General features: G+C 43.1%; 3 protein-coding genes, 1 long non-coding RNA gene and 1 pseudogene across 30 annotated transcripts; 2 read left to right on the top strand and 3 right to left on the bottom strand.

Moving 5' to 3' along the window:
• Nucleotides 1-7,683: 7,683 nt before the first annotated feature.
• LOC140619624 (uncharacterized) lies at nt 7,684-55,116 on the bottom strand. Its single transcript, XR_012019499.1, has 6 exons — nt 54,930-55,116; nt 49,754-49,938; nt 49,175-49,274; nt 48,060-48,828; nt 9,997-10,156; nt 7,684-8,632 (listed from the first exon to the last, which is right to left on the bottom strand). It is a non-coding gene; the product is annotated as an uncharacterized lncRNA (long non-coding RNA).
• On the top strand, nt 13,643-17,629 carry LOC140619834 (U2 small nuclear ribonucleoprotein A' pseudogene; annotated as a pseudogene).
• Nucleotides 55,117-58,851: 3,735 nt separating the features above from the next.
• Nucleotides 58,852-70,071, bottom strand: YWHAH (tyrosine 3-monooxygenase/tryptophan 5-monooxygenase activation protein eta). Its single transcript, XM_072803369.1, has 2 exons — nt 69,797-70,071; nt 58,852-60,327 (listed from the first exon to the last, which is right to left on the bottom strand). The coding sequence occupies exons 1-2, from the start codon at nt 69,881-69,883 to the stop codon at nt 59,674-59,676; spliced, it is 741 nt and encodes a 246-aa protein (XP_072659470.1). The 5' UTR covers nt 69,884-70,071; the 3' UTR covers nt 58,852-59,673.
• A 30,390-nt stretch (nt 70,072-100,461) lies between these two features.
• Nucleotides 100,462-225,746, bottom strand: DEPDC5 (DEP domain containing 5, GATOR1 subcomplex subunit). 14 transcript variants are annotated; one of them, XM_072803357.1, is made up of 43 exons: nt 225,684-225,746; nt 224,704-224,827; nt 221,453-221,540; nt 221,019-221,065; nt 219,706-219,791; nt 218,513-218,596; nt 217,471-217,520; nt 211,015-211,084; nt 205,410-205,488; nt 204,456-204,517; nt 199,955-200,024; nt 199,551-199,623; nt 190,633-190,736; nt 190,242-190,316; nt 188,561-188,695; nt 187,671-187,732; nt 187,410-187,483; nt 182,520-182,589; nt 179,264-179,300; nt 178,393-178,513; nt 175,020-175,240; nt 170,951-171,154; nt 168,902-169,037; nt 167,803-167,900; nt 158,329-158,394; nt 155,140-155,323; nt 154,521-154,681; nt 149,571-149,688; nt 148,932-149,099; nt 147,235-147,454; nt 145,799-145,932; nt 139,745-139,853; nt 136,742-136,807; nt 125,221-125,375; nt 122,289-122,366; nt 121,650-121,782; nt 120,494-120,602; nt 118,629-118,853; nt 113,210-113,379; nt 106,072-106,243; nt 103,501-103,561; nt 101,385-101,467; nt 100,462-101,222 (listed from the first exon to the last, which is right to left on the bottom strand). In XM_072803357.1, the coding sequence occupies exons 2-43, from the start codon at nt 224,759-224,761 to the stop codon at nt 100,930-100,932; spliced, it is 4,809 nt and encodes a 1,602-aa protein (XP_072659458.1). In that variant the 5' UTR covers nt 224,762-224,827; nt 225,684-225,746; the 3' UTR covers nt 100,462-100,929. The 14 variants fall into 14 exon arrangements, 12 of the variants coding, with proteins under 12 accessions (XP_072659458.1, XP_072659457.1, XP_072659459.1 ...); XM_072803356.1 differs by lacking the exon at nt 225,684-225,746 and adding an exon at nt 225,515-225,653; XM_072803358.1 differs by lacking the exon at nt 225,684-225,746 and adding an exon at nt 225,515-225,653 and having other exon boundaries at nt 155,140-155,296.
• Nucleotides 225,747-230,950: 5,204 nt separating this feature from the next.
• On the top strand, nt 230,951-286,573 carry PRR14L (proline rich 14 like). Of its 14 annotated transcripts, XM_072803348.1 has the most exons (11): nt 231,006-231,142; nt 232,954-233,076; nt 239,447-239,972; nt 253,729-253,801; nt 262,641-262,697; nt 262,956-267,831; nt 271,745-271,816; nt 272,475-272,646; nt 273,210-273,316; nt 281,497-281,568; nt 282,125-286,573. In XM_072803348.1, exons 3-11 carry the CDS (start codon nt 239,499-239,501, stop codon nt 282,402-282,404), a joined length of 6,183 nt encoding a protein of 2,060 aa, XP_072659449.1. In that variant the 5' UTR covers nt 231,006-231,142; nt 232,954-233,076; nt 239,447-239,498; the 3' UTR covers nt 282,405-286,573. The 14 variants fall into 14 exon arrangements, with proteins under 14 accessions (XP_072659445.1, XP_072659450.1, XP_072659447.1 ...); XM_072803344.1 differs by having other exon boundaries at nt 230,951-231,053; nt 262,641-267,831; XM_072803349.1 differs by lacking the exon at nt 232,954-233,076 and having other exon boundaries at nt 230,959-231,053.
• The last annotated feature ends 1,785 nt before the right edge of the window (nt 286,574-288,358 follow it).

Here is a 288,358-nt window from a genome sequence, read left to right as displayed (position 1 = left end):
TCTGAATCTTTGGGGTAAATCCCCAACAGTGCAATTGCTGGGTCGTAGGGCAGGTCTATTTTTAACTCTTTGAGGAACCTCCACACAGTTTTCCAGAGTGGCTGCACCAGTTCACATTCCCACCAACAGTGTAAGAGGGTTCCCTTTTCTCCGCATCCTCTCCAACATTTGTTGTTTCCTGCCTTGTTAATTTTCCCCATTCTCACTGGTGTGAGGTGGTATCTCATTGTGGTTTTGATTTGTATTTCCCTGATGGCAAGTGATGCAGAGCATTTTCTCATATGCATGTTGGCCATGTCTATGTCTTCCTCTGTGAGATTTCTCTTCATGTCTTTTGCCCATTTCATGATTGGATTGTTTGTTTCTTTGCTGTTGAGTTTAAGAAGTTCTTTATAGATCTTGGAAACTAGCCCTTTATCTGATACGTCATTTGCAAATATCTTCTCCCATTCTGTAGGTTGTCTTTTACTTTTGTTGACTGTATCCTTTGCTGTGCAAAAGCTTCTTATCTTGATGAAGTCCCAATAGTTCATTTTTGCTTTTGTTTCTTTTGCCTTCGTGGATGTATCTTGCAAGAAGTTACTGTGGCCAAGTTCAAAAAGGGTGTTGCCTGTGTTCTCCCCTAGGATTTTGATGGAATCTTGTCTCACATTTAGATCTTTCATCCATTTTGAGTTTACCTTTGTGTATGGTGAAAGAGAGTGGTCTAGTTTCATTCTTCTGCATGTGGATGTCCAATTTTCCCAGCACCATTTATTGAAGAGACTATCTTTCTTCCAATGGATAGTCTTTCCTCTTTTATCGAATATTAGTTGACCATAAAGTTGAGGGTCCACTTCTGGGTTCTCTATTCTGTTCCACTGATCTATGTGTCTGTTTTTGTGCCAGTACCACACTGTCTTGATGACCACAGCTTTGTAGTACAACCTGAATTCTGCCATTGTGATGCCCCCAGATATGGTTGTCTTTTTGAAAATTCCCTGACTATTCGGGGTCTTTTCTGATTCCACACAAATCTTAAAATAATTTGTTCTAACTCAGTGAAAAAAGTCCATGGTATTTTGATAGGGATTGCATTAAACGTGTAAATTGCCCTGGGTAACATTGACATTTTCACAATATTAATTCTGCCAATCCATTAGCATGGAATATTTTTCCATCTCTTTGTGTCTTCCTCAATTTCTTTCAGAAATGTTCTATAGTTTTGAGGGTATAGATCCTTTACCTCTTTGGTTAGGTTTATTCCTAGGTATCTTATGCTTTTGGGTGCAATTGTAAATGGGATTGACTCCTTAATTTCTCTTTCTTCAGTCTCATTGTTAGTGTATAGAAATGCCACTGACTTCTGGGCATTGATTTTGTATCCTGCCATGCTACCAAATTGCTTTATGAGTTCTAGCAATCTTGGGGTGGAGGCTTTTGGGTTTTCTATGTAGAGTATCCTGTCATCGGCGAAGAGGAAGAGTTTGACTTCTTCTTTGCCAATTTGAATGCCTTTAATGTCTTTTTGTTGTCTGATTGCTGAGGCTAGGACTTCCAGTACTATGTTGAATAGCAGTGGTGAGAGTGGACATCCCTGTCTTGTTCCTGATCTTAGGGGAAAGGCTCCCAGTGCTTCTCCATTGAGAATGATATTTGCTGTGGGCTTTTCATAGATGGCTTTTAAGATGTCAAGGAAAGCTCCCTCTATCCCTACACTCTGAAGAGTTTTGATCAGGAATGGATGCTGTATTTTGTCAAATGCTTTCTCTGCATCTAATGAGAGGATCATATGGTTCTTGTTTTTTCTCTTGCTGATATGATGAATCACACTGATTGTTTTACGAGTGTTGAACCAGCCTTGTGTCCCGGGGATAAATCCTACTTGGTCGTGGTGAATAATTTTCTTAATGTGCTGTTGGATGCTATTGGCTAGTATCTTGTTGAGAATTTTTGCATCCATGTTCATCAGGGATATTAGTCTGTAATTCTCCTTTTTGGTGGGGTCTTTGTCTGGTTTTGGAATTAAGGTGATGCTGGCCTCATAGAACGAATTTGGAAGTACTCCATCTCTTTCTATCTTTCCAAACAGCTTTAGGAGAATAGGTATGATTTCTTCTTTAAACATTTGATAGAATTCCCCTGGGAAGCCATCTGGCCCTGGACTCGTGTCTTGGGAGGTTTTTGATGACTGCTTCAATTTCCTCCCTGGTTATTGGCCTGTTCAGGTTTTCTATTGCTTCCTGTTCCAGTTTTGGTAGTTTGTGGCTTTCCAGGAATGTGTCCATTTCTTCTAGATTGCCTAATTTATTGGCGTATAGCTGTTCATAATATGTTTTTAAAATCGTTTGTATTTCCTTGGTGTTGGTAGTGATCTCTCCTTTCTCATTCATGATTTTATTAATTTGAGTCTCCTCTCTCTTCTTTTTAATAAGGTTGGCTAATGGTTTATCTATCTTATTAATTCTTTCAAAGAACCAACTCCTGGTTCTGTTGATCTGTTCCACAGTTCTTCTGGTCTCGATTTCGTTGAGTTCTGCTCGAATTTTAATTAACTCTCTTCTTCTGCTGGGCGTGGTCAATCTGCTGTTTATTCTCTAGCTCCTTTATGTGTAAGGTTAGCTTTTGTATTTGAGTTCTTTCCAGTTTTTGAATGGATGCTTGTATTGCGATGTATTTCCCCCTTAGGACTGCTTTTGCTGCATCCCAAAGATTTTGAACGGTTGTTTCTTCATTCTCATTAGTTTCCATGAATCTTTTTAATTCTTCCTTAATTTCCTGGTTGACCCTTTTATCTTTTAGCAGGATGGTCCTTAACCTCCACGTGTTTGAGGTCCTTCCATACTTCTTGTTGTGATTTAGTTCTAATTTCAAGGCATTATGGTCTGAGAATATGCAGGGGACGATCCCAATCTTTTGGTATCGGTTCAGACCTGATTTGTGACCCAGTATGTGGTCTATTTTGGAGAAAGCCCATGTGCGCTTGAGAAGAATGTGTATTCAGTTGAGTTTGGATGTAAAGTTCTGTAGATATCTGTGAAATCCATCTGGTCCAGTGTATCATTTAAAGCTCTCGTTTCTTTGGAGATGGTGTGCTTAGAAGACCTATAGAGGGTAGAAAGAGCTAGATTGAAGTCACCACATATAAGTGTATTATTATCTAAGTATTTCTTCACTTTGGTTATTAATTGGTTTAAATATTTGGCAGCTCCCACATTGGGGGCACATATATTGAGGATTGTTAAGTCCTCTTGTTGGATAGATCCTTTAAGTATGAGATAGTGTCCATCTTCATCTCTCACTACAGTCTTCGGGGTAAATTTTAGTTTATCTGATATAAGGATGGCTACCCCTGCTTTCTTTTGAGGACCATTTGAATGGTAAATGGTTCTCCAACCTTTTATTTTCAGGCTGTAGGTGTCCTTCTGTCTAAAATGAGTCTCTTGTAGACAGAAAATAGATGGGTCCTGCTTTTTTATCCAGTCCGAAACCCTGCGCCTTTTGATGGGGTCATTAAGCCCGTTCACGTTCAGAGTTACTATTGACAGATATGAGTTTAGTGTCATCATGATATCTATTCAGTCCTTGTTTTTGTGGATTGTTCCTCTGAACTTCTTCTTAAAGGGGAATTTTAAGAGTCCCCCTTAAAATATCTTGCAGAGCTGGTTTGGAGGTCACATATTCTTTCAGTTCCTGCCTGTCTTGGAAGCTCTTTATCTCTCCTTCCATTTTGAATGAGAGCCTTGCTGGATAAAGTATTCTTGGTTGCATGTTCTTCTCATTTAGGACCCTGAATATATCCTGCCAGCCCTTTCTGGCCTGCCAGGTCTCTGTGGAGAGGTCTGCTGTTACCCTAATACTCCTCCCCATAAAAGTCAGGGATTTCTTGTCTCTTGCTGCTTTAAGGATCTTCTCTTTATCTTTGGAATTCGCAAGCTTCACTATTAGATGTCGAGGTGTTGAACGGTTTTTATTGATTTTAGGGGGGGGGGGGATCTCTCTATTTCCTGGATCTGAATGCCTGTTTCCCTTCCCAGATTAGGAAAGTTTTCAGCTATGATTTGTTCAAATACATATTCTGGCCCTCTGGCCCTTTTGGCGCCCTCGGGAACCCCAATTAAAGGTAGGTTTTTCTTCCTCAGGCTGTCATTTATTTCCCTTAATCTAACCTCATGGTCTTTTAATTGTCTGTCTCTTTTTTCCTCAGTTTCCCTCTTTGCCATCAACTTGTCTTCTATGTCACTCACTCGTTCTTCCACCTCGTTAACCCTCGTCGTTAGGACTTCTAGTTTGGATTGCATCTCATTCAATTGATTTTTAATTTCTGCCTGATTGGATCTAAATTCTGCAGTCATGAAGTCTCTTGAGTCCTTTATGTTTTTTTCTAGAGCCACCAGTAGCTGTATGATAGTGCTTCTGAATTGGCTTTCTGACATTGAATTGTAATCCAGATTTTGTTAACTCTGTGGGAGAGAGGACTGTTTCAGGTTCTTTCTTTTGAGGTGAGGTTTTCCTTCTAGTCATTTTGCTCAGTGCAGAGTGGCCAAAAACAAGTTGTATTGGGAAAAGGAGAAAAAGAGAAAGAAGGAAAGAGAAAAAGAAAAAAGGAAGAAAAAAAAGAAAAAGAAGAAAAAGAGAAAGAAAAAGAATGAAAGGGAAAAAAGGGTGGGGGAAGCAAACAGAAATCAAAAAGAAAAAAAAGAAAAGAAGAAAAGAAAACCACGGGGGAGTATCTTCTGTTTCTGTGTACTTTAAGTCCCTTGACTTCCCCTGGAACTTGTCCGTCTAGCAGTTCTTCTGGGGGAGGGGCCTGTTGTGCTGATTTTCAGGTGTTAGCACTTGGGGGAGCTGCTCTGCCCTCTGCCTGGTGCAGGGCTCAGTGGGGGTTGTTTACCCCGTGAGGCCCCTGGAGGAACAACCCCAGTGGCGGGGCCAGCTCTGGAAACCTGGATTCAGCCCCCACAGGAACTCTGAAGCACTCCGTCTGCAGGGCCTGGAGGCTCCGGGCGGGGCTGCTGCTCTGCTCAGCTCGGGGCAGGAGCGTCCTTGCTGTCCTGGGCCATCCAGGCCTCTGCCTGTCCCGGGGGGAGGCAGGATCCTGGGCTGTGTCCCGGCGCCCTGTGCTCCGGGGCCTGCGCTGTTGGATTCGTGCTCCTGTCCCGCAGCCCCCTCCGCGGAGCCGCGGCCCGAGCCCCTCCGAGCTGCTCCGGGTCCCGCCGCTGCTCCGGTCCCGCCGCTGTGCGCGCTGCAGCCCTAGGGAGTTCGGCGCACTCTCCCGGGGCGCAGGTGTCTGTTAGTGTCCCAGGGAGCCTGAGGGCATCCTCGCCCTCCTGGGGTCCTGCTCTAACTCCCTGCGGGAGCCTTTCTACCCGGGAAGGTTGGTGCAGCTCCTGCTTCTCCAGGTCCGGGCTCTCCTGTCCTGGGGACACTCGCCCTGGCCTCAGCCCGGCTCCTCGCGGGGCCCCTCCCCCTCGGAGGCCTTTTGTTTCTTTATTTCTTTTTCCCCCCGTCTTCCTACCTTGATAGAAGCGCGAACTCTTCTCACTGTAGCGTTCCAGCTGGTCTCTCTTTAAATCTCAGGCCGAATTCGTAGATTTTCAGGATGATTTGAAGGTTTTCTAGGTAATTTGGTGGAGACAGGTGATTTGGGGACCCTACTCTTCAGCCATCTTGCCCCTCCTCCTATTTTTCCAGTTTTATTGAGATATAACTAACATGTAACATGTTAGTTTAAGTATAAATTTAAGGTGTACTATGTGATGGTTTGATTCATGTATATTGCAAAATGATAACCATAATAAAGTTAGTTACACCTCCATCACCTCACATAATTACCATTTTGTACTGTGCCAAGAACAAAAGTAGATTTAAAATCTACTCTCTTAGCAACTCTTAAGTATATAATACAGTATAACTATAGTTTAATTCAGTATTAGCTACTTAGGAAAAAAGCTCATTGTATTTGATGAAATTTTTGATGAATTGTTTGCATCATATAACCCAAAGGATCTGGTCATTCCTTCCATTCACTAACTGGTTCAGTACTGCATGTGGTCCTAGAGAAGGAGTGATAGAGTCCATCTCAACCATAGCCCACATTATGATTGACAAATGCAAGAGCAGGATCTTGAATATCCAGCTGCTCCAAGAAGGAAGAGGAGTGAATATGGCAGTGGGCACATGTATTAGTTTCCTATAGCTGCTGTAACAAATTACCAGAAACCTGGTATCCTAAAACAACACACAGATTAGATTCAAGCGATAGAACCCAGTTTAAACTCTATTAGGCAAAACAAAACAAGCAAAAAACTTGAAGCATCTTGCTGCAATGACCACATTGCCTTTTGTGTCAAATCTCCCTCTGTCTCTCCCTTACAAGAGTACCTATGATGACATTAGGCCTATTTGGATAATCCAGGATAATCTCAATCCTTAATCACATCTACAAAGTCCCATATAAGGCAACATTCACAGGTTCTGGGGATTCAAATATGAGTATCTTTGGGGGCCATTATTCAGTCTCCTATGACAGGGGAGAGCAGCTAACAGGAGGAGACCTGTCTCACACCAGACCCAATCAAAAGGAGGCAGCCAAGCCAGATACTGAACCAGAGTCACATCCCACAGTCTTGTGGAAAGTCATAAATTGAAGAGGAAACTCTTGGCCACCATATAATCTTATGGGTTTGTATTAAATAAATTTTCTGGGGGATCCCTGGGTGGCGCAGTGGTTTGGCGCCTGCCTTTGGCCCAGGGCGCAATCCTAGAGTCCCGGGATCGAATCCCATGTCGGGCTCCCGGTGCATGGAGCCTGCTTCTCCCTCTGCCTGTGCCTCTGCCTCTCTCTCTCTGTGTGTGTGACTATCATAAATAAATAAAGAAAATAAATAAATAAATAAATAAATAAATAAATAAATAAATAAATAAATAAAATAAACTTTCCTATAGCCCCCCAGTATGTATTTGAAGCAGAAACACACGGAGGAAAGTCTAAGTGAAATGAGCCAGACATACAAGTACAAATATTGTATGATTCCACTTATATGAGGCATCTAAAAGAGACAAATTCAGAGACAGAAAGTAGAGGAGAGATTACCAAGGGATAGAAGTAGGGCAGAATGGAGTTATTGCTTAATATTGCTTAATAGGTACAGATTTTCTGTTTAGGATGATTTTCTGTTTAGGATGATGAAAAAGCTCTTGAAATGGATAGTGGTGATGGCAGCACAACATTCTAAGCATAATTAATGCCACTGAATTGCACACTGAAAATGGTTAAAATGATAAATTTTGTGTTATTTTTATTTTACCACAATAAAAATGTTTTTTAATTGTCAAACAATGGATTTTAGTAGGTATCTGAGCCCATTTGAAGAAAATAAAAGAATAGAAAGTTTAGGGATGCCTGGGTGGCTCAGTGGTTGAGCATCTGCCTTTGGCTCAGGGCATGATCCTGGGTCCGGGGATCGAGTCCCACATCCGGCTCCCTGTCAGGAGTCTGCTTCTCTCTCTGTGTATGTCTCTGCCTCTGTGTGTGTGTGTGTGTGTGTGTGTGTCTCATGAAGAAATAAATAAATTCTTTAAAAAAATAGAAAGTTTATAATAACTGATTAATGTCGACCACAAACAAGACAAGGTAAAGCAAAGATTAAGGCCTGACTGCTTCAGTCAGTAAAGATACAATGAGCCACTTATAGACTCAGATAGTTTATTACTTACATAAACAACAAAAAGAAGTGCTGGCAAATGTGCCAGCTTCTCACAGTATTTGTCCTACACAACAAAATAAAAGGGACCAGATGATTGCAATGTAAGTGGGATATCCCATTGCTGAGGATCTAATTCTAGACTCAAGCTAAGTGGTTCTAAGTTCTGCAGCTCTATTCTAAGAGGGTGCAGAACAGTAAGCCCCATATCTCATCAGACTCTGGGAGGCAATGAAAAACTGTTTCATGACAGACTCCCAGGGGGGATAAGAAGGTAAGTAGGAGGTGGTCTCATAGCACCTCAAAGGTCTCCCATCCTCTAGTGTTCCAGGAGGATGGCTAGGCATTCTGCAAAGACTCATATTAGCTGTGCTTCAAGTCTTTCCTGCATCTATTAATATTTTTTTAATTCAAAGAAAAATTCCTAAGTCCTCTGGTTTTGATAAAGATAGAGTAAACCCAATGAAACCTATCTCTTCCACTGGTTAAAACTAAAAGCTCCAGACAAAATATAAAAAGCAACTACCTAAATAGAAAGACAGACATGTTCATGGTTGGGAAGAATTACAAAGAAGTCTACAAATTCAATGCAATCCCTATCAAATTCCCAAAGACTTTTTTACAGAAATAGGAAAAACAATCTTAAGTTTCATATGGAACCACAAAAGACCCCAAAAAGTTAAAGCAATTTGGGTCAAGAACAACAAAGCTAGAGGCATCATATTTCCTGGATTCAAAATATATTACAAAGCTACAGAAATAAAAATAGTATGGTATTGATATAAAAACAGACATATAGCAGATCCCTAGGTGGCTCAGCGGTTTGGTGCCTGCCTTTGGCCGGGAACGGGATCCTGAAGTCCTGGGATTGAGTCCCGCGTCGGGCTCCCGGCATGGAGCCTGCTTCTCCCTCTGCCTGTGTTGCCATTCTCTCTCTCTCTCTATGTCTATCATGAATGAATGAATAAATAAATAATCTTTTTTTAAAAAACAGACATATAAAAATGAGAAATATACCCAAAAGTATATACTTAATTGATCTTTGACAAGGGTGCCAAAAATGCACAATGGGAAAAGAATAGTCTCTTAAATAAATACTTTGGGAAAACTAATATATCTATATCCAAAAGAATAAAATTGAACCCTTATCTTTCACCACACAAAAAAACTAATTGAAAATAGGGCGCTTGGGTGGCTCAGTCAGTTAAGTGTCTGCTTTCTGCTCAGGTCATGATCCCAGAGTCCTGGGATCAAGCCCCCACATCAGGCTCCCTGCTCACCGGGGAGTCTGCTTTTCCCTCTCCCTCTGCCTCTCTTCCTGACTTTCTCTCTCTCTCTCTCAAATGAATAAATAAAATCTTTTTTAAAAAATAAATTGAATTGAAAATGAATTAAATATTTGAATATAAGATTTGAAACCATATTTATGTATACAATGGAATATTACTTAGCCATTAGAAATGACAAATATCCACCATTTGCTTCGATGTGGATGGAACTGGAGGATATTATGCTGAGTGAAATAAGTCAATCGGAGAAAGACAAACATATATGGCCTCATTCATTTGGGGAATATAAAAAATAGTGAAAGGGAATAATGGGGAAAGGAGAAAAAACGAGTGGGAAATATCAGAAAGGGAGACAGAACATGAGAGACTCCTAACTCTGGGAAACGAACTAGGGGTGGTGGAAGGGGAGGTGGAGGGGGGGTCCGCGGGGGGAGGGGGGACTGGGTGACGGGCACTGAGGGGGGCACTTGATGGGATGAGCACTGGGTGTTATTCTATATGTTGGCAAATTGAACACCAATAAAAAATAAATTTATTATTAAAAAAATAATAATAAATAAATTTACCAAAAAAAAAAAAAAAAAAAGATTTGAGACCATAAAACTCCTAGAAGAGAACATAGGGGAAATCCTCTTGACACTGGTCTCAGCAATGATTTCTTGGATATGATATCAAAAGCATAGACAACAACAAAAGTAAAAATAGATAAATGAGGCAACATCAAACTAAAAGCTTCTGCCACAGCAAAGAAAACAATCAGTAGAATGAAAAAGGCAACCTACAAAATGAGAGAAAATATTTGCAAACCATACATCTGATAAGGGGTTAATTTCCAAAATATCTAAGGAATTCTTACAAATCAATAGCAAAAAAACAAAACAAACAACAAAACATGACTTTAAAAATGTTCAAAGGATCTAAACATTTTTACACTTGTAAATTATTACCAACAGGTATATTAGATGATGCTCAATATCACTAATCATCAGAGAAATACAAGTTAAAACCACAATGAGGGGCACCTGGATAACTCAGTTGGTTGAGAGTCTGCCTTCAGCTCCGGTTGTGGTCCTGGGTTCCTGAGATGCAGCCCCACATCGGGCCTCCCTGCTCAATGGGGAGCCTGCTTCTCCCTCTCCCTCTGCAGCTCCCCTGTTTATGCTCTTTCTCTCTCTTTCTGCTCTGTCAAATAAGTGAATAAAATCTCTTTAAAAAACACAATGAGACATCACCTCACACTTGTTAAGATCACTGTTATTAAAAAATAAATAAAAAGTGTTAGAGAGGTTCTGGAGAAATTGAAACCCTTGTACACTTGGTAAGAATGTAAAATATTACAGCCATTATGGAAAACAATATGGAGATACTTCAAAAAATTAAAAATAGAACTACCACAGGATGAATACTTACCATTTATATAAATCAACATGGAAGGAACTGGAGAGTATTATGCTGAGTGAAATAAGTCAATCAGAGGAAGACAATTATACGGTTTCACCCATATGTGAATATAAGAAACAGCTCAGAGAATCATATGGGTAAGGGAGGGAAAACTGAATAGGAAGTCATCAGAGAGGAAGAAAAACCATGAGAGACTCTTTTGCTTTGTTTTGTTTTATATTTTTTAATAATAAATTTATTTTTTATTGGTGTTCAATTTACCAACATACAGAATAACACCCAGTGCTCATCCCGTCAAGTGCCCCCCTCAGTGCACGTCACCCATTCACCCCCACCCCCCGCCCTCCTCCCCTTCCATCATCCTTACTTCGTTTCCCAGAGTTAGGAGTCTTTATGTTCTGTCTCCCTTTCTGATATTTCCCACACATTTCTTCTCCCTTCCCTTATATTCCTTTTCACTATTATATATATTCCCCAAATGAATGAGAACATACAATGTTTGTCCTTCAACCATGAGAGACTCTTAACTATAGGAAACAAATTGAGTGAAGGAAGGGTGGTGGGTGGGGGATGGGGCAATTTGGTGATGGGCATTAAGGAGGGCATGTGATGTAATGAGCACTGGGTGTTATACGCAAGTGATAAATCATTGAACACTACATCTGAAATTATGTACTTTATGTTGGCTACTTGAATTTAAATAAAAAATAAATTAATTAATAAATTAATTAATAAATCTACCATATGATCCAGCAATCCCACTTCTGAGTATATATCCAAAGGAAATCTCAAAAAGATATGTTCAAAAAAAAAAAAACAAAAACAAAAACAAAAAAAAAAAAAAAAAGATATGTTCACTCCTATGTTCATTGAAGCAGTATTCACAATATGGAAACAACCCACAGTTTCTATCAACAGATGAATAGAGAAAATATCACACACACACACACACAGGAATCTTATTCTTCCTTTAAAAAGAAGAAAAATCCTGCCATTTGGGGCTACATGGATGAACCTAGAAGACAATGTGCTAAGTGAAATAGTCACAGAAGGACAAATACTACATAATTCCTCTTATATGAAGCATCTAAAATAGTCCAAGAGGGCAGCCCCGGTGGCTCAGTGGTTTAGCTCCACCTTCGGCCTGGCGTGTGATCCTGGAGACCCAGAATCGAGTCCCACGTCGGGCTCCCTGCATGGAGCCTGCTTCTCCCTCTGCCTGTGTCTCTGCCTCTCTCTCTCTCTCTCTCTCTCTCTGTGTGTGTGTGTGTCTCTCATGAATAAATAAATAAAATATTTTTTAAAATAAAAAATAAAATAGTCCAAGATATAGACTTACTGGACTACCAGAGAATGGGGGAGGGAGATGTGGGGAGCTGTTGTTCAATGAATATAAAGTTACAGCTACACAATATGAGTAAGCTACAGAGAACATCATGCTTATGGTTAACAATAAGGTATTGTACACCTTAAAATTTGTTAAAAGGGTCAATCTCATGTTCAGTGCTCTTACCCAGAAAAGGGGGTTAGGGGACACCAGGAAACTTCTGGAAGTGATGAATATCTTATTATCTGGATTGTGGTTATGGAACACAGGTGTATATGTCCAAACTCACCAAATTGTATACACTAATTTTGTGCAGTTTTTTGTATACCGGGTTTTTTAAGGGGGGGGGGCAGGGGCATAGATTGCAAGGGAAAGAGAATTTTTTAAGATTAAAAAAAAAAGATTTTATTTATTTATTCATGAGAGACACAGAGAGAGAGAGAGAGAGAGGCAGAGACATAGGCAGAGGGAGAAGCAGGCTCCATGCAGGAAGCCTGATGTGGGACCGGTTCTGGGACTCCGGAATCACACCCTGAGCCAAAGGCAGATGCTTAACCACTGAGCCACACAGGTGTCCTGGAAAAGAGAGAATCTTAAGTAGGTTCCACACCCAGCATGGAGCCCAACACAGGACTCAGTCTCACAACCCTGAGATCATGTCCTGAATCAAAACCAAGAGTCAGACACTTAATCAACTGAACCACCCAGGTGCCCCTGAATACCAATTTTAACTCAATAAAGCTAGGGACAGAGGGGAGCAACTATCTGAGGACTTTGAAAAGTAAAGCAAAAAGATTGTGGAAGGAAGTCAAAATCTGAAGAATGACAAAATGGTGGTGGTGAATTTCCTTGGATTTTTTTTCTTCCTTTACCTCCTAGCTTTAACACAGGGCAAATCAAGTTGGAAAACTGCATAGTGGGCACAGAGAGAAAAAACTCCAAGAAAAAAAATCATCTTTCTGGGGCATCTTTCCAGGTGACCCCTAATGTACGTATATTTAATACAGATGACATCTATAATATAAAGGGGAGAAAGTAAAAGAATCTATATGGTGGTCAAGTTTTTATCTTTTTCTAAAATTAAACAGGGCCCTGGATGACTCAGTCAGTTAAGCATCTGACTGTCGATTTCAGTTCAAGTCATGATCTCAGGTTCCTGGGATCAAGCCCTGCAACAGGCTTTGTGCTTAGTGCAGAATCTGCTTCAGGTTTTTTCTCCCTCCCCCTCTGCCCCTCCTCACACACACTCTCTCTCTCTCTCTCTCAAATAGACAAATAAAATCTTTAAAAATAAAAATAAAATAAAATGGGAATCCTTGGGTGGCTTAGCGGTTTAGTGCCTGCCTTTGGCCCAGGGCACGATTCTGGAGTCCCGGCATCAAGTCCCACGTCAGGCTCCCAGGCATGGAGCCTGCTTCTCCCTCCTCCTGTGTCTCTGCCTCTCTCTCTCTCTCTCTCTCAAAAATAAATAAATAAATCTTTTTTAAAAAATAAAATAAAATAAATAAAATAAAATATAACAGACCATGAAGAGTTTGGTATGCATATTATAATCTCTAGAACAACCAACTAAAAGAAAAGGAGATAAAGCCAAAGAGCCCATAGATAAATTAAAATCTATGTTTATAAGTTAGAAGACTCGGGGATCCCTGGTGGCTCAGCGGTTTAGCACCTGCCCTCCACCCAGGGCGTGATCCTCGGGTCCCAGGATCAAGTCCTGCATCAGGCTCCCTGCATGGAGCCTGCTTCCCCCTCTGCCTGTGTCTTTGCCTATGTGTGTGTTTGTGTGTGTGTGTGTGTCTATCATGAATAAATGATTAAAAATCTTAAAAAAAAATAAGTTAGAAGACTCAACATACACCCACATAAATATACCCAAATGATCTTTCACAAAAGTGTAAAAAAAAAAAAAAAGATAGCTTTTTGCACCTTTTCAACAAATGGTGCTGAAGAAACTAATATGCCATTACAGCAAAATTGAAGGATACACAGTAAATATACAAAAATCAATGGATTTCCTGTATGCCAGCAATGATCAAGTGGAGTTTGACATTAAAAACAACATTTACATTACGTTAGCATCCCCAAAAATGAAATACCTAGGTATAAATCTAACAAAATATGTACAAGTTCTACATGAGGAAAACTACAAAACTGTGAGGAGGGAAATGAAAGAACTACATGTTCTTCTTTCAAGAAGATAATACATGTTCATGGAAGACTCAACATTGTCAGATTGTTCATTCTTCCTGGCTTATAGATTCAGTGCAATACTGATCAAAACCCTAATTCTTTTGTAGATGCTGACAAATTGAGTCTAAGATTTAAATTGAGGCCATAGACCAAGAACAGCCAACACAATATTGAAAGTGAAGATCAAAGTTGAAGAACTGACACTACCTGACTTCAGGACTTACTAAAATGCTGCAGGAATAAAGACAGTGTGATACTTATAAAGTAGATAAGTGGATCAATGGAATTGAATAGAGAGCCTGGAAATAGACGCACAGAAACATAATCAACTGATCTTTGACAAAGGTACAAAGGCAATACAATAGAGAAAAGTAGTCTTTTCAACAAATGGTGCTAAAAGAACTAAACATTCAAAGGGAGCTTGGATGACTCAGTTGGTTGGGCATCTGCCTTTGGCTCAGGTCATGATCCCAGGATCCTGGGATTGAGACTCACATCTGGCTCCCGGCCCAGTGGGGAGCCTGCTTCTTCTTCTCCCTCTGCCTGCTGCTCACCCTGCTTGTGCATTCTCTGTGTCCCAAATAAATAAATAAAATCTTTTTAAAAAACTAAACATTCACATGCAAAAAACAAAAAAATGAATCAAGACACAGACCTTGGGACAGCCCTGGTGGCACAGCGGTTTGGTGCTGCCTGCAGCCCAGGGTGTGATCCTGGAGACCTGGGATCAAGTCCCACATCAGTCTCCCTACATGGAGCCTGCTTCTCCCTCTGCCTGTGTCTCTGCCTCTGTGTGTGTGAGTGTGTGTGTGTGTCTTTCATGAATAAATTTTTTTAAAATCTTCAAAAAAAAGACACAGACCTTACACTTCACAAAAATTAACTTAAAATAATAAAAAATAAAATAAAATTAACTTAAAAAATAAAATAAAATGGATCATAAACCTATATGAAAATATAAAACTCCTAAAAGACAACATAGGAGAAAATCTAGGTGACCTTAGGTGTGCTGACCTTTTAGATACAATCAGATAAGAATAGCCCATGAAAGAAATCATTGATAGGCTGGATTTCATTAAAACTTTTTTTTAATTTTTTATTTATTTATGATAGTCACAGAGAGAGAGAGAGAGGTAGAGACATAGGCAGAGGGAGAAGCAGGCTCCATGCACTGGGAGCCCGACGTGGGATTCGATCCCAGGTCTCCAGGATCGCGCCCTGGGCCAAAGGCAGGCGCCAAACCGCTGCGCCACCCAGGGATCCCTTCATTAAAATTTAAAACTCTGCTCTGCAAAAGACACTGCCAAGAGAATGAGAAGACAAGCCATAGTTGAGAAAATATTTGCAAAATACACATCTGATAAAGGATTGTCATTCAAAATACACAAAGAACTCCTAAAACTCAATAATAATAACAAACAATTTTTAAAATAAGCCAGAGATATGAACAAATATCTCACGAAAGAAGATACACAGATGGAACACAGCATATGAAAAGATGCTCAAGGGATCCCTGGGTGGCGCAGCGGTTTGGCGCCTGCCTTTGGCCCAGGGCGCGATCCTGGAGACCCGGGATCGAATCCCACATCGGGCTCCCAGTGCATGGAGCCTGCTTCTCCCTCTGCCTGTGTCTCTGCCTCTCTCTCTCTCTCTGTGACTATCATGAATAAATAAATAAAATCTTAAAAAAAAAAAAGAAAAGATGCTCAACATCATATTTCACTATGGAATTCCAAATTAAAACATATAGTGCATTTACCCCAAAGATACAGATGTAGTGAAACAATGGGACAACTGCACCCCAATGTTCATAGCAGCAATATTCACAATAGCCAAACTGTGGAAGGAGCTGAGATGCCCATGGACAGATGAACGGATAAAGATAAAGAATATGTGAGATATATATATATAGTGGAATATTAGTCAGCCATCAGAAAGGATAAATATCTATCATTTACATCGATGTGGTTGGAACTGGAGAGTATTATACTGAGTGAAATAAGCCAGTTGGAGAAAGACAATTATCATATGGTTTCACTCACATGTAGAATATAAGAAATAGTGAAAGGGACCATAAGGGAAGGAGGGGAAACTGAATGGGGAAAAATTAGAAAGGAAGACAAACCATGAGAGACCCTTAACCCTGGAAAACAAACTGGGGGTTGCTGAAGGGGAGGTAGGTGATGAAATGGGGTAACTGGGTGACAGGCATTGAGGAGGGCATGCAATGTGATGAATACTGGGTGTTATACTATATGTTGGCAAATTGATTTAAAAAATTTTTAATAATGCTGGGGAGGAAAAAAAGGAATGCAGGGTCTCAATCCAATCCCAGACCTGCTGAATCAGAAGCTGCATTAAACTGATTCCCAGGTAACATGTGCACATGAAGGTCTGGGAAGCATTGAGTTAGAGAAGAGCATAGTTGGGACATTGGCACTGATCCCTGCTCATTAGACTAATAAAAGTTACTTCTGTTTGACTAAAAAAAAAAAATTAAATTAAAACTTTAGAGAATAAAACAAATAGTGCTAGAGCAAGTAGACATTCATATGCAAAAAAATAATAACTTCAGTCTAAACCTCACACTTTATATAAAAATTCAAAATCGGGGCACCTGGCTGGCTCAGTTGGTAGAGTAGGACTCTTGATCTTGGGTTTGTGAGCTTAAGCCCTATGTTGGGTGTAAAGATCGCTTAAAAACAGAATCTTGGGCACCGGCACCGGCAGCAGGAGGCAGCAGGATGGTGAAGCTGATGGCTCAGTACACCAAGCCGTGCAGGACCGTGAGCTGGATCTCCAGGGGTATAGAATTCCTGTCATTGAAAATCTGGGTGCTACCTTAGACCAGTTTGATGCTATTGATTTTTCTGACAACAAAGTCAGGAAACTGGATGGTTTTCCTTTGTTGAGAAGGCTGAAAACACTATTAGTGAACAACAATAGAATGTGCCATACCGGTGAGGGACTTGATCAGGCTCTACCACGTCTGAGAGAACTCATTCTCACCAACAATAGAGTCTTGTGGAACTGGGTGACCTGGACCCTTTGGCATCTCTCAAATCACTGACTTACCTAAGTATTCTGAGAAATCCTGTAACAAACAAGAAGCATTATAGACTGTATGTAATTTATGAAGTTCCACAAGTCAGAGTATTAGATTTCCAGAAGGTGAAACTAAAAGAGCCTCAGGAAGCAGAGAAAATGTTCAAGGGCAAACGGGGTACACAACTTGCAAAGGATATTGCCAGGAGAAGCAAAACTTTCAGTCCAGGTGCTGGTTTGCCAACTGACAAAAAGAAAGGTGTGGGCCAATTGAACACCAATAAAAAATAAATTTATATAAAAAAAAAAAGAAAGGTGTGGGCCATCTCCAGGGGATGTAGAAGCAATCAAGAATGCTATAGCAAATGTGTCAACTCTGGCTGAGGTGGAGCAGCTGAAGGGTTTGCTACAGTCTGGTCAGATACCTGGCAGAGAACGCAGATCAGGCCCCACTGATGATGGTGAAGAGGAGATGGAAGAAGACACGGTCACAAATGGGTCCTGAGCAGTGTGACCCAAGTATCTGCAGGATGTATAATATGCCTACTTGGGACAAGTCCTGTTTTATTGAACTTGGAATAATAGCCTTGTTTGAGTCAGCAAAGTGGAGCTCATAAGAATTGTTGAAATGCTTAAGACTGCTGCCCGTAATTTTGTGATACTATAAATCTTGAAATCTAAATGCCAGTTTTCTACAAACAGTAAAAATATGACATTCACTGTGCCGCCAAGTTGTCTGTCATCAGGCAGGGGTGGGTGGGTGTGCAGTGCTGTGAGGTATATGGACATGTGGAGGTTGGAAATGACAGAAGCCAGTGTTTCTAGATAGGCTTCCCAGGCCTCTATAAAATGTTTAGATTTTTAAATTATTAATAAAACTCAAGATAATCTGCTGCCAGTGGCAGTGCCAGTAAAAAAAAAAAACTCTAAATAAATATTTTATAGATATAAATGTAAAACTATAAAACTTTAAACCATAAGAGAAACTCTTTAGTATCTAGAGCTAGGCAAAGAGTTCTTAAGATCAAAAGCATTCAGGACACCTGGGTGGTTCAGCAGTTGAGCATCTGCCCTCGGCTCAGAGCGTGATCCCAGGGTCCTGGGATTGGGTCCCTTATCAGGCTCCCCACAAGGAACCTGCTTCTCCCTTTGCCTATGTCTCTGCCTCTCTCTGTGTGTCTCTCATGAATAATAAATAAAATCTTTTAAAAAAAAAGTCAGTTCTTCCCAAATACATCTATGGATTCAACACAATCCCAGTCAAAAATCCCAGCAGAAGAAAGTTACTAACGAAGTAAAATTTTTTGTAAATATTGACAATATTATTCTATAATTTAGAAAGGCAAAGGAATATGAATAGCCAAAAGAATTTTAAGGTAAAATAACAAAGTTGGAGAATTTACAGTCTGTTTCAAGACTTACTTTATATAAAGCTACAAGAATCAAGACAGTATTGATGAAAGGATAGGTATACAGGTAAATAGATAATGGATGGATAGATAGATAAATAGATGATAGATCAACAGAAGAAAAAAGGAGTCTAGAAATAGACCCATGCAAATATGGCCAATTGATTATATTTTTAACTAATGGATTTTATTTCTTAGAGAAGTTTAGGCTTGCAGAAAAATTGAACCGAAAGTACAGAGAGTTCCCATATACTCATTCTCTCCTCACCCCAGTTTCTCCCAGTATTAGTGTCTTTCATTAGTGTGTTACATTTGTTACAACTTATGAACTGATACTGATACATTATCGTTAACTAAAGTCCAGAGCTTGGGTGCATTTGGTGGGATGAGCACTGGGTGTTATGCTATATGTTGAGAAAATTGAACTCCAATATAAAAAAAAAGTCCAGAGCTTACAGTAGGGTTCACTGTGTTGTAAAATTCTATGGGTTTTGTGAAAGGCATAATATCATGTACTCGTCATTATAGTATCATGTGAAATAGTTTCACTGCCCTCAAAATCCCATGTTCCACTATTCATAACCTCCCCCATCTTCTCCACCCTTGGCAACTATTGATCTTTTTATTGTTGCTATATTTTTGCCTTATCTAGAATGTCAAGTAATTGGAATCATACACTATGTAGCCTTTCCAGATGGGTTTTTTTCACAGATGGGTTTTTTTCACTTAACAATATGCATTTAAGTTTCCCCCATATAGCACTGGGTGTCATGCTATATGTTGGCAAATCGAACTCCAATAAAAAAACATATACAGAAAAAAGTTTTCTCCATGTCTTTTCATTGTTTGTTTCTTTTTATTGCTGTATAATATTCCATTGTATGGATGTATCAGTTTCTTTATCCATTCACCTATTAAAGGATGACATCTTAGCTGCTTCCAATTTTTGGCAATTATGAATGAAGGTTCTATAGACATTTGCGTTCAGGTCTGTGTAGAGATAAGTTATTTATTTATTTGTGTAAATATCTAAGAAGTATGATTGCTGGACCTATAGTAAGACTATGGTTAGTTTTGCAAGAATCTTCCAAACTGTCATCCAAGGTGTCTGTTCCATTTTACATTCCTACCAGCAGTGAATGATTGTGCCTGTTGCTCTACATCTTCATTAGTCTTTAGTGTTGCACATGTTAATTTGATTTTTTTAAGATTTTATTTTTAGGGGGATCCTGGGGTGTCTCAGCGGTTCAGCACCTGCCTTTGGCCCAAGGCGTGATCCTAGAGTCCTGGGATCGAGTCCCACATCAGGCTCCCGGCATGGAGCCTGCTTCTCCCTCTGCCCCCCACCCCTCTGTGTGTGTGTGTGTGTCTAACATGAATAAATAAAGAAAAGATTATTTAAAAGATTTTATTTTTAGGTAATCTCTACACCCAATGTGGAGCTCAAACCTATAACCCCAAGATCAAGAGTCAGATGCTCTACTGACTGAGCCAGGCAGGCACCCCCCATATGATTTTTTAAAAAGCAGCAAAGGCAATTCAATAGAGAAAAATAGTACTTCCAACACTTTGTTCTGGGAAAATTGACCATCCATATGCAAAAGAATGAATTTCAACTTATACCTCATACCTTAAACAAACAAACAAAAGCTCTAAATGTATCATAGACCTAAATGCAAAACTATAGTCTTTAAAGATATCAAAAGAGAAAATCTTTGTGATCTTATATCAGGCAAGAGTTCTTAGATATTACCCAAAAGCATAGTCCATAAAAGAAAAAGTAATAAAATAGGATTTTTCAAAATTTTAAACTGTTTTCTAAAGACACTTGCAATTTAGAAGAAGATATTAGCAAATCACATTATCTGACAAAGGACTTACTTGTATCCAAAATATATTATTTTCTAAATTCAAGAATAAGAGTATGCAGGGACACCTGGGTGGTTCAGTTGGTTAAGCATCTGACTTCAGCTCAGGTCATGATCTCAGGGTCCTAGGATCAAGCACTGCATCAGGCTCTGTGCTCAATGGGGGAGTCTGATTCTCCCTCTCCCTATGCCCCTCCCCCAGCTTGTGCTCTCTTGTCTCTCTGAAATAAATAAATTAAATCTTTTTTTTTAATTTTTCAAATAAGAAAACTCAGTTTTTTTAATGGCAAAAGATTTCAACAGACACTTCATCAAAGAAGATATATGGACAGCAAATAAGCACGTGAAAAGATGCCCAACATCTCTACGCATTAGTGATGCAAAATGAAACCACAATGAGATACCACTACAATCTTAGAATGACCCTTTCAAAAAACTACCAATACCAAGTATTGGGAGAAGATGTGGAGCAACTGAAACTCTCACATATTGCCAGTGGGAATATAGAATGGTACAGTCACTCTGGAAAACAGTTTGGCAGTTTCTTAACAAATTAAACATAATTAGCATGTGACCCAGAAATCTCCTTCATACCTATTTACTCAAGCGAAATGAAAATTTATGTTCACACAAAGACCTATACACACCAAAATTTGGAAACAGTGTCCCTCAACTAGGAAAAAGATAAACAATAGTATATTCATAAAGTGGATTATTATTTCATTAATAAAAAATAACAAATTACTACTGATATATGGAACAACATAAAAGATTTCAAATGTGGGATCCCTGGGTGGCGCAGCGGTTTAGCGCCTGCCTTTGGCCCAGGGCGCGATCCTGGAGACCCGGGATCGAATCCCACGTTGGGCTCCCGGTGCATGGAGCCTGCTTCTCCCTCTGCCTATGTCTCTGCCTCTCTCTCTCTCTCTCTCTCTCTCTCTCTCTGTGTGACTATCATAAATAAAAAATAAAAAATAAAAGATTTCAAATGTATTATGCTAGTGAAAGAAATCAGAGTCAAAGGCTATATACCATAGTATTTCATTGATACTAGAAAACACATAACTATAGCAATGAACAACAAATCAGTAGTTGCCAGTGGTTGGGGGTGGGGGCTCACTACAAATAGAATTAGGGAGATGATGGAAGCTTTCTGTATCTAGTTTGTGGTGATAATTACATGACTGTATGTTTTTGTCAAAATTCATAGAACTAAACATCCAAAAACAGTGAATTTTAATATATATATATATATATATATATATATATATATATATATATATATATTACAAATCATTTGCATGGGAGGTTTCCTGCCTGGCTCAGTCAGTGAAACATGTGACTCTTGATATCAGGGTTGTAAGTTCAAGCTCCATATTGGGTGTAGAGATTACTTAAAAATAAAATCTTAAAAAAGAACAATGATAATTTTTTAAACTGCAGTGAAATATCTGTGATTTAGAGCAAAGGTGACTTAATAAACTAACATTTCTTTACGGTTTACTAAGAGAAAAACTTCTCCAGGTGGTTTTAATATGCAATCAAGTTTAAGAAAAAAAAAGTTTAAGAACCATAGCTCAGGGGCGCCTGGTTAAGCATCGTAGTTGGTTAAGCATCTGCCTTTGCTCAGGTCATGATCCCAGGGCCCTGGGATAGAGCCCCACATTGGGCTCCCTGCTCAGCAGGATGTCTGCTTCTCCCTCTGCCCCTCCCGCCCCCGCTCATTTTCTCTCTCTCTCTCCCTCTCTCTCAAATAAAATCTTTAAAAAATAATAATAATAAACCATAGCCCAAGGCAGTTATTTTCCCACAAATGTATATACATCCCCCAGGGCTACTTTTTCTTCTCAGTTTCCTCAAGAAAATAAGTCTGACCCAGGTGGTCAGTAACAAAGACCCATTGAGTTGGAAAAGGTGATCCATGAATGTCTTAAAATGAAAGTGCAGGCTGATTGTACTAGAAATGTTTCATTTGGAGAAAAGGAGACTCAAAACATGCAAAGTTATTGTCTTTAGATAGTTGAAGGGTGATCAGATGGAAAAAAAACATATTTTTTGCGTTTCTAGTGGGCAGGCAGAAAACAATTGGTAGAAAGGGTACAGAGCTCAATATAGGAAAGAGTTCTAACAACAGTTAATCTTCAGATAGAATGGGATGTGTCTTGAAGGAGTGAGCTTCAAAGACTAAACAGCAGAAGTGGGTTAGCCACTTATCTAAGATTTTATACAGGGCATTGCAGCCCTGGGTGAAAAATTAGATCCAATAACCTCTTACTTAGGTCTAGATCAATTCTAAAATTCACAAAATTCCAAGCACTGCCCAGAGGAAGTTGAATTCCCCTGGACTCTTTAGCTGAGCAAAATTTGAGAGATGTTGGGACACCTGGGTGGCCCAGTGGTTGAATGTCTGTCTGCCTTTGGCTCAGGGCGTGATCCCGGATTCCCAGGACCAAGTCCCACATCAGGCTCCTTGCCTAGAGCCTGCTCTCCTCTCTCTGCCTGTGTCTCTGCCTCTTTCTCTGTATCTCTCAAGAATAAATAAATAAAATCTTTTTAAAATAAAAATAAAATTTGAGAGATGCTAAGAGGTCCTATCTGCCAAAACCTCTCCTCTGCAATGGAGGTGAAATTCCATTTCACTTTCACGAACACTAAATAATGCTAAAAAGTTGAAGGTCCTGGACAGAAAAAAATTGTTGTTCAGGGAGCATCTGAGTGGCACAGTCAGTTAAGCATCTGATTCTTGATTTCAGCTCAGGTTGTGATCTCAGGGTCATGAGATTGAGCTCTGTGTCAGGCTCCATGCTCATTGGGGCATGTAGGCCTGAGGATTCTCTCTCCCTCTTCCTCTGCCCTTTCCCCTGCACTCTCACTCTCTCTTACTCTCTCAAATAAATATTTAAAAATAAAAAGAGGGGCAGCCCAGGTGGCTCAGCTGTTTAGTGCCACCTTCAGCCCAGGGCCTGATCCTGGAGACCTGGGATCGAGTCCCACATCGGGCTCCCTGCATGGAGCCTGCTTCTCCCTCTGCCTGTGTCTCTGCCTTTCTCGCTCTCTCTCTCTCTGTCTCTCATGAATAAATAAGTAAAATCTTTTTTAAAAATTACTCCAGGGAGAGGGGAAGGTGGTAAGGAGATGAATAGGCGATTTATTTTTTTTTATAAATTTATTTTTTATTGGTGTTCAATTTGCCAACATATAGAATAACACCCAGTGCTCATCCCATCAAGTGCCCCCCTCAGTGCCCATCACCCAGTCACCCCCACCCTCCACCCACCTCCCCTTCCACCACCCCTAGTTCGTTTCCCAGAGTTAGCAGTCTTTCATGTCCTGTGTCCCTTTCTGATATTTCCCACTCATTTTTTCTCCTTTCCCCTTTATTCCCTTTCACTATTTTTTATATTCCCCAAATGAAAGAGACCATATAATGTTTGTCCTTCTCCAATTGACTTATTTCACCCAGCATAATACCCTCCAGTTCCATCCATGTTGAAGCAAATGGTGGGTATTTGTCTGAATAGGTGATTTAAAATGAGGAATTCACTTTAATAATAATAAAAGAAATATACAGTTTAAAATTTCATTCTAGCACTGGGTACTATATAAGACTGATGAATCACTGATATCTACTTCTGAATCCAATATATATTCTATGTTAATTAATGGAATTTAAATAAAAATTTTAAAAATAAAATAAAATTTCATCCTAAACAGTATGGAGTTTCCTCAAAAAGTTAAAAATAGATCTACCCTACACCCAGCAATTGCATTAGTAGGTATTCAGTCAAAGGATACAAACACAATGATTCAAATGGGCACATGCACCCCAATGTCCACATTAGCCAAAATATGGAAAGAGTACAGATGGGAGTATAACTTAGTACAAATACTTTGGATAAAATCTGGCCATATCTAATAAAAGTAAAAACATGCATACAGCTTTAACCACTTTCATTTCTAAGTACCTACTCTAAAGAAACTCTTACATCTTATACATATGCGCAAAGGGACATACATAGAATGTTCATTGCAGGTCTGCCTGTAGTAATAAAAGGAAAAGCAAAATGCAACCGTAAATCACTTTTCCTTAGAAGAGAATATCAAATAGCCAAAATATATGTCGTCATGGGCAAATCTCAAAAGCAGAATATTGAGTGAAAAAGACAACGCTTGGGATCCCTGGGTGGCGCAGCAGTTTGGCGCCTGCCTTTGGTCCAGGGCGTGATCCTGGGGACCCAAGATCGAATCCCACATCAAGCTCCCGGTGCATGGAGCCTGCTTCTCCCTCTGCCTATGTCTCTGCCTCTCTCTCTCTCCCCTTGTGTGACTATCATAAATAAATAAAAATTTTAAAAAAAGACAACGCTACAAGGAATTTATGGTATGCTTGCATCATATGTACTTTTTTAAGGGTTTTTTTTGTTTGTTTGTTTGTTTTTGTTTTTTTTTGGTAATCTCTACATCAAAGGTGGGAGTTGAGCTCACAACCCCAAGATCAAGAGTCACACACTCTTCCGACTAAGCCAACCAGGAGACCCTATGTGTATTTTAAAGCACTAAAACTAGGGCTCCTGGGTGGCTCATTGGTTGAGTATCTGCCTTTGGCTCAGGTTGTGATCCTGGCCCCTGCATCTGGCTCCCTGCAGGGAGCCTGCTTTTCCCTCTGCCTATGTCTCTGCCTCTCTGTGTGTCCCTCATGAATAAATAAAATCTTTAAAAAATAAAATAAAGGGGATCCCTGGGTGGCGCAGTGGTTTAGCGTCTGCCTTTGGCCCAGGGCGCGATCCTGGAGATCCAGGATCGAATCCCACGTCAGGCTCCCGGTGCATGGAGCCTGCTTCTCTCTCTCTCTCTCTCTCTCTCTCTCTGTGTGTGTGACTATCATAAATAAATAAAAAATTAAAAAAAATAAAATAAAATAAAGCACCACATACCTGTGTGTGTGTGTGGAGAGAGAGAAACACGGAGAAACAAAAAGAAGTTTATGGGGACATACATATGTCTGCTCCACAGTCATCAGGGATCTCCTTTTCCCTCTCCTTCCCCGTCTGCCCCTCTTCCCACTTGTGTTCTATCTCCCTCTCTCTCTCAAATAAATAAAATATTTTTATTTTTTTTACATTAAAATCTTTTTAAAAAAATAAATAAACATAGGAACAATAAATGAAACCTTCAAGATAGTTACCTCTGGGAAAGCAGGAAGAAAGGTTGAAGGACAGAGCTTTATTTTATTTTTAAGATTCTTTTATTTATTTATTAGAGACAGGCAGAGGGAGAAGCAGGCTCCATGCCGGGAGCCCGAATCGGGACTCGATCCAGAATCTCCAGGATCACACCCTGGGCTGAAGGCAGCGCTAAACCGCTAAGCCACCAGGGCTGCCCAAAGGACAGACCTTTAGCTGAAGCTACACAGTTCAATTATTTTTTAAAAGGACAAAGATGTCTGAACCAAAAAACACATACACAAATAAGAATAAGACAAAGAGAAAGTGCGATAGTATCAGAACAAGCAAAGAGCTATGACAAAAGAAAAGATTCATGAGCCTGGGAAGCTCCAGATTTGTAACCATCTGAAACCTGATAGAATTTGAACTAGAACAGTTAAGTCATGTATTTAATTCGGGAAGCCGTTCGTAAGTCAAAGTTCTATTTGTTGAATATTGTGCAAATTTAAACATTTTCCATCAGGGTAGAAACTAAAAGCAAAGGAAGCTACAGCGTCACCTTGTGGTGATATTCAGCATTGCACTGAGGTGACTCCCCCACCCAGGGCTGTTCTGCGGAGCTATGTGCCTTTTCTGGGTCTGGACTCACTAGTCAGCAGAAGCGAAGAACTAGAATAAACCACAGACATTACCAGGAGTCAGAAGGCCCTGTTCTGGGTTTCCCACACACCCCCCCCCTTTTTTTTTCCTAAAATAAAAGAGGCTTTGGGAGGCCTGGATGGCTCAGCGGTTGAGCGCCTCCCTCCGGCCCAGGGTGTGATCCTGGAGACCTGGAATCGGGTCCCACAGCCGGCTCCCTGCGTGGAGCTTGCTTCTCCCTCTGTCTGAGTCTCTGCCTCTCTCTCTCTCTCAATCGCTCTCTCTCATAAATAAATAAAATCTTTAAAAAAAAATAAGATAAAATGGGCTTTAATATAATAATATTAAAATGTACTGTTTACTATTTAAGACAATGAAATATTGGCCCTCCAAAAAAGTAAAGACATGGGAGGAAGAGGTGTTGAGCAGATGGGTTCCATGTGCATAGCGTTGCCACTGGACACTGGCTCAGCCCTGAGGTTGACTGTGGCCAGTGTTTCCTGTTCTTGAGTTCTGCTGGCCAGCTAGGATCGGGGCTCCAGCTGACAGGATAGGATGTAGCTTATTCTTCTGGTGGTTGATCGCATTGCCCTCCAGGTACTCCTCCATTGCAATGTCCAACATCAGCAGGTCAGTAAGGAAGGTGCCAAGGAAGGGACAACACCCTTCTTCTACCAACCCCTCTTCCTTCTCTCTGGACATCCATCCCCAGGGTGCCAAATTCAGATGGCCGCTCCTGGACAAGCAGCTTCCTGCTCTGTGGGTTTTCAAGCTTAAATTTTTGAAAGCTCTTCCTGGAAACTTTGGCCACTGTCTTCTTCAGGCGGTGAATCAAGGCACTCTGCAGAGCAGAGAGGATGGCATAGAGTGAGGAGTAGTTCTGCAGAATTTGACAGGCCTTGGCCACCTTGATCCAGTGCTCCACCACCATGGCCCTGTCCTAGGCTGTCATGCTTGGGTTGCCAAGGCAGGTGGTGAAGACGCAATTGGCCACACCATTGAACAGGGTGATGGTGGCACGGACTGTGCGTGCCAGGTGCTCATTGCCAGGCTTATTCCACCTGGACCAGATGGAGCCCAGGCACTGATGGGGCAGCACCTTCTTGAACAGATCTGGCCTCCATGGACAAAGGGTGCCAGGGTGGCTCCGAGCCCTGCCCCAGCTGCCCCCACCCTGGGGGACAGGGTGACCAAGACGCCCGCAGTGAGGCCCCTGCAGCCAGACTTGGGGCTCCCTAGAAGTACTTGAAGGCCACCCTTCTTCCTAACATACTTCTGGCAAGATCAGGACATGTCACCAATATTAGAAAGCCTAAAAGGCTAATGAAATGGGGGCAGACAGAAAGAACAGTATAATAGTACTGATGCCCCTTCATGGTAGAATGAGCTGGTATTGATTATCTATGAGCCTCAGACCCTCTTCAAAAATAAATTAACTTTTTCTCTATAAATAACTGCCTGATAGCCGAGGCAAGGATTATCAGCTACAGGTGGCCAATAATCTTCATCTCATATGTCAACTTCAACTACATGATGACTGACTAGAATGCTGTGTTAAGTAGGATTCTGAGGCAGAATTTGAGTTCAGTGGAAAGAAGGCCACTAATGACTGACATCTGTCTCAAGTATGGGAGGGAGGAATAACAATACACCTATTCTAGGTAAGGTTCTATTGCTGTAGATCTCTATGTAGCTCTAACCTCTGAGTCTCAGTTTTTCTCACTATAAAATGAGGATAATTTATGCCTGCTAGGCCTACTTCACAAAAAAAAAAAAAAGGCCATGGATTTGAAATACCTAAAACTATATAAGTGTGAGATAGTACAAGTATTTCTGTTGTCTTGTCTGGATGAACAAGAAAGGTAATGACTCCAGAGTTGCTAGTTGCCTTCCCCAATCTAAACACCACTGAAGGAACTGGAGGAAATTGTTTATAAATGTTAGGGGCTTAAAAAATAAAAATAAATAAATAAAATAAAATGTTAGGGGCTTGACGAGACAAATTGGGTAAGCAGGAATCTAAAGAGTTTAAATCATTAGCTGGGAGCCTGGTGCTACAGTTTATTCAGGGTCAGAGAATGGAATAAAATGAAATCAAACAGCATCATTGAATTACCCTCACAATAATCCACCCAACAATCACTTATTAGGTATCCACTCATTTGCTAATTTTACAGATATTTATTGAACACCTACTATGTGCCAGTTCTGTGCTGAGGCTAGGGATAGAGTTAGGATAAAATAATTAGGTATCTGCTCAAATGGAGTTCACAGTGTAGTAGGGAAGGCTGCATTAGGGGCACCTGGGTGGCTCAGTCGGCTAAGCATCTGCCTTCAGCTCAGGTCATGATCTCAGGGTCCCAGGACCAAGCCCCACATTGAGCTCTCTCCTCAGCAGGGAGTCTGTTTCTCCCTCTCTGCTTCTTCCCCCTACTCATCCTCTTACTCTTTCTCTCAAATAAATAAATAAATAATCTTTTAAAAAGAAAGAAAGAATGTAGGGTCTGCCTACATTGCTGCCTTTTCTTTCTTTTCCTGAGTCTGTTGCCTGCTTTGGTAGTTGTGTGACTTGAGCAAAATCCCTTCTCACTGGGCATTAGTTTCCTTATATATAACAGGGAGTTGAACCCTCTGATCTCTTCCATGCTTTGGCCATGTGGACCTTCCAATTCCCCAGATGCCACCACAATCTCTCTCTGTGGGCATTTGCCCACTTGGAACACTCCCTCACCCCATTTTCTATACCACTTACCTGGCTCTGTCCTTCACACAACTACCAAAGTAGGCAACAGACTCAGGACTAAATCCAATCCTCCTGCTCTCCAATGACCAATTCTTTCCTTGCAATCCTTTCCTCTTACCCTTCACGCCTACTAATCTCCAGTGAAGTCCCAGGGAATGTCCAGGAAACCAAGGCCCCTTCACACCAGCTCCTCACAGGGATTCAGATCAATCAAGCACAAGGCCTTGCTCTCAGAGATTGCTCCACAGCATCCTCCACCACTTCCTTGAGTATGAGTCAGGGCTGAATTTAGGAGCTGGTGAGTTGCAGGGGCTGGGTTCAGGACCCACCTTATGTGTACTTTCCTAGATTGGTGATGACAAGGAAATACCTCTCTCTCCCAGCCACATAAGAAAGCCTCACATTCCACCATCAGCCCTTCCTTCCTCTGGCTTAAGGTTCTGTTCTCTTTTTAAATGCAAATATTTGAGACACCTGAATGGCTCAGTGGTTGATCATCTGCCCTTCAGATCTGGGCATGGTCCTAGGGTCCTGGGGTCCTGGGATCAATTCCTGCATCAGGCTCCTTGCATGAAGCCTGCTTCTCCTCCCTCTGCCTATGTCTCTGCCTCTCTCTGTGTCTCTCAATAATAAATAAATAAAATCTTTTTAAAAAAAATAAAATAAGGGAAAGGAGTGAAGTAAGTCAATCGGAAAAGGACAATCATCATATGGTTTCACTCATACAGGAAATATAAGAAATAGTGAAAGCGATCGTAAGGGAAAGGAGGGGAACTGAGTGGGAAAAATTAGAGAGGGAGACAAACCATGAGAGACTCCTAATTCTGGAAAATGAACGAAGGGTTGCAGAAGGGGAGATGGGCGGGGGGTTGGGGTAACTGGGTGACAGGCACTGAGGTGGGTACTTGATGGGATAAGCACTGGGTGTTATATGGTGGCAAATCTAACTTCAATAAAAACAAATTTAAAAAATTTTTTTCAAGTTAAAAATTAATAAAATAAAATAAATGCAAATATTCTTGGAAGAATAACACTGTTACCTTCATGTGAGTATAGCATCCAACCTGGAACACTAAAACCGGAACAAAACTAAATATTAGCCAAGCCAAACTTCTTACAATACTGATGTGGAACATGAGCCCTGTGGAACATGAGCCCTGGCCTATCATCATCCAGTGTCAAAGTCAGGATGAAATCCTGGTCTCCTGATTCCCTGGTCCAGGGCTCTTTCTACTGTTCCACAGTTTCTCATTAGGTCTTGCCCTAAGAATGTTTTCCTGGAGGAATAGAAAGAAATAAAAGGGGATCCTTGGGTGGCTCAACAGTTAAAGCATCTGCCTTCAGCCCAGGGTGTGATCCTGAAGTCCCAGGATCGAGTCCCATGTCGGACTCCATGCGTGGAGCCTGTTTCTCCCTCTGCCTGTGTCACCACATCTCTCTCTCTCTCTCTCTGTCTGTCTCTCATGAATAATAAATAAATAAATAAATAAATAAATAAATAAATAAATAAATAAATATCTTTAAAAAAAGAAAGAAAGAAAAGGCAGCATCACACAAGTGGAGAAAGGAATCAGAAAAAAAATAGAAGGCAATGGCTTGACTATAATTTTTCAACTCTGGTTTAGCTCATTCTTTGATTCAACAAATATTTCTTGAGGATCTTCTATGTTCCAAGTGCTGCGCTAGAAGCTAAGGGTAAGACAGTGTAGTCCTTGCCCTTGAGAACTTCCAGACTAGTGCTTCTAAGTTAACCTACTTGCTCAGGTTCTATACACACACACACAACCTCCAGCCCAGCCCCTTTACTAAGCCAATTAGCAAGCTCATAATAACCACTTAACTCAGTGCCTTTTTCTCTCACAGCGCACTTCATATGCACTGCCTCATTAATTTTCACACACACACATACAACATGAAAAAACATTCCCACCCATTTTACAGATAAGGGCACTAAAGCTCACTGTTTCCTTGGTTCAAATTGCCTTGCTTCTCTCTCACTTGAATCACCTTCCCCCAAACTCCTGGGTGGTTTCAAAAAAGGAAATGAGAAAATAACTCAATACCTCCTCTCGTAAACCTCTCTCCTCCTCCAGCCCACAAACAAGTCTGAGGCAAGAGGGACAACCTGTCATCTCATATGGTTTCTAGGAAAATTTGGAGCCTGGGGCCTGAGACTGGGCACCCTCCATGAATAAAACTGGGGATATCAGAGAAAAAGCCATCTGTTTGAGCCATCAGACTCAGTCCCTCCAATTTCGTCTTGATCTTCACAACAGTCCCTGTGGCAGTGTCCTCTGCAGTTGGAAACAAGGGCTCAATGACAGGAAATGTCATAAATCACACAGTGGGGAATGAGGGAGCCAGACAGAAGCTCTCCTCTTCTGATGCTGTAATGATTATGTCACACTGCTTTCTTTGTAACTTCAGGCAACCTTAGGCAAGAGTCAAGTTCTTGACCAGATCCTCCCAATTCCTTCGAGAAGTCTACCAGGGTTGGAGCAAGGAGTAGCACAGAATGGGGATCCCTGAGTGGGTCACCGGTTTAGCACCTGCCTTCGGCCCAGGGTGTGATCCTGGAGTCCCCGGATCCAGTCCTGGGATCCAGTCCCAGGATCAAGTCCTGCATCGGGCTCCCTGCATGGAGCCTGCTTCTCCCTCTGCCTGTGTCTCTGCCTCGTTCTCTCTCTCTCTCTCTCGAATAAATAAATAAATCTTAAAAAAAAAAAAAAAAAAAAAAAGGAGTAGCACAGAAGCTGTTTGAGGCAAAGTCCTCAAGCCAGAGATCCAGGAGACAGTCTGGGTGTCCATCTTGGGATCATCTTTATTCATGAACACCTTCTCCACACCTTCTGAATCCCTCTTTCTAACCAGTTCAGGAATGCTCATCCAGGACAGCAGATGTGTCTAAACTCATACTGAGGGATCCCTGGGTGGCGCAGCAGTTTGGCGCCTGCCGTTGGCCCAGGGCGCGATCCTGGAGACCCGGGATCGAATCCCACATTGGGCTCCCGGTGCATGGAGCCTGCTTCTCCCTCTGCCTGTGTCTCTGCCTCTCTCTCTCTCTCTCTCTCTCTCTCTCTCTCTCTCTCTCTCTGTGACTATCATAAATAAATAAAAAAAATTTAAAAAATTTTTTTTAAAAATAAATAAAATAAACTCATACTGAGTCTGTTTGATTTTTCTGACTATAGCATCATTTTGGGATAATGTTCTCTATGTGAACTTCGTCCAGTAAAAGAAAACATGGCTTTTGATTTTTCTTAAAGCTCTTTCTTCTCATTTTGATGCATGCTACCACATAGGTGAATCTTGAAAACATCCAGCATTATGTGAGATACCTAGAATAAGCAACTTTGTAGAGATAGAAAGTAGAATAGTGGCTACCAAGGGGTTAGGGAAGAGGAGTAACAGGGAGTTAATTGTTTAGTGGGTGCAGAGTTTCTGTCTGGGATGATGAAAAAGTCATGGAAATAGATAATGGTGATGGTTGCACAACTTCATGATTGTCCTTAATGCCATTGAATTATACACTTAAAAATGATTTAATACAGGGCGACTGGGTGGTGCAGTTGGTTAAGCGTCAGACTCTTGGTTTTGGCTTGGGTTGTGATCTCAGAGTTGAGAGAGCCAGCTCTGCATCGGGCTCCATGCCCAGTGCAGCGTCTGCTTAGGACTCTCTCCCTCTCCCTCCACCCCTCCCTACTGTTTTCTCTTTCTCTCTCTCTCTCAAATGAATGAACGAATAAATAAATAAATCTTTTTAAAAATGATTTAATAGGTAAATTGTACATTCTGTATATTTTACCACAATGGTGTTTTGTTTTGTTTTGTTTGGTTTGGTTTGGTTTGGTTTTTTAATAGCAACTCCTTCTAAGATGAAGATGATGGTTATGGAAGATGTCTCATGCTGCTATGCAGTAAAAATTAAAGCCATGTTTCTTTTCTCTGTCCCTGTCATGGAAATACAGACAGATAACATCTTAGTGGTTAAGAACAAAGGTTTTATAGTCATAACACAGTTGTGTTCAGGTTTTGTTTCTATGATTTACTAGTTGTATCACCCTCAGCAACCTATACCACAAGGCTTCCAAACTTTGTTGTATATACAGACACCTGGGGCACCTAAGCTCTTCCAGAGCCTCAGTCTCCATGTGGAAAACAAGGGGATGCTGATAGTTATGGTCAACTCCCTTGCCCGTGCCCTTGTTGTGAAGATTAGATGAGACAGTATATGTAAAGTGCTAAACTCAATCCCCAGCACTCAGTGAGCACTCAAAATGAATGGAAACTAATATTCTTATTATTTTTCTACTTAATCTCTGTCCTTCCAAACTTAATAGTCACCTCAGGGTTTCCATCTGTCTATCTGTGTGGTTGTTTTATGTTTTGCCATGTGTACAAATTGGCTAGATAAGAGTTCTTGCACATGCAGCAAGTTCCTTGCAAGGTTGTATTCCCAGGCATAAATGGACACATGTCTGGGGAGGCACATGTTTGCAGCTGAGCGGTATATACATGTGTATCTGTGTATATATAAAGCACTGTTTCCTTATAAGACTTTGTTGTCAATCAACTAATTCAAAAGTCATTTTCTCTTACTTATCACAGTATCAACCAAGGTTAATAAGTAGAAAGATAATTAGATTGATTGGTCAAAGGGAAAGATTTTTGTTTTAATTGAAGTCTCTTATCCAAACCAAAGGTTTAGATATTGGAGAGAAATGTGATGACTAGTTATAAACATTCTGATCTATAGGTTCGTAAGGCTGTAAATGCCACAAGATGTCCCAAGTGCCCTGCCCAGCCTTCCCAGTCAGAGGTAGGAAGACTGATCTTGGGGTGCCCCTTGTGTTGAGATAGGCTTTCTATTGCCCTTCCACAGAGGTCCTCTACAGGTGCAAGATAGCTAACATCTAGGAGGCAGAACCCCTGAGTTCTGATCTTCCTCTGTAGCCAGCTCCCTTGACCACACCAGAATTCCAGGGTCACCCTATAGTGTGGCACAACGGTTAATGCAGCTGCCTTAGGCAAATTTGGGTTTAAATTCCAGTGCCTCCATTGCCCAGCTAGTAAATGTGTGATTCAGTTATTTCCTCTTTCTGAGCCTCATTTTCTCAACTATGGAAACTATTCTTTAAAAGTAAAATTCTGGATCCCTGGGTGGCGCAGCGGTTTGGCGCCTGCCTTTGGCCCAGGGCGCGATCCTGGAGACCCAGGATCAAATCCCACATTGGGCTCCCGGTGCATGGAGCCTGCTTCTCCCTCTGCCTGTCTCTGCCTCTCTCTCTCTCTCTCTGACTATCATAAATAAATAAACATTTAATAAAATAAAAGTAAAATTCTAAAAAATAAATAAATAAAAGTAAAATTCTATTTCACCAAGTTACTAAAGAAATTCATTAAGAACTTGTATTGAGGGGTGCCTGGGTGGCTCAGTAGTTGAGTGTCTGCTTTTGGCTCAGGTGGTGATCCTAGGGTCCTGGGATTGAGTCCTGCATTAGGCTCCCTGGGGGAGCCTGCTTCTCCCTCTGCCTCTGTCTCTGCCTATCTCTCTCTGTGTCTCTCATGAATAAATAAATAAAAATCTTAAAGCAAAAACTTGCATTGAAAGTCGTGAGCACAGTGCCTAATATAATGTAATGTCCACTTAATAATAACAGCTACTAGGATGCCTGGGTGGCTCAGCAGTTGAGCATCTGCCTTCAGCTCAGGGCGTGATCCCAGAGTCCTGGGATCAAGTCCCATATCGGGCTCCTTGCATGGAGCCTGCTTCTCCTGTCTCTGCCTCTCTCTTTGCCTCTCTCTGTGTCTCTCATGAATAAGTAAATAAAATCTTTAAAAATAATAATAAATAAAAATAACAGCTACTATTTATTGAACACTTACTCTATGCCTATCTACATAGGCATCATCTCATTTAATCCTCACAACAACCCAGTATGGTAGGTACCATTATTATTCCCATCTTACAGATGAGGAAACCAAGGCAATGTTCCAAGGTCATATAACTAGTAAGAGAAGAATTTGAACCCAAGCACTCTCTGACACTGTTATTTTTAATATTTTTGTTATCAACAAAAATAATAACACAGAAAGGATTTCATTGTCTCCCCTCCAACTGTGAAGGGGATTACCCTCAGATTCCTCTAAGATTCCTTTAAGATTAATGTGCATCCTTTACCCCTGTTTTATCCCCTGACTTTAGTGATGGTTCACTTAGTCACGCAACAAACATTCATTAAGCAGCTACCATGTGCCAGGCTCTGTGCTTGGCCCTGATGTTATGGCACTGAATAGAACAGTTGAGGTCCCTCTCTAAATGGAGTTGAGGAGCCAGCTGAGAATGAGGAGCTGAAGAATGAGAGGATCCAGCCATGCAGAAAAACAGAGGAAGAATGAAATTAAGGTGGGAAGGTGGGAATGAGTTTGGCTAGCATGATCTAAGAAGTGACAAAAGGGCAGTGTGGCTGGAGCAATTAGCGGGAAGAGATGACATGAGATGGTCTCTGCCCCTCTCCAGAGCTCCAGACCTATAGTTCACAAGCTGACTGCACAGACCTGTCTGAGTGGTCCCCAGACCCCTTAATGCAATATGTCTAAAACAGAAGTCTTTACTTTCTCCAGCCAAACTCCCGTCCTCTTCCCTGACCTGCCACTGCACAGCCAAACACCCCATGGCCCAAATTAAAGTATTGTTAAGTATCTCCTGAACTTGTCCTCTATCGCCACAACCCCTATCTTTGTTCAGTCCTCATCATCACTGGCCTGAGCTGTTGGACTGGCCCCTAACTGTTTTACCCTGTCTCCAGCCTCTTCACCTCCAATACCAGTACCTCTGACAGGCTGCTATCAGAGAGATCTCCAAAGCAAACACGCAAACATATAACTCCCCCAGTATAAAACCTCTCATGGTTCCTCCTTTGTCTCAGGGTGAAGTCTAAATAACATCCTTCATAGTGTGGTCTGAAGCCATATTTTCAGCCTTGTCTCCCACCCTGTCGTCCACAAATCTCAGAGCACCATCATATCAAACTACTCTTTCATACTATCAGGAGCAGCACAAGCTGTTCCCTCTACTTAAAATTCCCCTTCTGGCCCTCTCTCCCTGTAGAACTACTATTCAACCTTTAAGATAGAGTTCATTTCCTTGCCAAAGCCTTCCTTGACACCAGGAAGATCACCCACCTCACTATCCTAAGGACCCGCAGCACATGACAGTTACAGTACAGCAACAGTACTCACCAAATGTGTTTCTGATTATATGGTTATGTAATCTGTCTCCCCACCAAAGGAAGTTCAGAAAGTCTGGGATCCTGTCCCGTTGAATACAACACCTAGTACACAACAGATGCTCAATAAGAGTTTGATTGATTGATTAAAAATTGATAAAGCACAGAAAAAAAATCAATGAGTCCCTCAAAAAACAGATTCCCAACCTTGATCCCATTAGCATAAATTAAAGGTCTATAAGATGGGCATAGAAGCTAAGACCTAACCAAAAACTAACCTTGTTTTGCCACCTGGGAATCATAGATTGCCAGAAATAACTGAAGACCAGGAGGATACTAAGGTCTCAAGATAGTGATTTATCTAAGATCCCTCCCTCAGATGAGCAGAACTGGAAGCCAAAACTCCTGCCTCCTAATTCTGGAAGCTTCCCTGGAGGACAGCTTCTATCAAAAGTTCAAAGACAAAGAAGCAAGGTCTTCTTGTACACAGGCCCCCAAGAAGATATTCCTTGGCTCTTGCCAAATGCACAATCAACTTTGCTATGGGTTGAATTGTGTCCCCTCCGGAATTCATATGTTGAAGTCTTAACCTCCACTAGCTCAGAATGTTATCTTTTTGTAGCTCTGAATACCTTCAGTTTCTTTCCCCATCGATATTGGCTCTCAGGAAAGGATCTGCTCGCCCCATTTACACTGAACTGTTGTCAATTGATTCACAGGTTACTGAGTATGTTCTTCCTCCTACAGCATAAGAGCCTTTCAAAACAGATCAAAGCCTAGAGCTGTGGACATAAAGGTCTACCAGTGGAATGTTAACTATTAGTTAACCGGGTAGGAACACCTGAGAGCCTTCTGGTCATCCCTGAAATCCCGAGGCACAGGTAACAGCCTACCTCAGTTACTTGCAGGAACCTAACCAGTATACAATCTTGGTCTCTGAACCCAGAAAAAATTAACAAATACATACAGCTACACTTACAAATCAGGATCCAAACTTGCAGCCTTAACCAACACTAGGTAAAAGCCTCCCAAACCCACTTTTAAGATCCAGGTGATCATGACTCAGACTCAGGAGATCTAAATTCAAATCCCTGCTCTGCCACTGACTCCCTGGGAAACCTCAGTGCCTCTCTTTGTCCTCTCTTGGCCTCAGTTTTGCCCCAGGAAAAGAGTCAGGCTTAGACAAGGTGACTTCCAAATTCCCCCTCATCTCTACTCTGGGACACACTGGATCCTCCAGTTGTATGTATGTATGACTGGGACAGGGTCCAGGTAATTCCTAAAGGGTCAAATGATTAACTATTGAGCTGGGCCAGTTCCAGAAAGTACTCAAAAATTAACCTGGTTAGTCCTGTTTTCCCTTTTAATCTTTACCGTTAGTAACTCCAGTGAGGCATCGTTCCTCTCTAGCCTCCAAGGCCCATGTGCCATCCCCTGACCCTCTTCGCAGAGTGCTCCATTCCCCCTTCCCTTCCCCCCTGACTAATTCTCCCAGTCCTCACTTCATCCATGAAGCCTTTTCTGATTCCCCATGGCCCTGTGACCACCTCACTGTACTATACTATATCCTAGTATAAGTCATTTAACACCAACTGTCGGGGGTTTTAGTGACCTCTCCTATGGATACCTCTTCCTAATTGGCTACTCTCCTTAGGAGTCGAAATTATGCTTATCTAAAATTTTACATAGGGGATTCCAGCTCTGAGTGAAAGATTAGATCCAATGGCCTCTTAGGTCTAGATCAATTCTAAAATTCATGAATTCACAGATTCATTGGTTGAGGATGCTGAAACACTTGAAATGCTTTTCACCAAACTCTTGAAATAAGTCCTGACCACTAAGAAATGTTCTTAAGTCTTCAAAGCACCTGTAAGCTCTCTTAGCTCCTTGGATTCTCACAAGAGCCCTGTGAGGCAGGGGACCACTAAAGTGGAGCAATCTCCTTTCAGCCTAGCTCACAAATTGGTGATAGAGCCCAAATCACATGCCAGAGTTCTTGCCCTCCATTCCTAGGCTTTCGGGGGGTCCAGTACACAGTGAAATCATAGCCTCATCCTCTTTTTAAGAAACTGCAGCCTATTGCCACTTCTATATCAACATATGAACACACATACATTTTATAATACCTTCATGCTGGCTTCAGCCTGCATGTGGCTCCACATCTAAATCTAGGGCTGTTTTTCTCCCCTTCTTTATCACCATTCTCTAAGGGGAAAATAGCCCAGTGCAGTTCCCAGTCAGATCAATATATTTTCTGAAAGAGATTATAAGGGGCCAGGAGACACTGAGCTTGATCCTACTTGCTCTAGTATGCTCCATTCAGCCCCTTCCCTCCTCCCACAGGGCTCCAGGGGAGAAGAGGCAGGTGAAAGGTTTTAGTGTAGGCAGTCATCCCAACCCAACTTGGAGATGGGCTTTCCAGCCAGAATATCATTTTTCCCCTGACCAGCATTATAACCATATCATCATAGCCAACTTTGCTGTTTAGCAGGGTCGTTCAGAAACCTGTAAATATGTGTACAAGTTAATATGCAAATGGCTATTAGGTGAAGGTGTGTTTGGAAGGTGTGTTTATGCTATTGACTTTAGTTTGTGTGTGTCTGTGTGTGTGTGTGTTCTGTTGATATACTGTGAATATCCACGTGTATCTGCAGGCACCCTCCTGAAAATGTGTATATGTGCGAATGAGTATGTGAGTGAGCATAAGTATTTATTTGCTCACTCACCAGTCACCCATCAGTTCAACAAAGATGTATTGATGCTGCAGTCACTGTGCAAGGTTCTGGGCATGAATAAGACACAGAATGAAGGGAAATGCACCACAATGCTTGAGTGACAGACGTGTTTTTCAGTACTATGTAGCTGTCTATGAAATCACTACTCATATGTATGTGTACACTGGGACCCACATCAAGCAAGGGAAGTTCCTGATCATATAAGTGAGATCACATCATCTGTTGGTGTGGAAAAATGCTATGTTCTCTCCCCAAGCCCCAAGGATCAGATTTAAACAGGCCTCACCAGAGCCTTGGGCAATGGATACATTCTCCACACTCTGCCAGGGTGGAAGGCTAAAGTAGTGGGGCCCCCCTCATTGTTCCAGCCACTCCACCCTCCCCAGTCATAGGGAGATGAGGCAGCACCTGATAGCAGGGCAATGAGAGTCCAGCCTGGAAGCCACCCGAGCTTCACGTGTATTTATGGTTTCACAGTTAATGTTTGGCCCGGAGTTATTTTTACTTTAGGAGGCAAGCCGGAAAAGGCAGGGAAGAGATGAGGGCAGGGGAGATAAGATGCCAGGTCACCTACAGGAGGCACCTGCTCTGACAGCTGCCCCAGGCACTGCAGGGTTCTAGGTCCTCCCAAATGAGGGAGCCACCCTAACAGGAAAAGGCAAGGGCTTTTGGAAATAGGGATAGAGGGGATCCCTGGGTGGCTTATTGTTTTGTCGCCTGCCTTTCGCCCAGGGCGCTATCCTGGAATTCCGGGATCAAGTCCCACATCGGGTTCCCTGCATGGAGCCTGCTTCTCTCTCTCTCTCTCTCTCTCTCTCTCTCTATGTCTATCATGAATGAACAAATAAATCTTAAAAAAAAAAAAAAAAAAAAGGAAATAGGGATAGAAAAAGAGAGACTTTCCAAAATGTCCCATAGCAGCCCAGCATCCCCTCTACATCATTCTAAGGGATCCAGGAAGCCTCTCTACCAACAGATCAGCCAGTCACTACTTAATCACTTCCCAGGACATGAAAAGCTCACTACCTCTAAGATGCAATGCTCTCTTAAGAATTTCACTTTTATACTAGGACAGAAGTCTACCTCCAGGGGCAGCCCCGGTGGCGCAGCGGTTTAGCGCCGCCTGTAGCCCAGGGCGTGATCCTGGAGACCCTAGATGGAGTCCCGTGTTGGGCTCTCCGCATGGGGTCTGCTTCTCCTCTGCCTGTGTCTCTGCCTCTCTCTTTCTGTCTCTGAATAAATAAATAAAATCTTTTAAAAAAATTTAAATAATAATAAAATAAAATCTAAAAAAAAAAAGAAATCTACCTCCAGGCAACTTCCATTCATTGGTCTACAAAGTATATTTGGTCCTACTTTCCCTTTCAAAAAATAAATCTTCCTGGGAATAATTGTCTTTGATTAATGTCTCCAGAAGGTCCCTATTTCAAATGCTAATATATAACCTGGGAAACATATAGTATTATTTTATAGTTTGAGTACTTTTCCCTCCTATCTGAAGTGTTTAAACTATTCAAGAGTAGGGGGGTTTTGGGAGGCGCCTGGGTGGTTCAGTCACTTAAGCTTCTGCCTTCAGCTCAGGTCATGACCCCGAGGTCCTGGGATCAAGCCCCATGTGGAGATCCCTGCTCTGCGGGGAATCTACTTCTCCCTCTCTCTCCCCTTACCCCTCCCCGCTGCTACTTGTTCTCTCTTTCTCTCTCCCTCTCTCTCTCTCTCTCTCTCAAATAAATAAAATCTTTTTTAAAAAAGGAATAGGGAGGTTTTATATACGTGTGTGTATATATATATATATATATATATATATATATATATATTCTATGGGTATATATATAATACATTTTATATGTATATACTGTATATACCACCATTTAATTCATGTTTACCATATCAGACACTATACTCAGTGTGCTTACTATCTTATATAAAATTCCACAACACAATAGAGCACTATTATTTCTATTTTGCCAAAGAGAAAACTGAGAGGTTAAATATCTTGAGTGGGGTCTCCCAGTTGTGGATAGAATTCAAATTCAAAACCAGGCCTTTTTTTTTTTTTTTTTTTTTTTTACTTTGTATCTTTTTATTTTATTTTATTTTATTTTTAATAAATTTATTTTTTATTCGTGTTCAATTTGCCAACATATAGAATAACACCCAGTGCTCATCCCGTCAAGTGCCCCCACTCAGTGCCCGTCACCCAGTCACCCCTACCCCCCCGCCCACCTCCCCTTCCACCACCCCTAGCTCGTTTCCCAGAGTTAGGAGTCTTTATGTTCTGTCTCCCTTTCTGATATTTCCCACTCATTTTTTCTCCTTTCCCCTTTATTCCCTTTCACTATTTTTTACATTCCCCAAATGAATGAGACCATATAATGTTTGTCCTTCTCCGATTGACTTATTTCACTCAGCATAATACCCTCCAGTTCCATCCATGTCCAAGCAAATGGTGGGTATTTGTTGTTTCTAAAGGCTGAGTAATATTCCATTGTATACATAGACCACATCTTCTTTATCCACTCATCTTTCGATGGACACCGAGGCTCCTTCCACAGTTTGGCTATTGTGGACATTGCTGCTAGAAACATCGGGGTGCAGGTGTCCCGGCGTTTCACTGCATCTGTATCTTTGGGGTAAATCCCCAGAAGTGCAATTGCTGGGTCGTAGGGCAGATCTATTTTTAACTCTTTGAGGAACCTCCACACAGTTTTCCAGAGTAGCTGCACCAGTTCACATTCCCACCAACAGTGTAAGAGGGTTCCCTTTTCTCCGCATCCTCTCCAACATTTGTGGTTTCCTGCTTTGTTAATTTTCCCCATTCTCACTGGTGTGAGGTGGTATCTCATTGTGGTTTTGATTTGTATTTCCCTGATGGCAAGTGATGCTGAGCATTTTCTCATGTGCCTGTTGGCCATGTCTATGTCTTCCTCTGTGAGATTTCTGTTCATGTCTTTTGAAAACCAGGCCATTTTAATTTAGTCCTGCCCATTAAGCACCACACTATGATCTTTCATATGCCTTGTATCTAGTAAGCCAAAATAAATACTCGATGAGTCAATTATCTATTTAATTGACTAAGCCATCCATTCCCAGTAATACTTAGAATGAGTGAGTTTCTCACATCAATTGACTGCATCTAGAGTGAGTGGGAGGACATAGGGACAAATGAATTTACATGGGAGGCTAACAGACAGTCTGGGACTTGGGCCACTTCTCTAGAAGACAGGGTCTCTTGACTTCAAGGTTTCCCTAGTGCAACTGAAGGGAGAGGCACAAGAAAGGAAAAGCAGTGGGCTTCTGAACGTCCCCCAGAATCACTCTTTCATTTATTTATTTTTTAAATTCATGAGAGACACAGAGAGAGAGGTAGAGACATAGGCAGAGGGAGAAGCAAGCTCCCTGCAGGACTCCATCCCAGAACCCTGGGATCATGACCCGAGCCAAAGCCACACCCAAGTGCCCCCCACCAGAATCACTCTTGATGTGAATCTATGCAAAGAATCCTTGAGTCCTTTACCTAGAATGCCTTCCTTCCCCATATCGCCTCTCCTCCTTCAGAACCCAGCTCAAATGTTACCTTTCCCTGAAGCTGAAGCTCCCCATTCTTTCTCTCAAGGCACAAGTACTCCTCCTTCAGCTGTATTCCCACTGTACTTCACACATACCTCAATTATAACACACATCACATAATATTGAATTTATATGTTTGTCTATCTCACTAATCTATGAGGTCCTCAAATGCTCAGCTTTCTAGTCTCTAGGCCTGCCACAGTGCTTTGCCGAGATAGTGCTCAAAAGTATGTTGAGAGTGAGTGAGTGAGTGAGTGAGTGAGAGAGATCAAAGAACATGAGAGCCATCCTGCAGAAAGAAGGAACCCCTGAGCCCAAACCGGACCACTTGACAAATGACATACATATTGTCATCACAGTCATGCTCCTACCATAAGGGTTGGGATGGTGAGCTCCTCCTAATCCACAGCCAGGGCCCTCCTTACCATTTCTAGTGATAACTGAAATATGAATCATCTGCCATCCTGACACTCTTTGCCTTGGGGAGGCCAGCAAGCTGGTTTCCGACTTTTCCTCTAATTGTGCCAAAGCAGGAGGGGGTGCCCCCATTTGGTAGAGTCTAGGAAACCATGGAGGCCAAGAAATCTAAGATAACTGGGAATGAGTAGGTGGTGGAGAGAATTCAGTGAGGCCAAAATGGACATAGGCTACAGTGGATAAACTTCAGATAAACAAACAATACAGAATCTGTGAGGGCAAAGGAGAAGAGCTCCCAAAGATACAACCGTTACCCCCTTGAGAATGATACAGCCAGCAGAAAAGGCCCAATGCCTGAGGCAAGGAATGAGATGAGGCCACGTAGAGAAGGGGTAACCAGGACACAGGGAAGGGACTTAGACTGAATGCTTAATGTCTAAGTCTCACTATCCCTAGAGCACTTTAGGGAACTACCACAGGGCAAGATTTTCATATAGGACCTGGAAAGAATTTACTAGACTTTTATCAAAAGAACCCCAAACTATGCCACAGGCACATCTAAAAAACTCCTCTGGCTGATGCAGTTCTATCCATCAGGGTTTGACTCAGCTCAAGACAAGAATGGAACAGATGACGACAAGCACCATGAAAAGATGTTTAACATCACTAATAATTAGAAAAACACAAATCAGGCAGCCCAGGTGGCTCAGTGGTTTAGCACCGCCTTCAGCTCAGGGTGTGATCCTGGATACCCGGATCGAATCCCATGTCAGATCCCTGCATGGAGCCCGCTTCTCCCTCTCCCTGTGTCTCTGCTTCTCTCTCTGTGTCCTGCATGAATAAATAAATAAAATCTTTTTTAAAAAACTGACAATGTACATTTCAAACGGTCAATTTATGATATATAAATTATATCTCAATTTTTTAAACTTTTTTAAAGATTTTATTTATTTATTCATGAGAGACACAGAGAGAGAAAGAGGCGGAGACATAGGCAGAGGAGCCTGATGTGGGACTCGATCCCGAATCTCGGGATCATGCCCTGAGCTGGAGGCAAACGCTCAACTGCTGAGCCACTCAGGCATCCCATTTATAGCTCAATTTTTAAAAAGAGAAATTAACTGTAGTTATGGTTGTATAACTCTACAAATACACCAAGGGGGGATGCCTGGGTAGCTCACCAGTTGATCATCTGCCTTTGTCTCAGGGTGTAACTTCTTTTAAAAAATATTTTATTTATTCATTTGAGAGAGAGAGTGAGAGAGTTGAAAGAGCACAAGCCAGGAGAAAGAGCAGGGGGAGAGGGAGAAGCAGACTCCCTGCTGAGCAGGAAGCCTGATGTGGGGATTGATCCTGGAGGGGCTCAGTTGGATCCCAAAACCTGGGATCATGACCTGAGCCAAAGGCAGATGCTTAACCAACTAAGCCACCCAAGAGCCCTGAATTGTATACTTTAAATGAGTGAATTGTAGGTATATAAATTATATTCTAATAAAGCTACTACTAAAAAAAAAATTGCAACACTATGGTTCAAATTCAGGTCTTTCCAGGCCCCAAACCAATGCTTTTAACTACTACACCACACTGCATTATTTTCAGGGTTAATTCCAGAAAGGCTCTTTACCTCTCTCCTTTCCTCACACAAGCTCTCTGAGCCTCAAAATCTCCAGACAAGTGGTTTCTTCTTCCTAAGCAGGGTGTTGTTCAGATCAGTCCCACCTCAATAACCCCCAAGTGCCAACAATCTAAAGCCAAACCTCCTTAACCTGGAAATCAAAGCCTCTCAAGATCTGTCATCAATATTTCTTTCCTAAGACTCTGCTTCACATGCCCAACATCCTAGCCAAATATCTCTCCCTGCCTTTTCCTGAATCATGTCCTTTCCTGCTGCCCAATGTGCCTGGAAAATCCTCTCCCCACCCCTCCACTACTACATGCCCAAATCCTGCTCATCTGCTCTAATACTACATGGCATCTTCCCTGAGTTCACAGTCACACACACACACACACACACACACACACACACACACACACTGGCCTTAATTTTGCTTCCTCTGAGCTCTCATGCATCTCTATTTCTCCATGCATTTGTCCCTACGCGAAGGTATTTGGATATATATTCTTTAAGGACAGAGAATTAAACAACCCAAAGCACCCAGCACAGCACATGGCACACAGTGGTACTTACAAAAATCACATCAAACTAACTGAAGTGAATTAAATCTCTCATCATCTCACTGCTCTTTTCCACTAATTGCAGTTATCCTGCCAACTAGAAACACTACAGGCACAGCTTGAACAAGGTGTTTAGAATGTTAATGGATGAAAATGGGTTGCAGCCACATTTATTTCATACAAATTATGATTGAGTTTTATGGCCTTGGTTGCCTTGATTACCCAGCTGTTGGTTGGCATACCCTGCTCAGGCCAGGGGGTGGAAATATTCCCCTGGCAGGGTAATGCCAGACAGGGTGATATGAACAGAAAGAGAATTCAGCAGTTGAGGTACTAGCACCTTCTGAGTCCTTCACCCCTTCTGCCCCTTCCTCAGCTCTGAGGCAGCCAAGAGGTTGGGAAGTCCAGAGGGGTGTGCTTCAGTTCTGCCCTGACAAGGTCCCAGGAAATGGGGCAAAGGAGAACCAGGCCAACAGGCCCTATGCTAGGTTTTATGTAGGATTGCACTCTTTGGAGGTGCCCTTCAATTTCCTAACCACTCCTGTTCCCTGATGCCCTGAACAGCCACAGCCTACAATGTTCCACCAGCCCCATCCTCTAGAGGAGCACAGCCCAACAGAAATATACTGTGAGCACAAGTGTAATTTTAAATGTCCTGGTAGCCACATTAAAAAAGGTAAAAAGAAACAGGTGAAATTAATTTTAATAATATATTTCATTTAATACATTTCAACATGTAATCAATTTTTTAAAATTCTTAATGAGACACTCTATATTCTTTTTCCATAGTAAATCTTCCAAATTTGGTATGTATTTTACACTTGGGGGACATCTCAATTCAGGCAAGCTATATGTCAAGTGCCCAAAGCTGCATATGGCTCGTGGCCACAATGCTGGACAGCTTAGCTGTCCAATTCCTTGAACAGCACTGCCCCTGCTGGCCTGACCAGCACTGTCCTGTGCCCCAAGCCAAACACCACTTTTAGACCAATCCTCTCCCCCGAGCTCCAGGGTCTGACCAGCTGCCTGCCTGTCATCTCCACTTGCCTAACAGAAATCTTTGTTAAGTTCTCCAAAACTGCATTCTCTTTTTCCACCCCAAAACCTATCCCTACAACCCACTCCAACTCAGTCAATGGCATCAGCATCCATCCAGGTGCTGGAATTAGAATCCAAAGAGTCATCCTTTTCCTTCACCTCTGCCCCACATCCAAATAGCAAATCCTTTCGATCCAGCCCATACTTATACCTGTTCACCTGCCTCCATCTCCCCTGCTACTACCCTGGTCCGGGCCAACATTATCTTGCCTGGACTATTAGAGTAGCGTCTTAACTGCTTCCACTCCTACCTTCCCACCCTCTCACTACACACCCACACTGAGCAGCCAGAGTTATGAGATCTCTCCCCTGCCCACATCCCTCCACCAGCTTCCCAGTACCTTCTAATAAATCCAAACTCACCTAGCTTTGCCATGGCCTTCATTACCTGCTCCCACCACCTCACTGCCCATCACTCTCCCATCAGCCATGCTTCAAACCTGCTAAATTCATTCCCACTTCCTGCTCCCTCTGTCTGGAATGTTCTTCCTCCAGACCTTTGCCTGGCTGGCTCTTTCTCACTATTTGATCTCTGAGTGGCCTTCCCTTACTTACCACCCTATCTATCATATTCCTCTCATACTTAGTCATTTTCTATCTCAAATGTTGTTTTCATTTTCTTCATAGCATTCATCACTCCCTGGAATTGTTCATTTTCTGTCTCCTTCCACTATAACATAAACTCTATGAGAGAAAGGATTTAACTTCTATTGTTCATCTCTCTTTCTCTATTCTAGAAAAATACCTGGCACATAGTAACATGGGCATACATGAATGAATGAATGAATGAATGAATGGTATTCCCTCATTCTGGAACACTGTCTCCACTCCATGGCTTGCTCCTTCTCTCTCAGGTCTTACATTAGGTGTCACCTGCCCAGAGAACCTTCCCAAATGGCCCTACTGATTTTCTACCTCAGTATCCTCTTTGCTACCTTCATAACACAATTTTAAATATAGCCAATGTGTTGACTTTTTTCCCTCTTTTTTGTCTTTCTTGGATTGCTCCTAACACCTCTATATACTCTGCACTTCGTAAACAGGGGTAACATCTGTACAGTTCATTCTTGCCATGCACTGCCTAGCACAAAGCCTGGCATGGGATGGATGTCCAATATACTTGCTGAGGGGCACCCAGGTGGCTGAGTGGTTGAGTGTCTGCCTTTGGCTCAGGTCGTGATCCTGGGGTCCTGACATCGAGTCCCACATCGGGCTCCCCACAGGGAGCCTTCTTCTCCCTCTGCCTCTGCCTCTGCCTCTTTCTCTCTCTGTATCTTTCATGAATAAATAAATAAAATCTTTTAAAACACACACACACACACACAGTATACTTGCTGAAGGAATAACCAACTCTTCCTGGTGCCTCCCAGTCATGCCCAGTAAGCCACGTAGTACAACTATCCCACCAGATCCCTACGAGAAGCCTGCTTTGTCTGGGCTCCTCCAGCTTCCAGGAACTGCATCTCCCACCTCACTGGACCACTGAGGAGGCCTGGGCATGATGCGATCTGGGGACCCAGCTTTGAAGTAAGGGAAGAGACTGGAGCAGAAGGAAGACCACTGCCCCCAGGGCATGGCTGAGGTTTGTCCATTTCCTCCCCTCCCTCTGCCAGGGTCAACAGAGACCTCCTCCCAGCAGGGCCCCAAGAGCTTATCCCTATTGGGCTGAGGGAAGACTTCTGACTCCTGCAACCCAGCTACCACCCTCCCCAGTACCTACTCCCACCCCCAGTGGTCTGGACGCGTGGCCAGGCACTTTAACCTTTCCCTTTACCACACGGAAATAGCAAGTCTTTCCCCGATCCCTACACTGTGGCTGGTCAGAATTCCAGTGTTCTTGGAGGGAGCTCCCCCCTCAGGAATTTTACTTCCACTCGAGTCTCAGGCCTTGGAGATCATGGAATCCACACTCCTGTTACAGAAGCCCAGAGAGAAGCAGGGACTTGCCCAGAGTCGCACAGCCAAGGCCAGAACCCTGGGGCCCCCAGGTGGAGGTGACGGGCCAGCGTCCCGGTAACCCAGAGGTTCAAGCCACCTCTGCCTCTTCTTTCTTCCATGCTCCCTCCCTCACCTCAGAAAAACGACGTAACCTCTTCACACGTGGGCCTTCACCTCCACGGTGTCATTTCCAACCACAGTGTGGAGTAGAGGTGGGGAGTCGCTGGCGGTGCGGAGGTTGTCTCAACTTGGTAGAGGGGCACCGGCACACCGAGCCCAGGATGGCTAAGCGGCTTCCGCAAGGACACTGCGCGGCAGAAGCAGTGCCAAGCCCAGAAGCTAGGAGTCTTCTCTCCACGCAGGCCGGGAGCCCCCTTGCGCGGTGAGGCCCCTGGAAGACAGGCTCTGGGCCACCCCGAGACGGGCTCCCACGTCCAAGGAGGCGAGCAGCTTAGGCCTACAACGCGGGTCAGAAGCCCATCTGCACAGCAAGGGCAGGCTGGGCGGCGCCTCCGGGCTCAGCCCCCCGAGCACGGGCCTGGCTCTGCCACCCGAACTCCGCCCCAGACCCTTTCCCCGACATTTGCCCCTCCTCCCAGAGGCCCGCCCGCTTCCTCCCGTCACCCGCCCTCACTCTGCGCAGGGCCAGCACAGGGGACGCTGGGGACGAGGACACCGGGATGGCCCCCCTGCCGCCCAGCAAGACAGTCAACCACCGCTGAGCGACTGAGGGGAAAACCGCTGTGGACTCGACTGCCTGCCGATGGACTCACCGGATCGGCTGACAGGACAGCGATGGGATTGACTGACATTGACTGACAGGCTGGCTGACTGACTGACTGACGGGTTGGTAGTACCGGCTGACAGGCTGGCCCACGGGATCGACTGACAGGCTGTACTGGCTGACAGAACAGCGGATGGGATTGACTGACAGGCTGACTGACCGGCTGACTGACGGGTTGGTTGTACCGGCCGACAAGAGAAGATGGGGTTGACTGACAGGCTGAGTGATGGGCTGGTTTTACTGGCCTCTCCCGCCACCAACCAGCTCCTCAACCAAAGGGCGGGAGCTGCGCGGAGGCAGCTCTCTACAGGGGCCGAGCTGGAGCCCCTGCGCGGCTCGCGGCGCCCCCCGGTGGCCGCACCCGGAAGGAAGGCCGCGGGCGGGGCTTGGGGAGCGGCCGCGGGGGAGGACCTGCGTGCTGAGTCCGCACACCAGGGCCCGCTTTTCTGTTTTTCTGCCCTTACCTCCGCCTTCGCCCCGCGCTGGGTCTCCCCGTCCTCCGTTCCCGTCGGAGTGGGCGGGCCCGTCTGGACCCTGCCTCGCACCGAGGACCTGTCCAGTGACCTGATGCGGTGAGAGAGGCTCACGCTGCCCCTAAGATCCCCTAGAAGCTTGGGCGCCGACGCCTCCGGGGCCCCGCCGGGCAGCAGAGCACGTCGAGGGTCGAAATCCCCTTTTTACCCCAGGGCTCCCGGAAATCTCTGAGGACTCTGCAGGGGCCTGGGGGACACCGAGTGAGCAGGTGGGGGAAAGAGCCGGGGAAATTTGCAATGTCTCTGTTACGGGGCCCAGAATTGCCCCCTCTCCGCCGCTTGCCCCCTCCTCCCATCCCGCTAGACCTCAGCAGCTCCTGTGCAAATTCACTACTTTCCAGACTTCTAGAGCGTGGTGAACACTGTAGAGCCCCTAGGTGGCAGCAAAGCCCCGAGAAAGTGGTCCCCAAAGGGCTCCTCCGTTCCGCCCCAATACCAGAAAGGCTGGGAAGGACTGAGTCCCTTCAGAAAGGAGGAAAGTGAAGTCCAGAGCGTCAGGAACATGCTCACATCACGAAGCGGTTTGAACTCCAACTTCCTGCTCCAGGAGAAGAGAAGACAAGGCAGCGATAGGAGAGGCTAACAGGGAGGGTCCATAGAAAGGGATGGCTCGGAGCGCAGAAGCGCCCAGACCTGCTGTCCGCCAGGTGTGACCCTGGGAGCCGCCTCACCCGTGTGAGGCTCCATTTCCTTACCTGTAGAATTGGGGACAAGAAGGATACCTGCTTCAGGCACCTGGGTGGCTCAGTCATGATCCCAGGGTAGTAAGATTGAGTCCCGCATCAGACTCTGTTCAGTGAGGAATCCGCTTCTCCTTCTGTCCCTCCCCCCACTCTCGCTTGCACTCTCTTCTTTCTCTCAAAAATAAATAAAATCTTAAAAAAAAAAAAAAAAAAAGGAAGGGTTTGTTTCATGGTTTGTTTTGAGGATTAACTGGATGCTGCATGGAAATCACTTAGGACGGTACCTGGCGCCTAGTAAGTGCTCAGTACATAGTAAGTTAATGAAGTAAAGCAGTGTTCTACAGACCACCAAGACAACACCTAGCTGGTATCCGAGGGTAATGGATATTCTTTTTTAATGTGTCAACCTGGCCAAGTTACACTCCTGTTATTCAATCAAACACTAGGTCTAAATGTTGTGATGAGGTATTTTGTAGATGCAATTAAATAAATTGACTTTAAAGGAAATTATCCTAGATAATCTTGGTGGGCCTGACTCAATCAGTTGAAAGACCTTAAAATCAGAGCTGGGAAAAAAAAAAATCAGAGCTGGGAGTTCCCTGAGGAAGAAATTCTGCCTGTGGACAGAAGAGTCTGCCCTTGGCAAGAGTTCTAGCCTGATCCTAATGAGTTCAAACTTGCCTAGCCAGCCCCACAATATCATGAGCCAACTCCTTGCAATAAATTCCTTAATATACATCTCCTATTACTACCATTTCTCTGGTTGAACCCTAATACCCAGAGGAAGTGAGGAGTCTGTGTGTATGTGTGTGCACATGTGCATGCTGGGATCACAGAGCCCAGTCCTTGTGTTTATTCACTCCTTATTAAACTCAGGGTGCCTTTGAGTCCTATAGTTAGGGGCCATAGCAAAACTTTAGTTGTTTAATGATAGGCCTAGGGTAGGTCTAGGATGTGGATGGGAATGGAAGGCCCAGGTATAGCCCCTTACTCCCCTCTACCAGGCCTCATGGATGCCACCTGCTTATTTCTGGGCTTCCTCTACAGTCCCCTCTTCCCAGGGGAGACCAGACTCATCCTCCTCCCGCTGAAGTAGGTGTAGGATTAGGAATAAGGGGTATAACCATGCTGTCTCCCTGAGAGCCAGCTGGTGAGGAGGAGGCTTCTCCCTCAGCAACCAACTGGTCCACACGTCTCTGTACCTTGCCTCTCCCGCCTCCATCCCACATCCCTGTGTCATGTGCACACCCACACTTCTGCCCTCCCACCCTGATTCTAACATTCATCGATTACTGTCTATGAGGAGCACTGTGCCAGGTGCTTTCCTCATGTCACTTAAACCTCAGCACAAACCTATGAGATGGAAATTAATGCTGTCATTATCCACATTTTACAGAGGAGGAGGCTGAGGCACAGAGCCATGTTCTCAGCCTTCCGCCTGTTCCTCCTTCTGGGGAGACCTGCCCAGGGTAGAACCTTAAAGGTCAGCTGAGAACAGCTGTGGTGGAAAGAAAGCAACTGTGATAGCAAAGCTTCGCTGAACTGTGGAGTTTCACCACATCTCAGACCCTCTGCTCCCCAGCAAATGGTTGTGGTGAAGATCAAGTAGGTGGACAGCCTGAAAGCACTTGGTTTTCCTTCCTTGGGTCCTTCCTCCCTCCCTCCTTTCCTTCCTTCCTCCCTTCCCCCCTTCCTCCTTTCCTCCCTTCCTTCAAATTCTGGACCAAGTCTGAGCCTCAGTTTCCTCATCTGTGAGGTGGGCCGGTGAGGAGCTCCCTCCCTGGCCTCCTGTGGGGACAGTAAAGCAGCTGGCATGCATTAGCACTCAGGCCTCCAGCCTGCTCTCTCCACACCTATTAGGGGTTTGGTGAAAATGAAGGCTCTGTGCTCTAAACACAAGAGATTGCTATTACTGCTCCCCAGATATGGTCCCCTACCCCCTAAAAACATAAAACAAAATAAATCCTTCTTCCAAGGCTCAGCATTTAAGGAGGCACTCCTTTTAAAGGCTGCCCCTGATACTGTCTGCCTCCTTAAATATTGCACCCTGGGCACCTCTCTTGCCTGCTCTGCTTCCTTATTTGAGAGAAAGCAGAGTCACACCCCCACTCCAAGTCACTCATGCCATCCCAAGTGTCATCCCAAGTCCGTCCTCAGCCTCACGTTGTTTTTTTTTTTTTTTTTTAAGATTTTGTTTATTTATTTGAGAGAGAGAACACAGGAGTGGGGGCCATGGTGGGGAGGTGGGCAGAGAGATGAGCAGACTCCCTGATGAGCAGGGAGCCTGATGCAGGCTGGACCCTGAGCCTCCTGGGGCGGGGGGCGGGGGGGCAACCCCACCCTCACACTTATCTAGTCCTTGAGCAAATCCTGTCAGCTCTACTCACTATGTCTCTCTCTCATTGCCACCACCCAGGTCCCTGCCTCCTAATCAACTTCCTTGGCAAACTGCCCTCCCACTCTACCCCACACGACAGCAAGGGCAAGATTTCTAAAATGCAAACAGGATCATGTCTCCCACTCCTCAAAACACTTCCATGAGGCTTCCCAGTGCTCCAAGGCCTCGTCCCTGTCATCTTCTCTAGCCTCAACACCCACCCAGCTGCCTCCAATTCTTCATCGGCTATCTGGCCTCCTTTTAGTTCCTGGCGCTCTGCATGCTCCCTTTGCACATACCATTTCCTCTGCCAGAACACTTCTCCCCACTCCACCTTAGTGGGGCTTAGTGAACTCCCCTCCTGCCCAGGCTGCTTCACATACTCCCATTAAACACGTCTCTGGTGTTCTATGCCTTCCATTCCCAGCACTGCAGTCTGCACCTCAGCATTCATTGGGTGGCCGCAGGATTTTCCCCAGCCCTAGTACACACACCTCTGTGAGCTCCATTAGTCCAGGGGCCTGGGCTGGTTTTGTTCACTATGGTCTCCCTGGTGCCCACACACAAAGTTGAATCAATGCTTGTTCGATGAACATAGGTGAGGGAGTAAGGCATCTGCCTGATTATGGCGGGGGGGGGGGGCACATTCCCTCATTTACTTAGATAGGCCCAGTGTTTACCTGTCATCCTGATGTAATAATAATAATAATAGTGCCCATCTTCACTCTCAAGTGTCCTGGTTTAGTGATACACTGTATGGTCAAGCCTAGTTATTAGAGCACTGCTTGGGTGGCTTAAAGCATCTGCCTTCAGCTCAGGTCATGATCCCAGGGCTTTGGGATTGAGCCCCACATCAGGCTCCCTCCTCAGTGGAGAGTCTGCTGCTCCTTCTCCCTCTTCCCCACCACCCTCCCCGGGCTTATCCTCTCTCTCACCCACTCTCTCTCTCTCTCTCAAATAAATAAAATCTTTTTAAAAAAGTTCACCCCAGAGCTTCTTTCCTAGCCCCATACTGGTTTCCCATTTTCCCCTACAAGCCCAAAGCTTTTTCTTCTTGCTCCTGAGATATTTTTCTTCTTTTAATATTCTCCCTGCATTGCCCCAACCCCCAGATATACTGTTTGCCCATTTCTCTGCAAAACTGTCCTCCCAGAGAGTTGCCATGGTGATTGAATGATGTCACTGCCCTGGAAACAGTTGCCTAGGAGATGAGTGATGTCATTTCCAGGAGGTGATTGCCATGGTAACCATCTCAGTGAAACTAGGGGGTAGCCAGGAAAGTGAAGGGGGGTGGAGGGCGGATACAGAAGGGACAAATGTGAAGGGCGGAAGGAAAGGGGGGGTAACAGGAAAAAAGGCCAGGAAGAGGATGAGGACCATCCCAGAGCAGTTGAAAATAACAGAATCTCAGAAATGGAAAAGCACGCAAAGACCACCAAAAGCCGACCCACCTCATTTTTAGAGGTTGCTGAGAAGCCAAGACTTACTCAAGGTCATACCACTAATTTACAAATGATGTTAAAACAAAGCCTGAGGCATCATGACCCTCTGTTTCTTATGTGGCTCATTGATAGATCTGGGTGGTGAAATAAAGGATTCCTTTTGGTCATTTCTTTTTAAAAATTTAAATTGATTTAAAAATCAATCAATTGTTCATGAATTCAAGAAATTCTTGTGTGCTGTATGCTAGGCCCTGTAAAGAACCTGGGTGACATTTTCATGGTTACTTTATTATTTTATGTTGATTGTATCTCCCCCACTAGTGTTAGCCCCACGAGGACAGGCAATACAACACCCCGCCCAATGTCTACCATATAGTAAGGGCTCAATGTATTTGTTGAATGAGTGAAGATGGAGCGACAATGCCATTGTGTGGTATAGACCCATAGTGCAGGAACCCAGAGAGAGGATTGTAAATCACTCTCAAATGGGATTTCATAGACAGGATTTGGATAGGTCAAGAGAAGAAAGATATTCCAGAAGAGAAGAGCAATGGCCTGAGCCAACGTGAGAGTAGGCTAAGCGGCTTGGATCCAGCTGCACAGAGATTTCACCTAGTGGTGCTTTGGCTCACCCCTTGAGTCACACTGTAGCTGTACCACCTATAAGCATCCTCCCTTCTGGAAGGAGCTCCAAGGATTAGGAGGAAGAAAGGCATTAAAGTCCCATGTTGCTGGATATTCCTGGAGGGGGCGGGGCAGGGAATGATTTGAAGAGGCAAATGTAAAGAAGGTAACTAAGAGAAGTCTGGCTGACAAGGAAGAAAAGGGTCCCATCAAGGAAGACCTAGAATATCAGGCTTCCAGTCTCTGCCTGAAGACAACATGCTCATGAAAAGAACCTGCACAGGACCTGCTCTGCCACTTCCCTGCTGTGTGACCACGTGGAAGTCTGTTCCTCACTGAGCCTCTCAACTGCAGCTATAATCTCATTCACAGGATTGTTGGCTTCAATATGTATGTAAAGCCCCATTTAGCAGGGTGACTCTTAAGTCACACACAGAAGGCAGTCAGCAAATATTATTTTCCCTTTCCTCTCTGGTACAGTCTCTGCCTTCCCAAACGGCATGGAAGTTATACTTTAGGAAAATGAACTTGACAGTGGATTTCTTCATTCTTTAACTCACCCAAATCTTGGAGCCCTTACTCCACTATGCACAAGAGTTCTATGGCCCAGTAGAGGTGCACAGGAATTCAGAATAATAATGCAAAGATTAATCCAAAGTCACCGGTGGAGGCTCCCAGACAGATCAGAGGTTTCATAACAGACAGCATTTCATTAGGCCTGAAAAAAAGGATTATTTATTTATTTATATTTTTTCTTAAATATATATTTTTTATTTTTTATTGGTGTTCAATTTGCCAACATATAGAATAACACCCAGTGCTCATCCCATCAAGTGCCCCCCTCAGTGCCCATCACCCCCTGCCCACCTCCCTTTCCACCACCCCTTGTTTGTTTCCCAGAGTTAGGAGTCTCCCATGTTCTGTCTCCCTTTCTGATATGAAAAAAAGGATTTGATTTGAGTGGGATGGTGGATAGACTGGAAAAGGAAGAGGAGAGACAAGAGAGGAAGGAAGGCAAGCTATTGTACTTTCCTACGACTCCTTTTCTCCAAATGGAGAGAAATTTTAAAAACATGGTATAGTGGAAAGAGCCTTGGAAGACTGCCTCAGTTTTGATCTCAGTATTACTCTTACTGTGTACCTCATACCACCTGATACCTGTTTTCCTCATGTTAAAAAATTATCATTCCTACCTTCCAGGGGTGCCATGAAGATCCAGAGACCACACACCTAAAGTGTACAGAACATAGTAGGTATTTGAAAAGGTTGTTTTCATCAGCCTAATGACTGGGTTTTATAAAGGAAGATGATCTGTTAAGTCCCAGCCAGCTGTGATTCTGGGTTTGTGCTTCCCTGGAGGGTCTCCTGAGAAGTGAAAACTGTCTGTAAGAATGTATAGAAGATGGTGTGGCGGACCCCAAAGTCAGAGTACAGCCTCATTTACAGACCCAAGAGACATCTAGGACTCCCCAGTCTGGAGAGATTTAAGATAGCCAAACATTTTTACCTGACAATAGCTCCATTATCAAGAATCTTATACCCTGAAGCAGCCCAAATGTCCACTGATTGATAAAGAAAATGTGATACACACACAGCCATATTCAGTCATAAAAAAAGAATGAAATCTTGCCATGTGCAACAGGGATGGAATTAGAGATTATGCTAAGTGAAATAAATCAGAGAAAGACAAATACTGTATTTCACTCATATGTGGAATTTTTTTTTAAGATGTTATTTATATTCATGAGAGACACAGAGAGAGAGAGAGGCAGAGACACAGGCAGAGGGAGAAGCAGGCTCCATGCAGGGAGCCTGATGTGGGACTCAATCCCGGGACTCCAGGATCACACCCTGAGCCAAAGGCAGGCGCTAAACCACTGAGCCACCCAGGGATCCTCCGTATGTGGAATTTAAGAAACAAAACAAACAAAGGGAAAAAGAGACAAACCAAGAAACAGACTCTTAATTATAGAGAACTGATGGTCACCAGAGGGGAGGTGAGAGGGAGTTAAATAGGTAATAGCAATTAAGAAGAGCACTCCTTGTCATGAGCACTAGATGATTAAAATACAAACTTAAAAAAAAAAAAAAAAGAATCCAATATCCTTTCTTCCAATTGAAACAAATGGTTTTTTGAGCAGGGCTTGAGGAGTTACTGAAAATCTGAAGCAACAGCACCAATTTAATATCTGGGTGTTGGGGCAATGCAAGGAGAATATTAAAAGAAGAAAAATATTTCAGGAGCAAGAAGAAAAAGCTTTGGGCTTGTAGGGGAAAATGGGAAACCAGTACGGGGCTAGTAGAATTCCTTCAACTCCAAATGAAAACATTAAAAGCAGTGAAAGTGTCCCCAGAATGGAATGTATGCCACATTTTTCCTTCTCCATCCCAAGAGCATAGTAAAGAGGACTTAAAGAATCTGGATGCTAGTCTGGGTTCTATTACCAATTTTCCGGTATGACTCTGGGAAAGCCATTTCATCACCCCTCCTGTAACATTGAGACGACCCTATCATTTCATAAATTTATCCTGACAAGTTTTAAAACATGAGTGTGCAAAACGAAAGATTTGATTTTTTTAATAGAGAAGCCTTCCAGGTATATGGCATATGTAATCTATAGTTCCCCCAGGTGCTCTCAAAACTATTTATCACTTGCGGGGCTGAAGTGTAATTATGTGTGCTTACATTCCCATACTCCCGTTCCCAAAGATGCCTTACAGAGTACTTTGAGTTGAATGAAAACATACTACAAATCCTATACTTACTAAAAAACAAGAGATAGAAGTCTCAAAAAGTTGTGTGGCTTGTCAAGGCTGCCTGTAGCATGACACTGTCAGAACCCAGGAGGGCACTTAGAACTCTGGATTAGAAGTCTTAGGCCATCCTCTGGCTTACCAGCTGCATGAATGCCAAAGGTTCACTCACAACCTCTGCACCTCAGCTTTCTTCATTTGCAAGGTGGGGACGAAATTTCATAAAACACCTATGAAATGAAAATATGAGTTCTTTTCCTAAAGCTCTTTCTGTGAAGGGCATTTCAAATGTAGTCGAGTTTTAATGTTTACAGGTTTATAACAGTTAAGTATCTTGGCCACATAAAGCTGGTAGCTTTAAAATAACTGACCTTGGGCAGCCCGGGGTGGGGGTGGGGGTGGCCCTCAGCAGTTTAGCGCCGCCTTCAGCCCAGGGTGTGATCCTGGAGACCTGGGATGGAGTCCCACATTGGGCTCCCTGCTTGTGGCCTGCTTATCCCTCTGCCTGTGTCTCTGCCTCTCATGAATAAGTAAAATCTTAAAAACAAAAACAAAAAAACCCTGACCTACTAACTAAAGTGAAACTCAATAACCACTTTAGCAATTAGGACAACCTGAAACAGGCTTTCTAGTATGTTAGGAGCACATGGGTCATACCTCTACTTCAGGATAAGCATACAGGGTAAACTTCTAAGGCTTAGAAGGTCTGTGCTCCACCACAATCGAAGCTCAAGGACAGAGACTGGATCATGGCCATTCTCACCAATCCAGTGTCAAGCTTTAGTCAAGATTAAGAAAGGTATCTTAACACCTTTGTGAAATTGAACCAATCCACTTAACAAGCACGTTTGGTTCTGGGCACCAAGTTGCAGAACTGCGAGGGATTCGAGGGGTTCGAGCCCCTATCACCAGAGAATGAAGTCTAGCTAGGGATGCTAAGCCTCAAGAGAAGCCTTGGATCCCTAGGTGGCGCAGCGGTTTAGCGCCTGCCTTCAGCCCAGGGCGCGATCCTGGAGACCCGGGATTGAATCCCACATCAGGCTCCTGGGGCATGGAGCCTGCTTCTCCCTCTGCCTGTGTCTCTGCCTCTCTCTCTCTCTCTGTGTGACTATCATAAATAAATAAAAGTTTTTTTTAAAAAAAAAGAGAAGACTTGGGGTAGACAGATGGGAGAGAATTTAAGGTGTCTAGCCTTTTCCTTTTTTAAGTGCAGATGGAAGTTCTTCTACTTTAAAGAATACTCAAAGTTTTTTTTTTTTTTTAACTAAACCTTATTTCAGGAACCCATTTTATTATATCTAATAAAGGGTATGAAGAAAATGAGGACATGTATGACACGGTATCTACCTTGAGTGTTAAATATCAACCAACATTTCAGTAGGGTGGGTCAAGCTACACCTTCCCAAGTTAAACAAAGGTTTGGCCTTTCACCAGATCAGGTGCTGTACAGAGGAAGACTGAGCATTTTGGTCTGTTCAGCTTCCATACTAGAAGCACCAGTTATCAGGAAGAGTGGATGAGAGGCCATGTGGAATGGTTTCACAGAAAACTGAAAACTCATGAGTCTTATGTGTATACTGCAAAATGTGTATTGGAATCAGAGAGCAGGAAAACCTACTGTGCTAAAAATGCTTCGGTGCTTGAAACTAAAACCAGGATTCAAAATGGTAACCTGGTAAGAGAGCTCCTTGAGAGGGGGGGAAATGAAAACCACACATAGACAGAATATCCCCAAAGCAGCATTTATTTACCCACTGAATTCCAAAACATTTAATTTAGAAGTCTGGCATTTCATAATCACCCATCTTGATTGACGTGGGCTGACACACATGGCGCTGTCAGGATACACAAGGACAATAGCCAAAGAGTTACAAAAAATAAATCCATGATTCTTAAACAATCGCAACCAAAAAAAAAAAAAAAAAAGTTACAGGTATCAAAACTTTAGATGCATTGCATTGAAAAAGAAGGTTTGTGCACATCATAATTTAAAGAGGCAAAACAAGGCGCTACTGAAACCTCACGTTAAACAGTTTCTTATAAAGTTGATGGAAAGGAGCAAGTGGTCTCTTTTTAATCAGCTTCCCTTAACAGTTTTCCATTAGCTGAAGAAAGAGGTGGGAGGGGTGAATTCATTTTTTGCATGCACAAGATGTACTGCTTAACAAAACACTATCAGCTTGTTTTAAATGGATCATTTAAATATCAACTGTAGCCTATGTTGGCTAACTCTCCTTTCTAAACTTCCCCATTGCTTTTGCTTGGATTTCACATAGATCAACAGGCATAGTAGAATGCCTCATTCAGAACGCACTTGTCTGCACAATTCGGAAAAAGGGAGCCCCTGTGGGCTTAAAGCAACCATCAATCCAGCAATGCCCATGAAGATTTATCTGAAACTGCTTCCCAAAGGGCAGGAGAGCAGCTCTGAGTAGCTGTGCTGCCAATACAGATAGGTTTAGCACTAGATATTTAGTGATTGTGGCAAGGAAGAATCAGTGATGATGGGGGGTGGTGGGTGAAGGGAAGGGCCTAAGACCCGAAGACTCTTCAGTTGCCTTCTCCTGCTTCTTCATCCTGCTGGTCGCTCGTCCAGAGGGTGAGGTTGTCTCGCAGCAACTGCATGATGAGCGTGGAGTCCTTATAGGAATCTTCGTTTAGTGTGTCCAGCTCAGCTATGGCATCATCGAAGGCTTGTTTGGCTAAGAGGCAGGCCTGCTCGGGTGCATTCTGGATCTCATAGTAGAACACGGAGAAATTGAGGGCCAGACCCAGCCGGATGGGGTGCGTTGGCTGCATGTGCTCTTTGCTGATTTCAAAGGCTTCTTTGTAGGCAGCCTCAGAAGCTTCGACCACACTGTTTTTCTTCTCCCCGGAAGCTACCTCTGCCAAGTAGCGGTAGTAATCGCCTTTCATTTTCAGATAAAATACCTTGCTCTCATACTGGAAATCATTGCAGTTCTTGATGAGGAACTTGTCAAGCAGAGCCAGGACATCATTGCACACTGTTTCCAGCTCCTTCTCAATCTTCTCCCGGTAAGCTTTAACTTTCTCCAATTTCTTTTCGTTTCCATCAGCCATGGTTTTCTGCTCAATGCTGCTGATGACCCTCCAGGAAGATCGCCTGGCACCAACCACATTCTTGTAGGCCACAGAGAGGAGGTTTCGATCTTCATTGGAAAGAGGTTCATTGAGCTCTGTCACCTGCAAAATCCCCAAAAGATAAACACTAAGATTCAAATCCAAAAATCTTAGAAAGATGAGGTTCCTTTGAACCTCATCAGCAACCAGCACAGACAAGCTAGAGACAAACCAGTCAGACATAGATCCTGTCTGAAAGAAGACTGTAGTCTAAAAAGAAGAATAAATACTTGAAATAAAATATTCAGTGATAAGGGATTTGAGAAATTCATAATTCAGGTCTTTTAAGGTGTTGCCTTCATCTTGCAGAGGTTTGGGGATAAAGACAATTATGGAAAAATTGTGGTGGTACCTAGTGGGGGATGAAAAACCCCTGAGGTTCAGTTATTCTGCAAAAGGTATTATATCAAGAGTTAAGATCGTACAATTCATTTGCCAAATCATTAGTGACAGTAACGTGTCCCTAGCCGCTGCTCAAAGGAAGCAAAGTTCCTCAGCTATAAGCTCTACTTTGACCTACCTAACAGGAAACCCTGACCGGCCATCAAGGATGGAAGCATCAATTATGTTAAGGAGAAATGTTAAATTTTACAAGCTGTAACTTTCTTTAGGTAGTTCATGATGCCAACTCCAAGCAAGCCAGCTATGTATGTAATACTAAGGGCGCTGGACTTTGTTGTGTTGTTGAATTGTGTCTCCCAATGTTACACTGAAGTACTAACCCTTGGACCTGTGAATGTGACCTTATTGGGGACAGGACCTCTACAGATGTAATCAAGTCAAGATGAGGTCATCCTGTATTAGGCTAGATCCTAAATCCAGTGACTGGTGCCCTTATAAGGAGTGGGAGATTTGGAGACACACAAACATAGGGAGAATGCCATGTGATGATGGAGGCAGAGATTGGAGTGATGTGTCTATCAGCCAAGAAACACCAAGGATTATCAAGAGCCACCAAAAGCTAAGAGAGAGGCAAAGGTTCTTCCCTAATGCCTTCAGAAGGAGTACAGCCTGCTGACACCTTGATCTTGGACTTCTAACCTTCCCAAATGCAACAGCATAATTTGCTGTTTTAAGCTACCCAGCGGGCAGACCCGGTGGCACAGCGGTTTAGCGCCACCTGCAGCCCAGGGGTGTGATCCTGGGGACCCAGGATCGAGTCCCACATTGGGCTCCCTGCATGGAGCCTGCTTCTCCCTCTGCCTGTGTCACTGCCTCTCTCTCTCTGAATAAATAAATAAATAAATCTTAAAAAAAAAAATAAGCTACCCAGCGTGTGGTACATTTTTTGGCAGCCCAAGGAAACTAATACAGACCTAGAATCAGAAAAACCTGGGTCTGTGGTCCAGGAAAGCCACGAATTTTCTAAACTGCCCTCTATAAAGTAGGGGAATTCCTTAATTATGACTTACCGGTAAAGGTCTTTAATTTTCAGAAAAAAAAAAGAAAACTCTTAGGAAACCATAAAACACTCAACAAAGAAAAAAGAAATTCCTGAAATTGAGGGACAGGGGGAAAAGCCAGGTTCAGGGGAGAAAGTTATTAACAGCATATCAAAACAGACATGCTTTAACATGGATTGAAAGACTGAGCAGTGGAGAATCAGAAATTCTAAAAAAGATCAAAAAAATTAATTCAAGAACATAAGCAACAAATATAATCATTATGTGTAAAGGCCACATTCTTCATTGTCTACCAGCAACACCTTCCCCAATAAAAATACCAATTTTATCTTCTAATTTTCCTATTTCCCTGGCCCCAGCACCCCTACTCTTTTGCTGCAAATCCCCAGCCTGGATTGTCTTTCCTCCTCTGCCTACTCAATCAACCCAACCCCACTTTGTTCTTCAGGGTGGTCTTTGGCCACAGGCTGCCTCTGCCCATCCCCAGGAGGGCTGCCTACATACCAGGTTCCTCATTCCTCCTCACACAGATGTGAGTGGTCCCCTCACTTTTTCTAGGTTATCTGCCCCAGTCCTGGGTAATCTTCTAACCCCAAATCCACGCTCCCTTCAAATCCAGGTGAAGACCTGTAACCCTATTGGTTTTCTCCTCCAGGGAGTTTCTTCAAACACTCCCATTTGTTTACTGGGAATATAGAGACTTTATAGATACTTGTTAATTTGGTCTTTTAAGAAAGAACCCTTATCAATCAAAATTCCGACTTTGATCCTCTGACAAATCTCAGATTGTTGAATCCTCTCAAATGAGTCACTTTTTCCAGGACAATATTCAGTAAAACAGAAGGCAAGCACACAACTAAGAGTTTCTTAGATCCTGCAGTAAATGTATCTAAGGGCACTTGACATAAAAGTGCAAATGATATCCATAAGGAGTCACTAAGATTTCACCCTGTGGCTAATAAAGCTGCTTATCAGATTGTCACAAAGAAATATCAACGTAACTCCCCAGAGTGTATCTTTAAAATTGAGTGTATATGTGAAATATCTTTACATATCACACAGGGTGTTTGTACAATGGACAGTATCATTACTAAAACAAAAGCAAAAACAAAAACAAAACAAAACTAAGAAAGCTGTGGGGTTTAGCCTGAACTAGCTATATGACGCTGTCTGGGGATCAGAAGTAACCTAAGGGCCAATGGCCTAAATGATTTCCAAGGACCTCTTCAGTTCTAATATTCTAGGATTCCATTTTTCCTGAGCAAAATAAAAAGGTGTGGGAAGGCATGAGGTTGTTATCAATGTAAATGAAATTTAGTTGTATCTGTGTTTCAAGAATTCATGCAGCCCTTCTGCATCAGGAATAAACTACCCAAAAAGGCTACTGGGCAATATGTATGACACCTTCACAAGAAAAATCATTTACTAGGAATATTAGTGTTTATGTAACAATCATCTGGGTTCCTGCCAGTCTGAATGAATCACTATCAGCATCAGCTGAGTGTGACTAACAGCTAAGCAAGCATTGTTCTTAGAACCCAGCCAGGCCCTAACTAGGAAAAAACTGGATACGTTTAAATAGTACTTTTAATACTCTTGAGTTACAACTCAGTTAAGAAAGGGAAACTTATGGGAGGAAGATCATTACTTGACTGGATAACGAAAGGAAACTGAGCTTTCCCTAGATTGGAAAAGTATAGACTGAGGCGAAATCAGATGGCCTATTAAAACAAACAAGATTTGCAGCCAGTCTTGATTGGTGATACCTAGGACAAATAACCTTTATTAGTATTAGTCAGCATCAGTTCCCAATATTTCCAATTCCATACTGGAGGTAGGAAAGCGAAGGAATAGTCTGGACACACACTAAGAGCAGCAGACACTGGGAGGCAATGTAGTGCAATGGAAAGGAAACAAAAACTACTAGTCCCAACCACACGGATACTAAAGCAGCTGGATGGTCACCTGCATGTGGTAGTCTACGGAGATGATTTAGTGCAGCTTTACAATTTCAAGTTTCCAAATGGTTTCTAACTGGGAACATGAAGCAAAAACAAGACAGAATTTTCAAGACAGACCTGCCCAGTGGTTCTCAATCTGCTCTCTACTCCAACCAGTTTCAACACACCCTCATTTCTGCCACACATCAGCTATCCTCAGGGCAGCCAGCCATTCCAGACACTAAGTTCATGCGGCTGCACCACTCTAACAGGCTTCTCACTTCTGTTCACAGCCTTTCTGCCTTCCTGTTTGCCTGCCCACCTCCCACCCCACTTAATCCCACTTACAGTCTCTGAAAACCTTAAGTCACCAGACCAGTCCCCATTTAAAAAGGCCCATCTCTCCACTTCCTTTAAGGATTGGACTCCAGAAAAAAAAAAAAAAAGGATTGGACTCCAGGCCAGGCCAGCCATCTGACTGATGTCCATACCATACTGCTGCCTTTGGCTGCACCAGCTCCCAGCCAGGGGGTGGGGGTGGGTACTCATTTCACCCCATTTCCTCTGCTCTGAGACTACACAGCAGTACTAAGTTACAAATAACCTGATAGGCTACTAACTCATCTATCTTCCTATGACACCATTCGCTTACTCAAAAATCCCTAAGGGCCTCCTCCCACTAACTCACCAGGCAATAAACTATGTGTTTGTGAGTAAAAATAGATCCACTGCCAAAAATAGCACAGGGACTATTTGGGAAACTTAAAGTTCTTAATCTGGGAAACATTCAACTTCAAAAGTAATACTGAGCAAACAAAAAACGCCACCCCTGGACTGCCAGGCCGCATCACTAAAGTCAGGGTAAATGTTACTTCTGAAGGGCACTCCCATCCTTTATAGCCCATCTTTTATACTTTTACCCACACCCACTTGCTACCAACAAGCCTGCTTTTGATAGAAGAGTTTACAATGGGAGAAAATAATTCTCAGGAACAATTAGGTAAACATATTCACAGCATAAAATCTTCAAGCTTCTTTGGCAGAGTCCTGTTATTTAAAAAAAAAAAAAAAACATGAGGCAGGGGATGAAAGTTTTGGCAGACTCTTCCCAATTTACTACCTTCAAAGTGAGGACTGCCTAGTCCCAAGCTGGTAAAGTACCCATCTGTCACCACTTGCCCAGGCCTGGAAAGACTGCTCCCTGTCCTCACCAGGGTGAGGGTGCAGTTCTAGAAAGCCAAAGAGAAGCTACACTTCAAGCTTAGAGCAGTTGAGTTCAGGTAGTTAATGTCCACTCAAAGCTTAACATTAGTCAAAAGAGCCACCTTTGTATCATGGAGAGACTGCCTTTTCTTCCTCTTGACAAAACTGAACATTTTTGTAGGAATTGGCAGGGATTAAATACAAGCCATCTGAATGGCATTACTGCATGCTACCATCCCTGGAGGCAGCAGCACCAAAAGCTTCAGAAGCTATGCCAGGTTCCGATGGCAGGGAAGTGCCACCACCCCCGACCCCGAGGGAAAAGCCACTGCAGCCAGGAGCAAAAAGAGCACCCGGGGGGGTGGGGTAGAAGACAGGTGGCTCCAACCTGGATACTGGGAGGAATCTTACCAATAACCCAGCTAATGAAATGTTAGGACTCATCAGCTTATAAAATGTACTTAAAACTTGTGCCAAGCAATTTCTTAAAATACCCCAAGTACAACTTAACATAGTTCTGCACTTCTTAATTCATAGCAAGAATTCAAATTCAATTAATACTTTGCTTCTTAAGCTTAAGAAAAAAAAAAAAAAAAGACAACTCCTGTTCTTCAGGAGAACAAGCAAATCCCATGTGTTAGACTGCCTTTTACACTCCCCTGCTATAGCTAAGAACCACAGTGGTAGATTCTGTTTGAAGTCAAACCTGGCAAAAATGACTTCTGATAGATGAAATTACTTGTTCACTAAGCCCACCTGTGTAAAGGGCCTGCAAGGTTAAAGTGAGAGTTCTAAATTAAAGAGTTCAAATCTTGGTTTTACAACCTGACATTGAGAAAATTAACCTCTTTAATTCTCATTTGTAGGGCAGCCCCAGTGGCGCAGCAGTTTAGCGCCGCCTGCAGCCCAGGGCGTGATCCTGAAGACCCTGGATCGAATCCCACATCAGGCTCTCTATATGATGCCTGCTTCTCCCTCTGCCTGTGTCTCTGCCTCTCTCTCTGTCTCTATGAATAAATAAATAAAATCTTTAAAAAAAAATAAAATAAATAAATCTCATTTGTAAAACGAAGTTAACTATCCCGAGTTAGCCCATCCAGAGTTATGAAAATTGAGAATGTACACATGGAGTAACAGCAACCATTTACTGAATGGCTATTCGGAAAATGATTAAGTTCCATAAACTCGATGAAACACATTTGGGGTGTCTCCTCCCAAACCATTTCTGAAAATGTGGCACTGCATCTACCACTAATATGAAATTCCAGGCAAGGCTCTGAACTATTCACCATCTGAAGTCCTTTTAATTCAGGCTACTGCAAGAATCCAGAACCTTTTCTTCCTCAGCCAGTATATGGCAAAGCAATACTTACATTACAAATGACCACTTGGTGGGAAATAGTACTCCCTAGTTTATATGTATTTCTAACTACAGCACTGATGTGGCTTTAAGATTTCACACTAACCACAATTTTGGTACACCTCAAAATCATCCTTAGTTCTAATATCTGCAACACGGGTTATGTCTCACTCTGAGCAACTCAGCCGAGCTCTCCTTTTATACACCACCTGCTCATTCCCCCACTTCCCATAAACTCACAGCTGTTGGAATAAGAGTTTTTGCCACTGGTTAGGCCAAGTGCCTCTTCCTCTCAGGCTGTTTCTTTAAGCTGCAGCTTTGTTCCTGCACTCAAGGTTTCTATAGATAATTCTTCAAGCCTTCAGATGTATTTCTCTGTCCTTTGCCAACTTTTTTTTGTTTTGTTTTGTTTTTCTTTGCCAACTTTTGTAATCAACTGTGTATCAATGTTAAAATACACCATGCTTTCGTAACTAATTCTGATGTTTTATAAACTCAAAATTACAATCTATATAAAATAGATGACTTAAGGCAATAAGAGATGTGAATGAATTACGTCTACCCACGAGTATTCATTCACCAGTAATCTGGTTATTTACACTCTTTCCTTAAATCACTGAGTCTAATGCACGGACACTTTCATCCCCCTTTACAGGTTTATTCCAGTTTATTTCACTTTCTCACAAGATGGTATAGTATCCGTTTTTCAGAGGTTACGATTTGGGTAAGGTCATTCCAAGCCCAGCCTAGAGAGGACCTAAGTTCTTACAATCTTTCACAATGCTTCTTCCCACTATTACACTCTTTGTAAGCTGCTAGGTAGGAGATGAAGAGATCCTGAAGACCCTCCTTTACTTCACTTCAGAAGCATTTCTTGCCTCTTCAAAGGATGGGGTAAGGCAGGGAACTTCGGTTCTCAAGTGACTTGAGGCAACACCATTGTTTCCAATACGCATGATTTTTCTTAAAGCTTACCGACACCATCCTCCAGGTGATGCTGATATGAACATCAATGATTACAGGCAGGCATTATTATTAGGTGACCATTTAAATTATAAAGAGAACAGAAAACAAATTAGAAGAATAAAGACAGAAAAATGACTTGATAGTAACCCCAACATTACTAGTTTTACCCTGCAAAGGACTGGAAGCCAAGAGATGTTAAGTTTCGAGGTTACAGAGTGGTGACATCAGAACATCTCCTCACTCGGGCGTGCTGCTCCATCTACCCTAGAGCAGTCTACTTACCTTCCCTTCCACTACCCTGAAGAAAGCCCACATAAACCCAAAGGGTTACTGGAGTTTCCCTTTTTCCAAAGCTCTACTTTAAGCCTACTATATTAATAAAATGGGGACTGAGTCTCCCCAAGGACATTAAGAATGTACAAATATCAACTTAATAGGTAAAGCCTAAGAAACAGTCTTCCACTAAAGCTTGCAAAGTCCTTTCCAATGAATATATTCCATTAATTTAGATGACAAAAGAATTTCTGACTTTTTAAAAGGAATTACATTGAGGGAATGATTGATCACAATTCTCAGATGACATCATTGGAGCTTGGATTGATTTTTCAATGCTGGATGGCTTATCCAACCCATCAATCATTTCAGATAGATATTACAGATTCTCAACACACAGAAGGGTCTATTAGTTTGCAAAATGCTACCTTTGGGCCTCAGGGAAAATCTGTGAACCTAAGTTTCTAGCTACAGGATAGCATGATTCAAGCCTGCTTATGAAGACCAGAAAGCCAATTTTTTTTCTCTCTAAACTGTATTTTATTCTAGTTACATCTTTCAACCCTTTCCCTACTTCCCATTTCAAGGTGCCTCAGGTTTCCCAGAGCTCCAGAATGTTCTTCCTAGACACTCAACTCACCTTTATTTAAGCCCCATTCACTGGGTGAACAAGGGCCTCACTAAAACGTCTAGAGAGGCCTCAGCCTGCACAATCCTATTACCACTTCGTTACTGGGGAAAAAGACACTCATTCAAGTGTGGCTTGCTGTGTGAACGGAAGTGGCTCTTATCCCAAAGGAAATTAAGCTCAGAACCTTCAGAGAAAATACATTTACAGTTGTTTCTGTAAAATTTGCAAAATTAATATATTTTTACATTTACGTCCTTAAAGAAGGTCCCCTGAATTATAAAGACTTCATTCAGATCCCAGATCTAGAGTGTCCCTGGTTTAGACTATCTAACCCGTGACACCATGCCAGTGCTCGGATCAGGATCACCGATGAATCAACAAATGAGTGGCAGTAGTGGTTTCCAAACACACCTAGTGCCATGTGTAACAAGGACACCACAGGAAAGATACCTCTTCAAGTGTCTTCCTTAGCGGGTTAATCCTAAATACTGACCTCCTCAACATATTTCAAATGATATTAATATCAAAAGCCTTAAAAGCAGCTTTTGAAAAAGCAGCTTTTCAAAAGATTCTGAAATTTTAGCAAGCCTCTCAATTTGTAGATGAATGAGAAATGTCACAAGGCCAGCAAGAGGACAAGCGAGCCTTAAGTCGAGTAATTGTCAAGCTTCAGCCTGCTAAAGATGGCCATAAGCGCTGGTTAGGGTGTAGATTTCGGAGTCCTACCCCTAGAGTTGCAGAATCTTTAGGTCTAAGGTGGGGCCCAGGCGGATCCTCCCAGGTCTCCGGAGGATGAGGTACACTGGTTGAACATAGCAGGTTGGTGGCCGTCAGTTGTAGCTCTACCACTGTGTGACCTTGACGCGGAGAAGTAATGTTCATTTAGAGAAAACGTAAAATAAAGTTAGAAGACAGAGGGGCAGTAAGAGGATAACGGGGACTCATCTATGCAGGTGCCTGATCACGGTATGTGCTAGGGTGTGGCTGGGCACGACTCCTTCGCCGGAAATCAAGCTGCAGAATCAATCTAGGGAGGGGGGAGGGGGGACGAGGGAGGCGGGTGGGTCTCGGGAAGGCAAAGGCACAGACAGCCCTGTCTTGCCAAGAAGTCACGTCCCATTTGATCTCCGGACAGATGCCCGCTGCCTCGAAAACCTGGGAGTGGGGTCCCACACCCGCCGCGCTCCTCCGCCCTCCGCCCTCGCGCTGGCGTGCACGTCTAGACTGCAGGGGGGCGGGGTGGGGTGGGGTGGGGTTGGGGGGGGGTCTTCGCACACAAAGCCGGAGCCAGGCGTGGGAAGACGGAACGCGAACGATGCGGGCGGGCGGGGCGTATTACGGATCGGAATCTCGCCGACCGAGGTCGCGGCAGGCGGGGAGCCGCTCACTGGGTGATTCCGTACTGCAAGTTGGGGTTACGGAGGCAGGCGAAAGGGAGGGGAGCCCCGGCCGGGGCGGAACGGTCTAGGACGAGGAGTGCGGGCACCCCTCCCCCCACCCCGGCTCCGAGCTGGGACGCGGCGACCCGGCCCGCCAGGGGCCACTGTGGCCCAACCGTGCCCGAGGGGCCGTGTCCCCCCCGACCCCACCCCGGCCCGGCCGCAGGAAATGGCGGGGCGGGGCGGCGCGGCGCGGCGCGGGAAGCGCGGGCTCCGGGCGGGCGGCCGCGCCCAGCGAGGTCGCGGGATCGGCCCGGGCCCGGAGGGAGCTGCCGCCCAGCCGCCCATCCCTCCCCTACGCCGCCCGGCGCGCTCACCGCCTTCATGGCGGAGGCCATGTCGTCGTAGCGCTCCGCCTGCTCGGCCAGCCGCGCCCGCTGCAGCAGCTGCTCTCGGTCGCCCATGTCGCTCGTGGCTCGGCCTCGCCTCGCGCCCGCACCGTTCGCCCGCTCGCCCGCTCGCCGGTCCGTGCGTCCGCTCCCCGGTCGCCGCGGAGGCCGCCGCCGCGCACGCGCACTGGCTCGCCGGCCGGCCGAGGCTGCAGGCTGCAGGCAGCGCCGCCGCTCGCGCCCTCTCGCTGGCTCGCCCCGCAAGCTGTGGCTCGCGCCGCCGCCGCCGCCGAGGGAGGACAGGCGGCCGCGCGGGGGGGGATGGGAGGGCGGAGGACGCCTGCGCAGTGGGAGCCGCCGGGCCGGGCGGCGGGGAGCGGCGGGAGTGGGAGGGGGGAAGGGCGGGCCGGCCCTAACGGTCTATTTCAAGGTGACGTCACCTACTATAAATAGCCGCCGCCGCCACCTCCGCCGCCGCCCCCCCCCCCGGGGCCGGGAGCTGCGCAGGCGCTCTGCGAGTGCTGCATTTTACCGCCGCAGAGGTGGAGGTGGGAGAAGGGAGTGGGGTGGGGACTGCGGAGCCCGGGCCCGGGCCCGGGAGGGGGCGCGGTGACGGCGGCTGCGTAGGTAGCTCAGTGCCATGGCTCCTCCTCGCAGGGCGTCTCTGAGGCCAGGTTGGAGGTCTGCCTTGAGAAGGACCCAAAAAAGCAGATAACCGTACGGTTTGAGAAGCCAGGAGGCCGTGTGCCCCAGGGGGCGGGCCGGGACCGCCCCGCCGCCTTGCAGGCCTAGATCCCGTGGGGACGCGCCCTGCACCGGGAGCATCTGTGCTGCCCAGGGCACGGTCGGGTCTGGACTCTGCGGACTGCACCCCGCCCGCCTCTCACACCCACCGGGCTGCAGCCCTGGGCCTCCACCAGAGGAGGGACGGGGGGGGGGGGGGGGGGGCTGGGAGGAGTAATGTCCACGACCTATCGGCATAAACATAATCCTCTCAACCCACACCCCTCAGGTGGGCACAGCTGGTCTCCCCATTTTCAAGCCAGATTAATGACTTGCTCAAGGTTAAAACAGCCTGTATGTGGTGAAGCCAGGATCTGAGTTCAAACCCAGTCTGAACTTCCTTCTGTGGCAAAGAGGGGGTTGGATGGGCTGACTGGTCTCTAAGCCCTCCCAGTTGTGGCATTTTTTTTTTTTTTAAGATTTTATTTTTATTCGTGAGAGACACAGAGGCAGAGACATAGAGGGAGAAGCAGGCCCCCTGCAGGGAGGGAGCTCCATGCGGAACTCAGCCCTGGAACCTCAGGATCACGCCCTGAGCCAAAGGCAAGGCTCAACCACGGAGCCACCCAGGCGCCCCACTTGTGGCATTCTTTGCTGAGGGCCGCTCATGCCAGGCCCAGAGGCTGGGCCTCGGACAAACTAGGAAAATCTCAATGACTGAAACATAGCCTCACCCAAGTACAAGGGTATCCCAAGGGTAGCACAGGAGAAGGGACCTTAGTCTCTTTGAGAATTTTATTGCGTGCTCAGCACTGGGGGAAGGAGTAGCTACAGAATAAGGATACATCCTCTTGTCTCATAAGCTATATCTAAATACGTAAGTGCAGGTAAGCTGAACCTTGTGGGAGATGAGACGGAAAAGGTATAAGGGAGTGGGGTCCAGCACAGGCAAAGGCTTGGCAGTGAGGACAGAAAATCTGAGAGGTGGGCAGTGGGAAATGAGGTTGGGCAAAATGAAATAATGGAGTGTTTTAAGTGCCAGTCTGAAGATTTGACTCATTATCCCTGGATCCCTGGGAACCAGAAGAGGTGTGGAAGTCGTATTTTGAGCCAAGAATCTTGCTCTGAAGAGTAAGATGCATTTGCAGGGAGAAGACAGGAACTGGACCTTAGTTTTACTATCTAGCAATTAAACCTGAAAGACTGTTAAATGCACCGTAGAAGAGAAATCCTAAAATGTCCAAGGTGCCAGGACATTTAGAGTCACTGTCATCTGACCCTTTATCCCATGAGAAACTGAGGCAGGAAACTAGGGGCAGAAGAGGTGAACCTCAGTTTGCACAGTGAGTTAGAGCTGGGGTCCCCATACTAGGTCTCCTGCCTCTGAGCCACCTTCCCCTCACTGTGATGCTATAATGAGGACCTCAGTACCCATGAAACAGGATTTGAGTGTGCATCTGGGAGAAGGTTCCCACTGCAGGTTGCACCGTGCTTTTTTTTTTTTTTTAAGATTTTATCTATTTATGAGAGACACACAGAGAGAGAGGGGCAGAGACATAGGCAGAGAGAGAAGCAGGCCCCTCACAAGGAGCCCGACGTGGGACACGATCCCTGGGATCACGCCCTGAGCCAAAGGCAGATGCTCAACCACTGAGCCACCCAGGGATCCCTCACCGTGCTTTAAAGAGTCACCTTTGCTAACTACGAATGGAATTGAGGTTAACAAACTAGGCTGATCTTTCCCCTGGTGGATATGTTTAAAGAACATGATAAATGATAATTAATTGTCCACCCCACCCTCCATGAAAATGGGGTTCCAGTGAGAGGTGGGAGGAGGGTCAGTGCTGACGGGAGGATTTCGGTGGTTCATTCCAGCTCTTAGAGAGGTTACAGCCCTTCTAGCTTTTCTGGTCATGTTGGGCTCAGATTGATTTCAAAACAGTGAAAATTAGGTAGACTAGGACATTCTAATTCTGTCAAATGGGGGACGCTTTGGTTCTCCCATGAAGCTTTTCTTTCCTTTTTACCAAAGTTCGCTGCCTCCACTTCCTCACCTCCCACCATCCCTCAAGCTCAGTATATTCTGGGTCTGTTCCTACTCTATTCCCTCTCACTGTGGCCACCAGTGGCCTCCTATTGTCACTCCAAGGTCATTTCATAGTTCTCACCTTCGTGGCCCCTTTGAATACACTGGGCACAACTGCTCCCCCTTCTTAGGCTCTCCTCCAAGCTTTCATGACCCTGTATTCTTCTGGGTTCCCTCTGCTGCTCTGTTGTTCCTCTTCTCTGGTCTCCTATGTGGGCTTGTATTCTCGGCCTGCCCTAAAATACTGGGGTTCTGCAGGGCTCTGCCCCAGGCCCTCTGCTTTTCTTACTCCATCCTCTCCTGGGTGACTTCATCCACGCCCACTCTTGAAAGAACATATGCCATATTCTGGGCAAGGAGCTTTGCAGAAATGGGTATATTTTTTTTCCCTCAAGATTCCCCTGTAAGGTAGGTACAGATTCCTCTGTATGGTAGGTACAGATTCCATTCCCATCTTACAGATGAGGAAACTGGTTTAAAAATGTTCCATGATTTGAGTAGTCATACAGCTGCTCTGTGATTTTAGCTGAGAAGTGGCCCAATGGTTTAACGCCACCTTCGGCCCAGGACGTGATCCTGGGGACCGGGGATTGAGTCCCACGTCGGGCTCCCTGCATGGAGCCTGCCTCTCCCTCTGCCTGTGTCTCTGCCTCTGTCTCTCATGAATAAATAAATAAAATTTAAAAAAAGGGGGGGGCTCACGGTGTGACTCCCTTTCAGGGTCCTTCAGATTGTAAAAAGTACCCACAAGCCCCCCTACCTGTAGGCTCTGACCAGCACCCATCTTCACCCTCTGGAAAGGGCTGCCAACTCCTGAAAGCCTCTCATAAATAAAGCTCAGGACAGCTGCCTTGGACAGGACATCAACTCCCAGGGCTCTAAGTCCCATCAGTAAACATGGCCTTTGAACAGCTCCAGAGAGCCCCCAAACCAGGTCAAGGAGACTAATGCTTAAGGCCAAACACACTGTGTTGCCCAGAGCTCAGAGCAAATCCTCAGTGCAGCGGCCAGGTCTGCTGCATCTTCATCTGGTACAGGGTCTCGCTCAGGGAACAGAGCAAACTGCCCCTGGCTACCCAAGGACATGTGAGTGGTGTGCATGTTGGGGAAGAAGGATCTGAACTTTGTTTCAAATTCTACTCTGCCAGTTACCAGCTGAGTACCTTTGGACAAGTACCTAAAACAGGATTAACGATACCTATTTCTTTGGGTCGGAGATCAGCAAGAGCACCTATGTTCCTTACCTGCACCGTGGCAGCACACGGGAGGCACCAGCCATCATGACCATAGAACAGATGATTCCTTGCTGCATCCCACCCTGAGCAAGGGCTGATGACTGCTCCTCCTGCAGGACTGGATTTCCAAAGCAATGCCAGAACCCTCGCCAGAGCTGAGTGAATAGGTGACCCAGAAAAGGCACGTCCTGCTTTTTTGTTTTTTTTTTCCCTCGGGTACTCTGGGACATTCCGAGCTCCCTGAGAAGTCTGGACACCAAGGGACATACTACAAAGGAGACCTAGGTACTGCTCTGGAAAGATGGCTTTCACACTGTCGGCATGGTTACCATCTTGAGCAGTACGTGCTGCCTGCCCACAGATTCATGTCACGCAGATAGGATTTTAGTGGTTTTTTTTTTCCCCAAATGCAGACCTCTTGCTGCCCAGGCAGTCTTGCCAACCCCAAACAATGGTACCACCACCACCAGCAAGAGCAGTAGCTGGCCAAGGTTCAACAGTTTTCCCCTCATATTAACTATCTCACCAAATCCTTATAACTCTTGGAAGGAGGTCGTTATCCTCATTATATGGATGAGGAAAATGAGACCTAGAAAGGTTGCCCATAGCCTCCCACCCATGCCCACATTCTGTCATTTGTTATGGCCCCAGTGTCCTTTTGCTGATCCCAAATTGCATCCTATCCCTTCCCACCCACTGCTCTGAGACCAGCCGGAGCCCACAGATTTCAGGACCATCCAGAGTCCTCCACTATTCTGTCAAAGCCCACTTCAGGAGCAGATCAGCTCCCAAACGCAGCTTTTGGTATTATGAAGTGTGAAAATGTCCTGGTAGCGACAATCTGTGAGCCAGTGGAGAGCTCAGAGCCCGTTCTCAGCACCCACCCCCCCACAAGCTGGTTCAGAGGAGTTCAGCTCTGAGGGAAGAAGGCGAAGCTGTCCCCCAAGGGACCACAGTTAGAATAAGGGCAAAAAAGGGCTTTTAACTTCAGTTCTGCAGATGGTCAAGGAGCTTGTGTTTCTTAACCAGAATTTTCTAGATCCTTTGGCTGGAACCATCTGGGTAATTGCCTCAAGCTTCTGTGTGATTCCCACTTGAGGTGGAACCAGGTGAGCTGCGTGGCATGAGAGTGCTGTAGCTTCTCTCTGAGCCTTGGATTTCTTGTCTGCAAAATGGGAGGCTGCGCTGATGGATGGTAGGATATTTCACCGGTGGCGGTTCAGCAAACAACGGTATGGCAACTCAAGAGGATGAAACAGGGAGGCTTCAAAGGACCAGTGTTTGGACCCCGTCAAAACGTGGAGTGGAGGAGGGCAACAGGGACCTACTCCATAGCAAGTAGCAGGCTGAGGGGCAGCAGTGTCCCAGTGCATGCCCATTTAGTGAGGTTAGGTCAGTATTGTGGTTCCGATTTTACAGACGAGGAAACCGAGGCCCAAGGAGGTTAAGTGTCTTGCACAACTGCAACACAGACAGCAGGGGGCAGGAGCCAGCGTCCAGACCCATTCTACCCTCACCATTCTTTCCACTGCTGCCCCTGAACACCTAAGAACGTTTTGGTTGTTGAGCTGTGAGCATAACCACCCGCCACTGCTACTTAAGCCACACCCTGGGAAGTAAGGGAAAGGATCGTGGAGTTTCCACCAAGGTTTCTGCTAGGCAACTGTGCTAAAAACCATCTTTTCCTACCTAGTATGTTTGTAGGAGGTGAGCAGATTGCTACAGCCCTCTGTCTTCTTCCAGACAAGAATGGTGGGCTGGCCCTGACTCAGGAAGCAAAGGGACCTGGGAGGACCAAAGCCATAGGAGAAGGCTGACCCCAGGGGCCTGGCCTCTGCAGACACAGGAGACACAGACACAGTGCAGGCCCACCCAGGTCATAGGTAGGACCCATTCTCCGCTTAAAAGATATAAGTTCCTCCCTCCTGGCCTTTGGTCACATGCCCCTTGGCCACCTTTCCATGCTCATGACCTACTCCCTGAGCATCCTAGGTTCACCAAGTTCCCAGACTCCACCCATGAGTTTCTACCAACTCAAACATCCTTTCCCATCCTGCTGCCTCTTCCTCTGCTTTGAAGCCCTTTGATGCCCAGCTGGGACCTCACCTTTTCTAGGGAGCCTTCCAGGTTCTTCATCAGGAAGCACTTGCCCCTCCCCCAGCTCCCCTCGGGACTCTGATATCCACCTCGTGCATAGTTATTTTGGTAAGGTGATGTGTATTGGCCAGCTGTTAGGCATCAAGCATGATGCTATGCAGTTTCACATACAGTCTCATTTCATCCTCATGACAACGATGAGGTGGGGATTCCCCTTCTATCCACTCCAACGGATAGGGAAACTGAAGCTCACTTACTCTCGGTCATTAGCCTGGAGTCTGATCCACATGGAGCTAGTAGGGGCAGTCAGGATGTGCACTCAGGTCTTTCTGTCAAGCTCACACTCTGTCACCTACACCACCTGCTTCCCACTTTCTAAGGAAGTTGCCATTTCCCTTGCAGAATGTAAACACTGGGGAATCATTCCTCATCTGAGCCCCCACCCCCGGGCGGGACGCGCCTCTCCACAAATGCTTAATTGAATCTGACCACAACTCTCGCGTACTGCAGAAATTCCACTAGAGCCCTCATTGCGAGTGGCAAGGTCTTTCAGGAGGCAGAGCACTTTTAATTGGCGGACAGCTAACTGACTAATTGACAGCTGGGTGGGAGATAAGATAAGGGAAGGAGCAAGGGGGAGGAAGGCAAGATTGCAGGTCAGAGGAGGCTGAAAGGCAGAGGAGGTCTCCCGGGTTGAGAGTTACTCAGACCTTCCTCAAATCCTGCTCTTCCACAGTAGCTGGGGAAGCCTGGGCCAGGGGCTGTACCTCTCTGAGCTTCAGTTTTGACCTCTGTAAGATGGGCCTGTTGCAACAATGCTTGCTGTTCACGCTGGATACCCTGGGCTTCCGCCAGGAAGAATGAGGTTGTGCTGAGGGAGAGGGTGGGTGCTGCCTACTGGGACAGGTGGAGGATCAGCCCAACCTGAAATGCCCTCCCCATGAAATCTCTGGGCCCTAAAAGCCTGGGGGCAGCTGGGACCTCACAGGATCACAGACTCACAACAAGCGTCTTAGAGACAACTCAGGTTGGCTTTCTCACTCTGAGAGACAGCACAGCATGGTGGATGGATGACCAGCTGCTGGTAGATGGGCCTGGTTCCAAATCCAGCACCCACTTGCTGTGTGGCCTCATACATGTCATTTTGCCCCCCCCCCCGAAAATGGTTCCTCATCTTTATTATGGAATTAAATATAATTCCTTTGCCATAGCTCTGTTGAGAGAATCAGAGACCCAGGCAGTAATAGTATTTACTATGGCGCACCAAAGCTCAGAGAGGCAAAGTCATTCACTCATGGTCACACAGCAGGTAAGCAGCACAAACAGGTCTATGCCCAGGCCTCCAAAACCAAGACCTAGGCTTATCCTTGGAACAGCTGGAGTCTTACCTCAAAAGGCTGAGATGGGCCTTGGAAATGCCGCTGAGGAACTCGCTGGGATTACTGGTGAGACTCTGTCTCACTGAGCTAAGACAACTGCTTGCATGCCAGGGGCTGGCAAATGGCAAAAAGCCCAAGTCAGAGCCCAGGGTCATGCATGTGCCTGGAGTCTAATCCACAATATAACCCCGGGCATGTCAGGCTGCCCCTCCACGCCTCAGTTTCCCTACTCACCAAATGGGGGTCAGGATTCCTGGCAGAGCAAAGGGATTACATGAAGGCACAGGACTGTTTTCCTAATAGCTACCCCTGAGCTCTCAAGATGCCCCAAGCCCCGTGCTGTCACCAGCATGGCTGCATTTACTCTTTTTTTTTTTTAAGATTGTATTTATTCATGAGATACAGAGAGAGATAGAGAGAGGCAGAGACACAGGCAGAGGGAGAAGCAGGCTCCATGCTGGGAACCCGATGCGGGACTTGATCCTAGGTCTCCAGGATCATGCTCTGGGCTGAAGACGGCGCTAAACCGCTGAGCCACGCAGGCTGCCCTGCATTTACTCTTCACAGCAATCCTGTGAGGTGGGAACTCAATTTGCAAATAAATGGCTAGGAAGGGTTGGAACCAGGATGTGAGCTCCAATCCTGTTCCCTCTGCCTGGGAACACTTAGCTCCTCTTTCCCTAACCCGGGCTCCTCCTTCAGGTTTCAGCACAACCCTGGCTTCTCTGGAAGGATCCCTCGGCCTCAGGATGGAGCGGGCACCTGCTGTGGCCCTCTGCATGGAGACTGTCTCTCTCTCCTCTGCCAGCCAGGGAGTCCCAGGAGGCAAGGACCTTTGTCACACTTATGGCTGTATCCCCAGAACCTAGCACTGTGCTTGGCATACAACAGGTGCTCAGTCAATACTTGCCAAATAACTGGATGCATCATGTTAGCATCAGGATGCCACTTAGGCCCTGAGGAGCCAGGGAGATGGGAGGAAGACTTTTGGACTCCTGCCATTCCTTACATTAGCACCATCTTCTCTGAGTCCTACAGCCAGCCCCCTGGGATGCCATTTGAGCCAGCTGAATTCCGGTCACTGCTTCACCTTGGAAAGGCAGCCACAGCCCTCACCAAACAGCCCAGTAACTGATGTCATAGCAGTGCCAGGAGCTGTCCCATTAATATTTAATGTGGACTTCACTGCGGCAGAGTTGCAGGCTAGAAGAGCCAGAGGGGGCCCTGCAGCATCTCCATGGGGTCGTGGGGAGGGCACAGATGGAAAAGGGTGCATAAATCAGAAAGCCCCTAGCAGAGGAGCATTACACTGGTCCATTTTAGTCCCTGGCTTAACTCAGAAAGAGCCAGAGCAGCATGTGCCTGCAGTGGGACAAGGAGATTGCTGACTGAGCCCAAGTGATAATATATAGGGGATTAGGGGCTCCCAGGAGATTTCCTGGAGACACTGGGAGGGTGAGCATTGGCACCAGCTGGACCTGGACTCCACTCCAGCTTTGCGCTGTGCAGCTATGTGACCGGGGAGCAACCGTACCAGTGAACCTCAGTTCTCTGATCTCTAAAATGGGCATAATACCTTCCTGAGGTGCTGTTGTGAGAAGATTAAACAAGTGATATAAAGAGGACTCAGCTCAGCATATGCCAGGACCTCAATAAATGCTTCTCCAAAGCCAGGTGCAGGGCCTGAGTTTGGAGAGAAGAGACCCGAAGGTGCTTCACGCATTCACCAGGTAGCATGGCAGGAAAAGAGGGGCCCCTTGTGGACCATCTCTTCTGATCGTCGACCCTTCATAGACAGATGAAGAGAAAGGGCCTAGGAGGGAGCAGAGGCTCACACAGAAGAGCTGGGGTCTGACCTGGTCTGTAGTTGCCTGCCTGCCTTCCCCACCAGTGATGATGAAGAGATAGATGCCCCTCTTCCTGATGGGTGCCTCTACTTCTCTAACCCAAACAAAGCAGGACCCTCATCCTCCACCCCTTCCTGGTCTCTCTCCAGTATGTACCCCTGCAAGTCCTAGGAGCTTCCCAAAGTATAAATCCGACCATGGCATCCCTGCTTAAAGCCTTTCTGTGTTCCCACACTTAGGGCCACCAGAGAAAATACAGGAGACCCAGTTAAAACTGAATTTCAGGTAAAGAACAAATGATTTTTTCAGTATAAGAATGTTCCAAATAAATGTTCCACTAAAACATTCTTCATTGTTTATCTGAAATTCCAAGTTAACAGGACAACCTGTATTTGTATTTGCTAAATCTGGCAGTCCTCCACAAACAGGCTTCAGGAAGAAGGTCAGAGTCTTTCACTGGCCCACAAGGCCCATTTTAGCCCCAAGCTCATCCTTTCCTCTCCTCCACATGAACTCCCTGCTTCAGACACAACTTGTTGCCTTAAGAATCCCAAGCCTTAAAAAAAAAAAAAAAAAAATCCCAAGCCTTCCCTCCCCTCTGGCCTTTGTAGATGCTGTCCTTTCCACTGGGACCTCTTCCTCCTGTGACTGCCCTCACTGTGCTTGACTCATCCTCAGGCTTCGCAAGCATTGCTGTTTTCTCCTGGTAGGCTTTCTGGCTCTCCAAGCCTGGATGCTACCTCCCTGGGTTCCCATGGTGCCTCTACCTGTCTTGTTCACTTGGTGCAGAGTAGAGGTTTTTCAACATTTATTGCATTGAATTGCTAAATTCCACAGCCCTTTGAACCTCTGCTATCAACAATTTCCCTCCTTCAGCTAAATTCTCTCTGCCCTCCAAGCCCTGTTGGAATCTTACCTCCTCTAGGCCTCCCCCAGGACCCAATCCTGCCAGTTGAGTCATCCTCCAGTGGAGTGAGCAATCTTTTCAGCCCATAAGCTCAGCAAGATCAGAACCCCTCAGACTCTCCCGTGATCTGCAGGGCCCAGCACTGTTACCTTCCTGCCAGATGGTGGTCAACAAATCCCAGTGAGTTTGGAGGATACTAAGCCAAGCTCTTGTGTTTGATTCTCCTCCTACTCAGAGGCCAGTAACCAAAGTCCTAACACTACCCTGAGGCAAAGCCTCCTACATCCTATATGCCTGTAAAGGAGACAAGGAAGCATCTTTAATTCCCAACTGATAGAACGGCAAACCGAGAAAGTGGAAGAACCAATAGTTTGTGGTTCAGGTCTCTGGACTCCATCCTACCTCAGTGCCTTCGCCTTTGCAACTGTTCTTCCCTCTACCTGAAGCACTCTTCCCAAAGATCTTTGCTCAGGTGATGTCGCAGATTAAAGATGACCACAAATACTCTGCCATTTGCCCCTTCAAGACATGGTGTCTCTCCCCATCCCTCGAATCCAGGCTGACCCTGTGACTTGCTTTAACAACAGAATATGGTAGAAGTGACCCATTTTGAGTTCAGAGCTTAAGCCTAAAAGGTCATGCAGCTTCTGCCTCCACCCTCTTAGAACGCTGTCCCTAGGTCACCAGCTGATCTTGCCAACTGCAGGATGAGAGGCTGTGCGACAGGGAGCTGAGGTGCCCCAGCCAACAGCCAGCACCAACTACTAGACGGCTGAGTGAGGTCTTCTTGGATCTTATAACCCAGCTGTGCCTCCAGCTGCATACAGGAGAAATGGGCAGAGGAACCACCCAGGCCAACCACAGACTCACAGGAAATAATAAATGGTTGTTATAAGCCATTAAGTTTTGGGGTTTGTTAGACAGTTTGGTTTTTTTTTACGTGGGCGTCAATAACATACAACTGCCTCCTCTTCACACAGGTGTCTGCTCAGATGTCACCTCCTCAGGGAGTTCTTTCCCCGACGATCCTGGCTAAAGTAGCATACTCCTCACCAACTGCTGTCTATCCCATTATCCTGTTTCATCCTGTCCTAGGCACGTATCACCATCTGAAAACATGATGTATTCATTCATGGATTTGTCCATCTCCTCCACTAGGCAGCAGGTTCCATAAGGTCAGGAGCCATAATGATTGGCCTTCTCCCTAGTTCCCGTGTGGGGCCCAGCACAGGGAGGAGGCCACAAATTGTTGATGGTGAAATCACGTGCCTGCCCCTGAGCTGGTGTTGCACTCAGAGGGGTAGAGTGGCAGGCGTGAGCTCCCACCTTGCTGCATCCTCCAAAACCAATGCCCTTGTGAGGTCAGGAAGTCAGACCAGATGGCTGGGCTGGTGTCAGGGGCGAGAGCTTCAGGGAAGCCCGGGTTGAGTAGGAACAAAAGGAAATTGCCAAAATGTTCGTTTTCAGCAGGGGCTCAGATTCAGACCAACGAGGTCACTGGCTTTCTCTCTCTGTTGCCGATTACCAGCAGCCCAGCCATGTCTCCTGAAAAATCACAAAGCTGAGAATCCAGGCAATGGGAGACACTATGGAAGACACTGAGTCACTCCTCAGAGGCCAAGGATTTCTGAGTCCTTTACACAAAGCAGATCCTCTGAGCCTGCTTTCTCCAGTGCCAAAAAATAGGTAAAGCCACAGCCTCAATTTAGGAAAAACTGCACACTTAAGAGCAAAAGAATCTGCTCTCAGATGCTTCTTCAGGCTACCATTCTGCATTCTGTGGGGGCAGAGAGCGTATCACCACTGTCCAAACCAGGTTGCTTTCAAGCCAGGTGGTCTCATGTTGAAATTCTGACTCCACTGCTGAGTAGCTGTGTGACTTTGGCATGCTGCCCAACCTTCCTGAGCACAGCTTCTGCATCTATAGATGGTGTACAATGAAGACTGAACATGTAAGGTTGTGATGAGGAGTCAGTGAGATCCCACATGCTTCACACAACTTCAAGGACAGAAATGAACCTGTGTCCTGGCAGGAGTTGGGGTTGGAGCAGTAGGATGTGGAGAGCAAGGTTTGAGTGAAACACGGACCTTTCCTGGGGATGGAGCCACATTTGGGGATTGCCTGGCAGGGACTTAGGGTTACAGTGTGAACCCCTTGGTCCATGTTGGAAACATTAGAATGCCTGATTTTACTTAACATTGTTCTCTAGCCTTATGAGCGGATGCCTCAGGGCAGCCCACCAACCCTTCTGGAGCCCCCTTACTATAGATAAGGCAATGGTTTGGAGATTCGGGAGGCCAGGGTTGGAGGCCCAGCTAATAAGCTGTGTGACATGGAATTAATCATTCGCCCTCTCTGGGCTCTGCCTGGTGTCATCATTTATAAAATGGGTCATTCATCTCTGACCTGCCAAATCTATGGGGTGGTTGGGAGGATCAGATAACGATTCAGATGCAAGTATGCTTTGGGAAGCATTAGCTTGCTAGTGAATAAAATTATTAAAACATAAAGGACTATGGGAAATCTCTGTACCTTCTCTTCAATTTTGCTGTGTACCCAAAACTGCTCTAAAAAAATAAAGTCTATTTAAAAAAAGGTCTATTAAAAAAAAAAAAACCTGGATTCTCTAGCAAAAACCCTTTAAAGCTTTTAAATAGAGCAATATAATATGAGTCCAAATTCTAGATTGCAACTTGCATGATTCCGGGCAAATGAGTTAACCTCCGGCATTGCCAGGGGCTTAGTTTTTCTTCTGCAGGAGACAGGAGTCCCGGGGGCAAAAGAAGGGCTAGGAAGATGCTGTAAGATACAAGATAGATGAGATAAAGAAATGAAGCCTACCAGCCTCCCAACCCCCGGGGGAGCCCACGGAGGAGGGTTCCCCACCTGACTGTGAGCTGAGGTGGGGGCTACTTTTTCCTTTTGCATCCCCTATAAGCACCCCTCTGGATCTCAGCTCCTCCCCAGGTAGATGGTGACTCGAGTCGTTCTGCAGAGACTGGTCCCTCTGCTCTTGTTGCCATGGCGCTGCAGCACAGCCTGGCCAATCAGGAAGGAGATGGGTATCTGAGCCTCTGTTGCTAAAGCTGGAGCAAGACGCCTGGCCAATGGGAAGAGCAGCAGAGTGGGGCCACCATGGAAACCTCAGCCCGATGGTTCCAACTGCGTTTTGTCTCCATGCCTCGTTTGCGGGGGGTAGGCTGGGTTTTCTGCATTCCTTTTTGGCGAAGAGCATCTTGCTGCCCCAGGAGGACATTCAGGAGTCACAATAGGGGTGCATGACAAGAGGCATCTTCAAAGAGAAAGGACCCCAGCTTAGCACAGCACAGCTTCAGATGTTCCCTTCATTATGCTTCCTCAGCATCACTTGTGTTTTTGATCTTAGCCCATTCCCACGGATCTACCTAGCCCCATTTATCCTAAGAAATGGCTGTAGACTGCAGGGGGAAAAAAAATCCCAAAAGTAAGAAAAGGAACACAGGGCTTACCCCAAAAGGATGCTTTTCTACCCTGGAGCTTTGTGGCTTGGTACCAACTGCCCCACCTCTCCGCCAGGTTCAGGGTATGCAGGAGGATCAAGTAAAAGGTCAGACACAGGTGCTGCCCCTCTGTAAAATTTGAAGATGGTGCAAATGGGCTCCATGATTCCTTTCAGACCTCACATTCTGGACTTAACGCTGTTTTAATCTTCAGGCTCTGGATCTGGAAAAGTAGATCTACAAGAAATAACTTTCCAAGGGGGAGCTTTGCAAATAGTGTCAACGGACACAAATTAAGACTCAGGCTGTCTTGTGCCCTTAAAATGGCAGACTAGCAAGGCCATCAGTTTTAGAGTCGAGGCCCAGAGGGATGAAGCTGCTCCCTCAAGGTCACACAACTAGCTAGATGCAGAGTCAAGGCTAGAAGCCCTAACTCCCAGGCCCAGCTCTTCAACTTGCAACATGCAACTTCCTTAAACTAGCCTTCTCACTCACATGCAGGCAACCAGGGAGCCATGCATGCCCATGCTCCCACACCCCTTATTTTGCAAACCCAGGCATAATAACTTCAAGGAAGAGGATGTCCAACTTGTTCCCCACTTTCTCCAGTCTCTCACTCTGTTGCCTGGCAACCATCCTATCCAGAAACCTAGGTTTCATCCTGGAGACCACTCGTTCACCCTCATCTTTCCCACCGAACCCACTGCCTAATTATTTCATCTCCTAAATGGCTTTGAGTCACCCACCACCAACCCCACCCCACCCCCACACTTTCCCCAGCTAAGGTTCTGTCATGAATTTCCTGTTGGCTTCTCACAGGCTTCCTGCTTTTGCACTTGCTCATTCCATCTCCTGCTTCCATTTTCTATAACCACAGACAGACAATGTTTTAAAAATACAAATCTGATCATGTTACCTGAGGCTTGCTTAGGGCTTTAAAGCATAATAATCAAAATCCTTAATAGGCCCTGGAGCCCTGCATCCTCAGGCTGACAGTGTCAGACCTGCCCTTCCATGTGCTCTGCTCTCTCTGCCTGGAACATTCTCATCCTCATCTCTCCTCCAATTCTTCCAGTTACTCCCACTCACATTCTGGCTCTCAATTCAATGGTCACTTTCCTGGGGAGCCTTTCTTGACCTCCCTGAATCAGTCAAATTGCCCTGTTTCAGGCTCTCCTGGCACCATGTTCCCCTTTCATCTGTAACATATATCACATTTGCAGTTTTACACTTATCCATGTAATTATTTGATTCATATCTATAAGCCCTGCTCCACTTGATATAAACTTGATATAAGCTTCATAAGGGCAATGGCTTTGTCTTGTTCCATGCCTTAAACATATGGATGGATGGGTGGATGGATGGATAGATGGATGGGGGTCTGTGAGTGGGTCTGTGTATGTACATCTCTGGGTATTGATAGATGTTTGGCTGTGTAGATGGGTGTGTGTATGGATATATGGATGGATGGATACTCTCATTTTCCCCAGCTTACCTAGATCTAATCATATCTCCCTCTATTCTATGGTTAGCCTGTCTTCCCCTTATTCATTCAACATATACCAAGCATGTCTGATGTGCCAGAAATGCACCCACAATGCTGTCAGAGCCCAAGGAAAGAGGGATCATCACGCTGTTGCAATTTATCTTTTTTTTAAATATTTTATTTATTTATTATTTATTATAGTCACAGACCGAGAGAGAGGCAGAGACACACACAGAGAGAGAAGCAGGCTCCATGCACCAGGAGCCCGATGTGGGATTTGATCCCGGGTCTCCAGGATTGTGCCCTGGGCCAAAGGCAGGCGCCAAACCGCTGCGCCACCCAGGGATCCCTTTTTTTTTATTTTTTATTTTTTGAGAGAGAGAGAGAGAGAGAGAGAGAATGTGTGCAAGTGGGGAGAGGGGCAGAGGGAGAGAGAGAATCTTAAGCAGGCTCCATGCCTAGCATGGAGCCTGACACAGGCCTTGATCTCACAACTCTGAGATCATGACCTGAGCTGAAATCAAGAGTCGGGGATGCTTAACCGACTGAGTCACCCAGGTGCCCCTACCCATGCAATTCAGATAATAATAGCTACTTCCATTACTATTATGTGCCAGGGACCACTGTATGCTCTCCCTCTGGGAAGCACATTCCTTCCTCTCTACTTAGCCAGACCCTAGCGGTGCCTCAAAGGTCAATTTAGGTATTGCTTCCTCCAAGAATTCTTCCCTGATCATCCAGCCTGTGCCTGTGCCTGTGCCTCCCATCCTTAGAACCACCCAGCAGATAAGTTTAGTCCGCTCTTGCTGATCCTTGCTCATAAACTACTTCATGTTATCCTTTTGCTGTGAGTCTCTTCCTCTACACTAGACTCTAAATAAGCTCCCTGGGGTCAGGATTCACTCTCAAGAAAGGCCAGTCTGTGGGCTGGGCATTGTACACACACTCCCTTACATAATCCTTACAGGAGCTTGAGGGAGGCATTATTACTTCTATTTTCTTTTCTTTTTTTTAAAGATTTATTTATTTATGAGAGAGAGAGGGAGAGACACAGGCAGAGGGAGAAGTAGGCTCCAGGCGGGAGCCCGATGTGGGACTCGATCCTTGGACTCCAGGATCACGCCCTGAGCCGAAGGCAGATGCTCAAACGCTGAGCCACTCAGGCGTCCCGATTACCTCTATTTTCAATAGGAGGAAACCGTCTTGCATGAGGTCACAGAGATAGTAAGTGGTAAAACCAGAGCTGAAACCAGGTGTGTTTGAATCTAAGCCCAAGGTCCTTAACTGGCACTCACCAGCAGCCTGAATATTTTTTCCAACAGCCCCAGACCTAGCTGTTCCATTTGTGTCTGGATGCTGCCAGGATGCGTTGGCCTAGGCTATGATTGAATTCTCGCCTGTCAGAAACTTTATTCTAAACCAGGGTGAAGTTTGGGGTCACTGGGTAGCAGTTTCAGAAAGGAACATTTTGACTTTGAAACTGCTACCCAGTGACCCCAATTCTGCCCCCTGTGTGCCCAGAGCAAGCATGTCTCCCCTTCACATGGCAGAGTGTCAGTAATTTACAACCAGCTCTCAAGCCTTCTCTCTCCTCAGTGTCTTATCCTCTTGAGGGAGGGGCCGCAGAGAGAGCTCTAACCTGGATCAAGAGAGAGCCTGGGTTCTCCTCCAGGCTCAGCCACTGTCCACAGACCAGTACATTTCAAAACAAAATTAAGTAGGTGATTTGACAAGCAAGGGCATTAAAAAACAACAACGCTATCACCACCTCCCGTCACCCTTGTTTCATAAAAGAAAGGGCATCCTGACACATAAAAAGTAGGGCAATCTGAGAATTAATTTAGTTTTATGAAAACTCCCTACATTGTCCCTATTTCTCTCATTTCACTGTGTCCTGATGCAGACCCTGTGGGGGACTGGCCCAGGTCTACAACCTGCAAGTATCTTAGCTCCAATCAATTAAAGAAAATGCCATCAGCCAGAAAAACCAGAACGGAGCACTCTGCCCTCAGGACACTGTTTCGAGAAGGAAGGAAAAGCTGAATTCATCTGGCACTCTGAGGTAGCTGAGCTCAGGAAGTGAGACAGACTTCTCCATTGTGCCACAGCCTCATGTCCAGTTTCTGTCTTGGCTTAGATGAGCAAAGGCTTTCCCTACCCTTGTAATTCTGGGGGCACCCCTCACAGAGCAGTGTGGTAGGCAGGGGCTGCCCAGGACCATGTCACTCACAGGTGGAACCTACTAGAAGGCAGGAGGACTGCTGTAGCTCCAGGGTGGAAGGCTGGTCTGAAGCCTGGTTGGTTCTGCGAAGACAACAGATTTTTCTTTCTTTCTTTCTTTTTTTTTAAATATTTATTTATTTATTTATTTATTTATTTATTTATTTATTTATTTATTTATTTATGATAAACACACACACACAGAAAGAGAGAGAGAGAGAGAGAGGCAGAGGGAGAAGCAGGCTCCATGCCGGGAGCCCGACGTGAGACTCAATCCCGGGACTCCAGGATCACGCCCTGGGCCAAAGGCAGGCGTCAAACTGCTGAGCCACCCAGGGATCCCCGACAACAGATTTTTCTCTTGGGGCAGTTCGGTGCTTCCTTGCCACTCATTCATTCTCCCATTTATTTAACATTTATAGAAGGCCTACTGTATGCAAACACTGTGCTGGCATTGGCAGTGCAAAAGGGAGCAAAAAATGACTTGGTTACTGTCCTTGTGTTGCTCAGAGTCTATTAGGAAAGGCAGATATTAACCCAAATGTAAGGAATAGGTGCAAACTTAGGCCTGTGACAAGTGCTGGGGTGGAGGCACATGTTGCCCCAAGAGCATGAATTCTGCTCATCAGTAGTCACGGAGGCTGGGACAGTCGTGACCAAGCTGAGATGAGAATGAAGAGCAGCCATTGATTGACCAGGTGAAGAAGGAACAAAAGCAACTTGCAGGCCAAGTGCCTGTTGTAAGACAAACATACCCATGGGAAGAGCTGAATGTGGCAGGTGTGACTGCAGACGGGTAAAGCACCAGGAAAGACACGTAAGAGGATGAGGCTAGAGAGGTAGGTGGGGGGCTCACAGGCACTGGGTCTTTTTCTTAGCTGAAATAGAAAACCACTGAAGGGTACTGAGTAGGCAAGGTGGCACGAGATAAGTCTTAGTGCTTGACCACACCTGCCTCTTCCAGGAGGGAAACGGGATGGATGTTGACCAGACTTTGTGCTGATCACTTGGAAACACAGACATATATTGAACCATTAGGTTGTATGCCTGAAACTAACATGATGTTCTTTTTTTTTTTTTAAAGATTTTATTTATTTATTCAAAGAGACACAGAGAGGCAGAGACACAGGCAGAGGGAGAAGCAGGCTCCATGCAGAGAGCCCAACATGGGACTCGATCCAGGGTCTCCAGGATCACGCCCTGGGCTGCAGGCGGCACTAAACCACTGCGCCACCAGGGCTGCCCCTCACATGATGTTCTACGTCAAGGTCTATCAATTTAAAAAATCAGATGAGGAGCGCCTGAGTGGCTCAATCGGTTAAGTGTCTGACTTTTTTTTTTAATATTTTAATTATTCATAAGAGACAGAGAGAGAGAGAAGTAGAGACATAGGCAGAGAGAGAAGCAGGCTCCACGCAGGGAGCCCAATATGGAACTCTATCCCGGGTCTCCAGGATCACACCCTGGGCTGAAGGCAGGCACTAAACCGCTGAGCCATCCAGGGATCCCAAGTGTCTGACTCTTGATCTCAGCTCAGGTCTTGATCTTAGGGTCGTAAGTTCAAGCCCCATGTTAGGATCCATGCTGGGTGTGGAACTTACTTAAAAAACAAACCAGCAATGATGATAGTGGCGGTGATAAGAATACTGATAAAACTAATAATAGAGCTAATGTTACTGAACACTGTGTCCCATGCACTGCTTTAAGCATTCTTTATGCATCCATTCATTCAGGCCTCACATTTGCCCTGTGAAGCAGGCACTATTAATATCCCCATTTTACAACTGACAAAACTGAGGCAGAGAAAGAGTAAGTAACTTGCCCGAGGTCACACAGCTTATAGATAGTAGAGTTGGCAGATAAGGGAGTGATCTCTGAGCACCTAAAGAAATTGCTCTCATAAAGAAGTCATAGGGCCAGGAAACTGCTGCCCTATACAAGAGAGATCTGGGGACAGCAACCTGTGATAAACTTGATTTGTAACTTGGGCTCTTAGTCCACATGGTTGGAGCACTCATTGTGCACCTACCATGTGCTATGAATGCATACTGAGGTAAGCCCTGAGAATTTGGCAGGGACAAAAAAATAGTCCCAGAACTTATATTCCAGTGTGGAGAAAAGACAATGCACAAGTGAGCAAACAATGCAAGTGATTTCAGGTGACAAAAAGGGGCTATAGGGCAGAGATAACAGGGTAGTGCGATGGGCAGTGACAGGCAGAGGGGTGGTGTCTCTCTAGACAAAGTGGTCAGGGAAGGCCTTGCTGAGAAGATGCCAGGTGACACCAACAGTGAGAAAGCAACTGAGCCATGATCTTGGGAAGATGGCTCTAAGAAGAGGGGAGAGTTGTACAAAGGCCCCGAGGCAGGGGCAACCTTGGGGTGTTCACAGAACACAGACAGGAGATGCTGCATCGTTCTGAGTGAGCAGGAAGAGATGAGAATGGAGACAGATGTTTCTAGAAGCCCAGGCCCCATAGGGCCTTATGGGCTGTACAATAAGTTGGAATTTCATCTTGAATTGATGGGAAGTCACTGGAGGGTTTTAGGCATGAGAATGACATAGCCTGTTCTATGTTTAAAAGAGAGCACAACTGTGAGAATACATTCAAGGCAAAAGGAGGGTGCAGGAGGACCAGTCAGATTGCTGCTGCATCAGACGAGTGGAGGTGGTGAGAAGGGTCAGATTACAATATATTTTTGCTAATGGATTAGATGTGGGTGGGGTTGAGGGAAGGAAATACAGGATAACTCTAGGCTTTCCGCCTGAAAAACTGGGTAGATGATGGTAGAGTGACGAAAATGGGGAAGACCGTGGGAGGAGCAGGTTTGGGCAGGAGCCGGGAGTACACAGCTAAATCAAGAGTTGTGTTTTACACATATCCAGTTTGTCATCCTTTGAGATCACTCAGGAGAAGCTGAGAAGGCAGCTGGACAGACGGGCTGGAGTTCAGAGGTAGGGCCAGGCTAGAGATCTCAGGTTGAGATGCACGGGCATGGTAATTAGGGGCTAGCTGGAATCACAGGGACTGGGTCATCCAGGAAGGAAATGCAGAACAGAGGTCCAGGACCCACAGCTTGGGATCCTCCATGTGTGGAGATTGGATGGAGGCATGGAGGACAGCAAGAGAGGCTGAGGAAGGCAGCCAGTGAAGGAGACCTCAGAGAGAATCCAGCCTAGCTCAGCTCTTCACTGAGCAACCTTGTTGTCTCAGGCAAGTTGTCCCCATCTCGAGGCCTTAGTTTGCTTTTTGTAAATGGGGATGAGGAGGTGGCTCCCCCTTGATCATTGTGTGATACTCCTGCGGCCACTTGCTAGATGAAGAAATCAAAGCTCAGGTTTGACCACTTTGTTTCCAGGCTTCCTACAGTGGGATTGAGCTGGAAGAAACCCAACATAGCTTGAAGGCCCACCACTAAGGAGCAGGGGGCAGGACAAGGTTATGGGACCTGGTGTAGAATACAGATCTTGCCACTTGCCAGCTGAGTGACCTTGGGTGACCCTGATCCTTAGAGTTACTTATCTGTAAAAGGTAGCCAGTAATATCCACTATGAGGAGTTGTTGCTAGAAATAAACCAGGTGACAAGTAAAACACCCCACACAGCTCCTTGCATGTGGTCAGTGCCACTTCCTTTCTCCTTCAGAAAGATTTCTTCCATGAATCAGAAGAAAAAGGCTCCAGAGTGGCTTGACCCTTGCACAATGATGCAGTTCTACTGCCGCTCAGCCCTGCAACTGCCAGCTCCGTGCCACCTCTGCCCATCACCTGCAAGGCAGGTGCAGTCTGCTAAGACTGACTAGTCAGTCAGCTGGAGCCTGTGGGGGCTGAGAGGCAGGAGAGGGGCATCTGCTTCTAGGGCTGGCCATAGCTATAGACTGGAGTCTTTTCCTAGGCTCCATTTACTTGGCTGGCAAAGTGCCATGATAGGATAGTAGGGAGATGTTGCATCAGAAAGCAGGTTGGACCTTGGGCCACTGGGCCCTGGTGACCTAGCTCCATGTCTCCTAGAAGCAGCCTAGGAGTGAAGGCAGCCACTCACTGGAGTGTGGGATTTGGTCCCGGAGCCTGGACTCCTGGCCTCTCTGTCACTTATCAGGCACCTCCACTGTGCCAGACACAGAACTAGTGCTTTACCTAAGGGCTCTTCAGCAATCCTGCATGATGGTGAACATATTCCTATTGAAAAGATGAGGAAACTGAGGTCCAAGAAGAGAAAGCCTTGCCTAAAGTCATCAGGCCTTCCAGATACTTCTCTTGAAGAGGCATCAAAAGGGTGGGGGGGATCCCTTATGTAACCTGAATTTTGTGTGATCTGGTCTTTGCTTCCTTTTCCAGCCACACCAGCCCTGGCCTCTCCTTAGGGCCTACCAAGCTTCTTTCCCTCTTAGGATCTTCCAGGCAGGAACTATCCCTCTTTCCTCCCACCTCCACCCTTCACAAGCTCTACCATCCATCAGATTTTCATGGAAATGCCCAGAAAGCCTTCCCCGAGTCCTAGACTAGGTTGGGGGCTTCACTTTAACCTCTTACAGTGATCTTTGCTTGGTCTTTGCTGCACTTTTCACAGCTAATTCTTTCACAACCACAGCACTAGTGATCTGTGTAACATTTTGTCACCCATCTCCTTCCTATATCCACATGACGCCTGGCACATAGATGGTTCCTAGTGTTTGTTAATGGGAGAGCAACCGAACTTGTGAACAATGAGAGAATGAGCCACAAATGAATCTCCCTCTTGCAGAGATGAGCTGGGTGCCAGAAGACAGAATATTTGTATAAAGGGCCATCTATCTTGAAGTCTAAATCATAGAACTTGATAGAAACAGTATCTTCTAATTACATGGACACCACCCAAGGAGGCATGTGTGAGAAGACCCTAAGCGTGTGTGCTGGGAGGTGGACACCCAGCTCCCTGCATGGGTTGTTAGTTCCCCAGACCAGGGTGGCTTCTCTGTGCCCCCCACCCCCATCTCAGATCCCAGCAGGGGCAGCCAGTCTCCTGGTTCCTGCAGGGGATGGTGGCCAGAGGGTGGTGGTCAGACTTGTCTCTTGTGTTGCAAGGGGAAGTGCACTGTTTCACTTCTGCTTTGAGGCGAGACATATCCTGTGTATCAGACCATCTAGGAATGCTCCTGTCCTCCTAGCATCAACCACCAACTGTGGCCAGTGTGGACATCAGGCACTGGAGAGCCTAGGAAAGTGGCCCTCATTGCCATGTGGGGAACCCAGGCCCCAATCCCTGTTCTCCCTCCTCCTGGGACATGGCTGCACCACCATACAAGCCACTTTCAGTGGGTTTATTTATCCCATATCCATACCTCCTTCTAAGGGAAGAGCCCTGGGTAGAGAAGCCTTGAGTTCGATCCTTCCTCTGCCATGTGTGTGCTCAGTAACCTTAGCTAAGTCCCTCTACTTCCCTGAGGCTTCTCCTGGAAAGAGTGGGGGTACCACCACCTCCCCGCCTCCTTCAGGCTGTCCTCCAGCTTCTTGCACTAGGCCCGTGGGCACATACTTGCTTGGGGTTCAGTATAAGTGCTCTTGCTGTTTCCTTTCTGTCTCTTCCTTCCCAAGCTTCAGACTAGCTGATACTGGACCAGGTTCTTGGCATACCTGTCAGACACACTCATAACAGAATTCTTGGTCTCCAGCAGGAGAGTATTTACAGGGGTGCCTTAAAGTTATGGAATATTTTTTATGCCACCCAGACCACTTTGCAAAGTTGATGGCATTGGATCTTCAACTCTGGTCCCTTGAAGGAGACCAAAGAAACACCGTCCTTGCCCCACCCCCAAACTTGAGGTGCTGTGAGTCGAATGGACTTGCTCGGGATTGCACAGGTAATCGGCACTGAGGTCAGACAAGAACTGCAGTGACTTCACCTGGTTGTGCAAGGTCTCAAAATATTTCACTAGCACTTATCCCCTGGGAGCTCAACCAATCCCCCAGACTCAGCACCATTTTGGGAGCTTGGGCAGGGTTCCACGAGGGAAGAAATGGCAGGCTGAAACTGGGAGCAGGATGCCTGGCTCACTGAAGAGAAAGGGAATAATGAAAGAGGATCATTCCCTGCTTGCCCCATCGGAGATGCAGGCTACCTCCTCGGAGCCTGGGTATGTTTAAAGCCTGCTCTTCTACCCAGATCCAGGACCAGGAAGAACACAGCCTGACAGGTGAGCAAAGTGTCATGTCTCTGCACCCTCCTCCCCAAGGTGTGACCTGAGGGCCCAGGCAGGTTCAGTGCTTCCAGACAATGGACCATTTCACTCTGGTTTGTACCCTGGAACTTGACAACACTAACCTCCCTCTGATAATCAGTTGTTGAAAGTGTGGGCTGAGTAAGGCAGATTTGGAGACATTGCTCTCCAGTTCCTCCCCACCCCCATCAGATTTTGCCAAAGCCCTCCAACTCCCCAGAGTTCCTTCCCCAGCCCATCACCCTCCCCCACCCAGAGAACTACACAGACTTCAAATGCCCATTTCTCCAGTTTTCCCAGTCCCCTACATAGAATTAGGCCTCCTCCTCTATTTCTTTAGTGTTTTATTTACATGTCTGTTTCCTTCCACCAAGAATGCCGGGCTGACATTGGTTCAGGTTTGCATAACTGTTGGCCAAATGAATGAATTCAACCAATTCTAAATGAGCACCCATGTGTGATGGGCACTTGGAGTGGAGGACACAAAGATGAGCAATCTTCCCTCAAGGAGATTATATGTTATTAAAGAGCCAAGCTAATGTGTACAAGGAAAGAGAAACACAGGAGCCATGCCACAGCATGTAAACAGTAAGTACAACCAGGGTTGTAATCCTGGTTCTGTCCACAACTTGCAGTGTGGCCCTAAGCATTAGTCCCTTAGCCACAGTGCCCTTGGCACTTAGCAAGAGTAATAGCTATAGATTGGGGATGGGGCTGCCATCAAGAAAGGATTTAGATCTCCATAATCAGGGGCAAGTGGCAAGTCTCTTTTCCTCTTTTCCTCCAAAGTCACAGGAAGGACCTGCCATCTGGACCTCTTACCCAATCAGAATCTAGTTCAGGGTGTCTCAACACTATCAATGTTTGGGGCTGAATGATTGTTTGCTGTAGGGGTTGTCCTATGCATTAAAGTGTTAAGTTTAAAAGCACCATGAGATGCTGGTAGCACTTCCCACAGTTGTGACAACCAAAAGTACCTCCAGACATTGCCAAATGTCCCTCAAAGGGTGGTGGTGGGGGGATTGCCCCAGTTGAGAACTCCTGGCTAGCTTCTGGTTCTTCTCCAGTGCACTTTCCAACAGCTTGGAAAAGGGGTGGAAACTTTGAGACAGAGTCAGAACAAAAATTTCACAGGCTTGCCTCTGGCAGAACCCTGCCCACCCTCTCAAGCCTGTGTCCACTCAGCTTCTGAGGACACACAGGATGAGGAGAGGCAGGACACTTCGCCTTGTAAAGGGTCACCTTTCCTAGGATAGCACCTGGTCACACCTCCCTGTTGCTCCCAGACTGTAGAGAGGAGAAGAACCCAGAATGTGAGATATTAGGGGTGGATGAACAAAGACATTAGGAAAATGTTTCCCAGGATGCTCTGGGCTTAAAAATAAAATTATATCTCTTCAAGAGATATCTGAGGGTTAATGTAAGGGGAGAAATTGAGCCTGGAGAAGCAATCTGGTACAATTCACAGTACACAGAGAGGAGGTAAGGGACTCAACTTGCGTTACAGCTGCCACCAGCTGCCTCAGAGACTGACAGGGACTCCCATTCCCTTAGCACTTAGCAATCCTTCTAGTCAAGGAGGGAAAGATCTGAAATCTTGTGATCCCCAAGGCTTCTCCCAGGCTCACTGCCAGATGTGTTTAGATGAAAATGCCAGGGCTCAGAGAGAGGGGTTTGCTGGTGGTCATATAGCAACTCCATGCTTTGCCACCAGGATGGGGAGAGATTTTCTTCCGGGAAGGACTGATTCACTGAGGAAACATGAATCTTGCTGCAGCCAGAGAAGCAGATGGAGAACAAATCTAAAGACTGGTAGGAATGAGTTCTTGGTGCTTGCTTTGCCCCCCACAACCCATGCATTCCAAGCCAGGCTTTGGGCAAGTGTGTGGCATGGCCTGAAAGCCAGGAGCTGCCCAAAGCATTTGCAGGCTGATCAAGGGATGTGGGGCTGGAAGGAAAGGAGCAGACAGGGCCTTCCACATAGGAGCCTGGAGGAGAGATAAAGCCACTGGCACCTGCTTAAAGTCACAGTGTGCTCCCACCAGAGCACCTGTATGAGAGGCTACATTCACACTACACAGCATCTGTACACCGGCAGGGCTGTACCACATGCCATATACTCAGCTGAAAGGAGTAAAGGGTCCTAGCAAGGACCTGCCCAGGTCAGGGCAGTGGCGATGCTCACTGACCCAGCTGAGGGGGATGGCACAGTGAGCGGAGGCTGGGCCCTGGGCTCCACTGCCTGGGCTTTTCATTCATCTGGTGTGATGGCTGTTTAGATTACCCGATGCAGTGGCATGTCAAGTATGTATACTACACTGCCCAGAACACAGCAAACATTCAAGAAATGGACATCCTAGTATTATTATATGTACCTGAAATGTTCGGGCTAACTACAAATTGGCTTCTATTCAGGCTTCTGTCCTGTTTCCTATCCATGTTGGCAAAGCCTCACAGACTTCCTTAGTGTCCCAGGCATGTATCATGTGCTTCTTCCTTGTAATACCTGAAGTTTCCATTAATTCTTTTGATGGGTCTGTTCCTACATGGAGGGTGGGGGTGGGGGTGGGTGGGCGGTACAGGCTTCTGTGCCTATCCAGTATAGTACTTGGCAGCTCCTGGCCCAGCTGTGTAGGTGTTGGTGGTCCTGTGCCTTGGGAGGCCCTGTGCAGCTCTTGGGCTTCTGTGAGTTGCCATTTCTCTCAGCCATCAAGTTCTCTGCCTCTACTATGTTGCCTTTGGTGTGTGGCTTCTAATCTGCTTTGGTCTGAGAATCAGATTTCCAGGCTATTGCAACTGCGTGTAGAGTACTCAGGAAGAAGCCCCAAGAAGGAATCTGGGAACGGGGTTTCTCAAATGGACCACCAATAGTAGGATGTCTACTTGTAGTGCAGAGTCCCAGATCTCCCAAATCAGAATCTCTGGGAGAGGCTCTGGAATCAGCAATTTGTGTGAGCTCTTTCACACTGGAGCATTGGAGAACTACAGGTGGGGGGCTAATATAGTTACTACTTCTGTTTTGCAGCCTTATTTGCTTATCTCCATTCCTTTGATACTCTATCTCATTTCTTTTCCCATCAGGTTTTTCTTCATCTCACACTCTGTGTGGTTTCCCACCCTAGATTCATTTCTACATTCAGGAGGCCCACTGGTGCTGCCCCAGGTGTACTAGGGCCTAGGGACCCCCTAGCACATCCACAAAACCCAGAAATGTCTCATAGAGCTGCTCAGCTTCACACAACGACCCTGTTCATGATGAGAAGGAGCCAGGACAGCATAGTCAAAAGGCCCTCTTCCTGCTCCCAGCAACGTGGTACCTCTGCCAACAGAAAAAACTTCTCAGCAGAGGTTCTTGGGACCTATATAAGGCAGAATGACCACAGCAACTTGTTAGTGGAATACAGCCTTCTGGCCCAAGTGGGGACCACTCTGACTCCTATACATCCCATCAGGTCCAAGGCCACTTCATCTTTAAAGACTAGCTTGCCCACTCCAGCTCTCTGATTATTCCCTTCTCTAAACTCCTGAGGTTCACAGAGTCTGAGGCAATTGTCATCATTATAACAGCTGATGTTTCAGGAGGTGCAATGTTCCGGGCACTGTCCACACTCTCTACCCACATTCTCTCATGTGGTTTTCAAGACCCTGTGAAGTGGTACTAGTGTCTCATTTTACAGATGAGGAAACCGAGGTTTGGAGAGATGCAGTGACTTACTTAGTCTCACATGCTGGCAAGTGCCCCTGTTAGAATCTGAATCCAGCCATTTGCCTCCTATACCTGCCCTCTTAACTGCCACATACTGTCTGTAACCAAATGCTTAGAGAAACACTGGGAATCAGAGGACCTGGTCCTTGTCCCAGTTCCACCTAGAGCCTGGGGCAGGTCATGCCGTTTCCTTAACTGGGAGAGAATGAAAGAGTTGGACCAGATCTCCAAGAACCCCTCTGCTCTAAGGCTCCTTGTCTTACTGGGCCACCCTCATTCCTTCCTACACTGGGGTGACCTGAGGCATGTCATGTATGTGTCTAGGTCTAGATGGCCTCATTTCTCAACATGAATAAGTGCCTTCTATGACTTAATTTAGGGAACCAGAATGGCGATCCCATCAAGATCCTCCTTGTAGTCCATATGGCCCTCTTTTGTGCTGGACCCTGTGAGGGGCCTGCCATGTGTACCTGCTCTCTTGGTCTCACCAGCAAACTCACTCAACTCTCAGTGACTGGAGAGTATGCCAGAAGAAATTAATTATCAGCCCATTGTCACAAGCACAGAAGAGCAACACTTAAGAGAAGTGTGTGTGGGGGCATTGGGAAGAAAGGTGAGGCCACATCATCTCTATCCAACAGGTAAGGAACCACACTCAGGAGACAGAACATTCCTACCTCTTACAGGGAAGAAATGGCAGGGCTGAGATTTAAACCCAGATACTCTTGGCCTCTTGGCCCCAGGCTTCCTGCCTTTCTCTTTTTCCACCAAGAAACGGTTATTTACATTTATATGCCTGGTGTGGGCCCTCTGATATGCATGCACACATCTCTCATGTCTAACCAAACCACGTACTTCCTCAGGCTGGGCTCTCTCTGCAACTGGGCAGCAGGTATGGATAGACAGGCCTGAAGGACCAGTAGGAGGACTAGGTGATGGTGGAGTTGAAAGAGGATTGAGTTCTACTCCCAGATTCTGGCTTGGCCAAGTGGGTGGAAGGAGGTGCTGATCAGAGAGGAAGAATGTGAGGAACTAGGGTTCAAGGGCATGGGTGTTTCAGGCCCATTCTAGCTTGTGAGCTGCCTTCTTCCACCAAATCACTCTGAGTCTTCTTCTCCCAGATCATCTCTGGAAGAGAGGAGGGCAGAAAGTAGAAAACTGAGGACAACACATGACTATGCCACATGACCTGATCCAGACAGGCCAGTGGCTGCCGCATCCAGCAACATCATGTAGGAAGCTGGCTCAGAAACATGGCAAAGAGGACTTTCCATCCAGGAATGTCAGAACAGCTTATTTTTGTTTACCTCCTGCTGGGTAGTAAGTGCTTTCATATACCTGTCTTATGGTCCTCCCCATCTCCCTAGCAGACAGTCTCCCATTTTATAAATGAAGAATGTTGATGCTTAAAGAGTAAAAGTTTGTCCTAGGGAAGGGAAAGTGAGAAATGAAAAGAAATGGGATTTTGGGGATACCTGGGTGAGCCTGGGTGGCTCAGCGGTTTAATGCCTGCCCTTGGCCCAGGGTGTGATCCTGGGGTCCTGGGATTGAGTCCCACATCCGGCTCCCTGCATGGAGCTTGCTTCTCCCTCTGCCTGTGTCTCTGACTCTCTGTGTGTCTCTCATGAGTAAATAAATAAAAAATCTTAAAAAAAAAAGAAGAGTGGCCAAATATGAAATTAATTAAATATTAAAAATAAATGTAGGGAATCCTTGGGTGGCTCGGTGGTTTGGCGCCTGCCTTTGGCCCAGGGCGCGATCCTGGGGTCCCGGGATCGGGTCCCTCATCGGGCTTCCGGCATAGAGCCTGCTTCTCCCTCTGCCTGTGTCTCTGCCTCTCTCTCTCTATGTCTATCATAAATGAATAAATAAAATCTTTAAAAAAATAAAAATAAATGTAATATGGCTTACTAAATGCTTATTAAAAAAATGGGATTTTTATCAAGGACCTGTTCCTCACACCAGGAATCAACCCATGTGCTTTCACATATGTTGTGTTTTAGAACAGATCTAAAATCTCTACATACATGTGGAGCATACACAGCTCCAATTTACAATGAGGAAACGACCTCCATTAGGTAACGAACCCAGTGTGCAGAGATTCAGATGCAACACCCAGTGCCTGGCCCTTGAGTCCAGAGTTCATTCATTCACTCCACGTATTTAGCCAACATCATTTCTCCAGCATTTACTATAATGCTGCACATTTAAGAACAAAGAGATCAACAAAATAGGCAACCTTCCATCATGCTAGCATAGCATGTAAATGTGCCAAGTGTTGCCAGGGAAGTACAAAGTTCTGTGGAAAGACTTGACAGGTAGCCTACTGTGCTTCTCTAGAGAAGCAACATGTGAGCGAAGAACAGGTGAGCAATGACCAGGAGTTAGCAAGGCAGAGTGGGCCTAGAGAGGAGGAATGTTCTAAGCAGATGGAACAACATGTGCAAAGGATCTGAGCTGCTGAAGAGTTTGTGATGTTCCAGTGGCTGAGGGAACAGCCCAGGACCAGATTGTGCATGGCTACATACATCTAAGATGTTTGAAGTTCAAGTCCCCAAAGAGGTCTAAATAAGTGGTGGGCACAAGCAGAGTGGTTTTTAAATAAAAACCTGCCAAGTGAAGGGTGACTGGAGGAAAAACAGAGACAGATTAGGGGCTCTCCTAGCCATGCAAGAGGAAGAGGAAGCTGAAGGGGGGGCTGGGTTGGGAGCAGCAGCAGAGGGCCCGGGAAGAAGTGGGTGGATTCATAAGCTACTGAGAAGGGAGAGATTGTGGAGGGCTTGTGTGGAGAGATGGAAGGGGAGGAAGTGACAGTATCTGTCAGGTCTCCTCTGTCCTGCAGCTCCTTACCCCTGCCACCAGCAGGTTAGGGCAGGTTGCTGAGGTTGAGGCACCATACTGAATCTTAGAAGTGGGTTCTAAACCTTGGAGTCAATAGAGATTTTTCCTTTGATTTCTTTTTTTTTTTTTTTAAGAATGCCATGATATCCATGCACCACACTGGGCTCACCCATGAAGCAAGATTCACTCCAAAAGCACAAGCCTGCAGTTGCACATGGTACTATCTGCTCTGCTCACTAGGTCTGAAAGAAACTATTTTGCTCTTGCCCAAGGGCCTATGAAAAGACATCTTTCAGTAAATCCACAGCCAGACTCTCCAAGACAATGAATTCTATAGACGTCCTCACCTTCTGTGGCTGCCTCATTTGCCACTACATCCCTGGCGATAGGGCCTGGCTGCCCAGCCAAGGAAAGGATCGCTGCTGCCAGGAATCAGGCTGGGGCCGGAGATGCTGCATGTGGCACTTTATTCCTGCTTCTGATATGTACAGGTATATACAGTAGGTATGAGCCTATGGTACACTATTTCACAAAATTATCTTACATCCTGTGCACACTTTTGGGCGGGAAGTGTCAGACTGCTCCGAAATGCCTACAGCTGGTGGAGGGAAAGAATGCTCGCAGGAGCCACCCCCTCTCCAAGGACATTCATGGGGGCTGCTCACCCCTTTCCTCAGGACTGAGGTCTTTCCACGGACCATGTGGGCCTCCCACCTGTTCTCAGCGCCAGTTTCTTCCTGAATCTTTCTCTTCAAGGGGAAGGACATTTGGGGGGATGGGGGAAAGAAGCAGCAGCAATGGCCCCCACTCACCGATGGTGGCACTGCCGCCTGCCCCCCAAAGCCTGACTGCTCTTATTGGACGTGGAGAGTGACAGCGGAATCCTCCCTGTGCGTCAGACCCAGGTGCAGCCCGGCCTCACGGGGCACTGGCATGCATCTTCTCCAGGCAGCTCATCCAGAATGTGACCAGCCGGTTGTCGCGGTTGATGCAGAAGTCCGTGAAATCCCTGAGCAGCCGATCAGCAAACTTCTCATCCCCCGTGGCACTAGAACGCCATGTCTTGGTCAGCATGGTGTTGTAGGCCCAGTTGTAGCCAACACGCTCCTCACAGAACAAGTTCTGGTTGGTGGAACTGGTGGAGTTCCGCCGCCGCCGCTGCTGCCCGGAGAACTTGCGCCTGGAGTAAGGCAGCTGCAGGAACACTGTTCCTGAGGAGCAAGGGAAGGTCCTATGTTACTGCCTCCAGGAGGGGTTCCAGGGTGGCTGTGGAGGCTTTGCAGCCACAGGCTCCATCAAGGGGAAGATTCCCCTTGCACAGGCTCCGGCTGCAGGGACCCACCCTGCCCCACATTTTGCCTGGAGTGCCTCACCTGTAACATGGATATACTGAGGCTTGTTCTCAGCAGGGAAGTTAAAAGCAGAGGCGGAATATTTATCTTGCACAAATCCAAACCTAAGGGAAAGATAGGAAGACACATAGATTAGGGCCTTCTTAGCTAAAGCAACAAGAGGAGCAAATGTGCCTCAGAGGACTTTCTGACAGCCTGAGCTAGAGGGACCTGGAAAGATCTTTCAAGATAGAACATTCAGGGGGCACCTCGGTGGCCCAGTCCATTAAGTATCTGCCTTTGGCTCAGGTCATGATCTCAGGGATCTGGGATTGAGCCCCATATCGGGCTCCCTGCTCAGCGGGGAGTCTGCTTCTCTATCTACATCTGTCTCTCTCTCAGTCCATGCTCTCTCTTTCTCCCTCTCTCCCAAATAAATAAAATCTTTTTTTAAAAAAAAATTTATTCATGAGAGACACAGAGGCAGAGACATAGGCAGAGGGAGCCTCCCTCCCATAGGGAGCCCGACATGGGACTTGATCCCAGGACCCCGGGATCATGACCTGAGCCGAAGGCAGACACCCAACCACTGAGCCACCCAGGCACCCCTAAATAAAATCTTAAAAAAAAAAAAAAGACAGTACATTCAGGCTGCTCATTTTTGCCCTCACCAGACATCCTCCCACCCAGCCTCCCATTATCTCCAGGTGGCTGAGAGTCCTCGCGCCAGCTGCATTCCAGAATCAGCCCTGTCTCTGCCCATCACCCTTCCCTTCTGCATGCCCCTCCTATACCAGCTGTCCAGTCAGACTTTCCTTCTGGATGTTCTCGCTTTTGTCCCATCCCACACCTATTCTCTGCCTCTCACTGGAATCCATACCGCACTCTACATGGTATTGAGTGCCCGCCCACATACCTGAGAGGGGGATGGTCCTTATCTTACTTCACCTTAGCCACACCTCTTTCCCTTAGTTCTCCCAGCTAAGCACATAGTAGGTTCTTACAAAAGGCTCTAAATTGAATAGAATGAAATTATCTTAATTGAAATCCTTTCTTAAAGAGATGAGGAACACGAATCTGGGGCTCTCTGCTTCACTGTGTTCTGGAAATGGGCAGGAGGAGCCACTTTTCATCTATGACTTATTCGATTCTGCTTTTCATCTATGGTTTGTTCTATTCCGGGTTTTTCTATTTCCATCACACACATTTATTACAGCTCTACCTGCTAAGTGCTGAAAAGGATGTGTTAACAGATGTGGTTCCCGCCCTAAGTCGGAGAGTTTATGTAATGAAGACACCAATGTAGGCAGAACCAAAGGAGGTAAAATACCTGTTTCCTTTTGTTGCGTTCTCTATATCAACTGCCATCTTTAGACTGGCATTCAATAATTATCAAAGAACACATGAAGTCAAACATACAAATTAAATGGGTAAGCTAACGTGCACAGCAAGCTCCATCTCTATAGGCTGACTCTATCATGGGTAAGAATGGCTCTGGATATTATCCTTCTTCCCCTCTACTTTTTAACCAAGGCTGTTTATTTACTCAGCATGGATCAGCCTGACCAGAATCTTGCCTCATCTCTTCCTTATGTCACCAGGGAAGACCTTTAATTTTAAAATGGCAATTTAACCACATGGTGTTTGACCTCCTCATTGTCCACTTGGGGAGCATTCAAGCCAGGACTATAGTGAAGGTGGGGGGAGGGGCACCCATCCCACCCAGACAAAGATGAAGGAGGAGCTGGGAAGCCACAGTAAGGGGATTCAGAGAAGCTGGAACAGTTTTTCTTTTTATAAGATTTTATTTATTTGAGGGCACCTGGGTGGTTCAGTGGTTGAACATCTGCCTTTGTTCGGCTCAGGTCATGATCCCATGGTCCTGGGATCAAATCCTATATTGGGCTCCCCGCAGGGAGCCTGCTTCTCCTTCTGCCTGTATCTCTGCTTCTCTCTCTCTGTGTCTCTCTTGAATAAATAAATACAATATTAAAAAAAATCTTATTTATTGGACTAGTTTCTCTTTCTGAGATGAACCTTATGGGTGGGCTAATGTTTCATTTCAGAAATGAAAACAAACCCGGTTTGGGTTTGGTAACTGCTCACCCATGACAGTCACGGACACCCTCTCATGTTGCCCTCTTGTTAGGGGACAAACCTGTGTGCAATGGCTTCCTGGAAAAGGTGCATTCGATCCCAGTATGTTTCTGGCTCGAAGCCTGAAAGGAGAAAAAAAATAAGTGCCAGGCAGAGTGTGATCCCAAGGTTTGTAATTCTTCCTGGGTCTGGCCTCTGTTTCTTTCACCTCTCTTGGCCAAACCTCCCCCTTGAGTCTAAGTGCTGCTTCTCCACACTACCTGCTTTTGAGAGACCAGCCTCCATCCCAAGGAACAACGGCGTATTCTCACTACACGTTCCCTAAAGCTCTATCAGGTCTAATGTAGAAAGGCACTAAACAGGAGTCCTCGGCAACCAGTGAGCTACCAGAACTTGATGTGAGACTCATTCTAATGATTTCCTATGCCAAAAGTGGAAAGGAACATGATATTAAAATACAAACAAAAGATAAGCATTAAATGCATGTTATCTGCTTTTAAGGAGAAGAGAAAAAAAAATTATTACCAATCTTCCATTTCCCTACAAGGAAAGACAATAGTATAAGCTCCATTTTAGGGGTGGGGAAACTGAAGCAAATAAATATAAAAATTATTTTTGGAAAAGTGATGGGCTGGGGAGGGCAGGGGAGCAGACAAGCACCCACATCATTGCTCTAGCCTCACTCCTTCTGCAGAGCTGGTGTGAGGACCAAGAGCTGATGAGGAGGTGGAGGGCTGAGGCAGGCTGTCACAGCAACAGGCAACAGGCCAGTGCTGCTCTTGGGATTGAGGACTGAGGAGGAGCAACCACACAAGCTATCCTGAAGAACAGGGGCTCTCTGCTCTCTCTGCATTTGGAGTTTTTTTTATCTAGAATACATTTGAGGGCTCTAGGCAACTAAAGAGCAAAAAAGAAAAAACACTTTGGCTTTAACAGGTAAAAACACACAGTGGATTCCTTGTCAGATTTTTAAGATTTTGAATCCACTGTTATTAGAAGGGGAGGTAATAGGAAGAGAAGCACAGAAGCAAGAAAATCAATTTTTAGATTCAAGCCTTTATTCTTTTAAACTAGGACTCCCTTCTTCAGCCGTAACCATGGCAACCAACAGAGGATGATGGTCTTGAAGCCTGAGTTACAACAGGCAGGGAAAACCAGTAGCTCACGCAAAAATGTCCTCCAATGCCAGTCTTGCCAGCCATCCTGTGCTGTTACAGTGAAGGTGGAAAACCCCAGAAGAGTCTAGCTGGTGTGGGGGAAGTGTCTCTTGAGCATATTACAAACAGCAGCATGAAGCAGTTGCCTGGATTGAAATAATCAGATACGAATATAATCATGTGGCTTTTCCGGACTGCATGGTCCTCTATCAGCCATGGTGAGGTTAAACAAGAAGGGTGTGTGTGTGTGTGTGTGTGTGTGTGTGTGTGTGAGAGAGAGAGAGAGAGAGAGAGAAGTACACTTTGTCAACTCTGAGGCTCCTGGGATCTATGGCCTCCAGTGGTTCTGTGAAGCCCTCTTGGAACCCCAACCATCAGTGAAAACACTGTGTCTATGTAAAAATGTCTTCCAAGATGTAAACAAAGAAAGTACAGGTGGGCCTTTGGAATACAAGTTTGTACCCCAGGGGCAGCCTGTCACAGGAAAAGTGCGAGAATACTCAGTGTGGCCTCCCTGACCTAGCGAGACCTCTCACCCCCCTGGGCCGCTTCTCTTCTATCTACCATGACACAGACTTAGACACACACAGGAAGAAACCACCTCTCTCACACCAAAAGTTTTTCCTTTCATATTTATAATTTCTACATCTGAGAAACGCAAGGGCTACTGATGTATTGGCAGCAATTCTAACTTTCTGTTTTTAGACAGGTCATTTGTGAGCTCACTGAGAACTGTATCGGAGGAGCTATTTATATGCTCATCCCAATGAGCAATTAATTGGTGATAAAAAGTTCCGTGCTGTGTGAAGTAAGACTTGTCCTTTGATCCTTCCCACACCTGCCCTCAGAGATCTGCTGGACTAGGGTGGAGCAGCAGGGGTCCCATCAGACTGACAGCTCTGTCCCAGGGGAAGGGCTGTCCTCTGAGGCCCCTCCTGCTCTGTCTTCCTTGAGATGCAGGACTCAAGCCACATGCAGTGTTCCAGGTGCTGACACACTACAGCTTGCACAATAGGCCGCTGTATCCTGTTTTGCTTTCAGTGTCTCCCTTTTTTAGCCTGTTTAGGTGAAACAGCAGATTCAAGCCTCCCATAAGGTTCAAATTCCCACAGTTAGGCTGGAGCACAGAAAGGAGAGTGTGGGAATACCAGTAATGCTCGTGATTTACAGTACATCACACCCTCTCCCACCCACCATCTGTTCCAGGCCTCACAAGGGTCTTCATAAGTTGCCAAGGCAGCTTTAAACTTTAACGTGCTCTCATTTGAGGAATAAGGAATTTAAGACATTAAGTGACTTGTCTAAGGTTACCCGGCCACTAAGTGAAGAAGCAGCCTGGAACCCAGATCCTTTCGCCCCCTTGTCCAAAGGCTCCCTCTGTGCACTAGCCTGTGTGGATTCAAAACCTAGAGAGGTGGCCTTGGGGGAAGGGTCTTACTCATGGAGACAGAAAGTCCAGAGGGGGTGTCTCTTACTATCAAACAGGTGCTCACTGCCCTCCTTGAGCAGGCAGCTGGTGTTGAGTGGGATGAAGAGCTGGGCTCGAAGTGGATCGCCATACAGGTAACTGGGCAGCGCAAAGGGACCCTCCAGAACAGGGACCAATAAAAAGCCGCAGGAAGTGGCTTTGCGATGCCAACCCTGGACCTGGTGGGAAGCACAGAAACAGTGTCATCTCTAAGTGAATTAAGACAAGAGAAAATACTTCCCAAGGAGTGAAGCGGCCACTGTGGCGGCATACGTATTGATTGGCATGTTCATTTATTCATGTTCACTGGCTCCAAACCGGTTCTGGGCAGGAAATAGCACAGTTTAACCTTCTCTGACAAATATGAAAAACTGTGAGTTAAGCACACAGCTCCTCCTCATAGCCCAAGCTTCTGCAACTTCAGTGTTTCTTCTGGAAGGAAGCGACTGGAGAGAGCTATTTCTTGCCTCCATTTTAAATAGCCTTCTCATTCTATAGGATGTTGGAGGAAGGTCACAGGATATAAGTTAAGTCCTTCCAAATTTGTCCTTTATCAAAAATTTACTAAGCCCAAAGTATCAAATAGGAAAACAATCCATTCAGGCTGGCTGAAAGGGACATGATGCAGGGTGCAAAATGACCGTGGTGGCCTCTGGCCAAAGGCGATAAGCCTTGACCTGGTGTAATGAGAGCCACTCTCTGACAAACTCCCAAAAGCTGTCTGTCTGAAGACTCAGAACAAAAGTTAACTGGGGCAGCAAGACAAAACTCCCCATCAGTACCATTTTCTTAGGGAACAGTAGCAATTTTCTATGTCTATACTTTTTTTTTTATGTCTATACTTTTGGAACCATAAAACTACATGCAAATAATATAGTTTTAAAAAAACATAAACTAATTTATGTGGCTCTAGCACACAGATGAGATTTGTGTCAAATGTTATTTCAAAAAAATATATAGTTTAAGCCATAACTTTACTTGAACAAACATAATTATGTTAAAAATTGAAAGGAATCACTCTTAGACTTTTTTCTTCAGAAACACTCATAATAACAATACATCAACAACAAAAACCATGGTCTCTAACCAAAATAATTTTTCTTTCTTTTTTTTAAAAGAATTTATTTATTTATTCATAAGAGACATGGAGATTGAGAGAGAGGCAGAGACACAGGCAGAGGGAGAAGCAGGCTCTATGCAGGGAACCTGACATGGGACTTGATCCTGGGTCTCTAGGATCAGGCCCTGGGCTGAAGGCGGTGCTAAACCTCTGAGCCACCCAGGCTGCCCCTAAAGATTTTATTTTTAAGTAATCTCTACCTCCAGCACAGGACCCAAACTCACAACCTTGAGATCAAGAGTTGTATGCTCTACTGACTGAGCCTGCCACGTGCCCCTGATCAAAATAATTTCTAAGTCTCTTTTTATTTTATGTAATATTTTAAAATACATCATATTTTAACATATAAATATGTACTGCCATATTGTAAATACTACATATTATTAAAATTACATAATAAAATGTGACTTATAACAAATTTGGACACTACGTTAAGATAATCTACACTAGAGATTTCTAAAAACTTTTTTTTTTTTTTTTGAGATTTCTAAAAACTTAACAAAATACCATCAACCCTTGAACACTGGGGGTTAGGGTCACCAAAACTCTGTACAGTCAAAAATCTGAATGTAACTTTCAACTCCCCAAAAACTTAACCAATAACAGCCTACCATTGGGTAGAAGCCTTATCAACAAGATAAATAGGGCAGCCCTGGTGGTGCAGCGGTTTGGCGCCGCCTGCAGCCTGGGGTGTGATCCAGGAGACCTGGGATCAAGACCCACATTGGGCTCCCTGCATGGAGCCTGCTTCTCCCTCTCCCTGTGTCTCTGCCAATCTCTCTGTGTCTATGAATAAATAAATAAATCTTTAAAAAAAAAAAAAGATAGTTGATTAACATATTTTGTATATTATGGGTATTACATAGTATATGCTTATAATATAATAAGCTAGAGAAAAGAAAACATTAAGAAAATCATAAGGAAAAGAAAATATATTTACAGTACTGTATTTACCAAAAAAAAAAAAAATCTGCATGTAAATGGATCCATGCAGTTCAAACCCATGTTGTTCAAAGGTCAAAACTGTAATGATAAAGGGATTAGTAGCTTTCAGTGGGTTTTACATGAATTGGTATGAAAAATATATTTTGAAAAGATAGTTGCTATATTCCCCCGAAGAGATACTCTTCCTCCTGCCAAACTGTGACTATATGTGTGTCTCTCTGAATGTTATGGTTGGGTTGCTTGAGACAGAATTATCTGGTAGGGCTTCCAAGGAGAAGGCTTAGCCTACTGGGTCAGAGGGTTAGTTCTGCCTGGAGGGAGTGGTCACGCCAGTGTCCTCTGCAAGCTAAGCTGGACACATGGCTGGCTGTCTTTTTCTTCTTTGTTTTTTTAAAGTAAGCTCTATGTCCAGCATGGACCCCAATGGAGAGCTTGAACTCGATGACCATGAGATCCAGACCTGAGCTGAGATCAAGAGTCAGCCACTTAACTGAGCCACCCAGGCATCCTGCTGGGCATCTTTTTTGATTTGGGTCTTAAGAATGTTCCAGTGTTCTGGGGTAGGGGTCCTTAGAGGCACTAATGCCATATAGAGGAAGACCAGGGCTGGGCAGAGACCCAGACACAACTCTTCCCCCGGATATCATGTCTTGTGGGACAAAACTAGGCCTCTGAGCTGTGGATAGAAAAACAATACATTGCCAGGTGATGCTGTGCTCATTTTCCTTGGTCATCTCCTAGCTTTCTGTAAAGTCTTTCTGAACCCTCTGGCTGCTGTCGGCTCTGTGATGAGATGCTCGCACCAGTGTGGGAGGAGGGCAGGACTTCATTAAAGCCATAGAAAAACATTCTTCTGGGTTGAACGGGTGAGTGTATAAAAGGAGTGGAAGACTGCAAAGATAGTTAAAGAGGGCACCTGGAAGATCCTGACCGCTTGGCTCAGAAATGTTTGTTCTACAAACTTTGGGACTGTGGATGGGGTGGCTGGGCTGGCTTCTCAGTGTAAGCAGTGAATGACCTGATTAGACAGCCTGGCCAGGCAGACTAGGAGGAGGAAAGACCAGCATAAGACCAATTAAAAGACAGCTTCTCAGCTATGGCACTCATGACATCTGGGCTGGTTCTTTGTTGTAGAGGCTGTCCTATGTGATGCACCGTAGGATGATGCACAGCATCCCTGGTGTCTACCCACTAGATTCCAGTGGCATCTTCTACTATTTGTGCCAGATAAAATTATTTCCACATATTACCAAATGCTCCCATGGGGGCAAAATCACACACTCCCTCTACCCCTGTTGAGAATTAGGGTTAAAAGCAGTGATGTTCACTGATAGGGGACTGGTTAAGTAAATAATGCTACAAATAGCAGAATATTGTGTAGCCCTTAAAAACGATGAAGCAAAACAAAAAGAAAAACACAGCAATGAGGCAGACTTATTTATGCTGATTCTGAGGATATATAAGTAATAGGACAAAACACAACGCAAATACCCTTGAACAACATAGATTTGAAACGTGGGAATCCACATACATGTTTTTTTTTTTTTAATAAACAGAGTACTATAAATGCATTCTCTCTCTCTCGTTTTTTTCTCTCATTAAGCTTTTGTTTTAATGGGTCTCAAAATTCTGTGACAGATTTTTGGTCAAGTTGTTTCCATTAAAAAGTACTGATTTTGGGGCAGCCCTGGTGGCTCAGTGGTTTAGCGCCGCCTTCAGCCCAGGGCCTGATCCTGGAGTCCTGGGATCAAGTCCTGCATTGGGCTCCCTGCATGGAGCCTGCTTCTCCCTCTGCCTGTGTTTTCTGCGCCTTTCTCTCTCTCTCTCTCTCTCTCTGTCTCTCATAAATAAATAAAATCTTAAAAAAAAATAGTAGTAATTTTAAAAACTAGTAACTTATAACTGCCACACACACACACACACACACACACACACAACAAATGGTCCACAAAACATTCTCCTTTCCTTCTGAAGGTTTAACGGATGCATTGTTATCATTAACCAGTCTTTTACTTAAACTTAAATGGCCAATTGACACAAACAGTTCTGAGACCGTTCTTCCACCACTGATTAAGACTGGGGTGGCAGGTATTGGGGATAATATTCATTTAGTCTTCTGAGCTTTCTGGGCAGACTTGGTGACTTTGCCAGCTCCAGCTGCCTTCTTGTCCACTGCTTTGATGACACCCACAGCAACCGTCTGTCTCATGTCACGAACAGCAAAACAGCCTAGAGGAGGATAGTCAGAGAAGCTCTCAACACACATAGATTTGCCAGGAACCATATCAACAACGGCAGCATCCCCAGATTTCAAGAACTTGGGACTATCTTCCAGCTTTTTTCCAGAACAACGATCTATCTTCTCCTTCAGTTCAGCAAACTTGCAAGCAATGTGAGCTGTGTGACAATCCAGCACAGGTGCATATCCAGCACCGATTTGGCCTGGAGGTTCAGGATAATTACTTGAGCTGTGAAGCCAGCTGCTTCCATTGGTGGGTCATTTTTGCTGTCACCAGCCACACTGCCACAATGAACATCTTTGACAGATACGTTCTTGACATTGAAACCCACATTGTCCCCAGGAAGAGCCTCATTCAAAGCTTCATGGTGCACTTCAACAGACTTTAATTTAGTTGTAACATTGACTGGAGCAAAGGTGACCACCATGCCAGGCTTAAGAACACCAGTCTCCACTTGACCACTGGGACAGTACCAATACCACCAAATTTGTAGATGTCCTGAAGAGGCAGATGCAAGGGCTTATCAGTTGGACGAGTTGGTGGCAGAATGCAATCCAGAGCTTCAAGCAGTGTGGTTCCATGGGCATTCCCATCTTTACGGGTGACTTTCCATCCCTTGAACCAAGGCATGTTAGCACTTGGCTCCAGCATGTTGTCACCATTCCAACCAGAAATAAGCACAAATGCTACTGTGCTGGGGTTGTAACCAATTTTCTTAATGTAGGTGTTGACTTCCTTAACAATTTCCTCGTATCTCTTCTGGCTGTAGGGTGGTTCAGTGGAATCCATTTTGTTAACACCAACAATTAGTTGTTTTACACCCAATGTGTAAGCTGGAAGGGTATGTTCACGGGTCTGCCCATTCTTGGAGATACCTGCTTCAAATTCACCAACACCAACAGCAACAATCAGGATAGCACAGTCAGCCTGAGATGTGCCTGTAATCATGTTTTTGATAAAATCTCTGTGTCCTGGGGCATCAATGGTGCCACATAATACTTTCCTGGCCTCGAATTTCCACAGGGAGACATCAATGGTGATACCATGTTCACGTTCAGCTTTCAGTTTATTCAAGACCCAGGCATACTTGAAGGAGCCTTTTCCCATCTCAGCAGCCTCCTTCTCAAATTTTTTGATAGTTTTTTTTTGTTGATCCCACCACATTTGTATATCAGATGGTCAGTAGTGGTAGACGTGCCCGAATCTACGTGTCCAATGACGATGATGTTGATGTGAGTCTTTTCCTTTCCCATTTTGGTTTAGGGTTAGCAGTGGTTTTCACAACACCTGTGTTCTGGTGACAAACCCGTTGTGGAAAAGGGCATTGGCTCTTCTGTATGATTTCCTTAATAACATTTTTTCTCTCTAGCTCACTTTATTGTAAGAACACAGTATATAATACATAGAGCATACAAAATACATGTTAATTGACTGTTTATCAGTCAGCCTTATCATTAAGGCTTCAGGTTAAGTTTTTGGGAAGTCAAAGGCTATACTTGGGGACTAGTCACTAGGGTGGCTCAGTGGTTGAGCATCTCCCTTTGACTCAGAGCTTGATCCTGGGGTCCTGGGATTGAGTCCCACATCAGGCCCCCCAAAGGAAGCCTGCTTCTCCCTCTGCCTGTGTCTCTGCTTCTCTCTGTCTTTCATGAATAAATAAATAAAATCTTAAAAAAAAAATAAAAAAGCTATACTTGGAGTTTTGACTACACAGAGTCTGCATCCCTAACCCCTCTGTTGTTTGTTAACTACATATTCCAAGCTACCATAACTGTTAAAAAAAAAAAAAAAGTAACAAAGCTTTATATATGCATACAATCTCTCTGCAAGTACACTCAACAAAGTGGTAGGGTGGTTGCTTTTATTTATTAATTGATTAAAAAAATATTTTTAAGGTAATCTCTTTACCCAGTGTGGGGCTCAAACCCATGACCCTGTGATCAAGAGTTACATGTTCTACTGACTGAGCCAGCCAGGTGCTCTAGGAGGTTGCTTATATCTTTCGTATTTTTTTTTCCAAATTTTAATTTAAATTCTAGTTAATTAACATAAAGTGTAATATTGGCTTCAGGAGGAGAATTTAGTGATTCATCACTTACATATAATACCCAGTGCTCAACACAAGTGCCCTCCTGAATATATCTATCACCCATTTAGCCCAACCCCACCTACCTCCCAACCACCTCCAGGTGGTTTTTTTTTTTTTTTAAAAGATTTTATTTATTCATTCATGAGAGAGAGAGGCAGAGACACAGGCAGAGGGAGAAGCAAGCTCCATGTGGGGAGCCTGATGAGGGACTCGATCCCGGGTCTCCAGGATCACGCCCTGGGCCGAAGGCAGGTGCTAAACCACTGAGCCACCCAGGGATCTCCAAGGTGGTTGTTTTTAGATGGAGGTCCCAGGAACAGGGTATGGTTGGGAGAGGGACTTACTTTTCACTAGAGACCAGTGATTTTCAACTCGGGGCAATACTCCTCCTCCCTGGGGACATGTAGCAATATCTGGAGACATTTTTGGTTGTCACAAGGCAGGTGTGCTACTGGCCTTTAGGGTAGAGGCCACTGATGTTGCCCAACATCCTATAATGCACAGGACAGTGCCCCCAGAACACAGAATTATCTGTCCCTAGATGTCAAGAGTACCAAGGTTGAGAAACCCTAATCTATCCTCTTTTCAACTGTTTGAATTTTTTTTACTGTGTTTAAATTTTTCTACAAGGCTATTCCAAATAGTCGAGGTGAAAGGTAATCGGAGTGTGACATGAATCTCTACCAAGCATCCACTGTGCCCCTCTGCAAGGTGAGCCAAGGCCCCAACCACAACATGAGGAGGCTCTTACCATCTCGAAGAGGACCGCAGCAGTCACAGCCATCCAGTGGAGCTTGATCTCAAAAGCTGCATTCAGGGAGAAATTGCCATGATAATAACAGCTGCACCACTCCAGCCGGTCTGTGCGGTTGTTCACGTCCACATCCAGGGTCACAGTCCTCTGCTCTGGGACAGTGGCAGCTATGTCAGCACGATGGAGAGGCCCCAGGAGAGAGAGGGAAAAGAAGGAGTGGGATGAAGTGGAAGAACAAACAACTAGGCAAACAGATATAAAATTGCAGAATTACCTACTGGAAAATCACAGATCCTAGAAGCTTCATGAAAATATCTAGTCTGGGGGTCAGCCAACTTTTCCTATAAAGGGCCAGATAATAGGTTGGGTTTTAAAGGCTAATGTGGTCTCTGTTTCAGTTACTCAACCCTGCCACTGTAGTGCACAAGCAGCCGGAGATATTATGTAAATAATATAGGCTGGGCAGTGTTCCAGTATAACTTTATTTACAAAAACAGAAGGATTTTTAGGGCAGTAAAACTATTCTGTATGATACTATAATAGTGGATACACGTCATTATACATATGTCGAAACCAAAAATGTACAACACCAAGAGTGAACTCTTAGGGACTGGGGTGATGGCTTGTGAATGTAGGTTCATCGATGGTAACAAATGGCCCACTCTGGTGCAGGGCATGGATGGTAGGGGAGGTGGCGTGTGTATTTGGGCAAGGAGTATGTGAAAACTCTATGTATTTTCCACTCAATTTTGCTGTGAACCTAAAAGTGCTTTAAAGATAAGGTTTATTATAAAAGAAACAGATGGTGGTCCAGATTTGGCTGGTTAAGCCATAGTTTGCCTTCCTCTAATCTGATCCAACTCCTTAATTTACAGATGAGGAAACAGCAGCCCTTGGAGGAAAAATGCCTTGACCAAAATCAGAGTTGGAACCTCAGCCAAGTTGAACCCCAGATCTTCCCCCTCCAGTGACCCACAAAGGGACACCATAGGACAGACAGCCCAGACCACAGTGAGGAGGAAGTCTTGCTTTTCTGGTTTCAACCCAGGAAGACAGTAATTCTATAATTTTTCTCAAGAAATGAAACCTCATAATGAAGCTCAACACCCTGATCCATCAACTATGTGTGGCTCAGATTCCAGGTTGGTATCAAACTACTAGCTCATCCTATCTGGATCTCCTGCTCAGAAATCCTACTCAACCCAAGACAGGGATGTTTTAAGGACAAGTCACTCAGGTTCCTGACCAGACTAAAGGCCTGAAACAGGCTCAGAGGTAATGGAAAGATCAGGTTCCACTCTGCCTAACTGGGCAGAGCCAGATGTAGGGTTCCTCAAACTATTATCAGCTCCTCATTCTCCCCTACCTCCATGAATCCAAAGGTATCTCTTTATCTGAAGCTGTCAGCTTACATCTGGGTTTTACAGGTAGAAGCCCTGAAAGGCTTTTATCACTGACAAGGATGAAATGGCTCTTGAGTCAGCAATTTTAGTGAATTTCTGTTAGACGGCAGGGGAGCTACAGCCAGGACACTGAATGGCACCTGGGTGGACTGATATTCAGCTGCTGGGTATATAGCTTATCATTTTCTCAAAACCAGAACATACAAAAATGGGAAATGTTCTTTTTCTGGAGCTGGAAGATCTAAGTTCTGCCATTTAGCCACGTGCCCGAGAACACTGCTTCAGCTCTCATTTCCGTTCCTTGTGTGCAAACCAAGAGGGTGCCTGCCCAGCTGCTTCATGGATGAGGGGTGAGGACCAAGTAAAACATGGCTGCCAAGAGGTCCGAGACTCCCCCTCTCACCTTCTCCTTTAGCCACCCCAGTTAAAACTCCCGTCATTCCTTCTTCCCCATTTAAGCTACAATTTCACCAATGTTCAATCTGAGGCCTGTCCATGACTCCCACAGATACTACTCAGCTGTCTGTGACACTTTGGGCTAAAGGAGGCGGTGGCACCAATGCTAAAAGTCTCATCAAAATTAGTTTCTGTTTCTGCCTGGCGTTCCTGATTAACGGCCTTTGACTGTATAGCCCCAGTCAAAGAAAGCAAGCTTAATTCTTGGTCTTGGACAGTGTATTCTTCCCCGGGGGAAAAGCCCAGGTCACAAAAGAAAGGACACTTGATGAACATCAGCAGTGATCTTGCACATCTCTTCTCTCCCATCTGTCATATTCAGTTCACAACAGGCTGGTCTGAGGAAGCGTCCTTTTCAGCCAAATGGTTGAGAGGCTCAAGATAACACTGGCTTTCACTACTTCAGGGGTGAGATTTGAGAGTATGGACACAGTCAGTAGGCTAACAATGTTGACAAGAGTGTAAGGCCCCAGCTGAGCTGCAGCTTTCAATAAGTTCTCCGAATCACTCCTTAGTTGCCTAAGAACAGATTTAATCCACTTGGGACAGTGAGATACAGTGAGTCCCGGTAAAAAGAGACAAACTCAGAGGAGCAGCAGGCTGAGTGTCCTTCACCCAGGTCACAGTGAGGGGCCTCACAGTGTGCTGGGAAGGGGATCAGTGCTGCTGAAGGAGAGAGACTGCAGTCTCTGGTAGGGTACCAGAGATCACTGTTAGCAACTGGAGCTCCCTGACAATGGAAAGAGTAGTCATAGGGATGAGTGCCCTGTTGGTGGGAGTTTTCAAGGAGCAGCTGGCACCCTACTTATTAGGAGTGGGATGGAAAATGTTCATGCATCAAGGTTTGGACCAAGGTGCTTGGCAGCCTCTGAACCTGAGATCCAAGTGGGGTTATCAAGAAAAGGCTGAGAAGTAACAGTGGGTGTGTGAGTGGGCTTAAGGATGTGGTGCTGTGGGTCTCATATGTCCCTGTAGCTTCACAGCTCTGTGACCCAGGATGACATCAATGGAGAAGTAGGAGCCACCATGGGCCAGAGCAGACAGGACTGTGTTGCACCATCAGGAATATTAAAACAGCTTCTGGCTGAGAAAAACTGATTTCTAATTGAGAATCAGGAATGTTTAAAAAGAGACATGTCGAAACAAACAAAAAAGGGGGGGATGGGATCCCTGGGTGGCGCAGCGGTTTGGGGCCTGCCTTTGGCCCAGGGCGCGATCCTGGAGACCCGGGATCGAATCCCACGTCGGGCTCCCAGTGCATGGAGCCTGCTTCTCCCTCTGCCTGTGTTTCTGCCTCTCTCTCTCTCTCTCTCTCTCTGTGTGACTATCATAAATAAATAAAAAATTAAAAAAAAAAACAAAAAACAAAAAAACAAAAAAGGGGGGGAGATCATAAATGACACATAGGCCTTCTTCTCCCTATAAATCATGTTAATTTTTTTCTGAGGCAAAAAAAAAAAAAAAAAAAACCCACTGAGGACAGCCCAATTCAAAGATAACTCATTTTTCTCACTTAAGTAAATGACACAGCACAAGTCTACACTCTGATCTGAAAAACAAAACAAAACAAAACAAAACTGGGAAGAAGTAGCTCATATCCTAACACAGAGGTCTGGGTCTGAGGGATGTTGCTGGATAGAATTAGCAGTGATAATGCCCTGTTGGGTTTACAAGGATAAGAAACCTACTTCCTGTGGGAGGGGTGATGGGAAAAGAAGCAGATGAGTGAAATTGTACTACAATTGTGGGAGCCAACTGGAAAGCTAATAAGAGGATATCTTCAAGAAAATACTCAGACAAGTAAGATTCTGTCTGGTTTGAGAATCAATGTTGACTCCCTAATGCCCATGTGCAGACCCCAAGTGAAGAACACCTGCTTAATAAACTACCTGCTGAAGACATAAATCCTCTCTTCTCCCTTACTCTCCCTGTTTTAGACAGATGACTTATTTTTCCACATGCTGCTCCTCTTTAAGTGCAATTTTCTGAAGTAATTAAGAATCAAAGCTAAATTGAGGGGATCCCTAGGTGGCTCAGTGGTTTGACACCTGCCTTTGGCACAGGGCGTGATCCTGGAGTCCCAGGATTGAATCCCACATCAGGCTCCCTGCATGGAGCCTGCTTCTCCCTCTGCCTATGTCTCTGCCCCTCTCTCTTTCTCTCTCTCTCTCTGTCTCTCATGAATAAATAAAGAAAATCTTAAAAAAAAAAAAAAAAGCTAAATTGAAATAATATGAATCTCCCCTTGGGCTTTGAATTACAGCAGCCAGGAAAGGGTTTTACCAGCCTGTGGAAGGAGGAGACTTTGGAAATGAGAATGTGCATACAGAAATTGTCAAGATAGCCTCCAGAACCAGGATGATGACACAAGGGGGACAGTGCCTAAGCATTTTCCAGAAGCAGTAACTTGAGCCCAGGAGTAAGTGGGGACATTGGGCACTGGGTGTTGGTGGGGGGTGGTGTGCAACTGGTAACTAGCAGGTAGGGAAGTAGGTGGCCTCTTGGTTTCCAAAGGACTTCAAGGAAGTACAGAGTTAGAAATGCAACACAAGGAAGAGGGTAAGTCGTGACTACCTGGGGGAAAGAGGAGCCACTCTCTTCACAGTTTTGTCTTCTCCGTGCCCCCCTCAGTTCTCACACACAGTGCTAGAGCATGCTGGGGTGAGGGTATAAGGCGAGGTCAAAGCCACATCTGGATCCAAGTGAATCTGAGGATCTGGAAACTGTGATGACTATTAACATTCCCATTCTACTAGCTAGAATTCCAATTAGCTGGGCGTATCCAAGCAAACTAAGTGAAAAGTAGAATTTCCCTAGACTTTGGTCTATGTTACATTTCCTTCCTTCCTTCTGGAGGGTTTTTAGGATCTCTCCAACCTGCCATTAAGATAAATCTCATGACACCTTGCCTAGAGCATGCACTGTCTAAAGACAGTTTACATCCCAACCCATCAGTCCAGTCCTTGAGAGTAGAGGTCCCATTTCCTATCAGAGGTCACCACCATTCAGTAAGTGGGTGTTCACCCCCATCTTGGAGCTGTAGGAATCAAGGTAAGGAGGGAAGACTCCCAGTTTACAACCCTCAATGTGGTAAGCACATTTGCAGAGGGCAGAGGGAAGATTCACGCTTAATATCAGAGTTTGAAATGGATAACCTAACCTCTGAGACTCCTTCCTTTTCTGAGATCCTAGGACACTAAGGTCCTGGGAAGGCTTCAGGCAGGCACTTAGCCAGCAGTGAGCACCAGCTCACCATCCCTGTAGTCTGGATTCTTCTTGGGAAAAGTGGCCACATTGTCTATTCTCTCCTATTTGTGCAGGTTTAGCACTGGGCCTTATTTGAGAGCTGATGACCATTGTTTATTGGTTGGGACAATATGAGTTATTGTCCACTTAGTGGGAGCTAGCACAGGAGCCCACAATGCAGACCGAGTACCAGGATGACAGCCTCAGGAGCTCCAATCCTGGCCCACATGGCACTGTTCCCTTGGCTGACTGCCACTCTCCCTCGGCCCCCCACCAATGCATCCCCAGCCCCGTCTGGGTCAAGCATCTACCTAAAAGTGCAGCTGCCTGGCTCCGCCCTCCAAAGCTGCGGCTGAAGGAGCTGTGCCTGCTGGCATAGGAGGCTGGTCGGCTGGGCAGCCAGGGCAAGAGGAAAGCAGGGATCTCGGAGTGCAACAGCTCTTCGGCCACAAAGGCCACCTCAAACCACTTGCGCTGGAAGCTGGCGAAGTCCTCCCCCGCCGTCGTGTGCCAGGTGGTGGGCTGCTGCATGGCCACTGGGAAAAGCCAAGGGGAGAGAAAGTGCCCTCAGTACAAACACTTACTTTCTTACTGATGCAAGGCTGCACCTTGAAAATGCTATGCTAAGTGAAAGAAGTCATACACAAAAGACCACAGGATACATGATGCCACTTAAATGAAATGTCCAGAATTGGCCAATCCTTAGAGACAGAAGGCAGATCGGTGGTGGTCAGGGGCAGTGGGGAGGAGGAGTTTGGCAGTGACTGTTAATGGGCACCAGAGTTCCTTTCAGGGTGATGAAAACGATTTGGACCCTGAACAGAGGTGGTGGTGTTTGCACAACACCAGGAACGTACTAAATGCCAGTGAAGTGTTCACATTAGAATAGTTCATTTTATGTTACGTGAACTATCCTTCAATTAAACAAGATTTTTTTATCCTCAGTTTCATACCTTTAATTTTGGAGCTGATAATAGTAACCAGGTTTTTTTTCCTATTTGAAGGTAAACTAGGTATCTATTAGTCCAAGTGAGAATTTAAGGGGAGAGGCAGCAACAGACACACTATGGCTACCAGAAAAAGTCTGCTCGGATCCACTTCTACATATTCTTGGATAAAAGAGCATAGCAAGGGGCCACTAGCTGCTTCATCTGATATATGTATGATTCCCGAAACCCAGAGGCTGAGAAGCCATTTGTCTGCAGGATGGGTGTCACTTCCAGCCAAGGTCCCTGTGGGTTCTGAGTGGACTGGAGATACAGGTCTGAATCCTGGGTGACTCCAGCACTGTGAGCCAGCTCTGACCTTGCTGGATATTGGTCTCCTCTTGGGAATTGTGCTTTCTCATTAAAAGAAAAAGAAAGTTAAAATGTATCTCAGAAAACTTGCTAGGATTTGATAGTCTTTCTGGGTTAAGAAATGGAGCCTAGGGCTCCTGGGTGGCTCAGTTGGTTGAATGTCTGCCTTTGGCTCAGGTCATGATGCGGGAGTCCCAGGGATCAAGCCTAACATTGGGCTTTGTGCTCAGCAGGAAGCCTTGCTCCCCCTCTCCCTTGCCGCTCCCCCAGCTTTTGCTTTCTCCTCTCTCTCCCAAATAAAGAATAAGAAAAGAAAGAAAAGAAAAGAAAAGAAAAGAAAAGAAAAGAAAAGAAAAGAAAGGAAAGGATAGAAAAAAATAGAAAGAAAAGAAAAAAGAAAAGAAAAGAAAAGAAAAGAAAAGAAAAGAAAAGACAAGACAAGACAAGACAAGACAAGACAAGACATAAAGGACAAAGAAATGGAGCCAGCAAGTAAAAAGTGCTGTAAGTTACAGATCACAGCCTGTTAGCTTATACTCAGAGCCACCTGCACTGGATGGGGGTGGGGGAGGAGCACTAAAATTAAAAATAGCAACTAAAAAATGGCCCATGGGAATTTCCTCACACCAGATCCCTTGGCCTCTTTTAGGCTTATCTTCCATCCACACTGTTCTGACCAAGAACATACCATAGCTTTAAGAAATACTCGTCACTCCAGTTATACTTAAATTAAGTACAAATGCTCAGGAAGTTGACAGATCTGTCTACTTAGAATACAAAGTCACCCCAGGAACTCAAGAAGAACCATCATTTGAAAAAGCAAGCCACCATGAAAAACCCTTGCCCCTGTGGGTAACAGCATTCGCCTCATCTCTGACCTCGGTCAGGTTCTTTGTCCATGACTATCTTGTAGAAATAGAAGCCATAGATGAAGGTCCGCCAGACTTCACCAGATGCGTGTGTGATGAGTTGCTCTTCCAGCATTTTCTAGAAGGAGAGACATTGAAACTCTGAAATTCCTGTGGAGGGACATCTTAGAGGTGCAGTCCTTAGTTCACTAGAGTCAAGGAAGTGATGGGAACATTGAGAAGACCCCATCAGTCATGATGACTGCTCTACAATGTTATTCCTGATGTAAATTATATTACACAATGTAAATGCATATTACAGGGTCATCAATTATTTCAAACATATGGCAAAGTATAAAGAATATCCAGGTATACCACTATGCAACTTCAACAAACTTAACGTTTTGCTATACTGACTTCAGATCTTTTTATTAAAAAAAAAAAAAAAAAAAAAGTATCCTGTGGACTCTTCCATGCCCCATTCCTCTTCCTCTCACCAGAAATAAATGGTTAGTGTGATATTATTCTCATGCATGTTTTTAAAATTTTATTATACACACACATACTGATAAAGAATATGAGGTATTTTTGTGAGATTTTAAATTTTAAATAAAGGGTATAATACAATTATCATTCTGTACACTGGATTTTCAGTGAACATCATGCTATGAACATTTGTCCATGTTGATATGTGTACCTCCAGCTCATTCATTTTAACTGCCATAAAAGCATTCCATTGTGTGAACAAGGAAATCTGATTCACAGGGAGATGGGAGTATAAGTAATAGGGCAAAGGCCATGCAAAACTGCCTACTGAGACCCTCAAAGAGAGAACAGAGGATCCCATGCTTATCCAAATTAGTTACTGGTTTTACATTTCAGGGATGACAAACCAGCTGTCAGCAAATGGTACTGATTTCCAGTGGGGGCCTCTGGACCGGATGGTGTAAACCACATCAGTCAACTTGATCTTTCCTATTCTTCTCTCCAGTTTAATTCCAGGTCTGAACAGTGTCACTAAATTCAGCAAGTGTTTGCTAAGTGCCGACCATGTGCCAAACAGTATGGTGATATGGAAATGGGATAATAAGAGGTAGCCTAGCCCTCAAGGAGCCCAGTCAAGGTGGGAGACAAATGCAATGAGATAAGCAGAATTGTCCTTCCATTGTGCTAAGCGTGGTCTCACCTGCATGATGTCGATAGCCATCGCCTGGGTCTGGACACCCTCCACGTTATTCACCAGCCAGTGCACCACCTCCGCACTGATGAAGCAGCATGGTGAGAGGCCCTTCTGTTCTGAGAGCAGCTGGACCCCTGTCCTGAATGCAATGTGGCGGGCAGGGAGCAGGGTAAGTGTGCACAGTGGCAACAAGCAGAAAGAGAACATGAAAAAGAAGGGACTCCCACTAAAGCATTTAATCTCTGAAGTAAGGCTCTGCATGGTACAATTTCTCTACCCTATTTCTAAACCCACAGAAACCTGCAAGACAGGAAAGGAAGGTGTTATAGGGGGAAAAGGAGAAGAGGAAGGAAGAAAGATCTGACACTTAAGAGAATTACCTATAGTTGTTGAGCATTATACTAGATAATTTACGTAATTATTTCATTTGATCCTTACATCAAACCTATGACTTAGCCACAAGTATTCCATTTTACAAACAAGGTAACAGGCTCAGAGGGGTAAAGTAACTTATACAGGGTCTCACAGTTGGTGAGCAATACAGCCAGGTATGAATCCACCAAATCATACTACCTGAGCATCCCTGTGACTCAGGGCTATGAGATCCTCCCGCCCTTGTACTCCCGCTCATGACAAACCACTTACGAGGGGTGCTTCATGGCTTCCAGGATCTCTGTCAAGGTGGAGGATGAGGTTAAAGAGCTTGCTGCCAGCTGCTGAGAGCTGTAAACAGAGTGTTCAGTCAGCAAAGCAAGGGGGGACATGCACGATCAAGAGCATGAACCTTAGGAACTACCATTTTTAGTTCTTACACAGCTAGAGGCCAAGGATGACATTGATACTGAACGTGTTCAAGCAAATGCTAGACAGCTACATCCTATGGATATCTAACGTGGGGTTTCCTACTTCCAAAGCATACACATTAAGATAAAAAAAAGAATCAAAGTGATTTTGTATCCAAACTTGGACACATCTTAATAAGCATCTCCCCTTCTAATAACGCCTCAACCACTTTATATAAGTATCTCTGCTTTTACTAACATTTCAACAACTTCCAAGAGATCTCTCTGGACTGCTCTGGTGTTACCCGCAAGGCCTTCCCCACCATTTAACCTCACCAGAAAACGCTAGGTAATCTGAGTAAAAGCACCAGAGACAGAATTCCAGTATCATCACTTACCAGCTGGGGGATGATACTGTTTCTATCCTTTGGGGTTGTTGTGATAAATGTGTATAAAATACCAAGAGAAGGGCTGATACCCACAAAGTCCCAAATGGTAAACAGTACTGAACATAATAATATCAACCTTTTGAAACTCAGAGAAGGGGATCCCTGGGTGGCTCAGCGGTTTAGTGCTTGCCTTTGGCCCAGGGCACGATCCTGGAGTCCCGGGATCGAGTCCCGCATCGGGCTCCTGGCATGGAGCCTGCTTCTCCCTCCTCCTGTGTCTCTGCCTCTCTCTCTCTCTCTTTCTCTCTCTCTCTCTCTCTCATAAATAAATAAATAAATAAATAAATAAATAAATAAATCTTAAAAAAAAAAAAAAAGAAAGAAAGAAAAAGAAACTCAGAGAAGCTAAAGTAACAGGTGATGGTTAAAGACCTTAGAAGTGTCAGGATCTGGATTTGAATCTAGGTGTGCCTGTTTCCAGAGCCCAGACCTTTCTACCACCTGTTGCCTGAGTTCTTCTTCAGTGGTCTGACAATACCTTTAAACATGTGTAATACTCAGCAGCTGAGCCCAGATCACTAGGCATGGGATACTCATAGTCACCCAATACACTAAATCTGGGGCTTTATTCTAGAAGCTCCTCAAGTCCATAAAACCTCTCTCTTTCCTCAGTGTCAGCCTCCTCTTCTTATTTGGAGGGTCCAGGACTCAGTGGAGCATTTCAGAATCTCAGGTTTAAAAAAGCCTGTGAAAACCTCCCACAAAGTGAACTTCCTTCTAATGCTTGAGTCCCTGCTACAAGAGTCTGGACAAGAGGCTGTCTCGTCTGTGTAAACATCTTTTTTTTTTTTTTTTTTTTTTAATTTTTTTATTTATTCATGATAGGCACACAGTGAGAGAGAGAGAGGCAGAGACACAGGCAGAGGGAGAAGCAGGCTCCATGCACCGGGAGCCCGACGTGGGATTCGATCCCGGATCTCCAGGATCGCGCCCTGGGCCAAAGGCAGGCGCCAAACCGCTGCGCCACCCAGGGATCCCTGTGTAAACATCTTTGATGGCAGAGAACTTAGCTCCTCTATGCAGCCCATTTCCCTGAGGCAGTTCTTTATCACAAAATGGGACCTGTTCTTTGTAATTTTCGTCATTGGTCCTGATTTGTGTCATTTTTGGTTTTCTCATCTCCAGCCTAAGAATCCTCAGTTCCCCTTTTCTTCCAAAAGCAGAACACTACCTGCTGCTCAATGAGGAAGCAGAGAAATGCACTCCCTCCCTGTGCACTTGGCAGCCCCTCCAAACTCCTTCATGTGCAGAGCTGAAAAATCAGCTGGGCTTGATAGGGATATAGGTCTGGGGGGACAGAAGAGTCTAGAGAAGTCTAGGCAGCTTGCTGCCTCTGAAGTGATCATCATCCCTACTGGCCAGGGTGAGTGAGGTGCACTGCACCAGATGCAGGAAAACTGGTACAGACCAAGTGACAGGGCGCTGAGTGACTGCTGACAGGGGCCTGCCAGGTGAGCTGTCGCAGGGGCCCTTCTGCTCTCAGATGAAGGACGCCAAAGTCAAATCTGAGACCATTTAACCAAGGACTTCCCAAGTCAGTAGTACAGTGAGGCAACCAGAACAAAGTAGGCACAGTATTATAAGGCTAACATAGCTGGGAAGGAAATCAAAAAGAAGTTTTTCAGATTTGACAAATTACATTAAGAGCTGGGGCTCTGGGGCACCTGGGTGGCTCAGTCAGTTAAGCGTCTGCCTTCAGCTCAGGTCATGATCCCGGGGTCCTGGGGTCATGCCCCATGTTTCGTAGGGCTCCCTGTTCAGCACGGAGTCTGCTTCTTCCTCTTCCTCTGCTTTTCCCTTTGCTTGTGCTCTCTCATTCATTTTCTCTCACAAATGAATAAATAAAATCTTAAAAGAAAAAAAAAAAACAACCTGGGGCTCTTTCTCAAGTAATTGAGGTCCAAGCAGATTCTTTTCCCTCTGGATACTTAAGAATAGGAAAAGAACAGCCATATTCGAGCACAACCAGCAACTTATCTGCTTTTCATTTCCTCAAGTGGCAGATATTGACTGCCTGCAATGATGTACCAGGCATCACGCCAGGTGCCATAATGAACAGGACAGACTGGGTCCAGGCCCCCTTCCCATAGCCCACTCCTGTACGATGCCTGACACTTTTCTGTGTCTCTGTGGGTACCTTTTAGCTGTTTGGTAAGGAAGGCAGGGCATAGATCCTTAGCCCCCATTAAACAGGTGCTGGTAAGACCTGACTGGCCTGGGCTTCTAGGCAGAACTCATGGCTGAGTCAGAACTTGGGCCCAGGACTCTGGACTCCCCAGGCTCCATAGCCTTTGGCCAGACCATCCCCACTGCCAGAAGTATGAGTTTGGGCATTCTGAATCTCACCTGCTATCACTGGAGTTTGCAGAGGGGAAGCTCTGTTCCCCTGAGTTCTGGGAGTTCCCAAAGGCCTGGCTGTTGCCTCTGTCCACAGACTGGCCTGTGCTTACCCCTAAACTGGTGCTGTCTAACACCGGGGTGGCCGTCTGGTCCAAAGACACCTGTAGAAAATTTGAAAATGAACAAAGCAACAAAATTCTTTAAGGCTATTTACATATGTGGTCCTTCCCATACCTCTTTCCTTCCCAGTCCCCAGTGGTCCCTGGTAGAAGAGCTAAAGGAGTCCAGCCCAGTCTCGTGCAGAGTGCCTTCCATCAGAGCAATGGGAATTCCTGAACCCCACACCAAGGCTGACAGGAATCCATCGTTCACAGTGAATCCCCAGAACCAAAGAAATGGCTCCAGCCCCTGACTCAAACCACAGATATACACTAAAGAAGAATCTCCACTGAAACGGTAAGGAAGTCAGAAGCATTCCTGATATACACTACCACAGTGTATATCACAGATATACACCAAAGAAGAATCTCCACTGAAACAGTAAGGAAGTCAGAAGCATGAGACTGAGAAGTGGGAGAGAGAGAACACAATTAGAGACAAATGGATGAATATCCCAGCTAGTGCCCTCCCTTACCATGGTTCACCCTTTTCCATCCCAATCCTGCTTTCCCGTGTCTGTCAGCGGGACAATCAACCTTCTAAGCGCCCAGGCTCAATCTCAGGGGCATCTAATAGCTCCCTTCCTTCTCCAGCTTTACCTCTAAAGAGAGGCTTAGTCCTGTGACCTTGTCCCTGCTGACTCACATGTATCTCTAAGTCATGCCTGTTCTACCAGGGGAAGGTTCTAAGTCTCCTAATCAACTTCCTCAACTGTAGCCTCTCCCCTGGAGACCCCACCTGCCAGCCACCTCCATTTTCTTCCTCCTAAAAGACAGTTCTAATCCCATCACTCCATGACTCTGAAATCTTTCAGGTCTCCCCATGAGCTACCAAACTCACAGGGCCCTGTGGATCCAGCACAAACAGCCCTGACCTGTGATGGCCCTGCATGGCTTGCTATTCATCCACATATATATTTCTAGCCAAATCAAACCCCGTGTGTTTAATCCTGTGTGTTCTGCTGACCTGAGGTGCCCTTCCCTACAAGCACAGGCTAAAAACCTATCAGTCTTGATGGCCATTTCAAATGCTGCTCCCTCAGTAAAATGTTTTCTGACTCACTCCACTCCAGATCCCAAAGAAGAACCATCTCTCTCCCTCTCTCTCTCTCTCTCCCCCTCTCCTTTGGATCTCTATAACCCTCTTCTGGCAGCTGCCAAATTCTGCTTCATGTAATGGTTTTATATTGGTCTCATTCCTTTTAAACATCTTTGAGCATGGGAGTATGACCTATTTGCTTAGAAGGGCTGTACCCCATGGCAGATATCTGGAGAGAATAGCAAGCCTTCCAGAGCACTCCAGGAAAAATCTGACTCCTAGTCCCTCTCATATGGGGTTCTTGAATACTTCAGAATGGAGCTTTCTATAACCAAATATTTTGTTGGATGTTGTAAAAATCACTCCTTCTAAAATGGGGTTTCTCAGCCTTGGCACCATTGCCATTAGGGGCCAGATCAGTCTTTTGAGGGATGGAGCTGTGCCTTTTAAGATGTTGAGCAGCATCCCTGGCTTTCACCTACTAGATGCCAGTAACACCAGCCCCCATCACCACTCCCCATTCCCAGCTGTGACAATTAAAAATATCTCCAAATACAATCATATGTGCCCTGGGAGACAAAGTTGCCTCCAGTTCTAAAAGAACCATTCCCCTACATCAGGCTCAATGATTTGCAATAAAAGGACCACACAGACTTTGCTAGCACCATAAATACACAGAGAAGTACATCAAGAAGCAGCTTGCAATCACTAATCACCATCTGCCACTAACCAGCAAGACTTAGAAACAGGTACTACAAATTAAATGAAAAAGCTAACTGTGTGAGGGGGGTGGGGGGGCTAGATCCAGCTCTAGGTGCCACCTTCCAGACTCCTGTAGTGGGTAAACTCTCATCTATGGCACCTGAGATCTGCTCCACCAACCTAAGCTACCAGAAACGTATATGGTTCCTACAGCTTTATTTTAGCAGGTATGTGGTTAAGGAGTTATCCTCTAAATCAGAAATTGGCAAACATTTTTGGTAAAGGAGCAGAGGGTAATTATTTTAGGCTTTATGGGCTAGATGGCCCTGTTGAAACCACTCCACTCAGCATGAAGAACAGGAGTAGCAGACAATGGAAATGAATGGGCGTGGCCCTGTTGCAGTGAGAATTATCTACAAAAGTAGATGGTGGGTCAGATTTGCCCCATAGTTTCCTGATCCCCTGCTCTGTATCATACAATGTCCATCTCTCAAGAGACTGCTTAGATCTTAATACCACGAAAAGGTTATGTTTCTCCCTAGCAAATGGTTTGTCTTTATCTTATGACCACCTTGAATCCTAGAATAGAGGTTTCCCACTTTTCTTTGGCTCCCAGATATTTTGGGACTGAATTTAGCACAAAACTCTAGATGCTTTATAAGACCTCAGATGATGTTCTATCTTATGTTTTTCTTTTCCTGAATTTCCCCATTTAGTCACATTTTATTCTGGACGTTGCATTTGCTTCCATAATCCACCTGAAGTAACTTTTTGGAATAAATAGGAGGACAAAGAAAGCTGGATGGACAGAAGTGCAGTCTTTGAGCAGAAGCCTAGAAAAGGCAAGTGGAGGGAGGTGCTTGCTGTTGGGTACAACTCCATTTTTTTGTTGTTAAATTGTTTTAAAGTAATTCCTACACCTAAAGTGGGGCTCAAACTCACAACCCTGAGATCAAGAGATTCACATTCCATCGACTAAGCGAGCCAGAGGTCCTGGAGGCAACTCCATTTTAAGAACCTTGTACAATGGGACACCTGGGTGGCTCATTGATTGAGCATCTGCTTTGGCTCAGGTCATGATCCCAGGGTCCTGGGATCAAGTCCTGTATCAGGCTCCTCACAGGGAGCCTGCTTCTCCCTCTGCCTATGTCTTTGCCTCTCTCTGTGTCTTTCATGACAAATACATAAATTTTTTTTTTTTTTAAAAAAAGAACCTGTCCAAAACTCTCCCTACAGAGGTGGACACCCCTGCCTTCAAGAGTTGCAGTGAACGAACCAACGAAGTTTTGTGGAACCCATGTACCCCCTAGTATGATGTGATGAGAAGCATACTTCACCACTGAGGTATTCTTGTCAAAAACCCCTAACTCCACCATGAGAAAAACACCAAACCAGCCCAGATTCAGAGGCATTCTGCAGGATATCTAGCCAGGGCTCCTCAAGACTCTCTAAAGTCATTAAAAAACAAGGAAAGACAGAAATTGTCACAGACCAGAAGACACTAGGGAGACATGAAAACGAAATGCAACTTGGTGCCCTGGACTGGATCCTGGAACAGAAAAAGGACATTAATAGAAAAACTGGTGAAACCAAATAAAGTCTGGTATTTAGTTAATTAAACAACCAAGCCCTCAACAGTAACACCAATCCTGTCTCCTTCCTCTTTCCCATATGCTCAAAGCCACGGGACATAAGGGAGAGAGCCCCTCGAGGGATGACTTAGAGGTTAGCACCATCCACAACAGGCACCCCCAAGGACCCTCCAACTCATGTGCCTGTCAGCCCCACTGCCTTACACTGGAGTACCGGCAGCCACCAGGAAGCTGCCAAGTCTGCCAGTCCAACCCTACCAATATAACTTGAGGGTGGTAGACATAACATGTTACTTTGTCTTACCTGGAGACAAAATGGGCTAAGTGGCATTCCTGGTTTCCCCTCACCTGGCTCCGTTAGGGCATTTAGAGGCATCGTAAAGGGACTGGTGACAGAATTTCATATTCAGAGAAGTTTGGGAATAACTCTCAGCTCCATAACCAGGTTTTCCAAGGTTTATACTATCAGGGAAGGATGTAACATCTTTCCAAATCAAACCTCTTCCCACCGGCCCTCATGAAGCTTACCATCTGGGAGTGGGAAGGAAAAACAGACATGATACAAGGAATGTCCATATTAGGACAGCTCTATGCCCAGGAGAAGCTCGAGATGTGCGATCTCAATTGAACCACATTTTCTCCACAGTACAGCCTCCCTCTTCCATATGTCCATCCCAACCCCTGATTCTGAATGGTTATTTATATTTTCATATCTCAGCACCACTCTAAAAAAAGGAAGAAGTTATCAATAGACATATAATAAGATAAAATAAATAAATGAGAAAATCCAGGGAACAAGGATAGAAAAAAGTGAAAAAAAGAGTAAACAAGGGTAGGAAAAAATGTGAAATTCAGAGTCTCAATAAGTACTGTGCTGATATCGTTTTAAATATCTAGATCTTAAAATCTTAAAAAAAAAAAGGGGATCCCTGGGTGGCGCAGCGGTTTAGCGCCTGCCTTTGGCCCAGGGCGCGATCCTGGAGACCTGGGATCGAATCCCACGTCGGGCTCCCAGTGCATGGAGCCTGCTTCTCTCTCTGCCTGTGTCTCTGCCTCTCTCTCTCTCTCTCTGTGTGTGACTATCATAAATAAATAAAAATCTTAAAAAAAAAATCTTAAAAAAAAAAAAAAGGGATCCCTGGGTTGCGCAGCGGTTTAGCGCCTGCCTTTGGTCCAGGGCACGATCCTGGAGACCCCGGATCGAATCCCACATCGGGCTCCCGGTGCATGGAGCCTGCTTCTCCCTCTGCCTATGTCTCTGCCTCTCTCTCTCATAAATAAATAAAAATTAAAAAAAAAAAAAAAAAAAAAAAAAAAGGGCAGCCCGGGTGGCTCAGTAGTTTAGCGCTGCCTTCAGCCCAGGGCCTGATCCTGGAGACCTGGGATCGAGTCCCACATCAGGCTCCCTGCATGGAGCCTACTTCTCCCTCTGCCTGTGTCTGTCTGTGTCTCTCATGAATAAATAAAATCTTTAAAAATAAATAAAAAATGTCTAGACCTGTTCCAAGCAATACAGTAGCTACTAGCTATATGCAGCTATTCAAATAGAAGTTAATTAAAATAAAATGTATGGACAACTGGGTGGCTCAGCAGCTGAGCATCTGCCTTCGGCCCAGGGCATGATCCTGGAGTCTGGGATTGAGTCCCACATCAGGCTCCCTGTATGGAGCCTGCTTCTTCCTCTGCCTATGTCTCTCCCTCCCTCTCATGAATAAAATAAATAAAATCTTTAAAAAATTAAAAAAAAAACAAAGTGTAAAATTCAGGTCCTTAGTTGCACCAGCCTCTTATTAAATGCTCACTAACCAGGTGTGACTAGCCATCTGTGTTGGATAGCACACATACAGAGCATTTCCATCACTGCAACAAGTTCTACTGGACAACACTCTTCTAGAGCAAAGGTGGCAAACAAAAGTATGAAGAGGGACTGGTAGATATATATTGGCACAGCTGACTAAGTATTTAAAAAAAAAAAAAGGAAAGGCCACAGGCTGCTCCAAGGTCATGCGATTATCACTGGGAAGGAAGCAAGGCCCAGTTTCTAGCTTATTTTACAATATAAGACAGAAAACCAGTTTCTGTATGAAACTTCCTGATTTATAAATATTTCCAATCACTTCAAAAATTAAAAATGCATAGCAAGGCTGAACATGTTTTCAGGAGCTGGGAATGAAATGAATGTCCTGCAGGTAAAACTGTGCTCTTGGCAAAAGTCTTGCACATAGATTTCTGATAACAACCTGACTGAGGGTGGATGGTTTAGGTTAGAGCAATAGTTGATTAAGATGACCCTAGGTTTCTCTGGGGGGAAATGAGCCCTGGGGGACAGGAGTCTTTTGTTTACTCATGTCTCCAAAGACAGAAAACAGATCAAAGGGTAAAAAGCCCACACTGACTCTGATTTCCCAGGGTTCCGGTGAGCATGCTGAAAACTGCAGCCCTAACAACCGTGGCTTCAAAGTGCATTCTGCAAAAGCCTGGGGGCCTGTGGTAGCATCTCTGAGGCCATCACACCCTACACCTGCTGGGGGCTTGCAGCCTTCTCCAATCTCCCACATAATTAATGGTTCTATGTTTGTTGGGTTATAGTTCAGGGTCTGGTGTAAATTATCTATTGGGGGGATGCCTGGGTGGCTTATAGTTGAGCGTCTACCTTTGGCTTAGGGCGTGATCCGGGGTCTGGGGATGGAGTCTTGCATCGGGCTCCCTGTGAGGAGCCTGCTTCTCCCTTTGCTTATGTCTCTGTCTCTCTTTCTTTCTCATGAATAAATAAAATGTTAAAAAAATTATCCATTAGGAAAGAAAGGGTTCCTTTTTTTTTTTTTTTGTTCCATTGTTTAAATAAACATTTTTGTGTCTATCTCCCCATCAGTATGCCTAAGGCAGTACCTAATGAAGTCCTCCCAAGTGCCAGCCTAGGTGCTGAAGAATCAATACGCAGCTGCCCTGTGGGAGTTCATGGGCTTACAGTCTCATGAAAGCACTAATCAAATCCCAGTCATACAAACACAAAAGTAGAACTGGGAGAAGAGCTGAAAGGAGGGGCGCTGGAACTCTGTGAATCTAAGATGTAGGATTTGACTAGATGACTAAGTTAACCAGGCACGGGAACAATGTGTGCCAAGGCACTACAGCAGGAAACCTGGTGCCTATAGCAGTGTGGAGAAAAGCTCCTGTCACTGGGGTCCAAGAGTGAAGAAGAGAATGATAGAAGATGAGACTAGAAGAGGAGGGCGGGCCTTGATGACACGGGACCTTCCAGTTCGTCATAAGGATTTTGGCCTTTATCCTAAAGGAAAGAAAGCCACTTGTTATGGACTGAATGGATGCCCCTAAAATTCACATGTCGAAGCCCTAGTCACCAAGTGATTATATTTGGAGGTGGGGGCCTTTGAGAACTGATCAGTTTTAGATGAGGCCATGAGGGTGAGGCCATGGGATTAATGTCTTTGTAAGAAGAGAGACCAGAGCTCCGTATGTCTGCCACCTGAGGACACAGAAGACAGCCATCCGCAAGCCAGAAGAGGGCCCCTCATCAGGAACTCCATGTGCCAGCACCCTAATCTTGGACTTTTCAGCCTCTAGAACTGTAAGAAGTCAATGCCCTCATGAAGCCCCCAGTCTAGGGTGTTTTGTTTTGTTTTTTTAAAGATTTTATTTATTTATTCATGACATACACACACACACACACACACACACACACACACACAGAGGCAGAGACACAGAGGCAGAGACACAGGCAGAGGGAGAAGCAGGCTCCATGCAGGGAGCCTGACGTGGGACTTGAATCCAGGTCTCCAGGATCAGGCCCTGGGCTGAAGGTGGCGCTAAACCGCTGAGCCACCCGGGCTGCCCTAGGGTGTTTTATTATAGCAGCCCAAGCTAATACACTGTGGAAAGGTGAACCCTGGATGCAGGCTGCCAAAGGCCATTATGGAAGCAGAGATCATGATGAAGACTGCTTTAGGACCAAAGTGAGAAATGGTCACAGGGACCAGGGGTGGGGTGGTGGTGATGGAAGTGAAGAGAAGCAGGTGAGTCCTTGCTGGGCTGAGCCCCTGAGCCATGCCAGCTTGTGAGAGTCACTGGCTGGGGGTCAGGAGATGAGAGAGGGAAGAAAGCCTAACACCAGCTCAGGCCTCAGGTGGCAGGAGCCGGTCCCCTTGACCATGATATTCCTTCAAGCTCCAAACTGCAAACTAGAGGCATCAGGCTGACTTTTGAGGAAAATTTCATTACCAAGGGTTTCTCATGCCCTCCAAATTCTTGTGTCAGTTTGTGATGATAAAAATTGATTTCCAGAGAGCAGGGCACAGAGAGAACTGAGTAGCTCTGTTCTGGTTATCAGAATGACATGTTCATTATCATTAGGATGATGAATTGGTGGCACATGAAACTATTTTCCAAGACACTGCCCTGTTACCTGGAATCCTGTGTGCACTGCTGTCTGTTTTAATTTTACAGGCACTTCCTTCCCTGAGTAGAACCAGTCTGGGTGATGCCCTCCTCACCCTTGGCTAAAAGGAACTCCTTCTCAGGAGAAAGCTGTTGTGAGGGGCAAAAATCACCTTTGCGACTCAGTCAGGGCCGGAGGACTTAACTTTGCAAGGTCCAACAGGGTCATCACCGATTTTCAGAGACAAGAGGCATAGGAGAGGTCACCCAGGCCCAGTGCATTTTTATACACACACACACACACACACACTCTCTCTCTCTCTCTCTTCCCCTCTCTCTCATTCAGGGAAAACAGCTGACTGGCCCAATCAAGCTGGTTCACCACCTGGTACCCCCTAGCCCCTATTCTCCCCCCTCTTTTCCCCCACACAGGTACATGTATGGAGAATTTACTACATGCCAGGGTCTGAGCTAATCACACAGATGTTTCATCTCAGTTCCCTCTCACAGCAATCTGACAAAAAAAACACAATTAGCCCCATTCTACAGATGAGAAGTCCAAAGTTCAGGGAGGTTAGTGCAGTTGCTGAAAGGCTCACAACCAGTCTGACACCAGAGCCTCCACACTAACAGTCTTTTAACATGTAGCCCCATTCTGTTAAGAAGCTCATGACCCAGGGACGCCTGGGTGGCTCAGTGGTTGAGTGTCTGCCTTCAGCTCAGGTGGTGATGATGGGGCCCTGGGATCGAGTCCCCCATTAGGTTCCCCATGGGGAGCCTGCTTCTCCCTCTGCCCCCTTTCTCTCTATGTTGCTCATGAATAAATAAATAAAATCTTAAAAAAAAAAAAAAAGGGAGCTCATGACCCATTCTTTGTGCTTCCTAGTCTGGGAATTAGGGTGGAAAGCAGAGTCTGCAGGAATAGGGAGCAGGCTCTAATAATCAGATGTCTGAAATGGACACAGAAACCTGGCACGGTAGGGATCCTATCTTAATTCCAGCTAGTATCTAGCCACCACTTCCCATGCAACATGCAAGATTATTCCTGCCTCCTGCATTATTAGAAGTATGTTACTTAGTTTCCAAACATGTCTGGCTCTTTTAGTTACCTAGTTGTCCTTGACCCATTACTTAACTGCATGATGCACAGAAATATGCTCTATGGTATTTCATTCCCTTGAAGTCTGTTGAGAAATGCATTTTTTTTCTAATCCTCAAAACTACCCTACAAGGAAGATATTTTTATTTCCTTCAAATGAGGAAACTTCAGGAGGTTAATTAACATGCCTAAAGCAGCTCCCTGATATAGGGCTGAAAATGAAATCTGAAAGGAGCCCTCTGACTCCATCGTCCCATTCCACACACCATGCAGTGTGTTAGAAAACAAACACACACAAAACAAACACAGCAAATTCCATGTTATGTATATCTTAACACAACAATAATAAACAAAAACAAAGCATAATTTCATTTTGTGTAAGTACAGAGGATCCCTTTATATGAGCAGAGAAAATTTTTTGATTTATGTGTAAGCTTAACAATACTCTTGGTAGGTAATATAAACTTTGTGTGCCTCTCCTAACAGCTCATTTTTACATGTGATTTCCAATTGTGGGAACTTGTCCACTTTTGTTCCACCTGAAGCTATGTGGACTACTATTTAATTACGGGATTTATAAAACAATTATCTTATGGCTCTGCTAATTTTTCTTATGTTAAATTCTTTTTTTAAAAAAAAGATTTTTATTTATTTATTTATTTATTTATTTACTTACTTACTTACTTACTTACTTATTTGAGACACACACGGGGGGGGGGGGGGGCGCAGAGACACAGGCAGAGGGAGAAGCAGACTCCATGCAGGGAGCCTGATGCAGGACTCGATCCCAGGACTCCAGGATCACACCCTGGGCCAAAGGCAGGCGCTAAACTGCTGAGCCACCCAGGGATTCTTCTTATGTTAAATTATAATCCAAGTCCAAAACTTTTTACAAGAGAGTTTCTTATTAGAAAGTAAAAGGTTAGGGACGCCTGGGTGGCTCAGTGGTTAAGCATGTCTGCCTTAGACTCAGGGCGTGATCCTGGAGTTCCGGGATTGAATCCCACATCGGGATCCCTGCATGGATCCTGCTTCTTCCTCTGCCAATGTCTCTACCTCTCTGTGTGTGTGTGTCTCTCATGAATAAATAAATACAATCTTAAGAAATAAAAAAGAATCTTAAAAAAAAAGTAAAAGGTTAAAAAGTCTACCGTAAGTTTGTTTTAAACCAAAAATGCAGCATGTCTCCCACGCTCAGAGATCAGAGATTCTTGGATTAGACCTCAGAGATCCTACAGAGATTTGCCCAGGGTCACACAGCTCACTGGGAAAAGGCAAGTACAGACCTCTGAAGACCTGCACAGACAGGCACAGCACCATCGGACCTCTTAAGAAAGGGAAGACTCCAAGACTCAACACCCCCTTTGCCTCCAGGCATGGTGTGCTAAATGGTGCAGGGGCTCAGCCACTTATGATTTGTGTGCCTTTGACCACATCTAAGCCTCAGTTTCTTCACTTGGAAAATGGGGTAATAACACCTACACTTCATAGACTGTTGTGAAGACTGTGTGCAAAGCCTTTTGCACAGTAAGTGGCAGAGTGAGGACTCAATCAATGTTGGTTTTCTCACTTTTGCCAAATAGAGATTCCTTAACCTTTTGCCCTTGAACCTCCCAAGTTCTGTCCACCTTAGTCCGCCTGACTCTGCATTAACCTTAACTCCTTAAAATCTCTGTAACTAAGTTAACTTCATATATTTAGAGGCCTCGATAAAGGGCAAGGATTCCAGTTTCTCTTTCCCTAGGACCTATCAGAATTACTGAATTGGAGAAGCCAGTTACTGAGCAGGGGTCATGAGTCAAGGCTTTTGGTCCTGGATTTAAATCCCAGCTCTACCCTGCACAGTGTAAAGCAGAACTTCTTTGTCCTCCAATTTCTCCAAGTGTCAACTTGGGATAAATTAACTCATAGGCCACATAGTAAGGATGAAATGAGAGAATACTACATGTTTGGCATAGAGCTACTGAAGACTAGGTTTGGAAGGCCTGTGGAAGCCTCTAGTCTGAACCTTTTATTTGACAAATGAGTTAAGGAAAGTCCAGAGGTGAGGTGAGCTGCCCACAGTCATCTACCATTAGCCTACAACAAAGCATATGCCTATTAATAAGTGTTTGCTGTTTGCACCACTTCCTGCCACACTGCTATGAATATATGAGGTTGTACTGAGAAGAAAAAAGTTAAGTGTTCAGTCCTTAAGAAAGCTATTTCATGTTGCTTATATTATATGGACAGAACATCTAACAGGGAAGATGCTGCTGATGTGGCAGATATCAGTGGCAACTACGTGGAACAGACAGGTAGACTTAGGAAACACGTGCGTCAATGCTGACGTAATCATCTGCTCTCCTGCATTAATCATTCGCGTCCCCCACTGCCACCACCAACCCCATGGTAGGGAATGCACACCTCTGAGACCAAATTCAATTTCAGCTGCCCTTCAAACTCAATTTCAGCCCCATTCCATCTGTTCAGAGCCAAGCAGAAGGCTTCTGCTGATGAGGCAGGCATGCGTGGGCTGCAAAGCCCTCTGAGTTTGACTGACCTGTGGGTAGAAGGCGGATGACGCTGTGCGAGGGCTGCGGACAAACTCCATAAAGAAGGCCCCGTCCTGAAGTCAGAGGAGGAGGAAGCAGCGGTGGCAGCAGCAGCAAATGCAAAGGAGCGAAGGGACGAATGTGGACCCATGGTGAATCATTGGGAAGGAGAGGGGTATGAAAGAAAAAAATAAAAAATAAAAACAAGGAGGGAAGGAGAGAAATAAGGGCATGGGAGGGGAATGGAGGGATAAAAGAAAGAAAGAAAGAGAAAGAGAGAGAGACATCCACCCAGAAAGACTGTATCCAAATGCAAAGCATTAGCAGGAACTCACACCTTCCTGGGCAGAACGTCTCATTTGTGTGGGAGCAAGCACAGGGACAGAAGGTGTGTCCAAGCTCCCTCAGGGCTCATCAGAGCCTGGCTTGGATATTGCACCCTCCCACATAGCTCTGAACTTTATTCAGACCTATGTCAAGGGAGAGGAAAAGGCCACAAAGCCGCTTGGTGGGGATGCTGGGGGAAAGCCTTCAGGGGTCACTTCCTGGCCTCCCGCCTGGCTGGGTGACCAGCACCCCTCTTGGAGAGATACAGAAGTTTGAGGTTTTCAGTTCTGCCTGTTAATAAATATGGCAGCCAGATGGGAGAAGAGGATTCACTGCAGGAAAAGTTGGTGCTTAATTTTTTAAGCAAACAGGGGATCCAGAAGCAGCAATACCTTCTCCTCCACTGGTTGTATAACAAAATAACCAAGAAGTTGAGATATATATAGTGTCAGAAACATATGCACTCATGGGGTAGGGGTGGGGAGATCTCAAACTGCCTTCATCTCTGAACCCTATGCTTTTTTTTTTTTTAATTTTTTTTTTCTGAACCTTATTCTTGTGGAATATAAGCTGTCATGTATTTGAAACAAAAATGACACAGAGGACTTTCGTGAAGACCCTTCCTTTCTCATCTTTCTTAAGAAGTAACCTCTTGTCCCTTCAAAATATTTTTACTTTTTATGCATTATCACTGAAATTTGGAAATGGCACTTGATACATCTGCAGGTCTGCTTTCTTACAACTTTTCTTCAATTCTCAAAGTAGAATCATTGAAATATGTGGGTGTCCATTTTATCAATACTGCTGCCATTTCCCATCAACCACTTCAAATTTAAGTAACAAACCATGGATACATGTGGCTCTGGAGATGCAATTTCAGGGATCCCTCTCCACATCCAACACAAGACGCTGACTGAAGACTGCTGGCATTTCTGAGTATGGCACCCACAGGTCTTCCCTTGGGCCATCTCATAAAATCTTTGCTTCTCTCAACTTACTTGGGGATCTACATCTACTACAAATGATAACCATCCATGTAGATTTTGGTGTTAAGTTGGAAAATGAGAATGTTCCAAAGGGCAATCTACTATTTGGCCATTGGTGCATTTTAACCTTAGTGCTTGTGGTTCCGTAAGTTCTCAGTACTGTTCCAGGCATTGGTTTTAATTCTCAAAGATGGCAATAAGTATGGGTAACAGCTAGTGGGCTACACACAGGGTGTTTATGTACTCTCATTGTTTCATCTGTGTCCCGTCTCTGCTAGAACATATAGAAGCAGAGGTGCTAACCACTGCTGAGATTTATATAAATGTGAAAAGATTCTTCCTTGACTGACAGATCATTCTTTATGTAGACTATCCTTGGGACTGTACCTAAAGTCATTTCCCAGGGCTGGGTGAGCAAACTGCAACCTGCAGGCCAAATCTGGCTACTGGTTTATTGTAGTCTGTGAGCTAAGGATGGTTTTTACAATTTAAAATGGATGTACAAGTATTTATGTTTAAAAAAAAAAAAGTGCCTACATAATAGCCTTGATCTTGCCTCTTGGCTAACAAAGTCTAAAATATTTATTTAGGTCTGCCAACTTCTAATTTATAGAATACATAAGCTGCCTACAGCCTCAGTTGACACTCTTTCTCAGATTTTAATCCCTGCATCCTCATGGGATAAATTTATCCTGAAGATATAATAAGAGATATATTTAAATAATTATGTGCAAGGATGTTTGCTGTATTATTTATAATTGTGATATAGTGTAGAATAACTGTAAAAACTGTAAAAACTATCCCATAAGTAAAAACTTATGGGATAATTACCCAAAATTCTTTTTAAAAATCAGAAATCTACATTCTTAACAAAAAAGTAAGTCATAAATGAAGGTCTATCCATATGATGAAATATGTATTTTTTTAAAATCATGTTTTTGAAAAATACTTGACTAGAAAATTTTCAAGATATGGAAGTGAAATAAACAAATACATAGATAAGACCGACAAGTATACAAATTGGCCAGTTTTGAAAAATAAAATACATCTACTGAATCTCTTCCATCTCCTAGCAATAAAGACCAGATAAGAGAATGCACAGTAGCTCACCCTCCCATACCAGAATGATCTCACATTCTGAATTTCCCTGAATAAGTAGATAGAGCCATGTTTATTGGTCTTAAAGGATACAAAAAGCATGACCTATGGAGGTTTTGGCCCCTTTACTGTACTTGCTATTCCATACAGAGGCCTCAGGCTTTGATCTTTTCCCCCACAGGATGCTTCCATTTGATTACATTTCTCAGTAGTTTAAGCAAACTCATGGGAATTTCTTTATCAAAGAGTGAGTTCTCTTAGGAGCTGCCCCAGTAGCTTTCTACCACCCATCTAGGAGAGCCAAAGATGAGGCTGAAGGAAAACCAGATGGCCAATTTCACAGCTTGAGCCAGATCTTGGGACTTGACCAATATAGTTTAATTTGACTATGTTGCATCTGCATTTATCTAGCAGTTAACTTCCTTAAAACTGCAAGCAGAAACTACTTCTATAGAAATCATAATGCTTAAGAGGGCTCAGGGTAGAATTCATGAAATCCTCAGCACACTCATCCCTAGATTAGAACGGCTATTCATTTTCCCCTCCACATTGGGTCCCTGAGAGCACCAGGCAGCTTTCTGCTGGAGTGGCTCCCTTTACCTTTCGTGGGCTGTCCACGTAGGTGGGAGTCATGGCAACGCTGCTGCTCTCAGCTGGCTGGGAGGCGCTCTTGCCACCGTGCACAGCTGCCTGCTGTTCTCCTAGGCACCTGAAAGATGGAAAAACACAGGTCTGTAGCTTGCTGAAAGTCCCCTGGTAAAGGGCCCATGTTAGCCAAGATGAAATGAAGACAGTCCTGTTGTCACCTCTGAAACATACACTTCTGCTTTGTTTCTCCTTCAGGCCAACACAATACCCTTAATTACATTCATTGTCCTGAGCAATCACCAGTCCTCCCAAGATAAATAAGAAAAGAGCTCAATTTAAAAATCACTATGGCAGTACCTGATGATTTGAAAGGTTTTACTTTGAAAGGTCAAGTGACAAGGTTGGAGTGACTCCATCCATGAACGTCATTATTTTTTTAATCCTCTGGGAAGACTTGTTCTGTTTGTATTAAATATACCAGTAGAAGCATTCTGAAAATTAGCGCTGCATTAACATGTGGCATAAACTATATGTGGAATTGACTCTCCATACATTTTGAAGGTTTATATGTTAACTTTTCAAACGCACACATTTATATCCTCTCAGTCACACAAATCTGACACTCTTTCGTAATCCAAGAAAACTATGGTTTTCTTATATTTTATCCCATCTCAGTTCTAATGTACATAAAAGCATGTTTCCACGTTTATTTTCCTTTTACCTGTACTAAAGATATTTATGAGCTAGTATAACTTAAATGCTCCCCCAAATTAGGTTGCTTCAACACATCACTGAATTTTTATTTGGTAGATTCCAGAAGTCTCACATTATAATCTTAAATCTTCATTATTATTGCAACAAAGACTTCTTGTGGTGGACACTGTGAGGCACCACCCAGATACCTCTGCTGTGACCTTGCTGCCACAGTAGCTGGGCCTATTGCCCAGCAGGCTCTGCTGTCAGCCCCTTCAGGGACAGCCCCAAGTGCAGAGCAGCTTTGTTCAAGCTCTTGCTCCCCCTCCCCCACAGCTGCCCATGCACAAGGAATGATCAATGAAGGGATGTACAGGTCTGGCCATGTCGGTCCAACTGGGTTCATCTCTGAAGGCTGTTCTAGTTTTAGAGCTTGAATGAGGTGGCCCAAGGCTGTCATTGGGCCTGCACTGCACCTGGGCTTCTCCCTCTGTCCATTCTTGCTTCCTCCTCCTTCCTACACAAGCTGAGCCCAAGGACTCTCCTTAATAAACTCCATCTCTTGTCTGCCTCCCCCAAGAACCTAGTCTGTGTCACTTCTCTACTCTTAAATTCTGACATGTTTGTTACAGATTGTCAAGTAATCTTGTACCGGAGATTAAAAATCAGTTTCCATGGTAACATGTTATACTCTTTTTTTCCCCCTAGTTTTTATTATGGAAAAATTTCAAACACCGACAAAAGTAAAAAGGATAAGATAATGAATCCCTACAAATGCACTCCCCCAAAATTTCATGTTTCATCTATACCCCTTACCTACACATCCCAATTATTTTGAAGCAAAACTGATGCATATCATTTCACTCACAAGAACTTCAGCATGTACTGTATCCCCAAAAGAAAATAACTTGAATAAACATAACCAGGGATGCCTAGGTGGCTCAGCGGTTGAGTGTCCAACTTCGGCTCAGGTCGTGATCCTGGAGTCCTGGGATCAAGTCCCACATCGGGCTCCCTTCATGGAGCCTGCTTCTCCCTCTGCCGACGTCTCTGCCTCCCTCCCTCTCTCTCTCTCTCTCTGCCTCTCATGAATAAATAAAACAAAATCTTTAAAAAAGAAAAGAAAAAACATAACCACAATTCCAATATACTTAAAAATGTTCTAATATCAAATATTTCCTCAACTGTCTCCCCAAAATTATTTGTATAGTTTGTTCAAAACAGGTTTCAATGAAGGTTCCTACGTTGCAGTAAGTTAATGTCTCTCAGCTCTCTTTTCAGCCATAAGTTCTTCTTCATTTCTCTTTATCTTTACAATTTATTTGTCAAAGAAATTAGCTCATTTGCCCTGTAAATTCAGAGTCTGGATGTGCTGATTTTCTCCCTTTACTGTTTATTGTGTTCCTCTGTGCCTTGTACTTCCTGGGAACTGGAAGTTATATCTAATGGCTTAAGCAGATTCAGGTTCAATTTTAGGCAAGAACTCTTCTTCTTAAGTGGTGTTGTATATTTCTATCTGGAGGCCTATAAGGTCTGGTGGTCTCTCTCTGTGATATTAGTCACCGCTGGTTATCTCTGTGAAATCTACAAGTTCATTAAAGATCAAACATGGTAACAGTCTATCATTCCTTCTATACCTAGTAGCTGCAGTGCTGAAAAAAGACAAACTGCCCTACCCCAATTACTTGGTTACTCTGAGGTGTAATTCATATAGGAAAAGCAGAACAAATGCTCAATTCTTTCCCATGTCCCTACACCACACTGTCTCTATCACATCGAAATGTATTTTCCTCTGAGCCTCATCCGCAAAACGCACACTGTGACATTCTCTTGTACTTCTCCGAGGCTGCGGGGACAGGAAGCCCTGGTTACCCCCAGTGTCAGATGCACATGACAATCCCCATTTACTGAGTTGCCTTGCTTGTGATAATCTGTGGACTAGGAACCAGGGATTCAGAGGCAAGTAAGACCCTGTCCTTGCCCTTGGAGGCTCCTTGTCTAATAGCTCAGAAGAAGGGGACCGGGCAGCCTGGGTGGCTCAGCGGTTTAGTGTTGCCTTCAGCCAAGGGCCTGATCCTAGAGACCCTGGATTGAGTCCCATGTCAGGCTCCCTGCATGGAGCCTGCTTCTCCCTCTCTCTCTCTGTCTCTCATTAATAAATAAATAAAATATTTAAAAAAATTTAGAAGAAGGGGACCTGCCAGAAAACCACCAGTTATATTATATACGTGTATATGTGAAAACATACACGGAGGCACACTGCCTTCTGCCGGAACCGGGTTGCCAGCCAAGCCTCCACAGAAGCAGTGACAACTGCCTTTTGGTGGTCTCTGCCCTGACTTGGCTGTCATCGGGTTATCTCATCTGTTTGGAGCAGCTGAGCCAGCACCGGCTGCCCCGGCTGGTCCCTGCCATGCAGACAATTGGCAGAAGGCAGAGACTACTGGGACCTCCCTTCCTCGAGAGCCTGACTAAACATACATGACTTCAGATACAGAATAGATGAGAACTAGAAGAAATTGACAGTTTATGGTAAGATGGCAGGACTACAGGTGAAATTTCAAAAATTCTTTTCCATATCACCATAGCATTATTTTTCATGATAAACAAAACTAGATCTGCCTGGTGCACCAAAAGCAAAAGAAAAGCACACAAATAAAAAACACTGTGTGAGCAAATATTATATAAAGGTCTGGCTCCCTCTGCTCTACCTCCTACATTGAGAAAACGTAGCAAGTCACCCAAGAGCACCCAAGAGAGTAAGGAGAGATTAAGTCTCAGGTCTTTCTGTCCTGCCTCCCTTTGGGGTTAGCTGAGAGTCTCTCCCTTTGCCTGGGGGGTGGGGGACACTACCACCCCAACTATCCTTCCTCTTCTAGTCTGAGCAGAAAGAGGCTCCTTGGAGCGTACTAAATGATGACTCACTGACAAATTAAAATAAGATCCCCCCACCCCCAGCTTCACACCCCTCCCAGCAACATATGTTCCTTGTTCTTTTTTCCAGCAGGAAAGATCTGTGATTAGTTACAGGGAGAACCTGCTGGGCTGAGATCTGGGCTCTTCTCTCAATCAGATGAAGGTAAGAGGACCTAGTGCCCTCAGTAAGGAGCCTAACCTACCTCTGCTCTCTTCCTCTCATTTGCCCCGCACCACCATAGTGTCCCCGCCAGGTTCCCTTCTCTTCCTGTGTGTCCCTTTCTTTCCATTCATTATCACCCTCTTTCTGCCTCTGTGGCCTCTTGCCTGACTAGTAAGAGCCTACCAAGGGTCTCCACCTCTTAAGGCCCATCTTCCGGGCCTTCCTGTACATGGGGCTCATCTCCAGAAACACTTCTTGCCAAAGACACTGACTGGGTATTTCATGATATTAAGAAATGGCTGTAACCCTTTAGATAAATGACAGTATTAGGACTTTTTTTTAAAGGAGTACTTCTCGGGATGCCTTGGTGGTTCAGTGGTTGGGCATCTGCCTTTGACTCAGGGTGTGATCCTGGAGTCCCACGATCGAGTTCCACATCGGGCTTCCTGCCTGGAGCCTGCCTCTCTTTCTGTCTCTCATGAATAAATAAATAAAATCTTAAAAAAAAATAAAATAAAGGGGTACTTCTCTTTCAGTGATACATACTGAAATATAGATGAAGAGATATGATGCTGAAATTTAATAAGGAATAAAAAGGAAGGTGAGAGCAAGTGGGATATGAATGAAATAAGATTGGCCATAAGTTGATGATCATCGAAGCTGCATGATAAGTAACAGGGATTTATTCTCCTAGTTAACTTTAGCTGTTTTGAAATTTTCCATTAAAAAAAAAAAAAAAAAGAAACTTGCAAAGGATCTCTCTTCCAGTGAGAACATAAAAGGACAGCTTAGCATCCAGCTTTCCACCTGTCTTGAGTATGCCTCAAGCTCATTTGATGTTACTTTTGGAAAGCCTGATGCACACAGGTTCCTGCTGGGCACGACACAACCTCTCACACCAGACAGACAAGGTCTAACCTCCCCTAACATCTGTACAGGGACTCTTCCTCTGTCATTTCATGACTATTTATTGTGCACATCCTATGTGCCAAGCACAACACACAGCCTCTGTCCTCAGAAAACAGGCAGGTCCAGGGAATGTGAGTAAATCTTGGTAAAATTCTGGTAAGGGCTCTAACGGATGTTGGCCAAGAATGCTAGGAAGCAGAATCTGAGTTGGCTGGGAGGATGAAGGGGCAGTGAAGGCTCCCAGAGTGGGTGCCACCTGTACATAAAGTTATTTCTTCCTCTTGCCCAAGTGCCTTCTTGCCCCCACCCCTCTGTATAGATGCTTCCTTTCCTGTGAGGCCAACTCAAATCCTACCTCCTGGGATGCTGTCACTGCTCTCCCAGGCAAGACATGACCCCGCCAGTGTCCTGGGAAATGGAGCACTTAACTGTTTATGAAGGGACCACACAAATGCCGAGAAGCTGGCCAGGTCACATGCAAGTCCAGGACCAGAGGGTATGCTGGTTCTCTGATAAACCAGAAAGTATATGCCCATTCTAAAGTACCAGCCCTCACCTGGCTGGGTATGCATGTGGACCCAGTACTATAACTGAGGCTATTCTATTTCTAGAAAGGCTGGATTTTTATCTATTATCTATAATATGGTGTTATGTTGTATTATCTGTAATATATTATTTTATGTATGATATATACCATGTTGTGTATACTATACAGTTTCTCACATACAAATTCATATAAAATCCCAATTTGCATTTGAAATCTTCAAACTAAAAAAATATGGCTCAGATATTTTAAAAATATTTTGTGTCTTTAGGGCACTGAAACTATTTTGTAATGGTAGCTACATGTCACTATAAATTTGTCTGAAACCCACAGAATGTACAACACCACATCTAGTTTGTAATGTAAACTAGAGACACTGGGTGATGGTGATTTGTCACTGCAGCTTCATCAGTTATAACAAATGTCCCACTCTGGTGGGGATGTTGACAATGGAGGATGCCATGCAGGTATGGAGACAGGATATATGGGAAATCTGTTCCTTCCACTCAAGTTTGCTTTGAACCCGCAACTGCTCTAAAAAATAAAATTATTAAAAAAACCAAATAAACAAACAAAGAAACCCCACTATGTGGGCCAAAGCAAATGTATCCGTAGTTCAAATTAAACCCCAGACTGCAAGTTTATAATTTCTGGCATATTTCATGTTATTTGGCAATTACTGGGTATTAACCCAGCTTTCTGCTCATGTATACATACATCTTCTTAATTTCAGACTCCTTGCAGACAGAAATCATACTTCACCCCCACTCACAAGGTGAGGCACTGAAAACCTTTGTAGCCGGTGGGGTGGGGATGAGTCTTTCCCCAAGCAGGCACTTACTTCTGACTGGCCTCCATCTCCAACAGGGCGGACAGAGCTGAGGTTCCCTTCTTCCCAACTGGGGGGCCGGTCGACTCAAGGGAGTGTGTGGCAATGGGCCCAGTCATCTGCAAACCTTTCATGGCGGTCCCTTTCTAAAGCAGAGAAAAGGAGACAAGGCCATCAGCCCAAGTGGGCTCCCTCAGAGCATGCCTGCTGCATCTGTTGTGCTTCAGGCTCTGGAAATCCAATTCAGTGAGGCAAGCAACATGGGCTCCTTTTATTTGGTAAATCCTGAAAACTGCTTTTTGCTTGAACTGAAGGTTTGAATGCCTGTTGACTCAAAAGTGCCTCTTTGAGGTGGATTCCACAGATCATTCCACTCTACCATGGATCTAGGAAGTAAATAATGTTTTACCTAAGTCATGGAAGAAGAAACTGAGTCCCAGAGAAATTAAGTGACTTATCCCAAATCTCACTGAAGCTGGAGGTCAAGTTCTAATCATCTGGTTTCAAGACCAAAGCTCTTTCCACCATGCAAGGTCTTTTGGAAATGTTTCTTTTTTTTCTTTCTTCCCTTTTTTTTTTTTTTTTTTTTTTTGAGATGTTTTTAATCATCAGCAAAGTTATGTACAAAGGGTAGCCAGTGTGCAGGGAAGAATGCTGAACTTGGGGTTAAAAAATCAGTTGGTGATGCAATACTATTCACACTGAAAAGGAATTTCAGACTTGGATGAATCCCAGAGGCATTATACTGAATGAAAGAAGGCAATTTCTCAAAAGATTACATTATATGTTTCTGTGCACATGACTTTTGGAAAAGACAACAGTATAGTGACAGAGAACAGACCAGTGGCTGCCAGGGGTTACAGATGGGGGCAAAGGTGACTATAAAGGGTAGCATAAGGGGTTTTGGGGGAGTAATGGAAATACTCTACATCCTGATGATAGCTATAGTGGTTACATGAATCTACACATCTGTTAAAATTCATAGAACTGTACATACACATGCCCAGAATTCCAGACCTGTCCTTTATTAGATGGGTGTCCTCAGACATATCCCAACCCCATGATCCTCAGTGTCCTCACTGGGTAGTATGTGAATGAATGCCCATGGTACTGGAAACTCTAAAAGTGATATAAGAGTAGGCAAGTATTGCTGCTGTTACCCTCAAGTGACTTTTGCTCAGTAACCCAGGAGAAGCAGCTGGCTTGACATGGTGTCTCACCTGGGAAGAACATGAAGGAGCTATGTGTCCTCAGGTGCCACACAACACTGCCCACTGGCTGCCTGGTGACCCTATCCCTCCTTCCCTCACCCTTCACTGGAGGAAAACACACTGTTTTGGATTTAAGAGAAATGGTGGACACTTGTAGAGTAAATAAACTGGCCAGAAAGAGGGCCCCGAGACAGGAAGAGACCAAGCCCAGACCCCAAGGGGCCCATAGAGCCCTACCCGCATCATGCGATCTGAGCGATGTCGCCTGCGGATCCGGTTCAAACCCTCCACGAAGCGGATAAAACCATCCAAGAGCTGCCATTCCTCCTCGTCTGCCCGAGGCCTGTCCCCATAGATGTCGCAGTGGGCCTCCCCTTCTGTGATGCGCTTAGTGGCAGTGACACAGGCTGGCAGCAGCAGGAAGCGGGTCCTCCAGAACTTCAGAGACTCAATTAAGCTGTGAAGGGCCAAAGGGAGAAAAGAGGTGATGGTTAGCACAAGCAGATAATAAAAGCACTCCCGGGGCACCTGGGTGGGTCAGTGGGTTGAGTGTCTGACTCTTGGTTTCAACTCAGATCATGAGATTGAGCCCTATGTTGGCTTCTGTGTTCAGTATGGAGTTAATTTCTCTCCCTCTCCCTCTGTCCCTCCTCTCAACTCACACATGCCCCCCCCCCAAATAAATAAATAAATCTTAAAAAAAAAAAAAAAAAAGTATCTGCAATGAAGGTTCCATTTCAACCCTGTCTTTGGAATTGGTATGTGAGGGCCATCTCCCCTTGAGTATGTTCATCTGATGCCACATCTCATGGCTTCATTTGAAACACAAGATCTAGAAGAAGACCACAAAAGGTGCTTTTAATTTCCATCCCAGAGATGTCAGGATGCTTCTGTGCACCCAGACCCAGTGGGGTTGTGGCTTTTTATCATCACAATCATAAATCACAATCACAGAAATTAAAAATAAAATGAGACACCACAGGTAGTCAAGAAAAAGGTTAAGAACATGATCTAGGGATCCCTGGGTGGCGCAGCGGTTTGGCGCCTGTCTTTGGCCCAGGGCGCGATCCTGGAGACCCGGGATCGAATCCCACATCGGGCTCCCGGTGCATGGAGCCTGCTTCTCCCTCTGCCTGTGTCTCTGCCTCTCTCTCTCTCACTGTGTGCCTATCATAAATAAATTAAAAAAAAAAAAAAAAAGAACATGATCTACACTGACATTCTATCAAAGAGCACTTCATCACTGAAGTTTCTGTCATCGTTTTGTGGCAAAACATGCATAACAAAATGTACCACTTTATTATTATTTTTTTTAATGATAGAGAGAGAGAGAGAGAGAGAGAGGCAGAGACATAGGCAGAGGGAGAAGCAGGCTCTACGCACCGGGAGCCCGATGTGGGATTCGATTCGATCCCGGGTCTCCAGGATCGCGCCCTGGGCCAAAGGCAGGCGCCAAACCGCTGCGCCACCCAGGGATCCCAAAATGTACCACTTTAACAATCCTTAAGTGTACAATTCTATGCCATTAAGTACATTCACATTGTTGTACAACCATCACCACCATCTACCTCATCACTGAGTTGTTTTTTTTTTTAAGATTTATTTATTTATTATTCATGATAGACAGACAGAGAGAGAGAGAGAAAGAGGCAGAGACACAGGAGGAGGGAGAAGCAGGCTCCATGCCGGGAGCCCAACGCAGGACTCGATCCCAGGACTCCAGGATCATGCCCTGGGCCAAAGGCAGGCGCCAAACCTCTGAGCCACCCAGGGATTCCCTTATCACTGAGTTTTTTAACCCAATGCAGATGTGCTTTTGTTCTTCCATTTTTTCTAAAACAAAGATCATCTTGTAATCAGAAAAAAAGACAGGTGTGTTAAAATTCAGGCACATCCAAGGTAGCCAGATGGAAAACCAAAGCACATCCTCTGACCTGAAGTCCTCAGAGCCAGCAGAACAGATATACTGATCTAAGTAATTCCACTTGTACTCCTCCAGCCGCTCATGGGAGAATTCCACCCAACAAGAGACGAACTCCGAGTCTGAGTGGGAAGGGCAGAGACTGTAGGTGTAGTGGATCTGGGCAGATTCATAAGGGTACCTGAAAAACAAAGGGCATGCCCAGAAGTCCAAAATAGAATCACTCCCCTCCCTCACTCCCCCAGTTCTTCTGGACCCTTCCATCTCAATATAGTTAGCACCATCCTTGGCATTCAATCCTCAAGTGCAGTAAGCAACCCATCCCAGGGGACTGGTAACGGAAATTTCTCAGTTTTTAAACTTTGTCATTCTTTCATCCTCCCTTTCTTTATCTTTAATTGGCTTGCTAAGGATCAGGCTAACCATTATAAGTTGAGTTAAATCCCTTTTAGAGGCAGGTGAGCTACAATAGTAAAATAACCCTGAAAACAAAAGGAATTCCAAGAAAAGAAAAACCAACCACTCAACCTATCTTGGTTTTAATTATGTGTCACATAATTCACTATGTGTACAGTATGCATTATAAACAGAAGTTAGTATGTGGACACCATTCAGGCCAGTATTTGAAAACCCAAAATTTCCAAGGACTCACTTGGGAAGGTAACGTGTCACTGTGATCATCTTATCTTTCAGCGTCACTTTGTGGAACGTTCTGCCCATACTCAGCCAGTATTGGTCCTCCTCCTCAGGGCGGTTTCGGGACACAAGGCCTAATAGAAGGGGGGGGGGGGGGGATCATTTCCACCATCTGGTTGAAGATCATTCCTTTAATAGGCAATAGCTTCTCTTCCATATACAGTCAGGAAAGGAGAAACAAAAGAAGCAACTTTTTTTGAGGGGCAGTTTCATGGAAAAGGCTTATTTTTGGTTAAAAAAAATTTTTAAAGTCCTGAAGTCGGCAGAATTTTCTGTTACTAAACCAGCCAGCAGCAGATTAGAGCCCAGAAGTGCTGATAGCATCCAGAAGACACACTCAGAGATGAATAGCCTGATACCTCAGCCTCTGAGAAGGGAAATTCTGGATTAGATGTCAATAGGCCAAGAGTCAACTCTGAGACTGAAATGGAACTCTACTCCACTCCACTCAAGCACAAGCTGCCATCCTGGCAGTTGAGGTCCTCACCCCAGGGTGGCAGCTAACCTAGCTTTAATTCCATGACTCTCACATTGCTATAACCCTGCTTCAGTTTTAAAGGACTACTGTCCTCTCTTCTCCAAACATTTGCTCCTGTTGCTTTTTCTGCCTTCTCTTCCTAAGCCACCAGCAAGAGCCTATGGGTCATTTAAGGTCACTGTCAAATGCCACTTCCTCTAGAAAGCTAGCAGATTCATCAGCAGTTTGAATTCCACCCTGGATGTGGCTCCACATGTGTCTATCTCAAACCCTGACAAACTGGAAGTTCCAGGAGGCCAGGGCCTAAATCTTGTTTGTCTTTAAATTTTCCATAGCACCTGAGAAGGTGCCATGCCCAGAGCAGGTATTTGAAAAATATTAGTTGAAATGAGTTGTGCATAAGAAAGAGGGAAATCAGGGCAGTTAAACGTTTGCCTTCCACTCAGGTCATGATCCTGGGATTGAGCCCCTCCATCAGGCTCCCTGTTCAGTGGCGGGGGGGCAGGGGGCTACTTCTTCTTCTACCCCTCCCCTCCACTCGTGCTTGTGCTCTCTCTCTGGCTCTCTCTCCCTCTCAAATAAAATCTTTTTAAAAAATTAAAAAGCAAAAAGAAAGAGGGAAATTATGAGCAATCAAGAAAATATAAGCTTTCAAGAGAGTTAAAATAGTGTCTTGATGGCCAATCCCGCCAAGACAAGATTCTCTTGATCTGCAGGTTAAACAGTCCCCTAGTGTGGTTCTAAAAGACAGTCAGTCACACAGTATAGACAGCATGGGAGTTGTCAGGACAAGTTGAAAGGACCTTCGTTGGGAATGCAGAAATTTCCTAGGTGAGAGGAAAGGGCAGGCTCCCTAGAAGAGGCCAGGCTTTGACTCAGAGGATCCCGGGTTTAACCTCAGAACGTTTATTTACCAGTGGTGTGACCTTGGGTGCCAAATCTCCCTGAGTCTCTCTTTCTACAACTAGCAAAAGGACTTGTGTCTGATTTTCGCCCAAGTCATGATATCAGGGTCCTGGGATGAAGCCTCACATGAAGCAGGGAGTCTGTTTGTTCCTCTGCCCTTCCCTCCACTCATGCACACAAACTCTCTAATAAATAAATAAAATCTTTAATAAAAATAAAGCGGGACACCTGGGTGGCTCAGCGGCTGAGCATCTGCCTTTGGCTCAGGGTGTGATTCCAGAGTCCCAGGATCGAGACTCACATCAGGCTCTCTGCATGGAGCCTGCTTCTCCCTCTACCTCTATCTCTGCCTCTCTTTCTGTCATGAATAAATAAAATCTTTTTAAAATAATAATAATAATAATAAAGAAAGGGGCGCCTGGGTGGCTCAGTCGTTGAGCATCTACCTTTGCTCAGGTCGTGATTCTGGGGTCCTGGGATCAAGTCCCGCATCTGGCTCCCTGGTTCTCCCTCTGCCTATGTCTCTGCCTCTCTCTCTGTGTCTCTCATGAATAAATAGATAAAATCTTAAAAAAAAAAAAGAGGAAAGAAAAAAAGAGAGCTTTCCCCCTATCCTTGCATTCCTTCTTTTTTACAACAACCCCCTGTTGGCTAGCAGGAAGACAACAAGGTCATGGGATAATGTTCATGAGCATCTAGCATAGTACTGACACCCCACTCTAAATTAATACTGCACAGCACTCTACAATCTATAATCAAATAAATACTGTGGTTTATTAGTTCAACAGCTGTCTCACCCAGTAGATGATAAACTTTGAAGTCAGGGCTGATGCTGTTTTGTTCACTATTAGAACGAGTCTCTCTCATAACCAGGAGTCAACAAATCTATCAGATGCAATTTCACAGATTTTTTTTTTTTTTAAGATTTTACTTTATTTATTTGACAGAAAGAGAATGTGCACAAGTGAGGAGAGTGGCGGGGGAAAGGGAGAAGGAGGCTCTCCACTAGGCAGGGACTCCGAGGTGGGCCTTAATCCTAGGACTGGATCCCAGGACCCTGTGATCATGACCTGAGTCTAAAGTAGATGCTTAAAAAAATAAATAAATAAAATAAATAAAATAAAATAAATAATAAGGTAGATGCTTAACTGACTGAACCACCCAGATACCCTGAAATCTCACTTATGATGGTCACTTTTCTAGTAATTATAACAATGATACCATTTCTATTTTTTTTTTATTTTTATTTATTTATGATAGTCACAGAGAGAGAGAGAGAGGCAGAGACACAGGCAGAGGGAGAAGCAGGCTCCATGCACTGGGAGCCCGACATGGGATTCGATCCCGGGTCTCCAGGATCGCGCCCTGGGCCAAAGGCAGGCGCTAAACCGCTGCGCCACCCAGGGATCCCAGATACCATTTCTATTATTACAGAAATAAAAGGATTAAATTTATCAAAGGAGAAAATAGCCAGAAAGGATATGGTCAGGTGAGTGAATTCTGGCCAACTAGCCATGACATGAGGCTCCTGAATCAGCCAAAGCAGAACTGGATGCCAGAGAAATTATGAACCACTAAGGGACACTGATCAGTTATCCTAGAGAAAAACAGGTAGGAAGGCTGAATAGGGCCATTGATACTAAAGGTGAATTCATTCCACTATTCTTGGGATAAAGAACAAAAGCCTTCACATGGCCCTGTGAGGTCTGGGTCTGCTGACATGTCCAGACACATCTTTGTACTCCCTATGCTCCACCCCACCAATCTTCTTTTGGGTGCCCAGAAAGTATCACAGAGCTTCTTGCCACAGGGAAGAAGCACATACTAATCCCTCTTCCTTGGCATATTCTTCCTACTTATTCCTGCTCACCACTCCCAACCTACTTCTCTTCCTAGTAACCCCTACACAGAGGTTAGGTCTCACATTAAACATGACCTCCTCAAAAGCCATCCCTAACCCAGACCAGTTCAAGTCCTGTATTAAATATCCTCATAGCCCTTTGATTTTTGCCTCACAATATTTTCACAATGAAGAATTATATTTCATAGTCTGACTAATGTTATTTTTCCTCACTGGGCTATAAATGCCCCACAGAGTAGGAGCTTCAAAAATACTGTTGAGGGCAACCTGTGGCTCAGTGGTTTAGCGCCACCTTTGGCCCAGGGCATGATCCTGGAGATCTGGGATCGAGTCCCACGTCAGGCTCCCTGAATGGAGCCTGCTTCTCCCTCTGCCTGTGTCTCTGCCTCTCTCTCTGTTTCTCATGAATAAATAAATAAAATCTAAAAGAAACAAACAAAAAAAAAACACCAAAAATACTGTTGAATTGATGGGCATTAGGGAATTCATGTGATGTGATAAGTACTGGGTGTTATACCATATGTTGGCAAATTGGATTTAAATTAAAAAGGAAAAAAATACTGTTGAATGAACGAATGAATGAATTCATATATTTATCAACTCATATTGTTGTACACTAGGCACAATGGTTTCTACTATAAAGGATAAAAACATGAAACTGACATAGTCCTGGCACTCAGGAAGATTATTATTCAGTGCAGAACATGAAAAGAAGGCAACGAGTGATAAATATCATAATGGGCTTTTCAAAGAACATACAGAGGAGTCCAAAGCTTCATCATAAGCAACAAGGCCTAGACTGGATGGACCACCAAGCTCCCCCTCACAGATCCACACTTCTTTGATCCTCTGGCCCGAAGCACTTTAATGGATCCAAAGATGATCTGAGGTTTTGAGCTGGGAGTTTAGGAGAGTGGGGAAGTCTCATGAGCTACAAGGAGGAGGCCAGAGACTAATGGTTACTCACTGATTGTTCTGGGAAGTGATCACTGCTTTCTAATTCTAGGCACCCACATTTTATTCTACCTGACTTTATTTTATTTTTTTATTTTTATTTTTATTTTATTTATTTATTTACCAGACTTATTTTAGAAGAGCTCTCCAGAGCCTAGCTGTAACTCAATCGGCCTGAGTCTTTGTCATTTATTAGTCTCTACCACTCACAGATGATCCATCCTTGCTTCATCCTTGCTGAGTTCATGCTCAGCTTCACTGACAAACAAGAGGAGATGAATCCAGAACAAGAGGAGAAAAGGCATAAATTCCACGTTTAGGTAACATCTGAGAACGTGCTGTGTGCCAGGTACTATGCTAGAAATAAATATCAGGTCTAAAACATTCACTATGTACTTTGACAGTTCATGCATGGTTCAGTTGCCTGCTTTTCCTAAGTTTTGCTAAAGTCAGGCTGTAACATTCCTGAGCTTGGTCATATACCCCTCCTAAAAGAGGAGCTGTAGATTAAAGAGGATTTAAGATCAATCTGGGCCTAGTGAAGACTTTATTCTTCATGTAAGTAAAATTCAGAAAGAAAAATTTTGTTTGCAAAATTTGTTGCAAAATAATTACTCCTCAATTTATCTATTCCCTATCATCTTAAGAACCTACTTAAACAAATTTAGTAGAAAAGAAAAAATACAAGTCCAAGGAAAAAAACTCACCTCGACTATAGAGCGGGCTGCTGCTCAGTGGGGGTGGGACGACGGGGTTGGATTTTTGTGCCTTGGGCTGCACTATGATTTGGTAGCCCTGCATGAGACGCTGGCAGATGAACTCTTCAAACACCTGCTGGGCCGTCATCTGCACACCCTCCTCATCCCTCCTGAGAAAACAGACGGTTGTTCACATGGGATATGCCTGGTCCAGGGCAGAGTGACACTCAGAGTCCAAACTCCCATCCTGTTTTGCTTTGATTCCACAAGCCAGCCCTGATAACCGTTCTATGGTGGTTCATAAACGAACAAACTATAAACCAGTTTTGGGAGAAATGATCAGTTCAAAGAGTCAGAAGAAGTCAGGTAATAGCTAACAGCTATTCTTAGAATAGCACAAATAGCTAATCTTAGAAAAGAAGATCAGATCTAGTATGTCCAGAACAACTGCAACAGAAAAATATGAGAAAGCAACAATAAGGAGAAGTTAAAGAAGGTATGTCAACAGAACTCTAAAGAAAAAATGGACAGTTCTTGGCTTCATAAAATTCTCTAAACAGAAAAGGAAGACAGGTTTGAAAATGCAGTGTTTTGACACATACAGAAACCCTCCTCCTCTGACACTGACCTGTCAATATCTGCTTCTGGAAGGAGATCGTAACAGCCCTCTGTGTAGTCGTTCTGCAGGCCCTGGCGGTCGGGGAAGTAGTCGGTGGTGAGGGGGAGGCACGCCGGAGTAGTGAGAGACTTCCAGTCCACTCCAACTGTGCAACAGAAGCCTGGCACTACAGGGGGAGCAGACAGTGTCAGAACTGCCTCGTGTAACAGAGGAGAAAGGTACGTGTGGTCACCAGGGCAGGTATGGGACGTGGGTGGGCGGTGGGGGAGTTCACAGTGAAAGGTGATCAAATTGCCAGGAAAGGGATGGAGAGGAAGAAAGGGGGTGGGGAGGGAGAAAGAGAGAAACAGAGTTTGTTAGACAATGCAGTGCACGTGCTTATCCAATCCCATCATGCAAATGGGATTCACAGCTGATACTTTTCATTTTCTGCTGATCTTAAGCTACAGCCACAATGCCAGTGAGGTTACTGCAGGGCAGCGCAGGCAGTTACATGTCGAAGCAAATCAACATTCCAAGAGCTCAAGCCAGATTTTGGAGTGAACAGCACATGGTAGCAGAATTTAGGAATACTTTCAGAATTGCAAAAATAAGTCGTAGATCCAAAAGGGTAGGAGGAGAAATCAAAGAAGGATGTCTGGGAAGTTACAAGGCCAGAACCTCAAAAGACAAAGTTTTAACGATCTAGAAAGGAAAGCTGCAATCAGCAAAGTGGGCACAATCACATGGGTCTGCCCTGAATTGCTTGTTCTTTGGTTAAAACAGTGTTTCTCTATCTTGGCACTACTGACATTTTAGACTGGATAATCCTTTGTTGTGGAGGGATGTCCTTTGTATTACAGGATGTCGGACAGCATCCCTGAACTATATTTACTAGATGTGGCATCTCCTGGTTGTAAAAATCAAAAATGGGGACACCTGGATGGCTCAGTGCTTGAGCGCCTGCCTTCGGCCCAGGGTGTGATCCCGGAGTTCCAGAATCAAGTCCCACATTGGGCTGTCCTGTGAGGAGTCTGCTTCTCCCTCTGTCTATGTCTCTGCCTTCTCTCTGTGTCTCTCATGAATAAATAAAATCTTAAAAAAAAAAAAAAAAAAAAAAAGTCTGCAGTCATTGCCACATGTCCCCCAGGGAGCAAAATACTTCCCCAGTTGAGAATCACTGAATCAAAGTAATAGGGCAGTTATCCCTGTAAGTAGTTTAAGCAAAGATTATTTTTCGAATCTCTGTACAGGGGAGCAATATGAAGCAGAAACACTCCATGCCTTTGCCTCTGAGTCTCAAGCAAGGGACACCTTAAACACTTTATATCTTTTGCACAGTGCTAATGTGGCTTACAGTGTGATACAGCCCTGTTGTCTCATCAGCCCTCACATGGCCTCCTTGGTGCAGGTACTGCAACATCATCAACCCCTATAAACACCTGGTCAAGCCGAACCTCCCAGAAACTTGATCAGAAGCCTCTCTGCTTAGGGATCTTTCCACCATATGGTGACAAAGACACACACACTACCCAATACAACAGAGTACCACTGAACCCAGGGTTAAAGCACAAGAAAAAGACCTGTGTGCTAAGTCACAGTAGGAAACATGCCTCATGTAGCACCACTGCCTTGGGAAAGATGCTTTGATCTGCAACAGGCCTAACTCCATGGTCTACACAAGTCTAGGGTATTTTGTTTGTGTGTTTGAATTCCATTTTAGGGTGCGAAGAACACAATGTGAGAACTACTCTCTTAAACATTTAAGTGTACAACACAGTGTCGGTTAACTTGGGTATAGTGCTGTACAGATCTCTAGAATTTATCATGCATAATTGGAACTTTGTACCACTGATTAGCAACTGCCCACTTCCAATTCCCCTCTCGCTCCTGGAAACCACCATTCCACTCTCCGATGCTATGAGTTTGACAATACACAGGCCTTGATAACTTATTAACAATTCAAGAATTGAAAACACAACCCAAAAGAGCCTAATTGATCACCCCAATTTCCCTAGATGGCAGATGAAGGGGTGAGCTTGTTCCTATTTCTTCATTAGGACCAGGAGCAGAAGGAAGACACCAAATCAAAACCACAGTGGGAACCCACAAGCAGAAGACAGTTGTATCTTTATGCCCTCTTAGATCTTTCTAGCTCTCATTAGCTTCCTGACCCTCAGGATCATAAACACTCTTGGTGTGTACCCAGAGAATTCAAATGCCTGGTCCAAAATACCACGGTGAGAAAAGCTCCTAATTCTTAGTTTAATCATGTTCTTTCCCTGGGAAAAGACTGTGGCCTCTTTCTAACTCCAATATCTTCAGGCCCTATAAAGAGGGCCTCTGCAGAGGACCCACATCAAAACCATTAAATTAACAATGACAAATGGATATTACAAAACCTAGTGCTAGAGCTGTACAGAAGAAATAGGTTCATCTATTTACTACTGGCAGCCTTCTGGAAAATAATCTGTCAACCATACTTTGGGGGAAATATATTCCAAGGATGTGAAGGGAAAGAAAAGATACACCACCGCACCATACATTATGCCTGTATTCTGTATTATTGCTAAGAAACTAGAAACTACCTAAATGGTTACCAATAATAAATGATTATTCAAATTGGAATGTAATGTGTTTGATACTATTAAAAATGACTAATACAAGGGGCCTGAAGTAGTAGCAAAAAGATCACTAAGGTAATCATAAGTGGGAAACAGACTCAATGATACAAATCTGCCAGTTACAGCTAAGTAAAATAAAGTCTACCAGGTGGTAGGATTTTTTTCTGGTAATTTGCTAGTGTAGATATTTAGATGTGCTCTTCCTGTACAGATATTTCAATAAATAAAGATAATAAAAAAATGCAGCCCAGTCAAGCAATTTCAACTATGGGTATGTAAACAGTTTCAGTCCCTCTTATTCCTCTGTTCCCCAGAGCCATCACAAGGCCTTTACGGGCTAAACCCAGGTCTGGACCAGCAGAAAGGACCTCATGGGAGGGAAGTCCACTACCCTTCCCAGGTGCCCTGAATCACATTCCAGAACAGGTTATTTGGCCACTCCCCTCTCACTTTCCATCAGAGAAAGAGTTTTCCCTTACCACATTGCCTTCTGGTACCCCAGAGATGTTTGGACTGCCCACAGGGTTTCCCCCTGCTTCCTCATGCTCTGACCACCCCTGCCCTGACCCCACCCTAATCAGCTGTCCCCTCTTACTTGGGTCTGGAGAGGTAGAAACACTGTCCTCTAGAGAATCCTTATTCTGAGTTCTAGGATTCATACCTATGGAAAGATGAAAACAGGTTGTTTTAATAAGTCTCATTCTTCAGAAAAAAGTTCTGGACAGTTATGGTTGAAAAGACCCAAAATTATAGCTAAAAATAAAAATGTGAACCAAGAACAAATTCTGTGAACATCTCAAACAGCACAAAAGAGTCAATCAAAGAAAAATGAGCAATCTAAAATTTGGGAATGAGCTTTACTCTGAGGTTATCAATATCATTCTTTGCCCAATGAGACTGTTAGCTTTCATATACTTATGCACACATGCGCACATACACACACCAGCAAAAAGCAACCCACCACTTATTTTAAGAAAATAGACACATTTCAAAGTCATTTCAACTCACTGGAGAAATCTTTAGCAAATACAAAATGACCCACTTAAAGTTTATTTCAATCATCATCCTTATCATCTGGAATTTTCTTCTCCAGATCATGGCTTTCTGGAATAAGACCTAGGACACATCAAAACTCACCACTTTAAGAGAAAAACAATGATTTTCCCTATAGGTGGTCTGAAAGGAAAAATAAAGACTCTTTGAAATGAGACTTATTGCCTGAAAAGTAACAGAACTAATTTTTAAATACATGTCAATATTTAAACATCCCTTTCCAAACAAATATATTTACTAAAAAATTATGATACTATAAAAATGATTGAAAAAATCCTCACCCAACTATCAACAGTGGCTATCTCCGAGAAGAAAGCTAGAGGAGATGGTGAGAGGTAAACAAGAACTTGTAGTTTTTATTCTAGATACTTGTGTGTCATCTGCATCTTTTATAACAAGAATCAGTATGTACAAATCCCTTGTGGAATCTGTGAAAAGACAAGCCATGACATGGGAGAAAGCATCTCCAAATCACCTATCTGGCAAAGGACTTGACTCAGAAATATATAGAGACCTCAAAACTCAAGAATAAGAACACAAACAACCTGATGAGAAATAGGGCCTAAGATCTAAACACTTCACCAAACATGTACAGAAGGCAAACACACAAAAAGATGCTCAAATCCTCAGCCATTAGGGAATTTATCTCAACAGACCTCTTAGAATAGCTAAAATGCCAAGTCACATGAAGTGCGAATACAAATGTGTAGCAATGGAAAGAAAACCTTATCCATTGATGGTATGCAGAATGGTGCATTACTTTGGAAAATAGTTTTGTGGTTTCTTTAAAAGTTCAAACAGACCGGGGGATCCCTGAGTGGCTCAGAGGTTTGGCGCCTGCCTTTGGCCCAGGGTGCTATCCTGGAGTCCCGGGATCGAGTCCCGCGTCGGGCTCCCATCATGGAGCCTGCTTCTCCCTCTGCCTGTGTCTGTCTCTCTGTCTATCATGAATGAATAAATAAATCTCTAAAAAATAAATAAATAAATAAATAAATAATAAATAATAAATAAATAAAAGTTCAAACAGACCAAAAAAAAAAAAAATGTTAAACAGACAGGAGTGCCTGGCTGGCTCTGTTGGAGGAGCATGTGACTCTTGATCTCAGGGTCGTGAGTTTGAGTCCCACGTTGGGTGTAGAGATTACTAAAATAAATAAACTTTAAAAAATAATAATAATGAGGTGCCTCGGTGACTCTGTTGGTTGATAATAAGACTTTTGGGTTTCAGCTCAGGTCATGATCTCAGGGTCATGAGAATGAGCCCCGAGAGAGGCTCTGCACTCAGTGCAGAGTTTGCTTAAGATTCTTTTCCCCTTGGGATGCCTGGGTGGCTCAGCGGTTGGGTGTCTACCTTGGGCTCAGGGCATGATCCTGGGATCCGGGGTGGGTCCCTCATCAGGCTCCCTGCAGGGAGCCTACTTCTCCCTCTGCCTATGTATATGCCTCTCTCTGTATGTGTCTCTCATGAATAAATAAAATGTTTTTTAAAAAAAAGATTCTTTTTCCTCTCCTTCTCCCTCCCCTTCTGCTCCTCCCCCTGCTGGAAGGCACACTCTCTCTCTAAAAATAAATAAATAAAATCTTTAAAAAAATAATAATAATAAAAATTAAAAAGATATTTACCATCTGACTCAGCAATTCTATGCCTAGGAACTTACTCAAGAGAAATAAAAAACAATGTTTACAAAAATCTGTTATGTGAATGTTTATGGTGGCTTTATTCATAGTTGCCAAAACCTGGAAACACCCCAAATATTTTGCAACTAGTGAAGGGATAAACAAATTAATTCACTCATACAATGGCATGCAACTCAGCAATAAAAAGTAATGAACATTTAGCAACTTGGGGTGAATCTCAAATGCATTATTTGCTGAATAAAAGAAGCAAGACTCAATAAGCTACATACTGTATGATTCCATGTACATGACATGCTGGGACAAGACAAAACTAGAGGGACAGAGAACATATCAGTGGGTTGCCTGGGGACAGGGAGTGGGGTTGAGTACAAAGGGGCCACACAACAGAATCTGGAGGATAATGGAGATGTTCTCTAACTTGATGTGTTTGTTGGTAGATGACTATATGCATTTGTTAAAAAGTCACAGAACTGTACACTAAAAAGAGTGATTTCTACTGTATATAAATTTTAAAGTTAATAATTTTTTTAAAAATTAAAAAGATGATGTCACTCGGCCAAAACAATTTCAGAACTTCTTTGTTGGAACTGCCTTCATTAGATTTTTCTTTTTTTTATTAATAGTCATCAAAATAAGAAGGTACAACTTATTAAGTCAGACAAACACAGTGTTTCATTTTATTCAAACCCCTGGTATGATGCAAGTATGAAGTAGGTACTATTTTGTAGAGACATACTGAAGCCCAGAGAAGTTCATTAACTTAGGGAAGATCACACAATAAATAGGTGAAAACTGCATTTAAACTCTGCTCAACTCTACAGATGCTTCATTTCCTGACTTTCTATCTGGGGCACCAGTTTTCAGCTACTGAAAATGTTAGCTGTTCTTTGTCAACAAGCAAAAGCCACTTGGAGCTAAATTTTCTAAAAAAGCTATCTTGGTTGACAACATCCATCTTCATGCAAACACAAAGCATGGCTATTAAGAAGCAATGAGGTGGATTTTCTTGTTCAGCCTAAGAACCTAAAATTACAAAACTGGTATTCTCAAAGCATTCTGAGCAATAGGAAATTATTAAATACATTACCTCACAGGTTTAGATGCTAAATTTGGTCATTAGAGCCTCTTTTTTCTTTCTTTTTTCTTTTTTTTTAAAGAAAACTCAAATCCAAACTGGGTCTATAAGAACTGAAATTCTTAAACTAATAAAGGAATAGTTCAACTTATGTGTGGGCAATTCTTTGAGCTCAAAGAGGCAAGTCAATAGGGATTCTCAGAGCAGCTCTGGTTCTTAGGCCAAAAGCAGAACTGTGCCATCCCTACAGAACAAAAGCACATTTAAAGCCACCAGCCTTTTATGCCACACACACACATACACACAAACTTTATTTTTAAAAAACATCAATGAAAAATATTTAAAGAAATAAATATTTTATGCTCTCTTATAAGGCTCTTTATACAGTTTCCTTGCAGTTTCAAGCCCAACAAAGTGCTGCTCCCACCAGCTCTACCTTTAAGATTTTATTTTCAGTCAGATGGACTGGCTATTGGCATATGACATGCCCTACAAGGTGAGACCTCATGGTCAATCAGCTCTGCTCCAACCTAACATTTGTGAGGAGATCTTCAAAGCTAGACATTCAACTTGAGGAACCAATGTTGAAAATCACCTTCTTAGTTTTGTCTTTTGACATTTGTTCAGTCAAGAAATCTGAATGTCGGGGTACAGCTAGAATGACTAGCTAGCTCAGTCAGTTGAACATCCAAATCTTGATTTTGGCTCGAGTCATGATCTCAACCAAATGAGATTGAGCCTCACATCAGGCTCTGGCTCAGTGGGGAGCCTGCCTAAGATTCTCTCTCTCCCTCTCCCTCCACCTGCCTGTGCTTGCTTTTGCTTCTTCTCTCTCGCTCTCTCAAATAAATAAATAAAATCTTGAAGAAACAAAACAAAACAAAAAACTATCTCCCTGATCTCATCAACCACCTGGTCCCTGCTGGGCAGCATGGTGAAAAACAAGTGAAGAGTACAGGTACGAAGCCCCAGCTGACAATGCTCAAAATGAAATTCTTCAGGGCCAGGAGGGAAACCCACAGAGGCACCACTCCTGTGAATCGTGACTCGCATATGAATCATGTCCAAAGGTAGAAGAAAATCTGAGTCACGCTTGAGTGCCTGCAGATGGTGCAAACTGTCAAGCCCAGGAGGTGAAGGTGAGGTCACAGATGAGGTTCTTCTGTTTCCTTTCTATTCTTTTAATGAATGAAAAGATAACTAGTTGTTTATTTAAACCCCACTTTGTCCCCAAATAAGAATCTACTGTGACAATTTTGCCCTTAAGGAGCCCAATCTACCTTTGCTCCTTACAACAATCCTGTAAGTAGGTGAAGATCTTTATGCCAATTACACAGACGATGAACCTGAGCATCTGCAAAAGTTGAATGCTAAACTCTAAAGACCATGAAGGACTGGGCTGAGGCACTCCCTCATCTATCATATCACAATGTAGCAGAGGTCACATGTTCAAACCACACAGTAACCAGCTCCCCACAAGAGGGCTTCTCTTTCATCATTGTTACCCTGCACAAAACTGTATCAAATAGAATTCCACTTGAACAGTGAGCCAGAGCTCCCTGAGATGAGAAGAACTAGTGTCTTAATCATTTTGTTTCTTCTCAGGCCTTAGCACACTGCCTACAGTTCAATAAACATTTCTGGAATGGATAAGAGTAAAGTGAGTTTAAAGAAAGCAAACTGTATTCCATGAAGATTGAGGATGGCTTGAAAGGAAAAGTCACTTTAAAAACAAGCAAGGTGGGGGATCCCTGGGTGGCGCAGCGGTTTGGCGCCTGCCTTTGGCCCAGGGCACGATCCTGGAGACCCAGGATCGAATCCCACGTCGGGATCCCGGTGCATGGAGCCTGCTTCTCCCTCTGCTTGTGTCTCTGCCTCTCTCTCTCTCTCTCTGTGACTATCATAAAAAAAATAAAATCTTTAAAAAAAAAAAAAAAACAAGCAAGGTGGGCAGCCCCGGGTGGCTCAGCGGTTTGGCGCCGCCTTCAGGCCAGGGCCTGATCCTGGAGACCCGGGATCGAGTCCCACATCGGGCTCCCTGCATGGAGCCTGCTTCTCCCTCTGCTCCCGCCCCCTCTGTGTTTCTCTCATGAATAAATAAATAAAAATCTTAAAAAAAAATCACAAGCAAGGCAGAAAGACTATCCAAGCATTTGAGAAAAGGAATCCAGTTAACTGTTCAACAAGATTATAAGACAGGGAAGAAAAGTATTCTTCAGTGGAGGGAAAGCTAACCTCAGAAAGCTGTTAGTATTCATTCAACTACCCGATCTGTGCCAGGAACTGTTTTAAGTTCTGAAGATACAGCCATGTGTGAAACAATCCTTGCCTTGTTGGAGCTTACAATAAAAAATACAAAATTAAAAGATCTAGTAGGATAGGTGGTCTAATGGGGAAATAACAGGCAGGGAAGATGGATGGGGAGTGCCAGGGTAGAGAGCGGCAACTTGGATAAGACCTAAAGGAAGGAATAGAACAAACTATGGGTAGGATGGCCATAGCATTTATCATCCAATCCAGGACACCTTCAAGAGTGAAAGGAGACACTATTAATAATTATACAGGACAATTAATTCAAACCAGGACGACTGTCCTGGGCAAACTCAGACATGTGGACCTTACCCATAAAGCTCTTCGGTGCCAGGGAATAGTAGAGGGGAGAGCAGGAGAAAGCATCTCAGATTCAGTGTGCCTAAGACAGCTGGAAAACCACTTCACTAATGCGTGAGGGGAAAGCAGGAGATGAGGTCTGACAGTAACAAAGGGTCACAAAGGGCAGGGGGTTCTGTCAGCTACTATAACGCCTTTGGCTTTTAATCCGAGTGTACCGGAAAGCCCCCAGAGGGTTCTGAGCACAGAAGTTTCATGATCTGACTTCTATTTTCAGAGGGTCACTCAGAATTGCTGTGCTGGAAATAAACTATGAAAGGGCAAAAGGAGGAAGCTGAGAAACAAGTCAGTGGGATACTGTAACAATCTAAGCAAAAGATGAAGGTGCCTTGGAGAGGGCTAGGACTGGTGGGGGTGATGACATATGGAAAGATTCGAGATATATCCTGATAGATCTGACATTTATTGGTTATTGTACAGGATAATAAAAATTGGAATGATTTTTATCTAATTCTTTCTGTGGCTAGCTAACGTAATTGATCAGGAAGCACAAGATCACAGACGGGATTTCAAATCCTATGGGATCCCAATGCTATAGCTTATATACCTCCTGATGACCCCCGACCCTTTGAAAATACATGCTACTGGTCATAAAGGGACTGTGCAAAGGTAAGGATGATCCTACTTAACTCTCTCACCCTAACTAGAAAAAGAATCCAAGGAGCCCACTTTTCTAAGAAGCTACACATTCTAGAACATATTTATGTAATTGCGCACTTGCATACCAATTAAAGAGAATAATTTTCTGGGCTGCTCAAATGCTTCTCACATATGGCAGCTTGGTCGTGGAAGCACAAATTCATTTGTCAATAAATGTGCTAAACACTGTGGGGAGAAGATGAATAAAGATAAGCTCTTTCAGTCTAGTGCAGAGACAGACATAGAAACAAACAGCGGGATCATGATATGCCAAGTAGTACAATTGCGTTATGCATATGGAGCTCTGTGGAAACATGCCTACCATCTCCTGGGAAGGCCTGGGTATGAGAGAGAACCACCAGCGAGGGCTTCAAAGAGAGGGTATTGTTGGGCTTGAACCATAAAGACTGTGCTGACGTCTGCCAGGCAGAATGAGGGTTGAAGAGAGGGGGAAAAGCGTATCCTGCAAGGGGACTAGTCCATGCAAAGAAATAAGAGGACAAAGATCTCCAGAGGAGCCAAGCAATGGCTGGAATGTAACACATGCACCTCTCATAACGTATTCAACGATGGCAGCTCTCATGCATTGAGCACACCCCATGCACACCAGGCACTGGTCCAAGCACCTTATGTGGATTATCACATTTAATGATACAGATGATGATAGCAAGACGCATAAAGGTTACCTGGCCCGAGGGCCTCACTACTCATTAGAAGTGGAGTCAGGACTCACATTCAAAGAGTCTACAGTCTGAGTCTTTCTCCATGCAGTGATGTGTGGAAGTGGTGACAAATGAGGACACAAGGCAGGTAGGAGACAGGTAATGACCAGCATTATAGGCCATGGACCACAGGAGAGTTTTATACATGGGAAAGAGGGGCTGATCAGATTTGCATTTGGAACTATCACCTTGGTGACAGTATGGAAGATGAATCATAGGGGACAGGAACAGAAGCAGGACGATCACTTAGAAGGTTGTTTTCATAATCCTAGCCAGAAATGACAGGGGTATGAACCAAAGCAGTGCCAGTGAGAATGGAGGGGAGAGGCCAGAGTCTGAAGAAAGAGGCAACAGAAGAGGGAAAGTGGGTGTGAGAACCACTAGACATGATTTTCATTGTAAATGAACTAAGGATGAGGTACTCAGGAGTCATCCAAGCAGAGAGGCCCATCAGATATATGGATCTATGGTGCAAAAGTCCAAGATGGAGAAGGCTGAACCAGGAATCCATGTGGCAACAAATGCTTTTCCCATACATGTGTGCCCAGGAATCTTTGGCTCAGAGGACTCCGTGATGGTGTCATTAGAAGATCTTCCACAACCATCCCCAAATAAGGATTCTTTGAAACCTCCTTATTTTCCTCAAAGTAGATCTCAAAGTTCCAAAAGACTCATCTTCTGAGGAATCACTTGGTCTACCTTAGCTCTCCCAGGCCCAGAACCACTCCAGGACTACTCAGGTAAATCCTGGTGCTGTTACCATTAGAAACCAGAACTCCCCTGCTTCAGGTCACCAGTAAAACTAGCTCAAGCTATAGTCCTGTGAGCCCCAGAGCAGTCCTCCTTGGTACAACTCCACCCCAAACAGCCTGGAAAGTTCAGACTCTGGGTTCCTATAATATGGCCCCTTGGTTTAACAAAATGGAAAGATTATCTTTATTGTGATATCCTGAAGGTACTCTACAAGTAACATTTTCAGAACCCTGGGTGCAGGCATAAAAAGTATCTTTCTTATCCCCAAATTGTTATTCAATTTGTTTTTCTCATTTAAAGAGAAAGAATAAAAAATAAATAAATAAATAAATAAATAAATAAATAAATAAATAAATAAGAGAGAGAGAGAATAAAAGAAAGAAGGAAACTGGGAGAGAGAGAAAAGAAAGGAAGGGGGGAATAAATAATAAATGAATCAATTACAATCTCTTAGGGATTTTCTTAGTACCAACTGCTTTTCAAGACTTAGCCAAGGACCTCTAGAAATACTGTTGGATGAAGCAACCAACGAAAGGAAGAATACTTCATTAACCAATTGCATACAGCTTCACTTTCACTACACCTTCTTTAAGCTAAGTTTTAGAAAAGCAAGTTAGTTATAGAAAACTAAAACATAGAAGAGCAGGCCCATTTCCACTCTGTCCCTGAAGTTTTAATGATTTTCACAGTCATCCTGACAGTATCTGTCTTTTGAGGCTTTCCAAAATCTACCCTCACTCATCCCAACTCCTGCTCCCCCACATCCTAAAGGTACTCTGAACAGGGTGGTCAAAACAAGGACCAGCAGTCCGAGTCAAGACACCTGGCCACGAGCTTGAGAGATTCATGTAGTATCTCTACACCTCTGGGCATTAAGTCGCCCCATGTGCAACATACATTTAATACCAGATGCCTTCCCAGGATGATTGCATGATAGGGTAGAAATATACGTGCTTCCAGAAAGAATCTAACCTGTATAAGTTCATACTCACCCCGCCTCCACCCAGAACCCTTACCTAGTAACTCTCTAGGTAACAAAATTCTATACCTTCAAGTGTGAGGTATGTGCCCACTTCTCAAAACACCAATGCCACCCTTGTCTTTTGTAATCTCATAACTAGAACTACATTATTCCCCCTCTGGGCTTCTCCTGATTGTTTTTATGCTGCTGGGTGAGCCCCCTACTCACAGAACTAAGAACTCCACCAGAGCAGAGGCTACTCTTGCTGTCCCTGGTGTTACCCTCAACACCAAACTCATAAGTGGCCCTTGGTCACGACTCACTGACAGGCCAATGATGAATGTGACTTGACCAATGCATTCTCAGCTAAAAACATAGCACACAGGCCATTTATAATTCCATGCATTATAGAGCACTGCTTCTAAATAGGTCACCCAAAATTGTGGCTGAAATGATCCCAAAATAGACTTGGCCCTCCTTTTCTGTTCCCCATGTCTTTTCTAGATGTGCGCCTGCACCTTTGAGCATCCCAACTCCATTACCTCTTGGGCTGGTTACCTGCACCACTGTTGCTAAGCAGGCTGACAGAAAGCTCTTCTGTTCCACTGAAGCTCAAGAAGGACATGCTGTCACCAGGCTGGCGGGAAGTGCTGTGCCTGCAGAGAACAGAGCCCAGCCACCTGGCTTAATGCAAATCATCACCTCTTTTATCCTGCTCACCCTGGGTCCCAGGACTTTTCATCAAAAACAGCACCGCCTATCTGGCCACATAACACAGTCTGACAACAACTAGGAGCAACATCAGAGGCTACCAGGCTGCAGTGCTTGCTATGTGTGCCAGCTCCAGCCTCCAGTGGCCTGCTTGTCCTGCCCCCCAAAACTGCTCTCCCACTGCCATACTGGGCTGTCCACCCCTCCATGTCCCATGCTTCCCCCTGCTAACACAGACAGGAGGATATGAGGTAACTGAAAAGACATACCAACTTAAGCTGGTAAAGATGGTCACCCTCTGCCCATTTCTCTCATCTACCCCATGGGACATGGTGATTGAAAAAAAGGCCAAAGACCGCCTTTTGCAAAGTGTTTCCTAAAGCATCACAGCAACAGGGAGGCCAGCTGTAACCCCAGCTCATGTTTGTCAAGGCTTATATGACTTTAGTCCTGCATGGACTCTCTTGATGCCTTGTAACACGTTTAGAACTCAGGTTCAAAAGGGAGGGTTGTTTCTGTAAACACAGGCCTTGATTTCCATTGCTTTTAGTATAAACAACTTCTAACCTCAAGAGTGGAATTTCTCAGTGACCAAAATGACAGAAGTCACAGCCAGACTGCCTGAAACACACATGAACCACCTATCTCCGCGCTCATTCTCACTGTTGGCTGAGGTCTAGATGAAACTTGTGTCTGAGGCTTTACAAGGTGTGCTTGGAATTAAAGCTAAAGGAGGGCCCAGGTAACACGTGTGGCAACAGCGTCAGGCTGCTTGCTTTGCACTTGGCCCAGTGAAAGCAACAGCACCGACAAAGGAAGGCTCGATCTCTTACTGTCCCTTCAGTTCTAATGAATAGAAATGTTTAGTCAGCAGACTCTTCTGCCATGGTGCTGGGTGCTGGGTAGTTTCTCAAAGTACCTTCTGGAGCCCTACACACATCCTCACCTTCCAGCAGCTTCCTGATATGCTAACTCCAGCAGCTCTGCAGAGGAGTGAGCTGGGTCCCTCTGCCCGCTGCCCTGTAGCTCCGCCATATTCTGTCGGGTCTGGTGATGGATCTGGATGGCCTCTCCGGATGGTCCTACCCAGACAAAGATCCACTGAGCGTCATTCCCACCCAACAGCTAGTGCCTTGTACTTAGCTTTACTTCTGTCCAGCTGCTGGGAGAGGCTGAGAGGAGAGCACATCAAGGGGAATGTTACACATGTAGCCTGACCCAGCTTCCCAAAAGGACATCTCTTCCAGGCAGGGCTCATCCTCCTGTGGGGCCTCACATCTGTCACCTTGTTCAGTCTAAGAATACTTTAGGAGCCTCTGCCTCATGCATGTCAAACTGAGACGCTGAGGAGAAATACTGACATATAGGAGTAGAGGACCCCTCCCAGAAGGGGGCCCCACAAACAAAATGACAAGGAACACACAAGTAAAACGCCAGTGATTCTGTTAATACATAAGACGGTGACAACTGTGACTCTAAGCAGCAGAGGATGAACAAGTACAGAAAAGACATGGGGTGGGTGGGAGAGAAATCACAATTAGATGTCTACTAAAAAATGCTTCTGGAAAGGAGAAGTTTCAGACATGAGTTTCAGCAAGGTTAGTAGAAACTAAAGGAGAGGGCACCTGGGCAGAAGTAGTAATGTATGTGAAATCCCAAATGTAGAGGAGGCAAAAGATAAGCAGGAGATTACCAGATAAGCTTGGGGAAGAACAGAACCTCTGAGGATGTGAGTGAGGAAATGCAAAGTTGGGGTGCTGGGCAAAGGAGGGTCTCAGCTATGAGCAGGCCAGGCGGACAGGAGGAGGAAAGAGAGGAAGTGGAGCTGGGAAGTCCTGTTTCAGTAAAGTGTACCTGATGGTTGGGAGCAAGAAGAGCTGGAGGTCGTCACACAACAAACATCAATGGTTCTCATAAGAAAACTCAAAGGGAGTCCATGGGGATTAACAACATAGGGAAAGAGACATCGGAAATAAATAAATCATGTGACTGATTATGGCAGGGAGAAGGGGGACAAAAAGGAGTTTGGGAGTGACCCCCCCCAATTACAGCCCAAACAACCAGGTTCATTTCTCACTTAATTAACTTTTAACGCTAAAAGCAAGTGGAAAAGGAAATAACTAGATATTTGCAGGCATTCAGTGGGACTGCTTCCATGAAAAAATCCTGTAGTTTAATGCATCTGTTCCTTCCCAGCCCAGTCAGAACCCATTAAGCTGAAGTTTAATTTTAGCCACAGCTTTATAAAACCTTACTGTCATCCTCTGTAGGAGAGAACACAGATCAAAAAGGACGGGCTAGGAAAAACAGTGAATTTGAATTTTTAAGTTTTGATTGCTTTTGAACTTTATTTAAATGGAATCATACAGAATGTACTCTTTTATGTCGGGCTTCTTTCATTATGTTTGTAAATTTAAAAGGTTTGGATGTGGTTGTAGTTCATTTTTATTTCTGTATAGCATCTTATTAGAAAAAATAGAACCCACTTATTTTATCTTTTTTAAAAATTTATTTGAACTAAAAAAAAAAAAAGTTCACTCATTTCTCATAAAATGTTTCTTTTTCCAGTTGTCAGAGACCCCTGAGAGAAGACAAAGTACTATAACTTCTGTGTAACCAAGACAATAATATCACTATCTAGAAAGAGCTAGAGCTAGGAGTGGAAGGAATGAACAAGAATGAGGGGCATTAAAAAAAAAAAAAAAAAGAATGAGGGGCATTAGCCTTAAAAAAGTAGAGTACAGTCCTTTTGGAACAAAAATGAGAAGCCCTTAGCTTTACACAGCTCATTAGTTACAAAGACCTTTCCAAATGTGTCCTCAAGGACCCTCAGAACCCCTGGGGTAAGCAGAGTGGCCATGGTTATCCCCAATTCATGGATGGTGACTGGAGATGCAGAGAAATTGAGATGCTTGACTGAGGCCACATGGTTGGTTAGTGACAAGGACCAGGACTAGCAATTCCCAGCCCAGGCTTTCCTGGGCAACCAACTTACCCACAGGAAAAGTGTGCATCCAGCGTCTTCTGTTGGATGTGAGCTTCATGGGCATTCGTGAGGGGGCAAAGGGGTTAATGAGCGCCCGCTGGGGCGTGTATCCCCCGGGTCGAACATGCAGCATGGATTCCGCACTGCCTACATGGAACCTCCCTGGTGCGCTAGAGTCTCGCTGTGGTGGCTCCATCATGTTCTCCAGGACATCTGTCAGTTATTGTGGAGTTGAGGCACAAAGAGAAAGCACAGATCCACGGTGAAACCAGGACTAGGCAGGCAATTAGCCAAGCTGACTAGAATCTTGGACATCAAACATGTTAGGAAGTGAGAGAAATGAGTAAAATCACCAAACTATAATGAAATGAAACATTTGGTTTACTTTTTAAATACTTGGGAGAGGAGTACCTGGGTGGTTCAGTTAGTTAAGCGCCAGACTCTTAATTTCAGCTCAGGTCATGACCTCAGGGTGGTGAGATTGAGCCCCTTGTGGGGCTCAGCACTGGGGGGTGGAGCCTGCTTGGGATTCTCAATCCTTTTCCTTCTGCCCCTCCCCCATGCTAAATAAATAAATACTTGGGAGAAAGGGGTTCTGGTTCCTAAATTACTGGCCCAGTGAAGCCATACCAATACCTGATGAGGAGGACAAAACATAGCCTAGAGACATTACACTTTGACCTGGATACAATGACTTGAGTTATTTCCCTGGGAGACAGAGTGGGTATATTCTATATGCGGAAGGAACAATAAAGATAGATATTTGGTGACTAGAAGGACAGACCCTGGCAGAGACAGCCAATGTGTAGGCACACAAGACTACAGCCTCTTTGAGCTGGGGCCAAATAACTTCATTCTACTTCTTGCCCTGTTGGTAGGAATGCAAACTGGTGCAGCCACCGTGGAAAAGAGTACAGATAGGTTCCTCAAAAAATTAAAAATAGAATTACCTTATGATCTAGTATTCATACTACCAGGGATTTACCCAAAGAATACAAAAACACTAATTCAAAGGGATACATGCACCTCTATGTTTATGGCAGGATTATTTATAATAGCCAAATTATGGAAGCAGCCTAAACATCCATCAATAGATAAATAGAAAAGAAGATGTGGTATACACATACAATGGTATATTACTCAGCCATAAAAAAGAATGAAATCTTGCCATTTACAATAACATAGATGGAGCTAGAGAATATTACACTAAGCAAAATAAGTCTGCCAGAGAAACACAAAAACTATATGATTATGATTTCACTCATATGTGGAATTTAAGAAACAAAACAAATGAGCAAAGGAGAAAAAGAGAGAGAAACCAAGAAATAGACTCTTAACTATAGAAATCAAACTGATAGTTACCAGAAAGGAGGTGGAGGGTGATGGGGTTGAAGGAGGGCACTTGTGAGGAGTACCAGGTGATATACGGAATTACTGAATCACTATATTATATACCTGAAACTAATATAACACTGTATGTTAACTATACTGGAATCAAATAAAATAGAATAAAATAAAATAAAAATAATAACTTCGTTCCAGCCAACAGAACATAGGTAGAAGTGACACGTTCTAATTGAAAGCCTGGAACACAAAAGCTATCTCCACTCATGATATCCATTCTCTCTCCGCTACTATGCCAGCTTTGGAGGCTAGTGGTAATGACCATGGCATCCCAAGATGGAAGGAGTCTGGGGCCCTAATGATTGGGTGGATCAGAATACCCTCCCACTGACTCAGTGTTTAAAAAAAAAAAAATTCTTGGGAGAAAAGTATGAAGAGGTGAATGTATCCAATGTTGACCAGGCAAGGAGGTGGCATGATATTTAGACTCAACCTGTCCCCTGTGCAATGGCAGACAGGTCCCTATTATAGAGATGGAGGGCACAGGCTATGTAACTTAAGAGGATCAAAGAGCTAAAACCCGTAACCAGCTCCCCTGATGTACATCCCATGTTCACTAAGCAATCACCCACGTTAGAAAGTGAGTCCAACAGATGCAAATTCCATGGCATCAAGGAACTGTCTTGCCCACCAATATTTAGCCAATGCCTACCAAATAATCTGGTATACAGTTATAGTTAATTCCTCAAAGCTGATTTGCATGCAAGAAGAGAACATTCAGAGTTCCATGAAAGCTATATTTTTTACTTGTTAATTAATGAATTGATGCTCTGGTTTACCAAATAAAAAAGAATATGGTCTAGTTAGTTCTCATGAAAATAAAAGGTGAAAACCCAATTAAAAAAGATCAGTTCATGCTTTGAAAAGGTTGAGAAATAGGAGTAAGAGATAAAGTGGGTCAAAAATATGTGTAGAGGAAAGGGGAAATGTTTTCTATGTTACATTGAGTAGGCAAATTGCTAAGACCCTCTAAACACAGCAGAGAAACAGAAAACAAGAGGCCTATAGATTGTACTGCCTTACAATATTTCAGTGAATTGTTTTTTGGCTTTTCCAATAAACTCCCAAATGTCACTAAAGGACATCGAAATCAATTCTACCATTCAGATAATTTTTAAGAAAGCTATTTTCAAAGCTACAGTGTTATTTCCTCAGAGATCTGGCTTTTAGAGTAACAAGGATTTTGAAAGACTTAACTTTTAAGTTCAGCTTTTGTTACAGACCCTAAGAATATTTTCAGCAAAATGGGAGTAATTGTCATGCAAACTTAGAAATTTTTGGAAAGTGGGAAAAGCTAACCTAGAAATTTCAAATGTATTAAAATTCCTTTGAATGCTAAAACTAATTAATGATAGGTGATATAGGTTATATACTAGAGTCATGTAATTAAATGTCTGCTCCTTTCTCTTTCAGCATTTCCTTTTTATATTCTGAGCCAGTTAAAAAACAAACTTTTTTCTATAGTCAAGTTTTCCTAGGCCATTGGCATAAGTGAATAATATGGTGCTGGAGCTGATGGCTTCTCCTTCAATGTCCTGGGTCATAGAAAACACTCCTCACCCTTTGGGAATCCTTCCAGGAGGGCAAGAGGTGGCAGCTGGGTGTATACAGCATTCCTAAGTCAGTGATCAAAAGTCAGAAGGGGTATGGTTCCATTTACATAATATCTTTGAAATTAACAAAATTATAGAGAAGGAGATTAGTGAGAGTGTGTAGCTATAAAGGGGTAGCACAAGAGAGCCTTGTGGTGATGGAATAGTTTGGTAACTTAATTATCGTGATAATCATGAATAAATAAATCTACACACATGTAATAAAACTGCATAGGGACACCTGGCTGACTAAATTGGTAGAGCATATGACTCTTGATCTCGGAGTCATGAGTTCAAGATCCACGTTGGGTATGGTACTTACTTAAAAACAAACAAATGCATAGAAATACACATACATAAATGAGTACAGGTAACACTGGTGAAATCTGAATAAGCTTGTGAATTTGAATGGTTTGTACCGATGTCCGTTTCTGGGTTTGATGTTGTCTATAGTTACACAACATGTCACCATGGGGAAAATGAATGAAAGGTACATAGACTTCCCTGTGTGTGTGCACGTGTCTGATAGCAGCTTCCCACGAATCTATAATTATTTCAAAATAAAAAGTATTTTAAAAACTCAGTAGGGGTCTGTAGACTCCAGCTGCAGGTACTGCTGCATGGCAGGATAAGATACAGAAAAAGCAGCACCTGTGCTCCTTATAGTGCAAGCCAGGTTAGTAGGTAAGGTAACTGTAAGGAGAAATCTTAAAAGTGGAATATGGGACTGAGGCTGTTTTTAGGGATGGCACAAATGGAAATGATAAGGAAATAAGCAAACACCTTTGACTCTAGGCCTAAGAAGAACTCTACATTAACATAAGGAAAGGTATACAGTTATAGTGAGGGGGAGAAAGGTGCTAAAGGCACATACATACAGCTCAGGTGACTTATTCTCATTGCATTGGCATGGAAATAATTAAATAATTAAGATGTGGGACTTATACCCCACACCATCCCCCCATCCCCTGCTACAGGAAGGGAGCTGTCCCCAACAGAGAAACAGTAAACAAGAGGCCTATAGATTGTACTGCCTTACAATATTCCAGTCCCCAGCTACGCTCATACTTTGGCTCTCTGACCTCGAGTGCTGGTATAGCCCAAGGAACTGCTGACTTCATACTGGTGCAGGTGGGGGTGTGGGATCATCAGGATATTGGCACTCCTGCCCAGGGAGCTGTCGTCAGAAGCCTGGCTCCTCACTTCTTCAGTGGGCAGTGCACGGCTGGGCAGGGAAGGGCTGGATGAGACATCACAGGAGCTGGCACTCTTTCGATTGTGACTGTCCCGTTCTCGCACAGACCTGACAGGTGAGAGGCAATGATTTACCAACAAGCAAGTGATGCTGCCCCACCTAGAACTAAAAGACCAAAACCCATCTCCAGTCCAAGCTACTTGGGAAATCAATACCAAAAATGCCCAGTGTGATCTATGAGTGGGAATTCTGCCCTGACCAGCTTGAGACACTGTGTCAGAACTGACAGTTCTCAAATGACCCAAGTCCCATGGTCATAGCTATAAAGCAGTGACTGCTCCAATCTGACCCTACTTGATCCCACCAATCCATCTCATATCACTGAATTGGGGCAAATGAACAAGATATGATACAATGCAAGAAAAAGTACACAGTGCCACCTTTGGAGTCTTCCTACATGAAAAACTGAGCCTAAATCTAATCAAGCCTCTGGAGGTAATTGCTAGCTTACAGGAAATCCAGAGAAGAGAGCACAAGTTAAACATTATGACACAACAATCAGCCAAATGAAGAAAGTGATGCAATCTACTGTCACAGAAAAAAGCCATTCCAAATACAATGTCTCCATCTTTTTTAGATCCCAAATCAACCAACTGTAAAAACTCATTTTTGAAACCACTGGGAAATCTGAATATAGACTGGCTATTAGAAGATATTAAAGAATTACTGTTAATTGTGGTACTTGTGGAAATTCATTTTTCATTCTTATTTGTTAGAGGGTGCCTGGGTGGCTCAGTTGGTTAACAGTCTGCATTAGCTTCAGGTCATGATCCCAGAGTCCTCAGATCGAGCCCCACATCGGGCTCTCTGCTCAGTGAGGAGTCCACTTCTCCCTCTCCCTCTGCCTGCTGTTGCCCCTGCTTGTGTTCTATCTCTCTGTCAAATAAATAAATAAAATCTTAAAAAAAGAAATCCTTGGGGTGCCTAGGTAGCTCAGTCAATGAAGCATCTGCCTTTGGCTTAGGTCATGAACCTAAGCCCAATGACTCCTGGGATCGAGTCCCGTGTCAGGCTTCCTGCTCAGTGAAGAGTCTCCCTCTCCCTTTCCCACTGCCTCTGTCTCTCCCCTCATTTATGCTCTCTCTCATGTTCTCTCTCAAATAAATAAAGTATTAAAAAAAAACTTATGTTAGAGACATATACTATAATATTTACAGGTTTAAAAAAAGGGATTTGTTTTAGAATACTCCAGCAAAATGTAAAATGTGGGAAGTAATAAAATTAGACTGAGAAGACATGATCATTCTTCATTACTCTATTTGAGCATGTCTGAACATTTCCTTAATAAAGGTTTAAAAAACAGTATACCTTTATTAAAACATAAAACTCCCTAAAGGGGAAACCTCTGGAAGCAGTAAAAAGGAAGGATTAAAAGGGGAGAAGCCCCATGGGGAGACAAAAATTCAGAATAGAAAAGTTAGTAACTACAGATAGGGCTTCCCCTCTGGCATCAGAGCTGTTCTCTTCCCACCTGGAAGGATTTTGTCTTAAATCAGAGTTTAAACAGCCTTAAAAATAGATCCCTGGGCTGACTGCATGTACATTATTGCAACAGTGATTATTTGGACACCAGTGTATGCTCAGTCCTATGCAGAGGGCAAAGCACGGTTTAAAATATGGTCTGCTCCCTCAGGGAACACGTAACCTAGGTCTCTGAAATACCGGGTCTTGCCATTTTTTATTAGAATAAAGAAAATCAGGGATGCCTGGGTGGCTCAGCAGTTGAGTGTCTGCCATTCCACTCAGGGCGTGATCCCGGGATCCGGGATCCAGTCCCACATCGGGCTCCTTGCAGGAAGCCTCCTTCTCCCTCTGCCTGTGTCTCTGCCTCTCTCTCTCTCTCTCTCTCTGTGTCTCTCATGAATAAATAAATAAAATCTTAAAAAAAAAAAAAAAAGAGAGAGAGAGAATAAAGAAAATCAGGGTACCCGTGTCTCAGTGGTTGAGCGTCTGCTTTTGGCTCAGGGCATGATCCTGGGGTCCTGGGATCAAGTCTCGCATCGGCCTCCCCACAAGGAGCCTGCTTCTCCCTCTGCCTATGTCTCTGCCTCTCTATCTCTCATGAAAAAATAAATAAAATCTTTAAAGAAAGAAAACTAAGGATCTTGAACCATGAAAGCATTATTAAATACTCAAAAAGAAAGCACTACTGAGCCTCTAAGCAGCATTTATGTGTGGGAGAGCTATACTCAACGGCACTAAATGTTTCCAACATTTAGGAAATGTTTTGTCTGTGTGCTCTATGTTTTCATCTTAGGATGGGATGAGGAAAAAGGACAGAAGACAATCATGTGGCTACTATAAGCTCATTTGTCAACATGAAGGGATGAATATTCTTCTAATCACTCATGCTTAAATAAACTTGCATATTTAAGAAATCTGGAAAATAGATTCGTGGTATTTGGTCCACCAGAGGAGGGAAGCCCTGGGTTAAGGATGGCTTTTTTTACATAAGATCAGAAATGAATATATTGGTAAATCTCACCATATCACAATTAAAGACGATTGTATGACCAAAATACCATGTAGTGAATTTGAAACGCCAGTAAAGAAAGAAAAGTCTTGGGATGCCTGAGTGGCTCAGCAGTTGAGCGACTGCCTTTGGCTCAGGGCATGATCCCAGGATACAGGATCAAGTGCCACATCAGGCTCCTTGCAGGGAGCCTGCTTCTCCCCTCTGTCTGTGTCTCTGCCTCTGTCTCTCTCTCTCTGCGTCTCATGAATAAATAAAATCTTTAATATAGATAGGGAGAAAGGGAGGGAGGGAGGGAGAAAGAAAGAAAGAAAAAAGAAAGAAAGAAAAAAGTTTCTTGTTCTCTGGGAATAAAAAATCCAAAAGAAACCGTGGGCCCTAGAATTCTATACATATTAGTGGCAGCCCAGTGAGAAGATTCTAAAATCTGTGACTTGTCCTGTCCATCTTGGTTAGAAAAAGCAGAAAACAAAACAAAACAAAACAAAAAAGAAAAAGCAGAACATTCTCCTTATCTGGGAATAATACTTCTTGTAAATATAGCTAAGAAAATGGGTGGGCCAGAGAACCTGGAAACAGAATCCCCAATGATTTATATGGTATAGCTTTCCTTTGGCTAATTTTAATTGAAGACATTTTTTAGGTTGGTCTCATGAAAGTCCCTACAGGCCCTCAGATTTTTCCCAAGCAATTTTTATATCCACCCCAAAGTGAATGTGGCAAAAACCTGCAGGTGGCGAGGCGCTGAGCCCGGGATGGGCCTGGCAGCCTGAACACTTGGGCATCATAGGCATCATAATCTACTTGGATGGGAAGGGCGTTCTCAGATTCTTTTGGAGTCCCGAGAGCTGAAATGCATAAATCACATGAATTATCATTAAAACACATTTCAACCAGATACTTTCAGAGGCCCTTCATCAAAATCCATAAGGCACAGATGATCCCTATCATGTCCCACCAAGAAAAGTGGGATAATAACCCATTCATCTGATGTGTAAATGATTTACACGTCAAAGTTATACAGAAAATAGTATAGCACTAGGGGCGCTTGGGTGGCTCAGTTAGTTAAGCATCTGACTCTTGATTTTGGCTTAGCTCATGATCTCACAGTTGTGAGATCAAGCCCCACATTGGGCTTCATGCTTAGCATGGAGTCTATTTTAGATGGTCTCTCCCTTTCCCACTGCCCCTCCCCCTGCTCGCTTGCTCTCTCTCTCTCTCTCTCTCTCTCTCTCTCAAAATAAATAAAAAATCTTTAAAAAATAGTATAGCACTAAATAAAGGGAAAAGTTTTGATAGTTTTTCATTCTTATGTGATCCCCACTTAAAAAGATCATTCTAATATGTAGTATGGCTAGTACTTTAAACTTTCTACTCAATCCCTACAACTGACCTATTGAAAGGAAAAACAAGGTTTGTCACCATCCATTTTGCAGCTGACAGGACAAAAAAAATACATAGTCGTTAAGGGACCTTCCAAAGGCAACTCAAGTATCCAACTTGACTGTGAAATACTTATGCAACACCACATAATCTTGTTGCCATGACTTAGCAGACTGTTTCTAAAAGTAAGGAAAGGAGGTCTCAAAAATACTCACATGTATCACGGCCATTTTTTGCTTTCTCAGAGGCAGGCTGTAAAATTAAATAGATAATTAATCACTCCCTCCTCTGCCAGAATAGAACTTATCACAAGGCACAATATGTAGGTGGATGCTCCCCAGGACAGAGAGCAGGCCCTCACTGTAAGGAGGGAACACTTGAGACCCATCTACCTCTGTGTTGGGCCCTACTAGGCCCACCTCATACCTTGTTCACCCTCAAAACTCTTATCCAATGGAGGCATGTACCCCACCTCACAGGAGAGGATATTCAATTCTAGAGAGAAAAGGGGACTCGCTTGAAGTCACACAGTTAGCAGGTGGCAGAGCCAAAATCCAAGCCCAGTCCTTCATGCTCTTGGTCAGTCACTGGTGTGTGTGTCCTATGGCTAGCTTCCACCTGACCCCAAACCCTGCATGCACACTTCTTCCATTCAGCACGGTACTCTCACTGGTCTGCCTACACCTGCAAGAGGTCAGCATTTGGTAAATCACACAATTTGCTGAAATGCCATACAGAGGTAGAGAGAAAATGGAAAGAGCTTTTCTCCTTTCCAAAGAAATCTTTCTCAAGACCCTTTTTTTTTTTTTAATTTTTATTTATTTATGATAGTCAGAGAGAGAGAGAGAGAGGCAGAGACACAGGCAGAGGGAGAAGCAGGCTCCATGCACCGGGAGCCCGACGTGGGACTCGATCCCGGGTCTCCAGGATCGCGCCCTGGGCCAAAGGCAGGCGCTAAACCGCTGCGCCACCCAGGGATCCCTCAAGACCCTTTAAACTTTTCATAACAATACTCATTCTTTCTTCTTTAAAATGATCATGTTGCAAGGGCACCTGGGTGGGTCAGTTGTTTAAGCATCCAACTCTTGATTTCAGCTCAGATCATAATCTCAGGGTTGTAAGATCAAGCCCTGCATTGGGCTCCATGCTTAGTGGGGAATCTGCTGGAGATTCTCTCTCTCCCTTGCTCTCTGCCCCTCCCACTGCTCTCATGCACCATGCATGCTTTCTCTCTAATAAATAAATCTTTAAAAAGAGATAAAATAATCATGTTGCAGAAAAGTTCCTCTGTGTCCCATTTTGCCCTGAAGGGTTGTGATGAAAGCATAAAACCTCAGAGGGCAGGAGGTGCCCTTTCTGGGCAGAGCCTCTTCTAGCACTTTACTATTAGACATGGCTTATTTTAGGAGTCCTCATATTCCTCAAAATTAATATTTTCCTTATTAAAAGAGTAAAATTAATCCTTCACCCCCCAAAAAAGGAAGAAATGGTCCTGATACTCAGCCACAATGGGACACCTTTCAGAGTTCAGCTCTGGTAGAAACAGGTAGATAGTGTCTACTCTGCTATGCCACCTGTATACCTAAGTCTCTTTTTCTCTTCATACGACATCAAAAACACCCTTTAGGGATACCTCGGTGGCTCAATGGTTGAGTGTCTGCCTTCAGCTCAGGGTGTGATCCCAGAGTGCTAGGATTGAGTCCCACATCGGGCTCCCTGCAGAGAGCCTGCTTCTCCCTTGGCCTGTGTCTCTGCCTCTTTCTCTGTGTCTCTCATGAATAAATAAATAAAACCCTTAAAAAAATTGCAATAATTTTATTTAAAAAACACCTTTTGGGATCCCTGGGTGGCGCAGCGGTTTAGCGCCTGCCTTTGGCCCAGGGCGCGATCCTGGAGACCCAGGATCGAATCCCACGTCAGGCTCCCTGCATGGAGCCTGCTTCTCCCTCTGCCTATGTCTTTGCCTCTCTCTCTCTCTCTCTCTCTCTCTGTGATGACTATCATAAATAAATTAAAAAAAAAAAACACCTTTTAAAGTTCTTAAAACTGGCATTTTTATTGGCTGTGAATATATTCCATTGAGTGGATAGCTCATGGTTTATTTAGTGATTTCCCTGCTATTTTCAACTTCTCACTATTATAAATAGTACTGAACCAAGACCTTATTTCCATTCAATATCCTCAAGTTTTTCCTTAGACCACATAGTCAAAAATGGAATTATCTGATCAAGTGGCAAGAACATTTGCACTGCTTTTCATACACATGGCTGAACTGCTTTTCACAAGTATGGTATATCAACCAGGTACTTAAGCCCCAATGTCACCACTTTTTCCAGGACTTGGTAGAATTATTTTAAGCCTAATTGGTATGCAGGAGTGCCTGGCTGGCTCAGTCAGTAAAGCATGCGAATCTTGATCTCACGGTTGTAAGTTCAAGCCCCACTTTGGGTGTAGCAATTACTTAAAAATAAAAACCTTTAAAAAATAAAGTAAAATAAAATAAGCCCATTTGGTGAGCAAAAAATAATCTCTATTCGGGATGCTTCAGTGGCTCAGCAGTTGAGCATCTGCCTTTGGCTTAGGGCATGATCCCGGGTCCAGGGTTCAAGTTCCATATTGGGCTCCCTGCAAGGAGCCTGCTTTTCCCTCTGCCTATGTCTCTGCCTCCCTCTTTGTGTCTCTCATAAATAAATAAAATCTTTAAATAATAATAATAATAACCTCTATTCTTTTTTTTAAGATTTTATTTATTTATTCATAAGAGACACAGAAAGAGGGAGAGATACAGGCAGAGGGAGAAGCAAGCTGCCCGCAAGGAGCCCAACATGGGACTCAATCTCAGGACCCTGGGATCACAACCTGAGCCAAAGGCAGATAGATGCTCAACCACTGAGCCACCCAGGTGCCCCAATAATCTCTATTCTTTTTTTTTTTTTTTTTAAAGCAATGTGGACTTTATTTATTTTTTTAATTTATTTATTTATGATAGTGAGAGAGAGAGAGAGAGAGAGGCAGAGACACAGGCAGAGGGAGAAGCAGGCTCCATGCACCGGGAGCCCGACGTGGGACCCGATCCCGGATCTCCAGGATCGCGCCCTGGGCCAAAGGCAGGCGCCAAACCGCTGCGCCACCCAGGGATCCCAATAATCTCTATTCTTGTTTGAATTTGCAATTCTTTTATTACTACTAAGATTTGCTCTTTTCATCATTATTTCCCCTTAGTTGTAATGCACGCCCATGTCTTTGTCCCCAAAGGTATCTGAGAGGTCCCAGTATTTGAATCAATGAGTCACATCATAAGTCTGAGGTTTGCCTTATTATTGATGTATCTAATGTGGAAAATCATAAAGTTCTAAGTCAAATTTCTTAAACTTACTCAAGACCATGGGGGAGAAGGGCATATCTCAGGATTAAAATAACCATGTTGGTGTGGAACAGTCTCTGAAGGCTCTGTAGGTTGGTGACACCTACCTTCTTTCCCGCCAGTTTTATTCGTGGGGTGAAACTGTTACAAAAGAGCTGACTTTTGGACGTATAGAAACTGTGAAAGAAAAAAGGGTCATTAATGTAAGCCCCTTTCATTTTAAACTTCAAGACAGTTAAAACCCCAGCTGTGGATTAGCCCTCTTGTAACTGCCTATATCTCAGGTTTCACTGATTCCTCTGATTCTAACTTGTTCTGTAATTACCATAAGACATTAAATACAGTTTTAATCATTGTTCTTTTATTTTCCATAAACTGTTTCACACTAACCCTGATTCCTAACTGGATGAGAATTTCCTCCTTGTGGCAGGGATTAATTCTATTCACATCATACTTTTGCACCTTGATCCTTTTCAGTCATGGGTTGAAGAGCATTTGGTAAGCAAGAATAGCTCAGGCAAGGAAAGAAAAAAGTGGTCTCAAGAAAAGATGGGGTGTGTGGGTGGCTCAGTCAGTTGAGCATCTGGCTCTTGATCTCAGCTCAAGTCTCAATCTCAGGTTGTGAGTTCAAGCCCCATACTGGGTTCCACACTGGCCATGGAACCTACAGGAAGGAAGGAAGGAAGGAAGGAAGAAAGGAAGGAAGGAAGGAAGGAAGGAAGGAAGGAAGGAAGGAAGGAAGGAAGGAAAGAAGGAAGGAAGGAAGGAAGGAAGGAAGGAAGGAAGGAAGGAAGGAAGGCAGAAATCAAACCATCAAATTCCTATCCCTTTGAAAATCGTATATTAATGCAGTAATGTCAGGCACACAAGAAAACTGGGAAACCCGATTTGGCCCTGGATATACTGAATGAATGTAAAATAGAGGCTGTACAGTCTTTTCCATTTCTCAGGCATGTCTCTGTACTCTCTTTTATCTATAATTAATTTATGAGAAAGATGTTTTGAATACTAACCAATCCACACCTTCCATCATAACTCTGATCATAAAAAAAAAAAAAAAAACAGTATCTATAGTTAACCAGTAGACTGTAGGGCAATCCTAGTAACCAACACTTTATGTTCATAAGAACATAAGAATATTAACTGCAATCAGGCCTGGAGTCCAACCAGCCCCTGGCACTTGACCCCTAAGAGTGGTACCAAGGAAATCGCCATGTAGAGAAGAAAGATGTGAAAGAAAGATGTAAGTAGAAGTGAATCATTAAATTCTACTCCAGAAAACAATATTACACTATATGTTAACTAACTAGAATTTAAATAAAAATTTGAAAAAATATGTAAATAAATAAAAATAAAAAGATCTGAGTGGTAAAATGATGTTAGCCAGAAGAATGGGTTTCTATTAGATTTATCTACATGAAAAAAAAAAAAAAAGATTTATCTACATGAAGTTGCTGTTTGAAGGTCAAAATCAGTCTACTACCACAATTTCAAATGGTTTAAACCAAGAGCGTCAGCTTGCCATGAACTTGTTGTCCAACTCTTTTTTTTTTAAGATATATTTATTTATTCATGAGAGATACAGATTGAGAGAGGCAGAGACACAGGCAGAGGGAGAAGCAGGCTCCTCACAGGGAGCCTGATGCGAGACTAGATCCCGTTTCCTGGGATCACGACCTGAGCCAAAGGCAGGCGCCCAACCGCTGAGCCAGTCATCCTAAACTCCCTGTCCAACTCTTGCAAGCCACTTTATCTCTCTGGGACTCAGGTTCCTCACCTATACTGTGTGATTGGAGGGTCTTTATGATCTCTACAACAGACTCCAGGTATCATCTGTGATATCCCCCACATTCCAGTTTTAGAACTCTTACGTATCCTCTATTATTTTACTTTTTTGCATCTATTTTCATTACTAGCCAATAATACGTTGAGAGTGATAATTTTTCAATGAAGACAATTTGATTATGCTTCAGGTAAGCTCTCTGGCCTTGTGAGAGGCTTCTGAAGAAGCTTGAGGACAGGATGAGAACAATGGCCCCTATGAGGAGCCATGTATCTCAGGCCATGAGCCCTCTTTGCTCCTGTCCCTGAGTGGCTCAAGCAAACAAGGCTCACACTGAGAAGTGAAAAGCAGACCTCAGGCCATCCCAGCTCTCAGATTCTGAAGCCACCTGTGTGAATCTATTGTCCATCTTAAATGCCATCAGAGAGCCAATTTGGGATGTAAAATAAAGTGATGAATCAGGAAACCTTCAAGTTATTATTAATTAAAATCCGAGGAAATTACAGTGCTTAAATTCATATATAATTTCTGTGTGCTACAGCTACTCTGTCCTTTAATTATTTCCTAAACATAAAACCCCGAAATATGGTGTATAATTAAACAGTAGCTATTTTCTTATGTGCCAAAGCATCTGAATGTCTATTCAAAGATTACAAATCCAAAACTAATTAGAGAGCTGACAAAAAAGAAGATACACTGTGCTCTGAATTAAGTGAAAACAAAAAAGTTCAAAGTATTATTTTACTTGAATCAGTTTTTGAAATGATAGTAAGTAACAAAAATACAAGATAAAGAAGATCCTGAAGGCATCCTCTTAGGAAGCAAGCACTTTTTCTTAAAGTGACTTCGTCAAGCAATTCAATGACAACATAAAAAACTGAACATCACTGAAGAGTCACATATACATGCACAAAACGGAATAACACGGATGACCAGCCTGAGAGTCTCTCACTGGGCTCCCTGAGAGAGGCATACTCAGAACAGGAGTACTGGGTGACCTTACAGCTGGCCAGGCCACTGTTCCTTGTTGGTTCTTCACCTATGAATGATTACAGCTGACCGGCAGCAACCACCACACGAGGACACTATGGCCCATAACAAAGATAAAGGAAAAACCTCAAGGCTGAAATCAACATCTGTGATGAATTTTCAAGCTGGTCTCTAGAAAATATTTACAACTAAACAGAAAACAAAACGGAAGATTCTTTTTAAGCTTAGTGCATGAGCCAGTGATCATCTGCCCCTCATGGAGTGTCAGCTTAAAACAGACAACACAGAGTAAAGCAGAATGCTCTAGAAGCACTAACAAGAAAGTGGCTATTGGCTACCCAGGACAGCACAGGAAGGACTCACAAAAGAGATGTCGGGGCCAGGTCTTAGAGGATAACAGGCATTTGTGAAGAAGAGGGCAGGTGGAGAGGCCCTCTAGGCAGAAAGGCTCAGAAGAGTGAGATATGTACATCTGCTATGCAGAATAAAAGAAGGCAAGAGGTGGAAGAGGAGGCCTCGGATATCAAAAACTTTAGTCTTCATCAAGCCAGCAGGAGGAATCAGAGAAAAAGAACAACAGGATTTAGTTTTCATAAAATGACTCTGGTAACCAGGTATGGCAGTGGTTGACAGACACTGGTCCCAGACCTCCAGGGTCCCTTGGTGCCATATCCGGGCCTACTGAGGACACAGAGGAACACTAAGACTTTTTCACTACTATATATTTGGTTGCAAGTAAGACTTTTACTTGGGACGCCTGGGTGGCTCAGAGGTTTAGTGCCGCCTTCAGCCTAGGGTGTGACCCTGGAGACCCGGGATTGAGTCCCAAGTCAGGCTCCCTGTGAGGAGCCTGCTTCTCCCTCTGCTTGTGTCTCTGCCTCTCTTTCTCTCTGTGTCTCTCATGAATAAATAAATAAAATCTTTAAAAAAAAAAAAAAAAAGTAAGACTTTTACCTAAAAAAGGAGGGGGCAAGGGTGGCTGTTGCTTAAGAAAAAAATTAGAAAGGAAAGAAGAAAACCATTGGTCTAAAAAACTGATTCTCAATGTAGGGATGAGGGAGGATCCTGCCACCTAGGAGGCATGTGGCAATGCAACAGACATTTTGTATTTTTAATTTTTTTTTGTTTTTAAGTCTAAATGATTTTCCTCCCCAGTTTCCAATGGTTTCAACGGCATTTTCCATAAGCCTAAAGGCATTTTTAAAAATCATAAAACAGGGGTGCCTAGGTGGCTCAGTCCATTTAGCGTCTGCCTTCAGCTCAGGTCATGATCTCAGGATCCTGGGATTGAACCCTGCGCCAGGCTCCCTGCTCAGTGGTAAGTCTGCTTCTCATTCTCCCTCTGTGATCTCTCTTGCTCTCACTCTCTCTCAAATAAATAAAAATCTTTTAAAAACTAAAATTAAAAAAAATAAAAATCATAAAACATTATAAAGAAGAAATAGCCCAAGGCTTTTCACTTTTGGCAGGTTTGAGAATATCTAGTTCTCACAGTTAGTTTCCAGGAGGTTATGAGCTCTACCAGCAAATTTCCAAGAAATCGTTTAAATCCCTCCAGGTTTTCTGATAGGAAAATTCACTTAGCCACAGTTCCTGCAGACACTTTGGTCGTCACCCTGGAGTGAGTGCTATTGGCTTTTAGTGGGTGGAGGTCAGGGATGCTACTCAACATCCTACAATGCACAGGGCAGTAGTGTCCAGGTTGAGAAACCCTGGTCTAAAGGATGGACTGAAAGAGAGATCAGAAGCAGACATACTATTAAGATTATCACAGTTATTAAAAAAGATAAGGATGGGATAAAGCAGTGGTACTGACAAAGGCACAAGAGATACCACCCTGAGCTTTGATCAGAAGAAACACTGAGGCCTATCTCTTGTCCCACATGAAGAAGAGCACAGTGATTTTTCTACAGACGGAGAATGCCAGGCACAATGTTGTTCTGCTATGGTCTGTGGGAGTTGGGAATCATAGGAGCTGGAGCTAATAATAGAAATAAGACCTTCAAATTGGTCTTTTTTTTTTTTTTTTTTTTTTACTCTTAGACTGTTCTTATATTACTGCCACTGTTTTGCATGTACAGAAAGAAGCTCTAAGCAAATGCTGGAACTTTGGTTTTCTTGACAAAAGACTTTAATAGTTGGAACTTAACAAATGTGAAGAAAAAAGTGGCAAGGAAGTTATTCAAAACCCTTATCATCTACCAGGAATCAAGATTACACCCACCTGTGGTTTATCCAGTGAGGAATATTATAGTCATCGCCCAGACGAGAATCACGAGGTGCACTTCGATTATGCAGCTGGAAGAGAAAAAGCCAGTACACAGATTAGCTAGGAAACAAACAGGATGTGGAACTGCTCCAACTTTTCTGTTTTAAAGTGTTCTCAAAAAAAAAGAAAATAAATAAATAAATAAAAATAAAGTGTTCTCAAGATCACCCTAGTAGTAGAAACTGGCCGTTATTAAGCAATCCAAAATCTAATGACCTTAAACAGCGGGACAGCATGTAATGGTTGCTCCCCCATGCACACCAAGTCCACACCAATTCCTAAAAAAAAGACAAAAAGAGTTTGGGGTGAGGGTGGAAAGAAGCAGAAATAAGTGTCTCACTCTATTAACAATACTATTAAACTGGGTCAGGGTATGAGTCAAAGCAGACTTCCTATCCTATGATTTATAACCTCATTCGCCTACACAGCAAAGCAGTAAATAGATGCATTTTGTCTATTTCCTCTTTACCAGGTCCCATCACATCCTGCGATTACTGAATGCTTGACAATTAGCCTTTGACTGCTTTGTAGATCATGATTTGTCAAAAAGACAACCCCGGACTCCATTACTAAAGTTTCAAGGCCAGAAAGGAAACGAAACCTTGTAATTTCAATAAAAAGGCAAAACAATCCATATCGTTTAACGGAGCTGCTTTATTGGCAATCAGGATTTACATTCCACCTCCATCTTGTTGTTGAAGCATAAATTTAATGGGACAAGGGGTACAAAATAGGGAAGCATAGCACATCATGGAGGGAGGACTGGATCAGATGATTTGATGGTTCTCCCCAAGACAGGCTGATGGCACACGGGTTTCCAAAATAGTTCTCTGGGGTCATATATGTTTGTGAAACTCTGAGCACCTGTTATGCCCATTAGAGATAGACAAGATACACTAACATATTAAAACCTGCAATTAGGGAATCTGCCTAAACTGTGTATGACCCAGCATTTCCCAAACCAATTTGATCATGGAACTCTTTTTGTTGCCTAACATTATTCATATCCCCAGGATCTCTGACACACAGAGCCAGGGAAAGCTCAGAGCTCTAAAAGTAAGTCAGGCTCTAAACCCTTGGAGACAGTGCAGCCCAGGGAGCATTACCATTATCTATCATCCGCTGCTTGGTCAAGATCATAAGTAGACGGTCCACTTCAAAAACACCCACCCCAGGCGTGATCACCACAGACATCTGCCCAGTTCGGTCAAAGTTGCGGTTGATGTAGTGCTTGTCAAACACTTCAAAGGAAGCAAAAGTTCTTGAATGAAGATGTTACAACTTTTCAGAAACCAGCCACTGGCAAGCCTCTCTGTGATCTGAGTATTTTGCCCATGTTTCTGTTGTAGGAATAGCCTGAATTCTAGTTAGTCATGTGCATATCTGCCTCTTCCCTTCTACTTTAAGAACTGCTTGAGGGGATCCCTGGGTGGCGCAGCGGTTTGGCGCCTGCTTTTGGGCCAGGGAGCGATCCTGGAGACCCGGGATCGAATCCCACGTCGGGCTCCCGGTGCATGGAGCCTGCTTCTCCCTCTGCCTGTGTCTCTGCCTCTCTCTCTGTGTGTGTGTGACTATCATAAATAAATAAAAAATAAAAAAAAGAACTGCTTGAACACAAGACTACCTTACTGTTGCCTTCGTTAACATCCTCTCATTGATGCCTAATACTTGCCTTGTGCAGCCTTAAATGCTCAAATTTCATGTTGTTAATTTAAACAATACATAAATGAGTCTCCATTGAAATTTACAAAAATCAAATATTAATTTAAGATAATATTTAAAAGAGTAGACTTTGTAAATCTGGCAAGTTAATTTTTATTTCTGTCCTATACAGTCCTTACTTTAGAAAACCAAAGATATTCCAATATGACAAAAAGATTTACTAATACAAGACCATGTGCTTTAAAATCCCCAGCACCTGGGTCTATAGATACATGGGCAGGTTATACGCACAGTGAAGTAACCACACATCATCACTTCTACCACTGGCCAGTGCTGAGGGATGCCTAACCAGAGCTAGGCCAATCACTCCGCTGGGAACACAGAATTCTGAACAGAGAGTAGAGAGCTGACAGCGGAGCTAGGAGCTGAATACTGCTCTAGGAATACCTGCTGTTGCAGTTCCTAGAGCCACTTTGGTCCCCACCATCGTCTGCATGATGTTCAAGCCTTTCCTGGTGGCCGTGCCAGGTGTCTACATCCTGAGAGTAAATTTCTCTTTTTGTGTAAACCAATTCAGTAGGTTTCTGTTATTTGCAAACAAAGCATATCAGCTAACACATTAATGCAGGGACAAACATTCAGAGGAAATCAATACCATGCTGTTAACAAGGTTCCATTTTGGAAGGGAACTGACAGTAGTGGGAGGGGGGAGATCTTCATTTTTACTTAATATAGCTCTGATTATTTGAATTCTAGAAACATAGGTTCCTTTTATAATTAAAAAAAAATTTAATTACTTAGAAGCAATTGAGAGATGGGGTAGAAAATAGCAAGAACAAGGTTTTTAGTTAAACAGTCCAAGGAAGATTCCCTCTAGCTCTTTACTCTCAGGTTACCATGAGAAGCAGATGAGAATAGCACATTAATTTCCAACAAAAAACCCAAGAGCTAAATGTTGGCCATTATAACCATCCAATCAGAAGTTACTGCTTTCAGTTCATCTCTGGGGTAGGTAGGTGAGGAGATCATCAACTGGTTCTGGATCTTTGGACATTAGTAAAAAAGAAGTCCATAGCCATGTGGTAAGCAAGATGCCAGCTCCCATGGTTGGCATCCCTTACTCACCATTGAATGACAAATTGATGGCCTCTAGGTAGTTTCCTTGTGCTGAGGTAGAATTGTCGCCTTGAGGAAAGCCCTCTGAAGCAAATGACACAAGAGAAGGAAAAGTATCTCATGAAAGATGAACTCTAAAAACCAAGTGGAAAGTGTCTGGCTCCGCAGGGCCTCCCACCCTGTAGTAGGGACATTATTGAACTTACTGCATATGTAATGAACAACTGGACCCAACTGGAAATAGAAACCTGACTAGATTAAAAAAAAAAAAGAAAGAAAGAAAGAAACCTGACTAGAAGCAGAAACTATGCCCAGAAGTAGGAAGGAACCTACTTCATTTCCCAGCTTCCATCCTATACTTCCTTTCCCTGCCACACCTTCTATCATATGAATGCAGTACCTGCCTGTTCCAGTCGTACCAACACTGGATACTGGATGAAGAGTTTTTTAATGGTCACAAGGAGTGACGTCCACTCTTCTCTCCTCTCATTCTGCACCACCACTCTGAAAGGAATATTGTCATAAAATACTAAACAGCTATCACATACATCAGGCCACTCACAGGGTTTCAAAGGAAAGGAGAAGATGGGATTCCCAAGATTAGGGTAATTTACCATATAATAATAAGTATAAAAGTCAAATGTGTGTAACAAACATTAGCAAAGAAATGTAATCACATCAACAGTCACATAGACTGAAAACAAAAAAGAAAGCATTTTAAAATTGCCATGAGATTATATTAATGCCTAGCATTGAGTAGGAATATGAAATTTTCACATAATGAATTACAATTAGGTGGTCTATAAAAAGCCTAAAAGAAAACATCTATATGTATGGGTTGGGGTTTTTTTTTTTTTTTAGATTTTATTTATTTATTCATGAGAGACACACAGAGAGAGCCAGAGACCTAGGCAGAAGGAGAAAGAGGTTCCCGGCAAGGAGCCTAATGCGGTACTCGATCCCAAGACCCCAGGATCATGACCTGAGCCAAAGGCAGACGCTCAACCACTGAACCACCCAGGCACCCCATATATGTATGTTAATATATATATATATGTATACACACACACACACACACACACACACACACACACACAATAAACCTATCTAGGTCAGGGAACTAGATTAGTAGAAAGGGACTGCAGAAGTACCTGGCTGGCTCACTCAGTTGAGCATGAGACTCATGATCTAGGGTTGTGAGCTTGAACCCCATGTTAGGTGTAGAGATTAGTTAAAAATAAAATCTTAAAATAAAATAAAGTAAAAATGGGGCACCTGGCTGGCTCAGTCAGTATGGCTTGCAACTCTTGACCTCAGGGTTGTAAGTTTGAGCCCCACTTTGGGGATAGAGATAACTTAAAAATAAAATCTTAAAAAATACAATACAATACAATACAATACAATACAATAAATAAAAATAAAATCTTAAAATAAAGGGGGGGGGTGATGGGTGGGAATCAGTTTACTGCAGACCTCAACCTTAAAGTTTTTGAACCATGTGGATGTACTACTAAAAATAAAATTTAGATTTAAAGAAAAAATATACATTTGCATTAATCTAGTAATTTTAATGCTATGAACTTATCCTAAAGAAATATACGGGGGGGGGGGGGAGAAATATACAGGGGGTATCTGGGTGGCCCCTGTCAATTAAGTGTCTGACTCTTGGTTTCAGCTCAGGTCATGATCTCAGGATATTGAGATCAAGCCCCATATTGGGCTCCATGCTCAGTGCTAAGTCGGCTTAGGACTCTCTCTCCTTCCTCTGCTTCCCCCCTCACCCACACCCACTCGCTCCCTCTCTCTAAAATAAATAAGTAAATCTAAAAGAAAAGAAAAGAAAAAAAGAAAGAAAGAAAGGAAGGAAGGAAGAAAGAAAGAAAAGGAAAGGAAAGAAAGAAAAGAAAAGAAAAAAAGAAAAGAAATGAAAAGAAAGAAAAGAAAAAAAAGAAAAGAAAAGAAAAGAAAAGAAAAGAAAAGAAAAGAAAAGAAAAGAAAGAAAAGAAAAGAAAAAAAGAAAAAACACATAGGACCCAGAATAGCCAACCCAATATTGAAAGAGAAGAACAAAGTTGGAGGACTAACACTATTCAACTTCAAGAAGCTACAGTAATCAAGACAGGGTGGCAGTGGTGAAAGAGCAGACAAACAGATTAATGCAACAGATCAGAGGACCCAGAAGCAGAATCCTTAAAATATATCAACAGATCTTTGACAAAGAAGCAAAGACAACATAATGGAACAAAGACATTCTTTTCAACAAATGGTGCTGGAACAACTGGACATCCACATGCAAAAGAAAAAAAAGAAAGTTAGACACAGACTTTACGCTCTTCATAAAAATTAACTAAAAATATGGTTCGATCCTGGGTTTTGGCAGAAAATTTAGAAAGCAATTCAAAATAGGTCATAGACCTAATTATAAAATGTAAAATTGTAAAACTTCTAAAAGCTAACATAGCACAAAACTTAAATGACTCTGGGTAGGATGATGACTTTTTAGATTAAATACCAAAGCCACAATCCATGAAAGAAAGAAATTGATAAGCTAGTCCTTATTAAAATTTAAAAACTTCTGCTCTAGAAAAGACAATGTTAAGAGAATGAGAAGACAAGGCATATTTAATAAAGGACTGTCATCCAAAATACATAAATAACTCTTAAAAATTCAACAATAAAAAAACCCAATTTAAAAATAGGCAGAAGAGTTGAACAGACACTTCATCAAAGAAGATATACATGGCAAATAAGTACATGAAAAGATGTTCCACATCATGTCATAGGGGGAAAGGAAAGAGTAAGTGGGACATTGAGAATTTTTAGGGCAGTGAAAATACACTGTAAGATATTAATGATGGGAGACATGGCATTATATATTTGTTCAATCCCACCGAAAGTACAATACCAAGAGTGAACCTTAAGGTAAACCTACGGACTTTCAGTGACTATGAAACATCTGTGTAGGTTCATTAATTGTAATAAATGTATCTGTCTGGTAAAAGTGGTTGATAACAGAGAGAAGGCCATTATGTATGTGTAAGTAAAAGGGGTGTATGGGAAATCCTTATACCTTCTCTCAATTTTGCTATGAACACAAAACTGTTCAAAAAAAAAGGCAAAAAACAATAAAGAATGCATTAACTATATATCTATCACAGTGATACATAGTTGAATTTAAAAATTAGAAAAAGATTGGGGTGCCTGGGTAGTACAGCTGGTTAAGCATCTGACTCATAGTTTTGGCTCAGGTTGTAATCTCAGGGTCATAATCCGAGGGTTGAGAGATTGAGCCTCGCACTGAGCACCAAACTCAACGTAAAGTCTGTTTGAGATTCTCTCTCCCTCTGCACCTCCCACTTATGCATTCTCTAAAATAAATAAGTAAATCTTTTTCTTATTAGAAAAAGAGTAAATATCCAACAAGGAATTAGTTAAATTATGATAAAATTTCAGACTATGACAAAATATCCTATAGGTATCAAAAAATGAAATGATCCTCTTTGATAACTGTTTGAGTAATGGGTATATGAAAGTTCACAATGCTATTCTCTCTACCCAAGTATATTTGATTTTTTTAAAAACAAAACAAGCAGGCACCCTGGGTGGCTCAGCGGTTAAGCGCTGCCTTCAGCCCAGGGTATGATCCTGGAGACCCAGGGTCGAGTCCCATGTCAGGCTCCCTGCATGGAGGCTGCTTTTCCCTCTGCCTGTGTCTCTGCCAATCTCTCTCTCTCCCTCTCTCATGAATAAATAAATAAAATCTTAAAAAAAAAAAAAAAAAAACAAGCCAAAAAATCATCCAATTTTAAAATGGGCTAAACAGGGCCACCTGGCTGGCTTAGTCAGTAAAACATGTGACCCTTGATTTTGAGGTCATAGGTTTGAAGTCCCACATTTGGGTGCAGAGATTACTTAAGAAAAAATAAAATCTTAAAAAAATAAAATAAAATGTGCTAAACAAAAAAAGATCTGAAGAAACATACCACAGTACTAAAAGAACTTCCCTTTGGACTGTAACATCAGACAAGTGGAAAGACAAAAAGAAAATGAAAAAATGAAAAAATTAGCTAAGAAGATGAATATATAATTCACAAAAGAGAAATACAAAGGCCAAAAAGCATGAGAAAACATTTACTCTTGGTAATAAAAAAAAATGACTATTAAGACTCAAGGAGATAACTTTTCTTCCATTCCAATTGGGAACGGGTCAAAAAAAGGAAGAGAATAGTATTCAGTGTTGGCAAGGACAGAGAAATAACATTGCTAGTGGGAAAATAGGATTTTTTACTTCAGTGGTTTTGCAGGGCAATTTTGGTTATACAAATGAAAAGCTTAACAGATATATAGTATTTTTGACCCAATAACTCCATTTCTGGGAACTTATCCTTAAAATTATGCTAAGTTATAAGGTTATAACTAAGGTTATAAGGTTACACTAAGGTTGTGCTTAAACACTGTAAGACCATTCATTAGAACTTTTGACAATAGTGAAAAGTTGAAAATCACTTCAGTGTTCAATACTAGTTAGCAGTTGTAACGTCTAGTTACAACTAATACTAGTTAGCAAATGTTAGCAGTTGTAACGTCTAGTTACAACTAATACTAGTTAGCAAATGTAACGTCTACATAGGAATAAAAACGATGCTGTAGAAATAGAGTATTTGACATGGAATGGCATTTACGATGTAGTAAGTGAAAAATGCTGGTTTAAAAAAAACATCATGTGAAAAAAGCATGAGAGTGGGGCGCTGAAGTGGCTGAGTGGTTGAGCGTCTGCCTTTGGCTCAGGTTGTGGATCTTGGTGTCTTGGGATTGAGACCTACATCAAGCTCTCTGTAGGGAGCCGGCTTCTCCCTCTACCTATGTCTCTGACTCTCTATGTGTGTCTCTCATGAATAAATAAATAAAATCTTAAAAAATAATTTAAAAAAAAAAGCATAGGAGTCTGTGACCACACCTCTGTGAAAATTACTTTTTGTCTCTATAAACAGAGAATAGGGTTTGATGCAGCCATGTAATGGTGACTGCATCTGGAAGGTGGAATTGAGGGTGTTTTGAATTATCATTTACGTAACTATACTTTGTGATTTTTTCCTAAAATAAACTTGTATTGTTTTTATAGTAAGAGAAACACAACCAAAGCTTCTTTTGATCTAAAAAATGTTGAGGGGTGACTTTTTAACGACGTGAGGAAAATTTTAATATATTAATTATATAGTCCTATACACATGTAAATCTATATTTATAACTCATACATTCATGCTTTATACAACCTGGGTTTTTTAAGATTTATTTATTTATTCAAGAGAGAAAGTGAGTGAGAGAGAATGAATGAGGAGAGAGGCAAGAAGAGAAGCAGACTCCCTGTGGAGCTGTGAGCCTGATGCAGGACTTGATCCTAGGCCCCTGGGATCATAACCTGAGCCAAAGGCAGACACTTAACTGACTGAGCCACCCAAGAACCTAATACTATCTGTTTTAATATGTCCATAATTATACTCAAATGAATTCATACATTCATATTCATTAGGTAGAAATAACTTCATATACTGTTAAGCCAAAGAGGTTCTCAGGTTCCAGGCATCAGGAGAACCTGGCTGGCTCAATCAGAAGAGCATGCAACTCTTGATCTCAGGGCTCTCAGTTCAAGCCCCATGTTGCATGTAGAGAGTATTTAAAAATAAAATCTTAAAAAATATTTTTAAAAAAGGTTCCAGGAATCCACTGAAGTGGTATGAAGAATTTAACAGCATGAAGGGATAAATGGTGATGCTGGGGGAAGAAATGGTCCATTACTTTTATGAAATTCTCATAGGGATACAGGACCCAAAAGAAGATCCATAAATAATTTAAAGTATGGTCAGTATGGGGTTGAAGAACGCAGTGGTCAAAAGCACCAAGTCTGAATCAGACTACCTGAGTCAAGTACATATTCCATCACTTAATCCTCCATGGACTTTGGATAAGTTACTTAAACTCTATGTCCAAGTTTCTACATCTGTAAAATGGGGTAACAATAAGCACAAGGAACACTATGATATTTAAATGAAACCAAGATACTAAAGTGCTTAGAATAGTGAGTGTCCCATACATAGTAAGTCCAGAATACAAATGATAACTATTATAATCTTATTACCATCTGAATAGGAGAGGGAGATACTCTTATTTTCTATCTTATGCTCTTCTATAGATTTTTCAAAATTTCTACAATAAAGTTGCATTATTTCTTAAATTATATAAAACGGTAATGTGATAAGTTATAAAGGAAATATAGCTGACCCTTGAACAACATTGGACACTGATAACCCTGCCCTGTGCAACTGAAAATCTGCATATGTTTTGACTCCCCAAAACATTTACTAATAGTCTGTTGACCAGAAACCTTACTGATAACATAAACAGTCCATTAAAATATTTTGTATAAGTATTTTATACTATATTCTTAATAAAATGAGCTAGACAAAAGAAAGTGTTATTAAGAAAATCGTAAGAAGGGACACCTGGGTGGCTCAGTCAGTTAAGCATCGGCCTTCAGCTCAGGTTATGATCCCAGGGTCCTGGGATTCAGTACCACATCAAGCTCCTTGCTCAGTGATGAGCCTGCTTCTCCCCCCCTTCCTTTGCCCCTCTCCCCTGCCACTCCACATTTGTGCTCTCTGTTCTCAAATAAATAAATAAATAAAATCTTAAAAAAAAAAAAAGAAAAGAAAAGAAAATCATAAGGAGGAGTGCCTGAGTGGCTTAGTCAGCTGAGTGTCTGTCTTGATTCTGGCTCAGGTCATGATCTCAGGGTTGTGGGATCGAGCCCTGAATCCGATTCTGTGCTCAACAGGGAGTCTGCTTGAGATTCTCTCCCTCTCTCTGCTCACATGTGTGTGTGCACAGGCTCTCTTTCTCTCTCTCAAATAAGTAAATCTTTTTCAAAAAGAAGACAATCATAAGGAAAATATCTTTACAGTACTGTATTGTATCTATCAAAAGAATCCATGTATAAGTGGATCTATGCAGTTCAAATCCATGTTGTTCAAGGGTCAACAGCATAGCAAAATGTTAATTATGGAACATCAGGTGGTAGGTATACAAGTAATCACTATACAATTCATTCAACTTGTCTCTATCTTTGAAAACTTTATAATAACATATTGTAAAAACAATTATCTAAGCTAAAAATGATGCATGACTTTAGAAAGAAATCTGGATCAGGAAAAACATCTCAATAAAGAATATTAGGACAATTGGCAAAATCTGACATTCTTTTTTTTTTTTAATAAAGATTTTATTTATTTATTCATGAGAGACACAGAGAGATAGGCAGAGATATAGGCAGAGGGAGAAGCAGGCTCCCTGTGGGGAGCCAGATGTGGGACTTGTTCCCAGGACCCAGGGATCATGATCTAAACCAAAGGCAGACGCTCAACCACTGAGCCACCCAGGTGCCCCAAAACCTGATATTCTTTTGCAATGTCCTTGCCTTAGGAGATAGATAATGAAATATAAGATATCATATGTCTATTCAATGTCTATTCAACTGATAAATCTAGGTGAAAAGTATATAGATATTCATTATATTCCTCTTTCAACTTTCTAATAATTTAAAATTTTTTGAAATAAAAAGTTAAAAAGTTGCTCAAAAAACTGCCTAAAAAGTTTCCATAACTTCTGTGACTCTTTGTGGCTTATCCACAATCAGTTTTAAAAATATATACATAACCATAAAAGAATAAAAGATATATTCTCTAAGAATGCTATCATAAAATTGAGAAGGGAGAAAAATACAAATTGGCATTTGGTGCCAAATTTGGCATGAGACTTAGGAAGGAAGTAGCTACAAAGAAATATGATTAAGGCTCCAGGTTGGGGGTAGGGGAGAAGACTGGCCATCTGAGACATAAACTAAACCCACATAGTAAACTGTTACTGCAAAACAGAGAGACACTGATTTCGTCTGAGGTAGCAAGGGAAACTAGCAAAGGGTTCTTCCTCTGTTGCAGAAGGAAATAGTCTGAGACAGCAAGACTGAACCAATAAGACAGTTATATGTTTGAGAAAAGCAGTCTCTAAGGGCTTAAACATGTAGTAAGGTGAGGAAATGTACTTCATATCAAAGGAGTTGCTTTTTACTTAAACATAAAATCTCGGTACCCCAGTGAAGAATAAAACAATCCATTTAAAACCTACAGGGACACCTGGGTGGCTCAGTGGTTGAGTGTCTGCCCCTCTGGCTTGGGTCATGATCCCAGGGTCTTGGTGTTGAGTCCCACATCGGGTTCCCCATGGGGAGCCTGCTTCTACCTATGCCTCTGCCTCTCTCTGTGTGGAAAAGTATGGCAGGACTATTAACTCAGATTCTTCAGTATATCCAATGTTTGGAGACAAAAAGGAAGGCTCTCACTGCTTTAGATTTAGATTTAACAAGCAGATCAAACATAAGTTATTTCAGAGACATTAATGAAATCTGAATATTAGACATTGGAAATTACAGAATTACCTTTGTTCAATGTGACCATGATATTGTGGTTATGTGTGAAAATGCTCCTATTTTTTAGATATGCAGAAGAACAACATGTCACAATATCTAGAATTTACTCTAAAATAAAATCTAGCCAAAAAAAAAATAGATGAAGCAAAACAAAGAAACAAAGAAACAAACAAAAACAGATAAAATAAATGAGGCATAATAATAACTGTTAAATCTAGGTATTGGGTATGTGAATGCATCGTATTATTTATTCTTCTTTTCTGGGTGTTTGAAATTTTTCACAGAACAAAGTTTGGAAAGTCTAAATGCAATGTGTATCCTGGATTAGATCCTGGAACATAATGTGGAAAAACTGATGAAATCTGAGAACCACCTGAAATTTTGTTAATGGTAATACACCAGGGCTAATCTTGCAGTTTTGACAAATGCACCTTAGTTATGAAATGTTATCAGGAAAACTGAATAAAGGGTATATGGGAACTCTCTCTCTCTCTGGGCTATCTCTGCAACTTCTCAATAAACCCAGAATTATTCCAAAATGAAAAGGTTAATTTATTTTTAAGTTAGGAAAGAAACAACTAAACAAACAAATGAATAGAGAGCACCTGGGTGGTTCAGTCGGTTAAGCAGTTAAGCTAAGCATAAGACTCTGGCCCAGGTCATGAATCCGGGGTTCTGGGGTGGATGCATCACATCACATCACATCTGGCTTCCTGCTCAGCTGAGAACCTACTTCTCCCTCTCTCTCTGCCCCAATGCTCGTGCTCACTCATGCGCTCTCTCTCAAATAATAAATGAAATCTAAGAAAAAAAAGGCCTAGTAAAGCACTCAAACATACTTATAAAAGTCTTCATAGTACCGTCCCTTGTGATCCTGTCGAATTGAGGCTCGGTTTATTTCAGGAAATTCATCTGAAAAAGAAAACAACACACGTAGATCAGAGTGAGAAGAGAAATTCAGTTTCTCTGCTCCCTCTTCTGGGTTGAAAATTTGCAACACTTAAACAAATGAACAAATGAATGAATGAATGAATGAATGAATGAATGAATAAAATTAAGTATCAGGTTGGCTTTAAGATGAATCATGGGCCACAGACTTCATGCATCCACTAATGGACTATTTTCCATTTTACCCTATGCTCATAACAGAAAACATGGGCAAGATGAGCACTGCAAAGGGAAAGTTATAAGGAATGGGTGGCTAGCTTAATAAGAAAGAACTATAAGAGAAAGACTTACTCACCAAGAGATTTTGCATCATAAAAAGTTCTAGAAAATAGGACCACTGTCACTTCATGACTACAGTTCTTCTCCTAGGAATGAGTAGAGAAAAAGGCTCATGTTTATTTTATTCACTTCACGATGAAGGGGCCTACATTAACATAATATTCCCAATTTTAGGAGGCTCAGTGGCAGCACACTATATTGGATGATGTCACATAATTATAGGTTGCATAATTCAGTGAACACAGCACTGCTGGAATGAGAAGATCTGGATTGAGTTCTGGCTCTGAAATTTACCACTACGTGACTTGGACAAGTTACCTATAGTCCCCGGAATGCAAAAGTGCTTTAAAAACAGGAAATCACCAATAAGTATTGGGTCACTATCTCCTAGCTCTTGATTCAGCATGAACTAGATCACCGCAGGGTCAAAGGATCATGGTATTTATACCTGCTTTACGGTGTTTTAAAAATTTCTTCACAACAGTAGTTTAGGAAACAAGAAGAGAATCCATGCTAGTGGATGTGAGACTCAAATACATCCCCACATCCTACCACTGTTAAAAAATGAGGCTTGGGAACTGCTTAAATAAGCAGGAGTCGAAGCCAAAGCACTGAAGTACCTTTGGATTGGAATAGGGACTAGTGAGAATGAACATTTCCATACAGTCTGGAGATCAACGTTCTGGAAAGAGGGTGTTTACAGATGGCATGAAATCTGGCTTGCATCAGTGAGCCAACAAGCCCAGTTTCAGTTCCTCCCAGATCTTCGAAGATGAGAGCCTACACTGACCACTTCTAACCCACCATACTCACTGACTACACAATTCAGCATTCACCACGTAGGGTATATATACAACATGAAGTACATTACACCACCTTACTTTCCCCCATGGATGTATCATAAGTGGACAGAAATTCCTAAATACAAGCCACATAGCACCAAGAGGAGAGTGCTAGGAAAGAGCAGATCTTCATTAGCCACCAAATAATGTAGTGGATACCCAGTGCTCCAAACTCAACTCCAAATTTATGTGCTTTTGGTATAAGTGATACATAGAAAAAAAAAATGCCTTACAACGGGCTGGTGTGGGCATATGAGCCTCTCAACTCATGTGATGATGAGGATACCATTCAATAGGTGATATGGCCTGGGGTTATAAAAATACAGACAGGACAGCACAGAGGTTATGACCTCAGGCTAGCTCTCGGTAAACGGATGGCACCAGATTAGAATCTTCATTCTGCTTTAACATACTGTTAATCATGGGCAAGTTATCCAACCTCTTTAAGCTGTACTTTCTCTGTATAACAGGGGCAAGAGGATTAAGAGAGAGAATGTGGATAAAACACTTATCAAGATACCTAGTATGGCAAAATACTCAATAAATGTTAACTAGGACTACTACTACTACTACTATTACTCCCATCATCACTATATTTTGGGCTCTGAAATGAATTCATAAACTCCCATATCCAATCCTGCTGTCCACAGTTCTAGCTTTAACTTATTAGATAGGAGGTATAAAGAATAAACAACCTTCACCAAACATCCTTAAATCAATAGAGTGGTTATAGGAAGTTATTTTCATTCATTTTCAAGCTCCTGCTTTAAAATCAAGATCTTGGGACACCTGGGTGGCTCAGCGGTTTGGCACCTGCCTTCGGCCTAGGGTGTGATCCTGGAGTCCCAGGATCGAGTCCCGCATTGGGCTCCCTGCATGGAGCCTGCTTCTCCCTCTGCCTGTGTCTCTGCCTCTCTCTCTCTCTGTCTCTCATGAATAAATGTTTTTTAAAAAATCTTAAAATAAAATAAATATCTTGATTTTAAAATATAAACAAATCCTAAGAACGAAGTCCTGTAAACTAATGACTGAGTCTAACCCAAATCCCTCCCCTACATCTAATTACATATATCCACTCACAGAATCTTGGGTTAGGGGACATCTAAGGGGCAACTCAGCCAGACTTGAACTGAAGGTTTTCACAGTCCCAATACTGAAATGGCCATTATGTGGTTCAAGGTAATCATTATTCAGCCCCTACTCACCAAACTTCAGGTGCTGTACTCAGTCAAAAAGAACTGATCACTGTTAAGCCTCATAACTGCAGAAGACTCTGGGCTGGGCTGCTTAATTCCAGCATGTCCCTTCACCAAATTGCTCCTGGATGCTGTACTCTTCTTTCCTCAAATGCTCCCTGGCTTTGATCATACTGGTCTCTTGCTTGAGAATCTTTAATAACTCCCACACTTCTGTCAAGTCCAAACTACCTGTCTTGATGAGACCCTATCCTTCTAATCCATCTCATTACTTAATTATTCTCCACATAAACTCTCTGTGAAGTGCCAAGACCACACCCCACTCTCACACCTGTCTAAATCTTTTTCCTCAAACTGTTCATCTGATACACCCTCTCCATCTTTCTTTCCAACCATCCAAACCTTCCTCAGCCTTCCAGGCCCAAATTCAAAGGTAAATAAAATTCCAACCCCTAAAACACACGGTTTGCTATTGTTTCAAATACGGAGATGCAAGCTCCCTAGCAGGTCTGTAAATTTTCTGGGGGCAAGCATTGTATTTCTACTTCTGTACCCTTCAGAGTTGAAGGATATTGCTCCTGTGTTGCTAAGGAAGATGGGACTTAGATTCAATTGAGACCAGGATCCTATTGAGACCTTATTATGTATAGATGCACATCTTGTGAGGCAGGAACTATTATTACCTCCATTTTACAGAAAAGGGAATAGGGGCCCAGAGAGACTGACTACTCCAAGATTAAAAAAAAAAAAAAGGAAAAATAAAGCAAATCAGAGTAGAATTGTAATTTTAAACTCAGTCTGTTTTTACCCAAACTCCACGCTCTTTCCCACCATATAATGTGACCTCAAATAGCTTTCCAATTTAGGTCTTTGATCCACCTTGAGTTAATTTTTTAAAAGATAGATAGATTATTGTTTATTTATTTATTTATTTTCAAGAGAGACAAAGAGCATTCAAGCGAGGTGAGGGGCAGAGGGAGAGAAGTTGATTCCCTGCTGAGTGGGGAGCTGAACACAGGGCTCCATATCACAACTCTAAGATCATGACCTGGGCCAAAATCACAAGTCAGATGCTTAACCAACTGAGACACCCAGGTACCCCACCTTGAGTTAATTTTTGTATATGGCTATGAAGTGAGAGTCCAAATTCATTCTTTTGCATTTGGACACTCAATTGTTGACTCAGAACCATTTGTTGAAGAGACTATTCTTTCCCTCATGAATGGACCTGACATCCTTGTCTAAAGTCAACTGACCATGGATGTATGGAGTGATTTCTGTACTCTCAACTCTATTCCATTGATTTATATATCTATCTCTAAGCCAGGACAACACTGTTTTGACTATGTTAGCTTTGTAGTAAGTTCTGGAATTAGAAAGTAAGAGTCCTCCAACTTTGCTATTCTTTCTCAAGGTTGTTTTGGCTATACAGGATCCCTTGCAATTCCACATAAATTTTAGAATCAGTTTTTCCATTTCTGTGAAAAAAAAAAAAAAAAGGCCATTGGGATTTTGATAGGAACTGAACTATAGTTTGTTTTGAGTAGCATTACCACTTTCACAATATTAAGCCTTCCAATCTATGATCATGGGTTGTTTTTCATTTATTTATATCTTTGTTAATCTATTTCAGCAAGGTTTTATAGGTTTTAGTATGCAAATCATGCACCTCCTTGGGTAAATATTCCAAAGTATTTGATTCTCTCTGATGCTCTTGTAAATGGAATTTTTTTTTTAATAATTACCTTTTTAAAATTTGTTTTTTTTTAAATTTCCTGTTCAGACTGTTCATCACTGATGAAACACTGATTGTGTGTGTTGATTTTTACCTTGCAACTTTGCTAAATCCATTTATAAGCTCTAACAGTTCTTTGTGGATTTTTTTAGGATTTTCTACATATAAGAATTCATCTGTGCACTGAAATAGTTTTACGTATTCTTTTCCAATACAGAGGCCTTCTATTTCTTTTTCTTCCCTAGTTGTTGTGCACTAGAAGTTCCAGTACAACACTGAATACCAGCGGTAAAAGCAGGCATCTTTACCATGTTCCTAAATCCTAAAGGGGAAATTTTCAGACTTTCACCATTTAGTCTGATGTCAGCTGTGGGTTTTCTACAAATGACCTTTATCATGTTGAGGTGGTCAAAGCAATGTAAATACAGAGTTTTATCAATTTAGGCTTTACTTAAGATACTTTAACTAAAGAGGTTAATAGGGACGCCTGGGTGGCTCAGTGGTTGAGGGTCTGCCTTTGGCTCAGGGCGTGATCCTGGGGTCCCAAGTTCAACTCCCACATCAGGCTCCCTCAAGGAGCCTGCTTCTCCCTCTGCCTATGTCTCTGCCTCTTTCTCTGGGTCTTTCATGAATAAATAAATAAAATCTTAAAAAACAAAAAGGCAGCTTACTAGAAATAGTGTATTTCTAAAATCTGCAATGAGTAATATTTATACAATGAGATTTAGTGCATAAGAAACATACCTTCCACTTGGTAAAGAGATCAGCAAGGAAACCATTCACAGCTTTCTCAAAATATAGATCCCCTGAAAAGCAACAATGAGAAGAGGGTGAAGATTATCTTTATTTCTTGTTTATAATATCTTCTCTCAGTAAAGTAGCAGGAATAGGACCAAAGACAAGGTGGGTTCTGCTATATCTTAAAACAAGATCATAAAAGCCAGATGTATAAAAGTAGTTTATAGACTTTCTAGACTTTCTAATTGAGCCAAATTTAATATTTGCTTCACTCTGTAGACGCTGTGACTCTAAGGTAAAAGCCAAGATTGAAAATACTTTGATGACTGAAAAATGCAGTGTTAACTTCAGAATGAGAGAACCATCTAACCCCTAAAAGTGCGTATTTTCACAGTGATGCTTAAAGTTGGTTAGAAGATGACCCTGGGCATTCACCAAATTATCAGTTGCAGTTTCTGCTGTTCTTGAGTGACCCTGATGACCCATAACAGAAATTAGTTTGTAATTTTGCTAACCACAAATTTGAAATACATGTACTGTATGTACATATGACTGGTGTGTTGGACACTGTAACCACATCTCATAGCAGCCCTCTACTCATTACATAGTAACTCTAATAAAATAAGACAAACATGAAGATTTCTGTGAGTGATAGGAAGAGAAATGAACGATATCAAACAAAGTATTGGTTCCTAGGCATCGAGTGACTTTATGACCTTCCAACCTGTACATGTAGAATGATTAAAGATCTGAGAAGTCAGATTTTCCATTACGGGAACTCCATGTAAATATATATATGTAAAATATTTACCTTCGATTTATTTTGGCATTGACGATTTGTAAAGATCTTACGACACATTTTTAGAGAATGTCAGTAGCTTACTATAAAATGATACCAACTTAGGGGAAACCAGAAATGTCTATCCAGTGAGAGCTTCAACCAGCACTTAAGAACAGTACCATAAATATCGAAATCCCACATTTCACAGCTCATCTGAATAAATATGTAAACCATAGCCGACGTAGAACGGAACACCACCTGAAATAAACAAAAACGTAGTTGCATTAAGAAGCATTGAAGAATGGAATTTCAGGTGTGCTAAGTGAAAAAAGTTCTGGAGATCCATTTCATAACAATGTAAATGAAAATGTACTTAACCCTACTGAACTGTATACACTTTAAAATGGTTAAGACAGGGGTGCCTGAATGTCTTAGCCAATAAGTGTCTGACTCCTCATTTCAGTTCAGGTCCTGATCTCAGGGTCTTAAGATCAAGCCCCTCATGGGGCTCTGCACTGGGCTTGGAACCTGCTTGAGATTCTCTCTCTCCCCTCACTTAGCCACTCCCCCAACTCACCCTGGCTCTCTCTAAAAATAAAATGAAATAAAATAAGGTAAAATAGGGCAGGCCTGGTGGCTTAGCGATTTAGCGCCGCCTTTGGCCCAGGATATCATCCTGGAGACCTGAGATCGAGTCCCACATCAGGCTCCCTGCATGGAGCCTGCTTCTGCCTCTGCCTGTGTCTCTGCCTCTCTCTCTCTCTCTCTCTGTTTCTCATGAATAAATAAATAAAATCTTTTTAAAAAATAAGGTAAGGTAAAATTAAATAAAATGTTAAGACAGGGTGGGGGACCTCGCTGGCTCAGTCAGGAAAGCCTGTGACTTTTGAGCTTGGGGTTGTAAATTTGAGCCCCTCATTGGATGTATAGATTACTTAAAAACAAAATCTTAAAAAACAAATAAAATATTGTATATATTTTTTACCATCCCCCCCCCCAAAAAAAACAATGATGAAAGATTTTTCTTGATTGTGACATGAGACTTCTAAAAGCAAGCTTCATCCCTGGCATCATAAGTCATGAAGAGAAGATCTTGTCCCCACCCTCTAGAAGCTTATGGCAGAGGATTAAGACATGCAAAAGACTGCACCATATACAAACATTTCATGAAGGTTCCCATAAGAAACGTAGGAAAAGGGCAGTAAAGCTACCCAGGAAAGTCAAGAAAACCTCATTATGAATGCAGAATTTGGACTAAGACATCCCAGTTGATAAGCTCCCAGTCTAATAAATTCTAAATTATAATTCACATCATACATGCCCTTCACTCAGACTACCTCAAGGAACCAGGAAGGCTTCCCAGAAGCAAAGTAGCCTGAGACTAGTATAGAGGGATGGATGAGTAGCTTGTAAGGGGAGAAGGCAGGATCCTAATGCTCCAGGCAGGAGAGAGCAGTATGTGCAAAGACACGGAGGAAAGAGAGAATATGGCATGTTTGAAGAATAGCAAATGGTTTCCAAGGGCAGGACAGGGTAAAGCGAGGGAACATACGGGAAAAGAGATGAAATGATGGAGAAGCCTGGGTGGCTCAGCGGTTTAGCACCTGCCTTCAGCCCAGGGCGTGGTCCTGGAGACCTGGGATCGAGTCCCACGTCAGGCTTCCTACATGGAGCCTGCTTCTCTCTCTGTGTCTGTGCCGCTCTCTCTCTCTCTCTCTCTCTCTGCCTTTCTCTCTCTCTCTCTCTCTCATGAGTAAATAAATAAAATATTTTTAAAAATAAATAAAAATAAATTTTTTAAAAAAAGAGATGAAATGAGCTCCAGATTCCACTACCTCCCCAGGTTTCTACACTCAGAAGTCCAACAGGTATCTCACATTTTTTTTCAATTCCTATTCCTCCCAAATATCTCCTCCCCAGTCTACCCCACCTCAAAAATGACACCACCATCTGTCTATCAACCTGATCAGTACTCTTTCCTTCACTCCTCATATCCAATCTATCAGTATGTTTTGTGTACTCTACCCCAAAATGTATCTCAAGTCTGCCCACATCTCTCCATTGCTACAGTTCCTACCTTAGTCTATGCCACAGTTTCTATCCTCCTAACTTGTTTCTCTGCTTCTACCCTTGCCCCTACAAACAATGCACTATACAGAGCCAGAGTACTACAGGTGTCTATGCCACATCCTTTCTTCCTAAGTAATGAGAAGCTGATTCTATTCCATGAGGCAAGGGACCCAATCAAAAGACTAAACCTCTCAGCTTCCTGAGCAGCTACATGTGACTAAATTCTGGCCAGTAAGATGTTAACAGAAATGTCACATCCTGAAGCTGACATCACTGAAAGGTGTATCTCTCTTGTCTTTCTTCCCTTCCTCTCTCCTCTACTTAGAATATGAATGTGGTTACAGCAGTTCCAGCTATACCACAGAAGCCCAGTCCTGAGGAAGGCAGAACAGAAGGACAAAATGAGTCTTAGATCACCAATAATTGGTGACAACTGCCATACCAGCCAGGAATGGTCCTCCCATGGACTTCTTTCACCAGAGAGAAAAAGTTTACTTTGGAGCATCAATTTGCCACTGTTACTTTGGGTTTTTTTTTTGTTGTTGTTCAACAAAATCCAACTGAATGGCTCTCTGAACTTGGACCTAGCTTATGGTGACACGGCCAAACACATCATGAAGGTCAGAATCATCGGTAAATACAGCACCTGTTATGGTGTCTCCCTCAGGAGGATGGAGAAGGAATTTAAAAAGGCAGCACACCAAGTACACATGCTCCTTCTGTGGCAAAACTAATGAAAAAAACGAGCTGTGGGCATCTGACACTATGGTTCTTGCATGGAAACAGTAGCTAGTGGTGCCTGGACCTACCACCACTTCTTCCATCACAGTGAAGTGGGCCATAAGTGGATGAAAGGAATTCAAAGACCAGTAGAAGTTCCACCATTTGAAACATCACTAGCCTATAATAAATAGGTTAACTTATATAACAACAACAAGATCCAACTGGATGAATAAATGATCTTTTGAATGCATAATTTGGGAATCACTCCCCCACTTAAAATTCTTCAATGGATTCCAATTGTCTTTAGAACAAATTCTACACTGGCTACAAGGACCTGCGTGAACTGGCTGCAACCAGTCCATGTTCCCACCGACATCATTCCCCTTTTCATCTCCTATACTTCTACTACACTGGCCTCTCACAATTGTTTCCTCTACCTGGAAAAGCTCTTTGCCTCAACCTCCATATACTGGCTAAATTTCACCTTTCTGGCATTTTCTCAGACGCCTCCCTGTCCACCTCTGTAAAGAAGATCTGTTATTCTCTATCACAACATTCTGTTTCCCTAAGAATGTTTAATTTATCTCATTTGTTTACTAAGGCCACCTTCAGTTAATCGTTCTTATTAACCAATTAATTTCCTTTGGAGTACTCATCATAATCTGTAATTACATTTATGAACTTATATCTACTCTGTGTAGATACAAGCTCTGGGTGTCTGCTTATATCTGTCTCCTCATTAGGGTGTAAGCTCTTTACCAGGAGGGATCTCATCTGTGCTGTTCACTCATGCATCCCCATTGAATGGGAATTCCCCACTTTGAATTCCCCTCTAGAATGAAGGATGTTCATGGATAATGTTCTGCATTATAAATGAGGTTGAAGAGGTAAGCACATGTCAAATTATCATGGTCTTTGTAAATCATGCTTAAGAGTGAATTTCTAGAAAAGCAAAATAAGATCACTATAAAATAACAGTTTGGGGATCCCTGGGTTGCTCAGCGGTTTAGCGTCTGTCTTTGGCCCAGGGCGTGATCCTGGAGTCCCGGAATCAAATCCCACATCAGGCTCCCTGCATGGAGCCTGCTTCTCCCTATGCCTGTGTCTCTGCCTTTCTCTGAGTGTATCTCTCATAAATAAATTAAAAAAAAAAAAATGTGCCCACTAGAGCTGCAAAAACCTTAAAAATCTAACAACAAATGTTGAAAAAAATGAAAAGAATAGGAGATTTTATATGTTGCTACTAGGGATATAGGCTGGTCCAAAAACTTTGAAAACTAATTTGCCATTATCTTACCTATGACCCATATATTCCTAATTATAGATTAAAAATATATATATAGGGGGGCACCTGGGTGGCACAGTTAGTTGAGTGTCCAACTCTTGGTTTCAGCTAGGGTCATGATCTGAGTCATGAGATCAAGCCATATGATGGACTCTGTGCTTGGGGCGGAGTCTGCTTGGGACTCTTCCTCTTCCTCTGTTCCTCCCCGCTGCTCTCTCTCTCTCTCAAATAAATAAATAAATAAATAAATCTTTAAATATATATAGAGAGAGAGGCGCCTGGGTGGTTCAGTTGGTTAAGTGTCAGACTTTTGATTTCAGCTCAGGTCATGATCTCAGTGTTGTAAGATTAAGCCCTGCATCAGACTCTGCACTCAGTGGGAGTTGCTTGAGATTCTTTTCCTCTCCCTTTCCCTCTGCTCCTTCCCCTACTCACACACCTGCACTAGATCTTTCTCAAATAAATTACTCTTTAAAAATAATAATAATAAACACATATACATACATATATATAGTATCAGGTACAAAAAAGCTAACTAAAATGGACTACATGTATTTTTTTCACTTTTATAAAGCTCAAAAATAAGTGAAACAAATAACATACTGTTTAGATAAAACACATATATATTAACACTACATAAACAGGAAAAAATACAAAAAAAGAATTGAGATAGTGGTTACCTATAAAGGCAAATGGTTCTCAACTAGAGGCAAGTTTGCTCCTCCAGGAGGTACTTGGTAATGTCTAGAGACATTTCTATTTATCATGACTTGCAGGGTACTACTGATATCTAGTGTACAGAAGCTAGGGATGCTGCTAAATGTCCCATAATGTGTAAGACAGCCCCCCCATCACATTATTGCTATTTTGGACCAAGTAATTCTTTGTTCTGGAGATTTTCCTTATACTCTGTAACACGTTTAGCAACATGCTTCACAAAATCCTGGCTGTGACACACAAAAATGTCTCCAGACATTGCCAAAAAACCCCTGTGGAAACCAGATCACTCCCTGTTCAAACCACTGCTCTCAAAGGAGCAGGGGACTAGAACAAGGAAAAACAGACAGGTGGTTTCACCAGCATGGGTAATGTTTACAGCTGTTCATTTTGGATTTTTCCAACCAGAATAGAGCCAAAGAGGGGATTCCTTTGCAAAGGTTTCTGTTGATATTTACTAACTGCAATTCTTCTCCTGAGTTTAATAACTTTTGCTATGCATCAGCAGGCATTGAAGTCTGAAAGCTAGATACTATAGCTATGGTTCAGACTTCTTTCAGAAAAGAAAACAATGATCGACTGCAAACTATAGAGATCCAACTGTAAAACATTAGAATTCCAAGAGTCCTTGACAAATATTACAATATTATCTACCTGGATGGATAGTATCCATCAGGAGATTATCAAGTTTTTGCTTTTTTTCTGTCTTATTGTTGGTTTCAGGACTCAGATGTAATCATATGAAGAAACAAAACCAAAGGATGCCTGGGTAGCTCAGCGGTTGAGCATCTGCCTTTGGCTCAGGGCGTGATCCCGGATTCACGGGTTCAAGTCCCACATCGGGCTCCTTGCATGGACAAGAAGCCCGCTTCTCCCTCTTCCTGTGTCTCTGCCTTTCTCTATGTCTTATGTCTCTCATGAATAAATAAATAAAAATAAAATCTTAAAAAAAAAAGAAACAAAACCAAAAGGCATTTTATTAATCTCACCCTGGTATCTTCACTGATATAACCACACATGACTTTCTCATTCTTGACCCACAGCTCACCAGCCTGTGCCCTGAAAAACACACACACAAGAGTTATTACAAGTCTTATATAAAACACAAAGAAACAGGGATGACTTCAGGGTGGATCACTGTACTCTGATACTTATCCCAAAATGACCTGCCCAGTTATAGATTTCCTTCCAGAGAGAATGTCATGAACAGATTATACAACATAAAGAATTCTCAGAGTGTATTGAATTTTGAATTTGTATGACATTCTTAATCTGGGAGTCCATAGGCAACACGCAAGTCTCAGAAAGGGCTTCAGGAAATCCATGAATCCTCTGAAACCGTGCAAAGTTTTCCAGGCAGAGAATTACAGTTTTTGTCAAATCTCAAAGGGTCCATGTCACAAAAACAGGAAGGATTGACAACAATTTTGCTAATCCCAGTTTTGATATGATGAGTTTCAACGGAAACAAAATCCATCTTAATATCAGGATTAGAAGACAAGCAGTCAGGAGGAATGTAGGGCCAGAGTCCCTATTCAATGGAGGCTATTCTGTGGAAAAATTCTCATGGCAACTTGATATTACACTTTGGGGGCTTAATGTCTTTTCTTCTGAAATGTATTAAGGGCATAAAATGAATAGCACAGTTCAAAGAGCAGAGCCTTCTGAGCTGACCAGCCTTGACTGGAACTAGTCTCGGCAGGAATCTCAGTTCTGAGGGTCATTTAAGGAGCTGAATGGCCATAGGGAAATAACTCTGAGGCCCAGCACCCTTATCTTAAAAAAAGGAAATAATGAAATCTACTTTATAGAGCTGTCCTAAGAATTAAACCAGATACTGTGGAGAAATTGTTCGGGACAGTGCTGGGATAGAAGGTTCTAGAGTTAAGAGTACTAGCAGCTATTTGTATTAAGAGTATTAGTGGCTACTTATATTAGCAAGAACTGTAACAATGGTAAATATTAATACAAAATGCTATCCTGGAGAGGGGTAGCTGTTATCTGAGGACCTTGTAATCATCCCTCAACCAACCACTCAAGCCCTTCTCTTCTAGCAACCCCAATGCAAATTCCTGCCTGGCCCTAAGCAATCAGTCCTCATAAAAAAGAAGAAAAGATAAAATCAAAGCGAGGAAAATGCCGTGTACCATGAGTCACAGCTCAGACTACCTGAGAAACACTGGACAATCAGTCAGCCTTGCTGGCCCTCCCTCCTGTCTGTAAAATGAAGAAAGCTGGACCAAGCCCATATTTTGTTTTGCTTTTAAATATGCTTCCCAGCTCTGCTTTCACCAAAAGTGCTACCTCTTGGTACTCCTTTGCTCAAGTGTGTCTGTGAGTGGACAACTCCAACAAGCTTACCTGAGAAGAGACTTCTGTTTCTTTAACATAAGGAAGGATTCAATGTTCCCATGATCTCTGAGTTCTATTAGCACAAAGTACTCTGCATACAGGCCACTAAATACCAGATTATCCAGACCTCTAAAATGAGCTCATTGTTACCACACTAACGTACCAATTTCTGCTAGTATGTATAGACAAAGTAGTGTTAGAAAATCTGAGCTTAGATTAGCATCTCCACTGTCTGTGGAGGTCAAGCCACAATCTTTCTGAGCCAGTTTTTTAAAAAACAGTAAATGTGGTTAATAAGAACCCTGCCCCATCCATCTTCTACAGCTCTTGGGAAGATCCAATGAGATATTGTAAATGAGAGGATTTGGTGAACTGTAAACCAGTTATTATTCCAACGTAAATGGTTCTTTATAAAACACACAAACACAGAAAATGCCATCTTAACCTTTGCTCCTAAACCTAAAATCTGCCCTTACCCAAATGGGAACTGAGAATGGCCCTGAGGTAGCTTCTCTTCTCTTTTCTGGTGGTTCAAGGGAAGAAAAACTGCCAGTGACAGATTCAAAATATCCATCCTCAGGACAAAGCCCAAGAGTGCACATGGCTCCCTGCATGAAAGGCAGAATGGGGGACACCTGGGTGACTCAGTGGTTGAGCATCTGCCTTTGGCTCAGGTGGTAATCCTGGGGTCCTGGGAATGAGTCCCACATAAGGCTCCCCGCAGGGAGCCTGCTTCTCCCTCTGCCTAGGTCTTTGCCTCTCTGTCTCTCATGAATAAAAAATAAAATCTTAAAAAAAAAAAGAGGCAGAATGACACACTGCCAAGCCCTGAGGATGAAGGAGGAAACCTGGCGGGTACTAGTCCTTGATTTATGTAGGAGTGTGGGCAGGGCATTTCTCCTCCCTTTTCTATGGAGCAAGCTGTTGTGGGTCAGTGATCTCCACTACCCTTTACAACTAAATTTCATCATTCTGTGAATACAAAGTTAAAATAAATGCAAAATATAATACCTGTAGTGTTATCTGCATAACACACCTTGAATAAACCTAAATGTCCAACAATGGCAGACAAGCTAAGTAAATTATTATGTATCCAGACAACAGAATATCATGGCACCATTAAAATCATGTTTACAAGGAGTTTTAACTTCACAAATGCTTATAAGCTTTTAAGTGGAAACAAAGGATACAAGATAGTACACACTATCATCTAAGTAAAAATACATGTATGCATAATTTATGAATAATTTTAAAAATATATAAAAAGGGTGCCTGACTCAGACGATAGAGCATGTGACTCTTCATCTCTGGGTTGCAAGTTCAGGCCCCACTTTTTAGGCATGAAGGTTACTTAATTTTCAAAAATTTCAAAAAAGAAAAGAAAATACTGAAAGGTTACACTAAAATTTAATAGTAGTTATCTGTACACAGTTGGCTTATATTCCATTGTAAGTTTTCTTCTTTTTTTTTTTAAAGATTTTATTTATTTATTAGAGACAGGGAGAGAAGGAGAGGGAGAAGGAGAGAGAGAGAAAGAGAGAGAGGAGAGAGGAGAGAGGAGAGAGGGAGAAGTAGGTTCCATGGAGGGAGCCCGACGTGGGACTCGATCCCGGGTCTCCAGGATCACGCCCTGGGCTGCAGGTGGCGCTAAACTGCTAAGCCACCAGGACTACCTCAGCTTTCTTCTTTTTTAAAAAAGATTTTGTTTATTTGAGAGGGAGTATGTGAGCATGCGGGGAGGGGTGGCTGTGCAGAGGGAGAGGCAAACTTCCTGCTGAGCTGGGATCAGGGCCTGAGGAGAAGGCAGATGCGTAACCGCTGAGCCACCCAGGCGCCCCAAGTTTTCTTCTTTATACTCTATTACCCAAATGTCTTATTTTTTTTTCAAATAATGAAAATAGAGTTTTTGGGTTTTCTTTTTTTAACAGTATATAAAATCATGTATACTATATTATCTCAAGTCAAAGTGGGGAGGGTAGAGAGGAAGACAGAATATTTTGGCAGAACTGTGTCAAAATGTTAATAGTGGCTGATTCTGAGTAGAAATATTGTTTATTTTTTCTGCTTCTTTATTCTATTTTGCAAACTGCCTACCTGGAGTAAGTAATACTTAGTATATGCCCAATATCTAGTACATGATAAACAAGTGGTACTTGGTACTAATTCTATAATTAGGAAAGACATTTTAAGAGAATGGCCACCGCAGAATCAGACTCAAGTCAGAGAAGATCCCAGAAGATCTCTGAGGTATGGAAGATCTAGCAGGAAAATACCCAAACTGGGTATATTAATGGGCTCTAACTGTGACTCTCCACACAAGTCTGTCTTCTTCTGGACAGCTGAGAAGTCAGGGCCAGAAATTATTCAGTGCTGCTCCCTCTGGAGTGTGAGTCAGAAAAAAAATTTTTTTTTTAAGTAAAAAAAGAAACCTTAGCTAGTCAGCAGTCCCAAAACTCTATCTGGAAAAAAATGAGATCTCTTCACGATAAGATCAAATAAACAAGGTTTCTAAGTTCTATGTTTTAAAAAAACAAAATGCTATTATTTAGGAGATAAGATTTTAGTGCAATATTTTTCTTTTAAAATTTTAATATTTTTAAAATTTTAATATTTTAAAAAATACACTGCAGGGTTTATTTTTAACTTTTTTTTTTAAGATTTTATTTATTTATTCATGAGAGGCACAGAGAGAGAGACAGAGACATAACAGAGGAAGAAGCAGGCTCCCCTCAGGGAGCCCATTGTGGGACTCAATCCTGAACTCCAGGATCACGTCCTGAGCCAAAAGCAGAGCTCAACCGCTGAGCCATTCAGGCATCACTAAACATTTTGAAGAATATTTTGAGAATTTATTCAGAGAAAATCAAAATGTTTATATTTGAAGGAAAAATGATGTTTTAAAGGCAAGATTTCAAGGTAATGAAACTCTCATATATTCTTAAGTATTAACTAAATTACTGGGTAAAGAGGCTAAATTACAGAAAAATTCAATAATTATGACTTTATGTAAATAATGACTATCTTTTGTTATGTGAGGTCCACAGCATCTTTTCTCTTTCTTTCTTTTTTTAATTTGCATGCCTCCTTATAGGAAAGAAAGTGACTTTTGATCCCGTGTAGGCAGACTATAAATAAGCCTTCCAGAGAAATAGTAAGACTGTGGTTTACATTTAACCATGAATGAGCAAAATATTAGGACATATCTTTAAAGTCTAAACCTGATGTTATATCAGGGTTTTCATTTCTATGTCTGGCACCATGTGGATATGGGCACTTGCACAGAAAAACAAGAAATTTAAGAATGAAAGGTATCTGAGTGGGTTTCTAAACAAGGGCTCAGCTAACTATAGCCTGCCAAATCCAGCCCATCTCCTATTTTTATGTGGCCAACAGCTAGAATGGATTTTATATTTTTAAATGTCAGAAAAAAAAAAAAAAGAAGAATTTGCAACAGAGACCTAAGACCCATGTGGCCCAAAGTGTAAAATATTTACTCTCTGGTCCTTTACAGAAAAAGATTTTAAACCAACCATTTCATTTTGCAGAGGAGTAGACTCAGAGTCCCCCTGACCTGTCCAACTCACCCTGCTAATCACTGGTAGTGCAGGAGTAGATTATAGGTTTCCTGACTCCTGGCCCACCACTTCAGAGAGACTATGTTATACTGGAAAGCATGAATCTAGTTTGCATTTCTTGTTTTGCTCAAGGCTTAGTCACTTCTTGGGCTGTGCTTTAAAATCTTTTGCTAAGACTCTTGACCTTCCAATTTTTGAACTATCCCCTTTTTGGGAAAAAAAAAATAATCCTTTATCCTTTCTTCTCGTTAGGACCAGTAGTTCAGACCAATCAAATAGCCCTAATTGATGAAATGTTTTTTACAGACAGGATTCTGGCTAATAAAGGTAGAAGAAATGACCGAATTAGAATATCATCATCTTGCAACAATTATCAATTGGTGAAACCATTAAGTGAAAAGTCGATAGGGAACTTTTAGTGGACCAGACTACCTCACCAGAACCCACTGGTCAATCCTGGTGCTATTAAAAGTGAGTCAACCAGGGGCATCAGGGTGGCTCAGTTGGTTGAGTATCTGACTCTTGATTCCAGCTCAGGTCCTAGTCTCTGTCTTGGGATCTTGCCCCACATTGGGATCCACATTCAGCACAGAATCTGCTTGAGAGTCTCTCTCGCTCTCCCTCTGGCCCTTCCCCTACTTGTTGGCACTCTCTCTAAAATAAATAAATAAAATCTTTTTTTAAAAAAAGAAGTGAGTTAACCAAATGTAAACATGCTTGTGTTATACATGATAAATTTCAGGAAAAAAACTTTCTTCTAAGGAGAAGAATTTTCATTATATACCTTTTTGCACTGTTTGAAGGCTTTACTCTGTGGACATTGTGCTTTTTGAATTAAAAGGACTTTCATTTTACTCTCTTCTTTATAAACGGAATTTTAGGAGTAATTTTAATAAATCAAGGGCAAAAATAAAAAAATAAAAAATAAATAAATCAAGGGCAGTGCAATATGGTTAAAAAGGCAGCAAATCAGGAACTACTGTGCTAGTCATTTTGTCTCTACAAGTTTGTTTCTTCATCTGTGAAGTGAAAAGGTCTGATTAATTATATTTATCTCCAGCTTTTTCTAGTTCTAAAATTATGAGGCTATACCTCCTTTGTTACAGAATACCATGCAGCTTCAGCAACTTCCACTCGCCTTAAAACTACTATAGGGGTAGCCCTAGTGGCTCAGCGGTTTAGCGCCACCTTCAGCCCGGGCGTGATCCTGAAGACCTGGGATCGAATCCTGTATCAGGCTCCTTGCATGGAGCCTGCTTCTCCCTCTGCCTGTGTCTCTGCCACCCCCCCACCCCCAGCCCCATGTTTCTCATAAATAAAATCTTTAAAAAAAAAATCTACTATAGTGGATTTTGGGGTTTTTTGGTTTGTTTTAGCAACAGCAATCTAACCTTTTAAGCTTCAGTGCATTTTATTATATGGACATCCCATGCCTCAAATGCCATATATAGCCCAGTTACTGCACTAGATCCTACTCCCAGGTACTAGTTGAGAAGTCAATAGTGATGTAATACCTACCTGATGCCAGCAAATTCCACCTTCTGAGTGATATAGGCACATGTGCTGACCTAAAGGAAGATAGAGAGACAGAGAATATGAGATTCAACAATACATCAAGGCCATAAAAAGTTACAAAGAAAGTCTCCTGCCTTTTTAATTTCTTCTAACAACCCAAGGTTCAATTAACATGGGAGTAATAGATTTACCCCATAAGCAAACCTGCTGGGGCAGGAATAACAGTAGGTTCTTAAGACTGTGACAAGTATAGACAATAAAGACCAAGTGGAAAATAAGTGCCCACTTTCATTAACACACTTATCTTCACATACGTTTGCATACATATCTTTATTTACATACTCACTTAATTACAGAACACTTATTTCTCATTTTAGCTCTCATTTTCTAGAATGGAGCCCTCCCCTATCCAATAAAAAATGAGCAAACATTTTTTTCTTAAAATATTCCTTGTATGGAAATTCTACCTATAATTTGTTGCTTTATCATGCTCAAAATGCCCAATAAGAAGAATTTTCAGCACCAGGTCACAATTTACAGATCATTTTAAGTAGAAAATGTTAACTCAAAATAAATAAATCAGGAAAATGGGAGGAGAATACAGCAAAAAGCAGTCTAACTGGGAAGCAACAAGATCTGGGTCAACCTGGTGTCAACCACTGACTATAATTTTTTAGTCTTGGGTAATCGCTGTCCTCTCAATCGCAGTTTTCACACCTATAAATTAAGGGTAATAAATACCTGTCCATGGGGAGGTGACATGAACATATGAAAGCTAAAGTTCCATTCAACTGTAAAATAACAATTTCCCATTCGAATAAAAAATGTGGAGTAAAAACCTATAAACAAGCAAAACAAAGCTCAGGAAAAAAAAAAACTACAAAGAGAATGGAAGAAGATACACAAAGGGTTTACCATAATTATCTGTGATACTGGAATTAGAAATCATTTTATACCCTCTCCCTACTAAATCTCTACAAGGAACATAAATTATTCAACATAATGGGAAAAGTAACATACTTTCTTTTTTTTAATCACATCTTACCAAACTTTTCTTTAATCGCCACATATCCCCACGGCCAATATATTGATCCTTAAAGGTTAATTCCACTAGGTCAAGGGTCACATCCTAAAAGGGATAATCAAACATACCTCTCTGTGTTACTCTGCCACACTTCATAGTCTTAAGATAATGTACACTCAGCATGAAGAAATCTTTAAGCAAACAAGAAAACTACTGGAAGAATATCTGATAACACAACACTAACAAAGCACGTCATCCTCCCAGAAAAGGCTTTTGAGTACAGATGATAAGTCTACAACAGATGCTACAGCAGCTGGATCATGAGTAAGTGCAAAGAGTACCAAAGAAATAATTCTGCATTTAGTCTTAATTCTGGCACATGCACAGGACATTGAAATCTGTGCTTTATTTTCCCAGATAATGTCAATAATATATTTTAGACAATGATTTTTAACCTATTATAGCATCATTTCTCATTCCAGAAAAAAAAGAAATGAGAACACACAGAGAAATTATAGCATCTTAATAGAAAATTTCACACTGACCTTGACATATACATACATATATATGTATATATATTTTTTAGGAAAGCTTTTAAAAAAAAAGGGTGAGGGCTTTAAATGCAACCTAGAGAATACCTAGAATCTAAGTGACCTATGTGTGACTACATATTTAATAGTTCAACACTATACTTAAATAACTCATTCTTTCTTTTTTTTAAAGATTTTTATTTTTTTTAATTTTTAAAAAAAATTTTTAAAGATTTTATATATTCATTCATGAGAGACAGAGAGAGAGAGAGAGGCAGAGACACAGGCAGAGGGAGAAGCAGGCTCCATGCAGGGAGCCTAACGTGGGACTTGATCCCGGGTCTCCAGGATCACGCCCTGAGCTGAAGGCGGCGCTAAACCGCTGAGCCACTGGGCTGCCCAATAACTCATTATTTCCTTAGAGACCTAATCTTTTAGGAATGGTATTAATCATTCCCAAAAGAAAATCTGGGTGGCTCAGTGATTGAGCATCTGCCTTCAGCTCAGGGCATGATCCCGAGATCCTGGATCTAGTCCCACATTGGAAGCAGGGAGTCCTGCTTCTCCCTCTGCCTGTGTCTCTGTCTCTTTCTCTCTCTCTCTCATGAATAAATAAATAAAGTCTTAAAAAAAGAACAAACACCTCATTCCCCAAAGATATTCAAGTCCAGAACAAAGACATACCTTAGGGTCTACTACATTCACGTAAACATCTTGATAAGGTCTTAGTCGAAACACTTGAGTCACAGTCTGGTCCACACTAATAGTTTCTGAAAGAAAAGAAATCTGGATCAGATAACATATTCTGAAAAAAGCAGGTAAATATATTCTAATCTATAAACACTCAGTCATTTGACAAGCAACACAATGATCTTTGACCATGGGCAAGAAACACTCTCTGCCTTCCAGCATCTTAAAGCTTAGAATGCTCTGCTTTTTAGGTGAAACAAGCAGGTGAAATAAGACCTGACCCTTCAGCAATTAAAAAATAAGAGAGACAGAAAGAGGAAAAATAAAGAAATTAAGGAGCAACATAAAAAAGAACTGTAAAAATTCAGAAGAGGAAGGAGATCATTTCTCATTTGGAATGAAAGTAGCCGAGTTACTTTTCAATGGGCCCTTACATCTGGTAAGTAAGAAACATACCAGATGGCAGGAGATAATGTGGTGAGAGTAAGGAGGAAACCCTTAGGACTCGGGTTTTATAAAATGCTTCCCCATCATACTGAATTATAAAAGCTGTGGACATCATAATCCTTTAGAGCGAATCAGATTTTTTCTTCTTTTAAGCACTATTTAAGGAATTACCTTATTTGCTATCAATTAACATTTTGGTTCCTTGATCAGCATGGTACAGTCATTAAAAAAAAAAAAAAAAAAGAAAGGGTCAGATCCAGAATGAGTAAGTAGAATGGCTGTTCTGGCTTCTCAACTCCTGACGTCAGGAAAGCCAATTCACCTTGCTGAGACTAAGTTCCCTCCCACAGTCAAGAGTTGTGTGGGAAGATAAAAAGAAAGAGACATTACAAAAAGCTCCCAGTACAGTGCCTTGCATTTGTGATAGGTAATCATGAAATGTTTCTTTATCCTCCCTCACCCAGAGTAGGTACTTAACAAACATCTTGTGAAAAAAAAAAAAAAAAAAACAGTATTTAGGAAAGCATGCTTTGCCAATAATTTTTCTTCTTTTCTTTTTCTTTTCCTTTTTTTTTTTTTTTTTTTTTTTTTTGAGTTAAGTATAAAGCTTCACCTGTTCAGGTTAACTTTGCTTCTGACAATAAAGATGGTTTTTCTTCAGTGCCCTCAGGATGCTGACAAATGAGATTCCTTTGCAGTTTTGATATCTGACAATCTTTTTTAGGGGAACACAATTTGACAAAGAAAGAAGTACTATGTCCTCATTCCCTGAAATTATGAAGAGACGCTCCTTACAGTTTCTGGAACAGTTTCTCTAAGTGTGAAAATAAAACAGTAGAGAAGAGAAATGGAATTCCTACCTTTCTGTAGATCTTCCTTAAGTGACTTGACCTGCAAAAGCAGAGGGCTGGGGGAGAAACCAACAAAGAGATAGGATGCCATAAGTGGTAATTAACCAACTTTCTTCACCCCCCCACAAAAGGCAAACAGATCCCTGTGGACATACTGTTACCTATAGCACAACAAGTCGGGGAGGGGAGTTCTCTTAGAAACAAAGAAACTCTCCACTTGTCCTCCAGGAAATAGATAAATGCTACACAATTTTTCAAAGAGTTGTCATCTTGATTTTAAAAACAAAAAGAATAAGCTTTTAAAAAGATTATTCGTTTATTAAAACCTAGAGGGCTAGGAACAGTTTTACATAAAGGCTATCCTGCCTTGCAAGCCCCTTAAACAAAATATTTGAAACAGGACGCTGCCCTGGTAGTTCCCTTGATTCTAATGAGATGTTTACCTGTATTCATCATTGGGGTGAGCAATCTCCACAATGTCTCCAAGCTTGATGTGAGGAAACACTTTAGGGTTCATGACTAGCTCATCATCTGAAAGACAATTCAGTAATCTCAAGCAGAAAAGAGACTCACTTGGGCGACAGGCTATGGTACATACATTCTCATGTTAGGTCCTCGTGACCTCATGAGGTTGGTATTAGCACCCCATCTCGAGGATGAGGTTCAATTTTAAATCGCAATTCAGATGAACTAAAGCATTCACACAGGGGCACAAAGCTAGCAAGTAGCTGAGTGGGGCAGTGGTTCAGGGAACTTTGTCTTCAGAGCCCACGCTATTTCTACTACCATCCCACTGATCACAGGGAAAAAGAAGCCCCTTGCTCTCTGGAAATTAAACCTTCATGATTAACACTTTACTTCCTCAAATTATCATATACCTAGCATATACCAGGAACAAAATAGTTTGAGTCTCACAAATGGAGCACAATTCCTTATACTTCTACAGTGTTCAAAGAATTTCCAAAGATGCTCACAATAAATCTTTGGATCTAACAGAAGTGAAGAAATGACCTAGGTGATAAAGTGACTTGCCTAAGGATAAACAGCTAATAACAGTAGAGGCAGGACTGATAACTAGTCCAAGGTTTCTTCCGCCTAAAGCCCACCACCTCTCATATGTCATAAAACAAAACAAAACAAAAACCACAAGCCAAGTAAAATGACCTAGATTTTGAAATGCAACACTTGATCAGGGAAAAACTTTGGATATCAGTTCACATTAGGGTCCAATGAGACTCTTAAAATACAGGGAGGACATAGCTTCATATGTTTATATAACCCTACCCACCCTTACTGGAGTTGGGAAAAACTCACATATAACAAACTCAGAATCATAATGAAGGAGTGATTTTTTTTTTTTTTTTTAAGATTTTATTTATCAGGGCACCTGGGTGGTTCAGTTGGCTAAGCATCTGCTTTTGGCTCAGATCATGATCCCAGGGTCCTGGGATTGAGCCCCATGTCAGGCTCCCTACTCAGCAGGGAGCTTGCTTCTCCCTTTCCTCCCCACTCATGCTCTCTCTCACTATCTCTATCTCAAACAAATAAATAAAATCTTAAAAAATAATTTATGTAAAAAAATAATTTATGTATTTATTTGAGACAGCACAAGCAGGGGAGGGGCAGAGGGAGAAGCAGACTCCCTGCTGACCAGGGAGCACGACATGGGGTTTGATTCCAGGACCCTGGGATCATGATCTGAGCCGAAGACAGATGCTTAACCAACTGAGCCACCCAGGCACCCCAAAATGGAGTGACTTTTTTTTTCTGTTTTAATTTTGAGGAAAAGATATGGCCTTTAATTATGCTAAAACATGACAAGTAAATATATCTAAATTTCAAATATAATCAAACCCAACAAAAATTCAGCCTAATAAAGCAAAGCACTGGGTTAATCCCAAATTTTATTTGGTATATTGCTTTCATTGACAGTTTTATGTCAAATCCTCTGTGATGCATTGCCCTACCTTTCATAGTCTGAATTAAAATCCCTGAGAACAAATTCCACCGTTTCATTTTATCATTTCCTTTCTTGGATGTCTGTCTCATCAGGCTAAAAGCTCCTTAGGGGGCACCTGGGTGGCTCAGTCAGTTAAGTGTCTCTCTTCAGCCCAGGTCATAATCCCAGAGCCCAGGGATCAAGCCCCACATCAGGCTCCCTGCTCAAAAGGGAGCCTGCTTCTCCTTCTCCTTCTCCTGCCACTCTGCCTGCTTGTGCTGTGAAATAAATAAAAATCTTAAAAAAAAAAAAAAAAAAAACTCCTTAGGGACAAGGGACCTTGTCATATTCATAATCTTCATATATATATCACAGATATGTACCTAATTTTGTTTGATGTGTTTTTATTTATAGTCCTGTAAGAGACTGAGCATAGGACCTACCTGACTTTGTTTCATACACATGAAAAAGTAGACTTGCATACATTGTATATACACTGTATATACTTTATCCTTGTATCCTTCCCTCTGTCAAAAGTTATTTCTGTTGTCTGTTCAGTTCTACTCCACAAATGTTTAGGCAGCATCAACCACATACAAAGTCTAGTATTAACAGACTGTGCATTTTAGCAGAAATTGTGTTTTAAATATAGCAATGCCTGGTGTATCCTTGTCCTGGTAATTATAATGGTTACATTTACTGAGTGGCACTGAGCCTGGTACTCTACTAAATACTTTACATACATCATCTTAGTCAATCCTCACAAACTCTATCATACAGAAACTAGTGTTTCCCCTTTTGGGGAGTCTTTGCCCTTCAGAGACATACACATACATACACAAGAACAAACATGTAGTAAAATACAATTTTAAAAAGATTCATTGTGTTGTTAATTCCAACTTCTGAAGCAAATAAGGTTGTCAGGACAGAAAAGAAAATTACTCCTTTACAAAAAGGGAAAAAAATTATACTACTAATTGCCATCCTATTCTGCAGATTTATACACTCAGGTGCTAAGAAAAACAGAGAAAATGTTCTACTGTGCTTGAAGTTGTAGATAAGGTAAATGAGGGGCTTGCCTGAGGTCACAGGGAAAGAGGCAGAGCTGAAAAATCTGGTTTAGTACAGAACAATATGCTTTGTCCTGTCCTTCCTCACTAAGCCTCTGAGCCAGGCAAAGGTTCATATTTTGATCATACCTGTCTAATGTGTATGTACAACTGCTCTCATAAATTTCTTTTAGCTGCCAAGCCAGTGCAGACTAGGATTTTATAAAACATATGCAGTAGGATACCTGGATGGCTCAGCGGTTTGACGCCTGCCCTCAGCCCAGGGCACGATCCTGGAATCCCGGGATCGAGTCCCACATCGGGCTCCCTGCATGGAGCCTGTTTCTCCCTCTGCCTATGTCTCTGCCTCTGTGTGTGTGTGTTTCTCATGAATAAGTAAATAAAATATTTAAAAAAAAAAACATATGCAGTAAATATGTAATATAAAATACAAATAAACGAAGGGTAGTAGACTGGCAACATTGACAATGTCCCTTAAAAGTCAGAATACAAATGCTTTTAGAAGGGGCCTGTGCTCTCTGGTGCCACTGCCCTCCCTGCAATCGTATCATACCTGCTGCTTCACTCAGTTAAGTTGCCTGTAGCCTCTACTGTCACACAAGTCAGTGTGTCACACAAGTCAGTGTGTCATACAACAAGGACCTCAGCCAACTTACATAACGCCCAAAGACCAATCAATACTGACCACTGCCCCCAAAGCCCTTCTTGTGGATGACAAGTTTGTAGACTTTTGTTGTTCTCATCTTGTACTGTTGTTTCCTTCAGCTGTTCCACGCTTGGGGGAGAGAAGTCATCTTGCCTCTCTGTCACTGAAACACAAAGAAGCTAGAATGTCAGACTTTTCCTTGCGACTGTTCTTTGATTTCAGACCAGTGAGTATATACCGGTATTGTTCAGATGAGAGGGTCGCACCAGCCCTTGGATGCAACCACTGCTTGGATTACAAGGAGGGTTGGAGGAAAAACAAAAACAAACAAAAAAAACAAAACAAACAAAAACAAACAAACAACAACAACAAAAACAGAATCTGTGAACTAAGGGGAATTCGGGTCAGGGTGCATGCCAACCTCCAGGGAAAACTTGTACAGAATTGGGCACTCACTACTTCGTCTCTATCCAAGCTAACACCCAAATACTAAAGAGATCTTGAAAGAGGTTAGCGCACTCATTTTGCGGAAGAGGGAAAAGTGGGCCAGAGCAAGGGACTTGCCCAAGGTCACTCGGACACTGAGGCACTCCCCGCCGTCCCGCTTTAGGGAGAGCATAAACAGGAGGAGGGCAGGGGTTGGTGCCCTGGACGTCCATCCGTACAAACTCTCGGCGGTTCCGCCTTCCCACTCTCGCTGCTGAGCGGGGGCCACTACGGCTCAGAGAGGCACGGGGGCCTGCCTAAGACCACACCGCGGGAGGCGGAGCCAGGGCAGGACTCGAACCTGGGCCACCACCCCCTCCCTCGGGCTCCACACGCCCGGGGCCCGGTGAGCAGCGCCACTCACCCACAGCTCCGGAGCCCCTTCCCTCTTCAGGCCGGGGCTCCGAGGGTCGAGCCTCCCGAGGCCCCGGCGCCTCCCCGGGACGCCCCCCGCCGACGCCCCCACGGCCCGCGCGGCTTCCAAGCCCGAGCTCCAGGCGCCTGCCGGCCCGCCCCGGCCGCAGAGCGCTCACCTGAGAACCCGCGCAGCTCCGGTGGCTCCGCCCCGGGGCCCCGCCCCCTTCCCGCCCCCCGGCCCCGGGCCGCTCTGGCCGGGCCTCCGCCTCGTCTCGGTGGCCGCGCCACTTCCCCATCCGGGGCCCGCGCCGGGGGCGGGGCGTCGCGTGTGGCCCGGGGCTCCGGCTGTCGGCGGCGCTCCCCGCCCGCTGGCGCGACGGCGGACCGCGCAGCGGAGGAAATCCGTCTCCGCACAGCCCTTCTCACATCCACACCCAAGAGCTTCGTTTCCGACCTGCCGAGCCGCCAACAGGGGGAGCTCGGGCGAGCCTCTCTGGGTCTCGGAACCGCGCTGTGGCCCCTCGCCTGGCCTCCTGGGGCGACTGAGAAGCACCGTATCGTTTCTGGAAGAACTTTTTGTAAAATGCAAAGCGCTGAGCACTTGCGGTTTAGTGCGATGGACCCTGCTGTAAAGTATTCACTTTGAGGGCGAGGACTGCTTTTCAAATCCCTCTAAACCCCAGATGAATTCCGTGCCTCCCTAGTTATTAATACTACTAGCTGGCATAGCTTTCACAGACTTCCTTAGGGAATGGTCGCATCCCTATTAGGTGGCAGATACTGTTGTACTTCACAAACAGGTAGACAGGCCGGGGACACGGAACTCCTCAGAAGGAAGCAAGGACGGATCCTGACCCAGTTGAGTCCAACTTGGCTCTGAAGGTTGAGCTTTTAACCAGCATCCTCCTCACACCCAGGAACTCAGCCCAAGCCGCTCTTGGTCAGGACATCGTTCTGCTGTCAAGGAGAAAATCAGAGCTGTGCGGCCTGTGCCTGAAACTCCCCAACGGCTCCTGACAAGTTGCCAGCTCCAACTAATGGACTTAACGCTTTGTGGGAAATTTCTGAATGTTTAAAGAAAAAAAGCATCGCATACCGCAAGGGAGACAGGAGTGGGCAAAGGTGGGTGGGAGGTGGGCAAGACAGGAGCTTCCTTAAGGATTCAAAAGTTAAAGAACTATACAGTAATTGTAATTTTTTATGAATAAAAACATGTAATCAAGTGGACTGCAACTGTTGCGAAAACTTTCAGGGATAACATGTTAACTTCACATTGTAATGTTTCTAATGCAAGGCACGGATTCAGATACTCCTGACTGTTTTGGTAGCAGCAGTAGCTAGTGGAAGTCCTTTCAACCCAGAGGGCCTAAAGAGGAATTCTCTCTCCTTCGCCCTCAAGGAAATTTGATTCCATCTCCTGAGAGATGTTCATAATTGATGTCCTGTTGTTTTAAGATTTTATTTATTTATGAAAGACACACACGGAGAGAGGCAGAGACACAGGCAGAAGGAGAAGCAGAGGGGATCCCTGGGTGGCTCAGCGGTTTGGTGCCTGCCTTTGGCCCAGGGCATCATCCTGGAGTCCTGGGATCGAGTCACGCATCAGGCTCCCTGCATGGAGCCTGCTTCTCCCTCTGCCTCTCTCTCTCTCTCTCTCTCGAATAAAAAATAAAATCTTTTTTTTTTAATTTATTTATGATAGCCACACACAGAGAGAGAGAGAGAGGGGCAGAGACATAGGTAGAGGGAGAAGCAGGCTCCATGCACCGGGAGCCCGATGTGGGATTTGATCCCAGGTCTCCAGGATCGCGCCCCGGACCAAAGGCAGGTGCTAAACCGCTGCGCCACCCAGGGATCCCTAAAAAATAAAATCTAAAAAAAAAGAAGGAAGGGAGGGAGGGAGGAAGGAAGGAAGGAAGGAAGGAAGGAAGGAAGGAAGGAAGAAGCAGGCTCCATGCAGGAAGCCTGATGCAGGACTCTCTCCTGGGACTGGGATCACACCCTGAGCCAAAGGCAGAAGCTCAACCTCTGAGCCACCCAGGCATCTCCATAATTGGTGTCCTATCTCAAAAAATGGCAATATTTCATGTTTTAATTTGGCAAAAAACATGTAAAAAATATTGACAGGTTTTGAACTTTTAAAAAACTCAATGGCTGGTTAGAGTTAGGGAAGGCTAAAATGGTTAGTTCCTGGACTTGGGATCTAGTCTAGGGGATCCTTGATTCTAAGACTGCTGTGCTACAACTACCTGCACAATAGCCTGTTTTTGGCAGTGTGGCTTTGCACCAAATTCTTCTCTTTTCTCAATTTTCTACCTTGTCCGATGGAAATTAAAAGTACATGTATTTCTGGGGCACCTGGGTGGCTCAGTCGGTTAAGCAGCTGTCCAGCTTAGGTCATGAGCCCTGCATGGAGCTCTCTGCTCAGTGGGGAGCCTGCTTCTCCCTCTCCCTCTGCCTGACACTCTGTCTACTTCTGCTCTCTCTGTGTCAAATAAATAAAATATTTTTTAAAAAGCACATGTAGGGGATCCCTGGGTGGCTCAGCGGTTCAGTGCCTGCCTTTGGCCCAGAGCGTGATCCTGGAGTCCTAGGATCAAGTTCCGCGTCAGGCTCCTGGCATGGAGCCTGCTTCTCCCTCTGCCTGTGTCTCTGCCTCTCTCTCTCTCTCTATGTCTATCATGAATAAATAAATTAAAAATCTTTAAAAAAAAAAAAAGCACATGTATTTCCTTCCTCACAGGTGTTTGAGGTCCAAATGAAATGAGAGACATGTTACATTAGGTCTTTCAAATTATTTTTTTAATTAGTTAATTTATTTGAGAGAGAGAGAGATAATGAGAGAGAGCACATGGGAGTACAGGGAGCAGAGAGTGAGGGAGAAGCAGAATCCCCACTGAGCAGGGAGCCCAACTCAGGTCTCATCCCAGGACCCTGGCACCATGACCTAAGCCAAAAGCAGACTTTTTTTTTTCTTAAGATTTTAATTATTTATTCATGAAAGACACACAGAGAGACATAGAGACATAGGCAGAGAGAGAAGCAGGCTCCTCATGGGGAAGCCAATGTGAGACTCGATCCCAGGACCCTGGGACCAGGACCCTGAGACCACGACCCAAGCCAAAGGCAGACATTCAACCACTGAGCCACCCAGGTGCACCAGACACTTAACCCAGTTAGCCACCCAGGCGCCCCAGTCTTTCAAATTAAAAGAATTTTAAATGGTATATATAAATGAGGAGAATTATTGACTAACCAAAAGCATGGAATTATCTGGAAATTGACTCTCCTCGACTTTCAGGGGATTGATATATATGCTGCTTCTTTTGGACCTCTTTGTGCCTACTATAAGAGGTAGGAGCAGAGTTGGGACTAGGGTGAGGCGGTCAGGCTACTGAGACACTTGCCTTAGGGCACAAAATGTTAAGGAGGTGTGAAAAAAACCTCTGGGAGCAAGAGAAACAGCATTTAATATAATTTTTAAAAGTAAAAATTAATAGAAAAAATACTATTAACAAAATGTCACATTTTACAATAAAGACAAGATCAAGGCCTCTGGGTGACTCAGTTGGGTGACTGATTCTTAATTTCAGCTCAGGTCATGATCTCAGGAGCCTGGGATTGAGCCCCATGTCAGGCTCTACACTCAGCAGGGAGTCTGCTTGAGGACTCTCTTTCCCTCTGCCCTTCCCCCTTAAATAAATAAATAAATCTTTTAAAATAAAATGAAATAAATTTAAGATCAATAATAGTGCTGCAATGTCATATTAGAACCTGAGGCAAACAGAAAAACCAGTAATAGTGGGTTTCTCAGATCCCCTTCTCTAGGTCCGTAGTTGCCTGAGAAAGTACTGGACAATGTTGGATGCTGTAAAAGTAGAAATGTTTTGAAGTAAATTTCTAGCTAAATCATCCCCAAAACATCTGTAGTAGCCTATATATGAATTGTACACATATACAGATGATCTATGGACTCACAGGCTGTAAAATAATAGGGTTGGCATTTGGGTTTATAGATCTCCAGCCTTAACCAAAAGTAAGGAAAACACTATCTTGGCCAAAATGGTCCACATCTTGACTGGCTCAAAGATATCCTGGTCAGACAAGAGAGAATTAAAATCTCCCATAAACCTCCAAATCTCTAATTCTATAGTCAGCCAGGTTCATAAGATCCAAAAAGCAACAGATTTCTGTTTAACACAGGGCTATATGATTTGGATCAAGTTCACTCCATTCCCTAAACTTCCTTAATTCCTCCTCCCCTTTTTAAAAGATTTATTTATCTGAGAGAGAGTGCACGTGCATGCGCAAGCAGGAGGAAGGGGCAAAAGGAGAAGAAGAGAGAATCTCAAGCTGACTCCCCCCCAAGCTCAGAGCCCCACATGGGGCTCAATTCAGGGCTGGATCTTGTGATCATGACTCTGAGATCATGACCTGAGCCCAAATCAAGAGTTGGACACTTACAGGATGCCTGGGTTGCTCAGTGGTTAAGCATCTGCCTTCAGCTCAGGGCGTGATCCTGGAGTCCGGGAATCGAGTCCCACTTTGGGCTCCCTGCATGGAGCCTGCTTCTCCCTCTGCCTTATGTCTCTGCCTCTCTGTCTCACATGAATAAACAAAATCTTTAAAAGAAGAAGAAGAAGAAGAAAAAAAAAAAGAGTTGGACACTTAACCGACTGAGCCACCCAGGGGCTCCTTTGATTCCCTTTTGAATAAATCTTTTCCTTCCTTCAAATGTTTCTGCTTGTGCCCAACACCGTGCTAGGTGCTGACCGCAGAATGATGAACAAGCATGGGAAAGGACAGATGATAAACGAATCAATAAAGAGACGCAACGTGACAATTTCAGCCAGTGTTTAAGCCTTGAAGAAATTAAAACAAGATGCCATGCAGGACTGGAGGCAGAGGTCCCATTTAGATTTAGTGCTCAGTGTGATTAAAAGGAGCAGGGGAGGGGCAGCGCGGGTGGCTCGGAGGTTTAGCGCCGCCTTCAGCCCAGTGCCTGATGCTGGGACCCGGGATCGAGTCCCACGTCCGGCTCCCTCTGCCTGTGTCTCTCTGCCTCTCTCTCCGTCTCTCATTAATAAATAAATAAAATCTTAAAAAAAAAAAAAAAAGGAGCAGGGGACTATCACGATTAACACACTGATTCAAGTTATAAAAAGATCTCCTGAGCTGCCAGAGAGTCCCCTAGAACTGCAGCCATTCGCACCAGAAAAGACAGTGGCCCGGACTGGGGTGGTAGCAGCGGTTCGGTAGGCGCCTGTGCAAAAGGTGTGTTCCCCTTTAAGAAGCCAGGCTGCAGGGGCGAGGCAGAGCGGGCGGCTAGAGGCGGCCCAGGACGCGAGGTCTGACGCGGGAAGAGCCGCCCCTCGGATTGCGCGCGCGCCGCTCGGGGGCGGGACTTGGGCGAGCCCGCATGGCTTGCTCGGGCCCCGGATGAGGAAGTGCGGGGTGGGGTTGGGAGGGGGGGCAGCAAGGAGGAAGAAGACCATAGAGACGAAGAGGCGGTGGCGGCTGGAGCGCCCCCGGGCTCTCTCGGCTCGGTAGGCTCAGGTAGCTTTGGCGGCGACGGGGCTGCGGCTGCAGAGGCCGGGCTGGCGGGGCGAGCGCGGGCCGCGGAGCAGGCCCCAGGGTAAGAGGCCGGGGGCGGGAAGGCTTCGGGCGCTGCCGCCCCGCCGCACCCTGAGGGGACCCTCCGCCGGGCGCTGCAGGCTGAGGGGTCCCCGGGCCGCCCCCCCCTCCCCGCCTCTTGGGGCGCCGAAGGGAACGGAGGCTGCTCTGCGGGCGGCGAACAACCCGGGGAGAGGGAGGGGACCAGGCCCCGCGTCGCCGGGTGGGGGGGGGGGGCGGCAGCTCCTCCGAGTCGTGGCTCCGACGGGGGAGAGATACTCCTCTTCCACCTCCCTACGGCGGGGGACCCCCAACTTCGGGGAGGGCGCCGCCCCTTGTCGTGGGCGCACGCTCTTCCCCCGCGCCTGTGCGTTTGTCAGCGGCGCAGTGTCCGCTCCCCGGGTGCGGGGTGGGGGGGGTGGGGTGGGATTCTCAACTTATCTCAATAGGCGGGGTGGTAGATAGCCCCCGGATATGGCCAGCGCCCCCCCAGACGGAGTGGCGAGCCTCAACTTGCCTGCAGGTGTTGGGGCGGGGTGGGGGTGGGGGTGTCTTCCTTCCCTGTAAAAGAGAGACGTACCTTCTTCCTTTTATTTTTCACCTTTACTCCTAGATACAAAGAGATAGACCCTGAATTGACTTGGTAGTTAGTGTTAGAAGTCCGGCTCCCCGCTCCCCGCAGCCCCCCGCCTCCCATCACGTCCATCGAGGGGGCCTCGCCTTCTCTTCCCTCAGGTCTCTGGGTGTGCAGTGAGCTCCTTCCCCTTGCACAGTGAAGAGCATGGCGTCTGGAATATGGTAGTGGCAAGTCTACGTCCCCATTTCCCCATCTTTGTGACCTTGGTTGGTTGTTGGACCTTTCTGAGTCCCGATCACCCCTCCCCCCCATCTCTAACTTGGGTTCTCTAATTTTGCTCTTTGTAGAGCGTCGTCTTGAGGACTAAGGGAGAATTTGTGTAAGTGCTTAGGGCATAGTAAAGCATTTGGTACATTGTTGCTGCCATCGATACTTAATTTGTTGTCGTTGTTATTGAAGAAAGCAAACTAATGTCTTCCCATAGAGACGCAGATTTCTCCTTGCAGGCCTCTTCCCGTCCCCCACCCCCACATCACAGGTGTTCAGCCCCAGCCTTTCTCACTAGTAAAGGAGACTTTCCCCCCACCCTGGGGTGGAGAAAGAGGCATTTCTACTCCGTTTAGGTTCTTCCATGCTCCCCATGAACAAAGAGGGTCTCCGAATAATCAGGAGAAAAGACTTTGTTTTTGGAAACAGGTCTGTACTCGAGAGGGAGGGGGAACTGCTACTAAAAGGCAGCCTTCCCTTTGTCCACAGAAGCTATCACTTCTTCCTGAGTGGTTAGAGATGTCCTCTCCCACTCCCCCTACCTGCTGTAGCGATTAAAAAGCTTCCTGCTTATCTGCACACCTCCCCCCTCCTCTGGAGCTTCTAACTTCTTTTCTCTCTTTCTCTCCCAAGAAAAATAAGACTCTCTACCTTTGAGAAGAAGACTCTTTCCTGTAGTGTATTTAGAGTGGCACAGATGGTTTCCTTCTCCTCTTCCTTTGAAAAAGAAATGAAAATCTTTTATGCAGAAAGCCTTTGTCAGACATTAGGAGCATTTTCGCTGTTTCACTCCCCATGTGGAGACAGAGGGATCCTTTTTCTGCATGCTAATAAAGGAAGGGAAAGGGAAACAGTGCTTGATGCTTTTGAAATTTCCTGCACACTCCATGTTGAAGAGCTGGGCCCTGTGTAGTATATAGACTTCCCTCCCCGACTTTCTGTTTGTCTAGAGATCTTGTTAAAAGATTCTTCTTTCTCTGTCCCTCAAGAAGAGGCCCCTTCTCCGAATGCCCTCATGGAGGCATTGGCTACAGTGTCCGAGTCTTGGAAAAGAAAGCCCCTTTCTCAAGGTGAAAGGAGTGTTGTGAACTTCTGAGGGCCTGATCGATATTGTGAGTATTGTCCTTTGACACAAGCGTGGCAGCGCCGGGGTGTTACTAACCCAACCCTTCTTCCCTTCTTCGTTTTGAGCAGCCCTTTTGCATTGGAATTAAAGGGAGGGGAGACCCTCAGACTGGGGATTATTGGGCACATGGTTTTCTCCTCTGCTGTTTTCTTTGTTTGATTCCTCTTTTCTACGTTTTACTTACTGCTGTAAACTTTGTACCCCCCAGAACTTTTTGTTTTAGGGAATGTTAACTGAAAGGGCCACATTGTCAGAATTTTAGTATTATGAAATGTATTCTAATGAGATTGAGAGTTGCAGTGTTAATCTTTCACCGGTAGTTTATTTTCTTCTTTTCATGTTTTTGTTATTTGGTGGGATAGGAATTAACGCTGCCTCTATGAAAAAGCTTTCCATCTTTTTTGTGTGTAAAGTGTTCCTTAAATTACTTCCTATGCCATGAGTACGTGCAGTGGGGCTTAGTTAGAACTCTACCACCATTGTTGGTATCTATAGAAGTACTTTGAGGAACAAAGCGAAATAGAAAAGTTATCATTTAGAGTCACGGGATTTTTATGGGTGGCAGGACCCTTTGAGGTTACTTTGTTTTATTTGTTCATTTTACGTGTGAAAAACAAGCCCAGGAAAGTTAAGTGACACATTCAAGGCCGTATAGCCTGCAGGATGGGGACCCTGATCTCCTAGTTTGGAGACCAGCAACTAGATTGCTTCCCAGCACTGCTGTTGCATTTGACATACACAGGTTTTGAGATGATTGTTCTAAATTCAAAAGAATTTCTTCTTTTATTGGGGTAACTTTATTGCATACTCCGTATAAATATGAGCTTTTTACAGGAATAAGTCCATTCCCTAAACAATCTAATTCTCATTTGTGTCACAGTAAGGATGACAAGCCAGTAGCAGCTGGTAAGAGTTGTTTGAATCTATGATTTATTTTTTGCTTATACCTCAAACTAGATAATTACCTAGTATCCTCACCCAGTAGGTTGGTTATAAGTCATTAGTAAGAATTAAGCTATAAATCCCTGCCTTCATTTTATGAACATGTGTTATTCACTGTTTCCTCTTCAAGTTTACTTAACACTCTACTGTAAAAACTTTTATGGTTGAGGCAGAGAACTGATTAGAAAGATATTGATAAAGTAAAGGGATAATACACTTACTGGTTATTCTTTATTCCTATTTGGATCTTGGGAAATAATGTTTAAAAAGTGTTTTAACAGAAGTAACACACACTTATTGTAAAACACACACACACACACAAAAAAAACTGCAACATATAAGTTGTTTGTGATCCTATCACCCAGGGTAATACTGTTAATATACTTTTAATATAATATTTGATAATATTTTTTCAGTTTTCCTATGTGCATATTTTACCAAAATAAGAGTTCTGATGTTTAGTTTGATAAACTATCCCAGAGAGCTTTCTTTGTATTGTAGAGTTCTGTTTCTTTACACCATTTTTATTTTATTTTATTTTATTTTATTTTATTTTATTATGTTTTAAAGATTTTATTTATTTATTCATAAGAGACACAGAGAGAGAGAGGGGCAGAGACACAGGCAGAGGGAGGAGCAGGTTCCATGCAGGGAGCCTGATGTGGGGCTTGATCCCGGGACTCCAGGATCACGCCCTGGGCTGAAGGCAGGCTCTAAACCACTGAGCCACCAGGGATCCCCTACACCATTTTTAATTGTTCCAGTGTATTTAGAAATTAAGTTTTAAAGAACTTGAATATCTTGTTAAAATTTTGTTCTGATCCTGCAGTCTGTGGTATTACCAGTATTTTGATAGATGGCTAAAATAAGAGTTTGGTGGTACAGGCTAGTGAGCTGAGAATAATTTTAATCTGCTACTCTAAGCTTGCATCTAAATATACTTCAACTCTCATGGTTCCAGCGAGACACTCACCTATTCTGGGTGACTCAACTTCAGATACTGCTCAGAAACTTGAGGACCCAGGATGGGGCAAGGAGAAAAGGAGAGAAGTCTGCTTTGCTTCAATGGCCAGTGTGCTTAGTTGTTTCATAGGTTGAAAATTCTTAGAACGATATCTTTAACAAACAGGTTTCAAGAGATGATAGCTTTGTGGTGTTTGGCTTTTGTAAATTGGATGTTATTTCAGGGGAACCAAAGCTTTAAAATTCTGTTTTGGCCAATGCCAGTTTACAGTGTAGATGCATAGGAAATGTAATGGCACTGTATTCCTTGAAGAATATTTTGAACCATTCTATGTGATTATCGGTATTGCCTCTTCATGATACAGATCTGTTTAGCAAATATGTTTTTGTGCATGGTCCTGTGTTTGGAACAAATCTTGAATTGGGACCATGGGGATGGAAAGGAGTGTGATTTGTTAGAGATACCGTAGGAGTTGAGTCCATGGACTGCAAGTGCTAATGTGACAAGTAGAAGGTCAGATATAGTTCTGTCTAGATGTTCAAGTCTGAGCCCTAGAATAATGGGAGTGTTGTTACCAAGAGAGGCAACATGATAAAAAATAAACATGTAAGTTTACTGAGAACATCTTACTCATCTTCGTTTCTCATAGCTGTTTGTATGTAATAAGACTCAATTATTCATCGGGTTAAATGGGTTCCATCATAGATATGTTAAGTTTGGGAGGGGTACCTTCCTTATAAATGAAATATTGGTCAGGAATTTGAGAAGAGATGGTGGCTGGGGACAGATATTTTTATTTTTGTTTTTGTTTTAAATCAGCTTTCAGATATAATTTACATGTCATACAATTCATCAACTTATATAATTCATTGGTTTTTAGCCTAGTCACAGAGTTTTGTAACCATATCAACAATCAATTTTAGAACATTTTTATTGCCCCCAAAAGAAACTCTGTTAGCAGTCACTTCCAGTTTTCCCATCTCTCACTGAGCAACCAGTAATTCGCTTTCTGACTCCTTAGATTTGCCTCCTCTGGTTGTTTTATATAAATGAGTTCTTATAATATATGATTCGTTGTGACTGGGTATCTTATTTACCATAATGTCTTCAAGGTTCACCCACGTTGTATCAGATCAGTATTTCATCCTTTTTTACAGCCAAGTAATATACTATTGTATGGATATACCACTTTGTTTATCCATTCATCAGTTCATGGGCATGTAAGCTGTTTCTACTTTTTGGCTGTTGTGAATAGTGCTGCTAACAAACATTTGGGTACTAGTTTTTGTGCATGTATACCTAGTAGTAGAATTGTTGGCTCATGTGGTCACCTATACTTAAAGGGATAGTTTTGAGTCATCTGCATAGTAGAAAGGTTATAAAAGAGGTGAGGTCATCAAAAAAGTGAAGCCTGGAATGGGGAGGTGTGTCAAGGATTAAACTTTTGAGAATGCTCACACTTTTGTGCAGGCAAGCGAGAGGACCTCTTGCATATGTGATAATAGAGAGCCAGGGAGCCTATCTCCATCAACAAACCTGCTGTTTGACAGTATCCTTTCCTGCACTTATTCTTCCGGTCTGTATGTGGTGATAACCAAAAACTAGATTGGGTCTGTTGTTGGGAAAGGGAAACTGAACCAAATGAAAATTGGGCACCTCCTCCCCTTTTTTTGGTGTGCAGTAGCAATTCTACTTCAGCTATTAACACACACACTAAGTGGCCTAAACTTTAAAGGTCCCCTAAAGGGACACCTGGGTGGCTCACTGGTTGAGCATCTGTCTGCCTTGGGCTTAGGGCGTGATCCCGTATTGGAAACAAGTCCCACATTGGGCTCCCTGCGAGGAGCCTGCTTCTCCCTCTGCTTATATCTCTGCCTCTCTCTCTCTCTGTGTCTCTCATGAATAAATAAATAAAACCTTTAAAAAAATAAATAAAGGTGCTCCTAAAAATATCCAGGAGCTAGAGGAAAAAGGGGAGGATTGTAGCCCCAAAAATGATACATTTTGTGAGCACCATTTATGAAAGTGTCTCTTTTGATTATCACCATACTCCCGGACACAACAGTTTATTTCTCCTTGCTGCTTTTTTTTGTTTTGTTTTTTAAGATTTTATTTATTCATAGACACACACAGAGAGAGAGGCAGAGACTCAGGGAGAGGGAGAAGCAGGCTCCATGCAGGGAGCCCGATGTGGGACTTGATTCCGGGTCTCCAGGATCACACCACAGGCTGCAGGCGGCGCCAAATCGCTGCGCCACCAGGGCTGCCCTCCTTGCTGCTTTTTTGGATTAAAATTTTTCCATCAGCCCTCCTGTGTTCTTTAAACTGAATGGACTAGCAGTCTGATTTCCTGTAATTTCTAGTATTTAAATTAGTGGTGTAATGTTACATACTTTTATGTTTGGGGAGGAGTCCTTCAAAACATTAGGGACACCCAGTAGATGAAAGCATAGGAACGTGAGTAAGTAAATAATCCACCACAGGTTGGGAAAGCAGAAGAAAGACAGAATGGCCCAAAATGAAAGGACCTGTCTGTCATCTGTCTCACCTCAGCCCCCAGCTTCAGTCTTTTTCTTTTTCTTTTTTTTTTTTTTAAGATTTTTTTTTATTTATTTATGAGAGACACGGAGAGAGAGGCAGAGACATAGGCAGAGGGAGAAGTAGGCTCCCTGAAGGGAGCCTGATGAGGGACTTGATCCCAGGACCCCAGGATCACAACCTGAACCAAAGGCAGAGATGCTCAACCACTGGCCACCTAGGTGCCCCCTCTCCCCCCCGCCCCCCAGCTTCAGTCTTGATAGCACAGGTCAAAAGATGGGACCTTCTGTGCAAGGAGGAAGTATTACAATCTTTCAGTCTTTAAACCCAGGAATATTCAAGGAGCGGTTACTTCTTAACCTAGAGGCAGAGCCAAGTGTCTTGTTTAAGTGACATGTGTAGACTCCCCCAGAAATTCAGGGCAGGAATAGAAACAGGGTCCAGGGGAACTGAATTGTAAAAATTTACATGGTATATTGGAGAGTCCCTCTTGCTCAGAAATCTGAATGTGATCAGTGGAGAGAAGGTAAGACAACTCAAAACAGTTTGGTAGCCAGCAATGGATTTTGCTTGTATGTAATAGGTTTATTTTGGTAAAGATGGATGTTAGTAAGTGGTAGGGAGTAGAAATCTGCTGTCTCTTTGAAATATCCTTTCCTGTGTATGTTTTGGCCAAAGGGATTTGCCATCAATACCTCAGATAAATCCTTGCTATGAACTCAGTTGCCAGAAATTGCTTACGTTTTCTCTCCTTTTGTTAGGATTAGGGAAGGTATCAAGAATGAAAGCATATAGTATCTTATTTGGTTAACTAGTTTCCACCTTGGCTAAGTCAAAGTGGATTTTGTTGTGGAAACTACACACACTTGGTAGACTAAAATGGAAAAATTACCAATCATGAAACCCTGGTTCCAAATGTACTATTTCCTAGCTGTATGTGTGTCTGTGTGCGCGTGTGCATGCATGCTCCTGTGTGCTTGCATGTGTGTGTTAACTTTAATAATGTCTTTTTATGAACTACACAAGCATACGTATTTTAGCAAATAACCCGTTTCCACTCTCCGGTGCAAGAATTGAAACATTTCCAACACTGTTAAAGTCCCTTGGGTTTCCCCTGCCCCCTCCTCGGAGAACCCTGTAATGTTTTAGGCAGGTCACTTTTACCTCTTCAGATCCTATGTTAGGATCTGTAGTGGGATGGTGATAGTGGCTCTGCTTTGTTCACGGGGTTGTGAAATTCAAATATGTTGTATCTGTGAAGGCGCTTGGAAAATCTCAAGATGCTGAATCAGTCAGAGAGGATTCTGCTAAAGATCTGGTTTAGTAGTGTCTTGTGCCAGTCTGGATAGATACAGCTCAAGTGTTTGGTAAGCAGTAAAGGAATGGAATTCTGTTGTCTCTATACTTTCTTTCATAGAGAATTCTTCTTGAGGAAAAGTCAGTATATCAGATTCCTCAGAATCCCTCAGTATATGTTCATTCAGCAAGTATTTACTGAATACCTTCTGTATGACAAGCACCTCTCCCAGGCAGTAGAGAAATAGCAATGAACAGAATAGGCAAGGTTCATGCCCTGAAAACAAGTAGACAATCATCTTTATCTTCTAATTTACATCAATTCTATCCTTGGGTGCTTAGACATGTCTTATTCTCATCTACATTTGCTGGCCCTCCAGGTTTAAATTGGAATTGTTTATAAGGCAGTATTTGAGTTGAGATTAGACAAATGTCTATTAAAGGTTTAAGATATTTATTTTTCTACTCACAGTCTTTAAGGAGGATGTTTGGTGCCAGATGTTGCCAGCATTTGAGGTGGAATTTTTTCACCTTATTTTAGCCAGTTTTAGCTGAAGCAGCTTTCTTCTACCCTGTAAGATTTTAAACTTTTATCCCTTCCTTTGATTTGTGTCAGGGTGAACCGTTTGATGTAAAAGACTTGACTCCATAATCTTCCATCTGCCCTAATGCTGTCATCCGGAGTAGAGACTCAGCCAGTTCCACTTGATTCCTCCATGTCTGCCGTGGTACAGGAATTATACTCTGAACTCCCTGTGAGTGTCTCCAAAGAGCTTCATGCTGACCCTGAGCCAAGTGTGATTCCAGATGTAAAACCTGGAGCCTCAAGCTCTCTTATAAGTCAGAGTAGGGCAGTGCCCTTGGAGCTGCAGAGGACTCGTGCGGAAAGTTGTTGTGAAGAAACTTCTGGCACCTTGGATCATGGGGGTGAGCCTGGGCGGTGTGGGCTGGTGGACTCCACAGCAGGAGGTTCTGTGGCTTCTGGGATCTTGGATAGGAAAGAGAAAACCAAGAGCGTGGAGCTAAAGGTCTTCAGAGATCAAGGGGACCAGGCGGAAATTGTAAGAGACCCCTGTGAGGGAGCAAAGGAAGACCCACATCAACATTCCACAGCTGCTGAAGAAAAGATCAGCCTAAGTCAGGTAAGACATGAGATCTCAATTCAGATGAGTGTGAATGACAGCTTTCCAGAGTAACACTTCACTTGATAAAGTACAGATGCTGACAGGTAGCTTATGATTTTTTCTTGAAACATTTCCAAAATGTTGATTTTGATGTTAATTTTCTTTTGACGATGTTTTAAAACATTTGTGTCACATGAGACACTTGAGAGAAAGTGCTTATCTAATGAAAAAGTGTCACTTCTCTGAAGCAGCTACTGTATGTGGAATGTTGAGTTTCTATGTGATATTTCTGCATCTGATTTTAAGAAATGATGGGTACTCATTCCTTAAGTTTTGGTAGCATCATGAATAGGATGGAGGGACATATCACAGAGAAATCTCTGAGGGACTTTGCTAACCCAGGTAGGGCTTCATAGGTCCCTAGAGGGATCTCCATATTTTAGGATCCTCCATATTTTAGGAGCTGGTCCTTAATTTTGTAGGTCTAGAAACGACTTTTATTTTCAAGCATATTAGAGGTTATTGTCTCCAAAAGACTGACCCATGCTAATAATCTACCTCATGAGAGACTAAAGTATAAGTCAGAAAGCCATTTCTTTAATTCATAGTGAAAAGTGGAATCATTACTTGGTAGGAATGGTCACACTGGCTGGTCAGTATGTGTTCTCCCTGTAGGCAAGCCTATGTGGAAATCAGTCTCTGTAAGTGTGAAATTAATACGGTTTACATAAGTAGGACTAATGATTAGTGAGCTGTGGTAGCCCGAGGAACCCAGATTCCTAAAGGAATATACCTGCTAAGTACACTAGAAAACTTACTTTCTCCTACGGATGATGCCTTAGACCAGGGTTCAGCAAACTTTTTTTTCTGTACAGGGCCATATTGTAAATATTTTAGACTTTGTAGGCCATAGGGTCTCTGTCAGAACTACTCAGCTCTGCCCTTGTAGCATGAAAGCAGGCATAGATAGTACATAAATGGCTCTATTTCAGTAAACCTTTTTTATAAGGTACTGACCCGTGGTCTATAGTTTGCCAACCCCCCACTCTAGACCCACAAATAAATTAATATTATCTGGGCTTTCCGGACTAAGCTCTATTTCCCACCTTGTAAATATGTCATTTGTTTACATAGGTTACAGGGCAATTGATTGTTGTTAGTAGGCTTCATATGTTGACCATAGTTAAGAATAGATTAATCTTTAGATAGAAGTAATTAAGTAACATAACAGATTTTATGCTATGATGATCTGCCCTTAAAAATATAAGTGAAGTAATAGATTCAAGATCTAGATAGAAGTTTCTTCTTGAAATGGTGGGCTCGGGATCCCTGGGTGGCACAGCGGTTTGGTGCCTGCCTTTGGCCCAGGGCGCGATCCTGGAGACCCGGGATCAAATCCCACGTCGGGCTCCCGGTGCATGGAGCCTGCTTCTCCCTCTGCCTGTGTCTTTGCCTCTCTCTCTCTCTGACTATCATAAATAAATAAATAAAAATTAATAAAAATAAAAATAAATATAGGATCTGTCCCTGGACCAGTATTACTTTTTACTGTGGCCATAGGGTCTCTGTCAGAACTACTCAGCTCTGCCCTTGTAGCATGAAAGCAGGCATAGACAGTACATACTCTGTTGTGTACCTAGAATATCACACTCACAGTCCTCTCTCCTCCCCCCAGCACTCAGATTAGCTTAGGATGCCCCTGGAGGTGGAGAGGGCAGAGGGGAAGCAAGGAATGTGTCAGTGTTGGGGTCACTGGCCAAAGTGATCATGTCCTCTCCTCCCCATGCTGAGCCTGGTGTCACGTATCATGTGTAGGCAGAGTATAGAAAGCCAGAAATGCATTCATGATAAAGAATTAGCACATAAAAAAAAAAAAAAAGGGGGTCCCTGGGTGGCGCAGTGGTTTAGCGCCTGCCTTTGGCCCAGGGCGCGATCCTGTAGACCCGGGATCGAGTCCCACATCAGGCTCCCGGTGCATGGAGCCTGCTTCTCCCTGTGTCTCTGCCTTTCTCTCTCTCTCTCTGTGACTATCATAAATAAAAATAAAAAAAAAAAAAGAATTAGCACTAATGACAGAAAACTGAAAATAAGCATTGGAGGCCAGTTGCTAGGGTGTGTCCTATAAAAGAAGAATCAAGTAAGAGAAGCCTTCAATAATTTGGAGAGCTGTCAAGCAGAAGTGGTTCTGTTTGGCACAGTTAGGCTCTGTAGAAGATATAGTGTATGTAGCTCAGTCATTCTCAGGTCACAGGACCCTTTGAAAATCTGAATGAATGCTTTTCTGATCTCTCAGAAAAGGATACCACTATTTTAGAAGGTTTTTAGAGCCTAGGCATCTTTGGATATCAAGATAAGAATTCTTGCTAGATTGGCAGAACAAACAGACAAAAACAGTTGATGAATTAGGAGAATATTTTGCAATATATATCACAGATAAAGGACTTCCCTCTCTAATATGTAAAGAACTCCCTTTTTTAAAGATTTTGTTTATTTATTAGAGAGCATGCGCAAGAGAGCAATGAACGTGTGAGCAGAGGGAGGGGCAGAAGGAGAGGAAGAAGCAGGCTCCCTGCTGAGCAGGGCTCAGTCCTAGGACCCTGGCTTTATGACCTGAGCCAAAGACAGACACTTAACCAACTGAGCCACCCAGCCACCCCATAAAGAGCTCTCCCTCTCTTTTTTTTTTTAAGATTTTATTTTTAAGTATTTTTTATACCCAACATGGGGTTCAAACTTACAACTCTGAGATCAAGAGTTGAATGCTCTACTGACCAAGGCAGACCAGCTCCCCACTGATATATAAAGAACTCTTTGATTGAGGAATGGAAAACCCAATAGGAAAAGAAAGAAAGAAAGAAAGAAAGAAAGAAAGAAAGAAAGAAAGAAAGAAAGAAAGAAAGAAAGAAAGAAAGAAAGAAAGAAAGAAAGAAAGGAAAGAAAGAAAAAGAAAGAAAGAAAGAAAGAAAGAAAGAAAAAGAAAGAAAAGAAAAGAAGGAAGGAAGGAAGGAAGGAAGGAAAGAAAGAAAGAAAGAAAGAAGAAAGAAAGAAAGAAAAGAAAACCCAATAGAAAAATGAAGGAAAGACTTGAATAGATGATTCATGTTTGTGTGTGTGTGTGTGTGTGTGTGTGTGTGTATGTTGATGTGTGTATTCTTAAACACATGAAGAGGTAGTCAATCTCACTTATAATTAGAGATATGTAGTTTTAAACAATCAAAATACCACTTTTTACTTAACAGATTGGAGAAAATGAAAAATTATGGCAACATATCTTATTGGCAAGGCTGTGAGGAAAAAGGTGTTCTCACATGTTGTTGGTGGGAATGCATACTGATAGAACCTTTCAGAAGAGGAATTTGGCTACACCTAACCAGAATGCATATGCTCTCACCTGTTGACCCAGCACTCTCATTTCTAGGAATCTACCCCAAATATACACCTCCAAATTATAGAAATACATATACCCAAAGTTACTGTTTGTAGCATTGCAAAATGTTAGAATCAATGTAAATGTCCACATATAGAGAAGAGGCTGAATAAACTGTAGTGTGTATATGGAGCATCCATACATGGGGCACTATGCTCCTGTAATAAAGAATTGAGGATCTCCATGTACTGATATGGGGTGATTTCCAGGTGTGTCATGGCTCCTCAGGACCACCTCCAGGTTTGGGGATTCACTGGAACTCATAGGACTCACTCAGCACATGGTCATACTTGTAGCTAAGATTAATTGTAACAAATGGGTATAAAGCAATCAGCAAAGGAGAAGCATGGTGCAAAGTTCAGAAAATATCAGGTGCTATAGCTTCCAAGAGTCCTCTCCCAGGGTAGTCCTCCCCCCCCACACACACACAGTCTTTTCCAAGAACAAACAATGACAACACATATGAAATGTCTACCATGAAAGCTTGTTAGAGCCCAGGGGTTTTACTAGGGGCTGGTCATATGAGCATCCTCTGCCTGGCACATAACAAAATTCCAGACTTCCAGAAGGAAAGCAGGTGTTCAACACAAACACCATTGTCATATGGGTGCACCAAGCCACTCTTATCCTTAGAAAATGTTGGAAACTCTCCCAAAATCTAAGTTCCCAGATGAGCCCAGGCCACCCTTGCAAGCAGGCCTTTCTAAGGATAACAGGCTTACTATGTTAACTTTTTTTCTTCAAACTAAGATATACTGGTTAATGAAAAGAGCAAAGGGCAAGTAAACATCTACTGTATCCTCCCATTCAAGAAAGTAGGGGAGATGAGTATACAAGTATCTCCTCGTTTGTATAAAACACACACATATACATACACACAGGAAGGATAAACCAGAAATGAATGGGTTTGAAGCCAGTGGGAGCAGGGTAGAGAGCATGGGAATGGGATAGAAGGAACAGGAGGAAGTATACTTCTCTGAGTACATCTTATTCTGAGTACATGTTTGGTACAACTATACATCTGAGTATAGTTCTGAGGCTTTACTTGAAAAAATAACTAATTAGACAACCAGGTTGTGAGGGAACCCAAAATTGAATAAAAACTCCAACGGATGACTCTTAACAAATGAATAATGAAACCATACTAAGGGAGGGGGGGATGAAGAAGAAAAGTGACCCAAATAGCTTTGGGAAACAGTATTTCGACTTTTAAGTCTAAATCCAATAAACCCAAAACATTTTTTTTTTTTTTTGAGAGAGAGAGAGAGAGAAAGAGCGTGAGCATGTATGCAGGGCGAAGGGGGGGGAGGGACAGAGCAAGAGGGAAAGAGAATCTTAACTAGGCTCCATACGCAGCACAGAGCCTGACGTGAGGCTCTCTCTCCTGATCCTGAGATCATGACCTAAGCCAAAATCAAGAGTTAGACGCCTAATCAACTGAGCCACCCGTGTGCTCCAAATTTTAGTAAATTTGTTTTTCACAGGGATGTGGCTTAGCAACTCCTAAACTACTGTATGCGTGTTCTAGGAGTGAGCAAATAGGTAAATATGGTGGATAATGAGAGCAAGCTAGGTTTCTCACTAGCAGAAATTACAGGTGAGGGCGGGGGTGAGGCTAGAATGAACTGGTCCTAGTGGTGAGGAAATAGAATTGGAGATAGCAGTATGAACTTCTGGTTTTTAATATATGTAGATAGGTACAGAAATACTATATATGTATGGGAATGTGAGGTGGAGTATAAAGGCAGTGACATCTTATAGCAGTGAGCACACCTTGCACCCAGTTCTTGGTTTCTAAATAACATATTCCAATGTAAGGAACCAAGACTTTTTGGGGAAATGTTTTGGAGTCTAGCACAGGGAAAAATACAAGATGAGCCTGGAACAATTTGTGGTTAATCACTCAGAAAATTATGGAGACATATCAAAAGGACACAGGAGCCAATGTGAAGGGGCTCCCAGTGGTTAACACTGGGCCAATTTGAGCTTAAATAAGATAATAATGAATTACAACCCATAATATAAGGCAAGTATCGTGAGCCCATGCAGATATAAAATAATTGAATAAATAACTTGAAAAAAGAAAGCTCTTAAAGAATTCTGATTCATAAATGGAATTATGGAAATAAATCTCCCATTTGGCAACCATTACAGTAATAGTCATCTCAATCAAGAATCCTCAATGGATGTTAAAACTCGTGACTAAAAGTTTAAATGAAAAACAAGTATTTACATTGTCTCTAAATATGTCTCATATAAAATATTAAATAATTACAAAGTAACAGAATCATTACAAGGTATACAAAAGAGAATCACTCCACCATAGAGAAACCTGACAGACCCCACCTGAACCAAGTGATGGAAGTTCACCTCCGTAGGAGTGAGACACCCCAAAACCATGTACCTCTTAAGAGGAATGACCAAGAACCAGCATCATTTCTGTGAGATTCCTGCCCCCCAAATATAACCAGAATCTAATGATGAAACATCAAACCCAGATCAAGGGACTTTCTTTTTAAGTGTCAAAGTCACAAAAGATGAATATCTCCTCGAGGAACTATCTCAGTTTAAGGGGGAACTTGAAACATGATTACTAAATGCATCATTGGATACAGGTCCTGAAAAAGGACTTAAGGAAGCCTTTAATAAGATTTGAGTAAATTCTGTAGTTAGAATTGTATCAATAGTTTATTGACCTTAATAACTCTATTGTGGTTATGTATAAGATGATAACATTAAGGAAAGCGGATGGGGCAGCCCTGGTGGCTCAGCAGTTTAGTGCTGCCTTCAGCCCAGGTCATGATCCTGGAGTCCCGGGATTGAGTCCCACATCAGGCTCCCTGCATGGAACCTGCTTCTCCCTCTGCCTGTGTCTCTGCCTCTCTCTGTGTCTCTCATGAATGAATAAATAAAAATCTTAAAAAAAAAAAAAAAAAAAAGGAAAGCTGGATGAAGACTACAGGAAATTTTTTGAACAATATTTGCAGACTTTTTTATACATCTGAGAGAAATTACCTCTAAATTGTTTAAAAACATTTAAAACTTTATAATATAAACTTTTTATATAATAGTAAAAATGATAAAACAAAAACCAAAAACCCTTTTTGCTTGAGGGACACAGAATTTAAGTCAGTAGAAAAGGTACTTTTTAACATCTCCACCAGTCTAGAAATAGGTTGTGTAGGGAAGTGATGTTTATGAAGAGACTGAATGACTGAATGTCAGGAATATAGCAGAGGGGTTTCTGGTTTGGACAAGCAACCTGAGTGCTGTTCTTTTCCCATCCCAGGGTTCTGTGATTTATTTCTAATAGCCTTGAGCAGCTTTCCATAAAGTTCTTTTCCTCCAGCTGTTCTGCATCTCAAACAAGCAAAGAGACCCATAGTTGGGCACTGGCTCTGGTTTGCAGGAGAGTACCTAAAGATTTCTACTTTACCCACTCCTCTGTGTTCTCTCTGGACCAGAATCCATCATGACAGGAAAGGTAGTGACTTCAGTAGAACCTGACTCCAGCAATAAGAACTTGCTGTAATTGTGAAAGACCCAGGCTTTCAGGGCGTGCATCATATGAAACGAATGAATTTAACAGAGTCCGATCTACTTGGTGAATTTCCCAGTTCAAGGATAAGGACTGTGCCAATTTTTAGAAGTTTGTACTTTCCTATATCATGGTTTCTGATGAAACTTAAACAGATTTTGTTAAATATTCATTTCATTCACTTTATCTCACTTAAAGTAATGATAGATTTTTGTTGTTGTTGTCAAAAGAAAAAACAACAAAATATGTGTTATGAAGCAACTTTTTAATGTTGGTGCTAACTTTTTTTGCTTGTTTTATGGTGGTAAAATTCTCCTTTCTGTCTAAGAGTCCGTCTATACTAGGGACTTTCATCATAGTGGAATTTTATATTCTTTGTCCTTTTGTGACATTTTTTTAAGGATCCACTTAAAAAAATTTTAAATCTTCTAATCATGAAATACTTCAATCATTAAAAAGAAAGCCAGCAAAAATAATTCTTTCCTGCCTTATGATTATGTCAAAAAGGCATAAAAGCTTATAACTAATAATTTGGAGCTTTGATCGGGAACCACTCTGTTATTGAGGAGGAGAGAAGAAAGGCGAAAAAGGAAGGAGGGGAAAGGTATCAGAACAGGCACAGTGGCGGGGACAGCTGCAAGAGCCAGACTGAATGGTGAAAGAAAGAATTCAGTTCTGAACTCACTTGTGGGACAAAGGTCGACAACTCTGGTGCATGCAGATGTTACAGGCCGGGTTGTGGACCAGATTGATGTTATTTAAGAATAAGACATGGGTACAGGGTGCCTGGGTGGCTCAGTTGATTAGGCGTTTGCCTTCAGCTCAGGTCATGGTTTCAGAGTCCTGGGATCAAGCCCCAAGTTCGACTCCTGGCTCCGCGAGGAGTCTGCTTCTCCCTCTGCTCCTCCCCCCACTTGTGTGCATTCTAATAATTTTTTTAAAAATCTTTTAAAAAAAGATAGAGATGGATATGTGATATTCCATGTAGATGATTTAACATTGAAAACTATACAGTGTGGGGTTTTTGTCCCCTCCATATGCTTCATTTTCTGTTTGTTTTTCTTGGTGCTTAGGTATAAGTTGTAGGATGTTTATTACTTTACTTTTTCTTTTTCTCTCAGCAGTTGATGTGCCTAGGTTGAATGTGTTATAAAAGCTTTGGTTCCAGGATTTGAAACTTTATTTGTACTCAAAACAGACACAGAAAAGTTCTGATTGTCTATTATCTGTTAGCTGTGTACATGAAAAGTCAGTATACATTTTTGACCGATACTTGAAGCTATCTGGACAGAAGACATTATGTAAAGACACACAATGGCTGTTGATCACTTGAACCATATTATGCTGTTGGAGAAACTGGTTTTTTAATGGCATGTTCATCAGACCCAATTATATATATTTTTTAAGATTTTATTTATTCATGAGAGACAGAGAGAGGCAGAGACATAGGCAGAGGGAGAAGCAGGCTCCCTACGAGGAACCCAGTGTGGGACTTGATCCCAGATCCTGGGATCATGACCTGAGCCAAAAGCAGACGCTCAACCACTGAGCCACCCAGACGTCCTAATCAGACCCATTCTTGTGCAATTTGTGTGACTTCACTTAAAGGCTATTGAAGTAAATGCCCATTAAGCTTATTTACTTCTTATCCTAAGAATCTGTGGTCTTAGATGAAATTTGCGGTAGTGTATAGGAGCTTGCTATTTGCTTAAAGGGATATGGTGGTGGAAGGAATTCACTTTGGAATATTTAAAGGTGGAAAAAATCTGAACTTCATGCTATTAGTAGTTAAACTGGTGGCCATAACCTGTTCTCCAGTTCTGCCAGGGTACTGTCATCCCCACAGTGATGGTTTGCCCTGACATCTCCTGTTGTTAAAAGTGACAGACAATTGCCCAAAGCACTAGTGGCATGTTACTGAGACATAGAACTCTCCTAATTGGGCAGCCTGGGTGGCTAAGTGGTTTAGCGCCGCCTTCAGCCCAGGGCGTGATCCTGGAGTCCTGGGATCAAATCCCATGTCGGGCTCCCTGCATGGGGCCTGCTTCTCCCTCTGCTCGTGTCTCTGCCTCTCTCTCTTTATCTCTCTGTGTCTGTCATGGATAAATAAAGTTTTTTTTTTTTTTTAAAAAGAACTCTCCTAATTATTATAGCAGCTCTCAGATAATCATTGTGGGGGAATATCATCAGATGCCTTTGCAAGCCAAGGTGATCTCTGCCTTATTTAAAATTACCAGTTGTTTCCCTGAATTGAAATACACGAAGGAAAATTCTTTTTTAAGCTCTGTAAAGATGATTTAAAATTACTGTTCTACAGCAGTTCCTTTCTAAATATGCAAGGGTAGGAAACAAAGATCCATCTAGAGATACGAAAGTTTCTTTTATTTTCAAAGTATTATTTTTTTAGATTTTATTTATTCATTAATGAGAGACAGAGAGAGAGAGAGAGCGGGGGTGGGGGGGAGGGAGGCAGAGACACAGGCAGAGAGAGAAGCAGGCTCCATTCAGGGAGCCCAATGTGGGACTTGATCCTGGGTCTCCAGGATCACACCCTAGGTCGAAGGCAGCACTAAACCACTGAGCCACTCAGGCTGCCCTAGAGTATTCTTTACTATGAACATAAATGGCTATTTCTACAAGCCAGGTTGTAGGAAGTATCTCATTTGTGCCATATTGTTAGCCTATCTTTGTACACTCCAGTGTATAGACAGCCCCATCTGAAGACGAGGCAGTCACTGCCCTTCCTTACTTATCTGCCTCTGCCTCCAGCTCAGGAAGCTCAAATTTGGAGGAGCTCAGTGGAGTTTGGTTATAAGCAGGGCTCACAGCTCAGAGATAAATCAGGCCCTGAGGAGATTGTAACTAGCCTACTTATAAAAGCTGAATAACCTGATGTATATTCATTTCCTTCCTTTAGATATTTGTGTTCTCCTACTCTAAACTAGATTCAAAGCAACAAATCAGAGAATTGCATCTTTTCCAGGACACACAGCTTTTAATGGGGAGTAAGATTTTTTTTTAAGATTTTTTATTTATTCATAGAGACAGAGAGAGAGAGAGAGGGAGGGAGGCAGAGACACAGGCAGAGGGAGAAGCAGGCACCATGCAGAGAGCCTGATGTGGGACTCAATCCAGGGTCTCCAGGATCACGCCCTGGGCTGCAGGCGGCACTAAACCGCTGCACCACTGGGGCTGCCCGGGAAATAAGATTTTAGGTGAAGAGTAAGAACAGTTTTTCAAGACCTTTCTAAAATCTGCCACAACTTTGAAGTATCAAAAGTTGATTTTGAAAAAAAAAAAAAAAAAAAAAGTTGATTTTGATTCAAAGCACTTGGCAGGAGGAGGATATGTTGAATGTGCAAGGCAGAGAATCTGTTTGCTGTTGATTTGAAAGATTAATTTGTACTGTTCTGTGTGTCATTTCTTCCTTTTTGCACCTAATAGAGTATTATAAACTATAACAGTTATCTCACTTGATGGGTGAAAGAAGGATCCATGTGAACTTTCATCTTGGAAGTTGATTCATTCAAAACAGATTTTGCAGAATCTAGGTGGAAGAAGAAATATTTAGGACTCTACCTCTAAAAATCCTGAAAGCTAGAATATTTAGCTGATAAAGTACTATAGGAAAAAGAAATTGATAAATTTCTGCAACTGTTTATTATATGATTAGCTGATATCGAGGGGGTTGGGGGAGTTACAGGATCATTTATGCTACATGTCCACTGCTTGTAGGTGGGCTGTTCTGTTCTCTCATCTACATTTGAGGCCCAGACTTGGTAGAGTTCCTACCTGATATGGAGATTACCCACTACTGTGGTGGTGGTAATTGAGGGGGGCAGGAGTCTCTCATATCTGACCTCAGCCTAACACTGTTTCCTTTTTAACCCAGTCAATTTCTGATCATATCTGAGACTTCAAACTTTATAGGGTCTTCAGCCATTTAAGAGTTCTTAACTCAGAACCTTTTAAGAAAAGTCAGCAAGGCAGAGGGAGAGGGAAATCACTTATTTCTAGCTTCTGCTTCTCTCCTTCCCTACTACATATCATGACTAACCAAGGAGAAGGGGATGTGACTGAAGCAGTTGGCTTGGCACTCCACCAGGGTATTTTGAGTGTTCAGCTAAGAACCTTGGAGTAGCAGGTAGAGCAAAACTAAAATTCTAGCAACCCTTCCAAGGGTAGAAGCCAATATGTTTAGTTGCACAAGCTCATCACAGTTTATTCTGAAGGAACTATATGGAAGCTGTATGTTGCTGACTGGAGCTCAGCTCCCAATTTGCAGAGGTCCTTTTAGACCCAGAAAAGCTTAGTCACTCCGGATAACATACTAGGATCTATCGGTGATAGTCCTATTTGGCCTTTTTCACAGAAGGGGATAACAAGTGTCTAAGGTCTAATGGATGATGGGAGCTTCTATTTTATGGAACACCAGTGCTGACAGGGCATCTTACTAGGTGTTACTATGGTCCCCATTCTTACAGCCACTAAGCTTGTTCTTAGTGCGTATAGCTAGTAGGTAGGAGTCCTGAAGTTGAAACAGAGCCCTGTCTGACTCCTCATTCCATAATCTTTTACTCCAGAACTCTGCCTTTTTTTATAAAGTATTAACCTGAAAAAAATAATTCTAAATAGCATCTAATGCCATACCCCAGATGTTCACCCTGAGAACTGGAACACCGAGAGAAGAATCATTTTGGAGAAAGGATCAAATAACAACAAATAAAGATGTTGCCATAGCCTCTAATTTTGAAATAATTTGAGACTTACAGAAAAGTTGCACAAATAGTACAAAGAATTCCTATAATACCCTTCATGCAGATTCCTCAGTTTAACATTTTGCCACATTTGCTTTTTTTTTAATAATTTGAGAGTAAAAAAATAAAATAATAAAATAATTTGAGAGTATAGTTGCAGACATGATGCCTAAATACTTCAATGTGTATTTCCTAGCAAAGACATTCTATTACATGACCACAGTATATTGATCAAAATAAAGCAGATCAAAAATACACTGATCGACGCATTTTTATTTATTTAATCTACAGACCATATTCAAATTTGGGCAATTGTTGTATTGATGTCTTTTGTAGCAAAAGAAAAGAAAATGGTTTTTTTGGTCTAGGAAAAATCTTAGGATCACTTGTGGCATTCAGTTGGCACGTCTCTTTAATCTCCAATAATATGTAACAATTCCTCAGCCATGACCTTGACACTTTTGAAGAATACAGGCCATTTATTTTGTAGAATTTCCCTCAATTTGGACTTCTTTGATGTTTCCTCATGATTAGATTCTGATTATGCATTTTGGCAGCAAGAATTCCACAGAAATGATGTTGTTGCTTGGTGCGTTCTCTCAGGAGGCACATGGCTTTAGGGTGCTTCGTTCCTGGGAAGTGAAGTTGGTTGCTTAGTTCAGATGGAGTCAGCTAGGTTTCTCCACTCTGAAGTTACTGTTTTCCCCTATGGAATTATTAAGTATCTGTGGAGAGAGATTTTGAGACTATGTAAATATTTTTGTTTCTCATTCAAACTTTTAGCCACTAGTTTTAACATCCATTGATGATTCTTGGTTGAAATAATTATTACTGTGATGGTCGCCCAGTGGTGATTTTATAATCCCATCATTCCTTCTATGGTAAGTAAGAGCTTTCTCTTCTTTACAAATAAGTTCAGTCTGACATCATGCTAGAACTCATACTTCTTTGTCAAACATGGTAGTGTTACCATAAGTTATCTGGAAGATACTTATTTTTAAGTTCATGCTTTGCAAAAGTATTCCACACTAAGGAAATGAAAGAATAGTTCTGCTTCACATATGATAGTCTATGCTCTGAGTTCCAAAGATAATGTTTTATTTCTGCCTGTATCCACCTGTTCTTGCCATTGTTTTTATCTTCCCTCCCTGTCCTGGGTTCTGTTTCTACTACAGAACTTTGCTTAGGGTCCAAATGACTTTTGCTTGCTTTGGGTTTGTTTGTTCAAAGTGCTGTAAAAATTATCAAAAGTTGTGGTAATGGTATTACTATCTGTAGATTTAGAAACATACCATGTCAGTATCTTTCACTTAACAATTAAATCAATGTGAAAAAAAACCCTTAAATCTTAGGGCTGGGGAAAAGAGGTGACTCAGAAGGAGAGCTTTAGCATAAGCAGGGATCTTAGGTCTGTCAATGTCTCCTAGTTGGTAAGCCCTTCCCTCCTGGGGCTTGAAGCCATTTGCTGCCATTAGATGCACATTCTGCCACTGATCTCTCCCATTTTTCTGAATTCCTTCTGTAGGAGAAAACTGGTTATCTTTTTTTTTTCTTAAGGATTTATTTATTCATGAGACACACACACACAGAGGCAAAGACACAGGCAGAGGGAGAAGCAGGCTCCATGCAGGGACCTGATGTGGGACTCGATCCTGGAACTCTGGGATCACACCTTGAGCTAAAGGCAGACACTCAACCGCTGAGCCACCCAGGCATCCCTAGTTTGGGTGATATTTCCTTTCAGGTGAAATTAAGGTTACATTGCAACGTGTTTCTTGATTCAGAAGGTATTTAATAGGTTTTTGTTTAGAGCTGCAGGTCAGCATTTTAAGCCTCTGTTATTGTCTAGACCTCAGGAAACTTGGCTTTTCAAGCTCAAATTCTAGAGAAGTGTCAGTTTTTATTGATTTCTTTAAATTTGAGGTTTCCTTCAGTTGCCAATCTTTGTGGCTGCTAGCAAATTTCCAAGAGTCATAAACAAGTTTCTCAGATGGTAATTGCATGAGCTCAGGTATCTGAATCCCCTCTGACCACTGGATTTTCTTTCTGCAGGAAGACCTCCTGATGCAGTCAAGCAAAGAACATTTATGCACGGGCCTCCCTGAAGATTGTCTGAGGAGCAAAGGTATTTATTTTTCTCTAGTCTTTTCCTTTTCCACTTATTACACTCATTATTTTAGTTCACAGTTTCTGTTTTGCATTGGGATTGCAAGTCCCTGCCTTGCAAGATGGACTTAACTATGGAAAATCTTGCTATTACCCATTGACATACTTGAAGACACCTAATATTATCAAGCAGTGACTTAGGTTCTCTTGGGGGTTTTTTGTTTGGTTTTGTTTGGTTTGGTTTTGAATAAACTATACCCCCAGTATGGGGCTCGAACTCACGACCCTGAGATCAAGAGTCATGTGATCTTCCAATTGAGCCAGCCAGCTACCCCAAGGAGTGCCTTAGTTTTGACAATAATTTGCTTCCCCCTTCTATATAATGAATCCCTATTAGTGTGAAATCTTTTATTTGATTTTATTAAACTAAACTGCCTGTTTGGAAAGGTTAACATGGAAGGGGAGGAATTGACCCAGTCCAGTGCAGCACTGTGAAGTGCATCCTGTTTTTGTTCCCCTGGGCAGGGAAGGGAGAAAGCAGCATTCACTACAGGTCACCTTGAGAATTGTCAAAGCAGGGCGCCCTGGTGGCGTGGCGCAGCAGCTTAGTGCCGCCTGCAGCCTCAGGTGTGATCCTGGAGACCTGGGATCGAGTCCCATGTCGAGCTCCCTGCATGGAGCCTGCTTCTCCCTCTGCCTGTGTCTCTGCCTCTCTTTCTCTCTGTGTCTCTCATGAATAAATAAATAAAATCTTAAAAAAAAAAAAAAAAGAATTGTCGAAGCAGTTTCAGTTCCATTACTTTGTTTTGCTTCTCAGAACAATAAATGGATACAGTCATCTGAGATACCACCTTTTGATTGATTGATTGATTGATTGATTGATTGAGGAGGAAACTGACACCCAAAGAAAGAGAATGCTGAGCCAAGATTTTCTCCCCAGGCTGAAAATAATTTTAGGTGACTTTAGAGAGAATTATGTGTATATATTATGTAATTAAGGTTAAAAATATAGAGTAATCAAAACTACAAAAAACAGAGAAAATAGAGCAAGTGTGTGTAATTATATGAACATTTTGTTACTGTGATAAAACATCAGAATTGACTCTCTGCTTCTTGGCAGCCTAGACAGAAAAGGAAGCACAAATTGTCCTTAAGAGAAAGGGCACTTGTCCCAGTTTATCACCCTGCTTCCGCTGCTAGATATTTCCTCTGTGGCTCAAAGACTTGACTGTCCAGTATAGATTAAAACTCTGAAGATGAGAAATGTCCTTTTGTACATGTCTCACTCAGTTCCTAGGACCTTACTTGGGACCATTTTAGCCCCTTTTCCCCCCCAAAATATTTTCTCAGCAAGGTTCCAGCATTGCTGTATTGAGTCTTTGGTATATTTTCACCCACATCTTAGCATAAAGTTTGGTTCTATTTGTTGAACTACATTTCATATAACAACTGAACTGATGGGAGGCCTGGGTGGTTCAGCAGTTGAGCATCTGCGTTTGACTCCGGGCAGGATCCCAGGATCAAGTCCCACATTGGGCTCCCTGCATGGAGCCTGCTTCTCTCTCTCCCTGTGTCTCTGCCTCTCTCTCTCTCTGTCTCTCATGAATAAATAAATAAAATCTTAAAATGAAAAAACAAAACTGAAGTGACCGTTAAACAGGAGAATTAGGGGGTGCCTGGCTGGCTCAGTCGGTAAAGCATGTGACTCTTGATCTTGGGGTCATGAGTTTTTGAGCCCCATGTTGATCATAGAAATTATTTAATAGAGAAAAAAAGGAGGTACGTGGCTGGCTCAGTTGGTAGAGCATGCATTCTTGATCTTGGGTTTGTAGGTTTGAGCCCCATGTTGAGTGTAGAGATTACTTTAAAAAAAAAAGAATCTTTTGGGATCCCTGGGTGGCGCAGCGGTTTAGCGCCTGCCTTTGGCCCAGGGCGCGATCCTGGAGACCTGGGATCGAATCCCACGTCAGGCTCCCGGTGCGTGGAGCCTGCTTCTCCCTCTGCCTGTGTCTCTGCCTCTCTCCTCTCTCTCCTCTCTCTCTCTGTGTGCCTATCATAAATAAATAAAAATTAAAAAAAAAAAAAGAATCTTTTAAAAAAAACACAAACAAAAACAGGAGAATCAGTTATTTTCTATGAGGAAATCTGCCTTCTCAGACTTACTTTGTTACTGTTTACCTAAAAGTCTGGTCTGCATTGGACATGGATAAGATGAGCTCTTCTTTTCAGAAGATATTTTTCAATATCTTCAGATAAACTACTTTGTGGCACTTTTCTTCCTATCCTAATACCATTCTTTATTTTTTATTTATTTATTTTTTAAAGATTTATTTATTTATGATAGACATAGAGAGAGAGAGAGAGAGAGGCAGAGACACAGGAGGAGGGAGAAGCAGGCCCATGCCGGGAGCCTGACCTGGGACTCAATCCCGGGACTCCAGGATCACGCCCTGGGCCAAAGGCAGACGCTAAACTGCTGAGCCACCCAGGGATCCCCACCATTTTTCTTTAATGACTTAAATTGGGAAAACGAATTACTTTTCTTGCCCAAAGCTGTGTGTGCACGGTTCTCAGTTTGAGACGGAGGAACTTGAAAACAGGAGCTCTACTAGAGTTTTTAGCAGCAGTGACCTAGTGCCTAACTGTGATATGTTCTTCCATTCAGTCTCCAAAGATCCTTCCAATGTGTCTCTTTGTTGAGCACAAGGGAACAGGCTCCGCCCAACCAATCATACCAAGGCAGAAAGGAAGGTTCTATACAGGCAGGTTCTTGAAAGAATTGAACATACAAGCTGCTGCCCTGGATTTCAATTAAACAGATACACATGCTCTACTGTAGTCTGGCCAGCATCTCAGCTCGCTTTGCCAGGGTTAAGGTCAAGCATCTGGCAACCTTTTCATTTACTACAGAATTGAGAAGTAAGTAATGTTTCTTGGAAACAGTTTTACACTCTCTCTGGGGGCCCCAGCTGCAGAATTTTCACTCTGCCCCAGATCCTGGCCCTGCACATATTAGATGTAGATCTTCCTGATAAAAACTAGTAAGTCCTTCCTACCTTTAAGTATCTGCTCTGTTGAATGCTGCACAAATTGCTTATATAGTTTTATTTATATTCAGTTTTGCTTTTTCTAAATGGAGGCACCTGGAAGGTCCAGTGCCGTGTGATAATTTATAAATTTCCCGAGGAATGAATTTGGCTCCCCTGCGCTGAGGTGTTCAGCAAGTGAACCTAAGGCTACCACACTCTCCCTTTGATGTATTGTTTTGCCTTCTCTAAATAAATGTCCTAGTCATAGTACTTCCAAGTTAGCATAGTATGCAGATATTTTTATTTTTATTTATTTATTTATTTATTTTAGTATGCAGAATTTTAAGGTTCTTTACAGTCCTTTCTGCTGTGGCTCAGTTAGGTGAAATTAGAACAAGCTTAACACTTTTTTTTTTTTTAAACATAGTTTATTTATTCATGAGAGACACAGAGAGAGGCAGAGACATAGGCAGAGAGAGAAGCAGACTCCCTGAAGGGAGCCCGTTGCAAGACTCGATCCCGGGACCCAGGGATCATGCCCTGAGCCAAAGGCTCAGGTGCCCCAAGCTTAACACTTTAAAAGGACATTTGTGGGGATGCCTGGGTGGCTTAGCGGTTGGGCATCTGCCTTCTGCTCAGGGTGTGATCCTGGGATCCGAGATTGAGTTTCACATCGGGCTCCCTACAAAGAGCCTGCTTCTCCCTCTGCCTATGTCTCTGCCTCTCTCTCTTGTGTCTCTTATGAATGAATGAATGAATGAATGAATGAATGAATAAATAAGTCTTTAAAAATAAAAAAAATAAAAGGGCATTTGTGTTAATATGTTAATTAAAGTCATCTTTAATTGGTGGGATGCTATTTCACAGATTGTTCCTTATTTCTCTATTGGTGAGGGCAGATCCATGAGAATTGGGCATGGGGGAGCAGTGTTGGGTGTTGGTTGAGGGGCCATTTCACAAAGGGAGTATGTCCTCCTGTCAGGCACTGACTGCTGTCTCTCCCTTTCTGCTGCTGTGGCTTTTTCGCCATAATTCTGTTTAATATTTTATATTAAAGTTTTTTTGTTTGTTTCTATTGTATTTTTTTTCCCCAAGAGTTCCTTGTAACTGGCTTGGTTTAGGAAGGTTGTGACTTAATTCCCACAGTAGCAATCTCCATGAAGGCTCATTTGGGAATTCTCTGAAGTAGGAGAGTCACAAGAAATCGGAAGAGCATTTGAAGGAATACATTTTGATGTAGAGGTGAAAGCGTCAAGGAGAGAAAAAAATATATAAGTTTGGGAACTATATAGTTTGAATTATTTGAAAGAATTAAAGTTGAAATGATCTTTTAAAACCCTGTATGTCTGTCATGTGAATAAATTAAGCATTATGGGTAGATGGAATGAACCCCATTAATAAACTCCTTATGCTTTGTATGCATCTAGACTCTTGCAGTTTATTGATTTTTAAATATATATATAACTTGGAAAGAATATTTCTTGTTTATATTCCCTATTTACGTCATTTTCCTCCTACAGTTCACATTTTAGGGGGGAAAAGTTGAATTATCAGCCAGTACCACACCCATTTAATAGACAATGTGAAAGAAGTGTAGACATTTTGGGAACTGAATTTTTTTTTTTTTTACTTCTCTTAAATTAAGGTATAACTTAACTACACTAAAATTCACGCTTTTGGGGCAGCCCAGGTGGCCCAGCGGTTTAGCACCGCCTTCAGCCCAGGGCATGATCCTGGAGATCCAGGATCAAATCCCATGTCAGGCTCCCTGCATGGAGCCTGCTTCTCCCTCTGCCTGTGTCTCCGCCTCTCTCACTCTGTGTCTCTCATGAATAAATAAATAAAATCTCTTAAAAAATAAAATAATAAAATAAAATTTACGCTTTTTTGTGTCTGTACAGCCGTGTGAGTTTCAGCAAACACAGTTGTGTATGTAACTTCACCACAGTCAAGATACAGAACATTTCCATCACTCCAGTGATTTCTTACAGGCTTCTTTTATGGTGCATCCCTCTTGACAGCCTCAGCTATTAGCAGCCACCAATCTTTTTTCTGTCCCTATAGTTTACTTTTTCCAAAATGTCCTATAAATGTAATCATAGAGGAGAAGCCTTTGAGTCTATGCTTCTTTAGCATAGAATTTAAGATTCATCCATACAGCTGTGTGTATCAGTACTTCATTGCTTCTTATTGCTGAAGAATATTCTGTTGTCTAGTTGTATCATAGCTTGTTTATTTCCCATTTGAGGGAAATTGGAGTTTCCAGTTTTGGCAGTTATGAATAAAGCTGCATTGAACACTTGTGTACAAGTTTTAACGTGAACATGAATTATGATTTCACCTGGGCAAATACCTAGGCATGACACTGCTGGATCATTTGGAAAATGTGTTTATAAGTTTTCTAGAGTGGTTGTACCCTTTGGGATTCCTACCAGCAATATATGAGCTCCAGTTAAGGAGTTGAATCCTTTTTCATTGTTAATTCATTTGTAATTTGGAAAGCCAAATGTTCAGTGGTCAGGGAAGCTAAGGAGGTGACAATAGCTTGTAGGGTTGTCTTGTAGGGGGGGTGGAGCGGAGGGAGAGTGGCAGACAGAATCCTAAGCAGCCTTCATGCCCAACATGGGGCTCCATCTCAAGACCTTGAGATCATGACCTGAGCCGAAATCAAGAGTCAAACACTTAACCAACTGAGCCATTCAAGGCTCCCCAAGATTTTAGTTTTGATGAAATGCAACATACCAGTCTTCTTTTTACTCTTTTTATCACTGTGTTTCAATATCTTAGCTAAGAAATCATTACCAAAATCATGAAGATTTACTCTTGTGTTTTCTTCTAAGAGTTTTATAGTTTCAGCTCTTACATTCAGTTATCTGATCTGCTTTTAATATTTTGTGTGTGTGATGTGAGACAGAGTCCAAATATATTTATTTACATGTGGATATCCAGTTGTCCCAGTACCAATAGTTGAAAAGCTGTTCTTCTTGGTTCCTTTGTCAAAAATCGGTTGACTAACTATAAATGTCAGAGTTTCTTTATGGATTCTCAGTTCTAATTCCCTTGCTCTTTATTAAATCTATCCTTTGCCAGTGCCACACTGCCTATATTACTGCAACTTTGTTTTTGAAATCAGAAAGTGTAAATCTACCATCTTTGTTCTTTTTCAAGATCATTTTGGCTGTTACATGTCTCTTGCATCTTCATTTGAGTTTTAGGATTAGTTTGTCAGTTTCTGCAAATATAAGCACTCTTTAAACAGTTATTATAAAACAACAAATCTACGGCCTTCAGCTGAAGTCATGAAATGCCTGTACTTCTGAAAATGGGCCTGTACTTCACAGAGTATGTTATATGTTCCACCCTCTAGGATACCTAAATACTTTTTTTTTTTTTAATATACCACATTTTCTTTATCCATTCATTCATTAGTGGATACTTAGGGTTGTTTCCATGTCTCACCCTCTGTAAATAATGCTACAGTGAACATGACAGTGCAGATATCTTTTCAGAATAGTGATTTCATTTCCTTTAGATATATACCCAGAAGTGGAGTTGCTAGATGGAGTAAACCTAATACTTTGAACAACTTCCCTAACTTTCTCATTCTTCATTCAGACAGTATCTCTTATGTACCTGCTATGTGCCAAGGTCAGTGCTCCAGTCTCACAGAGGTGATATATTAAACAAATAACTGAGAAAACACTATCACAGGGGTTTTACTAGAGATATTTGTGCAAGGGAGTAGGAACCCAAGGGAGTGGCTAACCCCAACCAAATGTGGACTCTGGCACTTCTAAGAGCTCTACATGTATTAACTCGTCTTTATAAGTTCTGCAAAGCGGGTATCATCTTTGTCCCCATATTACAGAAGAGGCCTGGGTCAGTGTTCCATAGCCTTTAGAATGCTTTCTAATAAATGTAATTGCCTCAAACTTTCCTTTAAAATTCTTTGAGATTTTAAAGTCAGTGTACACAACCTGTTTCCCACCCAGCCTTTGGCATTGCACCACCTAGGAGATAAATGACTGTTCCCCTGCTTCCTCCCTAAGATTCTCAGCTAAGTTGAGAAACCGGTGTTCTTCCAGCAGGTAAAGACTCTGGGGTAGAATAACTTGCACAGTCAACAGTTTGGGGATGGGTGAAGAATTTTGAAGTTTTCCGAGCAGATAAAATGAAGGATTCAACTAGGATGGTGCTGCAATAGAATGGAAAGGGCCAGAATTTACAGGAATGGCTTAATGAATGCCATAGCGTACAGTGAAAAGATTCACTAAACCATTTGGGTTAAATGCGCTTAGAAATTTGTGAATGAGATAGAATTGTCTGCTATGATGTGTCTGCTATGAATTAGTAAGCTAATTTCAAAAAGATATGTGCTTTTTGTGGGGCATTAGGATTTCAAGGCTGCCTTATGTCAATAATTGAAATCTGTGCAAGCTTGTGGAATCCAGTACACATTGATCCATCTAGTATTTGTTGACTCTAGATATTTTTAAACACTGTGTCCTATCCTAGCATAGTTATTAAGTTTATCATTTTAACTGTTCTCAGGTCCAGTAAGATAAGAAAGAAAGCAGAGCAAAGGAAAAGCACTTTTTCTTTAAATGGCAGGCACTGTACCAGGTGGTGTCTTACATATATTATTTAATTTAATCCTCAAAGTAGCACTGAGGTAAGTGTACTTCATACCCTCTTTTTCAAAGGCGGAAACTGAAACTTACTCAGAGAGGTAAGTGCTATCACAGAGCCCACCTGCCTTCAGCGTTGCCATTCTTTTCTCTCAGAATTGCTGCTCTTAGTACCAGTTGAGACATGGGTAGAGAAGCTCTAAGAAAACACTATTGATAGCATTGGTTGAGTGCTATTTTATACTGGGTTTTATGCTGGGCAGTAGGGAAGGAGAAAGATCAAGACAATCATGATCCTTACCCTCATGGAATTTATATTCTAGTGAGAATTAGATCTTTAGGTTGGTTTACATTTAGCTTTATCTGTTTAGTGCAGGTATTTTGTTACGTGTGTAGGCATCCAAATATACATATACACATGTGCATATATATAGCTTGGTGTTTTCCAAAAAGAGCAAGGATAAAAATACTTTCTGTAGATTAACAAGTTTAGGGAGCTTCTTTATACTTCATCTTTTACCTAGGATTTCAAGAGACACTGTACAGTAAAACTTCTTTATGAATTGCATTTACATTCTGCTTAAAAATATTTTTTGTTTTTTAATGTTTCATAGTAGAAAATTTAAATTTATTAAAAAGTAGAAAATGTACTAAACCTACATATATCTGTCACTCAGCTTCATAATTATTAGCTTATGGCTGGTCTTTTAGGGAAGTAGTTACTACAAGTAATTTGTTTCAAAACTAATATTCACCGTACACATTTATCTCTTTTATATAGGTTTTGTGTAAAATTGTTCTTTTTAAAGAGATAACTTATTTATGACTAACTTATAAGGGTTGTATTGTGGGTCTGTTTTATTAATGTTTTACAATGGAAGCTTCTTAAGACCCTGGATTACATGTATATCTCCATATTCAATTGTCCAGTTAAGTAAGTACATTTAAGTAGGTAACACTTAAAGAAAGGCAGTTGTTCAAAATTAGCTGTTTGTACCAATTACACTTTAGTTCAGAGGTATCATGTTTTGTATAAAAGAACAAAACCAATGGTACAGTGCACTTACTTTTAAGTTGCAATTCGCTTTTTGAGTTGGTTCTTTTTTGTTGCTGTTCGTCACATGATTAAATTCATTAAAGTGTAGCACATGGGTTTTTTTTTATGATTGTGTACTAATTTGGATTTATTTCTTTTGGGCAGAAGAAAATGTACAACTTACAACTGGAACTCTGCTAAAATCTACTGAAGAAGTACAAGGTATGAAGGTCAATGGGACTAAGACGGATTATAATGAAGGACACAAGAATGGCAATGTGAGTAAAGATCTCTCATCTGGGTTCAGCGAATACCCAGAGATAGACAAAATCATGACCAGTGGTGAGGTTTCAGAAACCAGCACATTAGTTTCCCTAGAGCCTTTAACCTTTGTGGACCCTGGAATAACAGAAGCAACTTCTAAAGAAAAAGAATGTGAAGAATTAAAAACTTGTCCTTCTTGGTTGTCATTGTTACCAGGGAGCAGTGCCATTTCCAAAGTGGACAATGGGAAGGAAGAGGTGTGTAAGTTAAACCTTGTCTGTGAAGCAGATGACAATCACCAACAGATTCACAGCCACCATAATGAAAAACACATTTCTGCCCATGGCAGTCCCAAAGCCACAAGAAATGTAATTGTTATAGAACCCTTAGAAGAAAACTCTGACATTTCCTATTTCTCATCAAGTTTGTCTGGTCCAGAATCCAGAACACCATCCTTAGAAACATGTGGTTTTGAAGGTGATGGCTTGCTGAAGGGATCTGCTGAGAAGACAGACAATTCCTGTTTTGATGGGGATGATCAAAGCAAGAACATAGCTACTAGAAAAGAAAATGAGCAGTTTTTGAACCGCAGGAGTGAAAGAGGAGAACTCTTTCTTGGTAATGCCAGGCAACCAAGAGAGGATGCTAGTGGTCATCGTTCTGGTGAAAAAGAGACTGTTGCCTCCTCCAAAGAGAATATCCATAGTAACTGTTGCATTCAAGGCAGTATCCATACAGACAGCTCTAGTTCTTCAATGCCCCAATTGTTCACTGAAGCCACAGAAGTAATGTTTAAAAAAAATGATCTGAAAAACACGTTAGACATTCAGGGTGGTTTGACAAACCATGAGGACCATAGAGAAACTTCTACTGGTATGAGCCATTCAGGCAGACACACTGAAGAGAGCAGTTTTTCCTCCTCAATGCAGATTGAAGAGCCAGAACAGACAACCACTATAGAGCCCAATATGGTAACTGAAAAGATTTATAGTAAAGACTCTAATTCATTCTGCTCCAAGAGAAATCTAGAAGATGACACCCAGTTAAATGAAGTTTTACACAATGAATTTCCGACTGAAAGAAAATCCCTTGTGAGTTTAATGCATGAGGACCAGATAAGTCTTATGAATGAGGTATCAAAACCCAAGAAAGATGTTGCTCAGTTACCACCATCCCTAGAATTTGATTATAAACCTGAGTTAGAACAAGCTATACAGACTGCCCAGGATGATAGTTCACATTTAGGTGAACGGAACATTGCCTATGAGATGAATGAACTTCCTTGCACCAATGAACTGGTTGTAAACAAAATAGAAAGTGAATGTGTTTTAAATCAAGTGCCCCTTAATTCTCAAGACCACGTGAAGTTGCCAGCTAATAAAGAGATGCCTTTAGCAACAAGCGAGGATTCCCAACAGAGCCATCACCCTCCATTAGAGGATGGAGTAGATGTCATTGCTGATACCCAAACCATTTCCATGAAGACAAAAATGAAAGACATCTCTCCATCAGGTGACAAAACCTGTGGTGCCTCTTCAAGCAACCCTACCTTAAACATCAAAACAGGAAGCCTAGAAACAAAGAAAGAAATGGCTGATTCTGGAATAGTAGATCTACATTCCAGACTTCTCTCAAGTAAGAAAGAAGCAGCAGGCTTGCTTCAAGAGGTCTCTGCTATGGAATGTCAAAGTGCTCAATCTCAGGTTCTCTCTAGCTGTCATTATGTAAGTAAAAATGCACAAGAAAAGAGCATGTGTTCTGCTTGTGCTACTTTTGAGTCCAGCAGAATCATCCCAAACGTTGAGAACTCTTTGATGACTACGTGTGAAGATGCATTTCAGCACAGCAATCGCCATTCCCAAGGAAGAGAAGACTCCACAGAAAGTAGCACCCATAAAGTGAGTTACACATTGGAGGACAGTGAACTTGCTAGGGGAGAAACTAGAGGCAGCCTCCCAGAAAATAAGATGAGAAACGAAATGGCAGCAGACGTGTTAAATGGTGAAGCTTCTGACAAGACCATTCCCACCACCAATCACACCCAGCTCAGTGAGGAAAGGCTAGAAGGAAAGGAACAGGACGTACCTAAAGAGACTGTGTTTTGCAAGTATAATGTCTCTGACTGTGCCACACCAGAACTAAACTTATTTGCAAACATTCCAAGCCCTGAAAAATTGTTGGACCAGTCTCCTAGTATTATGTTTCCCAGTTTCAAAAACTTGAGCCAAGCATTTGAAACTCTTGATCAGAAAGCAGATGAAGTCCTTGACTGCCAGGTTAACCAAAACAGACCAGATGAATGCAGAAGTGAAGATAAACCAGCTAAGGAGATACTAGGTGGTGACAAAAGAGAGACTGTCACAGAACTTAACAGAGAGATAAGCCACAACCAAAATGAACTGCTAGTTGGTTCAGACAGGAACAACCCATTGTCCAGTGGTAGTTCAAAGAAAGGCTATTTGAAAGGAGACTCTGAATGTACTTCTGGTTGTGAGGCATCCACAGATGGCATGGTAGACATCATCTACACAAATTGTAGTAATATGTCTCCAGAAGGTGTGTTGGACTTAAGAGCATCTAGTATTCTTGACAGTGGTACAAGGCAAGACAGACTGACATTACAGGAAACCTCAGTGAGTACTCAATCTCAAAGAGGAGAACTAAATGCTGCATTTATCAGAATGATTGGCCAGGACTCAGATTTTCCAGATGCTGCTTCCTCTAAAGGGGAGCCTCTGGAAATTAAAAAATCATGTGAAGAGAAAGTATACAGGTCATTAAAAGATTGTGAAATGGAAGTGTGTCCAGACTCTTGTGCGCATGACATAGAGTCTATTGCAGATCATGAACTAAATTTAAGAACATTGGATAGAGTAAATGTATCCTTAGATTATATTCATCATAAAAAGCAACTTAAAGAAGCATCCCGTAGAGAAACACAAGGAACGATTGAAGGATCAAGACCAGAAATAAATTCTGAGTTTGACAAGGAGGAAAATACCTTTGGAATTTCCTTGAAACAGTTACTGCCTTCTCAATGCCCAGATGAGAACCCTATTTCCACAGGGAGCCTGCAAACCACTGAGATAATGCCTTTGTATCTGTCTTCTCACAAAAATTCAGAAAGGAATGTTAATAGTGAGGAAACTGACCTGGAAAATATTTATAAACCAGAAGAAATGCTTTGTGAAAGCATAGAGCACCGCACAGTCCTGCTTGAGACGAAGGAAGGAGCACCAGGGGATGGGAGTAATTCTAATGAAGAAGTCAGAATAGACATCGGTGTGCAAAATTTGCCTCTGACAGTGGAAACAGAAACTAAGTTGAAAGGCGAAAAAACTGAAGAACATCAGAGGGGACCCCTGGGTCATTTAACTGTCATGGAAGAGTCTGAGGAGATGATTACCAGAGAAGCTGGTGGTCATGGTAACAAAGGAAGAGAGATTTCTCAGACCCACTTGAAATCCCAGAGGATGCTTGGTGATGTTGCAGAGCAGCAAAGGCAGGGGGCTTTGGACTACATGTTGCAGAATGAAGAACATATACATCAAAAAGAAGCACACAAGACACCAAAACAATGCACCTCATCTCATATGTTGTCAGATGAGTTGCAAGAGAAGAACCAAGCTAAGCATTGCAAAAGTGAGTCTACCATGATGAAGGAAATCCCCCTAGCAAAGCTGGCCAAGGGTGGTACTACTGCACAGTTTCAGAAGTTGGAAGATCCAGAGGAGGGAAGCTTGTGTCGTCCATTTAAAAAGGACATGGAGTCGTGCACAGGTCCTTACCTTCATGGTGCCCCTCAGAAAGCACAAGACCCCAACTGTGCTGGGTGTGATGAAATACATGGTGCCTTTGGAAACATTTCACATCAGAAGAGAGTGCTTCCCTTAAAGAAGCAGCCCCATCGAACATGTAAGAAAGTTTCCTGTCAGGAGCAAGTCAACCTGGGGAAAAAAATAAGTAAAATCAGGAGTTCGGCCATTTTAAAGAGTTCCTCTGAAACCATCCCCACAAAAGCACACAGGTTTCTCAGTTCACGTGCTGTGCCTGCACCCGCACAGTTGGAACCCGAAACAGTACCAACCAGAAGCTTATTGAGCCACATACCAAAGCAGAAGGCGTCTCTGTGCCATCCCTTGAGGAGCCTGAATGTTAGGAAGCCTACCAAAGAATCAGCCTTACTCAACAAGCTGTCCATTCTTGCCTCCAAACTGGTCCCAGCCACAAAGACCCAGAAACTAAGATATCGGCGGTGTTCCTCTGAACTTCTTCCAGTGACTAAAAGCTATAAGCAGCACAGATACAAAAGACTTCTGGATGGATTTTCATACAATCTAATGCAGCTGAATCCATATTTGGCAGCTAGTGGATGGGACAAGAGGCTTAACAGTAAGCCCTTGACACTTTATTCGCTTGAAGCCATCAAAATGAGCTTCATAGATTTGAGCAACAAGGTGCCGTCACTGCTGTTTGGTTCTGAAATTTTCCCGGTATCTTTTCACATGAAATCGGGATCTGAGTGCATGACCGAGTCTCCGAGGACTTTTCCTGAGCACTGTGCTCCAGCCAGGCTCGCCTTAGGAGAGGCCCCCAGGTGCCTGTCTCAGCCTCCCAAGTGGACCTTTTCTTTCTTCTTGTCTCACGGTTGCCCTGGGATGGCCACATTCAGGGAAGATACTGGCCTCCGTGGTCAGGCAGGTGCCCAGGCTCCTTCACAGCCTTCAGGTCCTCTTCAGGACTATGGAGGCACTGCCATAGTTCAGACCAGAGCAGGCTGCTCTGTCCTTGGCCTTCACACACTTCTAGCACTTTGTTCTCCTGGATGTTACCGAATCTGGACAAAAAAACGGAACTTCTCCAGTCACATGCCTACCATGCAGAGGTTCTTCATGACCCAGTTTACACAGGGCTTAAAAGGGTTAAGATCTCCAGCCTCCATAGCAGACAAGGTCTTCTGTTCTCTTCCCTACTCGGTGGGCCGAGTGCTATCCATTTGGAGCCAGCATGGGCCTTCTGCCTGCCCCTTCGAAATCTCTACTCTTCATTCCGCTCACAGCAAGCGGCAGCCAGCTCTAAGCACCATAAGCAGGTAAATCCATCTTCTTTTCAAATGTCCCATGTTTGCTTCAACCTCTGGGGAGAGTTGAGGACTGGAATGCAAGGCTCTTTAGAGATTTTGTGTCTGCGTTTTCTGTTTACCTTAAATCTCTGCTGAGAAAATATAGCCATAAGTCTTAAGTGTAGACCTCTTTAATTTTCCTGCAGAATCTACCTCTGTATTTTTACCATTTTTTTGTTGTATCCGTGTCATTCTTCTGCAAACTGTCAAATCTTTCAAATCTCTTTTCTACCCTTGTCCCCGCCTTGTAAAAAACAAACACCATTACATGTTAAAGACTTACAGTGACAAACAATGGCTTGTAACTATAACTTATTGACAAAATATTACACAGTCAGCATCTAATTTGGTGTTTGATGTATAAAAGATACTTAAATACTTAAGTAAATAAACAATTATGTAGGTATCACCAAATCTACTTCATGAACCTCTGGATTTCTCTCTGGAGCAGAGAGGCTTCAAAGATTGACATTTAGGGGCGCCTGGGTGGCTCAGTGGTTGAGCATCTGCCTTCGGCTCAGGTCGTGATCCTGGAGTCCTGGGATTGAGTCCAGCATCAGGCTCCCTGTAGGAGAGCCTCTGTATGTCTCTGAATGTCTCTCTGTATGTCTCTCTGTATGTCTCATGAATAAATAAAAATCTTTTAAAAATTGACATTTACATACTATAGTTGTACAGTTGCTAGAATTTTAAGTGAACTGGAGAAGAGTGGTTTGACCACTTAGAATAGTTAAAAATAATTTCACCGAGGGCAGCCCAGGTGGCTCAGTGGTTTAGCGCCACCTTCACCCCAGGGCCTGCTCCTGGAGACCCGGGATCGAGTTCCACGTCAGGCTCCCTGCATGGAGCCTGGCCTGCTTCTCCCTCTGCCTGTGTCTCTGCCTCTCTCTCTCTCTCTCTCTCTCTGTCTCAGATAGATAGATAGATAGATAGATAGATAGATAGATAGATAGATAGATAGATAAAATCTTTTAAAACATAAAAATAATTTCACCAATATCATTTTACCTTTTTTTTTTTTTTTTTAAGACTTCATTATTGGGACGCCTGGGTGGCTCAGCGGTTTAGCTCCTGCTTTTGGCCCAGGGCATGATCCTGGAGTCCCAGGATCGAGTTCCATATTGGGCTCCCTGCATGGAGCCTGCTTCTCTCTCTCTGCCTGTGTCTCTGCCTCTCTCTCTCTCTCTCTCTGTCTCTATCTCTCATGAATAAAAAAATAAAATCTTTAAAAAAAAAAAGACTTATTTATTAGAGAGAACAGGAGGAGAGGCAAGGGGAGTTGGAAAGAGAATCTCAAGCAGACTCCCCACTGAGCACGGTACCCACATGGGGCTGGATTCCACAACCCTAAGGTCATGACCTGAGCCAAGATAGAGAATGGACCACTTAACTGACTGAGCCACCTAGGCACCTTTCATTTTACCTCCTTATTAGAAATAAAAGGAAAAAGAATTTGATAAACAAAAAAGCAGAAACTAAAAAACTTTAATTGGCCCTCATCATTGCTACAGTTTAAAAATTCAACACCAGCAAAGCCTTAAAATTACAAATAGCCTGAGAGAGACCTTGTTCTTTGTGTAACTGTACAATCTCTTATCCAGAATCATTCTGTGTCACTAAAACTCTTGTGCATACTACAAAGTTCCCTGAGCATCTTAGCAGAAAACTAAATAAAAAAGGTTTCAGAAAAACACCCCAGAACCTGAATGTGGCTGATTGAAATTGAAAGATGAATGCCTTATAAGTACTTGTCCTATAGTTAGGTAATAGATATTCTTACAATGCAGCTACAAAAAATACACTGCAATTAGTGAAATTGTTTTGAATGGTCGTATACTGCTTTTATTTTGTCTAATTTGTCAGTATGCCTCTATAATCTCATAATCACACTTTGCTCAGTGTCTGACATGCAGACACTTTAAATCGTGTTACCTTCTCTACCCTGTATTCATGCCTGAGGTTAGAATATAGGCTCATTCTTTACCCTCTGAAGATGTGTGGCTTTTTGGCCTTTTTTCTCCATCCAGAACTTTTCTCTCCTAACTGCTGTTTCCTAGAGTAGAATATTTTTTCTCTCCTTTCCTTCCTATGTCCAACATTTTATTTTATTTATTTTAATTCAAGTGGAATGTCAGAGGGGGGGCACTTTGAGGAATATTTCCTTCTCGTTAGCTCTAGAAGTGCCTTAACATCATACACCTTGGCTTTGAGTTTAGAAGTTTGATCTTTTTCTAAACATACTTAGAAATATTAAGCATGATAAATTTTGGGTAGCCCAAGAAAGCAGGACTTAACAAATGTTAATTTATTGTTTCCATAGGATTTTTTTTTAAGTTTTATTTTTTTTTTATTTTATTTAATCCACACTTAATGTAGGGCTTGAACTCATGACCCCAAGATCAAGAGTTGCCTGTACTTCTGACTGAGGCAAGCAGACACTCCCAAAGGGTTTTCTTATTTGAACCTTCAGCAGTCTCTAATATAGGTTGAATGGGCCTCTTTTTTGCTGTTTTTATAGATGATGAGCCTGAGGCACATGGGTTTTTCTAACCCAGATCAGATTAGTGTTCAGCTAATCAGGGTCTCCTTGATTTCTGATTTGGTCAAATCCTTTTCAGGAATATATACCCTGCCTTTTTCCTTTGAGTTCCCATCAGGGAATCCTGAGTTAGTGCTAAGCATTCTAAAAATCTGAATTACCTATGTTTTCTAGACATTGAGCAAATCTACTTATAAGAGGAGATGGATTGTATTATGGTTCTTGTATATATGCCTCACTAATTAAGCCTGTACTGTGTTCCAAATTCAGTAGAAACTGATAGGGTTTTACTTTGAGAGGCACAAAAAGCTCTCCACTATCATATTGATGTATCTATAAGTGATGAATACCATTCCATCATCTATAAAAATAAAAGCTTAATTATAAAGGTGCTAACCCTGATAATGGTTTTTTTCCTATATAACCATGTTTTTATTTATTTATTTATTTTTATTTATTTATTTATTTATTTGATAGAGTGTGAGATAGCACAAGCAGGGGGTGCTGGAGAGGAAGAGGGAGAAGTAGGATCCCTGCTGAGCAGGGAGCTTGATGTGGTGCTCGATGTGGTATTTGTTCCCAGGACCCTGGGATCACAACCTGAGCCAAGGCAGACGCTCAACATGCTGAGCCACCCAGATGCCCCCATAACCATGTTTTATGTGGAACTTGGCTGTAAAGGAAATAAGGTTTCTTCATAGTCTTCTCTAAGGGTATGGAAATTAGATATTATTTTAATGGCATTAACATAGAAATGAATAATGCAAGATTTTTTATATGTAAGTTTTTTTTATATTCAGCAACCTGATTAGAAGATATAAGACTCAAAATCATTCTTGTTCCCCTCTTTTTTTTTTTTAAGATTTTATTTATTTATTTGTGAGATACAGAGAGAGAGAGAGAGAGAGAGAGAGAGAGGCAGAGACACAGGCAGAGTGAGAAGCAGGCTCTATGCAGGGAGCCTGACATGGGACTCGATCCCGGTTTTCAGGATCAGGCGCTGGGCTGAAGGCGGCGCTAAACCGCTGAGCAGCCCATGCTGCCCTGTTCTCCTCCTTTCTTTTACTATCCTCTCTTTATTTGTCTACTTTCTCTACATATTAGAAAATAAGCTTCCCATCAGCCTCTCTCCATTCCAGTGACGGGCACATAAATGTAATTCTGTGATTGTGTGAGGCGAAGTTCTTCTTTCTGAGTGACTGACATTTCTTGTCTTTCTAAGGTCTAATCGAATATCATGTGCCATCAATGGTATTAAAACCTTTGAGTACCTGCAGTGGCATCAAAACTTTCCCATTGTCCATTGCCCTAACCTATTGCTTTCGTACTTTTGCTTCCCTTCAGCCACACCATGTTACCATATGTGCCTCTTCCAGGCCTGGAAGCTACTTACAACACCAGTGGCAATCAGATGAGGTAAGTCTCCAGCAGCACCTGGAACATAAGGGCTTGCAGTGTGTGTGTGTGTGTGTGTGCGCGCGCACGCGTGGAAAAAGAGTGAATGTACAAGCAAACACAGCACCTGAGCGGGCATGTTATCGGATGGCATGGGTCAAGGACAGCATGATTATGACACTTTGTTCTCCTTCTAAACCTGATCCAAGATTCAGATGTGTTTTATTCTAAGTAGCAACTAAGGATGTGTAATCAATATCATTTATTGAAAAAAAATCAAAATCACTAGCCAGCTCATTGTACCACCGGTTCCCTCTCAAGCTATTTCTTGCTCATAGAGCCAGCTTCATTGCCTTAATGGGATTGATCTCATCTGAGCAGTCCATTTGTTCATTTTACTAAATGCCTTTTCCTTCCAAAAGTCTGTACCTTTTTACATTTTTCTTTATAAAATTGCTCTACACCAATGAGAAATGCATTGACCACATCCTTGTAATTTTCGTATATAGACACAGGCTGTGTCCAGAAGTAACCAGAGAACAGATTGACTTGAAATGTCATTGCTAGGAAAAGGGAAGATCTTCAACCTTAGTCTAATATTAAGAAGTTGGATGTGCCAAGGTAGAAAGTGAAACCTGTATCATATTTTCTTTCTCTGTTTTTCTTTCCATGGTGCTAGACTGGAGCCTCCATTCCCTGCCTTGGTACCAAAGTCTTGCTTGGTAGCAGATTCAGCTGTCAGCAAGCTCCTGCTTTCAGCCTCCGAGTTCCAGGTTCCTGAATTTGATGAGCTGGATAGTGTGGCAGCAGCATGCCCCCATCCACAGAGCAGCCCTCCAGAACAGAAGAAGGTAAATGTAAAGTGCTGGTATAGAGTTGGGGCAGCACTAGAAGTGTCCATTGAGGACCACAGATCACATGATGGGTGCACACAGGCCCCTGAGTGTCTTTGCTTATCACCTTAGCTTTAGTTGAGTGCTGGAGATTGCCAAGGCAGGAGTTTTTCTACTTGGCCACTGAAAGCTACTCTGGGTCTCATAATCTACATTGTTTTCTAGATCCTTTTTTCATGATGATAGCATTTAATATTATTTAGAGAGTTGGACCAAAGATCTGCTTCATGCATTCAAAGATGAGTGAACAATGGTATTTTTCAATTTTGCAATCTCTGTCTCCAACAGAGACAGCTTTCATATTACTAATCTCACTATCTGAGTTGAATGTACGATTCTCTTCTAATAATATAAAGGGAATGGTTGCTGTCAGCAGGAATATGTAGAACTTTGTCATAAACTACACATTAGAGTCATCTATAAGCTGAGAAAGCACAATCTTAGCATGTTAAGACAAGGAACTTTATGTATTTAAAATGTCTTATAACTTTACCATCTTTCTTCTTAACCCTTAAAAATAGGCTGAGCCAGAGAAGAGGCCAAAGAAAGTCTCACAGATTCGTATCCGGAAAACCATTCCTAAGCCAGACCCTAACCTTACCCCCATGGGCCTTCCTCGACCCAAAAGGTGAGCTCCTTCTCAAATACACATAGGGTCGCTTTTTTGGAAAATCATTTGGTAGAATATAATGACCTTTTAAATGGTCATATATTCTGAGCTATTTATTATAGTTCTAGGAATTTATCCAAAAGAATTAATTGGTAATGTGACCAGAGATTTACATGCCAGGGATATTGTGATGCATTCTCAATCACTTTAATCAAACTTACTATGCCAGATATTGTGCTGTCCCTTTGCGTACATAGTCTTTTCGTCTCCCAATGGTGCTGGGAGGTCAGCACCATTGTCAGCCTTAGGTTTAGATGAGGTTGCTGAGGCCCAGTGGTTAAGACACCCATGGTAGGCCATGGCATTGGTCATGTCAGGTGGTTTCTGTCTCACACAGGTTTTACCCAACCCCATAGCCCATGCTTACAGCATTCTGCGTGCAGAATTGACAAGGGACATAAATGTCATGAGGGGAAGAAGCTTTTTTTTTTTTTTCTTTTAAGGAAAATGCCCAATCCGTGCTATGGTCTATATCATGGCCTTTAAAAACTTGGTTTCTAAACATTTATTTTTTATAAGGTTAGATAATTACTAACCTTATAAAGGGAAGTGGAAAGAAAAATCAAGTTACCAAATTATGTATTTGGTGTACTATATATTACACAGACGCCCTATAAAAATAGAAACATTTTATAAAAAAGTATCCAGATCTCCAGAGTTATGTTTTCTTGTGGTGGATTTCATTCCTTCATTTCTCATTGGCAAATAGAAGCCTAATAGTAGACCCTAAAGTAGACCCAGGGTAAGTTATTGAACATTTTTGAGCCTCAAGAGCATGTCTGTAAAGTGTAGTAAGAATTCCCAACACTTAAGATTGCTGTACAGTCCAGTTGAGGAAAAAATGTGTATTACATTGCTTCACACAACACAAGAGCCTTAATTACCTATTACTATGATCATAATTGACATTCCATTTTCCCACATAATTTTTGTCTTAGTATATTTTTATACTAAGGTATTAAAAATATAAATTCTTTTATTGATCATCCTACCGTATGTCTTTACAAGAGAAATTTTTAAATACTTCAGATATCCTAGGTTGAATGGTACTTATTGCTAGAATGAAATAGGATTCAGAATTAAATGTATTCTATCTTGCATATATATGTAGATAAAAGTTCTAAAAAACGTTTTTAATATAAGTAAGTACTTGGGAGTAGAGTTTTAATATAGTAATGACATTCAATCATTTGAACTTTTTTCAAGTAATATGCCAAAAAAAGCACAGAGTGGTCTGTTATATCAAATTATACTTAATGATTGTCACCTAATTTTTTTTTAAAGCAAAGGATTGAAAAGTGTTGACTGGGAGCCCCTGTGGCGCAGCGGTTTAGCCCCGCCTGCAGCCCGGGGTTTGATCCTGGGGACCCTGGATCGAGTCCCACGTCGGGCTCCCTGCATGGAGCCTGCTTCTCCCTCTGCCTGTGCCTCTGCCTCTCTCTCTCTCTCTCTGTGTCTATATGGATAAATAAATAAAATCTTGAAAAAAAAAAAGAAAAGAAAAGTGTTGACTTACATAAGTTCTGTTACCAGGCATTGAAGCAGTGAGTATCTCATTGTATGAGCAACATACCAACAAGATCTGACCAGTAAGTGTCAGATGCCCAATAATTTGTATGCTGATCTGGGCAGCCCGGGTGGCTCAGCGGTTTGGCGCTGCCTTCAGCCCAGGGTTTGATCCTGGAGTCCCAGGATCGAGTCCCACGTCGGGCTCCCTGCATGGAGCCTGCTTCTCCCTCTGCCTGGGTCTCTGCCTCTCTCTCTTTCTCTTGTCTCTCATGAATAAATAAATAAATAAAATCTTAAAAATAAATAAGTAAAACCTCCTTTATTAAAAAATAAAATCATATGTAACAAATATTAATTTATTTTAATACTGCTTTATTAAAACAACATGGTAATGCTGTTTCTCATTATTGGATTTGTAATAAACCAATGTAATGTGTAGCTAGAATAATAAACTAGGAAGGGAGAAGTATGGTAGAAATCATGATAATACTTCAGTAAATGTGTATGCATACAGGAATGAAACAATGTTATTGGACTTTTAGGAACAATTAAGAGTCATGCAAAAAATCCAATAAATCTAGTAATGTATGTAAATCTTAGAATTGCTTCAATGTTTAATGTAGATACAGATGTATTATGAAACCAATTTGCATGGCAATATCATGTAATTTTTGCTGTTAACAGGAGAAGTTATAACATTTTATAAACCAAAGTAAGATGAGGATTAAATAATTGGATTAAGTATTTCTTTATGTGATTTGTTAAAAGTTTATTCCTGGGCAGCCCAGGTGGCTCAGCGGTTTAACACCGCCTTCGGCCTACGGTGTGATCCTGGAGACCTGGGATCCAGTCCCATGTGAGGCTCCCTGCATGGAACCTGCTTATTCTCTCTGCCTGGATCTGTGCCTCGCTCTCTCTCTGTCTCTCATGAATAAATAAATAAATCTTTAAAAATAAATAAATAAAAGTTTATTCCCTAACTGGAGGAAATTACTTAAAATTGTTGTCTGTGGGTTTTGCACACTTTATCTTCAAATGTTTGATAGTTCTAGTAAACATTTCAATTCTTTTTTTTTTTTTTAAGATTTTATTTATTTATTCATGAGAGACACAGGGAGAGAGGCAGAGACATAGGCAGAGGGAGAAGCAGGCTTCTCACAGGGAGCCCGATGTGGGACTCCATCCCAGGACCCCAGGATCATGCCCTAAGCTGGAGGCAGACGCTCAACCACTAAGCCACCCAGGTGCCCCTCAGTTCTATTTTTTAAAAAAGAATTGACTTTTGAGTGGAACTTTCTAAGTGATAACAGACTATCAATGAAAATTGAGAATAGTTTGGAAGAAACATTGGGTACAGTTAAATACATGAAGATACTATGTTGGTATTCAAAGTCTCTTTCATAGGTAGGACCTCCTTCTTAAGGAAGCATTGTTTGATTACAATCAGGAAATAAATGAGACAGTCATCCTGACAAACCCACTCTGCAGCATATCTGAAATCTGAATATTCGGACACCAGCCAAAGTACCCTATTTCTAAAGCCACTCCTCTCTTAATGGAACTGTATGTAATGGGGAAAGACCAGTCCAATACAAGTTTACTGTGATTTCATTAATTACTGAAGAGGGCTCAGCAAGATCAGTGATGTGATTCATATACTGAAGTGGCATTCAGGATGGATAAGTGCTGCTTTGCAAGAATTTGTGGGAATGGAGAAATCTGCATGAACATTTAAGGATGCTTCTCAAACATATGACTTAGGAAATTAAAGATTGGGAGATTGATTCTGCTAAAACTGGGTGTTCTTGTACTCTGTGGCATGTCTTCTGGTACACTAATGTGAATACCACTGGTCTAGGGTATTTATTTTTTTATTTTTTTATTTTATTTTTATTTTTTATTTTTTTGTTTTTTTTAGATTTTATTTTTTATTTATTCATGAGAGACACAGAGCGAGAGAGAGAGAGAGAGAGAGAGGCAGAGACACAGGCAGAGGGAGAAGCAGGCCCCATGCAGGGAGCCTGATGTGGGACTCGATCCCCGGTCTCCAGGATCACGCCCTGGGCTGCAGGCTGCGCTAAACCGCTATGCCACCGGGGCTGCCCTTTATTTTTTTTTTAAGATTTTATTTATTTATTCATGACAGACACAGAGAGAGAGAGGCAGAGACATAGGCAGAGGGAGAAGCAGGCTCTGTGCAGGGAGCCCGACGTGGGACTCGATCCTGTGTCTCCAGGATCAGGCCCTGGGCTGAAGGCTGCGCTAAACCGCTGAGCCACCCGGGCTGCCCTGGTCTAGGGTATTTAATAGCAACCTTATTTAGGTCTTGGGGGTTCATGTGTCTGTTGATACAATCAGGAGACAAACTACACAGTATTTTAAGTAGGGGAACTTTAATATAAAATGTTAAATTATAATAAGAGAGTAACATGATGTATAGAGAATTTTGAAGGGTACCCTAAGACTGAGGGAAAATACTCAAGGAAGGACAAACTTGGAAGGGCGGCCACTTCCCTAGGTTGGCATTTAGACTTTGTTGGAAAGGGTATGATTGCAACCCATTGGATGGCTGGGTTGCAAAGGCTAGAGCTAGGCAAGCAGGAAATAGCAACCACTTTGGTGCAGACGAGCTGAGATAGGCAGGCAAGGGAGTGGGGGTGCTACTGTGGATGTAAGGCCTGGAGCATGTGGTATTTCTTTCAGGAGGGCCACAGGAAACAGTCCTTAGGAAGCTGGGATACAAGGATGGCCTGGAGTGCCATGTATGTCAGGAAACATGTGACATGATCACCAGGCTAGGGTTGCCAGAGCACTGAGGGACTGCATGCTCTGTCCACATAGCTAGGCTTAGCCCTCTCCTTAACATCCCAACAAACCTGCACCAATGATGGGGGAAAAATTCAGAAAAGGAGTGAAATAAGAGAGGTACTAATCCTAAGAGATACTACAGTATATTGTAAAGTCTCAATAAATAGAAAAGTGTAGTACCAGAGCATAAACATACAAATTGGTAAAGTAAAAGAGAAAGGCCAGAAATAGACACAAATACATAGGGAAATTTAGTGTGTGACAAAGGTGTCCCCTCCAATCAATGATAAAAAGATGGACTAGTCAGTAAAGAGCTGTTGGGGCAACTGGGTAACCATTTTAAGAGTGAGAAAATTGGGGGCCGCCTGGCTGGCTTAGTGGATAGATCATGTGACTCTTGATCTCTGAACTTGGGGGTTGTAAGTTCAAGCCCTGTGTTAGATGTAAAGATTATGTAAAAATAAAATCTTTAACAAAACAAAAAATGAGAGTAATGAAAGTTGGATCTGTATTTTAGGCCTTTTACCAGAAGAAATTCCAAATAAATCAGAATTAGGTGGAAACAAATCAGACCATAGAAATAGTTGAGGAGGGCAGCCCAGTTGGCTCAGTGGTTTAGCGCCACCTTCAGCCCAGGGCGTGATCCTGGAAACTCGGAGTTGAGTCTCATGTAGGGCTCCCTGCATGGAGCCTGCTTCTCCCTCTGCCTCTGCCTCTCTCTCTTTCTCTCTCTCTCTCTCTCTCTCTCTCTCTCTGTCTCTGATGAATAAATAAATAAAATCTTAAAAAAAAAAAAAAAGAAATAGTTGAGGAAACCATAGGAACTTTTTTTTTTTGTAAACTCTGCCCTCAACATGGAGCTTGAACTCATGACTCTAAGATCAAGAGTTGCATGCTTCACTGACTGAGCCAGCCAGATGCCCCTGCCCATAGGAAATTTCTAACTGGAGTGGCTAACTAGAATACAAAATCCATTGCCGTAAGATGAAAGTCTGAAAATATATTTCATAAAAATCTAGTACTTCTGCTAGAAAAAAGAAAGACACCATAAACAAAGTCAAAACACAACTTGGGGGTACTTGGGTGGCTCAGTTGGTTAAGCATCCGACTCCTGATTTTGGGTCAGGTCATGATCTTGGGGTCCTGAGATTGAGCCCCATGTCCAGCTCCATGCTCAGCAGGGATTTTAAGATTCTCTCCCTCTCCTTCTACCATTCATCCTTTATGTGAAATAAATACTTAAAAAAATTATAATTGACCAGACAGGAGGAGTCCTTTCACAGTGTATATGTGTAACAGATCCTCAAGATGTGCACTTAAATATCTTAGAGTTTTGTCAGTTTTATGCCAATAAAGCTGAAAAACAGTAAAATTTTAAGAAACCACAAACTCCTATCTCAAAAGGCTGATTTACATACATACACACATGTGCATGCACACGAACACACCAGGGTTCTACAAATTGACAAGAGAATATTAAAGAGGGAGAGGAACAAGCAGACTCTGCCGAGCATGGAGCCCAATGTGGGGCTTGAGTTCACAACCCTGAGATGATGACCTGAGCAGAAATCAAGAATCAGACGCTTAACCAACTTAGCCATCCTGGTATCCCTACTCATTTTGTACATTTCCTGCTGTAAACCTTTAATCAGTCTTTGAGGAGTCTTGGTTCATAGAGCATAAAATTCACCTCTTTATTTATTCGTTTATGAGTATATTCAATTTATTTGTTGTTTATTCATTTTTGCTACTACGTGGAAGATAATAGCTTCAGGTCACCACACTTTTTTTTTTTTTAATTTTTATTTATTTATGATAGTCACACAGAGAGAGAGAGAAGGAGAGACAGAAGCAGGCTCCATGCACTGGGAGCCCGACGTGGGATTCGATCCCAGGTCTCCAGGATCACGCCCTGGGCCAAAGGCAGGCGCTAAACCACTGCGCCACCCAGGGATCCCAGGTCACCACACTTATCTCAGTAGAAACTTATTTTCAGAGAGCATAACTTTTATATTAACTATTATAAAAGAGCAAATCACCACAAAGTTTCTGTCTCATTTCTTAAGCCTGTCTCATTCAGATAAAGTCTGCAGAGCATGTCAGTTTAAAAAAAAAATTTTTTTTTAAAGATTTTGTTTATTTATTCATGAGAGACACAGAGAGGCAGAGACATAGGCAGAGAGAGAAGCAGGCTCCATGCAGGGAGCGCCATGTGGGACTCAATCCTGGGACTCTAGGATCACGCCCTGGGCTGAAGGCAGACATTCAACCGCTGAGCCACCTAGGCATCCCAGAGCATGTCAGTTAACTCTGGCATCGTATTTTAGTTTCTTTCCCTCTGTTCTATCTCTTTCTTAAATAAATAAATAAATAAAATCTTAAAAAAAAAAAAAAAAAAAAGCTGAATATAGAACATCTTGTCTTACCAGAAAGTGCTAAAGCTCTCAAAGACTACTAGACTCAGGAACCAATTTGGAACTCTCACTGGCCACAGATGAAACAGAGCATCAAAAGGAATAATAACGGCAGTAGATTGAAGCACAAGAAATATGTTTAAATACAATAGTTTATAATGACACTTTTAAAACAATGCATTGGTCATATTTGGATGAGATTAGAGAACCAATTAATTAACTTTCGAAATCAGTAAGTAAAGGGAAAAAAACAAGCATGATCTGTTTTTCCTGTGCAAATTGTACCTCAGGATTACCAAGTAATTCATGAGCATGAAGGTTCAATTTAGAAGAATTCTACCTAAGGAGTTATAGACTATTACCATGTATGACCCTAAAGGAGTAATAAATATAGTCAGCGTTCTTCAGTGGCTTTTAATATTACAGGAAGACAGGTATCCTCATGATGAAAGTATACACCATCATCTAAAAATCTTCCTATCAAAACACCTAAATCTGATTATGCCTCTATACCTAATTGTCAATCTGTAGGAAAAACCAATAGAATTTCCTAAATGTTTGAGTCAGAGGAACAAGTTAAATGATACTATGTGGGTGTAATCAAAAAAGTCTAGCCTGGGGAAGCCACAGGTCAAATGGCTTGGTTTCTTCACCAAGCCATTTATATATTATATAATATATAAAATATATATTATATATTTACTATCACCAAATATATATTTTTTAAAAAAGACAAAATAGAACACTAGTAACATATAAATTGAGATGATATTGATTGGGAATTCAGAGTTCCAGGGACCTGTTTTTGGGAGAAGGGTAAAAATATTGATGCGCTTCAGTTTCCAAGTTAAATATACTTACAAAATTCTTACCAATCACTAAAAGGGGAGTGTATGATTTCCAAGCCGTTAAAGGGGAGGATAAAAGAGAGAAAGCAAGCAGTCAGTTAAGGAGAAGAAAAATAGTGAAAAGGTAGGACTAAAAAAAGCTGTAAAATATGGTAATAGATATAAATTGCCAGTAAGTATAAATGGACTAAATTTCATAAAGCTGAAAATTGGCAGCCTAGAAAGAAAATTCAGTATGTGTTGTGTACCAGAGACACATCTAAAATTCATTACAGAACGGCTGAAAAATGAAACGAGCCCATCAAGTTGGGAAGGCAGTCTTAGCTCTCTTAAGAGAGCATGGAGAAGGCCATCTGGGTGGCTCAGTTGGTTAAGCATCAGCCTTTGGCTCAGGTCATGATCTCCGAGTCCTGAGATCAAGCCCTGTGTCAGGCTCCCTGATCAGCAGGGAGTCTGCTTCTCCCCCTGCTTATGCTTACACTCTCTCGTAAATATATAAAATCTAAAAAAAAAAAAAAAAAAAAGAAGTCATTAGGAATTTATTCTGTTCTCTTTTCAGGTTAAAGAAAAAGGAATTTAGTTTAGAAGAAATCTATACCAACAAGAATTATAAGTCTCCTCCTGCAAACAGGTGGGTTCATAAATAGGAACTGATAGGGGCTGGGAAGGCTTCTGAAGTGATGGATGTCAACTTCCAATCCTTTTACTTCAGAAAGGATTTTATGTTTAATTATTGGAAATAACACAAATTGATATTATTTCCTAGCATTTGAACTGGGGCTGGTGGTAGGATGGGACAGGAACATGTGTTGAGTTAGGTAGGTACAGAAAACGTCTTATTTCAGTTTGTACTTAACGTTTTTAGCAAATATGTCCGCTGTCTTCTTCAGGACTAATAATTGTCAATCTTCAGATATGATTCCAAACCCAAATACAGATGAATTTCATTCTTTAAGTCTCAATTCAGTTCAGACTTGTCCAGTTGCAGGTTTTTCACTGTGTTCATATGTTACGTATCTATAAATATTTCTTTTTCATACTAAAAAGATAGATACTGGCCAGAGGAAACAGTTGAGTAAGTAGTCGTCAGTTGTTTTAGCCCCTTCAGGTTGACCCAAAGGGTTGGTGGCCCGGGAGATGGACCATGTGAGTCAGTGTGTTGATTCTTTTTTGTGCTCCACCCTCAGGTGTTTGGAGACCATCTTTGAGGAACCCAAGGAACGAAATGGTACGCTAATCTCAATCAGTCAACAGAAGAGAAAACGAGTTCTAGAATTTCAGGATTTTACAGTCCCACGAAAGAGGAGAGCTCGTGGTAAGATCAAGGTGGCAGGCAGCTTTACCAGGGCCCAGAAGGCGGCTCTGCAGAGTCGAGAGCTGGATGCTCTGTTGATACAGAAACTAATGGAATTGGAGACCTTTTTTGCCAAGGAAGAGGAGGAGCAGGAGCGATCATCTGATTGTTGAGAAGCAATTCAGTTTGGGAGGGTCTCAATTTTAGATTTTCCAGGCTCCTTGGAAGAGGTTGCCTAATTTTGCCCTACCACCCAAACTACTCAAAATGCAGTCCATGGATTTTTACCTATTTTAAGGTGCAACCTTTTTAGGAAATGGCGAAGGAGGGTCCTCTACTTCTACTGCTGAGTATTGAACCTCAGGAATGCTCCCTTTCTCCTGGAAATGGTCCTGAATGACATCTGGCCTCCTCCCCCCACTTGCCATCCACAGGAGGAGGACACAGCACACCTTCAGTAACACTAGGATTCCAAGGACTCACAGCATTTGCACGTCTGTGTGAACGTTCTGCGTTGTTTACGGTGGTGCTAGACCAAGATTATTTAGAGACGTGGCCTAGGGAGGGGGACCTGGCGTCCTGTCTTGTGTGGTCTCACCGGCTCATTTCAGTAGTTGAGGAAAGATGAGCTGTTGTTTCCTAATCCTTTGAGTCCGTCTGTCCAGAACTGTGTGCGTGTGCGTGCGTGTGTGTGTGTGTGTGTGGCTTTTTCCCATCATTTTCTCCCCTTTGTGACTGTGGGTCACTAGTGCCAGAGGAGCCCGTCCAGGCCCCATTTGAAGTAAGTTGCACTTTTTAATGTTGTGGTGTTATTTTCATTTGTTTTATTTCCTTTTATTTTTTTTTTAATTTTTTATTGCTGCATGTTTGGAGCCTTTAAATGTGATTTCAAAAGAAAATTTTTTAAGACATTAAGGAGAAAGACAATAGATGTCTTCTGAATATATGACAGGCATTTGACCCAGTATATCAGTGCATGGTATGGGACGATGAAGAGACATTTTCCCATCATGTGTTTCAAGCGCCCCTTCTCCATCTTCACCTTCTGGTGTAACTCATTAGAGGGAGTATTTTTTCATCTGGGTTCTCATTCTTGCTCACTAAATAGATATGTTTATTTTAATAATGGAAGTAAGAGCAGATTTTCCTCCCAATCATTTAAAAAATATGAATGTTGGGTGTGGTCTTAAAGGGTTTTATCTGAAGTGGTAGTATAACAGTGTTGGGTACCACAGCTCAGGCGGTGATAAAGGTCAACCCAGAGTGTTTGCAGCTGTCAGAGCAACTTGCTTCAAGAGTGAGGAGTGAGACAGGATGTGGCTCAGACCCAGTAATGCAGCCTTGCAGTGGGATCGTGAAGTTCCACAGCCAGCCCTCTCTGAGGACACCATCATATTTGGGGCTCCTATGTCAAACCTACTGGAAATTTTGTAGAGTGCCAGAGTTAGCGGAGTTCCTTCATCTGGGCCTGTGGGAGTCTGGGCAGAGGGATGCTGTGTGGGTCAGCCAGACCCAGATGTGTCATTCCTTTTCCACTTAACTCCTGTGTGCCCTTGCCCTGCTTCCCTCCAGCTCCTTCCCTTGTGTTTTAGCTTTCTTTCTCTCTTGCTTTCAAAACAAAAATTCAGAGAATTAACATTCCTTGGCTGGTGAGTGGGATGCTACGTCCAGCCTCAGGACACTGGTCACCTCTTCCCATTCTCCTAGGAGCTGCTGCTGGGAAGCATCCACCCATGGGGACTGTCAGAACTCCAGAGATATTTTCAAAGCCAGTCTGTTAGAGAAGAGTGAGTGGTGCCGTCCTAGAGTGTGTCTCTTAGGGTTCCTTTGTCTCCCCATTTGTGAGTGGGTGGGGAGATGGGGTGGGGGCGGGGGGTTTCTATGTGCCTTTCCTTTGCAGGTTGACAGTCTATGCCGCACTGGAGCAGAAGAACTGACATGAGCAAGGAAAAAAAAAAGTGCCACATCTGTCTTCTAGGCCCACTGCCTCAGACATAGCATTTAGTAAGTGAAGTACACACCTGGTGACCCACGGAGGCTTCTAAGGCCATGGCCAAATAGCATTAGAAGAGAGCCACATTTCTGTACTGGCTCCGAATGATGTGAACCAGATTCCGTCGTTCTACATCCGCTTTGCCCAGACTGTATAGACACGACCTGTGTTTCACCTCAGTACCTCTCCCTTCCTGGGACAGGGTCCTCAGACACTAAATGCTTCTCTCTGTCTTTTTGCCTAAGGAAGTGGGATTAATAATCCATTGCACCCTCCGACACGTTTTTAGGGAGTGCTGCTGGACAGCTTGCAAACTCCCAACCAAATCAACAGAGCCCTACTTGCCAGCTCCGTTGCCAGTGTAGACAAGTCAACAATGTGGCAGCCATGTCATCCAGCATACTGAAGTTGAGTGGGCACAACTTTGGCATCACCACTGTTATAGAGATACAATTTCAAGTTTGCCCTTTATAGGCATGGCACTTGCAAGAACCAGGAGCAGTGATTTGGAACATTGGAGGGATGGAGGAAGTAGAGGCCTGGGCCTCTTTCCTGGTCCTGGCACTCAGAGAGAAGTAGCTCTGAGGCAGCCCTCCCTCTCCTTGAAATTCTTGCCCTGCCCTCTGACTAGGGGCCTTCCCCTGCTCCAAAGTTAAGAAGGGGCCCCCACTGCAAACTTGAAATTGCTTACCTGAAGTCGAAACCTCAAGTTCTAGTCGCGCTCAGCCACACCTGTCTTAGCATCCATTTTCTTCATTGGCCTGGCCAGCTGCAACGCTATCTGTGGTCCTCGGAGCCTGTGGAAGCTACCCACTATGGGAGGTGTTAGTCGGCTGCTGGCACACCACCTGCCCAGAGCTACAGGAGGTCTACTTCTGGGTTGGGGGCTGGTACAATTTCTGAGTATGAGGACTTCCCACCCCAAGCGGTGGGAAGTTAAAATTAACTATGATTTACTCAGCTGTGACGCAACTCCAGAGGTATAGTGTTTTTACTATGGGAAAGAGAGGAGAAATCTCAGGTCCAATCAGGGTTCTGCCCATCAGCTTTTCACTGAAACTTCAACTATGGGTTTGTGGGGTTTTTTCATATTTCAGTTTGTAGCTACATTTGCCCTTCATCTGCTCTCCACCCCCTTTCCCCATCTCTCCTCTTTTGGTCACCTTTCCAGTTTCATTTTTCCATTAGTTTAAATGTACCTCAACCCCCTAAAGCAGATTATGTCCACTTTTTCTTACTGACCTTACTCTAAGAGCTACAGCTGAGGGAGGTACAGTGGAAAGACATGTAGCGTTTGCCTTACTTGGAGCCTGAAGAGCTTAGAAACTCATGCTGTGAATCCCAAAACTCAGTGCTCCTTTAAGAGCTGTGAAAATCATGACACTTTGTCACAGTTTTGCCTGAAAGGGTCTTTTGCGTGGGCACCAGAGCCAGCCTGAGGTAAATTCCAGATCCTACCATCTGGGCATGATCCTTCCCCCCCAGGGCTCACTCCCTGCCCACCAGACCCAGAGCAGTGTGGAGTGTGCAGAACGGGGGCAGCAGAGCCAGGGCTTTGGTGCAGCCTAATGGAACGCACAGCCAGTGCTTCATCCCCAGGGTGGGATTCCATCTCCTAATACCATGTACATTAAGATCCGCGAAAGACCAACTTTAGTCAATGATGCTTTTCTCCCATCACCTGAGGGAGAAGTATGCAGTTGGTGCTTTCTTTAATTCCCTTGTTTTGTTTTGTTTTGTTTTGTTTTTTCTGGAAGCTTTTCCCCTGGTATCATGGAAAGGACCTCTTAAATACCACATTGTGGGTGGCTGTATCCAAAGTCTAAATTGGCCAGAGGTATGGAGTAGCCTTCCCAGGTTCATGCGAGGGAAGGGCTCCTGACCACATCTGCACTTCTAATGTAAAAAGCTGGCTGCAGAGGAAGGCTTACTTTTACAAAAATCAAAGTTTTATATTATCATCTAACCACAAATTGAGCAGCAGATGCCAATTTGATTATAAAGTGAGGGTCCCCATATAGCCCACCATCTAGCAGAGCATATTCTCAGATTTGATGCTTGTTCTTTGTGTGTCTTCATGAGCCCCTCCCTGGTGCTGAATTGGATTTGAATTCTTGGCGAGAGGCCTCAGCATCTCCTTGGGCTGGTCTGGGCCAGTAAATAGCTGCCTGAAGTGTTTATATATTATCATGGTCAATAGTTCAGTGAAATTTGTACATTTTTGGTAACATTGGCATACATGATGCCCCTGCAGTTCCTTTTCTGTTTGGTAGTTTGTGACTCTAAAATTCCCACTGTTCTGTGTGTTAATTTATGAAAATAAATTTTTTTTGAAAATCTTTCAAATAATTCTCAAGACTGTTATTCTTAAAAGGGGGGCACCTGGGTGGCTCAGCCAGTTAAGTGTGACTCTTCATTTCAGCTCAGGTTGTGATCTCAGGGTTGTGAGATTGAGCCCCACATGGAGCTCTGTGCTCAACGTGAGATTCTCTCTCTCCCTCTGCCTCTCTGCTCACTTGCTCTCTCTCAAAATTAATAAATAAAAATGTTTTTAAAAAAGATTTTTAAGTAATTTCTACACCCAAGACAGGGCTTGAATTTAAAACCCCAAGATCAAGAGTCACAGGCTGAGCCAGCCAAGCACCCCCTTTATTCTAGTGGCTTGGTAATAAGTTAAAATTTTACCTATAATGTTGTGAGGTTTCACCATTTTCTGAAGACTGTCCTGTGCTCAGAACATGCATAAGATTCCACCTCTGGGTGACCTTCTGAGCCTGCAGTGAACCTTTAAAATTTTACGCAGTGGGGATGCCTGGGTGACACAGTTGGTAGAGTGTCCGACTCTTGGTTTTGGCTCAGGTCATGATCTTGGGGTTGTGGGATCAAACCGTGTGTGGGGCTCCATGCTCAGCAGGGAGTCTGCTTCCCTCTGCCTCTGCCCCTTCCTCCTCGCACTCGCTCTCTTTCTCCCTAAAATAAATAAATCTTAAATAAAATTTACTCAGTGGTAGCAAATCATCTCATGTGAGAGAATTTGGTATTTGAGAACACTGAGATTCATTCAGATCTGAGTCATACCCACTTAAGTGGGGTAGGGTACCTGAGCAAGTATTTGAGGTGTGATTTTTAAATAGTGCCCATTAGCTTTCTCATTTGGCAGAGGAGGAAGAAAGCAGTTATAAATTCAAGTCAAAGTATGTTTCAGGGGGTCCCTGGGTGGCTCAGTGGTTTAGCGCCTGCCTTCGGCTCAGGGCATGATCCTGGAGTCCTGGGATCAAGTCCCATATCGGGCTCCCTGTGTGGAGCCTGCTTCTCCCTCTGCCTGTGTCTCTGCCTTCTCTCTCTCTCTCTCTCTCTCTCTCTTTCTCTCTCTGTGTCTCATGAAAAAATAAAATCTTTTTAAAAAAGTATGTTTCAATTATTAACCTATTTGGAATAAGAGTTTGACTTGTTAATGAGACTACAAGGGAGAGAATATAAATAAGTACATTAACTGTAAAAAAGAGATCTTGCCTTGTATCACATCCTAGCTATGCGTGAGGTTAGGCTGTGAGTCCATTCTCAGCTCTCTCTTTAGCCACTGGCAACTAATGAATGACTGAAAACATGGCTAACACCACAATGACTTGTCCCAGAAAGAAGCATGATTTCTGAGGGTGTTCTTCCTCTGTCCAAAGGAAAAGCCATGCCCAGTGTCCCTTCTTGGCTTTTTCCAATTCTTGGGTTTCTACGACACAGAATTCCGCCCATGTAGTCTTTTACATTTGGAGAGCAGTCTGCCTCACAGCTGTGCTTCTGTTAGGTTTCACAGCTACTTGGGAAGCGTACTCTCCTACACATTTTCTTTGTTTAGAAGGGAGAAGCTAATCATCTATTAAGTGTTCTTTCTTTAGCATCTCCCATTAGAATCTTGGGTTGATAGGGCCTCCTGAGAATAAGAGGACTGGTCCACGCAGCTTTAAGAATCCTCTGTGGCGTCCTGCCCTCTTGCAGTGATGGGACCTCATCTCTGCAGTTCCTCTGGGACTTTGCTTGAGAAGTGTTCTAGAAAATTCCTAATTTTTAAGTAACTTCCAAGGTCATAGGTGAGTTATAACACCTCAAACTTTCAATGTCTTCTCCCTTTTCACTGAG

This window comes from Canis lupus, chromosome 27 (genome assembly GCF_048164855.1).
Source record: "Canis lupus baileyi chromosome 27, mCanLup2.hap1, whole genome shotgun sequence".
In the NCBI taxonomy this organism is placed as follows: Eukaryota; Metazoa; Chordata; class Mammalia; order Carnivora; family Canidae; genus Canis; species Canis lupus.
The sequence above is the reverse complement of the archived record's forward strand: the minus strand, read 5'-3'. Positions and strand labels throughout refer to the sequence as shown.

Coding starts and splice junctions, on each gene's coding strand:
- YWHAH (XM_072803369.1), bottom strand. CDS start 69,883: ATGGGCGACCGAGAGCAGCTGCTGCAGCGGGCGCGGCTGGCCGAGCAG. Junction 60,328..69,796: donor TGGCCTCCGCCATGAAGGCG/GTGAGCGCGCCG, acceptor GGGATTTTGCAG/GTGACAGAGCTCAATGAACC.
- DEPDC5 (XM_072803357.1), bottom strand. CDS start 224,761: ATGAGAACAACAAAAGTCTACAAACTTGTCATCCACAAGAAGGGCTTT. Junction 217,521..218,512: donor GGCGATTAAAGAAAAGTTTG/GTAAGATGTGAT, acceptor ATCTTCCTTTAG/GTCAGCACATGTGCCTATAT. Junction 205,489..211,014: donor ATATCAGTGAAGATACCAGG/GTGAGATTAATA, acceptor TGTTTATTTCAG/GTGGTGTTCCGTTCTACGTC.
- PRR14L (XM_072803344.1), top strand. CDS start 239,499: ATGCTGTCATCCGGAGTAGAGACTCAGCCAGTTCCACTTGATTCCTCC. Junction 239,973..253,728: donor AAAAGATCAGCCTAAGTCAG/GTAAGACATGAG, acceptor TTCTTTCTGCAG/GAAGACCTCCTGATGCAGTC. Junction 272,647..273,209: donor GCCCTCCAGAACAGAAGAAG/GTAAATGTAAAG, acceptor CCTTAAAAATAG/GCTGAGCCAGAGAAGAGGCC.